Source organism: Triplophysa dalaica, chromosome 11, assembly GCF_015846415.1.
Source record: "Triplophysa dalaica isolate WHDGS20190420 chromosome 11, ASM1584641v1, whole genome shotgun sequence".
NCBI lineage: Eukaryota > Metazoa > Chordata > Actinopteri > Cypriniformes > Nemacheilidae > Triplophysa > Triplophysa dalaica.
Window position 1 is genome coordinate 8,361,991 of NC_079552.1, and position 240,340 is coordinate 8,602,330.

Sequence of the window (240,340 nt, forward strand, 5' to 3'; positions counted from 1 at the left end):
GATTTGTTTTGCTTGTAATCCTAATGCACCCAGTATGGCCATGAAATCAAGTTATGTTCTCTTTTTTAAACCACGTCTGGAAAATGGAAATTGTGAAAATATTGTCGTTTCAGCTTATTGTAAGCAAATGTTGACAGCGGTGATCAGGGTTCACTGGCTCATCAGGGTCAGAGAAATGTCCTCCAGAGGATATCACTCACTGCTGATGACAAGACATTCATATTCAGTATCCTGTTTTTATCTTATGACTGATTAGGATCGTAAGGTTGTAGTCCTTTGCGACTTTCATTAAAAACAAGCATTTAAAAAGTGCACATGTTTGTGAATAAACAGACAGTTATATTTGATGAAATAGAAAAGAAAGTGTCATAAAAATCATATTCAGATCAATCTGCTATGAGAAAACCAAACCTTTGGATGACTATAATGAATAACATGCATATAATATATTAACATACAGACTTTCACCATTTACGGTTTATTTACCAGAACACACCTGTTTACAGTTAGAGTTTTTCTTTGTTGATAAATGTTGGATTTACGTTAAGGTTGTTTAGTAATAGTTGTTGTTATAGATGCAGTTAATAGATTATAAAGTGACATCTTCTGTTCACCTTTTGACTGAACCACAACATGTATGATAACACCTGTATCACTGTTAAAACTTTTATAGTATTTTGAGTATTTTGAGTAAATGCTAATTTAGAGAATAAAAGCTAAAACAATCCCACATTTGGTGCAAAACTATCCAGGGAAAACTCACTTTAGACATCACATTTTATTGAATGACCTTGCTGTAGAGAGTTACGGTCGGAGGAGATCAACAGTATGAAGGCAACAGAACTCTTCAGAGTAAAGGGAGTCTTGGGTTGCATCCAAACTTTAAATGTTTTGACAGTTTGGAACTCAAAGGCCTACTCTCTTTTCTTTGCTCTTCACCTTTGTACCATTTCGTTCTTAACTCTCTCTGCTCGAAAGGGATAGTTCATCCCAAATAAAAATTCTGTCATCTTTGTTCACGTCATGTTGTTCAAAACCTGTATATGATTCTTTCTTGAGCTCCAAGGATGGATTTTTCGTTGTTGTGTTCATTCTGTGGAAGTCAATGAGCCTGATTTGGTTTGGATGCCAATTGTGATGCTATGACATGGTATGAGGGTAAATTATTGAACATTTTCCATTTTAAGGTAAACTATCGCTTTAAGGATATGCAGTGGACTTAAAATGAAGTCCATACAACAATTTTCAATGAAAAAAGCTTTGTTTCCAAACACCTTTAACAAGCCTGATGTTTTTCATTATTTTGACATAAAAGTTTGCGTAATCAACACCGAGTTGATATCTGGATTGATCGGTCTTCATACTCATCTGCTCAACTCTCTCTGTAGTGTCACTGAGGCACTGACTTGAGTTTAGTGTAACGTTTAAGAAATGAAATGCTTTATACAGTGTTTGTACACTCACCCTGTGGACTTACGGTTGTTTTTTTTTTTAGTTTCATGAAGATGCCAGACAAAGCCTCATTCCACATGCAAGTTTCTGAATTCTTAAGAGTTTGATCCAGTGCAGTGGATTAACTGACAGCAGCTGGATTGAGTTGGACTGAGTGTTTGTGAAATTTCCTGGCAACTGTGGCATGATGCCAAAGTCTTACACAAGCCTAATAATCAGTTTTTTTATTCATTTATTTTAGTTTGTTTTGTTTGTTTATTTTATTAATTTGCATGTTTAGTGTTTCCAACATTGTTTATTGTTCTTGCCCAAAGCACCTTTTAGGAGCTTATTGCCGCCTGTGTAATAGCCATTAAAACATCTCTAAACACAGTTGCACTAAGGTTACAGGAAGCAAAGCTCTTCAAACATTAGTTTAGGTAAATCGGTGTAAATTGGACAGACTGCTTTCAAATCCAGATTAATTGCCACAAACAATTTGAATTCTAGCCCACCACTGAGCCGTGACTGAACGCCCTGAGCTCTATTCATCTCTAAAGATGGTCACACTGGCAGAGCGACTGTGCTGGAGGCTGCCAGTTCCTGCTTACTTTGGCCGGCTCCAGTGTGGCACATACATGATCCATAAAATTCACAACCTATAGAGCCAATCAAACAAGAGACGGAGTAGGTTCTTGCTTTCTGGCTTTATTGGCATAACACTACGAGGTCACATGGGGTTTTTCTTGAAATGAACAGAGTGATGAGCGTTTTGGGACATAAAACTGTAATACTGGTGCAACAGGCTGTTACATGATTGCAAATTATGCAGTTGCAATTTTCATGATGGGTATTTGGCAGCCCGAAAGGTGAAATTATGGATCAAGAAGTGTTATACACATGGGTCTTAATCAGGTTTGCGCTTATGTAGTATTGCAGTGCAAATAATGATGTGCGATTCTATTCCCAAGAGATGATATCCATTCTTAAAGTGTCCAAAAGGGGGCAGTGTAACTTTTTAAGAAACAACTCAGAATTATCTTCCCTACAAAATGATAATGACATAATGCTCTTATTAATGTTTGACATGTACAGGTTCAATTAAAACAACGTGTGTTTAATTTGTGGATAATAAATTCAGCATAAATCATTGTGTTTGTTTATGGGAACGGTTCCTTTGTCTGATAGATGTAGTTGACGCCAATTCAACTGTTAGGCCGTGTTACACACTTTCACAATAAAGGCTGTTCATTAACACTCATTAATCTCACAGACGAATCAGTCCAATGACAGAAGCCTGGCTCATTACGGGCTTTTCACTTTTCCGTGACTCTCTCTTAACCCAAGACTCCAGAAGTCCGCCCAGAGCTAATTGAGCCATTCATCACCACTATCTGTAATGTGACTGCTGCAAAACGAGGTGTAACAGAGAAAAAACATACAACACGTCTTTAAAATACACTCATTAAAGTGCTTCAGTCTGATGAGATTCAGTGCCCACACTCCAAACACTCGTAATGTTTCATAATAGCTCTGTACTACATTTTGCCAATATGGCTCTTGGATCACATAGAGACACAGGTTAGAACAACACTGTTAATAATGTGAGATATTGAAAGATAATAGTCCTTTGTATATTCATATTTAGTCAGAAATTCAGAGTACTTTATGCGAGGAATGATTTACTACAGTATGTTGGTTTCATGAAACACTAGCAATCATTGCTCAACCAATATAATAGACTTTTTAATAGTTCTTCTCTTTCAGGTTAATGTTTCTTCTTTTCTCAAACACCTACAAACAATTCTTAGGGTTTGCATCTGAATTATGAAATGCATTATTCTGTATGACATCCCCTCCATCGTGCAGCAATTCACTGCTTTATCTCAATTAAATTGTGAAACCATTGCCTCTCTCTAACAAATGTATTTTATGATATGGATAGTGTATTATTTACTCTTAATTTTGAAGGGTAATGTGTTTCACGTCAGTGAAATATAGCAGTGTGCAAAATGCTTTTCAAGAAAAACTGAAAAACGACCGCTGCGAGAGAGAAGATCTATGGGCCGTTCTACAACCTATTTGTTCAACTCACAGCTAGAATCTCCCCTCCACTTCCTTCGAAAGATTGATGCTGCTCCTTTAAAACGTGCACAATTTGAAATGTGAGGAAAAATATCAAATCTCTGAAAAACCTTTAAATAAGGTCATCATGGAGCGTTTTAGACAGTTTTCAGATTTGGGATGACGTCCCATACACATTAGCTTAGTATGCACAATATACTGATTTTATGTATAAAGGGTTCATTTGCACAAATTATGTTTTTTATTGTGCATTTCGATTAATAAAATTTGATTAAATAATAGTAACTTAAAATAAAATATTGTTAACAAACACAATGAAACGACATAAAAATAATAACACAATTAAATGTGAAATCTGTTTTTGCAAATAGTCTTCACATACTGTGTATTTTTAAAATGCAATATGGATTTACTTTTGTTAAGAACTCTATGTGTTCTTTGGCCATCAGTTCAATGACTATTTTTTGTGCTTGCTTTGATTTGAAGTCATTATGTATATTCCGTTTGTCAGAAGAGCAGATGTCTTTATTTTCGAGCAGAGCCCTGACTGACATGATGAGCTTGGCAACTTGCACAAGAGCCTTAATGATTTCCTTCTTCACATCAAAGCAAAGTACAGCAAAATCAAAAGGATATTATTACAGACATGAATCGCTTTACCTATTTAGCTTCAGATGTCAAATTATAGAAAAAAAATGCTGCTGGTGTCCCTAAATTCAACTTTACAGGAACATTGAAGATGAGACAACCCTTTATCTTCATTAAAGGAGAGTTTAGGGGTGAAATCTGTGAAGAGACGTTTATTCTTTCAAAATTGCACTGTTTTGTTTGGAATTGTGTTGAAAATACTTTGCCTTCCTTTAAAACTTCTTAGTGCTGATATGGCTCTCCTGTGGATTTATGTCTGGAACTTTCCTGCATGGGAAATGCTTTTTGAAATCCTGAAATTCTGAATGTGTACATATGACAGTTTGAGCCTTAACAGACATCCATTCAGTACGTTTGACATGTTCCGTTTGAACTCTTGTTTTATATGGTGATTTGAGAGATCCCAGCTGCAGGGTATTAGCCTGTTTGTTCTTTACAAGGACACACTCATCACCGCTGCGGTACTGCAGTCATGCACTTGTGGCTTTTTCTAATCTAGCAGAAGTGCAGCGAGGGCCCCATGGAAACACCACGGCTGTCAGGCCTTATCTTCACTTGTGGACTTCTAGCGCGCTTTGCTCGGTGGAACAAAGAGAAGAGCAATCAGAAATAATGAGAGAGGCTCGGGCCAGTAATTCACTAAAGCTGATGATCACTCAGAGAGCAAATGACAGAGATTTAAGCACATCCAAAACTTGTGTGCAGGAACCTGCAGTCTGACTGTCAGACAGGTTAGTTAAAGAAGTTAAGACACTACGTTTTTGTTCAATATACTATGTTATATTATTCAACTCCAGATATTCATGTTCTGACGTTTCATTTGTTTCACACAACATATGTTTTTTAAGTTTTGCGTGCATGTATTGTTATTTATTTCTTCTTTTTGTCTTTTTATTTTGTTCCAGATTTACATAATAGCGTATGAACTGTGACTTCAATTTCTTGTAATTAGATTACGCTGCTCTCAACTAATGCTTAACAGGAATGAATTCTCTTTCCCAGTATGAATGGACTCATCTGATAAGCTGTCCGTGAGCCATCTGAATCCTTCTGTACCCGCAGGCACTCATGGGTAATTTACTCAATGATCCTGTTGGTTGGAAATGGCAGAGGGGATCGATTCTTGAGTCCAGGATCAGTTCTGATCTCTTCCATCTCATTATAATGTAATTGTGTTTTGAAGAGGACCAGAGATTTTGCTTTTTGGGGAGTCATTGCAGCTGCCTCCAGCATGAAGCTACGCAGCGAACTTCGCTGATGCTTTACTCCAGAGAGTCTGTCATCGACCAATGCCGCCACCCCTTTGACCTAATTTATCATCCCCCATCTGAAGGCAAAGGTCAGTTAATCCTATTTCTGCATCCTCTCAGTGTGGCCTTTCTTAGGATGTTCAAATTTATGGTGAACCAATGGAATCTATTTTATCAAGTTTAAAGCTGTTATGACCTTTACAGGGTGGTCCTAAAGTCTGAAACCACATTGAACGACTAGCATTTAAACATTTGGCAAGATTGGCATGACCAAATACATCTAATTCTGAATTTTATTTCATGTTGATTTATTTTCTTGAAAATACTTTGCCCTTTAACGTATAGGCTGATCTAAAAACCTATTTATAATTATTTCATTATCTACTCATCCTCATGTCATTCTAAACCTGAATGACTTTCTTCCTTATGCAGACCACAAAATAAGATATTTTGAAGAACTTTGGTAACCAAACAACATTGGCCCCCATTGACTTTAATTGAATGGACACAAAACCACATTTCTCAAAATATGTTCTTTTGTGTTGCACAGAAGAGACCAGCAAAGGTTTTAAATGACAGAAATGCTATATTTGTCTATCCCTTTAAAGACATTTAGACCCCATTGTCTCCTTTTTAAAGTGCAATATCCCCCATTGCCACATAGAGGCAGCAATGGATTTAACGTTGTCAACACATGATGTGATTAATGTATTCTAAAAATACCTTACGAATCACTTTCCCAAAGCAATAAAGGAATAGTTCACCTTCAAAATGAAAATTCTGTTACAAACATTTTTCAAAATATCTTCTTTTGTGTTCTGCAGAAGAAATAAAGACATAAAGGCTGGAAATGACAAAAGAGTGTGTCAATAATGACAGCATTTTCATTTTGAAGGTGAATCAAAGATCAGGCATTTCTTCACTCTTTACACTTCCAAAATTACAGATTTGCAGCTCTTTACATTATATATATATGTGTGTAGTTGTAGAAATTCTTACTTTTGAGTATCTTATTCATAATGTCTATATTATCTGTGTAAGGTCAGTCTGCAACATTATTTTTCCTTGGCCAAATACAAAGCTTTTTAGTAAAAAGGCAACAGTATGTTGGTGATCAGTCATCTTGAGATTATTTATTTAAAGTAACATAACCTTCTCAGAAATGACTTGTGCTGAAGGTCTTGACACATGCAGAATATAGCGATGCCGACCAAGAATTCTCTCGTGAGATGTTTATGGAGCAAGATAAAATTGCCATTGTAATCAAGATTAAATGTACCCCAGCAGATCGTGATGAATAGCAGATCCACGCCAGAGATCTCATTATACGATGGGAAATGGAGAGACCAGAAATGTATATTAAACAACATGTTTTGTGCTTGAAACCAGAGTGTTGTCGACAGTGTGAATTACCACTTATTGATAGAACTTGCATTCAACAAATTAGGATAGAAACCGTGTCCAGGTTGTGATGACCTCTTATTATTTCAGCAGTGAATTGTGGGGGTCCTGCAGCGGTGTCTTACAAACAATTAACACAACTAGCTTTGTTATGAAATAATATGTTCCATACTATGACATCATATAACTCAATGCAATTGCGGTTGAGTTTTAAGTTTCCCTCAATTTTTCCTTCTTTGGAAAAGTCTGTCATCTGTGTGCCAGCAAAATAAATGGCTCTAGGTCACATGTGATGTTTGTTCTTCACTAAAGAAAAGATGTTTTCTTGTTGAGGCAAGGCAATACATCAGGCGTCTAAAAATGCCATCAAATTTCATATATCACTGCCTACAGGATCTTATTTACACTCACACGTGATTGGATAAGGCTGGGACAAATAAGACAAATCATTACAAGTCCCATAAAAGTGATGAAGGTGAATGTTTTAAGAGCATGAATTAGTCGTCCCTTTGACTTAGCAGTGTCTCAATGTAAACTCTCTGTATTTGGACTAAAAATATCCTATATCATGCAAGATCACTGTCTTTTGTCATTGCGTTCAGCCTTTACATTAGGCATCGCTGTTTGATGTCGTTCAGCTGTGACTAAAACAATTATTATGTGTTCTTGAAGATAGAACAGAACACGTTATAGATGCAAATGCAAGCCAGACATCCAGAAATCTGAATGTTTAGGATTTTGGTTTCTGGTTGAATGATCTCAGTACACTGTCAAAACAACTCACTGATTTTTATCTGTTGTCGCTTTTTTTGCATTGTTTGGTCAAGCAGAAACCAAATTGGTGACATCAAGAAACTAAATATATATGTTTTTTAATGGATTTATTATTTTTAAAGGGATAGTTCACCAAAAAATAAAACCGCTGTCATCGTTTGATCCAAATCTGTATATATTTCTTAGTTCTAATGAACACAGAGAAAGATATTTAGACGAAGCCTTTTGACTAAACAGTGCCACCATTGACTACCGTAGTAGTGAAAATTACTTTTTTTGTTGGTTTTTTTTGTTCATTTTTACTTGGATAGTCAATGGGGTCCAAGAATTGTTTTGTTACAATAGTTCATCCAAATCATCTCTCTCTGTGTTCATCAGAACAAAGACATTCGTACAGATTTAGAACAACTTGAAGGTAAGTAAATGATGACAACATTTTTATCTTCGGGTGAACTATCCCTTCAAAGTTAGAGTTCCTGTGCATTGACCCATTTCCTTTATTAATTCTATTAAAATGTACACTGTAAACCAGGATAAGTTGTACTAACTCAAAAAATTTGAGGCAACTGATTGCCTCTATTTTTTTAGGTTTGCAAACTTAAATATCATCCTTGAGCATGTAGCTAGTTATTTTCAGTAACTGTAAATATCAAAATATATATTTAGTGTTTGGTTCATCTTAGTTTAATGCAACTCAAAGTTTTGAGTACTGACAACTTTAATTAGTGTGCAACATTATTTTAAACAGCTGAAAAAGTGAAATTGAAGTGACGTGTGGCATTCCATACTTGGAATTAGTGCCCTGCATTTAACCCATCCATGTGCACACACACACACACAGCAAGTAACACACATAGCAGTGAACAGCCATTGCTGCGGCATCCGGGGAGATCCGTGCCTTTCTTAAGGGTCTCACCTCAGCCGTGGTATTGACTCGCTCCACCTACAATCCCTGGGCTCGAACCGGTGACGATTGGGTTACAAGTCTGAGTCTCTAACCATTAGGCCATGACTTGCATATTTTTGGAACCATCAAAATTCAAAGTAAAAATGCATGTTTATAGACTGACGCGAATCCAGCTGCCATGCCCTGCGAGTACGATCGTCCGGGACTCTGGGTATCTTAGGAAAAGCGTCTGAGTGGTGCACGTTCAGCGATGAGTATAGTTGAACCTTTTTTTAAAAGTCCCTTAAACTCTAATCTTTAGCGTAGTTGTAAAAACTCAAAAGAATTTTAACTGTAAGCGTAAATCTCTGATAGAGGTTGAATGAACTCAAAAATAATAGTTAGATCAACTTTTGACACATTTTGAATACAAGGTACTTTCCATTAGAAGTTAGTTATACTGTTTGGGTTTACAGTGACAACAACATTATATTCCACGATACTGTTTTTGTTCTGCAGGGCCTTATATTTATACATATACAGCATGTAAGAATATTTCTGTATCATTTGGCTACATATCCATTTGGATACGATAGGTATAAAAAAAAGCTAAAAAGATGCAGAATTTGCCTACAGTGTGCAGAGAAAAGACTTATCTACATATCCTTTTAAACAACATATAATTGAAAGAATACTACAAGAAAAGCAGTTTGTTGTAAGCGGACAATACACAATTAGAGTAAGTGAGTAACAAAGTTTAAAAAAAATTACTGTAAGCGCAGCACAGAAATGCACATACATACCTAAAATAATATGCTGTTAATCTGGAAAACAGTTGATTCAGGCTGAAAACAAAAGTGGTCTTGTTCAGGTGTTACAGGATTTACGGTTTTCCTTTTACTAGGAGTCGACTTGCATATCACAGTAGTAAATTATAACAAAACTCTCCAAAGGTTTGCCAAGGCAGCCTGTTTTACTCTGCACTGTAAGATGTATATTATGCTGTAGATATAAATTGTCTCCTCCAGGGTCTCAGTTCGCTGTGAAATGATGTCATGTCTTCTGGTCAAGGGCTCTCTTTTGTTTCCTGAATGTCCAGATCACATAAATATTTTTTTTCTAGTTTTTATAAGTAATTTATGAACCTTCAAAATATATTTTCCATAGAATTAGATATATATCCTTTAGGGATCTTTTAGAAGAAGTTTTATTGCCTCTTCGATAAATCATGAATTTTTCTACAAATGTTCCTACAAATGATGCGCATAAATAAATTCCTGTTTCGAAAACAATGCATCAAGAAATACCCCATCTGTGGATTGAACACCTTCATTTAATCATTCCTGGGGTCACGTGCAATCACATTGAATTTAACAGATCCTCACAGTGTCGTGCAGTCGGGCGTGCGCACCGTGGCTGTAATCATTTGCGATCTGTTATGACTAAGAAAAGTCTGACCTTTGACACGGGTAACTGAAGACTGGATGAGACGGTGTCTGTTCAGTGTGTCTCCTGCAAAATGATTAACATCTGTCTTGTGTCAGAATCAGGCTCTGTAAGTACTGCTACGTGCAACAGGCCTACTTTCTCCTCCATTAATCATCTGGTTGAGAACAGGTCTTATCGGCGAGACACTTTGCATGCTTTACATTTACTTCGTGAAAACACGTCTGACCTCGTGCCAAGGACACTTTGATTAATTGTGTGATTGGCTGAAGGTAATTTCACTTGACGGTGTCCCTTGGAAGCTATAAAATGATGCAGGGTAAAATACCTCTTCTTGAAGGACACACGAAGCATGTATACATACACTGTATATGTATATGTAATTGTGAGTGCTTTCCCTCATGGCTCTTTCTTGCTCTTTGCTGGTACCGGGTAATCTTTAACTATGAAGTTTTTCATTAGGCTTACTGTGTTTTATCCCTTCACCTTGAATGGAGGTGGAATGTAGCAGGAACAAGCAGAGGGTGGTCAACGTTTTATGTTAGGCTGATTACTACGGTAAAATCTTCATGCAGCCTACGGCTCCCCTCAGCTCAGCAAGAAGATTACTAACCATGGGGTCACTGTGGCACAGCCTATGTTGCCATTTTTACTCTCACTTTAAGTTCTGATTTCCTCTCCTTTTTAGGAAAAACGTAAATTTCAATAAAAGTTTTAAAGGGAAAGTTCTTTCACTTTGGTCATGAAGGGTTCGGCTTTGTGGGTTATTGTGGAATGTGCCTGCAGAGGTTTTGGCATCTCGACTGCTACAGGTAGGGTTGTGTTTATTGTCATCTTGTAGGTCATTGTTTCAGTTGCCTTACAATCTTGCAAGTAAGAATGTGTGATTCTAAAGAAGTTTTTACTTTGTTCTGTGAGGTTTTTTATTTTATAGGCTTTTTGTGCTTCTTAAATTGAACTGAACTTCTGATGTTACTCTCAGTATTGTTTGAAAATTGCTGGTGTGAATAAAGCGAAAACATGCTTAGACAATTTGATAGTAAATATGTTTTACATTGGATTTAAGGATTTTTTTAATGATAAGAATTAAGCTAATGTGAATATGCGATCCAATAGACAAACTATATATTCTTCTTCTTTTAATACTATTTTGTTTTTAGAGTTATTTTGATTAAAGAGAGCATTGCAACATTTTGTGAACACGTTTGTTGTTGAATCTCATTGGTTTTCTATAATAATAGGTTTTTCCAAATCTAATAAGATTTCTCCAGTTTGCCACAGACACTGAACACCTTATTATGATATAAATATGTATGCTGTTGTACCTTATGTTTCTTTTTCTATCAAACACAACAAACAAATGACCTTGGGTAATTTTTGTCTACATATACTGTGTGGCAAATCTGACATCTAGTGGCCATTAGATACACGTGCCATAATTAACCATCAAGAATTTATTTTTTACGCCATATTTTTTATATTTGTTTCTTTGATTGATTGTAATTTCTGCATGTCTATGTTTATGTGAGTGTTGTGTGTTTGTGTTGTTTTCTATAATGGGGTGTAGTGCTTTGTGCAGTGGGCATAGAGACACTGAGACAGGGAGAGTTCCAGAGCTTGGCCGTCTATCTCCTGTGAGTATTAAAAAAGGGCTAATTTAATTCAAAGATTTTCACTTACACAAATCACAGGTCACCCCCAATAAAAATATGGTCATTGAATTTCTAACTGTCATTGGCAATATACAGTAGCTTTTCCTGGGAATTACACACAGATGGAAGCAAGTTGGCCTTTTGTCCCAGATTGTGATCTGTCTGGGCTAACAGCCAAACCAGAGAAGTTCTGCATGACCTACAGGGAGATATTTTCATGAAAAATTAACATAAAGGGGTTGTTGATATGCATGAACATACGAATGCAATAAAGCGTCTTGAAGGTCAGGATTACGTATTTGCTTTGTGGTAACTAATAAGTAACTTATTGGAATAAATGAAAAAGTATGTCTCTGTCTTATTGAACTGTTTAGATTCGGATTCCTTTAACTAGAGGGATGTAACTATATCAAATTCACACTGTATCTGATCTTTATACCACCACGGTACAATAATTATTGCAATGTTTAAAATGACAAAAGATGATTTGGAAATGTGCCATAAGCATCCTCTTTTCTTTGTCCTCTAATAATAACTGTTGCTTAGAGGTATGAGTTACAGTATGAGATGGGTCAAATGCCCTAAAAATCCCCTTTATAAAAATAATTGCACCAGACGGACCTTGCTAAAGGTAACATCTATTATTTCTTCTAACATTCTCTATGTTAGGCCCAAAAGACCATTCGTTTCATACAGTCACGTGACCACGGTAATATTGTGACAAATTTGCTATTGTGATAACACGATATTGATAATATTGTTACATCCCTATTAACTACAGTTAAAATAAATTGTGAATATTTCTAAACTCATGTGATATATTAACTGCTGCTGTCTGTATTTCCAACAGGATTTCTTCAGTGTTAATAATGCTGTGTGAAGTTGCCTTTTTCATTGATGCTCTCCTGGCAATGTGCCTCTCGTATGTTTTATCACATTATTGGATTGGATGTTGACATATAGCCTGTCTATAAACTATAAAAAAATTGACTATATTCCAAACTGTATAACTAAAAAAATCTATTAAGTTAATATTTATGTGCATGTATGTGTACATGAAAGTCTAATTTCTTCATTTCATTTATTTTTTACTCTATTTTATTCTATAAGTGTTCTTGATCTGTGATAAACGATTGTAAGCAAAAATGTGTATTTTTCTTTGCATTTAGTTGTTCACCCACAAAGCGGTTCTTCGTCGTTTGGAAGAAGCTGGCCAAAGTTGGAGGGTTCCAGAAATTTCTATATTACACAATGATGTCCATAATGTGTTTCCTGCATCCGGTGCTTGCATGGCACGCTGTAATACCAGGTGCTTGGCATTCATGAATAAACATTATTGTACCACTGACCATAAGATTTATTCCTTTATAGGTTTATTAAAAAATATCATGATCAAACATTCAAATCAATTAACTGTCAATTTTTTTACAGGCATGATGCTGCTAGTGACTGGATTCTTGAATTTTATCCTAAGTAAAAATAAAAAATCTGAGCCACCTAAATTCCAGTCCAGTGCTTTCAATGACCCAACTCAATCTTCTGTCAGTTTCACAGACATGGGAGACACTGAACAGACATTCCCTTTCTTCCACATCATTTCAGGCAAAGGAGCATCTGTTTTTCTCAACAATAGCCGATCACATGGTATCACAGACAGCACTCGGTCTATGCTTGAGGAGGATCAGTCATTAAAGAAAGCCCACCACAAAAAAAAAAACACAAACATGAGAAATTCACACTTTATAGAGAGTATCAAGGAGGATGATTTTGACACGGAGGAACTGGAGGAAACCTCGTCAGAAAAAGCACCAATAATAAGACTATAAAGGAGTGATCTAAAACGTGAAAGATGTCCAGTAAATAAAAAAACACATCAAAATCATATTCATTGTTTTGCGTGAGCATTTCTGAAATAATTCTTTATTGTTTTTAATTATTATTATAGCAAGAGTAATAATATTTAGTAATAATATCAATAAAATGTAATATGCCACCCATACGTTTTTGAAGCTAAGTCTGTTTTATTGGCTATATGAAATGCATTATGTGTTTTTAGCATCTTTATGGTAAATGAATTGTGTAATGCGCAATGATGTACAGGATGTACAAACACGAAACCTTATACAGCTTTTAAACTATATATTTTAACCAAAAGGCACGTTTCTTTAGTCCTAATCTTTGGGTCTACCATAGGTCACCAGTGAACCTCTACCAGGTTTTTCTTTGAACAGGAACCGAGTAGAGACTCTCTAGTCTAGAGAGTCTTCAGAAAAAAATTACAGATAATTAGTATATAGAAGTATATAAATGCATGCAAATCTTTGTTTTTGTAAAAGAACAAGGAATTAAAAAGCACAATTTAAACTTTGATCTCCAAGTTAAACTTAATGAGAGTTGTTTGTGTGGTTATTCAGCCTGGATCAGTCTAGATCTCCCTCATCCAGACTTCATGCATCAATGCAATTTAGAAGCGTTCTTTCATAATTCTGACCCAAACAGGAGAGCGTTCAGCTAAAAGACAACCAAAAATGCCCCCAGGGGTTATTTCTGAATGGATGACTGCTACATCCTCCTGAATTTTAGAATAATATATCACATATTGCATGTGTTTCAAAAATATTGAAATGCACATTAAATACATTTTACACTGATAACCTTGTCAGCAGCTGTTTAAAAATTGTGTTAATCAAACAGACTTGACAGTGTTTCGCAGGCATTTGTTTATGGATAGTCACAGAGCACAAATGGCATTATTTGAAGCAACTAGAGCGAAAAGTCAATGTGCAGCAATAGGTCATAAAACGATGCTTTCTGCCTTTATAAAGTCTTACACACTCAAGCATACAAAAAACATCAATGTATTAATAGATTAGTTTTGCAGTAAATACAAGTATTGAATATCTAATAAATGTTATTATAGAAGACTATAAGCATTTTGCAAGTTTTGCTCTGTAATATTTTGTTTCTATTTCTATCCATGTTTCCTTATACGGAAGTCCTGTTGACATAATCATGTCTCTTTAAATAAAACTGTCTTCCCATTGGAGAAGTGTCTTGGCAGCTGAAAGCTTTCTCAAATATTTTATCAGGCCTGTCAGTGTCATATTTTCCTAGATGGTTTTCTCAAACAAAAAACAGGAAGCTACTTTTCCCTCAGCAGTCCAACCATAACAACAGGCTCAAACTAACAAGCTGAGCATGTTGTAAACATGAACTTTACACATCGTATTTTAAACGAGATAAAACTAACATTTTGAAGTGCTAAAACCCTAGTGAAGATAAAATAAGACAGGTATGCACATGTATTAACTCATGGTTATCATCAGCCTCAAAGTAATTATCACGAGAATCATCCTGGTGTAAACCGGCTCCCGGCGTTTCCCCGGGCAACAACAGAAGACTCCCGCCCACTGGGTCTCCCATTGGCTCATCTGATTGTCTGAGGAGATGATTGGTTTGCACAGCCGCCAGTCTTGAGAAGCCACAGAAGTATTTTGACCGTATCTCGCTTCTATTCCCTGAGGAAGCCGCCGTTGAAGTGGGAGAGTGAAGTGGGAGATAAGACGCCTTACAACTGGGCGAGTGCTTTTACAAAGGAACCAAATTTCATGAGATGGCAAAGAACTTCATATGCAGGTAAATAGACGAGATGTTCGGGTTGTAGTTTTATTTACGGTGTAACATTGGCCTCTGTATGATCTTTGCAGGTGAGCTCTTGGCTACTGGCTCAGGTATTTTTCAAAGGCGTTCGAACCTGCTCCCAGGTATGTGATATCTCAGTGACGTTAAACTGTGACAAATACTAGACTAGACTTGTGTAAACCTGATAAAACATGCTGTTGATTATTTAGTTTCTAGATCTACTGGTTTGAAAGATATTTCTGTGAAATGCGCATGTTTTCCATAATGGGAAATCAACTATAAGCCTTTACGAAAATTTAGCTTTAAGTGCCGGTTTCCAGACCTGTGCCACTTCTGCACAATTTGTCTACTTTATATAGACTAACGTAGCAGTGGTTTGGGAGTTATACAGTTGTGTCATTTACCATGAATGGTGGTCTGCTCTCATATATGCAGCAAATAGTCACAGCTGCTTTGCTTTAATGGATGGAGGGGGGTTACAGGGAGGTCAGAGATGTCATTTGTTAAATCAGGTGAAGAGCATCTCTAAACCTGACCATTCGTTTATTTTTGCTCTTTATGATGCAAAGGATTGTATCTGTTTTTCTTTAAAGGCTTTTCTTGTGACAGATAGACTCAATAATTCATGAGAATGGTCATAGAGGTGGGGTCAGTTTATAGAATATTTAAATATATTTTCCTCTTCTGAATAGAAGGATCTTTGGCTTTTAGGTAATTGCTTTATTTCATTATGTGTGAGGCTGGTTTGTCCTGTCACAAAAGATAGATGACCCAAAGGACAGAAAGGGAGAGCAAGCAATTGAATCAGCTCCATTTTTTGGTCAATGTATTTCTAGAATGCATATAAGGATGCGTAGAGAACAGCCATTCAAAAATCTTGGGTTTATAGTGTTTTAATAAAAAAACTGTACAAAAAACAAAACATTTCATTTCAAACCAGTGCCTTCACTTATTTACACATATTGGTATGTTTTAACAATGAACGAAGTAAATGTTAATGGGCCGGTTAATATTTATTCACTGGAAGGCAAGTACTGATGAGTTTTTGCTTTTGGCACTTTTTTCCTGCTGCTCTTCAGACAGACCTTTTTCTTCTGAGTGTTGAATTTAATCCTGGACAATCAAAAAGTGAAGGGTTTTAATAAGGCTATTGGAGAGAAAGCTAAGCAAGGAAAAAGGCTTGTCAATAAGGTCCTGCAGTTTTACAATGCAAAATAAGCACACATCATTAATGACAACAACATAAGATTCACTGGGGAGAAGATTCATCCTGTCTAAGCATCTTTGAAAGCAAGTGGTACTGTGGTATGTAGAATCAGGCTAAAGCTGTTAATGTAACAATCAATTTATTTTATGCTTTTTAATAAATTACTCAAAAACATGTTTTCATTTTTCATATAATTGAAAGTCTAAATTTTATTGAAATATTTGTGCATTTAGGCTTTAGGAGATTATTGGTAGCAGAATGTAATTGTGCAAAATGTACAATTTAACTCATGGGTCTTCTTTAGTTCAGAAGTGTGAATATGCATTGCTACACCTAGCAGAAAATGTAATTGAAATCTAAATTGCAATGACATGTAGCAGAATTTACTAAGTTAAAGTTAAATAAATTCAACAGATTTTTTTATTAAAAGTTTGTTCACTGTTGTCTATAAAAAAGAGAATTTTATCATATGCAATTTAATACAAATATATAAATACAAATTAGGTGATTATGCAAACAGAAATAGAATGTCTGTCTGTAAACCCCCAAAATCTTTTCAGGACAATATTTGTTTTGACAAGCTTTAATTTTGTAGTTAATTTTACTGTAGGTTTCAATGTTGAAAAATAATATTTGTTATGGCACTGCGAGCCATTAGGCGGCAGTATTTTCGGTTCATCATCCACTTACCTCTTCCAGCACCTTTGTAATTTTTGTCCTGCCTTGGAGTCTGGCTTTAGACAAGATCTTGTATCTGGCAGGTCGAGTCTGCAGGAGACATTAAAATGTTTTCAGATGAAGCCAATCATTATTAGTTATATAACTCATACAGTTACTTCTCACATCTTCACATTTCATGTGAATCATAAACACAAAGTGTATTCTCCATATTAAGCATAAGCACTAGCATGAATAAGCAGGGTTCTTGAGAAAGAGTTGAAATTCAGTGGTATGTTGTGGCACATCATGCTCACTCATGCCCAGACAAACATTAGTTCAATCTAAATGACTATCTTGCAATTGATCTTTCCAACATGAAATTGATAATACCTACTATGATCATGATGTGTCTCAACAAGAGATATTGTGCAATGTTTAAGGCTTTGTAAACCATGGAACAAATAGCAAAATATACAGAAAATCATTGCACATTAAATATAACACTGTTGCATAACATTGCAAAGTATCCTGACTAATATATTAAAATAACTATTCTGCCATTAAAAAAGTAAAAAAATCAACAGCATAAAGTCAGCAAACTTTTGAATCAGCTTTCACTTCTTATTGTTGTGATGTTTTACTCACATGATTTGAATCTTGTTGCAAAGAGGATCTTTGGGTATTATTGTGAAGTCGGTGACTTTTTTCCATCGCACAGCTTCTGTCTCCTCAATGCACTCACATTTCTCTCGGATGGATGTAGCAGTAGTCCTGTTATCTAGAGACAAACCCAGAAATACCATTTTCCCACATGTCCTCCATAACTGATATCAGATTGAAATCTATAAACGAACTGGTAAATGCAACTGATGTACCTGCAATAATGTTTAAAAACACCACGAACAGCAGCAGACTGACGCTCGCTTGCAGAGCCATTTTATAAGTTTCGCAAAGAAGACTTTCTGTCAAGAGTGTGTTTGCACTGGAATTTGCTTGCTTGATCCCTTTCTCTACTTCACTTTCCCTCCTTTCTCCATTTCCTGGTTGGCCATATTAAGCAGGATCACAGTCACATGATTTCCAGTAAAGGGTTTAGACAGAAGTGATTTCTCAATACCTGTTTATTCACCTTGTGTATAGGATGGTGTCTACGGTTGGGAAACTATTGTTCTCTCAGTAATTAAGGTTCAGAAATATTGGTGTTTAGTTCTCACACTTTTTTTACCAATGCATTTGCTTTACTTTTCAGCTTTTTGAAGCTGTTTTAATTTTAAGCTTACTTGATAAAAACACCATAGTCCACTATAGTTATTTTTCCAGGCATACAAATCAAAATGTTTTCCAGTCCACGCTGTGACACTTACACAATTGATATTGATACACAATTGATGTTATCTGGAGAGGATGTAGATACAGTAGGATCTTATCAGTCTCGCGTTCTAAGTTGAAAGGGACTTGTGTGCAACTCAAGTTTTAAACTCGAGTTTTAAAGCAGCATTTACCATTATTTATGAAAACATCAGAAAAAAGGACAGGATCACTTGAACATATTTATTTTGTTGGTTATTTTATATTACATTATGTTTACATTATGTACAAACTGTATGCAAATAATTATTATAAACACACATGTTAATAGCAAATACAGTAGACACTATTTTCTTCATTTTATAACTGAAGAAATGTATTTTAAATACACACAAATATATGTTTTTAAAACTGGCCCGATGTGTTAGCTTTGCTGCGATGATACAAAATCTTAGCTCATTGCCATCCATGTTATAACATGTCTTCATTAGTTACTGTCCCTTTGCCCTCCAATCGCTTGTACACTTCTCTGAATAGAGCCTTTCTTTATTAAGGGCTTGTTCTGTGCATGTGAAAGTACAGAAATCCCATAACATATTGCACCGGCTTTGAAGATTATTATCTTCCGGGATCTTCTCATAAACTCCATGTGGTTACTATTTCATTTAAGAGATGCCTTTCTTAGACTTGGCTTGCCTTCTCTTATTTTGTCTCTGCTTTTGTCGGCGTAAACATCTTGTGCTGTTTTTGCCATTCCTTTTTCATGCAGAAAAACAAAACAATAATTAAAACACAATATTAGTTGATGATATGAGGGATGTTTGGATATTTACTTACTTTTGCCAACATGTCATCAGTCTCTTGCCCTGTTTTCCATCTGGACTGAGGCACACAAGACGTTTGTCCTTCTGTAGTGTGACTCTGAAAAAAAAAATGTTTTAATATTCAAATATTTATATAAATATTTTAAGGACAGGTGCACCCACATGTTTGTGCATGCAATCCATTCATGCTATTCACCCATTCATGATCAGATGAACAGAAATACATGTGAACTACTTACATGATCTCATCTTTGAAGCAGGTAGGTCCTTTTGGGTTCACGGTGAAATCAGAAAATGGGATTTGAACTCTTGTTAGTACCTTTGGGCACTGGCAGGTCTTCGGAACATGCTGACTTTTTACTACATTTAGAAAGCAAAGTAAGATTAGAACACAGTTGTTATACACTAGTCACTTGCAAATTAAACGTTAATTTAATCAAACAAGACACTTTCGTAAACACGCAGGCTTGTCTAGTTTTGCACCAAATAATAAGACTAATTCAAGAACATATGTTGCTTGGTATACACAATTACTGTTTTATAGTTTGAGACACTCACCTGTTAGAAAGATGCTGAGACTGAACGTCAGCAAAGCAAAGGCTGTCAGGTTCATGTTGAAACTTCGATTGCGTTAGTGAAGAATGGCCCGGCAGTTTTTATTCTCAGTTGGGAGTGACTTCCCTCCTCCCCTCGAAATTCCTGTCTTTTGTCACAACTCCCACAGGTTCAGCTCTTTACACAGAGAGTGGGGTTTTCTTTGTCGGTAGACATTTCAGCATTCATATCAATAGCCTGAAAGACTAAGTAAGAAAGTGATTTCCCTTTTCTTTTCTGTTTTGAAAGGATGAGGTTGCTTTTGTTAACATTAGTTAATGCATTAGCTAACAATGAAACACTTTTAAAATATCAGGTAATCTTAGTTCATGTTAATTGCACCATTTAGTATTATATCTTTAATAATGAAAAGTTGAATCTGTTAACGTTTGTTAATGCAGAGTCAACTAACATGAATAATTGTTTTGGCATGAAATGGATTGTTCACCCCAAAATTAAAATTCTGTCATCATTTACTCACCCTCAGATAGTTACAAATCAAATTTCTTTGCTGTGTTAAACACAAATGTAGATATTGGAAGAATGTAAGGAACCAGACAGATCTCATCCCCCATTGACTCCCATAGTATTTTTGTTTTCCCTACTATGGCAGTAAATGGGGGAGGATATCTGTTTGGCTTCTGACATTCTTACAAATGTCCTCCTTTGTGTTCAGCAGAACAACAAAATTTACACAGGAACAATCTGAGGGTTAGTAAATGATGACAGAATTTTGGGCAAACCATCCTTTTAACTAACATCATTAATGCTGAAAAACAACAGTATTTTGATAATGGTTACCTTACATTAACAAATACAACCTTCCTCTAAACTGTAACCGTTGTAACTTGAAAAGATTAAGGGGAAAACATTTTCGGTTTCAGAATATATTTTTTTTACAGATTATCTGACCAAATATTTGGATAGTGGTGCAGAATATTTTGGTAGAACCCTTATGGAAAAAATAAGTAGGAAAAATTCCAGAACAAACGTGAGGTAACTGTTGCCTTCAGTTGCCTACAGACATAAAAAATAAATGTTTAATGTGCCTTTCAATAGGATGTGTCTGGACAAGAAACTTACTCATTTGGTTAACTGTATAACAGGTCCGTGTGATTTCTCTCTATTCACGTGACTAAATTGATTCTCCCACAGAAGAATCAATGTAATATTATCATGTTGATGAGTCATTTTTTGGCACAATGCACTCTTTTGTGTTTCTCCATCTTGATACTTATCAGATTTTCTCATTGTCCTTTTTCTGTTGTATTTCACCTTCACATCTCTTTAGCTAAGACTCTTTGTGTATAGAGGACCCCACCATGGATCCGGCCAAGACCTGCTATGTGAGGTTAAACGAGAAGCAAGTTATCACAAAGTAAGTGTTTCACTTCCGATAAATGCTTACTCATTTGGCAGAAATCACAGTTTTATCCACAGTTCAGTGCATTCAAGAATCACATTTCAGTTTACATTTCACACCTACGATCTTAAATGCACTACAGACCACAGACACACACTGAACATTAGAGACACACAAATCACCTCAAAGCCTTCTTTGTTATTCCCTCTGTCCTTTTTAGGTCCGATATTTTGTCCCTTTTAAAAACCTACAACTGTTACCATGAGGGGAAAAGTTTCCAGCTTCGCCTTCGAGAGGTACATATATCCACAGAAAGAGAAACTATGATGTAAATCAAGCTTTTTTGCTGCTTATCAGTAAATGATTCATTCAGATATTAGGATATGATTTTGGAACATTTTACCTTTGTATTTTCCTGATCTTAACCCTTAGAAAAGGAACATACTGTTGCTTGTAATTTTGTCCTAATACTGTATATAATATAATGTGACAACCTGAGTGTAAAAACCTGTTTATCCAAGCTGTTAAAAAACAGTGACTATAGAATTCTAGTTTAGAGGACAAAACATGTAAAAACATCTTGGTTACGTATGTAACCTCAGTTCCCTGATGGAGGGAACGAGACGTTGTGTCGAGAACGACAGATGGGGTTCGCCCTTGAGAACCAATCAACTCTGACTACTATAGAAAAGGCCAATGAAATTTGGCGAATGCAATTTGCATGCCGGGCTCCGCCCCCGGAAATCCGGTATAAAAGGAAGCCGGCGTTCAGCATTCACTTACCTTTTGTTCTGAAGAGCCTGAGACCTCTCAAACTGCAGCAGAATACGATACGTGTTCGTGGCATAAGGGACACAACGTCTCGTTCCCTCCATCAGGGAACTGAGGTTACATACGTAACCAAGACGTTCCCTTTCTGTCGGTCTCTCGACGTTGTGTCGAGAACGACAGATGGGGTTGCCTATGGAAAACGCCACAACGCTGTATCGCGTCACAATGTCAGCGAAGCGACGGTAACAAGCCTGGGCGTGTCATCTCGAAGCTTTCGTGAGACTGTAACCTTCCAGTGTGGTGGTCGGGGGGTTCCAGAGCTTTCTTGGAGAAAGATGGGTACAGCCCTGACCGGTAACTTTCACGGACGGGGCCTTAGCTCTCTATAGGCGAGAGGCCGTCCGGATCAGTTTACACCGGGTAAGCGCGACTCTTAATCAGAGAAGCGCTACAGAGGCCACCTCCTACCCGTGGGGAGGAATATGGTGGATATAGGTATGGTCTCGTCCTTGGAGGAGAACGCATGGAACGTGCGGACTGAGTAGTTAACCGCGAGGTGGAGGCCCACCTGGGGAAGCTCATGGGTTACCAGGAGTGGGAACCATTCTCATGAGGAAACATCAGACGGAACAGCCCAAGGAGGGGGTGTTACAGACGTCCGGTAGCACTAGGTCCGGTTAGAGCTATCTGTGATAGCTCACATGGTATCCCGGCCTAAGGGGGAAGGCTGCTCTGCCCAGCCAGCCCCCAGGGGGTGCTTGTTTAGTGATGGATGGAATGCCTATTCTTAACCAGTGTCTGGGTAAGAAGGGAGGCTGGTGAGGTACCAGTTTCTTAGCGATGTGTTCGGGTAAGAAGAAAAGGTAAATAGCACACTGACCCAACCTGTTAGAGGGTGGAAAGGTGCTTTCGCAGGCATACGCCCCCCCGGATGCCAGTCCTACATGTCGCCACGCAGGACGTGGGCTGACACCGGGTTTACGCGAAGGTTGTTAACCCTTGCGAAGGTGTTTGGGCATAGCCCAACCCGCAGCTCTACAGTTGTCTGCTAGAGAGGCGCTTCTGCCAGTGTCCAGGAGGTGGCTAAACTCCGTGTGGAGTGAGCCCTCACTGCCAATGGGCATGGGAGATTCTGAGATCGGAATGCCGTCGTAACGGCGTCCACGACCCAGTGCGCCAGCCTCTGTTTGGAGACAGCCTTCCCCTTCTGCTGTCCTCCAACAGACACGGAGCTGGTGAGAGCTTCAGAGCTCTGCGTGCGGTACAATACGTACTGGACACAACACTAATCGGGTTGGGTCTTCCTCCCCTATGGGGAGCGCCTGCAAGTTCACCACTTGGCCCCGGAGGGAGTAGTGGGAACTTCTTGGGCACGCATCCGGGCCTGGGTCTCAAGATAACGTGAGAGTTTCCAGGGCCGAGTTTAAGGCAATCCGGGGACACGGAGGATGCTCGGTGGTCCCCTACCCTCTTGAAGGAAGTGAGCGCCGTCAGGAGGGCCGTCTTACTCTATGAGGAAGATCGGAACCTCCGAGGGGCTCTTTGGGGGGCCCTGAGGCTCCCCAGGACCACTTAGGGTCCCAAGAGGGTATGGAGCAGAGATGAGGCGGATTCCGCCCTCTCGCTGCTTAGGAACCTGGTGACCAGGTCGTGTTGCCCTAGAAACTTTCCACCGACTGAGTCGTGATGAGTGGCAATAGCGACTACATACACTTTCAGTGTGGAAGGGAGATGTTAGTCTCCAGTCTCGTGAGAAGGGGAACACAATCCTGATCAAGCACCTCAGTGGGTCTTTCTCGTTGAGAAAGACACCAGGACGAGAAGAGGCACCGTCTAGAGGCGTGTAACCGCCTAGTAGATGGGGCCCTAGCCTGGGTGATGGTCTCAGCCGTATAGGGGGAGTAGCCATCTTAGGATCTTCTCGTCCCGTCTAGAGACCAGACATGGGTGTTCCAGAGGTCTGATCTGGGATGCCAGAACGTGTCCTTCCCCTGAGAGAGCAGGTCCTCTCTCAGGGGAATGGTTCAGGGGGAGTCGCTGTCCAGAGCATCGGCTCTGAAGCCAAGTGCGGTTAGACCGGTGTGGTGTAACCAATAACACTTGGTGCTCCTGCTCCCTGACCTTGCACAGAGTCTGTACAAGAAGACTCCTGGGGGGGAAAGGTGTGCTTCCGCCCATCCCGCGGCCAGCTGTGCGCAAGGATATCCGTGCCGAGGGCAGGGACTATCAAGCGGGCAAATGGTGGTGTTACGGGAGGTGAACAGGTTTTACCTGGGCCTACCCGAATCAGCCTCCAAATGAGCTGGACTGCACGGGGGTGGAGTCGCCACTCTCCACGAGGCATAAACTGGCGAGAAAGCACGTCGGCTGTCTAGTTCAGTTTGCCCGGGGTGTGTGGCCTGCGGGGAACGAGTCACCTGTTGACTCCACCGGAGGAGGCGTCGAGCAAGTTGTGTTTAGCTGCTGTGAGCGAACGCCACCCTGACGATCTGTATTCGCTACAGCTATAGTGCTGTCCTCGGAACAGCACGTGCATGTCTCGCACGAGAGGCCGTAGCCTGCTCAGTGCAAGTAGCATAGCCCACAACTCTTGGCAATTGATATGCCAGCGCAGGCGGGGGTTCGTCCAACACCCCACCTGCGTGCCCGTTGCACATTACACCGCACCCCTGCAGGGAGACTTCAGTCGTCACCACGACCTGCCTCATAACCTGCTCAGAGGGACTTGAGTCCGTCGAAAAAGTCATAAAGACTAGGGGTTATGGTGCGTCGGCAGCAGGGCATGCCGCCCTGCTGCCGGTGTGCCACGCTCTCCTCGGACCTCGACTCTGAAACCAGTGTTGGAGCGGTCTCATGTGCATCAACTCGAGGGGTATTAACCCGCGAGGACGCCATGTGTCCCAGGAGCCTCTGAATTGTTTCAGGGGGACCGCTGTCTGCCTAAAATGTTCATTTCAGACAGTTCAACACTGGTTGGGCACAACTGCGGACAGGTGCGCCGACATGGTGACAGAGTTGAGTTCCATACCGAGAAAGAGGATGCTCTGCACTGGGGAGAGCTTGCCCCTCTCATGGTTGACCTGGAGTCCCAATCGACCTAGGTGCCGGAGCACCAGGTCCCTTTGTGTACATAACAGATCTCGCGAGTGTGCCAAGATAGGCCAGTCGCTGAGATAGTTTAGTACCCGCTCGCCTTCCTCCCCTCAGGGAGAAAGGGCGGTCAGGGACAGACCGAAAGGGAGGACTCTGTACTGATATGCCCGCCTCTCGCACGCGAACCGTGGGAACGGCCGGTGTCGAGGAGGATCGAGACATGAAAGTAAGCGTCCTTCAGGTCGATTGCCACGAACCAATCCTGACACCTGATAGATGTCAGGACGCGCCTCTGTGTGAGCACCCTGAATGGCAGCTTGTGAAGGTGCTCTGTTCAGGGTACGCCTTTGGGGGCAACCCGCCGTCTTTCTTGGGAACGATGAAGTGCGGGTCGTGACCCACTGAACATCTTGGTTTTGAGGGACGAACTCGATGCCTGTTTTGCCAGAAGGGTGGTGACCTCTACCCGAAGTACGGAGGCGTCCCTGCCTCTGACAGAGTTCCCCATATCACTAACGCTGCTAACGTGGGTGGTCATCAGGGCCGTAGCCACAGATGTCACAGCCCGGGTAGCAGACGAAATGGTGGCCGCAACTTCTGAATGACAATCCGCCCGCAGTGCGGGCAGATGTGTCAACGAACGCTGCTTCAGCGTGCTGGACGCCCAGACGCCTAACGCAGCGATCGTGTCCATCCCCCTCCTCGATGAGAGTGCCGCACCCAAGAGAACAGCGGGACATGCCGCGCTGGAGAATGCTCAGTTAGTCCTGAAAAGGACTTTTTAGAAAAAATCTCTAACACCTCCGGAACCGCCGAGAGCCCAGGGGAAGGTCGCTGCAGGTAGGGACGATCCGCTGGTACACGTCGTAGATCCAGCGATGTAGAAGAAGAAGAATTCATAGAATTCGTTCTGTTCGTAGTCATGAGCGAAGGCTCTGAAGAACAAAAGGTAAGTGAATGCTGCACGCCGGCTTCCTTTTATACCGGATTTCCGGGGGCGGAGCCCGGCATGCAAATTGCATTCGCCAAATTTCATTGGCCTTTTCTATAGTAGTCAGAGTTGATTGGTTCTCAAGGGCGAACCCCATCTGTCGTTCTCGACACAACGTCGAGAGACCGACAGAAAGGGAACTAATTTTAAAATCAAGATAAACCACTCCTAGAAACACAAACATTGTTAAAATACAAGCAAGCAAACAATGTCTATTGGAGCCATTTAAAAAATGATCACTTACCTTCTCTGGATCGATTCCCCATTTATGGAATGATCTGCCCGCTGCTACAAGATCCGCAGATTCTGTTCAGATTCTGTTCCATCTTTAAGAATCGTCTGAAAATATATCTATTCCGTAAACACCCGAACCGATCAGTTCTGGTCTCTTTTCTACTAAAAAACGTAGCTCTGTATACTGTGGTAGGCTATATAAGACCAGTTTTTATGCTTTTTGTTGTCCTTATGTTGTTCCAATTGCTTCCATTTTTTCCCTCATCTATAAGTCGCTTTGCTTAACGACTAAATGTTAATGTAAAATGGAATTTTGACTTAAATTTTGATAGGTACTGAGATAAAAGTCTTATTCATATTGACAAAAATAGCCCTGTTTTTTTAAATGTTATGCATAAAAGAGCTTGTGTATGAAGGATTAATCTCAACCGAAATGGAACTGTTGTCATAAGGCTGCTTGCGAGGTCATGGGAAAATGTGATCTTTTATTTGCTATCTACAAATGATTTACTGGTGCTTTCCATAAACCTGCCATCACTTGTTATTTTTATTCTATCTTCATCTTGATGTTTTAAATTGGAGTACAGGTTATGTCGACAAACAGGATGCATTCTTACACATTGTTATAAACTACAAGGGGTACAGTCAAATGACTGGAAATTCCCGCTGGGGTGTATGTGTTTTAAAACATGTTTGGCCATCATTTAACCTCAGTCAATATAATATTGAAAGTAAAAAAGATTTTCCACTTGTACAGAGAGACGTTTCTAAAATAAAGGTTTATAGTCCATTAACCTAAGTTGCAATGCTGAAAAGACACTTTACATAAGTAATATATAACACTGTTTGTAACTTGGCATATCATGATTGGAAAGGATGTACTTGATCCATAAATAAGTAAAAATGAAACGTACAGTATGTTGACTGGAAGACATGACCTTTGAACAGTTAAGAACAAACAGTTGTGTGAGTGTGTGAATGAACATGTTCTTGCATGCCATTGGATGTCTCATGTGACTGTGAAACATCAATTGACGCACTATTTACCCAGGGTTTCACAAAGCCGAGTTTGACCACAAAGATGCTACAGATTTAGATATAATAATACTCAGGTCTTTGAAATGTATTAATCAAATTTGAAAGAAAGTATATTTAGTAAAATATATCGGTTTTTTTTTATAGTTCCTCATAAAATTTCTACACATAATTTTTTATGTTATAACAGAAATAGAACTCCAAAAATTATTCATAATTTCATTTTAGAAGGGGTATTTAAAAAAATACTTATTTTAAAGGGGTCATATGGCGCGAACACGTGTCTTTGGTGTGTTAAAAGTTGCCCATGCATGTACTAGACATGTAAAATTGCAAAAAAATGATTGGTGGAACAAAAGATGCATTCTATCTAGAAGCAAAGCTCACTTAGACCTGCCTGAATAAGTTAACGGGAGTCTACAGTTTGTTTATTTATCATGGAAACTCTCATAACATTTGAGTCAACAATCACGGTGATATTTTGTCCGGTTCGGGATCACTGGTCTCAAATGCTGACAGGTAATATAAGTATATGCTATACAAACTACGCAAAGCCTTGTCATCACATCCGGGAAATAAGTCAGTAAATTTGAAGTAAAATAATGCCGTGCATTTGCGTCACATGAAATACTGACTGTATACTCATTTATAAATCACAGGAAGTCTTCAGATACTACTGATGCCCTGCGAAAACTGTGAATGGTGCTAATGTGTAACCTAACATTACGTCTCGAACCAAATTCCCAGAAGCCTCCAACTTCGCAAACTGCTAATCAAATCAAAGCGATGGGTGTTTACTTCCAAGTGTCTCCAATGCGGCTCGCCCATTCAAATCGAGCGTTTGCAGAGCTGGCCTCAAAACCTAGGTAGAAAATAGCCTATTACTTATTGATTTGGATGTTTTTGGATGAAAAAAAACACACAACCGTCATAAGTAGACCTTATATAACAGTATAAAACAATAAACAACACCACTTCATCGCACCTTTAAATCGTGTGTACACATGGCATTACATCTAATACAATCAATAATATTTGTTTTTTATACGACACCTTTAATGTAACACGTTAGACTTTATTTTCTTGATGTAAGGCAGAATATTGGTAGCTAACCTCCTCATTTCCGATTTATATTCGTTGTTTTTAAAAATAGTATGTCAGGGTTTGGTGAGGTGCAAGGACAGAGGTCCCAAACGCAGACAGCGGGTCAGGGGTTAACACTGACTCACAGGACATAAGAAAAGGAACAAGGACAAGCTACACTACGTAGACACAAGAAGACTGAAAATAACATTTAACATATTTTACGAAAGGCTAGACTACACTGACAAGACAAGAACTCACTCACTCACATGAATCATGTGACAATGAACCAGCACAGGACAGAAAACACAAGGTCATTATAAGGGATCAAGAGAGGACAGGTGTGGGGCATGAAATCATAATGAGCACTAATGAGGAAACAAGTGGGCAGGAACAATGACGAGACCGGAGAGAGACTATGGCGAGCCATAAGTGCCAAAATTGTCTCTCCACATAAAACATGGGGTTCTGCATGATCCCGCCACTAGACCAAGAGGAACATGTCATGATGCGTCAGAATCATGACATAGTAGGGCAGTTAAAGGATTCATCGAATCCAGAATAAAAGTTTTTGTTTACATTATATATGTCTGTGTACTGTGAGAAAAAAATTAAGAAAAAATATAAAATTAATAAATGTTTATCTCATATCTCATTTTAATTATAGGTAAAAATAAATAATTCCACTCCCTGTTTAATCCCTATACTCCATGTGGTTAGCAGGGTGAAGATCTCTGCATGTGAAAGGTTCACCAGCCATTTTCTTGTGTTGGTAAAGTGGAATTAAAGCAGTTTTGTCTAATGGTAAACCTGTGGTACAGATGCACTAACCTCTTTAGAACTGAAATTATTTAACTGAATATTAGCTCCTTGAGGGTAAGCGGTCAGCGGCAGAGAGAAAGAGAAACTTACAAGCTAATAATAGAAACATTGCATAAGATCAAATGTACATTATGCCATGGGAAAGACCCAGTCTACACTTAATATTAACACCTGTCTTATGCAATTGCAAGTGATCAAAAAGTGATTAAATACAGATCATTTATCAAAGAGTTTTGTTATCGGACTTGCTAAACTACATCTTAAGATGGGTCAAAGGCATGTGACCACATCAAATCCAAGTGGGTCATACTTTATAGGTAAATAAAGAGAAAATTAACAGAAGTTAGTTTAATTGTAATAGCAGTTATCTTCAAGGTAGAGTAAATAACTGTCAGATTGGGCATTCGGATATTGTATGACATAACTTGTTCTTGTTTCTTTCAATGTTTCCTGTGTGAATATCTTGTTTAACCTGCATGAAAGGACATAAACACAACAGTCTCCCTAAATCTTCATGGAAACTTCTCCACCTAGCGGTTCTATTGGAATTATTCACATTGCTACTGTCTAGATTCATTTTACTCTCTTAAATGGCGAAGATTAAATCAACTTTAGGGCTGATAAGACAATCACAGAAATGTTGTCTTCTTAATTAATTACCAATTTTTTACTTAAAATGTAAAAACATGAAAGACAACTTTTATTCTAGACTAACATTCTCTGTATTTGAAAAGGCATGTCAGAATCTCTCTCTCATTTATTTGTCGCCCTCTGCTGGCTGATGTCAGATAGTGTGTTTAAATTCTGTTCACCCAACAGAGGTCGCTATTGTTTGGTCACTAGATGTGAATTTATCTGGTAAGAAGCATAGCACTCCCCTCTTTGTTGGGGATCTGAAACTGCAGTATACAGTAACATTGAAGTTTAGAGGAACTTAAATAATATTTTTTCACCCAGTTTAGAATAATATTAAACGTGTTTAATGAAATAAATTAAATGTAACAACAGAAATTATGTTGTATTCTAAACAAATCCTAAACTTGAGTTTTGGATATATAATTGTTTTCAAATAGTCACCCTTTTCTTTCCACCTTATCAACTGGCTTCTTGAGGTCTTATTTTATGCTTTTTAAACAATATTGGAGAGGTTCCAACTTCCAAGCACCTATTTTGCATCTATTCTGGACAATTATTTGTTCTTATTTTTTTCATCATTTGAATGTCATTTTGACATACGTTACATCATATTTTGAGCAGTTTAATTGTCAGAATCTGATGTGAAGTACAGTGCACTAAAAGCATCATGAAAGCAATAGATGGCCTTTGTATTATATTAAAACAAATATGCAGATGTTTTTCACAGAGATCTCAAAGAGGCTAGATAATTTATTTAATTATTTTCTTGTCTTATTTTCTTTTAAATTATTTAATTCATTTTAATTTATTGATCTTCTCTGACTAAATTCTGTCATTTCAGTCATGAGTGTATTAGCATTGTGCTTGCTTAGAAAATGATGTGCAACAGTTTAACATATATTTACATTTTCATTTATGCATTTGGCAGACGCTTTTATCCAAAGCAACTTACATTGCTTTATCCTATACATTTTACATAGGTATTTGCAATCCCCTTGGATCGAACCCACAACCTTGAGTTGTTAACGCAATGCTCTTACCACTGAGCTACAGGAAAAAAGAGACCATTTAAAACATTACATACACATTATAAATTATAGAACATAAATATTTGTATAAACAGGACATTAGGAGAAAATCTGTAAAAATACATTCTGGACTTTATTTACAAAACAATTACAACAGAGAAAAACTGGAACCAGTGTAAGCATTCACACATTGGTACGAAATCCTGTTCAGGCAATAAATTAAAGAAGTTGAGTTCATGAGATCATTCATATTTTCACACGGAGCTTTAGTGTTTTCTGACATTGGCTCCTCAGAATAACAACAAAGCAGCAGGTGTGTTTTCAGTCCTGTGCAGATCCTCACCATGTGACTGTAACTAGGTCTGCGCAAACAACCAGTCCAGTGGATCTTTAGCACCAGAAACCTTCTGGCTGCTGAACTTCAGCGTGATCTCATCCAGGCCGAGAGAACAGCAACGGGGCTGTAGGGCCCGGGAGGTGCTGCGTGGCGTGGAAGCAGAGCCGCTGTGCTTGCCCATGGGCTTACGAAAGAGACGAGGTCTCTGAGTCCTGGGTATCCTCAGTGGTCCGCAGCCAGGCTGAGCGAGCTCTTTTATGGAGTTGAGATATTCGTCCAGGGAGTGAGAGATGTCCTCATGTGTTTCTGTTATTGTTGGTAGAGGAGCGACAGAAGGCAGTAGTCTTCTGGGTTTCATCCTGGATGATAAAGAGAGTTTGGCGGTTAGTTACTCAACAGAAATGACTTATCATTATATTTAATGAATCATTTGTATAAATATTATGAACAAATTTACCTGTTAAAGCTTGTAGGATGATACCGGTGCATTACAATTCAGAAGAAGTCTTCTGTTGAGGTTCTTTCTCTTTTGTTAGAGCGTGTTTGGTTTGGTCTGGCCACATGCAGCTCACCGCCTTTTATATAGACACGGCTGAGGGGGATTGTAAGCCAAGCACTAATTTTAGCTGGGATCTGACCTTGCATGCTCAACAGGAAGTGTGTGTGTGCTGAGCAGAGTGTAGGGAGGAAGCTGACCAATGAGACCTCACCGCAGCTGCCCTGAATGTTTACATTGCAATAACAATGAGAGCCCGTCTCTCCACCTAGATGACACTTGAATGCATTCACACAGCTGCCAAAACCATTTCAGTTTTTATTTCGGTCACAGGTTTTTGTTGAAGAGCATGTCCTCAGAGATCCATTTGGGAAAAGTCTGGTGGACTGCCACTTTGACCTCATGTCTTGCTTTGTGACTGTGGTAAAGATTATTTCTTCATAGTTAAAGATTCAGGGCTCGGTAGGAATTCTGCAATCTCATCAGTTTTTTGATGGGGTTAAACTAAATTCAAATAAGTTCACAGATCAAATTGTAACAAGAAAAAGAAAAAACAATTACAAAAACCAATTGTCTGAGGGTACATTTTTTATGAATAAAAATTCACTACATACCATAAATATAAAGATGCTTAAGAGGTTCTTCAGGGCGTTGACCTTTTTGGTTCCACCAAAAACACTATAGGCTTCTTTAAGGAACCATCTCACTTTTTTATATATTTTTATAAAAGTTTTATAAAAATCATTTTGTGAAAAGGAAAGGTTCTTTGGATGTTAAAGGTTCCTAATGGAACCATTTAGACCAAAATGGTTATTCTTAGGCATTGTGAATTACCTTTATTTTTAAGAGTGTATTTTGCTTATATGTAGCAGCTGATGCATCAGAAATGTTCATTACACAATTAGGATTCAATCATTTTTAAGTTTTTTTGTAAACCAGCAGTTTTTTATTAGCTGAACCCATAACAAAATCACATATCAGATCTCTTTAATATTGTAAATATTTCATCAAGTCACAAAAATAGAGAGAAACTGGAAACATTTGTCTCCTGATATTCAATTTTATATTTATATAGCACTTTTCACAATGTGCATTGTTCCAAAGAAGCTTTACAGGAGAAAATAAGAAAAAACACAGAAAAGCATGGTGTTTATAGAACAAAAAAATCATTCTAGTAAATAATGTCTAATACAAGCAGTCTCCCGGTAAGCAAACCAATACTGCCCTGGCGAGGAACACAAACTCCAATGATAACTAGAAAAAAAGCCTTGGGAGAAACCAGTCTTAGCTGGGAGGGCCATAGCTGCACTCAGTAACTTTGATTAAAAGTTACTGAGGAAATATTTATGAAGAATAGGGAGAGCTTATTAGTTGTGATTTAGGAAATTTCATTTGTTGAAACTGTTTAGGGGTAATTTTGTCTTATTTTGTGATTGGTTTCAGACAACAGAGGAATTTTATAAGCAGGGCAAATAGTTATGGCGTAATGTAATGTATGTGCAGTGATAACTTCAAACTGCTGTCATATGATGTAAGTTTAGCATTAAATACTAAGTATTGTAAATTTAGCATTAATGTGACAAATAGTCCATCTTTCAGATATATCTCCCAAGAAAAAGACTCAGAAATGTCTCATAAAAGTTCTTAAAAAGGCACAGATTTAGCTCAGAAATTGGAATTTAAAACTCAATATTTTTGAAGGTTTTAGTACTAAATGAACTTTAATTTATTTTTTTACAAATCTACACAATCTACATGAACTTAACAGCTCCATACCCTAAATGTATTTTTGCAACTGTCGCATTTCATATTCCTCCTAAGCATGTGCTTGTGACAGTGTTACAACAAGAGCAGAAAAGGTCTACAAGCAGGTATTTTTAAGCGGTTATCCTGATCTCACAGTTTAATCTCACTGTTTTATATTTGGGTCTGTGAAATGCTGTGGTCAGTTTATATTGTTCTTTGCATGAGAACGGAAAAGACTTATCTACTTTGTTGACTTAGTTCCTGATAGGATTAAGACTGTGCTTACGTGCACGTGTCAGTAGCTCTATTTATCTATGCCTCTATCAATCCATCAGGGCATAAATCCTCAAACCTCAAAATAAAGAAATAAAAGGTCTGTCTATATGTGAAGAGCTCTTTTCCAAAACGCTATAAATCCATTTAAATAGTTTTCATGTTTTCATGAAAATGACATTTTTTTTACCTAGACCCAAACATTTTGTTAATATTCAGTTTATCCTGTTAAAATGGTCTGTTGGCTCAGTCTGAACATGTTAAACAATGATGGTTAAATTAAACAATACTGTTGATTATAAATTCAAAGTTTCTTTTTATTTTTTTTCAAAACACTACAAATCCATCTTTTTTTCAAAAAAATGTTGGTTTGTTTATTTTTAAAAACAAACAAACAAGAGAACATGAAACATATGACATCAGGGACTCATACTATAAATTAATATAAATCAAATAAATGCAAATGCATGAAATAAATAACAGCCAAATAAAATAATTAGTAACAGACTAAATAGTCAAATAAAATAAATATTTTCAATTTCATGTTTCAATATTTTCCACCACATTCAACAAATAATTAAAAAAATTACGCATACAAATACCACTTACAAGCAAATTCTGATTGGTCTAGACTAGAGGACATATCGCATTTAGGCTAAGAACAGGTTCGGCACTTATAGCATTTTGGAAAGAATTTTAAACAAGGATTGGCATGAAACATTGATGGAGCAGTGAAAAGGTTTAGTACACAGCAAAATGGCATGAAAGACTCATTTTTTTATTGGCCAAATGCGTTTTGGAAAAGAGCTCTTCATATATATATATATATATATATATATAAACATAGCTTTTTATTTAACTGTTTTATATATTTTAATTTTAACTATTTTACTCAAAATGCAAATTGCATTTTTGTATGCCTGTTACATGGGTGTGGCTCTGCTTTGTAAAGAATTTATGGAGGCTTGGGGGAACCCTGTGCAAAAAGTTACATAGCCATAGCACAGAAGAATAACTAAACAAAATATTTCCACAAGAGAAACTGAACAATATTAATAACAAATATACTTGTATGACAACGGTTCGATGTCACGATACGTCACGATGCATCACAATGGGTTGCGAACAATTAGACATGAACAATTAGTGACGAGCCGGCAATGGACAGAGAACACGAGGGCATTAAGTAGGGGAAACTAACGTAGGGGAGGTGTCGGGCAGGTGACAGGAATCAAGCACGAAGGGCGAGATTATGGAAAACATGGGGGCGGGGCTAAGAGACACGAAAGGAGGACAGGTGGCGCAAAGTCACAACAAAGGCCACGTGTCTCACACACGACAAGCACAAAAAACATGGTACTGTCACGAGTCTGTCCACAGAACTAGAAAACTCATGACAAGTGGGACAGAATCATGACAAAGATAAGACAATAATTAGAATACTTTTTTCACCATAAAACCGTAACCATTGGACACGTATGATGTTTAATTGCATGTTTTAATAATCGATTTTTACGCATCAATGCAGAATTGTTCACATCTGAATCACAATGCATCATAAAAACAATTTTATTCAAGAGCCTTTATGTTTATTTTTTATATAATAGATTAGAATAAAACCCACATTACCTGATACACGGGTATCCCTTCTTCCCACATCATTTTATTAAATGTATACCTTACATGTTTGTCTGTTTTGTACCATACACCTCATATTTTGGTGGTTTAATCTAACCTGAGAGGGCATTTAAAGCAAATATTCTACAAATATGCCCTAATATAAGTAAGTAAGTAAGTCATCAGAGTAATCAAAGTAAGTCTATTACAATGAAATCTTTAGTAGACTACAGTGTGGATAATATTATAATATTTGGTCAAGAAGACTAGAGAGCATTTGTAAATAAGCATACTATTTTTTTCAATGAAAATACATTGTTCAAAATCGTATCCCGAATGACAACTTTTATGCATATGCTATAATTGTACTCCTTCCAAAATTACTTTCCATCACTTCACCTTCATTTAAATATCTGGGGTTTGCAACTGCTTGTTTAGCACGTACACTTGAAACATAGCTCAGACGTGAGCCAGCAGGATTTCCTCCATCTGACAAAAGACTTCATGATTATTATTATAATTTCTTGTATTGCTGCAGGAAGAGGGCGAGCTGATCGTGGAAGGTTTACTCAACATCTCCTGGGGCCTGAGGAGGCCAATCAGACTCCAAATGCAAGATGACAAAGAGTGCTTTCACTATTCCAGCACAGGAGCGTGTAGGTCGGAGAGCTCAGAGTCCAGCAGGTGGGTGGAACGGCTTGGATGTTGTTACACCACACCCAATGTGTGTCTTTCTTCTTCTTTAGGGAAAAGCTCTATCTGTTTTACTCATTTTTTCAGTGTCGGACATCTCAAGGCACAGGTTGGTTTTTGTTATGGGTGTGAAGATGTATTTTGTAGATCAAAGTTATTTTAGGTCATCAAAATTGAAACTTTAAAAATGTTTCTGTTTTTTTGATGACATCAAATTAAATATTGGCCTAAAATTGTTGAAAAAAACTAACTAAACTAAATTAATAATTAAAATGTTGCCTTAAAAAAAGAATTGTGGACTTAAATTATAATAATTACATAAACAAAAGATAGACACACAACAAATAAAATGACAAAAGAATATAACGAAATTGCAAAAAATAAATAATAATAATAATAATAAATAAATAAAACAGAATTTAAAGATGAAAAAAACAAAATTTTAATACGACACGATGCTTAAAAACATGTCGGAGTGCAATGATATAAAAACTGGATGAAAAGGTCATAGTCTATCTAGAATATAATACAATTATTGACCAAATAGCATCCAGAATCAGTTTTTTAATTGAAAACTAATATTAACTGAAACCCCAAGGTTGGTCTGGACTAACACATCTGCATTTTCAGATGTAGTCCCACCTTACTTGCGTATACATTTGGGCGGTCTAAGTCAAATCATACCACGAGGTGACGTAGATTTGTGGGGGTTTGGTTACACAAGGTGTTTCAGGCAGGTCTGGGTGAGCATTTGCTTTTAGATAGAATGCATCTTTTGTTCCCACAATTTATTTTTTGCAATTTCACGTGTCTAATACATGCATGGGCAACTTATTACACACCAAAAACGGACAAAAACACGTATTCGCGCCATATGACCACTTTAAAGCTGATATTTCTATTAAGAAAGATAGTGACTCATAGTCATTGTTTGAGTGTTTTCTGTTGAGGAAATTTCCTGACCCTTGTTAACTGGGTGAAAGCTGAAGTGTGTTGTGTGCTGTTACTCTTTTACCGACCGAGAAACCCTAACCAGGCTTCTCTGTGCTTTCACGTGCAGCACACTCTCCTATCATGGAAATTTTAATCAGATCTAAGTGTTATGTGCCTAAGCCCCTGGTGATCTTTAGGGCTAATATATTTAATACTATATATACTAAGAGATTGAAAGGCTTTAGCACGTGAACATAATCAGATTCTGATCACAAATAACACAAGTTGTATTTAATTTATTTGAATTCCAAATTAGTCGGCAATGTTTGATATAAATTATAAGCATGTTGTTTTTGTGTTTGTTTGCTTGACAGGAATGAAGATAATGAACAGAGTCATTTACACCAGTTTTCTCCAGAGCCTAATAACAACCAAATCAGTACCACGTCAATAATAGCTGGTGAGAATGATGATTCATGTTTACCTCTTTATATTCGTCACATAATGCCAATTACAAAGTTTATTTGAAAATAAATCTGGTTTGTGTATTTGGTGGACTACATGCACTTTTGTTTGATGCATGTGTTTTCAATCTTTTGTCAAACAGTAGGGTTTTCACTGAACTAACTGTAAAATTAAATTTCATTTCTTTGTGTGTTTTCCCCCAAATAATCCCAAAATCTTCCGCTGCAGGTGTTGATGGGTATGATGCTGAGGAGGACATCCCTCAACTTCTGAGGACAAGAAGTGATGCTAGTTTTGTAAACATCCAAAGAAGATCCAAAATGCACAACTCAGCAGATTCACAGAGGTTTAAAAGACATCGCTTTTCCATCAACGGACATTTCTACAACCACAAGGTAATGTTACTGGTCCAGACATGTTGGTTCTGGAAATTCCTGGCAAATCCGGAAACTCAATTTTGGCGTTAAAAAGTTGATTTGACATTACATTTACATCTATTCATTTGGCAGATGCTTTTATCCAAAGCGACTTAAAAGCAGGAGAGCATATAAACATTTTATCAGCACGCTAAACAGTAGCGTTAGTTTGTCAATGCTACTAGGAGGATTAAGATGGAGTACGCAAGGGAGAGAATTAACAACAAGATTTTTTATTTAGTTTTAGACACAAAACATAGACAGGTATTGGTTAGTTGTTAGTTGAAAGTTGCGATGGATGCTGCAGTTCGGCTGAAGGCTGGCAGTTCATTCCACCACAGGGGAAACCACAAATGAATGAGGCATTTATATACATTTGAACTTCAAACACACAAGGCGTGCTATCTTTCATTCACCTCTGTTGTGCTATTGTCCTGAACCTTTCACTTAGAGAAATGCACAGCAGCTTCTCAGGCAGAAGCCAGACAAGAGGTGGAACTCCTCCAAGCTCTAGGCTCAGGACAATAGCACAACGGTGCTGAATGAAAGATAACACGCCTTGTGTGCCTGGCAAGGGGCCTGATTCTCTCATAAAGTGCCACAGCAGCATATGTACCGGAAGGGTCTGTTTTCTAAGTGTTTATGTTTAACCTCAGTGTTGTGGAATGGATGCAGGTGTTGAGAGCCAGTGTTTTGGCCTCTCCCTCCATTGCACCATCTGTTTTATAATTTGTTGACACCTGCCTCTCACCCATGTCTTTAAAGCTCATATAGATGAACTGGGTTGTAAAGATCTCTTGGCAGATATGTTCCTATCATTTATTGTAGTCTGTATGTTTTTTAGATCTCATCTGTCACATTTTGTACTACACAGTTCATGACAGATTCATCTTTTTTTCTATTTTCTATTTAGACATCTGTTTTTACTCCATCGTATGGATCGATGACTAACGTCCGAGTGAACAGCACTAGAACAACGCAGCAAGTTCTGAACCTTCTTCTTAATAAGTTTCGGGTAAGTTTTGCTTAATTTGATTATAGTATAATCATCAGTACTTATTCTTACTACCCTGCTGTGTACATGTACAGATAGAGAACAAGGCTGATGGTTTTGCCCTCTACCTGATCCATGAATCAGGAGGTAAGATTTTTTAGATTTTAAGATTACTTCTTTTAACATGAGTTAAATTTGGATTTTTTAAATTCCCTCAGAGAGAACAAAACTAAAAGACACAGAATACCCTCTGGTGTCTCGTCTGTTGCATGGTCCATGTGAGAAAATCGCCAGAATATTTATTATGGAAAAGGACCTTGGAGAAGAGATTACATATGATGTGAGTATTCACCTAAATTTTCCAAGCTTAGAGTAGATTTTTTTTTAAATGTGCTTTCCCTGGCATATAGTTAATGACTTTTCCAGATGCTATCAAGTTTAATTTTAGGAGCTTTTTTCTTATACAGACATGTGTTAAATATGCAATTGCTAATATTAAAAAATATGGTATAAGGTATTTTAAACATGAAGTCATGTTTTCTGTCTTATAGGTTGCACAATATATAAAGTTTGAAATGCCTCTTTTGGACAGTTTCATCAAGAAATTGAAAGAAGAGGAAGACAGAGAGATTTTAAAGCTGAGCAGAAAGTAAATACATTGCCAAAGAGCCACAATTGAAACTCTAAATTGAATACAGAATACTTGAATACTTTGTTTTATTTTGTCCTTTCATAGATACAGTGTCCTGAGGTCCATGATAATTCAAAAATTAGATGGCATCTCTCAGATGAATCGTGTGTGAGAAGATTTGCTGACTGTTTAGGTCAGAAGAATCTCCTTTCTCCTTGGCCATCAGCACTGCTAAGAAGTTTTAGATTTTTGTAACGACTTGAATAGAAGTTTAAGCTACTTGTGTACACGATTTTTACTCACAATTCTCAGGCATTATTAATGTTCTAGAATGTTATTTGATGATGCACGTATGCTTCATGATTTTAAAAGTTAAGCTTTTTTATTTTTTGTAAATTTTTGTAAAACTTAAAACATATTGAATATATTCCTCCTAGTTTTTGTCTCCAGTGACAATGTTTTTATTTTAAGTTTTATAAGCTTGTATATGAGAAATGTTTACATGATCTTATATTGTCGGGTTATTTCTATATACTGTAATATTGTGCTGTTATTTTTCTACATGCATGTATAATATAATAATATATATCAGTATGTCATTACAATTTAAATCGATTCTCAGTTGCTTTACTCTGCGGGAGCTCATTTCCAATTCACCTTTTAACTCTTTATTTAGATTTTCTTATCATTGTTCCATGTTTTTAGTGCTTTAGAAAAATGATGTGTGCGGTTTCCCTTATGTTCACAAATAATCGTTTCTTATTGTTCTTCAAGTGCCCCTCACACTGAGCCAGTTCCCACAAGCTATAAAAGGCAATATATTGTTGAGACCAAGATATGAAGTCATTGCTTGATTGTGTGCCCATGTTACACATTGGGAGGCACCCTGTGAAACAAGGAACATTACAGTACTTAAGGTGCTCCTCTTTTCCTGGACAACCGTGTGCTTGTGTACACGTGTAGATTTTCCTATATCCAACATAACACACTTTTAAATAATTGTGTAAGCAAGGTTTGTAGTCGAGACCACCAAAACTGAGACCAGAGGGTGTTGAGACCAAGACCAGGACTCCCAAGATGCATTCAAAAGATCCACAAAATACTAAAAGTCATAATAAAATAATAATTGAAGTAATTTGGGTGATGTATTGTGCAGAATGTATGTGTAGGATGTTTTATGTGTTTATGTTTTATCACCTGCACCTACTGTAACATATAACAGAAATTGCAGGTACAAATTCCAACAACATAAAAAAAGGGAAATACCCAAGATAAATTTAAGTCTGTGACCTTAAACAAATCATTCAGTGACCTATTTACTTAGTTTCATTGTTTTTTTTATCTAATCAATAGCAAAATAGCTGTGTGTTGCTCAGAAATGCACAAAAGTTCAGATTTGTTCTAGATTTGTTTTGGGACTTGCCAAAATAGAACAAAAGCTTGTGTTTGATTGCGTCTAAAACTGAAGTCACTTATTAACTCAAGGCTTATTGGATAATTGTACAAAATAAATATCACATCAGATGTTAAAAAAACAATATCTCATACAAGAACCTTTTTGCAATCACATCTCGGATATTGTGGGCCTTTGGGTATATTATTTTGTTGACATATTTCTTTAAAACAATCCCCCGTTCTTCTCTTACCAGCAGTAAGAGTAACAGAAGAATCAAATAAGGAACATGTGGTGAATGCTTTTAAAGCCAGATGTTTTACATTCAATCACGCGATTGATGTTGGCACAAAATGTACAAGCAATTTAGTGTAATTCCAACACTTGTGGTCTTGACCTGTCTTGAAATAAAATCCTAAAACCAATAAGTCTGAGACCAAGACAGAGACAGAGACCAAAAACAGTCGAGACCTGGACAAGACCAAGACCATCAAAAAAAGTTCTTGAGACCGGTCTCGAGTACAACAACACTAGTTTAAGCATTAAGATTAATATTTCAACTGCAACTTAAGTTTGATTTTAATTTAATTTGGTTTAATTATTTATATCATTTATAATTAATGACATGAATATGTCTGGCTGGCAATATTAGATGTGACATTTAGTTTATTAAAATTTTAAAGTTTATTAACTTTAAAGTTTATTTATTTTAAATACACGTTCTGTTTTGTGTGTATCAGTATCAGGCTGTGTTGCCCTGTGGACACTTAATCATTTTATCTACGGTATTCTCATTTTAACAACTTGACTTTGTACTTTGCCAAGCACAAAGTACTTTCAGTGTTCACTGTCACTAAAAAATTCTGAAGAAAAAAACTGAGCTCACAAGAAATTTTTGTATTTGATAAACCATTGTGTTTACTGAATAATCTGTTTACTGCTCACACTTTATTGAATGGCTTTTAACTTTACAAACAAAAATGCTTACAATTCACTGTTTACACTTTATCAGGATTGGCTGTTGGGAACAAGTTTTGAGCTCAAATGAAGATACTGCCCCCATCTGGTGACATTAGTTAAAAATGTGTTACAATAACAAGAAGTCCTTACATTTATATACAGTATAGCGTTTTTCTGCAGCTCTCAATAAATCCTTGGTGTTTCGAGTCAGATCGGGCGTGGCTTGTTGGTTTTGACTAAATCTTGGGTGTTTCAAGTCTTACGAAACATTTACCCTTATCCACACCTTAACCATAACCTTACTCTAACCATCTAAATTACCTATGAATGTTCAAATTTATAAAAAAACAAGTTTGGGAGATGACGTCAGACTTGAAACACCAAGGATTCAGTGAGAGCCTTTTTCTGGGCACTCAATGCGCTTTTACAAGGAGGGGGGAATTAACCACCTAGATGATAAAACGGCAGCCATATTGCAGCAGAATGGTCACCAGACACCAGCTTATTGGTGGAGACGAGACAGATTGATGAAGCAAAGCCACTTGGTACATATGGCGATGATTAGGAGGCCACACTGATGGATAGAGGCAAACGGGCAGATTTGGCCAGAAGGCCGGAGTTACACCCTTACAGTTATTCAAATGCTTTCCTGGGATTTTTAGTGTCAGGAACGCGGTTTGACATATCATCCGAAGGACAGAGTTGGATTTTATTGTTTATGTTACGTAGGAAGGAAAAAGTTCTACAAGAGATCTCATATAGATAGGGTTTACTTTGATAATAGATAACATAAAGAAAGACACACATTTTGTAAGACGTCATTTAGTCATTCTCATTTTTGAAAAAACAAGTTTGTTTTTTCTCATTTATGTTTAATGACGTAAGACATGAGGAACATTTTGAGAGGTTTCTTTCATTACTGTACTGTGATGAGCAGGCATATATTTTTTGGAGTTGTGGAAAGGTCCATGCATAAATATCTGTAACATTTATGTCACAATGTTTCCATTGTGTTGTGTAACTGGTCACAGAGCAGACAGAGTGAAGGGGTGGGATCAGGGTGAGAGATTAATGAGCACAGCATATAAGATCATAGCATTTACATACAGAAACACGTACAATGTCACTGCAGCGTGATTCTCGAATTTGTATAATCGGATGCGGCATCTCGGCAATTGGTGCCGCTCAGAAATTATTAAAACATGGTTTTAGTAATGTGCACATCATTGAAGCGACTGGAAAAAGTGGTGGAAGAATACGAACCGGCAGGCTGGGTAAGACTGTAAATAATGATGATAATTTAAATTATTTTGAAATTCTGATTGCCCTCTCTACTCTTTTATCCACCGGTACCTGTCTTTTCATCACTTCCTGTAAACAGGCCTACATGGGTTAGCATATCGTGTGACATTTTGTCACTTTGTATCCTATATAATTCGTGATTACTGTAAGATTTTATCTGGAATGTTATGGTTTGGAGATGTAATGCAAATGAGGAGACCACCATATAGGTATATATTTGTGAAGTGTGATGTGGCTACTATTTCCTCTCATATATGTTCAGGATTTTTTGCTTTTTTTCTGAAATAACTGACAAACATGGTTGAAGTTATTAATTTCAAGTTACTTAATATTTTCAATCATATAAAATTTAAAAAAATATTAAGATGTAATTATATCATAATAAATTGTTTGATAGAAACCCTTTCATTTTGGGAATCAAATCCAAGTTTACAAGAACAGAAAAACATGAAACTAAACAAGCCTAAGCAACAGCGGCCCAGTAATGAGAAGAGAAAGCAAGTGGTTAAAACATGTAACCAGATAGAAAGGTGCATATACTGTCCGATTGTACAAAAAGACATGACACATTTCACATGACTCAGTTGACCCTATTTACATTATTCACAAAATTTCCTTTTAAATGGATAGTTCACACCCCCAAAAAACAAATTCTCGAAGTCAGTAAATGATGAGAGAATTTTTATTTTAGGGTGAACTATCCCTTTAAGAAACTAGCATACTGGTATTATCATCACACTATCACACTGTAAATGTGAATAGCTGACACCTTGCCCATTTTGCTAAATTCGACATTCATTAAAAAGAACCGATTCTTAAGAGAGAATCATTCACCAGTGTGGCTTTCTTCAATTCTGAAGAGCCTACAGAAAATATGGAACCGACAGGAAAAACATACACACCAAGTACTGCTTATTAAAAGAAAAAATATTGTTGTAGTATAATCGTGTGTGGGATTGGACGTGACTAGTAACATCTTCTCAGATTATGTGTGGGTTTAGGGCAAGTATTTGTTACGTTCTTCATGATAGATCAGATGCACATGCTACACTAATTCTGCAGATTTTGCGGACTATGGCTGAAATAAAAGATCCAACTATGCCAAAAATGTTAGATTCTACAGATCCATGGTTCAAATTCAGTTCACGAGTTTTTGCGCTAGGTCTTATATGTCTGTGTCAGGGAAATGTCTGAGTTGTGTTGTCAGTTAACACTTATACTCAACCTTAGGCAGATATAGTGATGAATGGCAAGAACAGAAGGCAGGAGATGAAGTAATAATATAATAAAATAAGCAAAGTATGACTAGAAACGTATTCAACTTTCGTAATAACATTGCCCTGTGAAAACCTTGAGATTGAGACATTTTCTTATCTGCCCTTGTGAAGACAATATAGAACTCGACATAAGATTAGACAGCAATAAAACGTAAGGAATGTAGAATGGAAAAAGTAAGAAGAATGAAATGTCTATGGGTCAATGACATATAACGACCACTTGTCATGAAATGTAACCAATAATATCAATAATTATATTAAATAAAAAATAAGATATCTAATTGTGACTGAAATATGAATCTCTTATACAGTATTCTTCAGTGAATGGTATTTTTTAAACAACAGTTGTATGCGATGGTCATGAAAAATAAGTGTTAATTTAGGAAGACAAAATAATAGAACAAAAATATGACCAAAATTATTTACCAAAACTCAAAGAATTGCAAACACTCTTACTATAAAGATTGAAGTATTTCAATTAAAATTAATACATTTTTAAATAAATAACATTCACACCACATGACACCAAACACCACATTCTGAATGTTTAAATAACGGCAATAGATATTATTATTTATATGTATCTTGAAAATGTTGTGTCTATAATCCTTATATATAATAAGTAGAATATAATAATATATGAACTGAATATGTACAAATGAGCAAAGAATAATTAATAAAATACCTAAGGAGAAGAAAAAAGTGAAATACAACACATGTATTAAAAACGCAAACATATTGCTTTTAATAAAGTCATCCTAACCTTCACTTATGACAGTTGTTTGTGCATGTGCATACAAATCAAATATTTAAATACAAATATATATTTAGAGAGAGATACAACTTTTCTCCTTTTGTTCAAGGTGACAACATTGTAGAGATCGGTGCCAACTGGATCCATGGCCCATCAAAGGAAAACCCGGTGTTTCGCTTGGCATGCGACTACCAACTTCTTGATAAAGAATCAATGTCTGAACAAAACCAGGCAGTTGACATAGGTGGTCATCCGCCACTTGTTCCCAACTGGTTTACCAGTTCTGGTCGGAAACTGGGACCTGAAGTGATGAGGCCAGCATTAGAGTTTTTCATGAAAATACTGGAAAGGAGCCAGCAGTTCTATGACAGTGGTGGAGAACCAATGCCCAGTGTTGGAAACTTTGTCAAGTCGGAAGCTAAACGTCTGGCCCCAGAGGAGTGGAAGGAAGACCAGGCTAACATAAATATAAGAATGGCCATGATAAACACACTGCTTAAGCTGGAGTGCTGTGTCAGTGGAACACACACGCTGGATGATGTCGGCCTGGGAGCATTTGGCATGTATAAGACACTTCCAGGACTGGACTGCACTTTCCCAGGGTGAGTGATCATTGTAACAGATCTTTTCTGTATATTTCAGTGTATTTCCTGCTGTTTAAATGCACAATAGTTCAGTTCCAAAAAGTCTACTCTTCTGTTGTTCATAGAGGATATGAAGGTTTAATTGATCACATGATGAAGGAACTTCCCAATGGTATAGTCTCATACAACAAGCAGGTGAAGTGCATTCACTGGAACAACACAACGGATAAACCAGACACTACTGCAACATCCGCCCCTGTTAAGATTGAATGTGTTGATGGAGAGACATTTGCATCAGACCATGTTATAATCACCGTCTCACTAGGTTAGTATAACAGATCCATCATAATGAATGTGGCTGAGCGAACCACAATATCTTTTAATTTCATCATATATTCACAATATTACTTGCTGAGATTTGCTCTCTGCAAGGCTCGTAATTCATTTAATGTGTTTTTCCATCACAGGATATCTAAAGAAGCACAAGGACACTTTCCTGAGCCCTTCTCTTCCCCTGAACAAACTCCATTCAATTCAGAGAATGGGCTTTGGGACCAACAACAAGATCTTCCTTGAGTTTGAGCAGCCTTTCTGGGATGAAGACTGCGAATTGATCTACTTCGTATATGAGGACGACACAGATCTTTGTGATGTTGTTTCTGATATAAAGACATCCTGGATTAGAAAGTTAACTAGGTTCACTGTGCTCAAGCCCACAGAGAGGTATGTACAGTACAGTATAAATAGAGTTGTGCAGTTTATACTGTTACAGTATAAGACATCTTATTACTTTCGGTGCACATTTGCAGATTTGGACATGTACTCTGTGGATGGATTGCAGGGCATGAATCCGAGTACATGGAGACACTGTCTGAATTTGAAGTGCTACACAGTGTCACTCAAGTCCTTCGCAAATTTACAGGTAACAATTCTATCTACAATTTCAAGTCATAAGAGGCTCATTATACTTTATCATATACTGTACTCCATTTATATTACATTATATGGGATGAGTATACAGTAGTTTCAAATTGAGCAGTCAAAATGTAACGGCATACAAATACTTCAATTTTTAGGAAATCCAACTATTGCACCAAGAAAGCTCTTGAGATCACAATGGTTCCATGATCCCTATTCTTGTGGATCTTACACCTATGTGGCCAAAGGTTGCTCCGGATATGACATAGATAACCTTGCTGAGCCCCTACCACCAAATAGCTCAAATTCTAAGGTATAACACCTTCCATTCCATTCCATTTTCTACCGCTTATCCGAACTACCTCGGGTCACGGGGAGCCTGCGCCTATCTCAGGAGTCATCGGGCATCAAGGCAGGATACACCCTGGATGGAGTGCCAACCCATCGCAGGGCACACACACTCACTCATTCACTCACGCACTCACACCCTACGGACACAACACCTTCCATTCCAGCCAATTATTATAAGAAGTATTTGATGTAGATTTAAAGTAAACATTCTTGAAATTATAAGTGATATCTCTGTATAGCATAAACAATAGTGTTCTTGTTTTCTGCAGCCTTTGCAGGTGTTGTTTGCAGGAGAGGCCACACACAGGTCGTTCTTCTCTACTGTACATGGAGCATTGATGGCAGGCTGGAGGGAAGCAGAGCGTCTTATATCTCACTACACTCCTACATCCACAATCTCATCAAAGCTGTGAAATCTCCTCATGTTTTATAGGGATTAAAATTTGGATGTAAGTGATTTTCATGAGATCTGAAAGATTTTGAGCTTTATAGGAAAATCTGAATGTAATCAGAAATTTGCATGTATGCCAATGCCGATATGTCGGCTCACAAATATTGTCTGGGTTGAGAAAATAAATTGAATGCCTGTTCTTTACTTTGCACAATTAATAAAAAAAAATTGATCTGCAATGTCCAGTGAGATTCCAGTGAGATTCCAGTGAGACACCGCTCTGAGTGAATGTAACTTCCCTTGGGTCCAGAGGACAAAGTGGCGCGCCAGTTCGGATAGTGGGCATGACCGCAAGCCCCCCTAGTGGTTTATGAATGAGACGACCAATGTGTTGTCTGTTTTGAAAAGCACATGATGGCCTCAAAGGTCTGTGAGAAAGTGTTTAAGAGCTAGAAACACTGGCAACATCTCTAGGCAATTTATGTGGCAATCGAGGTGAAATATTCACCCATTCCATAAACAGACTTCTGGCCCTTTTGGAGTTCCATAACTGTGGGGGTCACATATGTCGTTTGCATTAAACAACGACACTAAGCACCTCACTCTTGCCCCTGGGATAAAAAAGCTTCTTTCCACTGATCATGACCTTTAAGAAAGTACTTTCAGTGTTCACTGTCACGATAGGAAATTCTGAAGGAGAAAGACTGAGCTCACGTAAACTTTTTGTAAGACTTGTATTTGATAAACGATAGTAGGTGTTTTCACACTACACTTAACCCTGCATTGGGGTGCCAACCTGTATATAGTGAAACGAAGCGGGGGTTGAATGATACGACCAGACGACTCATAACAGACACCCAATCTAAAACTGGACAGTTCCCACCTGCTTTAAAGCCACAACCATCGTCCAAGTGCCTGAGAAGTCTGCTGTGTCCTTCCCCAATGATTACTGCCCCATTGCACTCACACCCATCATCATGAAGTGCTTCGAGCGACTCGTCCTGAGGCACTTCTGCTGTCCCTCTCACTGGACCCGCTGCAGTTTCCAAAACGCTCCACCAACCACGCCATGTCCACCACACTCCATCTGGCCCTCACTCAGGTTGAGAAAAACCCACCTATCCTGACCACATTCTACAGAGGGACTATTGAGAGCTTCCTGAGCAGCTGCATCAATGTCTGTTTTGGGATCTGTGCCGCAACAGACCACAAGACCCTAAAACGGACAGAGAAGATCATCGGGATCTCTCTATTATGAACATATACACCACACGCTGCATCCGAAAAGCAAGCGTCTTAGCTGACCCTCTCTCACGCACTTTTCACCCTTCTGCCTTCTGGAAAAGGTATCGGAGCATTCGTGCCATCAGCCCAAAACAGTGCAACGGCTTCTTTTCACAAGCCATTCGACTCCATAATGAAAGGATTAACACATATGTACTGTAACACCCTGTTTGCATATTTGCACCAATTACTGGCCTATTTGTATATTTTTTTGCATCAAAACTGTTGCTAGTTCCTCGTTGACCAGTGTACAGCAGTATGATTACATTGACAAAGTTTCTCTAATATTTGCACGTCGATGCTTTGCGCTGTGTACAGTGATTTATTGATGTCACGTTTGCACTTAATGTAGTATTTGCACAGATGTGCACTTTTTGTAATCTGTGTGATTTTGTTTTATGTAACGTTATAGCACCTTAGTCCTGAGAGAAGGTCGTCTCGTTTCACTATATGTACTGTTCTGAATATTGTTGAAATGACAATAAAAGCCACTTGAACAAGTTTCGAGCACGAATGGATACTGCCCCCGTCTGGTGACAACAGTTACAAACGTGTTACAATAACAGTTACATTTGATTGTTTGTCTCATGTAGGAAGGTGAAAGTTCTGCAAGAGATCTCATAAAGACACGGTTTGATTTTATAATAGATAACATACAAATGTGTCCCTTGTGTTGTGTAACTGGTCATAGAGTGAAGGGGCGGGATCAGGGTGAGAGAGTAATGAGCACAACGTATCAGATCATAGCGTCGCCCCGTCGACCTCGACAAGTAACGTAAAGAAACACGTACAATGTCACTGCAGCGTGATTCTCGAATATGTATAATCGGATGCGGCATCTCGGCAATCGGTGCCGCTCAGAAATTATTAAAACATGGTTTTAGTAATTTGCACATCATTGAAGCGACTGGAAAAAGCGGTGGAAGAATACGAACCGGCAGGCTGGGTAAGACTGTACATACAGATGATATAACAGCGGTTGACAATATGAACAGCAAATATAACAGAAATTAAAAGTATGTTGATGTTCCGATTGCCATCTATGCTCGTATATTCAGCGCGTTTATTCTGTCTCTTCGTCACTTCCTGTAAACAGGCCCACATGGGTTAGCATATTGTGTTACATTTGGTCACTTTGTATATAATTTGTGATTACTGTTATATTGTATCTGGAATGTTATTGTTTGCGGCTGAATGAGGAGACCAATGTTAGGTAGCTATTTGTGAAGTTTGATGTGAAACTGGACAACAAAACCAGTCTTATGGGTAAATTTTTCGAAATTGAGATTTTTACATAACATGAAAGCTGAATAAATAAGATTTATATTGATGTATGAGGTGTAAGATTATGATAATATCTGACTGAGATACAACCGTTTAAAACTCAGGAATCTGAGAGTGCAAAATAATCTAAATATTGAGAAAATTGCCTTTGAAGATGTTAATCGGAGGCACTGTGGCAGGCCATCCACTCACAGAAATAAAGTTTATATATATTTTAGGAAGGAAATTCACAAAATATCTTCAAGGAACATGATCTTTACTTGGTTTCCTAATGATTGTGGGCATAAAAGAAAAATCTATAATTTTGACCCATACAAATGTATTTTTGTCTTTGACTAAAAATGTTTCCGTTCTACTTAAGACTGGTTTTGTGATCCAGGGTCACTATATGTTCCTGGGATTTAGTTTTTACCTGACAAACATGATGAAGTTACTTAATATTTTCAATGACATACAATTTCTAAAACATTAAGATGTAATTGTAAATAATAAATTGTAACGAAAAATACAGATGAAAACCTTAACATAAAAAACGATACTAGATAAGCCACAGCGGCCCATTAATGACCAGAGAAGTGGGTAAAAAATTAAACCAGATACCAAGGTGCATATGCTGTAAAATCATGGAAAAGACATGACACAGCCGACATTTCACATCACTCAGTTGACACTTTTTACATTGTTTTTCAAAATTTCCTTTTAAATGGATAGTTCACCGCCCCCCACATATTCTCGAAGGTGAGTAAATGATGGCAGAATTTTTATTTTTATCCCTTTAAGAAACTAGCATACTGATATTGTCATCACATTGTAAATGTGAATAGATGACACTTTGCCCATTTTGCAAACCAGTAAAAACACTTTTTTTTTAAAAAGAACCGATTCTTAAGAGTGAATCATTCACCAGTGTGGGAGCCTACAGAAACTGACAGGAAAAATAAACATGCAAAGTACTGCTTATTAAATGAAAATTTGAGTAAAATCATGTTTAGGACATGACCAGTATCTTCTCAGATTCTCAGATTATGTGTGGATATAGGGCAAGTATTTGTCTTGTTCTTCATGATAGATCAGATGCACACGATATGCCGCGGGATGTTATTCTGCTGACTATGGCTGACATTACAGATCCAACCATGACTTCGCCAAGGTCCAAGGTTCAGATTCAGTTCGCTAATTTTTACGTAGGTCCTATATGTGTGTGTCAGGAAAGTTACTGAATTGTGTTGTCAGTTAACACTTCTACTCAACCATAGAGCAAAGATAGTGATGAATGGCAAGAACAGAAGGGAGGAGATGAAGTAATAATATAAAATAGGAAACCTTGAGATTGAGACATTTTCTTATCTGCCCTTGTGAAGACAATATAAAACTTGACATAAGATTAGACAGTAATAAAACGTAAGGAATGTAGAATGGTAAAAGTAAGAAGAAATAAATGTCTATGGGTCATTGATTTCATTTAATCATTTAATTTGACAATATAATAGAACCAAAATGTGAGATGACTATTAACCAAAACACAAAGAAATGCAAATACTTTGTTTCTAAACACTTTAAACACTAAAGAAAATTGTCAAGGAAATTACTTAATTTTAACTTGATTTAAAATGTTCATCTGTATTTTAATTTTATTTTTTAATAGACATTTATTTGTATTTTGAAATTAGTATGTCGATAATCCTTATATATCGTAAGTAGAATATAATAATATTTTAACTGAATATATAAAAATGAGTAAAGAATAATACATAAAATACCTATAAGGAGAAGAAAAAAGTGAAATACATCACATATGTATTATATACACAATGTATTATATACGCAAACATATTGCTTTTAATAATGTCATCCTCCTTCACTTATGACAGTTGTTTGTGTATGTGCATACAAATCAAATATTTAAATACAAATATACGTTGAGAGAGAGAGATACAACTTAAGTTCTTTTCTCCTTTTGTTCAAGGTGACAACATTGTAGAGATCGGTGCCAACTGGATCCATGGCCCATCAAAGGAAAACCCGGTGTTTCGCTTGGCATGCGACTACCAACTTCTTGATAAAGAATCAATGTCTGAACAAAACCAGGCAGTTGACATAGGTGGTCATCCGCCGTTTGTTCCCAACTGGTTTACCAGTTCTGGTCGGAAACTGGGGCCTGAAGTGATGAGGCCAGCATTAGAGTTTTTCATGAAAATACTGGAAAAGAGCCAGCAGTTCTATGACAGTGGTGGAGAACCAATGCCCAGTGTTGGAAACTTTGTCAAGTCGGAAGCTAAACGTCTGGCCCCAGAGGAGTGGAAGGAAGACCAGGCTAACATAAATATAAGAATGGCCATGATAAACACACTGCTTAAGTTGGAGTGCTGTGTCAGTGGAACACACACGCTGGATGATGTCGGCCTGGGAGCATTTGGCATGTATAAGACACTTCCAGGACTGGACTGCACTTTCCCAGGGTGAGTGATCATTGTAACAGATCTTTTCTGTATATTTCAGTGTATTTCCTGCTGTTTAAATGGACAATAGTCCAGTTCCAAAAACTGTACTCTTCTTTTTTACATAGAGGATATGAAGGTTTAATTGATCACATGATGAAGGAACTTCCCAATGGTATAGTCTCATACAACAAGCAGGTGAAGTGCATTCACTGGAACAACACAACGGATAAACCAGACACTACTGCAACATCCGCCCCTGTTAAGATTGAATGTGTTGATGGAGAGACATTTGCAGCAGACCATGTTATAGTCACCGTCTCACTAGGTTAGTATAACAGATCCATCATAATGAATGTGGCTGAGCGAACCATAATATCTTTTAATTTCATCATATATTCACAATATCGTAATTCATTTAATGTGTTTTTCCATCACAGGATATCTAAAGAAGCACAAGGACACTTTCCTGAGCCCTTCTCTTCCCCTGAACAAACTGCATTCAATTCAGAGAATGGGCTTTGGGACCAACAACAAGATCTTCCTTGAGTTTGAGCAGCCTTTCTGGGATGAAGACTGTGAATTAATCTACCTCGTATGGGAGGACGACACAGATCTTTGTGATGTTGTTTCCGATATAAAGACATCCTGGATTAGAAAGTTGACTGGGTTCACTGTGCTCAAGCCCACAGAGAGGTATGTACAGTACTGTATAAATAAAGTTGTGCAGTTTATACTGTTATAGTATAAGACATCTTATTACTTTCGGTGCACATTTACAGATTTGGACATGTACTCTGTGGATGGATTGCAGGGCATGAATCCGAGTACATGGAGACACTGTCTGAATTTGAAGTGCTACACAGTGTCACTCAAGTCCTTCGCAAATTTACAGGTAACAATTTTAATAACAATTTCAAGTCATAAGAGGCTCATTATACTTTATCATATACTGTACTCCATTTATATTACATTATATGGGATGAGTATACAGTATTTTTAAATAGAGCAGTCAAAATGTAACGGCATACAAATACTTCAATTTTTAGGAAATCCAACTATTGCACCAAGAAAGCTCTTGAGATCACAATGGTTCCATGATCCCTATTCTTGTGGATCTTACACCTATGTGGCCAAAGGTTGCTCCGGATATGACATAGATAACCTTGCTGAGCCCCTACCACCAAATAGCTCAAATTCTAAGGTACAACACCTTCCATTCCAGCCACTTCTAATAAGAAGTATTTGATGTAGATTTAAAGCAAACATTCTTGAAATTATAAGTGATATCTCTGTATAGCATAAACAATAGTGGTCTTGTTTTCTGCAGCCTTTGCAGGTGTTGTTTGCAGGAGAAGCCACACACAGGTCTTTCTTCTCTACTGTACATGGAGCATTGATGGCAGGCTGGAGGGAAGCAGAGCGTCTTATATCTCACTACACTCCTACATCCACAATCTCATCTAAGCTGTGAAATCTCCTCATGTTTTAGAGGGATTAAAATTTGGATATAAGGGATTTTTATGAGATCTGAAAGATTTTGTGTCTCCAGGAAAATCTGAATGTAATGGTAGAAATTTGCATAATTTAAATTGTAAATTGAATGCCTCTTCTGTACTTTGCACAATGTAAAAAAAATTGTGATCTGCTAAAAAATAGATTTTTATTAAACATATTTTCCTACAATTCCTTGTATAACTGTTTGATTGTTTGTATAAGTCTAAACTGAATCAGTATTTTCTGGTTAATAATAGTGTTTTAAATCTTCAGTGAATGTAGTTTATTGTAATCATGTTGCCATACATACAAAAGCCTTGAATGTGTTGAGAGAATAACTTTTAAACTGTGGTTTTTCGTAAATGGCTATATGCGATCTCGTCAGTAGAGGGCGATGTGATTATTTTTAGGCTGTTTTCATCCCGCCAGTAAGCTAACAGAACAAGCTGAAAGGTGAAGCTCTTCTGAGTTAAATCCGTAAAAGTGTTCATTAACGCAAATGGGTGAGTTACATATAAAAAGGAATATATGAAGAGTTAGAGATAACTCCGCTTTTTACTGCAGTTTGTTTGCTTTAATTTTGCATAATAACAAAAAATACAGCTTTAACTAACACAATAAAAACGTGTAAATATCATATAAAACAAGATTTTTTAAAATCTCTTATCTCTTTTTGGTTATCTCTTTTTGGAACCAAACTCTTAATATATTATTACAAAAAGAAATGTTTACGTTAAAACTGGAATGATTAGAAGAACATAAGTAACGTTAGAGATTAAGTCATGCTATTACACACTCCAGTCCAATAGGTGGCAGTGTCCAATTGTCGGTGGTTTAAAACCCGCCAGTAAACAAAACTTAGAGCTTTTTTCCTTGTGGCATTCGCTAATCGTTGCGAATTCAAAACTAATATTGCACTTTTTTAGTCAGTCGCTGCTGCGGGCATTTGGTGAGTGAACTAATATATTTAGACTATTGTTAAGTATTTTTCAAATGAAACTGACAAGTTTGTGTTCTCCCTGACACCGAAAAGCTTAAAACCTTTAATTAGCAGCTAAAGAATTCATTCAAAATTGAAATTAAATAACGCATCTGTAAACAAAATTACGAGGGACGTGTTGCTAGTTTAGCTGTGGTCACAGACATGCATTCTTTACAATAATCTCCATGTAACCTTTTGTTGTAGTCCTGGTCCTGCCATTTAAAGGATTCACCTTGAAGTTTCATAAATAATGTTTTTTGACGTTTAAACTCTGCAATAGACATAGCAGAGCCAAGTCTTCGTTAGGATGGAGGAATGCTTGCTTTCTGTGTCGACTCTAAGGCAAATAAAAACAGAAGATGAAGTGATGAACACGCTTCCTGTCAGTAACCAATATGAAACCTCTGAAGACTTCACCAATGGTTACCTGAAAACTGAAAACGATGACATTTTCAAGTTGAAAGCAGAGTTCATTCAGTCAGACATACACCCACCACACGTTAAAGTGAAATCTGATCAAGATGTCTTCTTGTGGTCTCGGGGTGATTATAAAGAGGAGTTTCTGGACCTTTGTCTACAAATTAAGAAGGAAGCATTTGGTAACACCCACTGGCCTTATACCTCCAATTGAAATGGACGAAGAGTTTGAAATGACAAGGAACACATGCTTCTTTAGATAAAAATCTGACCAGAAGTTCAAGAGGAAGCAAGGGGTACAGGACTAAAAAACCTTACCAAAAAATCGAATGCATCGAGCAATATAAACATTGTGGGGGCAGTCGTGGCCTAATGGTTAGGGAGTCGGACTCGTGACCAGAAGGTTGCCGGTTCGTTCCCTTGAGCAAGGCACCTAACCCCTACTTGCTCCCCGGGCGCTGCAGTAATAGCTGCCCACTTCTCCAGGTGTATGTGTGTTCACCACTTGATGTGCGTGTGTTCACTACTCTCTGGATGGGTTAAAAGCAGAGGTATATTCGGATATGGGTCACCATATCTGACAAATAGGTCACTTTCACTTTTCACTTTCACTTTTCACTTTCAAAGTTGGATGGTCAGCAGAGCAGCCTGGGAATCTTGATTTAAGCAGAGGAAAGGCCTGTTGCTTTACTCCAGACACAATGGAAAAAGACAACAAGTCCAACAAACTACACAAAGAAAATCTATTTAGTTGTGAAACATGTGGGGAAGAATTCCATCGGTCAGGCCTTCTTACTGATCATGTGAAAATTCACAGAAGACAGAATCCATACACGTGTAACCAGTGCCATATGAAGTTTGCCAAAACTTCTGATTTGACAAAACATTTACATCGACATGCTGGTGAGCGCCCGTTTTCATGTAGGGATGCACCGATCCTACTTTTTCCTTTCCGATCCGATTCCGATACCTGAATTCTGTGTATCGGCCGATACCGATTCTGATCCGATACTAGCACTGTTTTTCATGATCAAAGTAGACTTGCATATTTTAACTTTTATTGCCAGAGGTGGATAGTTAAGAATGTTTACTTTCAAGTACATTTTAAAATATATGTACTTTATCAGAGAACTTTGGACAAAAAAATACTTTCCTACAGTATGAAGCACAGCATATTTACTCCACTACAGTCCATACATTTTTTAATTTTTTTTTTACTTTAAATCCATGAGTACATTAAAATCTACCATTTTCCTTCACTTAAGTATTTTTACTTAAAAGTATGATTTTTTTTAAATGTTATTTAGTGCTTTATTTAACTTAAAAATACATACAAAACAAAATGTGGTCTCATTAAGCACAGATACTTACAAAATGTTTAACAAATAAATTTCTGTTTATTGCACAAAGCTACCACAATATAAAAGTCTCCAAACTCACTCATGCACATCCTGGACACAAAATGATGCGCTTAATACATTCGCTTCTACGTTATTTAAAGTCATGCGCATTGGACGCAGAATGATGCGCTTAATGCACCCGCTTCACTCACGCACATCCCGGATAGTGATGATCGTGTATTCGCGGGGATCTTTGCTTCCCAAGTTCAAAACAGTTATAACACAAAGAGAAGAGATATGTTATGTGTTTAAATCATAGTACATTGCATCCATCCTAAAGTAAAAAAAAAGAGTTAGTGTATGAATGACGCATAACATAGACCGGTTCCGGTGCTTGAATCTAATAACTTTACACTCAGCGAGTACAGTCTCCGGCAAAATGCATTTTAAACAAAACCACAGTCTACTATCTAGTGATTAGGAAGAATATTAAAAACTTTGGAAAGAGTAACGTCCTGACTGTTCCCGGACACACGCATGCTGGATTGAGATTGACAGATGACCGCACCAGCGGAGGTCAGAGTTTTTTATTTATGCTATATTGGTTTATTCCTCGCATAAAGCTATCAAAATACATGACAACGAATACAGTGCATGACACAGTTTATGGTAATTTCCTGATGGATAGTCCTTTATGAAGCTTTAGAGTAACTTCCACGGGTATCGCAACGGATCGGACTGAAGAGAACCCGTCAGTCCGATACCCGATCCAGCAAAAAACATCCGGATCGGCCCCAATTCCGATCCAGAGTATCGGATCGGTGCATCCCTATTTTCATGTGACTGCTGTGAAAAGACGTTTTTTTGAAATGTATGACCTGAAGGTTCACCAGAGAGATCACACAGGAGAGAGCTTGTGGAAAAGGTTTTAAGCGTATTTACACACTTATCACACATAAACAGACACACTCAAGTGAGAAACCTTTTCAGTGCTCTGTGTGTGGTAAAGCTTACAAATATGAGTACAGTTACAGGAGGCATATGAAAGATCATATAAATGATGTGCCTTGATATGTTTTGATTAACTGTTTAATGGGATTTTTATTTCAACAATATTTCCTTTTGTGAAGCCATGTATTTGACTGTGTATTGAATAGGATTTTTTTACTGAATTTTTTATCTTAACTTTTTATAAGTAGTCTGAATACAGTGCTGATAAATGGTTGATTATTCTTGAATGCGTGTTTGTAATGTGCCTCTTTAACTACTTCAGAAATACACTTTCTTAATGCATTTTACATGTGGGCTGTTGTTAAAATTCTATAGCACATTTGCGTTCAAATTACATATTTTAGTTTCAGTTATCTGGGTGAAAAGAGTAGTGTTGAAATATCTCTTAGATTTATTCCATAGCAAAAGAATGCAGTTGTAAGGCCAAAGGGGTCCGATTTGTACTAGCATGGTATACCTAATAAAATGCCAGGTAAGTGTATTCATTGTTTTATACCTTGAATAAAAATACTGAACAGTGTATTCATGAGTGTAATATATACCTCACGCTGCAACTCGACTTTAACATTCCGCCACTAGAGGGAGGCAAAATGCTTCAAATCACTGTCAACGGAAAGTGTTTGCTGAGCTAGCCATGAGAATGCGTGACAATGAAATCAATTGTAGATACAACTTAATATGAAACGTTAGATAGAACAGAATTGCGACATTTTGTTATTTCAAAGTTAAATATTAAAATTCTATTAGAAAAGCGAGATGTATTACCTTGATTTTATCCGGGCAGATTTTGTGCCAAGTATTCCACAGACTTACAGGAACGGATGGGGTATTACTGAATGAGACTTAAGAAGATGATCGGTTACATTTTATGCATGTTGATACGTTGATTGTGGTTTCTTTTAAACTCATGCCAATATAAACATTGTGGCTCTTTGTTTATTCAGGAGAGTTTTCCAGGGTGCACAGAATTAATGCAGGACGTACAGTTAAGGTTATAGGAAAGGAAGGAGAAAAATATGAATCTATTGCGGCTCTAAACTGTAAGGAAAGTAAAGAGTCCGGCCATAATGTAGCAGTGTCCGAGATGTGGCAGAGAAACAGCTGGTTGAATAGGTAGTGCAAATGAGGAATCTTCCTATTGGTGAAGTCAAATGAGCGTGAGTGCTTGATCTTTGGGGGGAAAATCTTTATATTTACCTTATAAAACTGCAATTAAGTATATGCGTTTAAGAACAGGTTAATGATGAGTAAATTCAGTATTTCAGAAGTGAAGAGGAATGTTTACAACCTCACAAGGTGGCCCAAATCAAGCCACCATACCTCAGAGGTCTGTCAAATGTAAAACACTGAAAAGTACTGCACAGTATTACAGAATCATTAAAACTACACTGCTTTCTGTTACCCAAGCATTGAATGTGTTCATTTTTACGTATGTATACTTTAAATCGTTCATTGTAGCAATACGTTTCTTTTTTGTAAATGCATCGATGGGGATAAACTGATGTTCCCTGGGATGTGTTTGTTAGATTTTGACTAAAGAATATGAGGGCACACGAGTTTCAAAATGAGAAGGACCCACATTAATAAACTATTTACAATAAACACGGCAAAATTTCATGGAAAAAAAATTCAATGGGACTTTAAACAAACAACCTATTTGCTTAACCAGCCTATTGGCTTCCCAAAGGTGTTGAGTTTCACATATGAAGTCTTTAAACGATTGAGTTCCGCCGTGTGACATCGTCTGGTTAAATTATGGAGGTGCTTATGTTTTTAATTTGATATTAACAAGCATCCCTGATAAGGGTTTTATACATTAGGATGTTATCCATTTTTAATGTAAAATTATTGTTTTGCCTTGTTAAATGCTGTTTCCTGTCTGCTATGTATGAAAAAAAATCCATATGAAACGATGTCCTTTAAACAAATCCACGATGAATATACATATTCTGTTTAAATTAGCTATCTAGCCAATACTACACAGGTTGTTCCGCATATGTTAAAGTTGCCAAACCGATTGGCTATTTGGGTAAGTGACGCGCGCAGACGCTAAATGAATATTCAATAAGTTCCTTGCTGTTACAGTGCAAATAAAGCGAGATAACGGGCAGAGGACAGCGGGCTTAAACTTTTTATTCTGACATGTTGAAGCAATGACTTTCGTGTAAGGATCAGCCTGGGACAGAGATCCCGGCGAATGAATAGGGTCTGTGCTGGAAGAAGAGAGAGAAGTGCTCATATCGGGGTGTGGAAAACCGGACGGCGCATTCACAGAAGATCCAGAACAAGTCTGCCTTTCCCAAAAGTAACAGTGGAAGAGTAAAAGTAACAAACTTACAACATGAGCTTGTTGTCTGCTATAGACACCAGTACCTCAGTGTACCAGCCTGCTCAGCTTCTCAACTGGGTTTACCTTTCTTTACAAGACACACAGACGAGTGCCTTCGATGCCTTCCGACCAGAGCCCAACTCTTCCCATCCGGACCTGAACTACAGCAAAACCCCTGCCAATGATCTGAGCTCCTCTCTCAACTCAAACTATCTCAACAATCTCTTTCAGCTGCAGAGGAATGAGGTAACTGATTTTCTCCTACAGAGTTCATTTAGTCTGGAAATGTTTACGGAGATAACGGTCCCTGTAGTGTGAAATAAGATTTATTATATAAAGCGCAGTTTGTTAACTAGACCATCACCGTCAGATTTTGTGTGTCAACACTTAGTTAGCGTTATGTGCGCGCTTTTATAGGAAACTTAAGTCATAATGCAATAACCCGACAATTCATAATCATTTTATTTGTTTTTTATTAATGTTACGTTTTTCACCCTAGACACTGAGATGATACATGTTAATTAATTAATTTATTTCATAATCCTTCCTATGCAAAGAAATAACTTTAAAGCATAAACTAGAGTGTTTCAAATGTCGCATTGATTAGCAACAAATAAAAGTAAACAATAAATAAACTATAAAATAAACTGATATCAGTCTGTACAGGTACCAGTTTTGCACACTCCGATTGCAGTATGTTATTGGATGCACGTGGGCAGCCAGATTAAGCAGTCATCTCATTTTGATCGTAAGAATGCATGTATTTTATTTTCAGACACCTTAGTCCTTTAAGTCAAAATTGATGGAGGCAGACCCCTATTGGCCTATTTTAGTGCTCAATGTAATGATGAGGTTTCTGGTTTCTAAATATATTTTGACGTTGCTGAACTTATCCTGTCTGAAGTATTGGTTTTGATAGTTTTACTAGTCTACAAATTGATACATATTTTTCAAACCTGCCTTACCTTTTCAAGGCTTTGTAGAGTAACACATCTGTAATTCAAAGGTTATTTGAATATTTAAATGAGGTTAATGTACTCTTAGGACTTTAAATGGATGTTTATCAAATCAAGTGCTTTATGGTGACTTGAAAATTAATGTTGTCATAACATGGAAATAGAAGGAAGAATATGGGTGTGGTTTCTCTTTTAAAAAATTGGGAATGTTTTTCTAATGAAATATAATCTGTTGATTGTTTTTGTGATCTTCAAATATTCTTTTAAATAAGATAATTACTTCCTGAAGCTTGGATATATGAGCGACACATTTTCATTTTTAAACATGTGATGACAGAATTGTGGCCAAGACAGAGGGAAAGTGGTTGTGTTTGGTGGAAAGTTTGAGGAAGGGCAAAGCTTGATAAAAACATTGTGTGAAGTCTCTTTCCCTGCCTCCTCCCTCCCTCTTGTCTCTTTTAATGCATTTTAGAATAGACAAATCTTCATCTCGTAGTTTAAAATTATCAACAGTTTGTTCAGTGTGTAGAATGTGTTTAAAAAACATTCGGGCATGTTTCAATATAAAATTTAGTTTTTGTATGTTTATTTTTATTGACAAAGAACACTTAATGCACCATTTAGATGATAATGGACAAATGTCTTAGTAACACCTTTCTTTCAAATGAAAGTGTTTGAGTGGCAGCAGTACAGGCTAGGATTGACCTCTCTCACTGGCCCTCCTGCTGTGTGGAGGGGTGAGGAGTGATGTCCTCCACTAGTGTAAATGTGTGTGAGGACCACGTCCCTCAGGAGAGACTCGGCCAAATTCCTTTCTGACAACTACAATTAATATTGCGGTTACATTATTGTCAAAGCATTGTAAATTCATTCAGATACAAACATTTCTCATCATTATTTAAGTTACCAAGTGAAATGGTCACAATCACTGGGCAGTTATGTTTCATAAATTTCATTGTCCCCTTTTATACTCCTTGTTAATCCTAGACACGATCTGTTTTCCATAACGCATACGAAATAACAGTGTAGTTTCACACAGTTTTTGACAGCACTACTTGTAGTAGACCTGTTTATTCTGAACACAACCACATCTAAAGATATCTTATTTTAAAACTCATCTTTTGTCTTAAGTGCTCACAAGGGTAATTCCGCATACAATACAAATGCATGTATCACACGCTAGAAATGAAAGTCAGCTGGGTTTAACTGGCTGAATGGAAAATGATCGCCAGTTAATCTAGCTGATAATTAATACTTGTCTAGAAGATACATGCTGAAACTGTTTATTGTCATGCTTGGCTAAGAATTAGATGATAGTCATGTAAAATTGCCAAGTATAACGTTTCAGTGCTATCCAACATTAGACATTAACAATAACATAACCTTTCAAATCAAGACCAGAGGAAGACATCGCTATTGCAACATCTTCCATTCCTAATCTTTTCTGTAATGTATGTTGTTGACGCTGTACTGCATTTCTGTGGTTATGTGGTAATATGATTTAAAAATCGCCGACTGATGTACTTATTATTGGCTTTAGTGGATTATGTTGCCCAAGAAGTGATTCTAAAGAAGGATGAACTCTGTAGCACATCTAATTTGGTCATTGCATAGTGTCCTTATTTTTTTTTAAAGATGCCAGATGTTGATTCTAACTGCTTAGTTATTTTTGTCTATAAATAGATGAATTCAATTATTTAAGCTTTTTCATTCCTTTATCGGTAGACATAATCAGTAGCATAACAGTTGAGTTTAAGAATATTTTGTTAAGTATGTTTTGAAAATAGTTTCTTTGTTTGTTTGTGTTATGCTTTTGCATTATGTATTTGTTAATGCTGTGAGTAACATTTCATGAATTGTCATCCATGTTCTGTTATGTTTTACAGGCTCTGAACAATGGTTTATATAAAAACGTGTCCCCGTACGGCTCTCTCAACAACATTGTGGACGGGCTGAACACTTTAACGGACCACTTCTCCGACCTCTCCCTCTCCTGTGAGCCGCGCAAGCCCAGCAAGAGACCTCCACCAAACTACCTGTGCCATCTCTGCTTCAATAAGGGACACTATATCAAAGACTGCCCTCAGGTAAGAGCCACCATTCTCTGTACACACTGGATGAAAAAGAGAGAGAGAGAGACTGAGAGGAAGATTTTGCTGATTTGACCTACTTGTCAAACAAACATCATTCTGTCTTTTTAGTCATGCAAATCAAGTTAAATCAGACAGCTGAGGCTTGAGGTAACAAAAAGGTCACAGAGTATTTTTTTACTATTGAAATCCATTTTCAAATATAATTTTTATAAAGATCTGTCCGAGGTTTTATGCAAATTCACAATTTTCCCTCACCTTTTCTGAAATATGAAAAATATGATGACATTGTGACATCAGTGCACCACAACAACATCATTAAAACCGAGGGTACACATTAACTGTGTTTACCAGGAAATAAGGCATAAAAATAGTGTCTTATTGGAGCCATGTGCATTTTGCAGGTGATGGTAAGTGCTGTTGTAACTTCAAATGTATCTTTAAGTCTGTCATTAGCTTCATTAAGTTATAGGTTTGTATAACGAATGACAACATGTTTACAGGGCAACACATTTCAATGAATGTTTCAGTTTATGTGTTGTAAAAGGACTCAGTGAGACAAGCAATACTGCCTAATCAGAGATTCAGGAATGAGAATATGTTGCCCTCGAGATAAACAGGTGACAAGTTTGTGGTTTAATTTTGTTTGGGTGCTTAAACTCGTTGTTTTATAATGATAAAATGAGCTAGGTCATGAGAAACCACTTGTGTTGTTTTTCCATATGGCTATTGCAACAGCTTTGTATAACCCTGAGGACACAAAATAAAAAGATATGTTTCACAAATAGGTTAGTTTGAAATATAAATGCCATGTTAGGCCACGTTTGAAGTCACTTCATAGTGCTACCTGAGGTTTCCCCTCATCATTCCTATGAGTTTATAAAATATGTGTTAAAGAAAGATAAAACATGTATTTGTGAAGGAGACTGAGTGATCTTTAATTTCAGCCTGTTAAGGTTGAATAGTCTTTGGATGCAGATAGTGGGTGAGGTTCTTGTACAGGCTCAAGTCTGAGCTTCATGGAATGGTAATGCAGACCAGATGTGGGATTAAAGTGGCGAACCTCCCTTTATGAAAGATGACTACGGTTCCCTGCAGGCTGCTAAAAATCCTATCATGATAAAATATCTCTCTTTGTGCAAGGCTCAGGTATTTTACAAACCCCTCTTTTACATTGTTTTTGGGAGGGTGTTTGCTGACCCTAATGGCCAATGGAAACTATTGCTCATTTTCTGTTGGGCATGTAAAAGATTAAACTATAGTTGTGTCAGTGACATTATGTCATCATAGATTTGTTTACGAAAACATTGCAGTCACAGATGATATTTTAGGGACCTTATGGGGATTGTTGGCATTTTTTCGATTTAATGTCTGTGCTATTGTCCAAAGGAATCTACGTTATTGATGTCAGTTTAAATGAATGTTTATAGAATCTAAAGCGGTAGTTTGCCCAAAAATGCTGTCATTTACGTACCTGTGTATTGCTTCGACACATTTTCCCTGTAAGGGAATGGGGATTGAGGCTGTCAGTCTAACATGCTGCCTACCATCTCCTTTAGTACTCCATTCTAGAGACACAGTGAAAATTGTGATTGATTTTTTTTATTAAACGATCAAATGAGTATCCCAGAAATAACTTTTTTTTGTAGGCCAACCCAGAAGTTTGTGCCGCACTGGTTCCCTCGACCGAAAACTTAAGGATTTTTCACATAAACTTTTGGAAGATCTCAAAAAAAGAACAAAGGTTTATGATGACGTTTAATGTCAAAGGATGTAGTCAATTTTAGCAACTTGTTAGCAACCGCCGTTTTTTAGACAAAAACCACGAGTGGGTTAAAATATTTACAGGTTTTGTTAACCATAAATCTTATTTTAGACATTTAACCAAAAACCCAATGACTTGGGGCAATGGAACCTGAAGTGGTAAAATGCTAACTTGCTTCTGGGTTCTGCATTCAAATAAACATCATCTCTGCGATACTCTATGATCATGTCATCAAGATAAAAAAGCTAAAGCTAACTTTGAGTTTAATGCTAGCTTGTGGCCAGTCAGTTTTTGTGGAGCAGCTGCAACACATGGCCTGAAGAGTAAATCCCTATCAAATATGTCCTGTTTTAAATCTTACTCGCTCTTGTGAAAGCCAGTGGAAAAGCAAGAAAGTCCAGTCCCCAGATAATGTCCACACCTACTCAATTCAACACTACAGAAACGTAACTCCCCCTAGAGTCCCACATTCTGTAATTTACTTTCCATTTGTTATATCATATGGCACATCCACGTATTCACCCCACTGAATGTCTCAGAGACAATATTTCCTTCTTTAATCGTACAGTTTGAGAAATGATGCGCAGGGCGAGTCTAGTTTTTCGCCTCTTGTCTAAAGGAAATGAATTCCAGCGCAAGCTGGTGGCCACTAAAAGTTTGTCCTATCCGAAGGACTACAAACAATTTGCCAACACAAACACTGAAGCTCTGACTTCAGAGGGCACAGCAGGACCTGTGATCTAAAGCCAGCGCTGAGAATCACATTCTCATGCACTCTCCCAGCACACTGTCTCGATCTCCGTTAGTTTCCCAGCAGATGAGGTGAAGTGGGCCAAGCTGCTCCGTCAGTGTAGAGGCAGAGTTTTAAAACACAGTCATTCCTGGGACAGGGGCTGGCCGTGGCGGGGGCGTCTGGAGACGAGCAGACCAGATAGGAATTAGGGAATGTCACGGCTCGGTTGGAGCAGAGCGTGGGGGCAGGAAGCATGTGTGTTGGTTTGGTGTTCTGGTGTGTGCGCGGTTAGGACTGCAAGGCAATAGACCTCTCTTTCTCACGTGTCACCTAAGGGAAGTGGTTCTGGCCCTTGCTGAGCTCCGCAGGGAACACTAGAGCACCGTAGAGCAGGCAGCTGTTTGCTCTGCCCATGGGCAGCCAGCGAGAGTTATGTCAACAAGCTCAGCTAAATGGGAACGGTTTTGCTCTGTCATTCATTACCCAGAATTCCCATTGCCAACTTTTATGCCAAGACCTCAAATACCCGTTTCTCGCTGTTTATGTTATGCTAGTTGAATATCTGATTGTTTCAGTCGATGACACTTACCTACCCGGCATGCAGAGGTGCGTTGGGGTTTCCTTATGGAAAATGTGTGCGGTGGAATGCGGTTCACAGGGGTGTGAGAGGCTCTGCATGTAAGCTCAGCTCGTGAGTCATGTCCTCTGCAATGCATCCCTATTGCCAATGCCCTTTTTTGTGTCACAGTCTCTAAGTGACACTGTCTGTCATTCACAGCATGTATTCTAACTCCCACTGTCACCCCATCAATGTGAGTCTTGTTCGGGAATTGTTGAAACATGGTACAGGGTGCGGAAAAGAATGCCTTTTGTTGTAAGAAGAATTGGCCATAGGGTCACAATCATGTTACTGTCTCCTACGTGCATTTTCCTCTCTTGATGCATTAAGCAGCCCAGCGCTGCATACTAATGTATGCATGTTCTCTGTAAATTCCTGGGGATTGAATCATGCTAGAAAATTCTCAAATTGTCAGGCGATTTGTATTTTTAAGAAATTCATAGATGAACCAGATACAGTGGAGAAGACACAGCTGGGGACTGTCCTGATCTTCTTTGATGGGAAAGATGAAGATTGTCTCGTGTTAACCAAAAGCACTTGGATACCATTGATTTCATACAGAAGGTTGATTATTCTTTTGAGATAATACATCTCTTGTTCAAGTCGTAATCATGGTGAAAGAATGTGTGTGTGTATATATAGCCGTGCTTCCAAGTTTCTTCTCTCTCCTGATTTATTTTATTCAAATGCACTAGTTTTTAGCGACTTTTATCCAATGGTCCATGTTTGCTATTAGAGATTCTGAAGGGTTGTTGGTTGTGCATCCACGGAAACAATTTTGAATTTTTGGAAAATCAACAAAACAAGTGGTTTCTTTGTTTTTAATATGTAACACAAATGCTTCCCTTATGTTGCAGTATTTGCTTCCTCCAAGTGTTGTGGGTCATTTAAGTCTATTGATTAAAGGTGGCAGATTCAACACTTATTTGTATGTTTTGAGCAAATGGTGTCCAGTCAACCCCCCCTTGCCAACACCAGTCAGCGATTGTATTTTTTACTTATATTAAAAGAAATAAAAATTCTGTCATAGTTTACTCCCCCTCAAGTTGTTCCAAATCTGTATAAATGTATTTGTTCCGATGACCACAGAGAAAGATATTTGGAAGAATGCTTGTAACCAAAGAGTTCTCGGCAATAATTGACGACAATAGTAGGAAAAAATGTTTGTTATGATGAACACAAAAGAAGATATTTGGAAGAATGTAGGAAAGCAAAGAGGTCTGGGGTGCTTTTGACTGCCATTGTTATTTTCCAATGTCTGAAAATGTGGCCATCCTGTTTGGTTACAAGCATTCTTCCAAATATCTTCATCTGTGCTCATCAGAGCAAGGAAATTAATATCGATTTGGAAGAAATGGAGGGTGAGTTAGAATTTTCATTGAATTTAGAGGTATTATTTTCGGGTAAACTTAAAGGTAAACCCTTCAACTTTATCTTCTATTTTTTATTCTGATTTTGGATAGTTGTGAAGCAGGAATGAGCATTTGGTTCTTGCAGATATTTGTAAGTAAAAAGTTTGACATTATTTATTCTGAATTAACTTGCGTATTCCACCCAGCAGTTTTTCCCATGTTGGTCAAAGTTATAGACTTTGATTTCTTTCATTTGAATTATGCAACATACTAAAATTGTAAACATTAGCCTGAGGTTGTGTAATTTAATTCGACAAGAGACCTTTGTTTGAAAGAAACTTCTATAAGGACTACAACAGCCTGTGACAGGAAAACACTCTGTTGTAGGAGGCAATCACGGAGTTGTTACGAGACAGTCACCTTTTCCCAGTCTCTTGCTGAGATAATTGCGTAAACATGGCTTTAATAAGGAGCCAAAATGACAATGTATTTCCTGTTTCTTGATAGAATCAAATAAATAGCTGTAAGCTGCATACATAAGCAGGTCCATTTTCAATCAGAACTACGACAAGGCCAAGTAACAAACGCGAATGTGTTGGGAAAATACTTAAACATATTATGTAGTGAGTGCTTGGCAAAGTTCTGTAATGATATACGTTTGTCTGTTTATGCTTAAGATCTTTCAACAACTGTTTGAAAGAGTTTCGAAAGCCCCATATATTCAGTAATACAGAATAAATAGGACTCATGGCCAGAAATCATCTCCTGCTGAATAAGTGTGTTTTGGAATGTCAGTATTTTGATTTAGTGACTCTCTCAACTTTTGACTCCAAGAAAGGTCTGATAATGACAATTTGCTTTTGGGTGATCACAATGGACCAAATCTGGATGTTTGTCTAGTCAAGACTATAAGAACATTCAGTATACATCCTGTAAAAACAAAGCTGTATACTGTATATTAATATTAGCATTAAAAGGGTTTTTACTTGTTACATTATCTACAGTATTTACAGCTAAACATTTTGTTTAATAGTTCTTACTTAAAAATAAGTTTTGCAAAACAACAGGGTTGTCAAAGTTCTTAAATGTATCAAACATTTGTTAGCCTTGGAGTGTGTTTGTATGCATAGCAAAACACTGAGTCTCAAAACCCTTGAAAATAAGCTCATTTTGTATGCAAGAAAACCTAAAATCACAGAGTTTTCCCATGTTTTGACATCATCAACAAACACCAGTTAGGATGTTTACTTTTGAGCACTTACAAGGACCCATATTTTAATTTGAGTAAATAGTAAAAAATGTAGGCGTGACAACATGCCTCTCAATTGTGGTTATTTTACACAAATGACACTATGTAAATGAATCTGAGTGTGATGTTGCTTCACAGATCTGTTTGCAGTCGTGTTTGTTCAGGCCAGCTGTTTAGTGTTTGTCACAGCCTGTCAGGCGGTTGTCCTGGGAAACAACCAGTGTGATGTTGCAAAACAGATTTACTATTCACATTCCCAAACATGTGTTCTGCTTGTTTTTATTAATGCATAATTGTGCATAGTTAGTCTTTCAGCCATAATAGCCATCATTTATTTTTTATACTAAGAACCACAACAACACATTGTGTAATTCATTGAATACATTTTCTTTCTCCCCTCAAATTATGTTAAATCTCAGTGTCGATAAATCTCCTTCCCTGTATAAGATATATCATTGGGGCAGGCTGTAATTAGTTTTTATAATATTAAAGGTCCAGTGTATGAGATTTAGCGGCATCTAGCGGTGTGGTTGTGAATTACAGTCAACGGCTCACTCTGACACAGGACAAAGATGTCATCACGTTTTCGTTTCAACATGTTGAATTCCATGCAAGGGAACCTGCGATGTATGTAAATAGAAGTAGCTCATTCTAAGGGAATAAAAACATAATGTCTCATTATGTAAGGTCTTATATAGATGTTGTTATGTGTATTATATAGATGTTGTTATGTGTATTATATTGCATTTCTGTCAATATATCTTCCAAAAAATTACACAGTGGACATTTAAACTAAGTTTATATTATGTTTTATTTCATAAAAAAAAATTAGAGTCCTTGTCAGGATTTGGAAACAACCAGCTGAAAAAGGTCAGAACTGTGGAGAGCATGTTTTGCACTTCCTCACAAAGGAAATCAAAGTTACAAAATATGAAAGAGGGTTTCCTGCCAGCTGCTTTGTGTTCCGCATAAAAATGTCACTCTTCCTTTGACTCTGCTGATACAACAGCTAATGGAGCCTTTTTTCTGAACTGTAGATGTCTCTTTGCATGAGACCTCTATGTCAACATGTGGAGGGTAGCGATAACATCTCTTCAACAGAGCGGTGTGATCTGTTTTCATATTTAGAAATAAGAAAAGAACGGGTATGGTGAGTGCAGTGCCCTCATGCTGCCCTCAAAGACATTTTTGAGGACAAATAAAAGGGTATACTGGCATTCTTAGTTTCAGAAAGACCCTTAAAGCAATCACAGTGGTTTGTTACGTAATGTAGATGGGGTTATATTGCTTGGATAATAAGACAAAGATCCTCAGCTCTTCTCTGTTGTTCACGACTCTTGAGTTCAATTATTCACGAAATCCATAGTAATTACATTTTCATTAACTGTTATTTGTACAGAAACTTTCAATCACTTTGCAGTGGGAAGGTTGTGGTCACGTCTGATCTTCTGAGCGCATCATTTAATGAAAGAAAACAAAAGTGGGTTTCATGTCAACACTAACATCATATGACTGACTGCTAAAAGGGCATGAGAAACTTTGATTTGTAGCCTTTTGATTATGATTATTTGGAGATGTTTCGTGCATGTTTCATCTAGAATGTGTTTTGTTCTCTATATTGTTTCACTGCATGATTTTATTGAATCTGAGCTCATTATTACTCAAATGACACCTCTCTATCGGAATTGTTAAATGTCAAGTATATAATTGTTTAAAGTTGTTCTTTGATTCACAGTTAAACTGCACAAGGTCAGTGGTATTGTTCAAGCTGTTTGTCGTTCCAATATTTAACAACCTACAAGTTCCTCTGACGTTGTAACCAACCTAATAACTTGAGAAAAATGACCATTTGTTTGGCGTTATCTAGCATGAAAACACATCCTGCCCGTTTAGGAGAATAGATAATGTACAACCATGCGCTCATCTCATATAGCAATCGGAGACCCTAAAACATCCATCCCTCTCATTGGAGTCACCAAATTCCAACTGAACACCATTGCTCACATTTGACCTTAAGATGTGTCAGGCCGCTCACTCTCTTTATTCTATTCAAAAGGAGAATAAGCAAGGCCGAACTGGGATGGCTCATTTGAAGGCCAGGACACACAAGCACAGTAGATGGTGTCAGAGAAATAAAACACAGCAAGCTTTGTGTTCGGGTCTGAATCGGGACCTTCAGGAAGGGCCTAGTGCTGGGAATGGCCAATGTTAATTAAGGGTCCCATTGTTTGTCTTTAGGTTCTCCAGACGAAGAGGTCAGGAAGTCAGCTCATATTGTTCACCCAGTGGGATGCTGACTACAGCACAAGCCGAGACCACAGATCTCTCTTTTTTAATCAATCTCCTGTTAAACAGGAGAGCTATAGTTAGCTATAGAGGCTGAGCCATCATGAGGACAATCAGCTGTGATTGGTGGAAGGATGTAACAATACGTCTGCTATTAAAGTACATGATTCCTTCTTATCTAATACTTACCATTCTGAAGTCTTAATTTAAAGGGACAGTTCACATAAAATAATTCATTCTGTCATTGTTAATTCACACTAACGTTGTTCAAAACCTGTATATGACTCTTTCTTCTGGGAACACAAAAGATGATATTTTGAGAAATGTCTCAGTGGGTTTGTTTCCCCCACAATGAAAGTCAATGATATCTTCCTTTTGAGTTCGGCAGAGGAAATAAAGTCTTACAGGTTTGGGATTATATGGATTTTACCAAACCAAGCACCCGAAAATGTTCAGGTTCAAAAATGTTCAGGTTTGATACAAGCTACCCTATGACATAATATTTAATATCACAGAGCTTTAAATCTTTAAATTTAAACTTTTGCTGTTGCTTTTATTATGTTTTTGGGGTGTTTAACAATGGATGTTCTTGTTTCTAATTTCAGAAAACGCTTTATATTTCACATATTGCAAATCTAATGTTCACCGCTGTCCCTCTTCTCACAAAACGACTGGATTTCTTCCGGTCTATATAAAATCCCTCCTTCCGAAATGGTCTGATAGCTGACCAGGTCTGTCGTGATTGGTGCTCGCTTAAAGCGCGTGTGTGAAGATGTCCCACTCACACCATATGAGCGAGCTTCCTCTTCTCAGGCTGTATTGATTGGTTGGTGCCCTTCTCTGTGCACGTTTATTCATAAGCTTTGGCTTTTAGCAATAAACAGTAACAATTGCGTGAACTTCTCTTCATCAGTTAAAAACATGCGGATCGATCGAAGTGTAACGGAGGTCTGCTAGTTCATGTGAAAACGTCAATCTTTGCTAGGGATCGCACATTTTTTCCTACAATGGTGAAGGAAACGACACCGGACTGACCGCACACACACACAATATCAGTATATTACACAGAACAGCTTTTACATCCGATGTTAAAGTCATGGAAGCTGTTATTTGACCGTTGGTTATCTTAGAATGTGTGTAGCTGAATTCTTATAACAGCTTTAGGACTGTTATGAAAGTGAAAGTAGTTTAGCATTGGCTCTTCCTCTTGTCTAAGGAAGGTCCTTTTTGGCGTATTCATTTAGGCGAATGTTATCAAAAGCTCTGGGAATGGTGACATCATGTACACGGGAAGTAGAGGGCTGTAGTCCAATTCCAGCCGTTCTCTGTAGTCCTTGAAAAGTGAATTCTGTTAAAGGCAATATCTCGCTTGGCACTTAACTTTGAGCTTTATCATTCTGCAGGTATCGTTTATACTCAAACAGCAACATAACACACTAACTAAAGGTTGAAACATGTGATCGACTGGAATGGGACCTTTAAAAGAAGCAAAAAAAAACGAATTCAGAATAGTTTTCCAGGTTACTTGATATACATTAGTATGTTTTTTCTAGTAAGCTGTCTCTCCAGGTTTATGTCACGCCCCTTTGTTGTTATCCTTATGGTATTTAATGTACAAAAGTTAACTGGGCCACAATATAGTCACAATATAGTAACTTTTACCAAGACAATTTTAGTGATTCTATCATGTTTACGAGTAATCTTAATCTAAACATATTGTAATTTTACTTTATATCACATCTTAATTTTGACATATCATTCCATTTTTTATCAACATGGAACGTTCCTTGAAGCTTCGCCATCTCCTGAATTGTAGCCATTGTTTTGGAAACATTTTTAATAGTTGTGCTAGTCAGAGAGATGATTAAAGTGTCTGAACCTTCTTTGACACATTGCAAAGATCCTCTTAAATGTTCACCTGGAACATTTATGTTTAGGTTTATGGTGAAAACAAATAAAGTCTGAAAGATTTGACATTATTTGCTTTTATAAGTATGCCATTAAGAAACCCAAACTGTTATGAACTCTATCTACAGTCTTTTGTAGTCTCTTGTGTATCATGTAGCTGGAAGGCCTGTGTTGAGTCACTGTGGCGGCTGTTAAGGGTTCAGGGAAGTAATGGGGGTGTGAGGGAAAGCGCGAATTTGGGGGGGGTTATTATGGCAATGTTTTTACAGTCTGACCTGTGATCTTCCTTCCCATCTGCACCAGTCCAGTCTTGACACACTAGGTTCCTGGTCCTACCCACAGAATGTGTTCCTCTCCAGGGTTACCATATGTAGTTTGTGTGCGTGTGCATGTGAAAGAAAAATTGGCGGGTTATCATCAGCGAGAAGCTACAATGTAAACAAAACTTATCTGTGAGACTGGAGACATAACAGACAGTCCTCTTCTCCTTTGAAAACATTAGAGACATGTGTTTACATGGGTATTTACTACTCAATAAATCCCTCGCTGTTATCGTAACTGTGTTAGATGAGCAGATAGTACGATAATACGGTGACAAACCACAATGTGAAATGCTTTACATGTGTACAGCAGCATCCTACACTAACTCCATTGCTAGAAATCAGAGGTCTGCTTCGTTGAAGAGATAGTGATGCAGTACGTGGTCTTCACAATCTCAACCATGTGCTCTTAAATAAGATGGAAACATTTAGATACATTACCTCGATCTTTTTACACACCGGCCAATCAACCTGCTCATGTCATTCATTGCTTCGGTAATTTAACCCCATTTGCAGCTGTACGAGTGGTTGGGGTTAGCCGGGTTGGCACGGGGAACCATGGGAATTGAGTTTTTTGAGAAAGAGGTTCTTTCCTGGAAGCAGGACTTGTGATAACAAAAATCCTGAACATGTGAATGATTTTAGAAGTATGGAGTTATTGAAGGACATTGTTAGGAAATTGTTTCAGGAATATAGAGGAGGGCGGTTAAGGGTCCCATGTCATCGACTTTGGCAGCAAAATGAGTTTGTTTAAATCAGTTACTATGAAACCATTCCATACAGTCCACAATTCCCATCACACGTGTCATGTGTTTTCAAGGACTGCAGGCTACATTAACATGATGAATGTATGGGCGGTGAGAGAGAGAGATGATTTCGAACACGTTTAGAACGGGCTTGTAGAAAAGTCAGCGTTATCTGTGGGAGATGTTGCGCCAGTGCCAGCTAGTGTTAATGTGAACCTCTGCATTTTTCCAGCGAAACTAAATACATTGAAAACATTTATCTACGCATCGGGCCAAGAGCAAACCACCTCCTGAGACACCAAAGAACACAATGTGCTCATTCATAAATAATATTCCCAGCACCTTTTTTCGAGTACAACACCGAGCTGAACCTGGAGACCCAGATTCGGTTATATTAATAATGCTTATAGAAATGTTATGAAAGATATTAAAGGGTAATCCAGGCGAGGAGTTTAAGATATGATTCATATTAGTCTGCTAAGATAAGCAAACACGCTATGGTTTGTTTTAGGGGATGGAGGGCTTACCTGTATTACAGACACTTCGATTCAGCAAGGCTTGAGAATTATGTATTCTTTTGGAATATTCTTTGGACAATTGAATGAACTGAGGGTGGGACCTCATCATCCTTATAGAGTAATTGATCTTGCATTGGTTGTTTGGCAGGCTAACCTAGAGCGCTTCCAGTAACCCTGCCTGTAATGGACCGACGCAAACTTCTTGACAAGACACCAGTGACAACCAATTTTTCTGTCCACACTAAGACATATGAAGCGTAACATCCAGAATTGAGTTTTTGCAATAAATCTCCATTATCCTTATTCGGGCATGTTTTTACGATTTACACTGTAAGATTTGTCAAATAATATCTGATATTTCCCAGTTTCCACAATCAATCTCTCCTCCATATGTGATGCTCTATGTACGGTTTTGATCTAATGAGTTTTCAATGATCTTGTGTGGCTTGTAGATACTTGGATTAAAAGCATTTGTTGGAGTGTTTGTTCAGTGTGGGTGCTAACATAGTATGAACTAGAACGTAAAAATATTCGTTCTCCCTCGAGACATTTTTTTATACCCTAGAACATTAGACAAAAGAGGCATTGAGTGCAAGAGGGGTTCCCATAACCCGTGGTTCATAAAAATGTCACTTATAATTGAATTACTCCCTTGATTGACAAGCTGTAGTGATAAGGAAGAGCTCATCATTTACTGTAGCAACATTGGATCAGCTGTGATGGCGTTAGGCCAGTAACATGTGTCTCTGTCCCATCCTGTTAAACAAGGAAGGGATGACGTACAACAATGAAGATTGCATAAAAAAGAATAAACAGCACTGCGTTCTCAGAACAGACTGTTTACCTCTCACTTGCATTTATGTTCTGAGCATTTACCAGTCGTGGGTCGGTTTGGATCAGTGTTGCGTCGGAAATCATGCTGTCGTAAGTGAAGCCAATATTAGTGTCTTAGATTGGGAGATAAAGAAATCGGGGCATAATTTACATTTTACGTCTGATCCTGGTTCCAGAAAACAGCAGAATTATAGTTTTGGCAGAGATTGTAACTGTGTTTATTAATTGGAATATTAATCTTCTGGGATAAAACGATGCAGATATTTCTTCAACAGATAAATAATAGATGCGGAAGAGATAAGTCAAAACTAAGGTAAACAATGGCATTTGGATTTTCTTTTAATCTAAATATTAGTGGCTCAGATTCATTACTCCTGACACAAATATAAAAATAGTTTTTATCAACATGTTTTCAATTTACACTCTAACTTGTTGACAATATGCATTGCTCTCTTACTTGTTAGTCGCTTTGGATAAAAGCGTCTGCCAAATAAAAAAATGCAATAAAAGAATTGTTTGTCGTTTCAAAAATTATATAAAAAAAAAAAATATATATATATATATATCAAAATGATATATACAGCCACAGAAAAAATGAAGAGGTCGTTCCACATTTTTAGTTAATCAGCATTTCTAGATGTAAAGTGGCCATTTAGTGTCTGTTAAATTACAACAAAGTCAAACCTCAGACCAAGTCGTCCAACAGCAATGTGAAAGACTGAAAAGTAAGCGAAAACTGTGATAAAAATCAAGGCTATCACAAAGAAATGACTTTTAAACCTTTCCTTAATACACATGTACAAAAATGATTGTCGTATTGATTCCAAGTGAATATACAGAGCATCTTTTCTGTTATTTTGAAATTTTTTCTTCAAAAATTGGAAATTTGGGAGAAATATGGTTAATAGTTCACAGAATTATACAAAAATGATAACTTTAGTTAAATACGTGCCTATAAATAGTGAATTCAGAAAATAATGGAATAAACCTTTTTTTTCATTAAATACTGTTAAAATGTTGTCAAAGTTCACAAGCACTTTTAATACATTTTATTAGTTAGATATTTTCAAAACCCAGTGACAAACATAAAGGGTGGCTACTGATAATGATAACCATATCAGATTTAACACAATGACCTAGTTTGACACCACCAGAGGTTATTGTCCTCACTGACACTGAGTTAACTATGTGTGATGAACTCCTAATTAGAAGGGGAATGCCAAACTTGCCTGCGTAATAGACTCAGCAGAGCCATCCAGCCTGGTGGTGTTGTGGTTTTGCACTGACAGGGGCCTTCACTAAATCCCACATTTGTTTGGACTAAATTTAAATGGAAAAAGTCGTTTTAAGATTCACTCTGGTTTTGGATATGGGGTTTGATCTGCAGCACCAGCCCACTTCCAGTGTTTACTGCGGGATGGATAGCTCTCGTGTTTGATAAGCCCTCTTGAAAAATATCAGTGGTTTGCCAGCTATTTGCCTGTCACCAGTTGTAACTGAGCGCTGGGATGATTGCCTCATAGTAAATCTCACACTGCTTTGTGGATTTGTCTTCCGTGTTGCCATCGTATTATTTGAGCTTAAAATAACATTTAGTTGAACATTCAGTAGTGTTAAATCGAGTTGGGTTATTAACTGGACACAAGATGGTATATTAATACTAATAGAGTACATTTAATACGGTGGTTATGTGAGTAATGTGGTGGGTAAAAGATTTCCTGCAGCATGTACACTATATGCTTGTTGATCCATTATTGTCGTAAAATGTAGCTATATGTTCCATATTAACTTAATGTAACATATGTGCGATTTTGGCAGGTCTCTTGGAAATCTCTCTGTGTTTGCTTTCTGAAACTGGGGCAGGGAGGTACATAGCAAACACTGCGGTATGTTAATAACTAGTTCATTTATTAGTGTGACAGAATGTAATTTTATTGCCTATAAATAAGAAGAGGGCTGGGTCCCAAAAAATGATTTATTGAGTGTTGTGTTTTTCACCTTCCAGATGAAGCTGCCATATTGAGGTCTTTGCTGTTTTTCTCTCTGAAAACTATTGTTGAGGTTTTGGAACATTTGGAGTGCAGTAGACGTTTATATTGTCATTACTTTTCGTTCATGTCTGGAAAGATTTTTGCAAGAGTCGCACGTAACAGTATGCCCTTGGGTGAGGATGCTGGGCGGGTGTCACATTTAGAGGTGCACTGATCCGTTTTAAACTCTGAATGAGTCGTTAAATTATATGGAGGATCTATTGACAGAAATGCAATATAATATACGTAACCTTAGAATGAGCTATCTACACACACCGCCGGTCCCCTTACATGGAATTCGCCATATTGTTTCTACAGTAGCCCCAAACGGACAAACTGCTCTACAGCACATGTAAATATGTCATCTCATATAGCGAAGAAGCGAAAACGTGACGACATCTTAGTTCTGTGTCAGCCACCATGGCGTAGTGCTTCGAATGGAGGGGTTGGAGTGAGCCGTTGGTTACAATTCGCAACCTCACCACTAGATGCCGCTAAAATCTCCACATTGCTCCTTTAGTTTAATGTTTAGATTTGTTTATAGACCAAAAAGAGGTTCACAAACAAAATGTAACGTTTGTTTTAACACCACAAGTACAAACGTATTCATGCAGTGATTGTGTATGGCTTTTTATATATAGCTGTCACCGTAGAGGATAAGAATGCTTATCTCTGCAGTCATAGCTCGCAAATAGCAGCTGCTCATGAACAAATTAAGAGCACAAGCAATGCTTTTCTTTGTGCAACTAAGCCTCATACTGTATATATCATATATATTTTTGTGTCGTCTTAGTTTTGACTGAATGCCAGTGGTACTTGACTTACCCAGATTTATAAATATATCTGCATAAATAAATACGTGCGTGTTCCAAGCTCGATTTAGCATAAAGACTCTCTCACACTTTGCCTACTTCTGCATCCTACATCTTTCACACTAGCCAGTGTATCTGGGTTTGGTTCACTATATTAGTCTGGAATCTATGAACTCTCACTCCCAGTAATGTGTTCGTGAACATGGCTAGTTTGTACTCCTAAAGGATGCGGTGCACCCATATACTTTATAACTCAAAGTGTTGGATTGTTGTAAACTAAAGCAAAATTTCTGTTGTTTAGTGTAATCTTTAACATGTGTTGTGGTGTTTATGTGTAAAGTGCATCATATGAATACGACTCCGTTTCAAGAGCAAAATCTTAATCAAAAGATTCACAGATAATTATCAGAATAAACAGAGTAATTCACAGAGCGAACCCTCAGGAATGGCCGAGTTTGATCTGTGTGTGTTTCCACATCTATCTGCGAATCAATCTCATCTGCGTCCCATCCAAACTAAACAGAGATTAGTAGAAAGTTGAGCTTTCCCCCTCATCTCCTTTGTGGGATAATCGAGCGCGTTCTATCTGGTGGAACTGGTGTTCTAGTGCTGTGTGGAGTTGGAGTCCCATGGGACCTGGGCAAGAGGCTCCAGCACCGGGGCCTCCATTGTTTATACTGATGGATTCCAGATGTTGGCAGTGGGAGCAGCCAAACTCCAGGGGCCTACGCCAAAAAACCAGGAAGCTGTCCAGCGCTATCTGGAATACTTGGAAAACATTTCTTAGCTTTTGTAATAACCTAAAAAAATCTGTGTTGCATTTTATATCTTAATATGAGTGACCGCTGTATATGTGTTGGTTTCACAATTCAAAATAGTTTGTTCAGAGAATTTTTACTGTATGCTTAAAGGGATACCCAAATAAAATAATTCTGTCATCATTTACACGGCCTCAGGTTGTACCAAACAGATCTCATCCCCTATTTAGTGCAATAGTAGGGAAAATAAAGGGGGATGAGATCTGTTTGGTTACTGACATTCTTCCAAATTTCTTCATTTGTGTATAGCAGTACAAAGAAATGTATGCAGGTTGGAACAATCTGAGTGTGAGTAAATGATGAAGGATTTTCTTTTTTGGGTGAACTTTCCCTTTAAGGAGGAGTAGCATTAAGTTGAACAAGTATCCAGTTGTTTTGCAAACGTGTGATGTGATCTAAAAGCGATTGAGTTATCAGTGTTAGGATCTCAAGGGTTGTAAGTGTAGGCTGAGGTGTTAGTGGTTCATTTCTAGTTTTTGGTCACTAGCAACTTCACGGCTTCCTTCCCTTTCACTTTACGAATGCGCATCCAATATCAGCTCTTCTGGACTCTTCGACACTAATCATCAAATAAAAAAATTTCAAGGCTGCCCTCAGGTCAGCAACTAAAGCTATAATGTGTCAATATCAACTTAACCTGCGATCACGTCGGGGGTTTCACAGAAGTCTCAAAGCAATTGGTTTGAGGAGGATTGTTTTTCCTAACACTGAGACATTGTGAACAGACAGATTTATCATATAACACCACACCTGTTCTCCCCTGTCAGTCTCTGAGATGCCGTCCTTGCCTTTCGGGCATTAAAAGAGACAGCTGCAGCCACAAGAAAGGGACACAGAAAGACCCAAGAAAACACTAGGTTCATTTAGACGCTCTAGTGGGGATTAATAAATAACACCAGCGCGCACCTGACTGGAATGCCTGCTCCAGTCCGGAAATCACACACAGACGCAGCTGATGAGCTCAACACTGTCATTCTTGTATGCGAGACTATGGGAAAGGCCATCTGCGGGCTCTGTCTTGGCCTTGCCTGAATCTCCTCATCCAGGCCAGACAGAGCTCCGCTTGATCCATTCACATATTGTGATGCTAATGACCCTGAGCTCTCTAACACGCGCTGGTACCTTCAGTCTGTTTACATGAAAGCGTAGCCATGACATCAATTCACAGGACTTTTAAGGGAAGGAATATACAGTCAAATAATATTAATGGTAAGTTAAATGTGTATATGGGTAGTTAACCAATACCTGTGTCCTATGGTGTGACAATAATTTAGCAAAATCTGACAACGAACAATAAATCTCTTAAAATTGATAAATAATAGAAAATAATATATTATTAACAGATTTCTAAATGTTTGCTGTCACACCATAAGACACATGGTATGGTTTATTTGTCATATACACTGAAAAAACAACTAGTAGGATTTTCCTATTTTTTGCACACAGTTTCTTTAAGTAAATTTACTTAAAACTGTGTGCAAAAATTAAGTAAATCCAACAAGTTGTACTTGAGTACTTATTTTTTGTGCTTAATTGTGTTTTTCAGTTACTTCTGTTAAAATGTCCTTTTGAGGATATTCAAGAATATCCTCTGCTAGATAAAAATAAATACATAAAAATATGATTTATTTATAAATCATTATTATTTCTTGTGAAGCGGTTTGTGTTCGTTTGTAATAATTAATAATTAAAGTATATAAAAACAGTAGAAGTCTGTGGTATAACAGTATTGGTAATGTTTGTGTGTATGTACTGGATATAGAAAAATATTGTAATTCTGTTTGGCATTAACAAATCTTAAGCAGTCACAAGTGTGTGGTGCTCTGCTTCTCAGAAATGTGTTTCTGTGCACATGTTTATTTCCTCGTGTTCATCTTTATTTTCATCGACAAATTTGGGTGACGTTCCCGGAAAATAAGGAATGAATTAGACTGATTGTTGTGGTAGGACAGTTATTCTAGAATGTGTGGAATTGCTAATGTTTGATTAACTATATGTGCACTTTTTGTGCTAGTGAAAATTCAAAAATGGGTTTTGATTTTTGGAATCTCTTGTTGATTCTCTGGCCCAAGAGTTCACATGCAAACCTCTTGAAACCAAACTTAAACTTCTTGGGCCAAAGAGGTTTTTGCAGTTACCACCAAGAATTCTCTTAAATGGCATAGCTATCCTTCAACGGATTGCCTTTTTTTACACACAGAAAAAGAACAAACCAGTTGAAAATTGGTGCATTTGTTGTACGAACTATAAATGATCAATAAATGTATGTTAATAGAATATAACTAATAAATACATAGCAATAGTGAGTAAAATAACATCAGTTTCTTTCATTCTTCTATCTAGACTTCTTATCATGAACTCACCCTAAACATCCCCTTTCTCACATGTCCCTCTCACTGGATGAGTCTTATCTCTCATGCGGATGCCTCCAAACGCTGACACTCCAAATCACTATCTTTCGCTTTCCTCCTCTGGCACCCTTTTGTTAATCTGTATAGTCTTAATTCAAAACAGTGCTGTGATTTGAAAGGGGGGGGACTCGTCAAGTTTTCTCATGTTATACCAGTGTGGAACCCATCTGCTTCTGATTTCCTTCCCCTTTAGTCCTGTAGGGCCTGATTGGAGGAACGTCTCCAGCTGTAAGCGATGACTGCCGTACTGTGGTATTTGTCCTGTTGAGGGGAGGTTGGCTTTGCTGCTAGGACAGTCAGAGTCCCCCCATCCCCCTTTTTGGCCTCCGCGGGGAACACAGCTGGAGGGATGGTGAGGAGACGCTCGATATGATCTCCCTCCCCCCTCCTTACCATTTACAGTCACTGAATACTTGTATCTAATGTCCTTAGCATTCCCCATGCTAAAAGAGTGACCCTGCTGTTTGGATGATGGCGGAGTGACGGGGTTTGGAACACTGGATTCACTTTACCGCTGTTGACAGGCAGTAAATGCTTCACATGTGTGTGTGTTTATGGTTTTGTTTCATGGTGGATGACGGTTTTGTTCACTTTCTGCTCCAAAACAATAATTATGACTCCAACAGCTGGATAGTGAGGGCGTCTTTCCAAAAAACGTTTATTGTAATGGAATAGTTCAGCCAGAAATTCAGCTTCGACCTCATATTATTTTCATTATTCTATATAACACAAAGGGAGCAGAATGTTCCAGCAGCTCTTATGGGATTATTTTAGGATACCTTTATGGTTCTTAATTGTTATTTCGGAATATAAATCATCATGCACTTTTATTGTATGGATAAAAACTTGACATGGTGATTAAAAACAACTCCAAAGTTTGTGCTCCAAAGCTTATGCGCAAAATTGGAATATTGCATAAAATATTTGTGAACTTGTCAACCGTCACTTCCCAAGAAACTGGCACTAAATATTAGTAAGAAACGTAAGAGAAGCCACTGAGTGAATATAATATTTTTCATATATATTGACAATTACTTGCTCAAGCAGGCAAAATACAATAAATGCGGTGCTTTCGTGGATGCCTGCTGTTTGGGAAACTGGGACGCAATTGAAAGAATACTTTGACGACTTTGCTCAGGCATTTAAGAATGACCATAACAATATTTCAGATGCTGTGCAACAAGATCAGTTTTCTGGTTAGTCGGGTTACGCCGTCTGCAGTTATATGACTTTTTGGAGGAATTTATTCGCCAAATGCATTTTCATCTCCCATTATTCGCATTAACCCTTTTCGCCGAAAATAAAATCATCTCAATTGAGCATAAAAACGTTTTTTCCGAATAAAAGGTTTTTATTTCGAAACTTGCCCTTTCCATCACTCATTTCCGATGCAAAACCTCAACATGGGCATAAAACCAGGGTGGTGGAAACCCAGCTTGAGATTTGAAGCACACTCACTGATAGGTTGTGAGAGATAAATCAAACACTTCCTTCAATGGTGCTGTTATCTATTCCCTTCCTGTCTTTTAGCTCTGTATTCATTGGATAAACAGCTAAATTGATTTGCACAAACCTGCTGTGTCCATTAACCTCAGAGTTGAGTTGAAATGCTCACATTACTTCTAGGGGACTGGGTAGAACTGTGTAAACACACATCTGAAACACACTGGCTTTGGTCTGGATTTGTTAAAATTGTGGCGGTACTGTCAATGCCATTGGCTTTTCATTTCCCTGGTGGTGGCTGTAAGAAGAGGGAGTAGACCTTTTCCTTATTGTTACATTTGGAAAATAAAGTTTGTTTTGTGCAATTACTTATTTTGGGGGATGAATATTCACAAAGCAAAACAGTACTTTAATACATTTTTTGGTCTGTTTGTGGATTTTAGGTCCGGTGGTTGTCTAATGTGTGTCAAATGACAAACCTTTACTTATTGCAACATTATTAATGAAAATCAACACTGTTCCATAACCAACACTGTAAATGCTTTTAATATTTTTAAATAATAGTAATACTGCAGTTTAAATAATGTACTGCGTAAACCTCCTCGCCCACCACAAGGTTTGTTGCTTAAGCAACACTAATCGCATCTTGAACTCTCCTAAAGTCTTCAATTCGATTTAGAAATTAGGATTATATTAAAACTGCCTGTATTCTATTACAAATAATTAGATGGTCATCATTTGCTTAAACACCATTACTCAAAACGGATAGTGGCCTAAGACCTTTGCAAAGTACTGTGTATACATATATAGATTATAAATATTTACTTATTTATTCTTATTTTATTTCCTTCCATTACTGGAGCAGAAACGTTTCATTTTACCTCTCTAGAAGCGTACAATTTTCATTTCAGCATGTTTCCTTCATATTGTCAGTGTCCCTCTATTAGTCTGAAATCTATAAAAAACACAACCAAAATAGGTCAGACTGCTGTAAACAGAATATCATGTGTGTCCTCTGGCTCTCACCCAGAGACCACTGCAGTGCTGAATATATACAGCCTTTTTCATAGAGTTGTGAATTCTGCTGATCAGATCTCTGTCATAGAGATGCCAAGGAGCCGTTAAAACTTTTAGGTAAGACAACAGTATATCAGCATCTTAACAAACTATCAAACATAAACACAAATGCTTATATGTCATCATTATAAGTTTTTACTGTTGTTAAAACAAATAGATTAATTGGACAGCACTAAAACAATTCTCTTTATTGATATCCTGAATGTTTAAAAGACACCAGTGATGTCAGGCCCACATTAGTGGTTCTGATGGCAGTTGTCCACACCCACGCCAGACCACCAGCATTACATTACTGGAGGGATTGGTACTGTCATATGAACAGGCTTGCGTCAGTCTTTCTAAGAGGTTTGAAAGCAGCCTAACAACAGCCACAATCGTCATGGCTTCCAGCTGTTGTCGACAGTTTTGTTATGAGCGATTGAGTCATGTTGTTTAAGGGCTGGGAGGTGGTCTTTTGCATGCATGTCAATTGGCCAGTTGGCTTAAGTTGGATGGAGCAGATGCTTATGAATGATATCACCTTCCTTTACTCAGATGGGACCTGGAGCTTCAGTTCCAAATCTCCTCATCAGTAAAGAAGCTTTAGATTGCGCTTCCCCTTTAAGAGTGTGCAATAAACACTCCACGAACCTGGAAGGGGACAATTTGTTATGCAACAGGTTTTGCAGGGATTTACATCATAAATCGTTTTTTGGGCCACAGCAATGTATCCAAAATCAAATCCAGATGAATAGGTTTGTAGCACAGTACTGCTTTTCTATTCTTTTGTATTTATTTGTTTTTGCAGGAGTTGAGTAAAATAGGAAATATATTGAACTGCAGTGACCCAGGAATCAACCACAGCAGAATTATCCGGGGTTAGAATTCACTCACATGATTAAAATCATTACAATTCCTCGAATTCAGAATTCTGGGATTTTTGCAGTGGTTTGCAGTCTGACCTCTCAGGGGAAGTCTGCCATACCGCACATAGCAACTGTCAGATGATGACTTTTGAGAAGTTAGAAGCCGCTCGCTATAAATACCAACATTATGTTTGTTGATACGCTTTGTTTGTTTTGACAGTTCAGCACACAAGCAGGCACGCATTGCAACTTTGCTTGTGGAGATTTATCAAAATGGCATTTGTGACGCTCAGGGGAAAACATTGTCTTTATAGTTAATGTTGTTTTTTGAAACTACTCCCACAATAAAGTGCAAGCATGTTACTCATAAAAAACAGGCTTTTCAATAGATTTGTATGTTTATGTGTAAAATATATAAATCAGAGTTGTCCAAGCAGTTGGCTGCGAGCTACCAATCTTCATACACTTGAGAATGAATCATAACACGGCATGAGGAAAAAATAGAGAGACTAAGGTCAGAATAGTTAGAATTCTAACTAGACTTACTTTTCTAACTTACTTCTAAGTTAGAATTCTAACTTACTTGTTAGAATAATCAAACTCTTTGACATGCCTTCACAGGCCAGACCCAAAGGCGAAGGATTGACTCCATATCAAGGCAAGAAGAGATGCTTTGGTGAATACAAGTGCCCCAAATGCAAGAGGAAGTGGATGAGTGGAAACTCCTGGGCCAACATGGGACAGGAATGCATCAAGTGCCATATCAATGTTTATCCTCATAAACAGGTAAAATTCTCATATTACAGGACTCGTATAACTTGTGACACTGTTTCTTTAAAACACTAGATACAGGTTTTTCTCATTTGTGAGTTTACTGTAGGTCGATATGTGTGTGTTGTGTACATATTGTGTAATTTTCTTAGAAGTACTTGTGGATGGGGCCCAGCGGGTACCCTTGAAACCCGAGACACAAACCCAAGACATCCATCTAACCCAAATATTCTCAGAACTCTTGAGAAGGGGTCCTTTTTCAGGAAGTATGGATAATGAAAACAGTGCAGATACTTATGCGGCTGTCTACACAAATGCATAGACAATCAGAATAAAGTTTAAATATAAAGCCTGAATTATTTCAGAATGAAATGAAAAAAAAAGAATTTCTTAGGATTTTTGTCTTGTTTTCTAGAGCAATGTTTTAAATAAATAAATCAAAATACATTTACTTGCGAAGCAGGGACCGAAGATATTAACTTATATTAACTTTCGGGGAAAGAAAAAATAAATAATGAGTAAGTAAATTAAAGGTATAGTACACCAAATATTAAAATGATTGTATTATTTGCTTATCTCTGCGTCATTACAAACCTGTATGACTTTGCAGAACACAAAAGAAGATATTTTGAAGAATGTCGTTTATCGAACGACACTGCTCCCCATTGGCTTTTATTGTATGGACACAAAACCACAAAGACATTTTCAAAAATCTTTTATGTTTCAGAAGAAAGAATTATATACAGATCCTAATAAAAGATAACAGAATTTGTATCTTTAGTTAAATTATTCCTTTACACTTGAATTGAGTTTCACATCTTGGTTCTGTTTCTCGCACCATTGTCAGATATTTTATTTTTAAGCATTGACTTAATTTTTATATTATTTTCAGAAAGATTCTTATTTTGTTATTTATACTGTAAATCTTATTATTTTAGGTCATTTTGCTTCTAAAGACAGTTTTGAATCTGACACAATGTGACCCTGGACAACTAAATCAGTCTTATGGGTAAATTTTTTGATATTGAGATTTTGGCATAGTTTGAAAGCTGAATGAATAAGCTGTGTATTGATGAGTTGTTAGAATAGGACAATTTTAAGAAAGATATTTTTTGGGAGGGGGGCAAAAATCAGTTAACAAATCCTTTTAAGGCAACACCAATCATAGTTCAAAGTTATGATATTTTCTAACTTATCTCCAAGACAAAGCACTCATTTCATTTTAATTTAAAGCAGTTGTGCATTTAAATGCCACTGCAGCCATTGTGCTTTATGTACATGCTGTTAAAAAGTCAAACTCATCCACAGGAGGGAGTATTACGGGTAATACCATTCTGACAAGAAAATTCTTTAGCTTTTCTCTCTCACCCACTTAACATGTTTCCTGTAGTAAGCGTGTGCGATGTGCAATATATATCAAAAAGCCTTTAAGGGTTTGCAGCTGGTCGTCTTTCTCTATACATGAGAATACAGTTTTTATTGTCCTCTCACAATGGAAATCTTTCATCCAAGATGTGGAGTATGGAAATCATTTAATTCTCCAAATCTCACAGTGTACAGCATTTTATATCATCAGCAGTTCCTGTTGGGCCATTAAGTGAAAGTTACTCCTTATTGCCAATTCCAGAGTCACATAAAAAGCAAGAATTTACTCTGAACGCATGAGACGCAGGCGTCTGGAGATCCCTGCTTTTATCATTCTCATATTTAATGACATGCACAGGGAAACAGGCTGACTTCTTTACAGTTTGAGAGCAGAGATAGAGCAGAGGTATTATGGAAAGCCTTCCCAAACTTCCTGCTTTGACATTTTCCATTTCTGGCCGGGATGGGCTCTGCTTATTAAGACGATGTTTCCAAATTATTTATCCGGCATTGAACATTTCCTCAAATGATCATTCACAAAACATTTTGGCTTTTCGAGCAAACGCTCCCTTGGGTTACAGCACTGTATCCTCCCAGTGGCCCGTTCTAACCTGGTTTTCCGTAATTCACGGAGCGCAGCTGAGACGTACAGGAAAGAATAACAAGATTGTAAAACGATCGTCCAAAAGCAACGGGCGGGAAAACAAATAATTGCAGGAGTATTATTTGTGATCAACAGCCAAAAAGATTTGGCTCACACGTGCTCTCAGTGTCTTTTGAATAATGTCCAAGACAAAGATTCACTCTTGAATCTAGCATGCGTGGTCGAGGTGGTTTATAGCTCGGCCGTAATAACAATTCGCCAAAGAAATGGAATCCTGTAGGCATCTAGAGTTGCTTTAAAATCCTCTTTTGCAGTTAACATATGTGGACAATAATTGGAAATAAATGAAATGGAGTATTAATAACAAAGCGTGTACTTCTGGCAAGGATTTACCATCGATAACGGTCCTAAATTCATTTTTGACACACCGCTGTGGTTTGTCCGTTGCGGTTTTAGACTTTTACTTGCACGTTCTTGATAGTGGTCTCCAAAACCATATCTCCAAAGAGTCTAGCCAACGTTAAAGCAAATCTCACATTTCAACCTGAATGATGTGCTCGAAAGATTCTCACTGTGATTCACGTTCTGTTTCCCTCAGCGTCCTTTAGAGAAACCCGATGGGCTGGACGTTTCCGACCAGAGCAAGGAGCACCCGCAACATCTGTGCGAGAAGTGCAAAGTCCTGGGCTACTACTGCCGTCGTGTGCAATAAGGAGGTTCCTGTCGTCTTATTTCTTCCTCTGCCCCCTCCACCCCCTTCGCCTACCAAGCGCTCCGAGAAAAGTGAAAAGTGCCAAAATGTAAATATTTCTAACGATAGTAACGGCTTTGTGTATCAGCATGCGTCGCATTTATTGGTCCTATGTGTATAGTGGACAATTGAATATGTTTGGAACAGATGTCACTGACAGTATTCGTATCCGTCCAGGGCGTGGTGGATTACCTCACCGCTGCGTCCTCCAATCGTGTGTTTACAGACTTTCCCTTCATTCTCCTTGCTTAGTGAACTACGTGTCGAGCGATGTTACGGTGTTAGTTCACTCAGCCAAGGGCCCATGTGCCTTTTACAGAGTTTTGGGTCAACAGCACATCATGTTAACTGTGAATTAACAGAGGGATAATGGACTTTCCATCCCTAGCTTTTGTGTCACATATTTATTTGTTATGTTTGTATATTGTATCTTAGTGCAATTGAATTGACTAAACTGGGATAACTTCATCTGTGTTTATATATCTAGAACCCCACCTCTTGCCATTAGAAACTACTGTAGAATAGAATTGTCTCATGCTTTGGTCTAGATGCGTTGTTTGTTTATTTCACGTACTTGTATGATTTGCCAAACGTTAGATCATTTCGTGAAGTCGGCTACATGTAGCTCTGAAGAAAACACCCAAATGTCAAGTTCAATCAAGTTGTTGGCAACTATGCAAAACCATAACAACTTAGGCAGATTCGTCTGTTTTCATCGCCGCTGTCATATTGTCTCTACGTTTTATGAAGTGTGTTGATGATCAAAACCAAGCCATGGCGAGACGTTTCGCAGAACTGAGCACAACATCACCGTCCTTTGAAATGTGATCACGCACGTTGTAAATTGTTGCCAGAGAACTGCTTTGATTGTCTTAGGAACCCAGGTAAAGCTCGTTCTTTTTTTTTTGTAGTCAAGGGTCAGACTTTGAGCTTTTTGGTCCATATGCAAGCAGTTCGAAAGCGTTCCTTAACATGACACCTGTTCCAGAGATTATTTGCCTCGGGATGAAGAGTGTGTTTGAATTACACACAATGAACCATTCTTATATATAACACTGCTGTGAGGCACAGCCTCGGTATCTTTTCATGGTGTGCAAACATTCATTTATAACATTCAGATTTAATAGTTCCCTTGCACTAAAACGTGTTGAATTAATGCATTTTTACACAATCGTTCTGAATGTGCATCTTTATAATTCAGAATTGAAATCCAGGTTTGAGGAAAAGTTCACCAAAAAATAAAGATTCTGTCTTCATTTACTACGTATCTGTAAACGTTACTTTGTTCTGATGAACAGAAGATATTTGGAAGAATGCGTGTAACCAAACAGTCATTGGCCACCATTGACTATCAGTAGGAAGAATTGCTTTGTGCATTTCTTGGTTCTGTTGAACACAAAAGAAGATATTTTGAAGAATGTAGGAGAGCAAACCGTTCTGAGGCACTTTTGACTCCTATTGTCATTTACCCTACTATGGTGGCAACGAACTGTTTAGTCACACGCATTCTTCCAAATATCTTTCTCAGTGGTCAACCAAACAAAGACGTTTATACAGATTTGGAACAACTTGAGGGTGAGCAAATGATGACAAAACATTTATTTTGTGTGAACTGTACAGTATGTGCATTATGTATGTTTTATAAGCATTGCAAAACCCAACATGAGTGTATATTTATACAAGCTTAGTTGCATAACAATTGATGACTTACAAAATTATGATTCACCCTGTTAAAACTGTGATTTTAGGGAAGGATTATGTGATTATAAAGGGAAAAGATGGTAAAGTACGTAATTTGGAAGAGTCTTTGGAGATGTGTAATGACAATTTGGGTCCATTCGATTGGACGTTTTAGCGAGACATAAGTCTCAGCGAGAGCATGAGGATGGGATTTCTACAGGATGAAACAGCTGTTGTTTACCTCTTTTTACAGCTTACATGAAGTACTAATTGGTCATATTTTACTTTATGTCCCACGATCATCTTATATTAAATGTACAGTAGCTTTACATGTTTGAATAGTGGAGAGATTTTGTGAGAATTTTCTAATTGATTCTTGATGTACATATGAAGTCAAACACATTTAATGCTAAATACAATGTGTATAATTGTTTACTTAACTTTGGAGTCCACATATTATGTTTTGTCTGAATATTAGTTTCATTCATAGGGATGAACTCAGCTTGATATTAATCTTGTGTGAAGGGAATGTCTCTAGTGCCTTAGTTCAGTCACTCGGCTCGGTTATGACAAGTCTGGATTTTCAGAAACAGATGTCATGTGTGATACTGTGGAAGAGAACTATTCAATGACTTTTCGCAACTTTTTTAGATTTTCTGATATAAAATTGAATCAAACAATCATCCAGGGAGTTGATTTTAGATCACTTTAGATTTTCAAAAACAAGAACTTGTTAGTTCCGTGAACGTCATTATCGTTTCTGAGAGCCTGTATTTCTTGGTAACTCTATTTTTCACATTGTTCTGAGCTAATGGCTCCACTGTGTGTACGTTCCTCCGCGCCAATGTTTACTTCAAGCCTCATTTCAGCTGGAATGAGTTACACTGCTTTTTGATAAACACCGTAATGAATGGCGTAATGAAAATAAGCAGCGAAATGAACGATTACTGCGGAATCATCGTAATCATTGCGGATATTCTACATTCAAAGGTTTCCTTGCATCATTGGGATCAATTTCATTCATCGTCAGTTCTGTAAATCTGAATAGATGATCTAAGCACCACTAGAGCAAGGCTTCATTGTAAAACTCGCTTTATTAGGTCACATTAAAATAGTTGCGTTGCACTTTGTACAAGACTCAGATTTTCCTCATTTGCTAAAATGAAACAGGTCTAAGTTTTGTAGATGTTGAATGCAGATTTACACAAATGGAATTGATTATTTGTTGTGAGCTTTCCGTGATGTTTTAGTGTTCTAACGTTCCTCTCTGCTTTACTGAAGAAGACAGGGCTTGTGGTATTGAGAAGAGCGTACATGCATTTAAAACTATACAAAGTGCTTTTTGCGCATGTGATTTTTGTCTTGAAATACATATACTTGACTTTTATAGCTCACTTTCAGTATAAACGTGTTATTTTCTATTCTATTAAAGGTATGTGTATTTTGGAAACAATATAGAGATTTTGGAGAATTTGACAAGATTTTCGTTCCCTTATAAAGAAACAAGTTTGTGTTTTGTGTATATATTCGATTGCCATCATTATCAAGTTAGCTATTTCAAAATGTTACGATGCAATATTTGTGTGTGAAAAAGGGCAACTTGCTGGGAGTTTTTGTTTCCTTTGATGTTTGCAGTAATCTTATATCCTACAGAAATATTTATGGAAGGATTTTGTTCTTTTTTCGTTTTACAATTCAATTATTTTGTATAAAATATGCAACGAAAGCTACTCTATGAAGAAAATATTGATGATTACATAGAATATTATTCAAAGGTTGGTACATATTATGCCCTTACAAGCCATTTTATTTGTGTTTGGTTATTCTAGATGTTATTGGTATATATATTAACCTTGTTTCAATATTCTTGTTTAGAATATTGGTGTGTTTGCAATACAGCATGGATGTTATGAGTTGCAGTGATGGGATAGTTACAACACTTTGTTTTAATGTTACAAACAGCTGTTTTAACATTACAGAGACCGACTGACACACTGTAGTGTAGGTCGTATATGCAAAAGGTGACAAAAGATGTGACTAACTCCAGAGATTGGACAAGACTTTTACATTAACCAGTGTTTCAATAAATTAGGCCCTTACTGTATGAAGCTGTGAGCTCCAGTTAGGCATGTATTCAGTTACTGCCACGCCCAGGAATGATGTTGAAATATTTCCTTCATGTGTCAAAATGAAACAAATATATATTTTTAAAGTATCCTGGACTGATGTTTGCATGTGCATGTTTTTTTAATGATTCAAGAACTAGAATTTGTGCAATGTATTCTTATTTTAAATAGATGTTTAGTTCCTGGCAAGATATAGTTTTTGTAGAATACACCTAGTTGTTAGTCATAAATAAATGCCTTTATTCACTGCTAGTATTACAGAATGTACTGATTTAACCCTCATGTTGATAAACTCATATTTGTAAAGTCTGTCAAATATTTGTCATAATATTGATCATATTGGATTGGACAGAGTGACAAGATTTGAAGGAAAGTATCACATTGTGAGGTGAGATCAAATCTGTTGCTTATCGTCCATGAAACGGCATTCCGATATGTGCCTTATTTGTTAGTTAGGAAAACTGAAGACTGTGCTTTTAGATGTTTGTTCAATTAAAAATGACTAAATGAACCATGTGTGTCTTTGTTTTATTTCTTTCTTCCTTGTGTTATAGCCCAATTTGACATGTCTGTCTGGGCCAAAATATATGTACGGCCTCTTTCGGATTCCAGCATATTCCTCGGCCCATCTCAGGGCGTTGTGAAATTCTGTCCATTTCAAATCAGTCACGCTGAAGGCGGTATGGACTGATTAATTATTTAGATACGGTCCTGGGGAATGATGCTTGTGTAACTGAAAACCCAATCTGAAGCCTTGGGGAATGCCTGCCATTCTGACATCAGTTTCATTTATTGTTGAACAGGCTGAAGAGCGGTTCTTTCAGTTCAGAGAGTTTTGCAAAGATGGCTTTGCAACGGCTCAAGTTTGAAAACATAGATGTGTATTTTTTTACTCTTGACCTAATTACATGTAATGATTGTAAACATATGAGCTCTGTATGTGGATGTTAGTGCTTGGCAATAGCGCTGGCCGTGTCTCTTGAAGCCAAGTTTAAGTAATTGGTCTACACATTCCAAATCCCTTAAACTTCACAAGAGGCTGGAGACCCAAATTATATCAAGTTTGTTACAACAATGCAGACTTAGAACTAGAATGTCTCTATAGCAACATTGCAATAGGAGAAGTCAAACAAACCAGTTGCAAGTTCAGACCCCATATGGTTTCGTTTAGGAGAGCACTGTTTTCTACAAAGGTTCATAATTTACTTTCATAAGACATTACTGTGATAAGCTACACCTACACGCCATTTAAAAACGACTGCTTGGTTTCATTGCAAGGTATTGTGAACGTCAGCTGGCTACAGTTAATATGCACTATGTCTCCATTTCTTTTACAGAACATCATAAAACAAGCACCGGTCTCCGCTTTCAATATTGTATTAACACGTTCACGTTGAACAGATTCTTGCTAGAGTTTTTACATTTGAGGTGGAGATGCTTCATAGCCAAACAGGATGTCATATCCTGTTTTAGTGGACAGGAAATCTTGTTGCTGGATAGTCTAAAAAAAGGTTTAGGACCATTCTCAGGAAGATTTAAAAAGCACGCCACGCAACCAGATATACTGCAGTTGTAGCCGGCGCTCATCTGGAAAACAGCCTCGAGTCATTAAAAAAAAAAAAAGGGCACAGGACGCAAATATCCTGGAAGAAATTCCATATGTCACAACCAGTTTCATGTGTAATTTATTTATTCCAAATACCTCCTGGGTATTTCTGGCACAGTTCTCAGAAGGTAAACAATCTCCATACAGCTTTTATCCTAATTTACAAACCCCAAAAATCTTTTGTAAATCAGTCAAAGGCCATGAGGAAATGTATACCATCTATTTCTCATACAGTATTAAAATATACCTTTTTACTGCACTGAGTATAGTTGAGTAATTTGCTTACTTAGTAAGCATAAAAAAGAAGAATCCACAGACGATGCATAAATTCAACAGAAACAGGTAAGTAACGTTTATAATAAAACCAATAAAAAGTTAACAATATAAACCAATAATTTATTACACATACAAAATGAACATGTTCGTTTAGAAGTCCACAATCATTTGAGTTCTCCACAGTCTGTGATGACAATCTTCTTTACAGTTCCTCCATCATGTAAACCGTAGGTCTCCATAAGAGAAACGCTTTCCATGCCCTCTGTGACCTGACCAAACACAACGTGCTTGCCATCGAGCCTAAGATAAAAGGAAGAGAAAATCAAGCCTATAAACAGTTTAGACAGTTTGGATGGGTAATAATTAAATAAGATTTCTATTAGCATACCAGTCTGTCTTTGCGGTGCAGATGAAAAACTGCGATCCATTTGTGTTCGGCCCAGAGTTTGCCATTGACAGCACACCTACCAGAAATACAATCATAGCATGCGTGGGTGAATTTGTAGATTTGAGTTCTTTAATGATGTGTAAGTAAAAAGTATAACAATAAAGCGATCCCCAATAGTAAAAAACACTCTGGATGTAATCGTAGAAGAGAACCATAACTTGCCAAACCCAGTCATGTATATCACAACCCGACACTATTTGAGCAAATTATAGCTATCAAAAGGGTTCGTTGGGGTAGGAACTCCCTGGCACCAAATCTGCACTAGAATACACTGGCATTGACTTTTTTTGAAAGTAGGTCATTTGTTTGGAGATTACAAAATCTGTTTCTAAAAATCTGCAATTTAAGGGAGGTTTAGCACCACTTTGTGGCCTTCATTGGAAGTGCATCCACATATTTGTCCCAATCACATGTGTAGTGTCATACAGGTTTTGTTGTCAGTTTTGTGTACAAAGCCCTCAATGGTTTTGGGTAAATATGAGTGGTGGCATTACCTGGTAAGGTGTGTTTCAGCTTAAAATTCTCATCCTTAAATTTCTTTCCATAAATAGATTTTCCACCCGTGCCATTATGATTAGTGAAATCTCCACCCTGTCAACAAGGCATCAGTCATGACATCACTGCAGGCACAACATTCATATACATACGTTTCGTCTTTCGCAAAGAATAAAACATGCAAGCAGTTACCTGACACATGAACTCAGGGATGATTCTGTGAAACACAGAACCCTTATATCCAAAACCATGTTCTCCTGTACAAAGCGCCCGGAAGTTCTCTGAAAGGCAAGAAGCCATGAACACTGAAAGGGATTGTGAAATGCTCTTGCACATTTTCACATGCATTTTACATATAGTTATTTTAAAGGAGTTGTTCGCCTTCGAAATGAAAATTCTGTCATAATTTGCTACCCCTCATGTCACTTCAAACCTTAATGACATTTTCTTCTGTAGAACACAAAAGAAGATATTTTGAAAAATGTTGGTTACAGAACAGCACGTTCACTTCTATTGTAACCGATGCAAGTGAATGGGGGCTGTTACCAACTTTCTTCAAAATATCTTCTTTTGCGTTCTGTGTAAGAAAGAAAGTCACACAGGTTTGAAATGACAAGAGGGTGAGCGAATGATGACTTTTGAAGGTGAACTATCACTTTAATTTATTATGTTTACCTGCTGTTTTAGGAACCACTTCTGCAAAGAGCTGCAAATGAAATATGCAATGTTAGAAACATGAATGCTGCTTTATTTACTGTGATTGAGTATTGTTGTTGTCTTTTATATATATTATTGTTTATCTTTTAGAATACACAAGTTGGCCTTCCTCTTCGCGTACTGGCAAACATGTTCATGTTTTTATATGCTATTAGAGCTTAACAAGAAGAACGATTGTGCATGTTATTAACCCAATGTAGACTACCACAAACTTGACAACTAACTGTGGCGTCAGCTTCAATAAATCATAACTTGCCTCAATAATAATTCTTCCAATGAATTCTCCGTCAGCTGCAATGTCCATAAACACAACAGGGTTCTTCTTCGGCGGTCCAGAAACAAGCCTGTTCGCAGCGATCGCTAGAGAGCAATATTTTAAACGATTCTTCATCTGCAACATTCTTGCTGGGGAGTTGAAAACCCCTCAACACAGACATGAAGGAACCAGTCAGTGTTCAAGGAGAACTGACCGGGTGAACACTACCGTACGTACACACGCAGTACGCATGTGACAGTTCGTTCATGGTCAAGTTAAATCCACAGCGACACCGCGTGGTTGGTCGTAGTATCGTGCACTGAGTAGTACATAACCAACATGGATAGGGTCAAAAACTGGAGTAAAAAGTAAATGCATTATGTTTGTATTAATTTATTTGTTTAGATATTCTGACAAATAAAGTGACATTATTTGTGCATGTTATTTGAAGGTCACTGGTGAATAGTTTTATGTTTAAAGCAAATTTTGTCACTTATGTATTACTTATTAGATTATTCAGATATTCTGACAAATACAATGATTCAGTTTTAGATTTTCCCAGATTAAACATTATTTGTGCATGTAATCTGAAGGTCACTGGTGAATAAAACTAGTTTTATTTAGTTTTAATAAAAGCAATTTTTGTTCAATTTACCAGCACATTGTATGCAGGTTTATCAGGGACGGAAACATGTTTAAAGCAAAATATCCCTAGTAAAACATGCTAGTGAAAATATCTCACAATAGCCCTGATTTTATTTGTGCATATTAGACTTATTTCTTTAACTCTAATTCAATCATGCCAAATAAAACATCAAATACATGGTTTCATCGGAATACATATTTATTAGATAAATATTAGGATGTCACAGCATCTAACTACATACAGTTTTGCAAGACTAAAAATCACAATTAGTTTTTCGTCATTTTTTTCTTCTGACCAGTTTAGAATATGAAATGATTGTACAACAGAATGTACAAGCAAAGACATCTGCAACATTTGGCGCCAATCACCTCAGATTGTACCTCATTTTTTACATTTTCCTGATCATGATATCAAAATTGTACAAACTCTGGATTTTGGTTACAATCTGTTGGAACCGCTCCTGGCCCCGGTTTTTCCAAATTATTCCCCAGGATTTACTTCATTATTTTCTGTAGCACCTTATTAAGTACACAAGAAATGGAGCAATAGACGTAAGCTAAATATTACACAAATGTATAACAAATGTGTCTCTTTTTATTCCCTTCCCAAATTCCTCAGTCATGTGGGATGAATATTTTACAAAAGTGAACAAATGCTGAGAGGTTCCACAGACGCTAACAAACACAGATTCATTTTACCCAATTTAGATTGTGATTCGAGGATGCAAGCTTTACAGAGTCTAAATACACAATGCATATTCCCCTGGGGAAAATGAATACATTTCTGTTAACGTGTCTCTATTTATCATTTACATATGTACATGCATCCCTAATGTGCCCCTTTCCCCGTTTTCTCTTCGATTTCTCCAAATCCCTGCCTGTGGCTGAATAGCAAACACAGTCTTGTTCAACTAACCCCGTTCTCTTTCAGCCTCCGCACCGGCCGTCCCCTTGACATCTGTACATCCATAGCATGTGACAGCTCAGACTTCTGCCGGCTTAAGGAGTCTTTAAGTTCAGTTTATGCCTATTTGTGTCTACAAAGTGGGAACGAATATGTGGCAGTGCATCTTTGAAAGGATATACAAGTATACTACAGACGAAACGTTATAGAACTTGAACCCAACGTTTCTTTTTGGAGTTCCATTTCAATTGTCAACAAACAAACATCATTTTGTACATAATTCTACATCAAGAAGAACAGAAAAACTAAAAACTAATATTGCAATTCATCAAAAATAACTTAAAATGGAAACATTTTTCAAACTGTGATGCTGTATCCAATAAACACATTTCAAACAGTATTCAACTGTACAGATGACAGGCGTCTTAGACAGTCTCCGAGTAACATCAACATCATGGAAATGTTATTCTTACAAATATCAATAATACTAACAATCATCTGAGGGTCATCTTACCGATTTGAAATAAAAGAAAACAATTCACCATGTACACTTGGACATAAAGGTCTTACTGAGATGCAACAGTTTACTGAAATGTACAGTTTCTGTCACTTTGTATGCACGGATGGGTACTGAGATAATATATAGCTTTAATATATAGTTGAATTAAAAAGTAAAATCTATAAATATAGAACATATTCTAAAAAGTCTTTCTTCATTGTTTTTTGTAAAATTACTATGATTTTACATGTAAACAGAACGATAAAAGTGAAGAGAATTACGCATTTTTAACAATTTGAAAATGGGTGTAACCTTCCCAAATCAGGGTGCTTAACTTTGGTAATTCATGGACATTTTTTGAAAAATGTACACATTTTGTAAAAACAGGAAATATATGACCATAATGTGAACAATATAATTGTGCATTATAAAATCAATATTTAACAGTTCATGAATAAAAAAATCATAACATGAAACCATTGCTAAAATAAGGGGCGACTTGCAACATCAGACGTCCAAACATTGTATGCAGTTTGTAGAAAGTGGGGTACGGTCATCAAGAGCCTAAGAAGACCAAACCTCATGCAAGGAGGATCATCTCAAAGGCAGATGACAGTGAAGGTAACACAAGACTGACTACTCTTTGGAAAGTGAATTGTTTTCTTCTAGTACGTAGAGGACATTACAGGGGGAAGTACAATCTGTCGGAAGATGCACAATGCCAAAGGTACAGTGCAGAAATGTTTGCCTTGAAGGAAAAAAATGCTTGTTGTGATGCCCTCTAGCATTTGTTTAACTTTGCCTGAAGGTGGCGGACGTATGAAACGCGTTACAAAACGAGGTGCTGCAATGTTTACTAGAAAAGATGCGTTTGATGACGTGCCAAATTGCGCAAATGAGAGTTAGGAACTGTTGGAGGACTTTCCCATCATAAGTCTTTGGGATGGGAGCGTTACATCATTCTGGTGATTGTGAGAACAGCTTTCTTCCCTTTGTTGTTTCCTTCACAGGAGCTTCCAGGTGCAGTTCAACGCAGTTCTCTTGTGCTTTTTCAAGGGAGATGGACAGATAACTAGTGCGAACATCCGGCTGAGGACTTTTGACAAGGATTCGGGAAGCCGTGGTGGTAGAGCTTGGAAGAACGAACGTTCAAGAGATTGCGGACACACAGAGGTCATTACAGGAAGAAATATATATATATTTATATATATTTTTCTATTCAGGTCTTTTTCACAAAAGGAAAAAAAATCTGAATTAAAAATGCTACAATACTTTCCTAGTGAGCGCACAGACGGTCCTGTGTGATGTCATCGTATGAACAGATTTTAGCTGCACATGTATTTCCGTTAGTATTGAAAGATATCACTTTAGTGCCAGCCAACATGGCTGCCATACACGTGTGGAAAAGGTTGCTTGTAAAACAGTGAGATATTTACATGAGGAGGAGGCAAAAGGATGGCTGTTTCCTGTTCGCAAAATACACAGTCTGTCCGCAGGGTGCCTCTCGATTCCTGACAGCCAAACAAATTAGGGCCACTCGGAAAGGCCAAGCTAGGGAAGTCAGTTGTTCTCAAAGAGGGAGAGCAGATCGTCGTTGCTGCTGCTCGGGAGGTCAGGGGGATCCAAGTATGACAGCAGCTCGTCTGGGTTCGCTAGTTCTGGCAGAAGCTGTGGAGGTTAACAGACAGACACCTTTACAATCCATAGGATACGATCTTGTATTTCAGTTATTTCTGAACGCTCAAAGAACTTTAAAAACACCTCTTAGGAAACACTCAATGGTTTCGACCATGTGAAATGCAGGATGCTAACATCACTCATTCCAAGTAATGTTAGAAGCACATAACTCGAAAATGAATGTAGAAAAATATGAATACTCACATCTAGCGAAGGCTCGGGCATGTCTGCAGGTCCCTGGCCACCTGCCTGCCCATCAGGGTTGAAGGTCATATCGGCATGCGGGTGACTGTTTTGGCCGGGCTGCTGTGGGGGCGGAGGCTGGCGTGGGGGCTGGGACGATGGGGGGCCGTGGTGCAATGGCTGAGCTGACTGGCTGTTGGGATGGGGGGATGCGTGCATGCCTGGCTGCATGGAAGCATGGGATTGATCAACGCTCACGGGATGGGACATCTGCAGAGGGAGGAGAGAGAAGCAATGAGTGTCCCAGTGTGAGGCGGAGCGTTCCAAATGAAAGCTCAAGTGCCAGCCAGAGAGCGAGAACGATGCCATGCAGTTGATTCCAGAGCACATAAACCTTCACGATTTTAAGAATTCTTTTTGACTGAGTGATGTTGTAAAAATCTTTAAAGGCATAGTTCTGTGAAAATGATCATTTACTTTCCAAAACCACATCATGATCTACAGAATTTTCTTTTTTAATTTACATTTATTTATTGCAAATAATTTGAATCATCAGTAAAATATTTAAATATTCATAGCTTTTAACACAATTTTATTCTTTTATATCCAAGACTTGTTTTTACAATGAATACCTTAAATCAAGTTTAATTGCAAAGTATAAGCCCATACAAAGTATGTCATATTTAAAGTGATTAAAGTCTTTTAATTATCTGAATGTTTCAATATCTTATGCAATTTTGCATACAAAAATATTGCAAGGATGTTTTTATTGAAAAACAAAACTAGCAGATTTTTCTGCAGCAGTTGCAGTATTTTTGTTAGATTTTTTTCTAGCAAAACGTTCAAAAGAAACTATACAGCCCATAAGCGTTTTCTCCCAAACAGATGGAAAGATTTTGCCCAAAGTTGTTTTCTATGTTTCCATACCAAACAAATTAACAAAGATTGTTTAGTAGGAGTTTGAGGTGATTTACCGAGTCGGGCATGCCGTGGGTGAGAGGCTTGTCAGAAGCCATGAGGCTGTTGGGCATGTCTGGTGGATGTGAGAGCTGGGGTCCGTGCATGAAGTCATTCATGGGAGCTCCGCCACCAGAGTTACTGTGGGTGAAGTCAAAGTTTCCATGGCCCTGGTAACTATTGCCTGATTCACAAAACAGAGAAAAGCAATGAAGAGCAATGACCTCAGAGGTGCACAAACAAAGAGCTTGAGAGAGCAAGTCCGCCTGCTTAAAGTTTGCGAGCGTAACTTCTTTTGACGTTACGATTTAAGGGAAAAAATTAAGCATACCTAAATAACGAAGCTTGCAAAACACTAAGGACTATTTTACGAGACAGGCAGAAAGAAAAGAGCGCACAGCCTGAGCGGGTGCTGACCTCTACCTTGACCTCCATAGTCGCCGTTATTTCCTCCGTGATGAGGGGGGAATGGGGTGTAGGGCGAAGGGCCGGGACCCAGCTGGGCGATCATATCCAACACATTAGGCATGATCATTTGACTGGGACTCATGGTTTTAAAACGCTTGGCGAGAGGGCCATCTGGGTCCTCCTTTATATGAATGTCAGACTTTATGGGTACTGGCCTCCAACTACACGAAGGGTCGATGGTAACCTCTTCAAACTCTGAACTGGAAGAGAAGAACATTGCGGTGAGCGTTTAAAAGGCGCTCATGATTATGTTGTAACTGTTAAAGGACTTATGGGCCTCAATGTGTTAATAATAAACTTACTTTTGAATAGCATTGAGAATTCCCCACATATACTGATCCACTTCAAGTCCTTCCAATAACGCTGTTTTACTGGGGACAGACAGAAACATATAAAACACAAAGCCAAAGGGAACAAGAGATCATATTCATTTGACTGTCCAAAACTATTTTCATTGCAATGTGCCACATACTTGCATACAGGACACCTCCACGTTCCTCTCTCACAGTTCAGCTGTAGATACGACTCCAAATCAAAGCACTGCAGCAGGAAATCAAGAACATAAGTACATTTCGATCAAAGCAAAATTACGTTATTTTATGTAAAGTAACACAAGAGGATTTTCAATGAGTGGACAAGAATCTATTCTTTGAACATGTTTATATTCTTTAAGAAACTACCTGACGAGAAGAAAAGTATAAATATATTAAAGGGATATTTCAGAGGCAAAACAAAATGTCCCCATGTTTTACTCACCCTCAAGGCATCCTAACTGAATATGACTTTCCTCTTGAAGAATAATGCAGTCGAAGTTATAATACCACATCATTTAACTTCAAAGTGTCTTCTGAAGCGAATCGAGGCATTTGAGAAATATCAAAATTGAAAGCGCTATTGACATTGATGTCTATCTTCCGTTATCTCTATGCTGCGTGTGAACCTGAGGCTTGTTTTTCCAGCTAATGACGCAGGCGTGTCCTAAGGTTCGGTGATGAACGCGGCATTTTTCGTTTTGTTCCAACAGGGTGCCGTGTCCTCTGCACTGGAGCTTTCAGGAGCGGAATAACGGAAGCTTGACATCAACGTTAATTGCACTGTCAATATGGATATTTCTCTTAAACAAACACATCGATTCGCTTCAGAAGAAGTTTGTTAAAAACATGGCGCCGTGTCGAGCAGTTCTTTGATCAATGGATGCACTTTTCTGAGCTTCAAAAATATCTACGCCCATTTACTCCCATTCTAGCGCTTGGAGGTAAAATGATACGTAGTATTATAACTTCGACCTTATTATTCTTCCAGAAGAAGTCATATTCTGTTAGGATGCCCTCAGGGGGAGAAAAACATGTGGAAATTTAGTTTTGCCTCTGAACTATATGCCTCTGTTTGAGACACAAAATTGGAGGTAATTTACCTACTTAATTTTTTTTAGGGTGAAGTCAAATTATGTTAAAGTGAAATTTAAAGTGAAATTGTGTGAGAGCTCAAATTATTAATTGTTATTATAGGATTAGTGTAGCGAATCTGCAGTTTTGAATGCTCATTTTTATATACGTCTGGTATTTATGTACCCACAACCAGATTTTAATTTATTTAATGCTTTAGTGTTATTTAATTACTTGATTGTTTTAATTTGCTTTTAATTTATTTATTTATATACGTACATATATTACTTTATGTATATACATTTATATTTTTAATTGTTGTTTTAATATTTTTTTTCTTTTCTTTTCAACCACAAGTTTTGGGTGGAGATCTGAAGTACTATCCTAAAATAGAAATTGTGTCAACTGGATGACTTATTTATACAAATACAAGTTTTTTAGGGAGTTGCTGTTTCAGTGATTTACTTTAATTACTTTTTTCACAATACAGTGTCACTTAGAGCAGGGGGAACATTTAGACCCTTACTGTACATATTTTGTGTTCAATAAATAAAATGGATAAAAAGTCATAAAGTACTCTAAAAGTGATTTCAATTTTAGGGTGAACTGTCTCTTTAAGGGTTTTAAGTCACAGCACAAGATGTGATGTAACCATGTGCAGACATAAAGGGATAAACCTTTAACTATGTGAAGATACACATTTCAGGCACAACTCACCTGCACATGTTTGCAGTCATGTCCCCTAGCAGGAAGTTGGATCCGACGGAATGTGATTGGACACTTTAGAGACACTTTGATGGCTGTCTGCTCCACTCCATCCTCCCCATTTAGTGTTGCGTTCCCGGAGGACGCGACTACACTACTAAAGTTTCTTTTAACTGCAGAAAAACAGGCATGGCTGTGATTAGAGGGTCACGGAGATGCTGATGCAGAGTGGCAGACGAAATGCTGCAATGGAAAAGCTTAAAGCATCTGCTCGGAGCCTCTACTCACTTTTGGTGATGCAGTGCTCAGCAGGAAGAAGCCTTTTCTTTAGAAGACCCTGCAGGACAGATCTCACCGACGGCCTGTGGACCAGCTGCAGCACGAACAAGTGAGACTGCAACAAGAGCCGAACAAATGCGTTACTACAACCCGCCAGCGTGCATCCGTATCTCAGAATATCCTTTACATGATACATATCGGTGTCGTGCACCTTTCAAACACGGAAGCATAAATCTGATATCAGCTGCAGACGTAATGAACGAGATAAGATGATGCTTCAAATTAGTGTTATCTGATTTCATATCACATCCCATGCATTACTGACATGGTCATTAAATGACAGACTATACATTATTAAAGGACACAGCGGAGGAATACTCACACAACAGCACGCTGTGACAGTGATCTGGATGGTGTTTCTTCCAGGCTGACACACGTGTTTCAGGTGAAGGGGTTTGTGGGATGTTTTATTCTCGCCTCTCTCGATAGTAAGAGGTGTGGCATTGACGCTGACTTGGACGGAAGCGGGCCAGTTGGTGTTCATTTGTCGGTCCTCGTGGTGGTAGCACTTAAACTGCAGCTCCAAATCAGATCTGCGTGACAAGTGGTAAATTTGAGAGTGTAACTGAGGATTTTTATTTTAAGGTGAACTGTTACGGAAAATAAAAAAACAACACAAACCTCCACATAAGAGTCTGGTGGACGGAGGGGCGCAGATGGAAGACGTGGTTACTGACAGCCAGGTTGTGCTCTAGTCTGAAGGGTTCCAGCACAACTCCATCCCTCACGGGGAACGTCAAGCGCAGCTCCTCGTTGGGATTAGCTAGAAGAACAAACATCAAGAATAGATGAATTTACACTCCATTTTAACTTTATCAGTGGGTGGGAAGGTTCCCTTTCAGTTCACCTAGTTTGATCTTTTCCTCACTGAAGTGCATATATTATGAATGAGCTCTGAGTGAACGTGAAAAATGCATGAATCTCAGATAAATGAGCAATGGGACTTTTTTTGCGCTCTGCTCCAGGTGCCGGATCAAAGGCTTCGTAGAGGTTTACTTCTGATAGAGTGTGACGGAGCTTGTAATGCAGACAGAAGGGAGATCAATGCGATGAAACGCTCGTGTGTGGTTTCGTTGCGCGACTCACTTGGAGGTGGAGGCAAAGACGTCATGTTCGGCTTCATGTCTGGAGGAAATGGAGGCTTGATGTCCTGACTGGGTGACATGTACTGATTGATATTACTTCCTGGAGTCATGGGTGGCGTAGGGTTCCCGGGTACCGGCGAGTGGGGGTAGTTCACAACCTGCCGAGGCGGCTTTAGCCAAAAAAACTCACAATTACTCCCTGAATATATAGCAGAACTGTACATATTAATACCTAAAGTTGAGGAACAGTTCACCCAAAATTGAAAATTCTGTCATCGTTTACTCACCTTCAAGTTGTTCCAAATCTGTATAAATTTCTTTGTTCTGATAAACACAGAGAAACATATTTGGAAGAATGCTTGTAACCAAACAGTTCTTGGCCACCACTGAACACCACAATACGAAACATTGCTTTATAAATTTATTTATTCTGTTGAACACAAAATAAGACATTTTAAAGAATGTAGGAAAGCAAACAGTTCTTGGGCACTTATGTCTACCATTTGAATTTTCCTAGGTGGTCAATGGTGACCAAGAACTGTTTGGTTACAAGCATTCTTCCAAATATGTTTCTTTGTATTTATCAGAACAAAGAAATGTATACAGATTTGGAACAACTCAAAGGTGAGTAAATTACAGAATTTGTATTTTTGGGTGAACTGTCACTTTAATATCCGTGCTTCTAGCATATAACCAGTGAAAGAAGCAAAGGATTTATGACTTACCCCATTTCCTTGATTGTATCCATAACCGCCGCCGGAGAAATTGTTATTCTGACCATTAAATGGTTCTTGCTGCAATAGGAAAAAGCAAGCAAGGTTATTTTCATATCACAATTTTCACCCTAATGGTAGGCATGGATAATATGAACAAAACTAAAGATTTTGACTAAACAAATGTACCTTATAGTATTGGCTCATTGTTACACCCGTGGGAGGGTACTGGCCAGAGCCCTGCTGTCCCGGCATCCTTTGTCCAGGGTAGTTGGGAGAAGGAAGAGCTCGAGAAGCATTTGGATTAGGGTACTGCCCCTGCTGGTTGGGAAACTGACCATTGGGACCAAACTGCTGACCTACATAATTGGGCTACAGTAACATAAAACAACTGCTTAAGCAAAACAAAATAGCCTGCTTAAAGTTTTAAAACCCAGCTTTATAAACTTGGTGGTCTTACCTCTCCTGGATACGGCCTCTTTGTTCCCTGCATTGGCATGGATTGAGGTCTGGGGCCAGGGTAACCCTGCTGGGGCATCCGTTGGCCATGGCCACCGAAGGGCACCATACTGGGCCCTCTGGGCTGGTTCATGCCCATAGGCGGTCCACTCATGTTGGAACTATTCATGCCAGCACCCATACCCGGGTTCATGCCTCCTGGCATAGACGGAGGGCCACGTGGCCCAGGCTGGTTCATGAACTGGCTGTTGTAGCCTTGCGTAGGGCCCATCTGGAAAGAGGAGCAGACCTGTGGAGAGAGTGGAGAGGCAAATGAACATACGCAGCCAAATGAAAACATAGAAGCCACAAACACCATAAGCCTATTTATCTTTTTTTAATAAAGTGACCAACCTGGTTGTACTGGTTTATATCTTTGTTAGTTTCTTGCATGGCTGCCACGGTAGCTGTGGCGGTGGCTGTTGCCGTGGCCGCAGCTGCAGCAACAGCAGCGGCGGCCGCGGCCGCAGCAGGTTGTGTGAAGTCAGAAGGGGGTCGCGTGTGAGGGGGCATGCCTATCCCACCTGGTGCATTCGGCCCACCCGGGTAACTAAAAAGCAGAAAAATCACGTAAAACTTCAAATGAGAGGGAATTGTATAGAATTCTAGAACTTCTTGGAAATGAATTACAGTATGCGCTTGGCACAACATGAAGGTGATATCATCCTTTTCGAGAAAAACATCCTTGAAGCGAGTGCTGGCTTGGCTTTAAAACCTTGTGTCAAATACCCCTTATGGGAGACTTTGCTGTAGCATATTGAATCTCCCAGAGCGTTACGAAGCAACACTCCCTTCTTTGTCAAACAATTTCCCATCATCCCGTCTGGATCCTTCCATCTAACGCTCCGTTGAAACATTACCTTCCACCAAAGCCTCCTCCTCCGGGGTGCACTGGACGACCATACATGCCTTGCTGCATGTACGCCTGGTTGGATCCCCCTTTGGCCGCAAACTGTTGCTGTTGGCCAGGGAACTGAGGTGAGTTGATCCCTTGGTTGTTGGCTGACATACCCGACCCCAGTGCATTACCCCCAGGGTTCATGGGGTTGTTGGTATTGGCCATGTGGTTACCCAATACCTAGATCAAAACCACATAGGTTTTAAAGATCAATGTTATCAATATCAATCTTATCGTTTCCTTTTCATGCACCGGGTGACTCACTTGACTCTGTGACGTGTTGGTAACTCCCCACACCGTCGTAACCACCGACAACGAACCTGGGGCCTGGTTAGAGTTCTGTTGCCAGGGAACGCTGTCATATGGAAAGGACCCATCACTAAAACAAAATCCAAACAGTAATACGATATTAGTGGCATCGAACGCAAATCTGCAAGAATGAGCGGGTTTACAGAAGAAAAAACACTCCCTTCCTGACTACAGCACTTTTGTTTTTCCATGAAAATTAAATCGAAACATTTGTTCAAGACATTTCTCTGTAAGCCAAGACAGCCCTGGAGCACAAAATGTTCTGTAAAACATCACTAAGCTAGTGGATTTCCTCACTTTTAACACTCCAGACAACCTGTGCAGCTCGGCTTTCTCTGGCCATCTATCAAAGAGTAACTCGGTCGGACCTTTAGCTGACATACCCAGCTTATCATGTTTTATCTTCCATTGTTTGGAAAGCTGCGAGGAATGAATTCTTCGACGCAACCTTACGGTGAAGTCATGTTAAAACCTTGGTCAATAGCTTCTTGGAAAAGGCCAGACTTCTAGATGATGTGGCACCTAAAAACAAACAATTCTCTCCTGGATCATTGCACTGGGCATGTAACTCCATTTCGAAAGGAGATTCAGTTCTTAGAAAGCAGCTGTAGGGGCTAGAGCGCTGTGGGCATTAACAGGTCCTGGAACAGCTCCAGAGGGTGTTGGTTAGTGATCTACAGAACAGGGTTTTGTCCGGGTACTGACCCATGAGAGAGCGAGGGCTTCATGGAGTTCATAGGCGGCTGCAGGGGCACTTTTCCCTGTGGATCGCTCTGACGATTCTTCTGATGCCGCAACAAGAGCAGCCGACCCAGCTCCTCGCACCAGGATGACAGGAGAGCTGCGGAAACGGAGAAAACAGAGAAACAGGATCTTGAGGACGGAGACAAAGCATCTTTGAGTTAAATAGAAATCTTGCTTAGTACATTTAGTTTCCTGTTAACAAGACAGTTCTGTTTATTTCCAAAGCAATGGAATGAAAAAGTGCAATACCATTCATATCTGTAGCACAGACAGCATCAGACTTACTTAATAATTTGAATAAATCTTTGCAAACATCACTAATGCAGTGTTTCTAAAATTTTGGTCAGTCCCAGTATTATCCACTAGAGGACACTACACTCCATTAGAGGCAGATGCAGTTGGAAACCTCACTGACGGCTTGTCCGCATGCATTTCTCAGGATCATATGCTTTCATCTGCGCTGCACTGTAAGCACTGATCCTACTACAAAAGACCGTCTTCCCCTCTCGTGAAGGGAGGATGATGGAGGAGACAGAGAAAGAAAGAGCGAGAAATGGAAGATGAAAATCAGGGTGAATCATGCTGGTGTCGTCGCCTGGCAGCACTTTGCTCCTGAGAGGGCAGACAAAATGAGCATCTCGCCATGGCGACGGAGTCGGTACGGGTTGGCAGCAGATGGCACGGATCCAGATCCAGGTCTTATCAATTCTACACGCTGCATATGACTGAAACACTGAGGCTGCATTTAAGTGCTCGCCGGATAAATGGCCCTTACACTTTTCAACTGACAGTGTTTATATACTCGCTGATCTGCATTTGTGTCCACAACATCTGAACTCAATCCTGTTATGTGTTTCACAGGCTTATAGAAATATGTACACTAAGCTTAAGGGGTGTGACGAGATCTCGTGGTCGATCCGATGGGTCTTGCGAGAACACAAAATCCTCACGTAATAGGGAGGCTCAGAGATGACGTATTTTTGTTTGCTAAACACGGAAGCAAGTTTTTGGTAAATTCCCCGAAATAAGCTCTGTGGTAACCAAAACCTCTAAATATTTTCACGTTTTTATTCTATGACATAAAACACACCAATAATAACCCACTTATTATTTTTTTAAAGCCTAATTGTGTCTTAAAAACGGCGGTTGCTTACAGGTTGCTAAAAGCGACTACTTCCTTTTGCGGGGACAATAGACATTAAAGCTCACAGATAATGCCACATGGACACAAATCTCTTTAAACCTAGATGCGGATTCATTTACGGAGTAATTACTTACAGGGGAACTCATTTTCATCAAGTTTGAAAGAGTTGTCGGAAGCTTGGTGGTGGTGACGTTGATATCGAGCGACCTTATGTGTAGTCTGTTTAAAGCATCATATTAGCTTTTTACTTCTGGCAATTGAATTTCGGCTTCTAAAGTAAAGTTCATTTGTAAAGACTATCTTGATAGACAAAACCTGTAAAAATCATAAACCTTTGATAATCACAGAGCTTATTTACAAAAAAAAGGATTGGCTTTTGGTCGAGGGAACAAGCGGCGCTTACTTCCGGGCTAGCCAACAAAAAATCGTCATCTCTGAGGTACTGGATTGGCATGATGGAGTGCTTGGCTCGGAATTGCGACCATTTTAGTTGCATATACTCCCTATATTTAACCTATCACAGGGCTCTAGACTAACTTTTTGCACTGGTTGCACTGGTGCGCCTAACTTTTTTTCTTGGGTGCACCAGCACAAAAGTTAGGTGCACCCAAATTTTAGACCGCATCGCATTTAACATTTACCTGCTTTGACCAGTTCACTTTTGTTTAATGTCCATATGGGCAAAATTTACTTGTAAATGTTTATCTTACAAACTGTTCAACATCCATCCATCCATTTTCTGCCGCTTATCCGAACTACCTCGGGTCACGGTGGAGCACTGTTCAACATTAAGTTCTTTATTTGAAGCACAAATTTACAAGAAAGGTAATTTACTGAAAAAGTGTTGGTGCTTAAAGTGCTTCAGTGAAGTGAAATTTAAACTTAAAAGATCTAAAGATAAATGGACCAATGCTTGAAGGCTCTGTGTCGGAGCATTGCTTATGATTTTTGGACGGATCAGGCCTTAAATTAACATAATTTACGAAAAAGTTGTGAATTGTTCTTTTCATCTTCTCTCATCATCCCCTTCTACATTCACTCTGTTTAACTAACAGCATTAGTCTCCTCACCTCTCTGTCTCACTGCAGCACACGCATTTTCAAACGTACACACCAGAGGTTGCGCTAGTGTTTTTTTTTGTCCGTCATTTTGACTGACATGCTCGTAAAAACTCCGTCATAACCTGTCATTACCCATCACTATGGTTCAAGGTGGTGTTAGGTGCTAATTTGTATGTTCGTGACGTCATCACGCTGTACTGGCGTTCCGGAACTTGTTGTATTGTGATACAACCGAATGCCCAATAAAGCCGTTACAGTTTTTGATACAATATTCAAGCCCTTTCCAAATCACTTTTTATTTTGCTCATATCTTGTGTATTTAACAAAAGTTATGGCTGATGTCGACTGAAGCGCTGTGATTTTTAGGAACGGAATTTGGAGTAAATCGTGTTTAAAGGTCAATGATGAAATTAAAAGCACAACAGTCCCGTATCACAAGAAAAAGTCACTTTCCAGTGGTGAGAGACTTACTCTATTAACAATTTATTAAAAAAAACCCTAGTTTTGAAGTCTATAAAAATACTGTACAAAACCGTTTGAATAAAACGAAAGTAATGAAAATGGTGCAGCGCACATTTAAAGAACGAGAGCTCTGCTATTATCACTACACAAGAAATTAGCAAACATTACGGACAACAAATAATAAGCAGTGAAGCAAGTTTTAAGTTGTTTATCGTGTGTTTATCTAGACTTTTGATCATCTCTTGTATGTTTGCGATCGCGGTCCGGCTCGCGTGAGGAGCGGAGCGGTGATAACTCCTGGTGCTGCAGACTGGGAGCTCTGTCAACTCACGAAAACATTGTATAAAAAACTTTTCGTGACATAGTTTACACAGGACTGGCGGGAAATGTGCATTAATACTCCTTCATTCTTGTTATGTTAGATGAAGTTATGTGGTTTATGTTATGTGGTTTACTTGGATAGGTGAACTGTCTTTCCCGCGTCCCAGCGCGACATCCGACGCGTATGTCAAGTCAGTAACAATAACAGGTGAAAACACGCAGGTTGCTTTTCGAGCATATATCACGCTGAAGGGAAATGGGGATTTACAAATTGCCCTCATTGTAATCCGACAAAAAGAACGGACGGCCATCAGATTTTTCCGTCACGGGTGAAAATCCGTAAATGACAGAGAATTTTCAGTTAACGAGACCTCTGGTACACTCACGTGCAGGAATATCTGGACCACAGCCAATCAGAGGGGGGTCCGCCCCTCACTATCAATGATTGGTTTAGACCACGATATGGGTCTAATGTGTGTCTGTTATTCAATCACAGGAAGACTTTCAGAGTTGCGGATACTTTTTTCCCCTCGAATGGCTGATCGCACCGGTGCGACCTCTGATAATTTTAAGTCGCACCATTGAAAAATAAGGTCGCATGTGCGACCAAATTAGTCGCACTCTAGAGCCCTGTATCAGACTTCAAAATACATTTGGGGGCATTTGTGTGAGTGCACATTTTGTTGTGGTGTGACCTGATTTCATTATCGTACAGAACACGCTAATAACTGCACAAAGTATGTGCATGCTGTGTGAGCTACAGTGAACGGCCTGGCCGTTCAAAAAGAAAAACGTGATTTACCATCCCGCAGCGATACTTTCCCACCGTTTCTCTATGTAAACATGCACTAATCAGACGGTTTTAACATCTGCATCGCCTCACACTAGTGTTAACGTTGCTTCGCGCTGCCAGTAGCGCTTTGAATGCAAGCAGCTGAATAGCAACGGACTGTACCACAAGTATAGCAATTGTATAGCAATTCAGTATAGCAATTGCAAGTTCACATTACGTTATTTTCAATACATTCACTCAAATCTTTTCCAAACTGATCATCTGTCTCTTACATATGTGTGCAAGGTAAGCATAAAACATGATGTGTTTATGTAGTTTTAACTGGTTCCCTGAAGGCTATGAGGGTTCAGTCAGTGGAGGAAGGAGGATTGACAGTGTGATATGATCACCACCTCTGATAACACAAGTACTATGCAAAAAGCTTATAAAGAAAACAACCACAGCCCTTTACTAAAAGCTGCAACTGTTAGAGCATGTGAGCGGAGCGTGCAAAATCTAGTTCGGAGAGCGGGTTTTTATCCAAAGGCCGGAACGCTCTTCTTTATAGGATACAAGCTGCGTGGCGGACACGTCGCGTGTTTTCTATTCCGCGCCTATGTTAACAGTTTAGAGCAGCCACACTGGACGGGATGTTCGTCAAAAATAACCTAGGCGCCTATCTTTAGCGAAGCGGCGTGGATAGCCACTTCTGCCATACTTCTGAAACGTGCCGCGGCACGTCTGGTGTAAACACAAGCATATACTAGAATGACCGCGATCAGTTCCAGTAGCCGCGTCGGAGCCGTAACACACCGCAGATGCATGCGGTTTCGGTTGAAAACGGCAGGTGGTTGGCATGTATTCCGGCGGATTCAGTCTTGTGTCTCGTCTTGTCTCGTGGGTTTAGTGTCTTGTCACACCCCACTAAGCTTATTCGATTAAAACATCTGATGATGGTATATTTTACAAATAAGGTTAAGGAATATGATTTTATTAAATATTTTAACTATTTATCTCTTCATTTCTAATCCCCACCACTTAATTTTTACACTTTATTTACCTCAAAATAAATAAAATTTTAAATTTTAAATGACATAATTAAATGAAAGTGACACCAACAGACCAAATTCAATAATTAGGGTTAGTAACCCTAATCTTACCCTAACCAGTGTTTTAATATATAAAGAGTTATTTTTCATGTTTGATTTATCAAACATTACTATTTAACCATTTCAGAAAATGCATAACTGATAAATAAAGTACATCAATAAAAGTGCTTAATTCTATGGCTTCATACTGTCGATTGATAATAAAAAGAGGCATAACTTTGATAATAGGGAAAGCAGATGTCATTTTGGTTTGAAATGTTCCAGCCTATTAAACTTCCTTCATTGCATTCCCACACTATCATAATGTTTTAAGATAAATTTGCATTCGATGACACAATTTATCGGTAGGGCTGTAAAATGATTAGTTGAGACTAATCGTATGCAAAACAAAAGTTTTTGTTTACATCATATATGTGTGTATAATAATTTTTATATGTAAATAAATACACACACACATATATAATTTTAGAAAAAATATATATTCATATAAATAAAATAAATTTAAAAATGTATACACATATAAATATTTATTTAATATACGTACATGTGTGTATTAATATATACAAAATTATTATACACAAATAATAATAATTATTTTAATAAATAAAAATTAAACTAATCGTTTTGGAGCCCTAGCACACCCCAGACATTCTTTGTCTGACAGATTGTTATCCGAAATGTGTTTAAAGTGTACTTCCAAAATAAAAAGGCACCCGTTTTATACAGTAGAATGACTCAGCTGCACACAGACAAGTATTTTTAAATAAAAAGCTGCATAACATAGTTGAACAGAAACAAAAGGCAGGAACAGTTTCAGTGGTGCAGCATCTCATGTCTACCTCTGCCATCAAACAGATTCTACAAGGGACCTTATAAATATTCCCTTTCCCTTAAAACGAGTTCATACATGGAACAATGCTTCTCTGTCTTCTCTAAATCTACTTCACAGACAGTAGATGAGTAAAAAAAAGCACAGGGGGTGGGGTCAAGGGTCCTGAACGTTTCTCTCTCTCTCACTCGGAGTCTGGTGTAGAGAGACAGACGTCTGTCTTGGCTCTTTCCTCTTGAGATCGATCAGCCAATAATGACTACCAAGACTGCTCAGCTGTCTTCTGTACATTTATTGCTGGGAGAACCAAAAGGAACACACGCTCAGCTGAAAAACACCCACCTACATGCACGCAACTCAGTCTTATTTACCGCAGACGTTTTTTTTGTGTGACATTAGGTCATTCATGTCTAACCATTCCAGAAGAAGCAATTCAGGGACCCTTAATGCATTGCTGTATTCAGACTGGAGTTCTTCCAAAAAACAGCTTTAAGATATTCAATATCCCAGCAGCACCTGACTCACTTTCCATTCCCAGTTCAAACGCGCAATTACAGTGAGAAAATCGCGTTTGTGTAAATATATCAAAGGGCTCTGTTTCAAAGAAAACGCTTCTCACCTCTCTGCGACAGGCGTGAAAGCCGTCCCAGCAGGATTCGAGAGGAAGGCTGGAATCACCCACCTACTTCAATGAGAATTATTCTACCCTGCCATTACAGAGAGCTTATCGGCCGGCTAAATCACTACCTCTGCATGCTGGCAACTGCTATTTTCTCACAAAAGACTAACTTAGAGCTCATATGACAGGTTACAGCCAGACGCTGACTGCCAATTTTCAACTGTTGTTCCCCGCCTAGCATGCCTCCCACACCTAACAAAGACTGGAGCTCTCCTGCCTCACAAACTCACAGAAAAACAACCAGCGCTTGGCCGAATCAACACAGCGCCGTCTGTCAACGTAAAATATCCTACTCGCCTAGGAAAACGCATGTGCTGCTGTTTGTTTTATATTAATGAGTAACGTGTACTAAATAGGATCTATCTGACCTATAGGGATGCATCTTAAACTAAACTATAATTAGAAATGCTCAAGGCGCTAAAAAAGTTGTTAACATTTAACTTTAAATCTAAAAATAAAAGCAAATTAAAAATGTATTATAAAATATTACATAATAAATCTACAACAAATCAAACCAATAACTCGGATAATACGGATAACAAATTCTGTGCATCCCTACTTGCCAGTAAGTTTTCATTAATCACGTACTTCCATTCCTCGTAAAACACCAAATTCTGCCTCTTTTCCTCTCATCTGTCTCGCTTTCATTTAGTCCCGTTATATTTGCCAGACACCTGCTCCAGAAAGCGTTTCGTTGAGTGTTATGTTGGCAGCTCTGTGCTGGGCATTTCGGTGGCATGGCTCTGTGTTGGGTCTATGACAGCGGGCATTATGGTGGCAGGGCTGGCTCACAGCGGTGTGCTCCAGGAAGTAATCCCAGTAGAGGAGCACAAACATAGAACAATGTCTACTGCAGCCAGATACTGAAGCTGAAGTGTACTTGCAAGAGCCAGATTCTAATACAATCTCATACTTGGCATACTTAGTATGCTGTATATTATAACAACAGAGCGGCTCCAATGACTGCTGTTAAACAGTGTGTAATAAAGTAATTTCATAGTAAGAACAAAGACATTAACAGTGTTTGCACATTAATGACTCACTGTATCATGTTGTAGCAAAACACTTGAAAACGTAAGATTTCTGTGTGATGCTTTATCCTGAAAACTCACTTGATGTTGGTTGCCAGGATTATGCACTGTGATTGCTATTGTGTCCTGGGAGGTTACTAGGGCATTGCTAGGAGGTTGTTCGAACGTTGCTGGCACTTTGGGTGGGCAGACAGACATTTGGTAGCACTGTAAGATTAATTCGATCCACACAAGCTCTGCGTGCGTCTCTGTTCACAGTGAGTCATATTAGCCATGTTCTGCTGTTCCTAAAGGTGCCAGACTGCCCCACTCTGCAGCAGAAACAGTCTTACTGAGAGGACAACAGCCTGTGGCTCTACAGACTTCTGGCATATCAAAGCGTTGAGACAGACACTACATAAACCAACTCTCCCGCCCTCCCCACGTCTGCTCTTTGTCTACCGAAGAGGCTCTTCAAGCAGGTTTAGTTGGCTTTGAATAACTGACCAGGGTAAATCCCCAAATGATCCGGGTGTGTAGGGAACCCAGGTCACCTCGGTTACCCAAATCGCCTCCAAGAATGCCTGCCCTCCGTTCCTTCAAGTTGGCCACTTTATCGCAGCCAGCACCCCATCTCGGCCAAACTCTCATTTCTCACTTGGTTTTACTGCCCTTAGCACCTCATAATAAGCACTTTGATTATGATGTTGCTAATAAAAAGTGTGTGGCTGCAAATAGAGGTAAGGATGATGGAGTGATGCCAAAATCAAGCAGAATGAAATGGAGAATAATGCAGTTCACTGCTATTCACTTGAATGCACTGGTTGTTTAGTTAACACACAGGGACAACTATATATTATCGAGGAATAACATTACAAGTCCTCAAAGATATATTAACACACACTCTTAGCCTGTGAATGTGTGACAGTTCAGAATGACACCACAGTTTATTGGCAGACATGGCAGACTAGCCCTTTTAAACCACTTGGAGTTCCGTGCAAAAACCCAACCCTGCTGTTCACATGGCTACACTGTGTCTACTCTTCATCTTCTCCTATTAAACCATCAAATCACAATGTGAATGAGTCAAATCCAACAGCTGATATTGTACATGAACAGAGTTCTGGTTGAAATTACAGAAAGATTTACAACAATGTGTTGACATTATTTATAAAATCTGTTTATTTACAAACCTACTGTTGTATACTGTTCATCCAAAAATTAAAATGCAGTCATGAATTACTCACTCTCTAGTTGTTCCAAACCAAAAATGTTTTGTTTGGTTGAACACAGAAAAATGATATTCTGATGAAGGTTAGCAACCAAAGGTTCTGAAAACCAAAATAAATATTTTGAGGGATTTAGGAAAGCAGTTCTGGGGCACCTTTGACTATCATTTAAATTTTTCCTACTATGGTAGTCAATAGTTCATCAGAACTGTCGACTGCAAACATTTATCTAAATATCGTTCTTTTGTTCTACCGAACAAAGATAATTTTACAGGTATTAAATAACATGAGGGTGAGTAAATGATGACAGAATTTTCATTTTTCTCTTTAACGGGTCATATGGCGCGAACGCGTTTTTCTGTGTCTTTGGTGTTTTATAAGTTGTCCACACATGTAAAAGACACGTAAAATTGAACGAACATAAGATGCGATCTAAAAGCGAATGCTCACCCAGACCTGCCTGAAACACCTCATGTAACCACACCGCCACAAATCTACATCAGTTCGTGGTATGATTTGTATACGCAAGTAAAGGGGACGTACCTGTTACCACAATTGCTTTGAAACCTGATGTTCCATTATGGTAAGAGGCGTTACATTTCCGTCACAAGCTTGCAGTATTCAACCAATCACTACACACTGGTAAACTGGCCAATCATAGCACACCTCGCTTTTCAGAGCGATGAGCTTTGTTAAAAATCTTCGCATTTTAATTAAGAGTAAATTAAGAGGCGGGGCAAAGAGGCGATACAAACTAGCACGGCATGTTGAATATACAGCATTTTTTAACCTTTAATGGTGTATACACATTGCACTACATCTAAAAAAAAATGATAATATTCGCTTTAGTTATGTCATACGAGCCCATTAATACATGTTTGATTATTATACAGTCAAGTTCAATTATAATTGTAAAAATGAACGTAAAAATTAATAGATGCTGTTAAAGTCATCAAAATTGTATGGCATTAACTGGTATTAACAAATTGAATACTATTTCTGACATCACAATAATAAACTTTTTATTAATTCTTGCTTTTGTTTCTTTGCATTAAAGATATGTGACTACAGGTTCTGCCTCAAATTGTAGATAATCTGTCTGTTTAATATATTGGGTCACTATGCCTAATTTTCACATATCTACTCTAAATTCCTACATCCAAAGTACTGCAATCTGTTAATGCAGGTCTTTCCCAGTGTGTAAGCAGCTTAGGGGAGAACTTCCCTCAGCCTTCAGAGAGAGATTTGTGTTAAACCGCTGTGACCATACACAAGAAAACTGCATGCTTGTTGTGGTATACACAAAGAAATGTTTGAAAACCGAATGAAGGTGCTAATGAATGCATACACACGGAAAATACTTCAATATTTTTTGAACAAATTATTGCTTGAACCGAATTTGGAAAACGTGAATAAATTGTAGCAGATACTTTCTCGGACTGCATGGTTTTTCCCTTGTATCCAGGGCCTGGCAGTACAGAAGCCCTGTGTTCAGACAGCTATTAACTAATGACGCAGGTCCGGTCCTCGCTTATGACAGAGACTCACATATTAATTAAGGCCAGTACAGGACCTGAGTGTATGCTTCACACATCCAAGTACTGACCACAAAGTGTGACGTAACCACTCCACAGCTCTCTTCAGTACTGCACAACACACACACGCACAGGTAAACAATGTCAGAATAACTGAGGTGAAAGAAAACATAAACAGGTGTAGAACACAACCACAGCACAAGTGCTTGAATAATTCTTTTTTATAAATTTTATTATTTGAATAAATAAAATACACTATTGGATGTTAGTGTCTGTTTCTGTCAGTGACAGATATAATACTGTTATGCGTGCTTCTTGCAGCGCAGTGACATCCGCACAATCTACACTAACTGACTCTGCTGTCTATTCGAGAGAATCAAAACAGCTTGATGCTCTTTCATACTCCGAAAGGAATCTGAAGCACACGGCACAGTGCATTGTGGGATTCCGCTATAATGGGAAAGAATGACTGGTGAAACAGGAAGAGCTCACAGAAAGACTTTTGAACCAGCACACGACACAGGGCAGCCCTGGAGGTGACAGACATACGAATGAAGGCTCAATAAAATGTCACAGAAATGGACGGCTAAAACATCATTCCTGTTCAATGAGCTGCACAGTCTGAGAAAAAGCTGAAACCTTGACTGTACATTGACTGGCTTCATAAAAGACGACAGGGGAAAAAACATCCCGAGCTAATCTGAGATGACATGAGTCTGTGAAACAGGTATGGATGCTCAGTCAGCAGCCAATGACCCCCCTGCACATCGACACCCCACAACAGAGGAAGCACATAAAAAGCATCTGCGTCACTGCAACTCTTCTCCTGTGACTGCGCGCAAATGAGTAAAAAAAAACTGAATGAATGCCCATGGTGACGATGAACAGAGAGAGAGGGAGAGAGAGCTCTCCACAAGCCAAACAATGCTAGAACACAGAAGAGTACCTGTGTCACTCTGACATCTCCTGCAGGTGGTGGTTTCTGTAGGGTTCAAATTCAACAATTTACTCAAGGGGGCAAAGCAACATCAAGACAACAAAGTATCAGAAAACAGAGTTGACGTCATCGATGGGTGAACGGATGTCCTGGTTGAATTGATATGAGCTCTGCTGAATAATACTGAGCCAGGGGCTGTTTTATAGAACATGGTCAATGGTTTCTAGTTTGACTCAGATGGTTATTACAGTAGCTGGTTGACATGGTGGACCGACAACAAACCAGCAATCAGCTGGTCAAACCACATGTGGTGATCAAACAAGGTTTTTGGTAGGAGCCATTGGAGAGAGTTGTGCCAACAGAAGTTCAAAATTTCAGCTTGTCACGTGATTCATGGAGCCTTCAGATAGTTCCAGGAAGTTATGTTTTCTATTTAAATGCTTTACTTCATTTTTTTATTCATTAAATGACTTAGGTCTTTAAATGGGTCAAAAGTTTCCCTGAATTGGCCTGTTACTAGTAACTTCCAGGAACTATTGAGAGCTTCCATGAACCGCCATTGCTGTGAAAAAAATGTTCCATTTGAGTCAACGGAGTTATCGAGACTCTTTCTCTCTCAATGGCTTTGGTTTTGGAACACAATGGTGGATTTACCAGCTTGCACCATCTAAAAACCTGCTAGAACCTGCTAGAAACCAAGTACTATGTTATAAAAATGAGCCACCAGCTGTTTTTTTGCCAGCAGGGACTAACAGGGCCCTGGTTCCGGTTTGAAGGAAGCTTCACTTTTGCTGAACGAAAACGCTGACTTCTCGTCTTAAAAAATTGTGTAAAATCGAAATTTGCTGAAATATTCCAAGTTGCTTGCACATTTGTCAGAAATTTCAATCAGGAGTTTTAAAACTTTTGTTTAACTTCAACATATTTACATTATTAGTAATTGTTGGTATAGAAATGACAAACAATAATGATATTGTCTAAAAATGTTATTACTAACCCCTAACATGACATTTCAAAATCTCACATCTATAAAATAACTAAACATGTCACAAATAAAGCACAAAATAATAAAAAAAAACACAGCAGTGTAATTATAGTTTGATTATATGCATGGATGATGACACTTCATATGACTAACACGCTGGTCACAGTGCGAGAAAAATTTCGAAATATCAAATTAGTCATCGCCAGTTACCAAAATCATAACTATCCTTTATTTCTCTCTTGGAAAAGTCAATATGACAAGACATTCTGTGACACACCACAGCTGTGAATAGCTAACTGCTAAACATGTATTTGCAGATTTTGAACAGTTCAAAAGTGCTAACAATTATTACTTATTCATTTTGAGTAAACAAAGCTAAGCTTAATGACTAATCAGACTGGCTATGTTGAATTAATTTATACCAGTTTAAAGCCGAGTCTGTGTGTTTGTGATTACAGTGATTTTATCACAAAAAACATAACCATTACCATAAACAGCAACAACAACAATCTAATGAAAGCCATTAATGTTTAATAAACAGTTATATTAATAATTAATTCTTCAACCAAGTAATATAGGAAATGTAGCTGTTTACAGTTGCCAAGCAACATAGCAATTTAGCACATTAATCTAAAATGTGGTCTCAGATTTGCATTTACACTTATCCGCATTCAAGCAGAATCTGCTCATCCAAGCAGAATTTGGAGTCAGAGCTATCCATTATACTGTATATATAATATATATGTAATTCTTGTCAATGCATAGTAATCCTTTATAGAAACTTCATGGATTGTTTAGTTCGCTAAAATAGTCTACTTCTTACAGCATTTACTTTACACTATTCACTTTGTATCCCGGGGCAACAGTAAATGTTTGCACTTGGCAAATGTGCACTTTATCGGGGTCTGTGGATAATTTATGAAATGCATTTGCTAATGTCCAGACCACTTTTTGACCTTGGTTGAAATAAAAAGATGCTGTTTGTAAGCTGTTGAACAAGGTCTGTTAGTTAATAGAAAGATATTGTAAAAAAATATAAAATATATTATATTTTTTGTTCTGAGGTCCTACCTCATTTGTCACTTCGGCAGTTTAGTGCAAGTACAGCAATAAAGTAGACACGTATTATATATTTGTTTTCCCTGTGATATCTTGACTAATTTATAATTTAATGCTCATGATAATTGACAATAAAAATAATTAATAACAGTCGTCTTAATTATACTTTCAAAGCAGCATCCTACCTGTAATATCCCAACAGAATCTCTCATAACAATTTACAGATTTTTTTTATAATAATGTCTTATTGTCGTGCAGAAGTAACTAGTGTACTTTTACATAGCTTAGAGAATTTGAACTCATTTGTATGCTAAAATGCTAGAATAACATTTGCATGTTTAAATGAAGCTTGCAAACAGAAACAGCACATGTGCAAAAAGCAGAGAGCTATTAAAAGCTCTTCATTGCCGAGGAAGAAGTATCACACATAAACAGCAGGATCCTGATTAAAGCAAACCACTGTTTATTCCCTCATCAGTACAAACTCTGAGACTAAGAGAATAAACCAAAACTTTAGTTGAACAACAACTCGTGTAGATTTACCTCCAGCGGCCTATTATCCTTAATAGGATGGCATTTAAAGCTTCGGTGCAGTCACAAAAACAACTACTTACTCTAAATATTATGTTTAGATCTGGGACATACTGTAGAAAGCGCTCAGTTGAAGAAAGATTTCTGCTAGCTAAATATACTGGGGCGTCGAAAACGTTGTAACAGGGTGGACACATTCCTGCACTAATAAAAATTCCCAAGTTCATTCATGTCATGCATTCTGGGAGATAACAGTCCCCTGCCTTTTTAAATCATTCCTATGTCTCAACCATAAATAGTCCCTGCAGAACCCTAAATGCAAACCAGTCCTGCTTCCGATGATTTACAACACTGTAAAGAAAGAACATGCATGTGCAACAAAATACTATCCATGCACAGAGCAAGAGAGGATTCTCCATTAAACTGGTTGAGCAGTCGGAGCCATGCTGTCGCCAGGCTCATGTCAAACTGCTAAAAGACTGACAAAAACACTGCGCCTCAAGTAGGTCATCTCTCCTCCTGGATATAATCAAGTCCACTCTGACCCTCTATGTGCGAGTGTTTTTCTGTGTGTGGGAGACAAGGAACTAGGTCAAACACAGTCAGCTGTTACAGCTATATCACGTGCAGGACTTGGAGATGCGCTTTATGAGCCCCGTTCAATTACGTAAAAAGTGCAGGGAAGAACCTCATCCACAGCACCTCACACGTTGTGCTCGATGAAAGGATGCAGTTGAAGAAACAGTTTACTCAAATAAAAACGAACATTTACTCTTCCTCGTGTTTGTTTTAATTGAATCAATTTAATTTTAGAAAGTTGCTCTTTTTCACACAATTAAAGTAGGGGACTGAAGCTTTCGAGCTACAAAAAGAGCAAAAAGCATCATAAAAAGAGTCCATATGGTAAATACACTATATTCGCTATATTAAATCTTGCATAACAGCCTTTCGCCTTCATCGCATGAAAATGCAGAGAAACTTGCATTGTTCCATCCATACAGTGAAGGTGGATAAGGACTGGAGCTTTCAAGCTACAACGAGAGCAAAAAAAGCATCATAAACGTAGTCCACATGGCCTAGTCTTGCTTAACAGTCGTTCACTTTCATTGCATGAAAAATGCCCGTCAATTAGAAGTACAAGTTTCGAAAAGACATGAGGGTGAGTAAATGTATTCCTTTAACACTACGCACTCTGTTAATACACCTGCCAGACATTTGCCCACACAAGAGCGCAACCTGCAACACAATCCAACACCGACTACTGTACATGTCACGTGCGTTCAGCCTCTCTCTGACTTACCAGCGGCCGAGCTCTGCCTCTGTGCCTCTCATCGCAGTCTTCTCATTGCACAGAGAAATGGGATTTAAACAGCAGTCAAAGAGGAACTCCAGAGAAATCTACAAGCTCTCTCACTATATCTGTCTCTGATTGTCTGTTTCTCAGGGGCACCCTGGCGCTCTCTGTTTTCTCTCTCTTCGCCTGTCCAGCGACTGCACAATGCGCATCAATTATTCAGCAGCGGTCTCTGGGTTTCCAGCGCAAAGCCAATCACAGATGGAGCTCTGTGCTAATGGGCTCCTGCTATACCTGGCTCCTCTGTTCGAAGACGAAGCCCACGGGGAATCAGGTTAAGCGCTTGAAAACTCCACACGCGCACACCCAGAGAGAGAAAGTGAGAGAGTTCTTAGAAAATATATTAGCGGTTTACATGCAAAGATAATGAAATTTTCAACTAACTCTAGTGCTAAACCTCACAGAATCCTTTTAACGTTATTAGATTTAAAGAAAACATGGCTGATTTGTAATTCTTAGTCAATGTTTGACTATATTAGTGCGGATCATTTTATACAAGTGCAATCAAACCAGTAAACAAACGCACAATGCCGGTAAATCAAATGCCTGTAAACTGTCAACAGTGCAAAACCACAAAATGAACAGGAAACCCTGATGCGTTTCAAAGGGTTAAAAAAGAGGGGGGTGGTGCAGGGGAAGAGAAAAAAAGAGAAAAAAGAGCAGCAAATCTCATCTCACCTCACATGTATGATGCTAGTGATGTCCACATGCTCTGTGGTCCTTTATCTAAAAGCCTTATTGCTTAGACATGGATGGACAGATACATGAATGAAACCACACACACATGCACACACACCGCACACACACACATACATCCATGCAGTGCGACGGCCACTATGCCAGAAAGGCGGAAGGAGGGGGGAAGGATGGGCGGCTCACATTTCAAACTTGCAAAGGGGAGGAGGAGACTATCATAGCAGAGGCAGACGGTCTGTATCTTGGCTCGTGACCAAAGCATCAGGAGAGGAGAAAGACAGAGAGCAAACAACAAGCTCGAATCAATTCAGTTAAAGCCGTGTTTGCAGCCCGCGATTACTGCTATCAAAGCATGAATCCTGCCTATTGAAAAGCTTAATCACACGACAGTGATATATAAATCCATCGGACCACGCGCGCTAATGAAGCCCGGGGCTGGTGGGCGTCCCTCCTGAGTGTCATGTGAGGGTGAAATTAATGGAAACTGTGCTTTTAACGCTAAGTGCCTAACTTGACACTTGCTAACACTGCTAATTACACGCATCCAAAAGTGTTGGATATCAGAAAGAGATCCCGCACATCCCCGGGCCGTCGATAGCACGCCTTTATTAATGAATTAATAAATAGCTATTCTTCAGTCCTTGAATAAGCGTGGCATAATCTGCTAATAAAAGCGCCGTATAAACAGCGGGCTTTTCGTGACGCAGCAAAAAGCCCACGCGACAATTTCCACATATACGTGTAATTCATTTAAAGCTTCCAAGCAGGACTTACAATGTACAACGATGCATCAAGGCCCCGGCGCGCGCGCTGTCTGCGTCTCTCCGGCCGGCATTGAAGCGGCGCGCGTGACGGATACCTTTAATATCACACTACAAGAGGGCGAAATAACTCAGAGAAAATGAGAAGACATGTGAAGGCTACAGGCTACGTGAAAAAAGGAGGTGAAGAGCCGAAGCTGGTTCAAACAGGAACTTGAGCTTCCTTTAACTAACAAAGCTGTGAGTCATAGCTCTCCACCGACACAGTAAATGACACTTCAGCTCTGCACTTTACTCTTTTTAACATTTAAGCAGACTTATAGTTATATTGCATACCTAGAGGCACGTGCGCACTTCTTTCAAAAAATATGTATATATCTTTCAACGCTTATTTGGTAATTATAGGTTCAAAAAGCATGTCAGAAATGCTTACATGATATGAAACTGCATTTGATTGTCTACATTTTATCAACGCGAGGCTGTAAAATGTAAAATAAACAATATAGGTCATGTCTGCATTAAAACTGTACCACCACACTTTTCCCTAGTACAAATCTTACACTATCTCACCAACATAAAGTGTGCAAGAACGGTCCCTGGTGCCTAAAATCAAAAGTGTGTAATGCCACTGATAATAATCTAGTAGGCCTATAATAAAAATACATCCGTAACGTATACTAAAGTAAAAGAAAAGGCACAATGCCAGTATTTTTATTTGAAAAAAGCATATCTGGAGCATCAGGAAATTACTGAACTGTTGCGAAGCGATTACATCAGAACACGAGAACAGAATCTGTTGGAAATCTGGTAAAATAGATACCACTTGATTTTAACAGAGGAGATTGTGACCCACTAAATACCTACTGTACGCTTTGATGTAGCTCAAAGACAGTAGATTTCTGAAGAGCTAACCGAGAACAGTAGGCAGACGGAGAGGTGGGCAGGGTTTGTGGTATCTCAAACCAACGGGGAGGTCCCCGGGCTTGAGTTTCTTGTGTATTTGCACTTGTCTCTGCTCTGTAAACCATGCATGTACATGACATGTGAATTACAGCTGGGCGCTGGAAAGCGATCCGTCACCCTCGACATGGCGGATTGGTTGCTCTCTTGACGTGCCTTCCAGCTGGGCTGATTTACAACCTGCTGACAGACTTTCTATGTAGAGCAGCAATGAGTTGAGAGGTCTGTTTCCCTTCCAACGCTCAGAGAACAGCCAATGCGTCAAACTTACTTTGATAAGCAGGTGTGCAACCAACCACATCTCTGAACACAGACAAATTTGGGCCGAAAACATGAATACGACTTTCACTGAAAGTAAAGCGATCGTTAAAACAGGGCGGCATCGCTCGAGAGTGGTGAGCGCGTAAACCTGCCATTACAGCTCTTGTTTTAGTCACAAAACTAAATCTGGAAGCAAATCACTGTCTGAAGGCGGGTGTTATACTGTACACTTTTTGACCTGCCAATTAAAATTGTATGCAAAATTGCACGCATACTTAACAACTGGCTTTCGCTGGGGAACTAAATAATTGATTTTGTGAAACTGATGCCAGCGATTTCTTTAAATGAATTCTTTAAATGCTGAATAAAGATAAGAAAACCAAAGCATTGTTCAAATCTGTGTACTTAATGTCTTCTGCACTTTATGCCAAATCTACTCTATAACAGACTTCAAAAACACTTGGGTTGAGACACACCTTGCAATTATCTTGTCGCAACATCTCACTCGGAACAATGGAGCACTATCTCCGTTCCTGTGTGCGGACACAAACCTGATTTGGCAAGTACACTTCCCCCCCCCCAAATGTTTAACTGACAGGTTTCTGAATGGAGAACACAAGTATGAAACATGCCTTAATAGACCAACACATCAGCTGTCAGTCTCTCAATTTATGTGCTCTCGATTTAATATCATCACGACATGTGCAGAAGAAAAGATTTGATGCTGATCTGAAACAGCGACTGACAGCATATTATGGAAATGCAATTGTGACGCTGCGTATAATTAACATACGCCCAACAGTGTCATCCCAGATAGGGTATTTAGCGTTTCTTTGTCTAAAATCTTTCTCTTTAGTGCCCATAGCTGTGTCTGTACAAAGTAATTATCTTATTGCACTGGCAGCAGGGTGCCAACCAAAGCCTGGGTTAAAAAGTCTGTCAGTGGCATGTAAGCAGAGCAGATCAGACTCAGTAAGAACACACACACACACAAACAGCGACAAATAATTCCCATAATCACAGATTAATACTGCCAGATAATCCCACTGAAAGAGAGGTCAGTATTCACAAACCGGCAAACCCTGACAGACTTCATCACACACACACGTCTAACACATTTCAGAAAATCAGATGGTGATAGTACGAAAGGAGAAACAGATATTTATGTAGCCTACGGTACTGATTATATCTTTCTTTTGTCACTGATGTATAAGTGTGATCATATAGTTGAGGAACTGTAAGACTAAACATCCGGGTCAAATTTTACCTTTAAATAAGAAAACATCTGACTTCACCTCTTACATAGAGAAAATAAAGCCTATGATTTATAATTGGCTGCTTTATGAGATTATTGTAATGACAATTAAGCACATTTACCCCCGAAGTCTCATTACTGTTTTATTTGTACATTTTTTTTGTAATTTAATTATTCTCAGTAGTGATTCTAGCTAAAGACAAGACAATAAAATACAATAAACTTTGGATTACAGTAATGAGGCTTCATTTTCTTTATGAAAAATAGTTCCTATTTTGTCCTTTTTCTTAATCTTGATAATAGTGTAAAAATATATTCTTCCGTTTTCATGAACTACCAAAAATGCTTCTTTCACATGCACTTGATTTATCCCCATTGCCAAAATTCTCTTAAAGGTCCAGTGTGTCATCTATTGACAGAAATGCAATATAATATACATAACTATGTCTTCAGAGGTGTATAATAGACCTTAATTAATGAAGCGTTATTTTTACTATTTTTTCTAGATGCCGCTTAATTTCATAAACTGGACCTTTAAGTACAAACAAAATCCAAGTGACATTTTAATATCACTATAACTGTTTTAAAGTAACATTAACAAGAGCTTAAACGATATACACCGTTTTAACTTACAAGTACCTCCTGGCATTTATCCATTAAAAAGGTGCTTAACGTTCTGCTTTATGAGAGACCCGTAAAAGCGTATTTCTGGATGCAAGTTGCTGACTTTTGGCAATCCTCACAGCCAGGTTTCAACTGCATTGTATATCACAGAGACAGCAAAACAAGACAGATCCATCCTGCAGGCAGCGACTGCCTCTCCGCGGCCCACTGATTGTGCATTGATCGTGTAATGTGGGTGTGTCGGTCTGTGGGTGAGCCAGACGCTCAACTCCGGCGTGTGGTGTCGGGTGGCCGCCCCTCTGTCGCCATCCTGCCTGTCACTGGGTTTTTCGCTGGGCCTGCACTTTCTCCCTGACCCACCCTACATATCTCCTCTGTCTGTCTTTTTCTTTTTGCTCATTCTGTGTGTGTGTTTGTGTGATTGAGACAGAGAAAGAGCGAAGAGTGCGTAGCATCGAGGAGGACAGAAAACGAGAGGGATGGAACAGAGCAGGTTGATGAGACTGAGCTCTGCCACTGTCGTCTCTGTGTCTGGGGCTGCAGACGCCCTTATGATTGAGGTAAGATGGATGCCCCTATGATGCACAGAGAGAGAGGAAGTCTGAGTCATATCTGCTTCCAGCCATTTCTTTATCATCTGCTGCTCTAGTTGAATCCGCTGCTATACAGACAACTGTTTTGTAGTCAGTAAATCTTTTTTTGGGGTTCCACCACATTAACCAAAGGTCAAAATCCTCCAATCTAAACCTTCACTGTAACTGTGTAAATATAGTAATACTGCCACGCAATAGCAGGAACACACACAAGAAAAACCTTTTTGGAGGAACCAAGGTGTCCCACAGTAACCGTGGTTCAAATGGCCAGTTTATCTTCATTCCGAACAGCGAGCGGTGTCAGGCCTTTTTCAAATGAAGTACACTCACACACCTCAAGCCCACAGATTGCCAACCATCTATCTCTGTTTGGCTGATGCCCGTCCGCAGTTCACTTTGACAAATGTACAAGAACAGGACACTCAGCTTTGGCTGAGAAGGTCAGGATTTCAAACAGAGCTGATTACAAAGCGATGCTGCTTTGCTGATGGATGACTGTTGGAAAGTGAACTCTGGTGCTTTATCAATGAATAACGTGGAGGCGATTTTGGCATGCTGGGAGCACGCGCGTCAAACGGACGGAGAAGACAACCTTGCAAAGTTATCGCCTTGTGATGTCTTAAGGAGATGGGTGAGTGTCGGACAAAGGAATGTGAACGGATGCTAATGCATGGCCGTTAGCTGCGATCGTATAATGCCGCAATTTATAGATTTCCTGTCATGTTGCTGAATGAGATATGCGGATTCATTACAGGCAGAGTGGCTCTCTGGTTTTAATAGCGATGATGAGTGAGGAGACACGGCGCTTGAAGAACTGGACATAGAGGCCTCACCTGCTGACTTCGGGGTGAACTTGTCGCGGTTGGCCGCGCACACGGCCAGGAGCCGATAGCCGAGGTCCAAGTCGAAACCCTGCTGTGCTGCAACCCGGCTTACAACCTGTTGGGATAGAGCAGGTGTGTGTTAAAATGAGTCTTTATGTACTTGTGTCTGCACGTGTTTGTGTCTACTATTGGAATCAGTCCGACGGGAAAAACACACAGTTCTGCCGCTAAGTAAAATCAAGCTTGAAATGCACTAAACTCACTCTTTAGCATTAAGGCTATTGAATATTTCAATAGTCTACATGAGCTTTATGCAATTAAGCTTCCTTGAAAATCTACCCTAGACTCCCACGAGAGACACGAGAACCAGCGGTATGCTCACATCACTCAGCTCTAGCCCCCCTCACTGCTTGTACACCAAATATCTCTCCAAAAACTACTCATAAAAGAGCAATTTCCCTTTTTTAGTGCAATCATATGAAATATTTATATAAGTGCATGAATAATGTATTAGAAGATAAAACAGCCACCTCCAGTGATACAGAACAGGGTTAAGGCTGTGTTGATATTTGCGGGGTGCGACTGATGAGTTTTCCCCAGAGATCTTCGCGACTGGGGCGCAGACATCTCTGTTTGTTCTCTGAATGCCCTGATCCACAGAGACCACAGCCCACACTTGGCCCATTGAACTCAAAACTCCGGCTTATGTCAAAGCATCTTGTAACTTTCGTGGATAACTCAGAAGAGTGTAAATAAAACTCTAGAGCCATATGAGACAAAGTGTTGACAATACTACTACACAGATTACAAAACCAACGCTGTACTGATGGAATCTGACATAGTCATAGTCTTTTTGTAAGCAAAAGCCATAACCTAAATTAAATGAATTATTATTAAGTTAAATTAAATTAGTATTAACTCATTAAAGTTTTGTGATTTTAGAAGACGTAAAAACACTCGTCTAAGAACTTCGGTTTTCAAACATTACACAAACATTTGAACAAAATACAACCAACAGAACATTGATAACTGAATCAAAATGTTAAAACGAATATCTTTAAGATTTCATTATATGTGTAAGATTAAAAATTATATTTAACAAATAAACACTGAAACGGAAAGTGCTTTTGGACCAGTGTTTACATCTTGCATGTAAAAAAACCCGGCTGCCTGTACATTATCCCTTACATAACATCCAGCTGCCTGTACATTATCCCTACATAACATCCAGCTGCCTGTACATTATCCCTTACATAACATCCAGCTGCCTGTACATTATCCCTTACAGAACAACCGGCTGCCTGTACAATATCCCTTACATAACAACCGGCTGCCCTGTACATTATCCCTTACATAACAACCGGCTGCCTGTACATTATCCCTTACATAACGACCATGCCTGTACATTATCCCTACATAACAACCGCTGCCTGACATTATCCCTTACATAACAACCGGCTGCCTGTACATTATACCTTAACATAACAACCGGCTGCCTGTACATTATACCTACATAACACTGCCTGTACATTATCCCTTACATAACAACCGGCTGCCTGTACATTATACCTTACATAACAACCGGCTGCCTGTACATTATACCTTACATAACAACCGGCTGCCTGAACATTATACCTTACATCACAACCGGCTGCCTGTACATTATCCCTTACATAACAACCGGCTGCCTGTACGTTATACCACATTATAATATTTTTGTTATCACAAATGATAAAACCTTAATTAAATATTTTAATTTGATCATCTAAGAATAAGTGGTCTCTCTTAATTTAATGCATTTTTCCACTAATTGAATATTTTTTTGGAATCACAAATAATAATAATAACAACAATAATAAAAATAACTAAAATAATTAAATGATTATAATTATTATAAATAATAGCAGGTATTTTTACACAGGTGTAAAAAAATAAATTGCTAAATAACATTCCGTTTCTATTCATCTATCATTTTCACTATTTATTATTCTATATTCCAAAAAAACATCATCAAATATGGCATGAGAGAGGCATTTAACCATTTGTAATATCTGTTGCTATAAAATCTCACTAGTGCCACATGTGATCTTTAATGATTTGTGTATCACGCTGCTGCAGCTGTGCCCTGCATTTATCCACAAGCTAACCTTTCTCAATTCTTAACACTCAGTGCCTGCCGCTCAATTTATGCTCCACACAGGGTGCAAACCTAACTCCTCTTAATCATTAACTGTCACACATGTGCTACCAAAGCAGCACAACAAAAACGACAAATTAAACCTGCGCCGGCAGACCTCATGGTTTAATGGACAAATAATGTTCTGATGGCTTAACAGGATTTTAGGACCACATGAACAGCATCTCTAAAAAAGAAAATGTATAGATATTTTTGTCCCCTACTTTTCGGATTTTGGACAGGCGGTATTGCTGTGCTTCTGCCAAACTTTAATTTCCCTTCTGCAGCTGCGCTTGCCAAATGCAGGAGCCAGGCAGACTGCCATGAGGGCTGGTATAGATTCCACCTTCGTTCAGAAACACATCCTTTCATAAGCCTATTCCGTCTAATCTCTTTTCTCAAAATGTGGGCTCGAAATATTAAGTGATTCAACAGAAAATTTCGGGTCACTGAACCACACAAATCGACTCTTTTACGTTTTTGCTGCAGGGCTGAGGACGCGGTAACAGTGGCACTGGCACGCAATCCACGAGAAACAAAAGAATGACCCGTTTATTTCTCTCCACAGCGTAAAAGAGAGCCGACCAATCACATAGCTCACAGCGCAGTGGATATGCAGGGGCTGAAGAGAAAAGACAGTGGGACGGCGGAGATAGTTGTCATCAGTAAAGCTACTGACAGTTTGGAGATGTCATTTATCATTTGGTTGAGTGCTGATACTGTGAGGCACGGAGACAATGGCGGAAAACTCTGTACGCGGTCTGCCGAGAACGGAGAGCTACCTGCTGCCTGAAGGGAAATATGTACGAGGTGCCCACATCTGTCAGCCGACATTCTTATCTGCACGCTTCTTTCATCCCTCCACCATTCTCACCTGGAGAGAAGCTCCTCACTGATCTCTGTGGGACCACACTATATCATACAAATTGATTACGATATCCAGAACACAGCACATCCTTCAGTCAGAATGCATGAGGTGTGGAAACGGTTGACAGGGACATAGACACACATGACATTGTAAATCTAGAGGCTTTCTGCACCAAGAGGTCGCTGCTGAACATTCTGGAGGACCAAATGAATATCTTTTGCAAGACAATCGTGTTTGGTGTCGTTTCTCTTCTACTGCATATAGACAGTACAGCTTTCACTTTTTTGCCGGAAATTCTCCATTTTGATAACAACTTGCATATGTACATTTAAATCAAAAGCAATAGGTCACTAAAATCTTGAGAGATTTAATCTCAAGGTTTATTTACAGCGTGTATTTACAGAACAACAATTGCTTTGTTGACATTTATTTCAGAGGCTCTAACTTTTGGATTCATCTAGGATATTAAATTCTAGAAGTGGGGCTAGAATGCTGGAATAATAGACATCCAGTGGATATCAATAAGCAAAGTTAAACATTATAAAAAAGTTTAGTTTTATATTCTAGTATATTTCTGCAGATGAACAGTGTGATTATGAAAAAGAAGAGACAGAGAGAGACGGGTGGGCATAGGGACACATGGAGCGTGACTGTTGCTTTAACCTTAGTCAATCGCCCCTGACATGAGGAGGTTTAAGCAGCTGCTCTTACCGTCAAACATCCCATCAGGCTTTGCTCAAAGGGCCGCTGGAAGGCTCGTGGGTCTCCGCACCAGTCCAATAGCTCTGTGGCCGCCGTCTGGAAATTGGCGGGATTCTGTAAGTGCTGTTTGAAGAGAATAAAAAAATGTTGCTTAGTTAACATTGGTATTAAACAGACAAAACTTTAGAATTTTATATTATATATACAGTAACGTAACATGCTTTTGAATTTGAAGCAAAATACAAATCCAAACACCAGTTTGGTCACTACTGTAAACATATAGTTTATTTATACCACCAGCATTTTAAGAGGGTGCATATCATTTTCAATTGTTGACTCTGTGCATCTGTACAGCCCTGCAAAAAAGCCACCGGGTAACCCAAGGCCTCCTGGTCTGAACGCAGCTGTGCATTCTGGGCCAGATCCACCCTCCTGACAAAGACCTCAGTGTGCTTCAAGGCCTCCTCACAACACAGCAGAACGTCCTAATCCAGACTCTTCATCATCTTTTGTCCTTTAAGATGTAACAGATCTGCACCTCTGAAAGCAATAGTCAAGCAGGCTGGCCAATAAGGCGCACACAAGAGGGGGTGCTTTGTGGCAGAATTGAATGAAGAGGCTTATTCTTTTTTTATTTATTGAGCAAGGTTGTTTATCCTCCCTTCAGGATCAACCCCCCCACCCCACACACGAAATCTCTACCAACTGGTGGCGCACAAGACAAGAAATGTTAACAAACGGGCAATCTGTGCATAAACACTTTATCCCTGTTTGGCTGCTACGGAAAAGAAGACTGCACACTTTGAAGACCATTATATTCCGACGGACGGACACCTCCTCTTCCGCGCTCGCAGCGAGGAAGCACCATTGTCTTCCGAGGGCGGCAGAGGTCGCCATTTGAATGGTTTGCTTTGGTGTGTGTGTTGACAAAGAGCTCATCTGACAAAGAGCCAATGTCTACTGCTACAGAACCCTGCTGAGTAAATCCTGCACAGCGTAAAGAATATGCGGGCACTGAACATTCCCCCTCTGCCGCAAAAGGCTGGTGGAAAAAAAATCTCCATTTTGAGGGAACCAATTCTTTGTTTAAGGGTATATTCTGGTGTGCATCCTGACCACAGGATTATCAGGAATGTGGGATGGAAATAGGGGTGTTGAGGAGGTATGAAAAGCATGCCGTTGAGATGGGTGGGCAGTCGGTGTCAGCAAAGCTATAACACTGGACTGAAACACGGGTTTTTGCTCTCGACCTTTCTAATGTAAGACACACCAGGTCTCGCACAGGCCCCCTCCATCGCAATGCTATACTGTGTTCTCTGGACCAGGACTGATCATCTACACGTATAATAAACAATATTTCTCACTCTTTTTTAAGTAGGCATCTCATTACAAACCCAAGTGCCTTGCTCTTAAAAATAAAAGAGTTCAATACGCTATTATAGACATACTTGAAAATTCAACAACAGAGAGTGAAGTACAGGAAACTCCCCCCTTAAAGGGGTAGTTCACCTAAAAATTTAAGTTTTGTCATCATTTATTCGCTCTCAAGCTGTTCCAAAACTATATATTTATTTTTGTTCTGTTGAACACAAAGAGAGATATTTTGAAGAATGTGAAAAACCAAACAGTTCTGGAGCACCATTGATTACCGAAGTAGTTTTTTCCATACCATGGAAGTAAATAGTGCCCCAGAACTATTTGGTTACAAACATTCTTCCATTACCTTGCTTTAGCAGAACGACAAATTTTAAACTTTAAAAGTTAATGAAACTAAAATTAAGGCATTTTAATCTTTAAGTAACTAGTAATCCTGTCAGCATTTACTCGCCTTTAGATTGTTCCAAACCTGTAGAAATTTCTTGGTTCTGATGAATACAGAGAAAGATATTTGGAATGTCAGTAACCAAACAGATCTCATTCCCCATTTACTGTCTAAGTAAGGAAAATAAATACTATGGGAGTCAACGGGGGATGAGATCTGCTAGGTTACTGACTTTCTTCCAAATATCTTCTCTTGTGTTCAGCAGAACAAAGAAATTTATACAAGTTTTAAAACAATCTGAGTAAATGATGACAGAATTTTATTTTGTGTGAACTATCCCTTTAACTATATTCAGTGCACTAAGATACAAGACAAAACAGGTAAGGTCTTGAAATATTCAGGGTAATTCCTCTCAGCAGCTAATCTATGAGAAGAAGTCCCTGAGCATGAGCTCATTTCATCAGTTCTACACGGGACATGAACCATGAACAAACGCCTCCTCCAGCATCAGAATACTCGTCAACTTCAGCGCACATTTGTATTCACGTTCCATGTGAATGATAATTTTTTCTTGCTTACGAAGAAAAGGAAAAGAAAGAGGCTCTAATTAAACAGGGCCGCTGTTCCGTGTTTCACATATTATTTCCAATCACTAAATTCCTCATCATCATCTTGACACGGAACGGGTCTAGAGAATTGTCTTGATCAGCCCTAAACGACTGCTTATCTTGCACAGGAAAGTAAATAGTCGGAAAAATAAAGCTTTCTTTTCAAAGGTGTATGACAGAAATACAGAAATGAAAGTGATCTAACCACTATTTACTGACAGAGAAAATAAAAATAAAAAATTTGTGAGCGAGTAATCTAAATTGAGACAAAAGAGGATCTGTCTCTTCGAAGTAACAATAGCAAAACATGTTTCTATTGTGTAGACACAAAACAAATAAACCGCATGATCACTAGCAGTCTGGGTGATACGGGACTCAAGAGCCGGTTCTTTTAAAGAATTAGTCAAGTCACAGTCAAATGCTAATAGTTTAAATTATTCAAATGAATCATTCACTGAATCAACCAGATCAGTTACCGAAATAACATCTGACTCCCTCACTGACAGACAAGTCATCACAAGTCTCACTCAAAATGAGCGCTTACCACATTACGTATACTTAGACATACAGTATAATCAGTAAAGTACTGTATAATTATGGCTGGCTGCTCATTTAATAACATTAGGCAAGACTTACACATCCACAGATTATTTTTAACACTATATGTCAGTTAAAATGTACTAGTATAATATTGTTCTGTATGTACTCTCGTTTAGCATTTTACCATAGTAAAACTTTATTCTTGGGTGGATGTATGCTATTCATTTGATGCCTCAGTTTGACTTGACTTGATTGTGATGTCAGTCTTTTCCTCTCAGATAGTCTAGCATCTCATTTTGTGTGATTGACAGCTATTGGCCGCTCAGCTTGCGAGCTTGAACCGCTGGTGAGGAAGCCCGCGCTGGGAAAACAGGGGAATTCTGTATGAGGAGCTCAGTAAATGAAAGTCAGATGGCGATGTGAGAGAGGGTGGAGACTAGCGCATACAAGAGAGAACATGGACCATTTGATCGACGTTACAATTACAACACGCCGATCGGATCGTGTGGGTGTTTGTTAGACGTGAGATTGGACATAATGTTTTACACAACTGTCATTTTAACCAATTGAGTAAAGCTGAGGGAAGAATAGGTCGCGTGACAGGCGGACGTATGAATGAGTGATGGAATGACAGGAGGAAATGGAACAGGATGGAAAGATCCAATCTGATCGAGAGATTATCAACTTTTCTCACAGTTTGGATTGGAAAACGTGCTGGGGGTGATAAGGTTCACTGAAGATTGTACCCGCTCTGGTTAACACGCCAACCTCTGTGTCCCACCCAAACCTCCCCACTACAATTGTTAATCTGTTATTTCTCTGTTTAACAAGATCTTTACATTGGACGGCCCTCACCACACTGAATGGTTCTATATCAATGCATTTAATGAGCAGCGATTTTTCTTTTTTTTGTCTTTAGGTTTAATCGGACTCCGGCATGCAAAACATATTTAACAAATTCCATTTGTAACCAATTAAACAGGTTTAGAATTTCAATGGATTCAAACGTGCTGTCAACATGATCTTATTAACACCACGACTCGCCTAATTGAGACAGAAACAACAAAGCCAGAAATCTGTGCACGTGATCGACGTGAAAAATCCAGAACTGCCAGTTCACAGATTGGCATGTACAATTATATGAAGCTGTTGAGAGACATTACATGTCACACCTACACAGGGCGTTATAATCATCACAAGACATCGCCTTGGGTCACATCTACGCGTGTCTGTTAGTACAGAGCTTACTGAGGAATGAGATTTTTACTGATGGGATGCTTGGAAAACAGCCGAGGGGGACACGGGATCAGGACCTAACCATGTTCTGCAACCGAATACAAACTAAGCTAAAAAAAACACTATATGAAGTGAGAGACCCTGCAGACTGGACGCTTAGACGATCACAAAAAAGGGTTTATGAAACATCCCATACATCAGTTTATTTATTTTGGGTTGTTATATCTCACCTGTTTGATGCACAGCAGCCTGTCATTGGTCTGCTGTATGTGCCTGTCCATCGAAGGAATCGAGTTCATCTTGACTGCTGCCTCCTCCTCTCTACCTTGAAGCCATTAAAGTTCTTTTCTCTGGAAAAACAGACAAGAACAGAAGAGAGTGTCAGAGGCTGAGAGAAAAACGAGAGAGCACTTCAGCAGACCTGTGATCTCCTCACATGCTCAATAAAGCTCTGAAAGACAACCGGCGTTCAGATGACATTTCTGCAGTGGGTGAGGAGGAGAGCTCCTATACATCTTTCCCGCTCATGCCATCGCTGTGAAACAGAAGGTCAGGTGTAACTTGAGATACATTCCTCCTTGAGTTTCTCACAAGTGCACACAAAACAAACTTAATAACAGTGGGTTGCACATTCACAGTAGGCATGGAGAAGAGTGTGTGTTTTGGGCAGCGACATTGTGATCAATTATACTCCAATCAGCTTTTCAGTCCTCTGTCAAGCTTGAATCCCATCAGCGTGTCTATTACACGCTGTTAAAGGTATCAGGGCCTAACATTCAAGGTTATCAATTTTGCCGCTGCAAGCTGATTTACAGTTGCGTCCGCCGGCAAATAAATACGGGGCGCTGTGGTCGGAGCCGTAATTCACGACATACGGTATAAGGCAAGATTCATCGTTGGGAAAAGGAGTGTCTTTACTGCCATTACTAGAAATTTCCAGTCCCAAATGGGACAAAAAGCCAGACATGCATGACAGCAGCAGTCACTGCAAACATCTTGACAAGGAGCGTGACAGCATCTTGCCACTCAGGAGGCTGGGGACAGTATTGCTGTATATGTTAAAGCAATCTGTGCATTTTAGGAAGTGACGTCGAGATGCTTTCTTAAGGCTGAATAAAAAGTATGAAAGATGAGGTGACACAGGGCCCGTACTTGATGTAAGCTTATTGTCAACAACACTGATTTGTAACTATCTGTATTTATAAATAAAATAATAAATGTATTAAATTATTATATACTATAATAATGTTATTATCTCAAATTATAATCATGATTATTTTGCCCAATGTTGAGATCACGATTATTTAACACAATTACACATTGACTTACAAACAACATCATTCCAAGTCAATGAATAGATAGATTATTAATAAACAAATTAATATTTGTTTACATGTATTTTTTATTTGTTATCAAGTTGAATATTATGTCAAAAATAAGTTATGAATATGAATGCATACATTCAAATAAATAATAAAAAAATAGAAAGAAATGAGATATACTTTGGCAAAATTGAACGTGGCAATAATAGTTTTAACTCGGTTATTTTGTTTTCATAATTGTTTGAAGCCAACGATAACGATTAATTTCACAGCTGTAAAATATACAATAATTTGAGTAAAAAAATATATATTTAAAGCATAACTACCTAAAATGCAATAAAATACAATAAACAATACAAAATATATTGCCTCAAGATTGCTTGGGTTAGCATTGCAACACCACCCACCAAGCTGAAATGTGTCCAATTTAGACCAAAAATGGTCCAATCACAAAGACAACATCGCCTCTGTAGCTGCAGTGACATTCAGAGGCCAGCAGGTGTCTCTCTCTCTTACACTGTCAGTGCAGCACACCCACCCTAACCATCAGATCAGCACCACCACAAATAACTGCTGAGTGTTCCTTTAAGCCTTTACAAGCGCTACAAATCCTCCGCTCCAACCCACTAACAGCGAACGCTCAAACCAGCAGCTCGCCTGTCTGACCTTGTGGCTATTGATTAACTATTTCCCTCCTTACCCCTCTGTCACTCTCACCTCCAGCTACCAGCAGTGAAAGAAGAGGGAGGTTGGGAGTCGGCTTTGTTTGGTGTGCAAACTCCAAGCTTCAAGAGGGCAATGATGACATGAAAACATCATTACTGCGGCTAGTGAACGTCCTGATCTATGACGTCAGGGAGGTGTAAAGCAGTGCCTACAGTCCTCACAGCTTGATCACACATCCTCTCTCTCTTTCCCTCGCCCCTCAGGCAAGAAAAACAGCAGTTATATAACACACCAACTACCTCAATGAAAACAAACTCTTGTTCTCATTATTCAAAGAGAAGCAGAAGCTGACTGTGGAGCCGATCCAAACGGAAAGTGTAGGGATGCACCGATCCGATACTCTGGATCGGAATTGAGGCCGATCCGGGTCTTTTTTGCTGGATCGGGTATCGGACTGACGGGTTCTCTTTAGTCCGATCCGTTGCGATACCCGTGGATGTTACTATAAAGCTTCATAAAGGACTAACTATCAGGAAATTACCATAAACGTTGTCATGCACTGTTTTCGATGTCATGTATTTCGATAGCTTTATGCGAGGAATAAACCAATATAGCATAATTATAAAGCTCCGCTGGTGCGGTAATCTGTCAATCTCAATCCAGCATGCGTGTGTCCGGGAACAGTCAGGATCTTTCTCGTTCCAATGTTTTCAATATTCTTAATAATCACTAGATAATAGACTGTGGTTTTGTTTAAAATGCATTTTGCCGGAGACAGCACTCGCTGAGTGTAAAGTTATTAGATTCAAGCACTGGAAGCGGTCAATGTTATGCGTCATTCATACATAACTTTAAACTTTAGGATGGATTCAATTTTCTATGATTTAAACACATAACATATATATTCTCTTTGTGTTATAACTGTTTTGAATTTGGGAAGCAAAGATCCCCGCGACAACAGGATCATCTCTATCCGGGATGCTCGTGAGTGAAGCGGGTGCTTTAAGCGCATCATTCTGCGTCCAATGCGCATGACTTTAAATAACGTAGAAGCGAATGTATTAAGCGCATCATTTTGTGTCCAGGATGTGCATGAGCGAGTTTGGACACTTTTATAATGTGATAGCTTTGTGTAATAAACAGAGATTTATTTGTTAAATATTTTGTAAGTATCTGTGCTTTATGAGACCACATTTTTGTTTTGTTTGTACTTTTAAGTTTAATACAGCACTTAATTACATTTAAAAAAATCCTACTTTTAAGTAAAAATACTTAAGTAAAGGAAAATGGTAGATTTTAATGTACTCATGGATTTAAAGTAAAACATTTTTTTTTTATTTATGGACTGTAGTGGAATAAGTATGATGTGATTCATACTGTAGGAAAGCATTTTTTGTCCAAAGTACTCTGATAAAGTACAGATAGTTTAAAATGTACTTGAAAGTAAACATGCTTAACTATTCATCTCTGGCAATAAAAGTTAAAATATGCAAGTCTACTTTGATCATGAAAAACAGTGCTAGTATCGGATCAGAATCGGAATCGGCCGATACGCAGAATTCAGATATCGAAATCGGATCGGAAAGGAAAAAGTAGTATCGGTGCATCCCTACTTGGCAACGGTAGTAACATTACAACATCCGGCTTTAGCATTATACATCCGAGTATTTTATTAAGTTGATTTTGTCATCCCCAAAATGAGATATGGTTGTGATTTTCAAATATTACCAATCAAATTAGCAGAGTACAGAACAAACATCAAATAGCACAAACAATAAATCATATCATATGAAAAGGACTAGACATAATTCATACTATATGAACAAAAACAAAAGCTGAGAAGTGGAGTATAAAAATACACTGGAAAGACATTATGTTTAATCTTCATAAAGGTGGGGTTATGGAGAGGGCTGAGAGAGACTGAGACTCAGGAAGAAATTTCATAATCAGACAGACGCATGAGTGAGTTTTGCATTTCCATTTACGCTTGACTTTCTTTCCAAAGGTAGTCCTCTGTAAATACCGTCAGTGTTTACTTGCAATTGAGTCAAATAACTTAATACAACTTATGGCAACTACAACCAATCCTAGAAGTGGTGATGTCAACAAGCTCATGCCACTTTAATCTACAATACGCTTCAGACAGACAGTAAATAAATTGTGGGCGGTCTGTGGGTGTGCCATCTGATGCAAAGACCAGTGGGACCTGCTCGCTTTCAGCTCGGCTGATCAGAGTGCAGTCAGACTGAGATCAGATCGCCCGCAGAGGGGAAAAAAGCGAGAGTATCTCAGCACCTGTTGATGTGACCGCCGGAGCTGAATGACAGGGAGTCTGTCACCTGCTCTGATCGATTCGCCACTGAAGATATACAACAACACTATCTCAAACCATTTAGGGCAGCATAAAGTTACTGTGGTAGTCACTATGTGTTTAAGTGGCTGCAACAAACAAAATTACTCTGGTTATGAAGTTTTTAGATAGTTAAAGCGACAGTTCTCAACTATTTATATTTTATTTAACATGTATGAATTTCGAAGAATGTTGGTAACAAAACTATATGGGACCCCATTTGCTTCCACTGTACAGATACAAAACCAAAGAGACATCTCTAAAAATATCTTCTTTTGTGTATCACAAAAGCAAAAGAGTCGAACAAAAGTTTTAAACGGCATGAGCGCAAACAACCTACAGAATGCTAATACTGGGGGAACTTTCACTATTTTCCAAGAACTTGATTTAATTTTATTGTAATTTATTACATTTATTTAGCTAGTTAGTACCACTATATAACCATGTCCCATAAAACAATGACCACCTTATTCTGATAAGTATCCAACTCATTTTAAACCAGACAAACTCTTTCAGAATCATGCTTGTGCTATCCTGGTAAAAATAATGCTTGGCTTGATATTTTCTTATCTAATGCAATAACCTAAAATGCTAACCAACAATCATACCCCCCTTAATTTTTTTGTCAGCTTATTAATTAATACACAAAAAAAACTCCAAAACATATCATTGACCAAATCGTACGACCATTTTCTGTTAATAAATCTGTTTGAGGAGATCAGAGCCCATTTCAGTAAGCGTGTGTTCAACAAGACGCGGTGAGCTGGACAGCGGCCCCCGCAGACAGCACAAGGCTGCATTTGTTATGCGAGTCTAGAAAGGCAGCGTAAAGGCTCTCCACTGCTCTCTATTGTCCTGACCTAAAATGTGCAGTAATCTCCCGAGCAGACTCCAGCACCCGGTGTGTGCGTGTGTGTGGACGCTGGCCTCCTCCTGCCCCCATCTCTCCTTTTCCTCTCTCGCTCCCCCATTCCCTCCTGCCACTCAATCCACCCCTCCTCCTTCCCTCTCTCTCTCTCTCTCTCTCTCTCCGGAACCAGGACACAGCACGCTCCTTTAACAGGCTGGGGAATGGATTCATTTCATCTAATGTGGTTTGGTCTGAAGCAGAGCCACTCACCCCGAGCAAGAGGCTCCCCACTGCAGTCATGTGTTTTCATACAAGCCAATCAACACGCCCGCGCCAGCCCACCATATCCCCCTACGTTTCACTCCCTCCCTCTCTCTCTTCCTCTCACACTCTCTATTTATTTATTTCACTCACTCTACCTTCCTCTAACTCTAAAATCGACTCCCCCTTTTCTTCTTTCTACCAGCCCCCCTCCTTTTTATTTATACTCTTTACATCTGCCTGAGGCTTTCTGTTTCATTCTGGTCACAAGACACTTAGCCACCGACTCGAGTCTGCTTTTCTGTCCCTTTACCGCATCCTTCAGTCTCTCACGGTCTCCTTTCTTCCAGCTCGCTTTAATTTGTTCTTTCTCTCTTTTTCTACCTATGTCTCTCTTATTATTTGTTCAGAGCTCTGATCTGTTGGGATCCCTGCTGGAACAGAAGGTTGGTGCAGCCCATCTGTGGGCTGATTGTAGAGGGGAGGGGCCATCCTCCAGCGGACCACCCCCCACCACAACCTCCTCTGAACTAACATACTATTTTAATTAGTGGTCGACTGTTTTTTGACGGGCAATGCACATTCCGATTACTTTGTGTAAAGTGGGGTGGCGAATATGATGCATGTATATATGATGCAGCAAAATGATATATAAATGTTGTATTCCTCATGTTACCATGCTTTTAGAACTAAACACCAAACAGGCATCTCGAAACCACTTATATATCTGTCTATAAATACTTAAAGATTTAAGCAAATGTTTTTGTGCCAACCGACAAGCCAAAACTATGTAGCACCACTGTTCATAACTACAGTAAACTTAGTTTGTTTCTGTCACATTATAAGCTCACGTTATATGATCATTGCTATTTTGGTCACCTCCATCATCGCCCTCTTGCAGTTGCTGTCAGCATATAGCTAATATTCAATTTCGGGCACAGTCTGTGTACACAGTAGTGTAGATGTTTTTACAGGGACAGACATGAGCTAGATCTGTATCAACTGTATTTATATCAACAGAAATACTTCACCGTTTAACTGCGCTATCTAATGCGCAGTATTTCACAATTTCTCTTACACCTCTGCAGAAGCGGAACGACCTCAGTCGGTTTGACCTTGCCCTCCAGTGCAGGTACACAGACCAAATGAAAAGCACATCACTAACTGAGGGCGAGTATGGCCACCCTGAAAATAATGTCAACCCAGCATTTCCTATGTGCAAAATGGATCCCGGCTTCGTACTGATCTGCTGAGTGCCGCCGCACAGATAATATCCACTTTAATTTCTCACCTGAGGGAAGTTCTCACGAGGGAGCTGCTGATGCCAGATTGGGGATGTGACGGCCATTTTTCACCCGCTCGCTGCATGTTGCCAATTTAAAATAACCTTTCTGGGGTTCAGTTTTGATTTTCCTTTGTAATATTCAAAATTGTGACCAGGACTTTGGTGGTGAAAAGGTTACTGCTAAATGGAAAACGTATGTCATGTCTCTTTAGAGTAAATTAATTATCCAATTTAGGGAGAGTTATATTTAATCTCTTTTATATTGGTAACTATTTTGAGGACAGCGCACTGTCCAAAACAGGCATGCTGTTTTGAAATCGTACGCAGCTGTTTAACTATTTGATATTCGAGAGCATTTGAGGTCTATAAATATTGAACAGCGGTACGGTGCCAGAGGACCCTACAATGGCAGGTATGTGTCACCAGATACCCCAGGACAATCCCATCATGCCACAAATATATGTCTGGAGAACAGAGACGGCATTTCTAGCACGATCTATGAACTCACTTACTGCCTTCTGCTCTCATTCCTCATGTCAGCCCTGATTCACTGCGCAGGGCAAGACCAGAGCAGTGAAAAACTCCAGCTATCTCAGATAAGAGCTCCGCGGTCCGCATGGCACGGGCCGTCCAACCTGAGATGACCACAAATCACTGTGTGCGTAAATCAAGGTTTAACCCTTCCCTCTTATCAACGCTTTCCCCGGGATTGCGGAGTGTTCCTGTTTGTGTGTGTCTGGCTGTGTGAACCTGAGCGAAAGCATTTCCAGCATTCCAAACAATTTTCTCTCACCCTTCTTTGGCTCATCCTGAGGTTCTCTCATTTATAAGAGATTGCCAACTGCCAGACCAGGACGGCACTGTGTAAATAAACTGGGACGTGTTTCTGCCTCACAGTGGGTTATAGTTGCGAGTTCAGTAACGCAGATCAGGTCTAGTGGGACTGTTTTGGTTTCAGCGGCTTTATGTCGATGAATATAATAAATCAATAAGGCATGAGAAGCGAGTAATATTACAACTAAATTTTTAGTAATAAAACAATTTTTACAAACAAAACCCATCTTACCCATGGTAAAATGACTGCAATACACAGCTTATTTATTTTAAAGAATAAAGAGACCCTGGACCACAAAACCAGTCTTTAGCAGGCAAACATTTGTAGCAATAGCCAAAAATACATTGAATGAGTCAAAATAATACATTTTTCTTTTATAGCAAAAATCATTAGGATATCACGTAAAGATCGTGTTCCATGAAGATATTTTGTCAATTTCCTACAGCGGGGAAAATAAGTATTTGACACATCAGCATTTTTATCAGTAAGGGGATTTGTTAGTAAGTGGGCTATTGACACAAAATTTCCACCAGATGTAACCATCAAGCCAAATATTGAATACATACAAAGAAATCAGAACATTTAAGTATAAAAGTTCAGTCATAATAAATAAAGTGAAATGACACGGGAATAAGTATTGAACACATGAAGGTAACAAGGTGCAAAGTGGCATAGAAAGCCCGGAGATCACCTGAAATCTGTCAGTATTGAGAGAGAAACCCTGCCCCCTATCAATAATAATTGATATCAGCTGCTTTAGTCCTAATTGATGGCCTATAAAGGCTTCTCATTACCTAGGAGGCACACAGAAGACTTCATGAAGGGTAAAAGCAAAGAACTCTCTGTAGATCTTCGTAATCTTATCGTTGAAAAGCATTTTGATGGGAATGGTTATAGGCGCATTTCCGGAATGCTGAATGTTCCTGTGAGCACTGTTGGGGCCATTATCCGGAAATGGAAAGAGCATCAGTTCACCATAAACTGGCCAAGATCAGGTGCTCCACGTAAGATCCCTGTCCGAGGAGTCCAAAGAATAATCAGGAGAGTTCTCCAAGAGCCAAGAACCACTCAGGCAGAACTTCAGGAAGACTTTGCATCAGCAGGTACTGTTGTTTCAAAGAAAACTATAAGCAATGCACTGAACCGCCATGGCATCCATGCACGCTCACCACGCAAGACTCCATTGCTGAACAAAAAGCATGTTGAGGCTCGGTTAAAGTTTGCGAAAGAGCATTTGGAGAAGCCTGTGGATTATTGGGAGACTATAGTATGATTAGATGAAAGCAAAATTGAACTTTTTGGCAGTCATTCTACACACCATGTTTGAAGAAGAAATGGCACTGCCCACCACCCCAAGAACACCATACCAACAGTTAAGTTTGGGGGTGGAAGCATCATGGTTTGGGGCTGCTTTTCAGCAAGGGGTACTGGCAGACTTCATATTATTGAAGGCAGGATGAATGGAGAACTGTACCGGGACATTCTGGATAAAAATCTGCTGCCATCTACCAGAAAGCTGAAAATGAAAAGAGTGTGGACATTTCAGCAAGACAATGATCCCAAACACAAGGCCAAGGACACAATGAAGTGGTTTCAAAGAAAGAAAATCAAGCTGCTTGAATGGCCCAGTCAATCACCTGACCTAAAAAAATAGTGGATGCAGCAAAATTGTCGGGAAACATGCCTACACACATCGCTCGCTGCTGCCCGCTCTTTTGGAGTTACCCACTCAAGTTTGTTATCTATGTAAAGCTTAGAATTTCTGCTGTCTCTTCATTACAGCGATAAGCAAATAGAGAGCGTTAAAACAAACCTTGTACTTCTTAGCAACAGCCTGCTACAGAGCCTCTGATCAACAACTTTTATATCACCCTCAGATTCCAGAGTTTTAAATAGTTGTATCTAGGCCAAATATTCTCCAATCCTAATAAACCATACATCAATGCAAAGCTAATTTATTCAGTTTTCAGAGGATTCAGAGGAAACAATTGACTTGCTTTCTTGGACTTGTTTTCTTGTCCACATATGAGTGCAAATCAACTAAAAGACAAAACAACTAATATAGAATGTGCTGTGCGTACAGGCTTCTAAAGTCGTATAAGATCTGATTTATACAGCCAAAATACAAGGACATTTGAACTCGGCCTTTGTACTTTTTATAATTCCAGGATGTGGTTATGAACGGAGTGATATGATATAAATGGTCAGTAACTCTTGAAATCAGGTTACAGTGAAACAAGACAGTGAATCATATGCACTGTTCTGATCTAAAAATAGACCCTAATGCACATCACGACAAGGCTACCGAGTATCTCTTAGGTTACAAAAGACGCTTTTAAATGGACTCAGAAGGCACGGTAAAAAAGTACAAAGCTTGCCATATTACGTAACAGTACAACATTTTCAGTGACCACATATCAATTTACATTGGCTGTAATATGGCTACGCTGCACATTTATTTGTGGTATTGGTTAAGAGGGCGACAAACCCCAGTCATGTATAAAAGAAAACGTGGTCTTACAAAGACGCATAGTTTCAGCAGAGAAGGGAAAATGCATGCCAGGCTTTTCAGGGAAAAAGTAATTTACACTCCTGCACAGTTCGTAAAAGTGAATGGCTGTACTTCACATGGAGGGAGAACTGAGGTCAGACTGAAAGAGGTGACTTCAGCAAAACACAGCATTGGGTTTGTGGACCATGAGTGAGAAGAGCTGACAGGCTGGTGTAAACCGAACCCTGCAGGCAGTAGACCAGCAGCTTGGCTGTTGGTGGACACTCCTCGGGGCTCCTTGTGCTGAATAGGTAAGCTGAGAAATTCCATGGCCTTCTGTTTCAGGTCTGCTTTAAAAGTGCTGAAACATCAGCAACCTTAGTATTAGCGGGCTCTGGGCTTTCTCACTCACACACTGAAAGACAGGATCTCTGCACCCCCTTACACAAGATCCAATAATAATACATTTTTGTAAAATAGTGCTAGGTATTGGGGCTTGACAGATATGAGGGGTTTTTTGATGGCTGATGCTGATATTTAAAGAGAAAAGAGGTGATGAATAAATATGAAAAATATAAATAAATGAGACAGCTGTTGACAAATGTGATCCAGTCGGTGTAAACCCAGCTTAAGTATTTTTTGTGATTTACTTTTTTTCTACAGAAATCTTTCTACACAATTTAAAGAAGATTTTGTGAAAATATAACATTGATATCTTTAATATTGCCTCAGTTAGGCTACATAAAACATAATAAAGAAATTATATTAATAGTTGATATCAAACTTTGATGCTTGTTATCTCAAAATTAGATTTGGGGGTTTTCACAGACTGGGTGACATGATAAAAATACATTAATTTATAATTATTTTTTGCTAATGTGAGAAAATCAGAAAAGCAGGATAGTGTCTATTTGCTCTCAATTATTTTCTAGCATAAAAATGTGGAATGGATGAATGATATTTCTGCCTTAAAGGAACAGTTCAAACTAAACTAAAACATATATCTTCATTTACTCACTCAAAATCTGAGCCATTGGCTTCTATAGTAGGAAAAATGACAATGGTATAGTCAAAAGTGCCCCAGAACTGTTTGCTTTCCTACATTCTTTAAAATATCTTCTTTGTGTTCTACTATGGTGGTCAATGCAGGCCAAGAACTTGAAATTTATAAAGATTTACAACAACTTGAGTGTGAGCAAATGATGACAGAATAAAAGTAATGTTTTGGTCCATCGCTACGACTTAAAGTCCACGCCTTGGTTACACACTCACACACATAAACACAGTATTGTGTTTTGACAGCCATGTTAATTTGATGAAGTGGAGGATAGGGACAGCTGAGGGCTGGGTTTGCAAGAGGAGGAGTGATTTTCGATTTTTGGAAACCATTCTGTATCATTTATGACATTAAATTTGCATTCAAACAAAAACTGATCACAGAAAAACACGTTATGAAAAAGACTTCGACGTTATTTACATAGAGGCATTTGAAAAGCCAAACACTCGCACATCATTCATAAGTGAGTCTCAAAAAGCTCAAACATCCGACCTCCTGCTCAGCAGCTCTTGCTGTGCTAGACTTTTCTTGTGTTTTATAAGACAAATCTAATTAGTGTAAAACTCCAATTAAATGAAAAGAAAACTATTAGAAGCAAAAGACAGTTTCCAGAAATAGAATCTGTCAATAGGGTGCAACTTTGTTACTCTGACGCTCTGTATTGGTTTAAAACATACGGTGCTTCTGATGAACCCAGCTGAGTGCAAATACAGTGTTTTAATTATCTCACTGACTAATTAAAAAGACTGATCAATGGCGCAGTGTTTCCAGCTCATAGCTCTTACACCTGTTTGTGAGCGCCTTCTTTTTATTGTGCTAGAGAACCTAGTACAGCCGGTTAGAGAAGAGCAATCTGAGATGTTTGCTATTTACAAAGCTTCTAGATTGCTCAGCTAATGGGATCAGTCTGAAACGGACAGACATCAACAATTAGCACATGATCTTCTGGTCGGGCCCAGTCTGCACTGGTGGCAGTATTTAAACTGCTATTGGTGGAGCTCACTAAAGCATCCCAATGAGGATGTAAGCAATATGGTTGGTCCAGTATTGTCATATTGATGCTAAGCAATTGCTTGACTATAAAATTTGGATTAACATACAGTTTAGAAATACTATAATACAATATAATATAACATAAAATTAAGTTTAATAAAAGTTTTTTTTTTTTTTATAGAATGTGGGACAATTTTCTGGCCCAATCAAAAAAAATAGTATAAACAATAAAAAACATAGAATTTACAAGTTAGTAAAAATGTACAGATACTTTTTACTATATGTGACGCTGGACCACAAAACCAGTCCTAAGTAGCACAGGAACATTTTTAGTAATATCCAAATTATACATTTTTCTTTTATGCAAAATTTCATGCAATTTTTTCTTTCGATTTTTTTGAACTCTCAGATTCCTCCGTTTTAAATAGTTGTATCTCGGCCAGATATTATAAGATCCTACAAACCTTACATCAATGTAAAGCTTATTTAGTCAGCTTTCAGATGATGTAAAATCTCAATTAAAAATAATTGACTCTTAAGACTGGTTTTGTTGTCGGGGGTCACATTTGTGGTTTTTGCATTGTTAAATATTATATTAAATATTAAGGTATTGTATATTTGATCTCCCCACATTGCTAAACAGACCTGTTAAAAATTCCATCCGTTTCCAGCAACAGTTCTGTTGTTCAAGTTAAAGAAATAATATTCCCACCCTCATCTGAAAGGGGCTGCTTCTGGCATGAACTGAAATCAGCAAATAGCAGCAGAGAGCTTTTGTCATCCATACACGCACGTGACAGCGCAGACAGGAATGAGCATGCGAAGGGTGGCGGCGAAGTGTCAGACAATCATAAAGAAAATCAACTTGTGCAGTGTCGCCCGGAGCACGCAGTCGCACACGCAGCGGGCTAGAATCAATCCGGCCGACTGCGACTCAGCCCCTGTGGATTAAGATTTAAATTGAGGCCCATCTACACTGTCACTTAAACAAGATATTGTATCCTTCATGCAGGATGTAGGGAATTACGGCATCTCTCTCTCCCCCCTTTACTGCTCTTGACAGATAAGTGCTGCAAGAGGAGCTGTGTCGCACAGCCGCTGATTTCCAAAACCCACGGATGCACAAGTCTATGAGGGAGGCGCTCTGCTCTCGCAAGGCTGTTCCTTTCAAAACCGTGCACGCTGTGAACTGGCTCAAATAAATCTCCCCAAAGACATCGTTCAAACAGCAGCGAGCCGAGAAATACCACCATCATGGCACTCAAAGCCAAAACGCTCCCTCAACCCCGCTCCCATTTTCCTCCCTTCCGCTCCACGGCCAGGCGGTCCGTGTAGCTGAAAGGTCACTGGTGGGTAATTTGTTTTTAGCTATGCAGACAAGCCTCACAACAGACACGGGCAGGTAAACCAATTACACCCTGACATGAATAGCCATGACAAACAGCCTCCGCACACAAGAGCTGCAGCCATTAGCGGTCACGTCACCGTCCTCCCTCTTACAGAAGACTCCTGTCCCTGACACCCGGCCTGCCTCTGTTGGCACTTCCTCATTAGCTGACCACAGAGATCATTAACCAAAATCTACTGTAACTAAGTTAGTAGTGTTGCCACGAAACCAGAAATGCAGAAGTCAATAACAATTCCAGTAAAAGTGCATGATACTCTATCAATGTAGTAAAGTGAAAGCGAATAAAGTGCTTCCGATTAGAGTTCATTATAAATTATTAAACACAATTTAATTTAAAAATTGCATGTTGCATAAAATGCAACTTGAATGCATAATTTGAGTATTTCTCAAATAATGAGCCTTACGTTTTCACGAATATAATGAAACAATTGAATTATTGAAATAAATTATGTTAACAGTTGTTTTCCTATTAAGTATGCAGAAACAAATTAAAAGTGGATTGGTTTGCTCAATTTCTAGTCAATATATGAATGATATTAATGACATAATAAACAGTGTTAGATTAAAAAGGCTGCATTCACACAGATGCAATATTTTAGACCAATAAGGTATCAAATTGTTTATATTTACAAGCAGACTGCATTAACATTAGCCACACTTGAAATCCACATGCACATTTAAAACATATTTAGTAGAGGAAATAGCAAAAATATATTATATAAACGGAGCTATTTAAAGAAACATGTCAAGTGTTGCAAGCATTATTATTGCAAGCATATCATTAGTTGATTGACAAAAATGTTTGTGTCATGCATAACAAATCATTAATATGTATTGCAGTATTACAGCAGGCAGCTTGGAAAAAAACGTCCATTTGCTATTCCAAATATGAGACAATATAAATAGGACGACAGGATGGATTTGGTCTGGATTTGGTAGCATTAGTGAGACAGTTTATGAAATGAACTGATGTTATTTTTCTTCTCATGTTTTTTAATAAAGCTCTTTCTTGGTCTGTGCGTGCCTGGTACCACCTCGCGAAAAACAACAGCTTTCTTGGCATTCGTTAAAAATCCTCCAGAGAAAAACTCAAGCTATGCCTGGCAGCCACGGCTTTATGGATGCAAGCAATTTCAGCCGCATGTTTGCAAAACAGCATGTCGTCATCGCTGCTGTTAATCAAACACACACCCTCATCTACCCCCACCTCACGCCAGCATACCGTCGCTCGCTCGTGTACTCCGGGGCTGCCATTTGACTCGAGGCACTAAACACTGCAAAGAGCTTCTAAGTATCTATGTTAAATCTGTTACCTTGCATTCTGGAGCCTCACCCCCCACACACACATACCAATCCTCCTTGAAATTAATTACATGAGTGAACAGCACTTTTGCATTCACTAACTGGCCATTTCTGTAGTCGGGCTCGGGAGGGCTCTCCTCTACTCCATTCACTGGCCCTGAAGCAGCCCTCGGCCTCCCCTGCCAGTTACTATGGCAACAATGTTCTTTCAGCACTTGCAAAATAATGAAGACAATGTGTTTTCCATTTAGATTAGTTTTTGGCGCGGTGGTGGTACAGAGTGTCCATCTTAGCACCTCTTTCACGGCTGATACGATGCAATAAAAATGGCTCTCCAGGGTCTCAAATGCAGGTTTACCTCTCCTATCAGTCGGATAGCTGGTGTGCGATACTGCCATTTTTAAGACGCTCCTTTCATCTGTTAACACAACACTTTAATTACTTGCTGAGGGAGTGAAAGATTAATTTAGCATAAAAGGAAAACAGGGAAAAGACCACCATATGGTTCCCTTTAGCTACTGTATGATTAAGATAAAGAATGAGGTGAGAAATATAAATATTTTCAGTCAAGAAAATGCAATGGGTTAACAGATTCCTAAAACACAACTGGGCCATCAAATTAAGCGCAAAGATTTTTTTTTTTGTCAAGGGTAAAAGGAAAAGTAGCAAACAATACACTACAAAAAGTTGCAAAGAAATGAGCCATAACATTTCTGAAATCTTCCAGAAAGCCAACGAAACGCTACATAAACATATCACTTTAGAGCCCCTCTGTGATAATATACTTTAAATAGAAGTATGCACCAAAAAGATTTCTGTGATTTTTAAAAAGCTCTCATGATCCACATATCAAAATTTGGTTCAACTGAGGAGTACAAATGGTAATCGAAAGGAATTTAATGATTGTGGTTCTGGTTCCAAACTACAGGTTTTAACAACTATATTAATGAATAATTTAGTACTTTCAGAATAATTGGTCCCTAACAAACCCTAACTATATAAAAACAGCACAAATGTTAGCATATTTTATGTTTTACTGTTATTATTATTGCTCTTAGCAAAGGTCAAAAATATATTCGGCTGCTGTGACCAAGATCTTGAATGCACATGATTTCTGCATTAGCGGAAAAATGACGACATTTAAGAAAAGTCAACAAAATGAATGTCAAAAAGTGACTAATACAGCACGATTCTTTTGTAAAACAAGTTCTGAATAAGAACGATAACCAATCCTACTGAGGACACGCCGTTTTCATAAACATCCACACCCTTGTAGGGACAGGAGTTAGCAATACTGCCATAAAATCAAAACAACGTTCTTCCCTGGAAAATCCTTCTCTGAAAAGCGCCTTGGGCAGATCCAGCAGAAAGCCACTGCTGTGGATGGAAACAGCTCGAAGTGTTTACAATGGAAATAGTGAGTCTGGGACATATTCTTCAAGTCCCCTTTTCCACTGTTTATAGAAAAAGGAGAGGAACAACACTTCCTGAGAGGAAAGCCAGCTTTCCAAACCCGAATCAAAGTCAAAATCATGCGATCTGTGTTTTCCGCTCACTGGCCCATGAATACACGACAATACGCTTGTAAGTACAAACACCAAACCCATCATCTATTGATTGTAAAGATATCGTTTTCAGTCTAAAGGTGAAAATCTGAAAAGATCATCCGCACTAATAGATCTGTGTCACGCACCAGCCACAGGATTTATGAGTTTGCAGCAACAGTTTATCCATAAAAAGTGCTGTAATGGATGGTTTTAGATCTCCTCTAGTACGCAGTAATTGAGTTGCGTATAGCCCGTCTCTGTTTGCTTCTCACGGAGTCTCTGGCACGATTTAAATAGAAATGCACGGAGGGCCAGTCTAGCCTTTAATTACATGGAGATAAGACGATTAAACCAGCAGAACTTCAGAAGTGCTCCTGTGAAAATGAAAGAAAGACATAATGTATAATATTGTATTTAAATATACACACACACAGGGACTTACACATGTTTAGTTATCTATTTATTATATAAACAGACATAAATAATAAGCCACCTCATTGTAAGGGACTGATTATGACGGAGTTGATTTGTTGTGCACATTTGCACATCCCTAATGCAAATACACTTAGCAAGAACACCACGCTGAACTTTGCCGGCAGATGTCATCATCACCAGCTAACACCATCTGACACTTTCTGTTTGACTGTACATAGTTAATGCAGGTCTGTTTGATCCCGCAAGAGTGAGGATGTAGCTGTAAACACCATTTATTCGCCTTTGATGACGCAGTTTAGCATCAAAGCATCAGTAGAGCTCCAATGATGTCTGAAATCCACGCCTGATCTCTCTCGCTAGGCATGCGCGGTCGACGCCGAAGCACGGGGGCTCTTTGTATCGTGTCAGCCTTCATCTACGAACCTGCTCTTACACATGCACGCACAGAGAAGTGCGATAATGAAGTCAGGCTGCCACCTGCAGAACCAGCCAGCTTGTGATGGAGATCCAACGTCTGTTTGAGATATTGAGGTTCAACATTCCTCCAGCTAAGAGGACCGGTGGAGACGTTATTTACTGATCACATCACAAAGGAGAAGGCCCCCGAAGAGGCGAAGGAGAGGTGTAGTCTGGAGATATTGCAAACAGCAAGCAATTATTAGCGATCGAAAGTGAAGCCGGCTAATTGGCTCGCTCAGCTCAATACACAGCATGTATATTTAATGAGCCACGAGTGCTCATCTGATCCCCCCAAAAATCACAAGGGAAACGACGGTCAATTTCATATGCAGTAAATAATCATTTAGGATGAGTTGTTGATGTTTAATTTCGTAACGATCGAGCGTAACACGCTGTTTTTTTTAAGGAATGGCACTTAGAAATATTTGAGTTTGGATTTATCTTTAAGTTTACACAGTTTTTCATGTTATTTTAGTCAACAAATGATCAAATCAGAGCACAAAAAATATACATTTTAAAGAATGTTGTTAACTGGTCCTAATTCACTTGCATTGGTTTTGTGTCCATACAACAGAAGTGAATGGGGGCAGTCCTGTTTGGTAAGCAACTTTCTCCAAAATATCCTCTTCTGTGTTATGCGGAAGAAAGAAAGTCAAATGTTTGAAATTAATGAGGGTGAGGTAAATGATGACAACATTTTTGGGTGAACTATCAATGTAAAGGAATAGTTGACCCACTCAAAAAAGAAATGTCATTTATTTACCCAAATGGTGTTCAAAACCTGTATATAACTCTTTATTCTGTGGAACACAAAGAAGATAAGAGAAATGTCTCTGTGGTTTTGTGTCCAAACAATGAAAGTCAATGGGTGCCAATGTTGTTTGGTTAACAACGTAATTCAAATGATCTCTATGTGTGTTCTGTATGGTTAAGAATGACACTATGGTGAATAAATTAAAGAATTGTGATTACTACTTTTTTACTACTTTTCATTCACACGAAGCACAGGGCCCCACTAAGTACCCAATTATGTGTTCAGTGACCTCAAAAGAAGGTGTCACTAACTCTGGTCTTAACAGCTTTGGCTCTCTACCACTAAAGAACAGGGCAAAGGGCCGACCAGTGTTAAGTGCTAAAGGAACCTACATCTATTTTAACTTTGATACATGCTCTCGGGCTCGACTGGGAAGAACTAGCATTAAACACCTCCTGCACGAGTGTAAAGAGAGTCCAAGGTTCGGCTGTAAAATGGACACTGTCAGAAAGACCATTGACGTTAAAAGGCTCATTGTTCTGCACGACGAGCCTGGCGGAGAATGTGTAAAGAGAGGAGCAGGGAGACAGTTGGGAAAAAGGCAGGTGGAGAGTTTGATTAATGTGGCCCTGGCTGCTGCCACATGCTGCCTGGGACAGGCTGGTGGGAGACCCCCACAGCGCAAACTGCCAGCCCACACAGAGACCACCAGGTGAGCCCCATTCATCATCGCCCATCCAGCATGGCCAGCCCATCGGCCCTTCCCCAACCCAACCTGCTCAGGCTGGGACCACCGCACCGCCAGGACCCAAAAGAGCTCCAGATAGGGCATCTGCTCACAAAGAGATCACGTATCAGAGCGGTTTGTGTGTCGGGAGGAAGAAAAAAGCCTGTGCTCCTGCAACAGTGGGGAAAGATTATCCCGCTGGGCGGATCACATGTGTCTGTGGTGGGGCTGGGAGTGGAGCAGGGCGGTTTCTGGAGGAGCACAGGCCGGCGTCCAAACCAAACCAGAGAGGTTGAGCCTGGCCAAGTCTGGCAGAGCGAACGCTCATTAAGATGCTGTAGCCTCAAGACGAACAGCACTGACTGATGTCATGGGGTCTGTGCTGCCATAAGGTCACACGGCGGCCCACGCCAGATCATTTACATGAGTGCAACAAAGACTCGAGGGGGCCGAATCTAGAGAGTGAGAAATGAAGCGTACATGACAGAAAGGTGAATAAAGATTAAACGGCGTCCATTAGAGAGGTATTCGGGAATAAATTCTTCAAGCTCAACATCATCGCCAGCTATGTTACGTCTGCTATATTCTAATGAGCTCTCTCGTGAATCTAATCGATGAATTAGCCAAATAGCTATTGACAGTCAGGCCTCAACAACAATATAATACACAGGTGCATTTAGCCGCATTAATTGGTTTACAGAAAAGATCAATACATTTTCTCTATAGCATCTGAATAACATGAGCGCCACTGACAACATGAGTAAAAAGGAAGGGCATTTATTGCGATTTTTTCGTAGCGTTTAACAATGCGCGCTGATCACTGGCAGGTGTGCGTCTGTTCGCTGCCAGCGATGATGCTGGTGAACACAGGAGCGGTGGCTCTGTCAAGGTCCTCAACGCTCTGTGCAAACACAAAGGCTCACCCTGAGCCGCTAAAAGCTGTTGACTGCCAGCCAAATACCAGACACACAAACTGAGGAAAAACCATCTGGATTACCTAAATGAATTCTATTTTATGTTGGTAGACAGACTGGGACAGTAACGCCAGACCTAATCTTTTTTATAATCTGTATCAAACGCCGAGTGCGGAAAAAAAGGGAACAAATGGGAACACTTGCATAACAGGAAAGAAACCTGATTTTATCTTTGGACTGGACAACGCTGGATAGCCCATTTAAAACAGACTGAGTTGCAATGCACGCATTGCCAATATATTGAAACATTTACAATCTTTGACCACAATAATTTACGCTATGAAAAAATATTAAATTATTTGAATATCTCTTTTCACCTATTCAAGGCAGAAAGGTTCAGATGTATTTGTTTACATTTACCAATAATTGAAATTACAAATAAACATTTACACATTTTTATATTCTACATTTTTCTTAAATATATGCATATGTGTATGTGTTTATGAATACAAAATTAATATGCACAGTACAGAGACATATATTATGTGAACACAAACTTTTATTATGGATGCGATTAATCGCGATCAATCGTTGGACAGCCCTAAATATAATATGTTTTTCATTCAATTCTTTAGTTTTTCTAGTACAAACATCCAGATACAAGATTATTCAATATGGAAATGCTGTAAATACTCTTTGTGAAAATGTCTTGACTGATGCTTATTTTACTTAACACGCTACATTTAGAGTTAGATTTATCATTAGACAAAATCTATAAATGGCTAATGCTGCATTAAAATAATATACAGCCTGGCAACAAGTCCAAATACTGTATCATTAAATTTAGCTTTAAGTATATTGTACTTTGTATTCGGGATGGTTTAATGTTTTTTTTTTACTAGAGAACAAAATTACTGGTCTTACATATATGTCATAACAATATCTATTTTTCACAGTGAACAAACAGCTAGAGGCGAAAATGAGCTTCAATAAAAGTTAGGAAGGTAGTTTAAGACAAAGAGAAAGAGTGAGCGAGGGAGAGAGAGAGAGAGAAATGGAACATTGATTTTGCACACTGCCCTCTCTCTATTACAAGAGGCTGATCAATATGCTTGACACTGTGCAGAGGCAAAATACTGCTAGGCCTGCATATCTGCAGCGAGCATGAGGCCTGTCTGGTAATCATTCTTTCCTTATTGCCTCTCTCCCCACCCTCAACTCTGTTTAAGTGCGACCACACACACACGCAGACATACTGCCGAAGCCACACAGACGGAAAAAACAACATGCAACATATATTTTCTTAACACGAACACACACATATAATCATGTGTAAATGGTATGATTTATGCCCCGATGCAATATGGATGAATAAAAATACATATTTCAGCACCAGACATGTCAGACGCCTGAGTTCGGAACACATTTGTGTCTGCAAAGAGAGCTGGCGTGCTCCCTGACTCAAGTGTGACAGCTCCAGCCTGAACTGTTTTTATTTGAGGGGTTGAATGTGTGTGGATGTGAATGGACAGGGCTCACATGGATCAATAGATCATGAGCTGAGAATCCAACATCTACTGGCTAGATCACGGAGGGTCAATCAGCCTGGAGCAGAGGTCTCCAACCCGGTGTCACAGCTCGCTTTAGCTACCTCTCTCTCATTCACTCTCTCTTTTATCTTGCTTTCAACTGGATCTATAAGATAGGTGTAGATTAAAAACCAGATTGATTAAAACAAATAAGACTGCTACAATGCTCAGATGGAAAGAAGGTTACTCCGTTAGACGATCTCCACGTTCAACTATTTATGAAAATATTTTTCAACCGCTTGCCACATCCTCATCCACACAAAAGCAAAATCTTATGATGGAAAAGGATCATCCTATTGTCAGTTTTCTTCCACAGCCTTAAGCCTTTTTATCAGACACCCATCACCTGGGTGTTCATTTGATGAATGAAACATCAACCTCAACTCCGTGATCAATAATACGGCTGAAACCAATCATTAAGACTAACCAGCAGATACAGATCTCATGCTAGTGAGAACAATACAAAAGACAAGCACTGGCTGTTCTAAACACATATATAACCAGCAATAAAGACACAAAAAAATAATTAATTCTGGTGTAAAAAACATATTCTTATTGGTTAAATGTATAAATACATTTAAGTTGCCGCTCAACTTGTGTATAGCTTCTGGGTAGAACACTGTTAGCCGCGTCCACACACTCGTGAATGCTAAACGACATATTGGTTTATATTGTTGGCATTGCACCCTCTACAGCTAATCAAGGCCCCTTGATGTGTAGCACGGGTGACACCTGAGGCTCTGTGTGTGTGTGTGTGTTAGCAGTAAAATAGTGAGGGGAGTTCAGGAAATAAGGGAGTTCCTGTTAGCTGAGGAACGTTGAGCAAGGGAGAGGCCTCACGCCACTCTGAGACTTGCATTACAGAGCAGCATATTTCTACATGGCCTGGAAAGTCTTAAAAATAAAGAATTAGTTCAAGTTTTTACACCTTAACTTAACCAGTTATAATTATTGACATCTCATGGTTTGTAAACTAACATCAGTCCCCAAATCTGCAGTGTGTAATTCATGTCCAATAACAATAAATGACTGCGTCCAAACTCAATTTCTCAAACACTGACTGCTATTATTCGGCCAAACAGGAAATATAAAACATATCAAACAAAGAGTCACAACCACAGAGGGTTGTTGCTAGGGATACAGCTTCGACCGGAAATGATGCAAAATCTCGCATAAAATGACAATAAATTACATATAAATAAATAGTAATTAACTGTCAGTGTGTATATATATATAATTCTAGTCAATATTAAAATAAACAAGCAAATAAACTAAAATATATAAATACTAGTGGTGGGCATAGATTAATTTTTTTAATCTAGATTAATCTAGATTAATTCCAAAATTAATCTAGATTAATCTAGATTAAAATGGCTCATTTGAATTCTGCCGAAGGCATTCAGAATATGTGTGCTACCCAAATAATGACTAAAAGTAAGTCTTTGAGAACGGGTTTCTTAAGCCAGGTGGCGCATTAGACCAGGGGCTCATCTCCTGTTTCCAAAATGCATCACAAACTGCTTGAGAAAGCTGTTCTACTATGATAATTGGTGATGAAAATTAAATTATGTTCAATAAGATGAACTTGTGTTTACTTCCGCATTAGCTAAGGGATGATTTGCGTTCAGGTGGTACTTGAGACTGGAAGAGCTCCTACAGTACATCTACATTTAGTCATTTAGCAGACGCTTTTATCCAAAGCGACTTACAAAGAGTTGGGGAGCAACAAGCGATATGTCATACAGGAGCCATAATACATTAGATCTCAATACAAAGTTACTGGTTTCAACTAAAGCTAGACCACTACCTGTTGAGAGAAGGGTTTTTTTTTTAAACCAATTCCGCATTGCACAAGGTGCAAACAACCTTAGTCTTGTCGATGTTTCTATTGGGAAGCTTCTTAAAAATTTATATTCCCTGAAGCAAACCCGGCGGCTTCATAGCTGCATCCATGTAAGCACGTCACGTTTGATGCGGTAATTTCACAGTAACGTTATGTTGTGTTCAGACCAAACGCGAATGGCGTGTCAAGCGCGAGTGATTTATATGTTAATGCAAAGAGCCAATAGACCTACTTGCTGCGCGAATCGCGCGAATGAAGCCCTGGTTATGAGATGATGAGGCGGCTTCTTCTTCCGCGAATGACGCGAGTTGAAAAATCTCGTTCTCGCCCCGTACAGTGAAGTTAAGCTGGTATACATCCGCGCTAAAATATCAAGGTGAAAGTCATCATAGCTTGCGTAGTATAGACCCAGCTCCCAACCCAACTTTGAGAATAGATTAACGGCGACATTTTTTTTATCGCGCGATAAGAGTCTCACTGGCCCACCACTAATAAATACAAAATAATTCATGATTATAAAATAATAATTGCATATTACAATGTTATATCAATTTAATTTAATAACTTTATATCACATTGAGTATATAAAGATATAACCGTATAAAATTCACTCCAACTTTTTTTATTAATTGCATTATATAATATATACACACAACAAATTCTTATTCAGATGAAAATAATAATCCTCTAAATGGTGTCAGTAAGGATCAAATTCAGCAATGCTAAGTATTCTTGAGACTGAAACATTCTTCAGAAGTTGACTGGCTGACTGTTGTCCTAGCCTGCCCAGAACATCAAAGGAATCATTACATAAAGTGTCTGAAAAGCAGCTTCTCTCTTATCTTAATGAGGCACAGACATGAGGAACACAACGTTTTCAAACATCACCTGACGCTGTCACTATGTGTTCTTTTAAATCTGAAATATAAAAAGAGCAGCAATCCGGGTTTACACAAGACCAGAGAAAGTGTATTGTCTGAGGCTCTCAAAGGGATTTAACAAGTACAACAGCGCGCACAAGAATGTGTGTTCTGTCTTGTTTAGGTGTTAATCGTTTTTCTTGCTACTGAGGTCTAAGCGTGCAGCTCAAGATCTGGTCATGTCACGTCTACGAATGGCTGTTGAAACTTGTCTGAATAGCTGAGACTATGTGCAGCTACCTGGCCCGGGTCACCGCCTGAAGCTTTCAATGAGGGTATTATGCCCCGGCCTTAGTCGAGCTTTACCTGGATGTGCTCCCAAAGCAGCTTTCCCCGTTCTATCAAAATTCATACCCTCTTCATTATGATTTAATGTTCCTCACAAGATTCTCTGAATGAAACCAACACAAATAACATGACCATTAGGTCATTTAATATCCTGAGTCTAAACGTGTGGGGCCCCTGGGATTCCACTCTTGTCTAGACATATGGAAGTACTCACACATGCACGCACAAGCTCGCGCGCATGCACACCAACCCATATACACAGAATGCATGGATCCCCAGCCGCGGCGTAGGGAAAAGAACCTGGAAAAAAGCAGCAGCAAAATAATAAGACATGCTCGGACACCGTGCATTTATCAAGCCAAACAGAGCATCCACACATACCCCCGTGTTCAACACCCCTGGCTAAATTTCCTTGGATACACAGTGGCAACGGTTAAGAGAAGAGGAAAAAAAGAGAGATTTGCTGACGGACATATTGTGGGAGACAGGGGCCCCCGGACTGGTCCCCCTTCCACACACATGCCTCACAAGTGTGACCTCTGAACCCTGGAAGGGGCCCAGCACGCAGAGCTATGGCACAGGTTGAAACTTAAGCTCCCGTGTTGCCGTTCGGTTAGGATGCAGAAGACAACTGGCCAGGGTCCTCCTCCCAGAAAAACAAAGACATATGCAAGCTCTTCTCCTGAAATTCAAGACATGGATTTGGCATTTACACCTGGTATTATTAACATGCGTTTCATGTCCGGATACTATCTGGAATCTTTAGCTTGATTGCATTTACACTTCACATTCCATTGTGATCTGAAGATCCGACAGATTTTTTTTCCGACCTTCATCGAAAAACATTGACATTTTGTCATAATTTTGAAACACAGATTAAAATAAGAGCACGCAATTAACAAACCAGTTCATCAAAGTGACACATAATGATTATTTGTAGTGCAACCCCATTACAGATTACATGCACAATTGTATGCGGATAATGAAAATCCATTAGCATTTCAATGTATCACGGGTACATTTACACCTTAATTTTTAATGGATTCAGATTCTATCCAAATCTGATCACCAAAGCACACGGTAACGTCAGTTGTGACGCATGCTAAAACATATTTACACTTTGAAATTCTGATGCTTTCAATAACAGTGGCTTTTTGACACTGTGTTTCAATGCAGGGACGTAATGATTTTCACTGCTTTTCACACCTCCATAATAAGCTGTCTGACGCTTTGTTAACAGATGAACAGATTTAAGATGACAGAGTCAGAGGAGGGACCAACAAGCAGAGATGTGACAGCCAGCATGTCCTCGGAATGGGGCTACGTCAGGAGACGCGCTGGTTGGCGGTTGGTCTCCGCCGCGTGTCAGCTCACCACCCGAGCAGGCGGGGGGTGGGAACAAAGGCTCAGTGAAGGAGGCTTGTAATGATCTGAGAGTCCTGTACAATGTCTGCAGAAATTCCCCTTGACGCAGACAGCAGCCTCCCAAAGCAGGCCCCTGAGATCCGGGTTAGAGCCAGTAATCTGTCTCACACTCTCGGAGAGAGACAGTCGGGCTGAGAAAGCGAAAGAGCATGAGACAGAAAGAGGAGAATCCAGACCGATTTCATTTCAAATGCAACCAGGATTCTTTACTTGGTCGAAAACATGAGATAACCCCTTTTTAAGAGCTGTTTAACAGACTGGAAGACATGAATAAATATACAAAATGAGAGCATGTAATAATTGGCCAGAAAAAGGAAAGAGGGGGAGCGTGTCTGATGTTCAGAAGCACAAGGCTCAATATTGACATGACCTCATTAGACGGCAGCAAGTGGACTAATGATAATTAAAAGGAAACTGCAGCATGATATTGGGTTGCCATTCATTACCTCACAGGGAGTATATTAAACTAACAAACATTTGCGCATGGTCTTTTCACATTTTAGGTTGCGAGGAGAGAAGGATGCGCGCGGAATATTATTAAATATCAGAATTTAAGAAAAACTGTAATGAAAAACTGTCAACGTTTACACAGTGACTTTTATCCTAAGATGTTTAGCAGACGGTTCTGGCCCCTCTCTTTTATACAATGACATTGAATGGTAAATGTAAAGCCTAAAAGATAAAAGATGTAAAGCCATAATAATGTCAAAATGGCACTCCGGTATTTACCACAATCCTATTTGTGTTGACAAACATTCAAATATGGTGACTTAAAGGGACCGTTCACCCAAAAATAAAAATTCTGTCATCATTTACTCACCCTCGAGTTGTTGCAAATCTGCAAAAACTCTTTGTCCTGATGAACACAGAGAAAGATATTTGGAAGAATGCTTGTAACTAGGGGTGGGCGATCTGACTATCTTAAACTGCGATCGATCTTGAAGGCATCCTCATTCCACTTTTCAACAGAATCGCAAAGATCATGATTATGTCTGTCGACTAAAACAGAAGGTGTATTCGACATCATTCAGCGCTGCACAGACCCATTGGCGTATGACATTGAAGCACCGCGAAAGCAGAGAGCTCTGTATGCTTTCGAATCACTAAGAAGCGCTGTGTGAATTTGAACAGCTTAATGATTTTCTGCTAGATAGCTGTTCTGATTGGCCAAAATTTATCACGTGTCTGCCTCGCATGTGGAAAATGTGAGTGAAATGTGTTTGTCCTTGTGCTTGTTTGTGTGACGCTAATCGATGGCACACCGCTAATTTACTTAGTTTTAGTCTATTTTGCGATTGAAACTCATTTCTTGGCTGCATTGAGTTCATATATATCTAGAGCCCAGTGATGCGGATGCGGAATCCTGCTATTTAAATCTGTCATCTGCCAGTTCTGCTTGTATGAGTGAATGTGTTGCACAGTTTAACCTCCTGCACGTCCGACGATCATACATTTGTATGTGTCTCATTGTATGAGGATATACAATTGAACATCATGTTCAGAGTTGCCCTGAGAGTTTATTTCAGGTGCATTTAACTGTTTGAGAAAAAGTACCATCACTGAACTACATCCACTGAAACTCAAGTGTCTGTTGAGGGAGAGTCTTCACGACGACCCATCAAAATAAAACACAGGTTAACCTAAACACTCGAATGAAAAAATATTGCAGTGTAATATAGTATTTGATGAGGCATCGTTGTTGTAAATTGATAAACTGTAGTAAAATATAATATTTGTCAATGATAGTCAAAAGTGCCCCAGAACCGTTTCCATTCCTACATTATTCCAAATATCTTCTTTTGTGTTCAACAAAGAAATTTACAAAGAAAGTTTTCCTACTATGGTAGCCAATGGTGGCAAAGAACTGTTTGGTTACAAGCATTCTTCCAAATATCTTTCTCTGTGTTCACCAGATAATAGTTTTCATTTTGAGTGCACTGTTTCTTTAAATAGCGGCGACACATTGTGGCAACACTTAAAGGTCTTAAGCAAATATGGGGAGACAAATAGCAGACCATTTCATTTAAGCAGTGCTGGATGAACTAAACTCCCTCAAAATAAGTTCATTAAAGCAGCAGGGATAGGCCTTACTGACCAGAGGGATCTGTCTGAATGGATGTTTTGTCCTTATTGTAGAATTAGTAATCCAAAATCCTTTATTTAAACCCCCTATCTTCCCTGAAGGCTAGCACTCTCACCTCTACCACCTATTCAAGACACACACGTTACCCAACCCCCAAATTAACCCACATCAGACAAATCTCCAGTTTTAAGTGCCTATTCCACTCCAGCCCAGGCATCTCCCAGCGTGATATTTTTGCCTAAACATGATTAAAAACAGCCGAAAACGATGGTATTTGTTGAAATTAGAGCGTGTACGCTGCGGTTTGTGGCTGCAGGAGTAATTAAACTCCCACATTGCATCTTGAGGGGCTGAGGAGGTGAGATCTCCTGAGACCGCCGCCCATTTTCTGCAGGCTGCTGGGAGCTGCGCGGTACGGTGCTGCGTGGGGCCTGAGGGACGCTAACAGATGAATCCCTGTCATTTAAAAAGGATCACCCGCCTCACGGGAATCAGCTCCACGCGCTAAAAACATATCTCTTAAGAAGAAAAGGACTATAGTGATCTCTAACCCAGACACAAACACACCTAAAGCCCCATGCTGTACTTTTGCCGTCTGATTTGTCATCCATTTAGTAGCTTTTGTTCCTTGTAAACACGTACCTCTCATTTGGAGGACATAGAGAAATGCGTTCACACTTCTCAAGCATTTGAAGTTTTTCTCAAATCAAAGTTATTGTACGTTGGTGTCGTCTTTCTCTATATGGAAATGAACATGTGGTGGGTCACATGCGTCTTGGCCTTTCCAGCTGTCTGTCTATACATAGATGAAACATTGTCCATCTGATTCGTATTCAGGCAGCAGCTGTGCGTCTAATAATTAAGACCGATCAATGCGATGTAGATTGCACTAACATTTACGCAATAACCTTTTGCTACCAAACGGGTCACAATTTCATTGCTGTGTTAACCGAACACCCTCAAATCCCACACAGCAGGGTTTCAAATCGGAGTTCACTGGTGAAAATGCGTTTGTTTTTCTTAGTGAAATCTTTTTTCGACATTTACAATATTAACAATTTAAATAAAACACTTCTAATATAAACAAGAAATTCAATTTCAGAATGCACTCACCCTAATATAGACACAACTCAAAACCTGATGATCTGTGTTAGGTATTCATGATCAGACAATGCTCCAAATATCATCATGTGAGCATCAGTGACTGCAAGAAAATCTCAACAATTTGCTTACACTTGCTTATCGACTTAGAAATACTGCAGAGAACAAACTCATAATATTACATTTTACAAAATCCCAAAGTCTTTATCAGATTTTGAATCCCAGCTTTTCATTGTGAACTCAGACCTTAAACCCCTCATACACGAACGCAACAGATTGGTGTCGCAGCACAAAATGCGACACATATTTAGAACATACTGACGGGCGGAGATAAAAGAATGTGCTGTTCTCCCTGGCTTTTCAGCAAGCAGGATAAAGCTCTCTTTAAAGGGGATTTGGCCTATCAGGAACGTCTATATCTGGAAGCTGATACAGCCACAGAGATTGTAGATCATTTTTCATGTACAAATCTGCTTTGGCTTAGACAGGCAGGCAGGCAGCAGAACAGCAGAGGGCAGGACAAACACAACTGCGTCCAGGGGGAGGGGAGGGTAACGGGGGCACTGTCCACCACCATCACCCCTCCCCTCAACCATGACTCCGCCTTGGGCCTTCCTTCCCAGTTGCTTGGCCAGCTGAGCAATCAGGTCACTCAGCTCTTCCTGCGTCGCCCCTGGTCAATTGTTCCCTCTTCGCGCCTCGTGTGCGGCCCGCAGCTGTGGTGAAATGATGTCATGTGTGATCCTGAGGCAGGCAGAGTGTGTCTCAGCATAAACACGGAGCGTAGGTGGAAAGGCTCTGGCCAGAGACAATGAGCTGGGTGAACTTATGCCAATAATTCTGATGATCTCTGCACTTCTAACAGGAAAAGGAAAAAAACAACAAATTTTCCATCCTCTGTTTCAATGTTTGTTTGCGCTTGTCGTTTCCGAATTCAGCATCAGGTGGACACTGCACAAGACAGCTTTGGAATAGGATTTGATTATAAATGATAATAGAAATAATGGAAAACTAAGTTCATTATGTGCACAGAAAACCTCAATTCTGGTGTCCTAATAGCAACCAAACAATTACATACTAAGCTTCAAATACTTTATAAAAGCATTTTTCAATGTTCAGCATTTAATCTTTTATAGAAATGGGATACATATTTAAAAAACGTTAAGAGGTATAATTATTATTATTACTACGAAAATGTATAATATATAATAATAATAATAATAATAATAATGAAAAAGGTATCATAATTTTATATTATTGGTAATTTAATAATATAATAAATTAATATAAAATTATTATAATTTTTCATTATAAAAATCATAACAATTGTACTATGATAATTAATAAATAAATGATTAAAAAGGGTAGGTGACAAATAAACTTGACATGTTTCCTATGGTGTGAAAGACATAGTTTAGAAAACAAACTGTTAATATTATGGTTTTATACGATTATTATTTATATTTATCATACAAAATAGCGTAAGAGAGATTTGTGTTCATTGTTCAAATATTTTGCTGTCACACCATAAGAAAAAAATGCATTTTAGTCTGTCAACTACCCATAAACAGATTAATCTGATCAAAATACTTGTTACTCAGTCCTATTTGAGAAAAAAAGATGATCCTTTTTTTAATCTCTTTTCTGGGGAAATGGGGCAATATTATTGGCACAATCAATACACTCCCTCTGAGGAGTGAGGACTGGTTATTGGGTTTGTGCGTATCTCTGCTGCGGTGGAGCCAATGTGAAGCCATTATATTCCCTAAATCATTTCTCTAGGAGATAATCCAGGCATTAGCAATGCTTGGGAGCATTTAAACAAGCGGCAACCCGGCCATTTGTAGTCTGCCTCTGCGAACAACTAAGTGTGTACAGAGACAATATTGTTGTAATGTAATATCCACAAACGGGCATTCAGGAAAGCCACACTCCAATAACGCAAGTATAACAGAGCGGAAAATGGGAGCCGGCTTCCTCCACTTCTCGAGCGATTATGATGCCACCAGCTCTAAACAAATCAATCACCGCTTCAGAACGCAAGAGGGTTCCTAAAGCATGCGGAAAACGGTTCAAACATGTCACACTGCGTGTGGATTTAGAGACATCCACATTTAGGAGGAGAGCGCGGAGCTTTATGTTTTTCAGAGGACCTTAGAGGAAAGCGTGTGGCATGGATGAAGCGTGGCTGCTTTTCTAACGCAGGAGTACGGAGCATATGAACAAGCAGGTGATTTGATTAGGTGCGTAATCGAGTGAGTACAAGAGGCCACACTGGTGCTACTTACACCAACACTTAACCAACACACTGACAAGCTTCCTCTTAATGAGAGGCTTTAAAGAGCTCTGTGTACTTCAATAGAATCATAAAGGTGTGTGTGTGTGTGTGTGTACCTGCTTATTCTTCTCAGGTTTATTATTTTATTGATACTATTTATAGACGGTTATTTTATCCACCAATATCCACATTATGGTATATTTACCAGGTTTCTGAACACAAAAGACAACACACCTAAAGCACATAAACGTGACCTGAAATACTGTTACACTCTCCCAGAAAATCCACAGGAAATTCCAGTGTGTGGAAAGTGTGTCAAAAACCATCACGTTTAAAACTTCTGCGACTGAAAGTTAATTCGCAGAAAAACACATTAACCATTTTTCTTTTCAACGTCTATCTGGCTCTTGACCCCAAATTGTGAAAAGCACCAAATGTATCACACCACGTCACAGCAAACACGTTCCTAGCAACAAGTCCACAATAAAGACATTATACTCCTTCTGCACCTGTTCGAAGCGCTACACACCCCTTTCATAAACAAGAGCTTCTCTCTAACACTTTACCTCGGAGCGCTATTGTGCAAAGCGGGTTTAAACAGACCTTTCAATGATATCTGCCATCTTTCCATCAGTGCTGAAATCCAATCACCCAGAAATCACTGAAGAGGCAAATAAAGGTGCAGTGATATGATAACTGTGATAAACGTGAGAAAAGGCCAGCCAAATTGGCAGCTTTTCTATAATTCAGAATTTGTCCAACAGGATCTCCAAACAAATATCTTCCATTGCAAACAGAGGGAGGGAAATAAGCTTTGTCTTTTTGGCTCGACAGGGCACACAAATAGGGCGAGCGGTAACCGCTGCGTTTCACCTCATTTCTCTCGGGCCCAAGGAAACACGGCTAATGATGTAATGAAGTAAACAGCGATTTACATCTGAAGAGCCTGTGCCTACATGAGATGCCCCGGCTGGAGTAAATGAGATCATGTCTCGGCCTGCTTCAAGGACATGAATATTTACAGTTCTGACTGGGACGCACGCGGCCTGTAAATCACGTATGAAAGCCAGAGGTAAACTACCGACCTTGCTGTCTGATGGTCAGTTAACAAAGTTATTATTCAAGACGTTTGTAAGTCACAGTGAGCATTGATTTTTTCATTAGCTATTAAACATTGTCAGTTATCATACTCTTATTTAGAAAGTGTTCAGTAATTACACTAATAGTAAGTGTTTAAACTGAAATCCAGCCAGCACAATTAAAATAATATTTTTTTAAATCACTTTCTTCACTTGTATATTATACGGATTATTCACAAGGTTTCTGCTTTGTTTAAGCACCCAAATTACAAAATTGCTAAGGGAATCACACACATGTAAAGTCTGAGCTGAACGCATTACGTAAATCTTGATCTCACAAAGTGGTGAAGAAAACGGCTGGCTGCCTTTGGCGATCTTTACTGTGACTGCACAGCCTACACTATTCTATGATGGTTTTATGCCGTGTGGTCTCTAAAAGAAAAAATAATCTTCTTAAATTTTATTTCAATAATCTGATTTATATGGGTTGTTACTTCACTGATGCCACTCATTGGGCAGACGGGGCCGAGCTTCTGCTCTCTCTGAGCTGTGGTCTAGTGCGTAAAGCAGTACAACTAATCGCTGAAACCATGAACCCATGTCAAACATGTGACTTAGTATGAAATCATTATGAACGTAGTAAAAACAATCTCATACGCACAGTCCAACTAAATGACCTTTTGAGTTATTACAAAACAAACATCCTGACAGACAACCTGTGCTCAACATGCTCTCCAGATCTGACTGCTACATATGTATACGTATTTGTGGAAATTTATGACTGAAAGTCTGCAGGTTTCAATAATATATCAAAATCAAATCATGACAAACTTATAACGAGTGGATGTTTTTCTGGCTGCAGCAAAAGCTTAAGAAGTCCAAAAAGATTTCTTTGACAATCTTGGTTGTACGGCCAGCGTTCAGTCCACAGTCTCAGCCTTGCCTCTGACAGTTAAGGGTTGGTGCTATTTTAAGAAGACCCCAGAGCCTCTGGCAGGTCCACCACACGCCACTGTACAACAGCGGCCTCCATAGACCTGAAGAATGGCTCCATTATTTCCCCACGAACACATATACTTTCACAGAGGTCCACCCACTTCTGACCTGCTCTCACTAAAACCAACCACTTGTGGAAATCCCCGCGTTTTGTAAAGGTGAGAACCAACAAGAAACAGGTCTTGCAGAAAAAAATGCTAAAATAACAATATTATCTTCAATCCTTGAAGAGTTTACGGTGTGTAATACATGAAAAATTATGGAATTATTCAACATTTTACATGGATTTTTCTCTTTTGTAAAGATTGTATGCAATTTCAAGACTAAATGATTTATAATCTTTATGTTCAACCAAATAATTACCTGCCACACAGCAGATGGAAACATTTATTAGTCTTTCTGTAAATAAAACATTTAAAGTGGCTTTTCAGAGTGGCTGTTAATTATAGACCAATATGAATTCAACATGCAAACAGCAATACTGAGAAATTATAGCGCTCTATATAATTTGTTTGTAATACAGAAGATTAATATCTACATAACTCTTAACCGTGTCATATTTTAATAACATGAATTTTAAGCACGGAATTGAACCCGTCCTAAATCTCTATAATACTCCACATATTAAATTCAACATGAAATCTCAGTCGCAACCCACATTAATGTGTGTGATATTCAGATGCAAATTTTTCTCATGAGGAAAACATATGTTGTATTTACACAGACTTGATCACAATGTAAAGAATGGGTGTTACATATCACAATGAAGCCATTTGATTGGAAGGGTCAAATTCTTAAAGGGATACTTCACCCAATATAAATTTGGAAGAGAGATTTTAACCTGACAGATTTTGCCCCCCCATTGACTCCCACAGTAGGAAAAATTACATTATATTTTTTTGTTCTGTTGAACACAAAAGACATTTTGAAGAATGTAGTACACCAATCAGTTCTAGGGCACTAAACTACAATTGAATTTTTTCCTACTATGGTTGTCAATGGGGGGCAAAATCTGTCTGGTTATAAGCATTCTACCAAATATCTTTCTCTGTGCGCATCAGAACAAATACATTTATACAGATTTGGAACAAGTCAAAGGTGAGTAAATGATGACAGAATTTTCATTTTTGGGTGAAGTATCCCTTTAAGAGGTTGATTTATGATTTTGTTATGACCTATGATTCAAACCAGGAACGTGTATTAAGAAAGTAACCTGGGTCAATTTGGATTCCATGTTCACTACAATGCAACTTCGTCATCTCTGTTTCACCATCCTGCAACAATCTCCGTCTCCAAGTCAAACATGATGCCATCTACAAATATCTAACCTACCCTGTGTGTTTACTTGAGCGCGTGTTTGTACGCATGTGTCTGCCTAAGCATAAGGAAATACCAAGCCAAACATTCCAACAAGTCAGCACCTCTGGCCCTCATGTGACTACAGATACACAGCCCAGATTGTGTGTGGAAGTTTGCTCAAGGAGCACGAAGAGAACATTTTGTAAAGTCAAGGCATAGGGAGGGGGGTATGGGAAGAATAATCTGATATGCATGACTTGAGGTTTCTCCCAGTGCCTCTCTTTTCTTTTCCCTGGCAGAAATGGCAGTTTGCATCCATAATTTACAAGCGTCTCCTCTCCATCTTCTCCTGGCAATCTGGCATTTAGGGCTCCGCCCCCATCCTGACCTCATTAGCATAACATAGATGCCACCAAAAATATCCTTTTCGGCTTCAAGCTGTTCCATGCCTCATCGGTACACCAGGCAGAACGTGAAGAGACGAAACATTTTATATGCCGCATGTGTTGTTCAAACGGATGCCTTGCCGACTTTTTTCAATGAATCTAACATCTCAGTAATTGTGCCTGCCTTTAATAATCACGTCAAAAAAAACCTGACACTGGCGTTGAGAGGGAAACAACAAAGCAGCGAGTGATTTGCGAGGCCCTGCCGCTAATTAAAGCGCATGTTATACAGAGCGCTCTGTTTCGGCTCAAAAACACGAAATAAATTCGCCGTTCGACTGTGCTCGAGAAATATGAGCGCCTGACACGAAAGCGTGCATGCTTTCTCGGTTTCAGCGCCAATTACGCCGATGGAGTTAATTTAGGAAAGTTGTTTTGAAGACAACGCCATCCAAGCAGCACGTATGTGTGCAAATCTGCGATTAGGTGAACAATCATTAGCGCAAATGAGCAGTGAAGGATCATCAGTCACAAGCCTTACCAGAGGATGCAGTAGATTTCTTCGTTCAGGGTTTGGCAAATTCACTCACATGTCCTCATCAATCATCGAAGTGATCTGCAATGAGACAAAAAACATGACATAAATACCCTGCCAGACCTAATATTGTGCGTGGTTAGAAGCAAGTATAATTATTTCACAGTGTGTATAATCCCTGTTCTATATATTCCCTGTGTGATAATGGCACATGGCTAAATAAGGAAGCATATAGGAAGACTTGTGATCTAATGTACCATCATGCCCTATGGCATGTGGCAGATATAGTAGACAGTCTAAGCGCTATACTAGGTTGAACTAGCAACCGTTAATACTCAAAGCTATACTGCAAGGAAGAAAAAAGCATTTTAATGGTCGGTTTATAGTAGTCTCAAACTTTCAGTATTTAACCCCATCAATGGACCAACTGGAACTATGAATTGTTAATGATGGTATTCTGCAGTCAAATACTTCTGTATAATGACCATTTATTGACCGCTGCCCCAGGCAACCATTTTGCTACATAGCTGTGGTAGTTTCATGCATCTCGTATCAATACGCAGTCTTCACATAGTAAAATAAATCAATATTTTGTGGGTGTAATGTATGTGCAAGCGAGTAGTATTTGTATTAGCGACACAAACATGAGTTTATATCACACCTAGAGCACAACAGAATTTGTAGGGATAGTTCAGCCGAAAATGAAAATGATGCCATTATTTATTTATTCTCATGTTGTTGTGTTTGACTTTCATCTGTAGAACACAAAGGAGATTTTGAGAAATATTTCAGTGGTTTTGTGTCCGTACAATAGAAGTCAATGGGGGCCAATGCTGTCTGGTTATCAACGTCCTTCAAAATATTTTTATTTGTGTTCGGCAGAAGAAACAAGTCATACAGGTTTGAAATAACATGAAGGTTGATCTTAATTATTATTATTATTAAAAATGTCAATATTTTGGCAAAACAAAAATAGATCAAAAAACATAAATGGGTCAGAGCCGATGGTCAAGTGGTTCGTGCTCCGACATATGGCGCAGGTGCGACCTGGGCGACCCGAGTTCGAATCCCGGATCGTGGTCCTTTCCCCGACCCCACCCCCTCTCTCTCATCCACTTCGCTTCCTGTCCTCTCCAAAAATCACTGTCTGTCAAATAAATGCAAAAATGCCAAAAATAAATCTTAAAAATTTAATATCTGTCAACATTTACTCACCCTCTTGTTATTTTAAAGCTGTATGACTTTCTTTCTTCTTGAGAGCACAGAAGATATTTTGAAGAATTTTGATAACCAAAAACTTGCATTGGTTCTGTATACAATAGTAGTCATTGAGGAACAACGGTTTTTGGTTAGCGACATTCTTCCAAATATCTTCTTTTGTGCTTTTGTGCCAGAATTTTAGTTTTGGAGTAAACTTTCTTTTTGAATTATAAAAATATCTAACAAAACAGGAAGCTGTTTTATTACTAAATGAGCAAAAACAAACTGAACTAAATTGTGGTCAACATTTACAATTCCAGCCTTATTATGAACAATAACAATTAGCTTCTGCTGTGATATTTTAACTCACAGGCAGCAGGTCCCCAAATTAGAGGGGTCAAAGAAAGTCCAGAACGTCCCATTGACGCTTACAGCAGTAAGCGGTAAGCTCCTCTCGTAAATACATTAATTCCATCATGACTTGAAGGCAGCAATAATTTGCTTATATAAAACTTTCTGCCTTGGTTTATCTTTCCCATCAGCTTCTTCCGTTACTCCATCGGTATCCTGTCACGTAACTGTCACTTCGCCTGAATGAATGGCCTTATAATCCAAAAGAAGAACAAGTGACAATCCATCTGATTCCCTCCGCATGTGACTGGAGTGCAGCGTCTATTAAGTGTGTTTATTGCTTGAATCCCCGCTATCAACCCCTACAGGCCCCTATGGCTATAATTTCATATGAATATTTCAAGTCAGCTTTTAGAAATGTGAAACTACTGATATCCTAATGGGATCATGCTTTGACTATTAATGGACTCGTTTATTGCCACTGTATTTTTTCACGAATTTATAGCACCCAGTGTGAATACTTTTGATATTCTGCTGGGTCATGGTGGCTTCGGTTACCAAAATAATATGGATATTAATAATAAAAACGTGTAGAAAGAGCGATTCCACGCAGCGCGTCATTAAATTACACTTAAATCACGTTGGTTTCCGTGACCCTCTCATTTATTGTCTCGTGTTTGAGTCAAATTAAATTGGACACATCCTTTTAATTAACGAAATGCTCGACAGTACTTGCATTACACATTCGAGAGCTGAAAAAACACATTAGCACCCTACCCGGAGAACACCCACTAGCGTTTTTCCGGACAATGAGACCCAGGGACTTACTGAAATAAGGTTTAGACGTTAAGATGTTATACCGTAGGTTATTCCTTAAGGACTGCTGCAGCTCTAGATTTCAACAGTTTAAATTGTTACAGTTAGGCTATTTAAGCCCACATATGATGAAACATCCAGCAAAGCTTCCCCGTGTCTTTACGCAAGCGGCAAAAACATAATTTGCTTATGAAGAAAATATGACCTTCAGGATGGATGACTGATCTGGAGTCACTCTGCGTGAAAGAAGCCCAAAAGATGGGCCGATACGAACAATAAAGAAAAGAAACAGTGGGGATACAGGAGGCCGAGACAGCAAAGGCTTGATTCTCCACACTTTCACGGTCACAGAGCACAAACTGAGAGCCGTCTATAGTCGACCTCCTCCGGTTCTTGGACTGCAGTGGCGCTCAGATGGGCTGCTGGATTGGGGTGTATTGTCTGCGCTCCACACTCATTAGCTGAGTCAAGGAGGGACTTACTGGGGTTTTTAGCTCGCCCAGTTTGTGTGGCAGCTCAACAAGCTCTCCCAGCTGGAGGACAGCTCTCACATCACAGCTGCACTTTCACAATTACTGCAGGTGCAGCTGGGGAGAGAGCAGACAGAGAGAAAACACACTAACAGAGGTGTCGTGCACAGTCGCTGTGTAATCTATACGTTCAGTGTCTGAATGGACGGTAATGACAGTTTGCCAGAAATAAGGTGGGAGTTGTTTACTCGCATGTTGTTCCAAATCTGTGTGACAACACATTTCTTATGTGAAACATAGTAAGGGGGCATTAAAGAATGCTGAAGCTGGTCTACAGTCTATACAATGAAAATTAATGTGGCTGTCCCTGTACACTACCTTTTGTGATCTATAAAACAGCATAGAGATGAGCGCAAATTTATTCTTGGATGAACTATCCCTTTAATTCTTCATTCTAATACACTTCTGCTGTTCCTCTTTGTGCAAATCTAACATTCCATCATGAAGCCAAATTGATCCGAATGAGATAATGCCCTAACAGCATTTTCCCAATATTTGAAGAGAAAAATGGAAGCCAGGCTTGTGTTACCCCCCCTCAATCTCATATTGATCCGAAGAGCCTTGCTTGCAAAACATTATCACAAAACTGAGCTCGCCAACAAATTACATGACAAAAGGGCCCATTGATTTGCGAATGGTTTATTAAGGAGACGCTAAAGCTGAAATGAATTCCACCATTTTAGGCTTCGTTTCTGGGCCACACAGTGAGGTAATGCAAGCGGGCAACTTTAAGGGCCTCTAATGCGGAGAACATCTTACATCTGGAGTCATCTCAGATACGTGCCGTAAAAGATGCCATTAAGGAGAATGGACTGGCAAAACACAGCCCGTCTAAATAATTCATCTAGGACTCAGCCTGCTGGAGGGACATATTTTTCCCCCATTTCCACTTTAAAATCAGAGTTCAGGATTTCTCTGTGGAGACGGAGTAAAATTTGCAAGCAGGTGTCTTTCCATGTGCTGCAGACCTTTATTTTTCTTTGTGTGGTTTGATGGAGACTGCAGACGGCATTTATTAGGGGTTTTTCCAGGGGTAACGTCTAATGTGAATTCACACAAACAACAACAAAAAAACAAAACTCACAGCCAATCATATGTGTTGCTTTCTTCAGCTCGGCGGATGTTAGGACCGTAATATACGCAATAAGAGCCACTATTGAGGAACAAATAGCCAATAACATATATCAATATTTTGTTAAATCATTATATTGTTTATTATTATAATACCGTATCAATACAAATCTAATATAAAATCTAATAGAATATGATTTGTAAACAAATATATATATTATTTTTATTTTATTTCACATGATCATATTTTTGAGTTCTTATATCGACAAATATTGTAATATTTTGATTTATTTATAATTATAAGTGTAAATTAAATATGAGTAAAAAAATAAAAAATAAATTAAATAATTATATCATTTAGTTATTATAAATACATACAAATGAACATATGAAATGTAAACTATCATTTTATATTGAATTTGATTTGAAACTAAATAAATCAAATGGCACATAAGTGCAGAATGAAACCAAAGAGTACCAGTGAGAACCCCGATAATAAGGCAATCAATGTGTTGCCAGCAAATCAGACACCGTAATTCTACACGTTTCAGCAATACAGCTAAAGATTTTTAATTACTTAGGTCGACAGCTGGAAAATGCCACAGTAGCCCAAAAGTTCACAAGGCCCCTTTCATTGAAACTCCAGTTATACAGGCAGGCGGCCAAGCCTGCCAACCACCAAGCATTCAGCTGAGCTCCACGACTGGGCCAAGTCGAGCAGACAACCACAGCCATGCGCACAAGAGCGAGGGGCTTGCTGACATATCTACAACCCTGACGCAGGGTTGAAAAAAATTTACAGGCCCACTCCAGCCTTTTCGTTGCGGCTGACTTGTACGTACCCAACAATTACCAAGCTATTTTCTCTGGAAGGGCAATTCCCTGTTTATTGGTATCCGCCTGTCAAAGGCCCTCCCTGTCAATCCTCAGCAGGAGCCTTTCTAACGGTCAATGGGAGAAGATTGAGCGTAACTCAAAGAAAATGAGCGGCATTCCAGTTCAGCCAGCAGCGCACCTCCGGTCCACCCACTACTATTAGACAGGAGGGAAGCTGTTTCCAAAAAGGATTAAAAACAACTGATATGCCAAGAGTAAAAGCTCCCACAGATGGAGACCCGAGCAGTGGCTAGTAATTTTCCAATACCACCAGTTAAAACAGATTACAGTAAAGCAATGGGGTGTTACGTGGAGAAAGGGAGGGAAGAGATGTGCTGATGTGGCATTTAGACATGCTCAAATACTCTTTAAAAACACTATACGAGAGAGAATATGGCACTCGCATTTTTTATTCCAGTTAGTCAAATAACTTTAAAACTGCTTAAGCATTTGTTGCCCAGGAAAGATGCAACATACAGCTTTCTCACACTATCTGGGGTGTGTTGTCACAATGCAACAGTTGAACATTTAAAGGGATATTTCAGCCAAAAACTCCAATTTGCAGTTTATTTACATCCGAGATGTAGGAGACATTTTTTCTTGAGTAGAACCATAAAGAAGATTGTTTGGTAAATCTGCAGCCCCCTCTGCTTCATTTAATGGGAGTATATGGGGTCCGCCGTTCTAAGAGTTCCTGAAGCACAAAATTCCAAAAAGGCACCCATGGCGGCATGTTGACGTTTTGTGAAGTGACTTGCTCGATATTTTCATAAATTTGAACGTCGTTTCTAAAGGATGTTTTTAATGAACGGCAAATTGGAGTTTTTGGCTGAACTATCCCTTTAAACAACAAAAACTATTCATTACAGCCCAAATGTAAAAGGTCTCAAACATAATATTGATATGAAGAATACTGATACTGTAATGAATAATTCAGACCAATATATAACAATTAATACACCTCACCTACACCATAACATTCATGAAAAATGTATTCAAGGAAAAACATAATTTTCAAAACAACAATTTCCCCCACTTAGCACATTATTTGTGAGATCCAAAGCAATCTTTCATGAAAAATACTTTCCCTTGCCCTTTGCGAACATCTATCTATCTTAAAATATTGTATGCAAGTTTCCAAATACAAATCCCACAGAATAAGTCCCAGCCTCCGTGGGAGTGAGCATCTACTGCTCATATAAAAAACTATTTGGTGCTTTTGGAAAACAGCTTCCACCCTAAGTTTCATCACCCCACTCTCTCTTTGTTAGAGCTCGGAAATGCCTGAAGTTAGGAATGAAAATACTGGCATGTCCCTGCAGCTCAGAGTGAGAGAGAATACTTCTGCAGCTGTGGAATGAAGTCAGCTCATCAGAACAGAGCCAGCAGGCCAGGTTTCCTCCACAGATAACCATGTTAACCTAAAGAACATAAACACCCACCTCACGTTTCAGTCTGAAAGCATGTGTGCCGTGAGGGTTACCGAGCAATCTCTAGGAAGCGCCCAATGAAATGCTCCCCAATTTCAATTTCCCACAATACAATAGGCATGTCACATATAGGATACCACGTGTAATTTGAGATTTGATTTTGGTTTGTGTGGACACACTCACATTTACATGAAAACAGGAAACCTGCGAGACTAAACGTCAATGGAAAACAGAGAGAAATGCATTCTGGGAGCTGCAGTAATGCAAGTCAACAGCAGGTTCAAGTCATCAATCTAACCCCAGGCATGCGAGAGGCACTGGCAGTCCCGACACAAAAAATCTCTCAGCATTTATCTTTGAATTGAATTCGGCTCTCACAGTTCAGATGTCACTGAAACCTTGGCACGTAACGTGTGTGGGTAGGACCGTAAACCTGAAGAGAAAACGTCTCCACTGTATGAGGCAACATTTCTTTGTCTAGATGAAGATTGACAGCTGTGGACAAATAATAGTATCTAACAATACAAACAGTAATGAACGATACTTCTAAAATACATATTTCAGCATTGTCTACCATTAAATGGCCAGGACTGTTTATTTCCCAAAATTCTTAAAATGCTTTTCTTTTGTGTTCAACAGAACAAAAAAATGATATTCTTTTCCACTACAGTAGTGAATAGTGCCCCAAAAATCTTAGTTGCTAACTTCTTCCAAATATCTTTCTTTAAGAGAAAGGTTTTGACAGTTTTTTTTAACAGAATTTGAAGAATTTTCTTTTTTGGGTGAACTATCCCTTTAACAAATGCTGTTAATTTTTAGTTCATGTTAGCTAATGCATTATTTAATGTTAACATATACAACCTCATTAAAAAGCGATTTTACTTATTGCTTATCTCTACTTTGCAAATACATTATTAGCTTCGTTTGCATCTGTACCGTTTTTTCCTGAACATATTAACATTAGTTATCTATTAATCCCCCCAACCCCAAACATCTATGCAACTGAGTCACTGGTGCAAACACAAAACGTCACTTCACATCATGAAGTAAAACACCCGGTAGCATCGAACACCGCATCTCTTGAATTCGATGGTTGCTATTTGATGTTGTGCTATGCTGACCTATCTGTCAATCCTCCCTGTTTCCCTATTAAGTGCATTGCTCTTAGTAATTTTCGATGAGTCAAGTTGCCTATCTAAAGCGCTCTAATTAGGCCTGAGCGCGCCAAGCCCTTGACTCCAGCACACGCTGTACTTCAGGCAGGCCTTTTTAGCCAATGACAGCAGGGTGGCGGTGATGACATCGAGATGGCCCGCTCGGAAGCCTGAGGGCCACACCAAGGAGACAGAAATATCTTCCTTTGACAGACACGGATATGTGACGGCGCACGTGCAGCTGTCTAAATGTTGCCTAGTTTGTCGCTCTCGGCCTCTCGCTCTCGTTATCTTTCTCTCTTGATGCCCGCTCGCTCCCTTTCATTCAATCAACTTAAGCATGCAGACTTTTTTGTCTGCGGTTGGGGCGAGGGGTCAGCATTTGGAGGCCAACCTTTAGACGTGAGCTTTTGAGATGGATGAGGTTGGGGCATCGGCTGGAGCTTGAACACAACCCAGAGATGACCTCAGACGTTCTCAATTAATCAGGTCACGGTGCAGGGAATAACTCACTCTCTGGTATTTGGGTCTGGACAGTACCATGATCCACTGCAGCCCACGCTGGCGAGCAGCTATTTGCCTGTCAAAACAGTGGAAAGTGCGCTTGGGTGTATGTGAGAGTGTGTGAAACATACAAGGGCGCAATCAGATAGCGCAGGGTGGCATTTACCCTTCATAGTTGGATGTGTCATAATGCAAAGTATTAAAACTTGATATTGAATATGTAAAACGCTAATCGGTCATAGAAGATAAACAGCTATGACTCTATTACGTTGACATTCAAGAGATGGGTCACCGAAAAACGTTGGTCCCTATTCACTTCTATTCTATGGACACAAAACCAATGCAAGTCAATGGGGACCACTGGTTTTCTGTTATCAATTTTCTTCAAAATATCTTCTTTTGTGTCTTGGCAATGATAAAAAGCCATACAGGTTTGAAATGACAAGATGTGAGTAAATGATGCATTGATTCTTTTTATTTCTTCTTCAGATCACAAAAGATATTTTGAAGAACGTTGGTAACCAAACTACACTGATCGAATTGACTTCAATTGTATGTACACAAAACTATTTCTCAAAATGTGATCTTTTCTCACAGAAGAAACCACCATTTTTAATAACATCAGGGTAAATAAATGACACATTTTTATTTTTTGGCCTACAATACCTTTAAACCTGGGAGTCTTTTAAACTCTACACAAAATCATTTTCACTCAGATCTTGAATGCCCTGCTTCTTTTAAATGCTTGCTGTGCTTCTCAATACCAGAGGTTGCAAAAGGACCCAAACAGAGGTTTCTAGGAGGAAGCACAGAACCCAGAAAATCTATCTTTCCTTATGGGGCACATATATATAGCCCATAGTTGAAGGGAGATTATGTAAATATATGACTGAAGAAGTCATGCCTACTGTGAGTGTAACTTTCGGGATGTCAGATACAACTAAAATGAAGGTTTGTCAAATGAGAGCATGCGATCTGGTGTGCAATGCCTTCTACAGATCACATATAAAAACTGGAAGAGCAATAAATATACATTTTAATGTCGGTCTAGCCAGAATCATAATGGACTCAGATTTTATTTTATATCCAACAGACTGTATCCGTAAATCAACTCCAGACTGTTTAGCCAGTGAGCAACACCAATATGCCTTAAATCACCAGCAAATAAATAAGAACATTTCAAATAATCATTGCTGCTGGATGAGACCGTGTCTTCTGATAACTCCAGACTTTGTTCGAGCTCACACCCCAACGCTTCTCAAGTCTTTGATGGTCTCAAATTAAAGTGACAGTTCTATTATACACCCAGACTCCTTCTACGTATCGAGAACGTATATCTCATACATCTCAATCTGTGCGTCATTGTGTGCTAGCGATGATATCTGGAGACATATTCAGATAAGTAATACACATATCCTGTGCAGATGAATAGTATGCAGGTTTGTAATTGTGTAAGCAATGCAGTGATTTGTTTCTGCTCTGTCAGAACCCCGCGGGCTGCCGCACAGCCCGGGACTACCAAGAACCACACAATTTGCGATATTATTCAAATGAGCACATTGTTTTCCTGTTTACTGACACGAATGGGGGGGAGAGAAACTCGATAAGATTAAATCATTCAGAAACAATCAGCCTCTGTACGCAAGTAGCTTTTGAAATGCATCGCTCAAATTATTAAGAGCCATTAATGAACACGTCCACTTCTGATGCTCTTTATATTATGCTCATTTATCACAACTGTGTGTCCTGGCAGAGGAAGAGAAAACATCTTTTGTAATCATATAGCTTCACGTCATGGAAAAAAAAAACTAATCCATTGTTGAAAGTTTGGACAAAACACAATCAAGTCTTCTTTTAACATCTTTATATCACTTAATATCAATATTTTACCGTTCATTATTCAGTCCCGTAAAACCCATGCTTGGAATTAGACATAATGAGTCTTCTTAAAGAATTGATAATAATTTGATTAATCTCTGTGAATCAGTTCAACCCTTCGATTCAATTAGTTGAATCAAAACTCAGACTTAACGATCTGTTTAAATGTTCCCAATGTGGATTATGTATGACTTAAATATGATTTCCCTAGCAAAAGCAAAAAAATAAAAACTGAAAATCTAAAATATCAAACTAACCTTTTTCAAGAAATTATCTATGTCAATGGCGTACAAACAGTACAGATCCCGCGTCCTCGTCCTCTTCACATTCACATGTGAGAACAACAACATGCACAACTGAGATTTGATTTCTCTTCCACAAAAGACATATTTCTAGATGAATCGCTACATCTGTCCCGTATTGCACACAGTGCTTCTCACGAATGCACTTCTGGCATGAGTAGAAAGATATTTCGGCTTGTTTCAACACCTTCCATTCAGAAGGGGGTGTTAAACTTAATCTGAGCTGAAAAGTGCTAAAAGCAACTGTATGGCAAATCTCCATGAATCACAACAAATTGTCCAAATAGGCCATTTTACCAATGTGGTTCATGTTTTGCATGAACTGTATTTTTTGTCTTGAGTTTAGTGAAGCTAGCGGTCACAAAAGAAGGCCTCCAACGGTTTGACTGAATCTGAGGGAATCATTTGCAAGGTGTCTATTACTGGCCAAAGCCTGCTTTTATTAATAGAGTACACAATCACATAGAAAACTGAGCTTTGGTCACAAAAAGAAACCATCTCTGATGTGTTTTTTTCTTGTAAATGTGTAGACTAGGTATCAAAGGGAAGTGAAACGCTGGGTGCTACAGGAGCTTGGATGTTGACGTTAATTCCTGTGGCGTGAGCTAATCCTGCCAGTGCTGACATCCTTTTCTTTATCAAATGCAGCATGTGGCTTGTACACATGCCCAGAGAAAACCTCACCGTCAAAGTAATTTCGAACTTTTGAGCTTTTTCATGCGGTATGGCAGACAATGTAGACGTAAACATGACCAAAGCAGAAGCTTCAAAAGAGCATATCATTCACACATTGAGCAATTTTACACTTACAATCAAGCAGCATCACGAAAACAAGATCACTGTTGGACGGCCAGAACTACCAGTGTCATTTGGTGCCTACGGTACAACTGTTAGGTTGCCCAAAAGGTAAAACCTTATATTGATCCATGTTTGAGAAGACCCCACAATACAGGAGGAATTTTTTTGGGGAAAAAATAGGTTTCAGAAGCAGGTCACTTTGCCATTAGTGAGGATAACACAACCGGACAGGGCATTAAGATTAAAAGGAAATTATAGAAAAATAGAAAGACTTGTGTCCAAAACTGGACCAATAATGTCTGACTTGTGACAAAAGAATACATGACGTTATCATGTAAACAGTACTGGTCAAAGGTTTGGAAACGAGGAGAGGAGAGAGGAGGGAGCGTAGAGGGGAGAAGAGGAGACCTGTTGAAAGCTTTCAGAGAAGAGAAGACCTGTTGAAAGCTTTCAGGAAGTATCGCTTCTACTTTGTTTTAATGAGGTTAACTGTAAACGCATGTGCAGGATAGTCTCTATTTAAAGAGAGCAGTGCACAGGTTTTCCGATCTCACAACGCGCCCCGTCTCAGTACAAAGGAATTGAAAGATTACAAAAAGACCTCAATGAGTGGCATATTTCACTACGTACAGGCTAATTAAAAAGTTGCATTTGGGATAAAAACTCTGGCTGTGATAAGCATCTGCTTTGGTACCACAACAGATTGTTCAGTCCTCAGAACTGGATGTTGCGTTGTTATAAGAGGCAAATAAGATTAGAAAGCACTAGAAAGGGGCTGGTGTCGGTTGTGGTGCCGCAGTTGGAACGGGGCCCCTCTCTGCTGTGTCAGTGTTCCAGGTGGAGTGTGGGAGGGAAGGCTGGTGTTCTGGCTTTTGTAACAGGCACCCGTCTCCGCAGACTGACGTGAGCACGCTAATCGCTTTAGCTGATCCCGCTCGGCTGTGTGTGAGGCAGATGTTTGTCAGGCCACAGCACTGCTCAGCGTTCACACTGCGCTAAGCGAGATTAAGCACCTTTATTTATTTATTTACTTCCATCCCTTCGTACTGCTGCCTGCCCCAGTTCTTAATCGCTAAGGAAAAATGCAGAATGTGGCTATCCTCAAGAAATAGTTTGACCAAAAATGCAAATCCTATCACTATTTGCTTGGGTCCTTTTTTTAAATCAAAAGAATATCCTGCCCACACTATCCATTCAATTGAAATGAATAAGGACTGGGATGTCAAGAGAGAGTTTCTAAGAGCGGTCCATCTGATGTGTGGGTAGTAAACGGCAAAATAGTTTTTTAAATAAATCTCTAATGTTTTTATATTATAAATATAAACAATTTATAATACATGAATAGTTTGCTTTTGAAATTTGCATTTAACATCATAGGATAAAACCAGGACGATAAATTTGTCAACTACCAGAGTCCAAAACCAGACCAAAATTTATGTCATTATTCAAAAAATTATTCGTTACCCTATGTATACTGTACAGTCCCAGCCAAACGTGTGGTAACTCTTTAAATAAATGTGTCTAATATCTTAAAAATCTTTGAATCTCAAACCGAATGCTTCAACGTTTGAAATTACTTTTGAAGACAAAAATATAGTTGTGCCAATATACATTTTACTATCTTTAGAAAACAAACTTTTTTTTTTAATGGATGACTTTGACAATAATAAAAAAGCAGACAATAAAAGCCCTGAAATACCTTAAATAGAAAAAAATATATACCATATTAGACCTTAAATACGTTAAAAACCTTCCCCCCTTAAGAAGCTGAATGATAAAATGCATAGAGAACGATATTGCTAATTCTAGTCAAAGGATGGCAACTTTGAAGATTTATTTCAGATGCCTTTATTTGCTATATAATTCCCACAATTACAACTCTGCTACTTTTATTCTAAATATAAATAAGAAACCATAACCGTTTTCAAACTTTTGACTGTAGTGTGTACGGAGTTCTTCATCTCTTGAGTGAGTGGGCCATTCACAAAAACCAAATACTTATTTGATCTTGGTTTGTTCTCTCTATGATCCAACCACAGCGGTTTACAAGCCCCTGGACAACAGTAAATAACAAAAAGTTTTTTTCACAAAAAAAGTTATTGTATGACTTTGGCACTGAGCACACGGTCATACAGAGTCATAAGTAGTCAGGTTAACATACCCCGTCCACATTCACAGTGAAACACCCACAGAAAATTAACAGAAATGAGTTTTCCACCAAGAATTTCTAACAGTCCCGGTGGGGCAAAAAGCCAAATGCGCGATAAGACAAATGTTTATGAAACAATGACAAGGCTGCTCGATCACATCAATGCACAACCTTCTAAGGTCGTGAAAATACTTTCCCGGTGCGAGTCAAAAAAAGAAACATTTGAAATGAGAAACCCAAGACCCTGTCATTTGATCTCCCCCTACTTTCTTTCTTCTCTGTTGTTCCAATATGCAGGTGCTGGAGCCCTGAGGGTATGAGGCATCCGCGGGACTGGGTTGTGCAGATGCAGCTACTCGCCACATAAACACTACCAGACTTTCCTCAGTCTATCCAGCCCAGATCTGCTTTGCTGTATATTACTCACAGCCTTCCAATTTGGCCAAATCAACCCAGCATGTTTCCTTATGCTTATCGTGCTCACATGAAACGGAAAGAATAATACTGAATACGTAAACATCTAGTCCTTAAGACGAGAACAGGAACAACCTACTGCCTATACGGAGGGCAGCGTGAAAAGGTCAACCGGTATCCAGATGTTATGCACTTTGTTCTAAACTGCTTCAAACAGTGTCACCATGTCATACTATAAAGAAACGTTTTGAGAGAATATGAGTCTCATTTACATCCTCTCATAGGGAAACATTTATATGAATATGCTAAATATGCTATGTATTTTATATAATCATATATCCCCCTAAACACAGAGGCTGCCTACCCCAAGAACCCAATGAAACCTCCTTCCCTCTATTCATATTCTTGACTGCTGCCCCTGTCATGTATAAAGCGTGGGAAATGTCAAATTGGGAAATTAAACTGTGCTGAAATAGTGGGATTATAACACCTAGTCTATTAAGCAAATCTACTATCACATATAGATTTAATAAAAGAAGTCAACCTGCATGGGTTTTTTAATGGTCGATGCAGGTATCTAGAAATCTGGGCTAATACACGGCTGATATAATGTTGATAAATAAATAACACATATTCTGCAGACGCAACTTCAGAAGCTTACAAATCCTGAATAAGTTTATTGGTTCTATATGAAGCATATAATTATAATGTTAGATTATTTAGCCTAGAGATGACTTTAAAGGTTTGGTTGAGCTATAAACCAGAAATTACAATGTTGCCATAAAAAAATTAAATAAAGTGCAACTCCTCTCATTTTGTTTTACTTACTGCATTACAACACACAGAGTTAAAAGAAACATTTCTGGTCTGGTCTTAATAATGGGTTGAGCCTTACGCAAGGCAAAAGATTAGCAAACACAGTTTTGAAGGGTAAAAACAGCAATAAATTACTGGACACTTACAGGCAAAGGTACAACGTGTAACACAATAATAAAAGAAAGAGATACATCACTTACACTAATTCTACTACATCTACTATATTTAAAGCCACAACTTCAACAACGAACAAGAAATCAAACAATGACTTTGACGGGACAGTTCACACCAAAATGAAAATTCTTTCATCGTTTTTTCACCCTCATGTCAACCTATATGATTTTCTTGTTTCTGCAGAATTTTTTACCTACGATATTCCGAAGAAAATTGGTAACCAAACAAAACTGGCACCATTGACTTCCACTGTACAGACGCAAAACAACTACGACGTTCTCAATAATAATGATATACAGGTTTTGACATGAGGGTAAATAATGATGATAGATCTGTTAACTTTGGGTGAACAACCACGTCAAGAAACGACGGTAAATATTCAAGGATGTATGATTAAAAGGCATGCCAACCTTATGCTCGGCAAACGGGGAGTCACGTCAGCAGCCCCCCCTCCCCCTTCCCCTCCCTTCATATAGTCCGTGGGGAAGGTCCCTTGGCGAGCTCCCGTCTACACTAGGGTCCACCGCACCTGCGAAGAAATAAAAGACACGTTACACCTTCAGCTTGAAATTAGAGTACTCACACAGGGGACGTTCTCCAAACCGAATAATTCACTTCACACGCACACCCCAGACGATCTGACATTTCCCGTTCAACTGATGTATCCGGCACAGGTCTGGTACGGCATGTTTTGTTTGTGTTGCACTGGGATTGTTCAGCTACAGCGACATCAAACAAAACACCCTGGGGTGTTTGACAGCAGAATCCTCCTACATCTCAAAACTATGTACTTCTAAAGGGTTATCATATAGCGGCTTTGTCGCTTCTAATCCAAAATTCATTACATATAGCAGTTACTGCACTTTAATACGATACGTTTTTTCGAATGGCTGGGTGAGCCCCTTCACACTTCGCTGCAAAGTAAGGACAGAGGGTAAAAAAGAGAGAGCGGTACTTTACGTATTCTTGAAAGAGCCATAAACATCCAGAGTGGTACGTGTCAGCACCAAATCTAATTTACCGAGCACACAACTCATCGCACTTTGGCAGGTAAGCCAATTAAGTGGTCATTAACCTCGTGAAAGTGATAGGGTTGGAGAATCTTTGGTTTCTTGGCATGAACAGTCGCCTCATGGAAAGGTACCGTCGTGGGTTTCTGACTGACAGCGATGGGAAGGTCATATGGAAATGTGCGGCATGAATCTACAAGTGATAATGACGGGGCCCTCTCATCGTACCCGGATCAGATGGCCGCTAACTGGATTGGATGGCCGACGGGCACGGCTCTGCTGCTGGGAATGCTAGCGATGGAGCGAACATGGGAACGCTGTGTGTCTGTTGGACTGGTCAAGTTGCAAAAAGTCTGTCAGATGGAAGAAAGCCAAATTGTTGAGGTATCTAAGCAGCTGTTAGACAAACCATGCGTTTTCAAGTATTTTCTAGTTTTGGGACCTCAGCATAACTATCTTATGTTTAATATCACAACTGAAGTTACTTTGATGACTAAAAAGGAATCTATTAATATTACAATTGCTCAAAATCTTAAACCCATAACCCTAAGAATCACATTTCAGAATGACACTACGGACGGGAATAATATACCAAATCATGCGGCCGGTTTACTTTTCTTAGGACTTTCACCTGATGGGTGAAAAGCGGTCAAGGAGGGACCAAGCTATATCTAAGGACCAAAATATCCTACCAAACACCCTACACCACTTCTATTTAACTTTCTAGATTCTTAGCAAATACATTTAGCACATTTCTTGAGCGATCACAGTCAGGAACCTGTCATCAAGTCAACGCAAAGCATCTACTTTAGTCTTTGTGCAAGTGGAACAATTGACCGTCTTACACGAACGCAATTAGAGGCAGTGAAATGAGAAAACACGCTTCACTCCTGGAGAGTAAGATTGCCATTTCTGCATATTTGAATCCACTTGAAGGCAATCACTGAAATATGCAAACATTCATGAGAAAATAAATGCAGTGGAAAATTTGGTGCATGTCTGCAATCAAGTTTCACGTTCAGATCTAGGAAGGAAGAATGGAGCTATGACAAAGCAATCTGATATTGAATATCAACTACTTTACACAGGGTCTAAAAAAACATTAGAATACACCTGAGAAACAGCACAAAATTACTATATATATATATACACAGACAAAAGTCTCAATTGTGTCCCTGGTACAGAAGAACTTATACTTCTGTTAAACATTATTTCACTTTACATAAAGAGTACATAACATGAGATCATGAAAATGACATTTCATGCAGTGTGTAATGTTGCCGTGTGTTAATGAAAGGAGTCTGCCAAGTTTTATATCCGAAGGTAAATGAATAACAAAGTTATTGACTTGGAAAAAAGGGAGTTGACTCTGAATCACGCAAACGAGTTGCCCATAGTCCGATTCGCGAACCGCCACGGATGTATGTCACTACATATAGTCCCCGTCAACGTTCTGCTAGGACTGCCCGCGAAAACTTCACTCTTCTCCCCCAAACACTGTAGCTCGTGGTAGACCAATCACAGCAGACTAGACCATCTGACCAATCACATTGGATTGTGGATTAGACAGATGAATTGCGGAACGAATCATTTGAGAGTCAGTCAAGAAGTAAGGTAGGAATAACTGCCTGTTATAACAAAATAATCGTGTTTTTACACCTATGTACATAAACTTGTTTTTCAACACTACATAAACCAAAGTAGGACCTTTAAAATCCCTGGTTATGCACTTTTTAACATAAACATCCACCCAATAATATTGTATGCCTTTACTTTGCAACCCAGAACTCCACTGACCTGCTTTAATTCGCTAAAATCACGAAATGCCTTTTCAGCCAAGTCAGCAAACTCTTGAATATGACACGCTCTCTTATTTTTTTTAATGCACTGCATCCTAAAATTCAGCGTGTAGCAAATGTCAAGTCATGACACAAAAAAATCAATGTAGCTAGTAATGCAAACAGTTGATATTTGCAGATGGAACTGTGTGTGTGGGGGTGCTGCAAACATCATTTGTTAAGGTGAAACAGTGCATCAGTACAGTAGTTCTACATGTGAGACAATAGTCTGGTGGCAGATCCCTGCCAAAAGCAATAATTGATCATTTACATAAAAATAGAAGAGGCAAAAAAGTTCAAAAAAAAACTTGATGTAGCAAGAGCATTCAGCAAAATCAATTCACACTATGAAGAAAGCATTTTCCTCTGCTTCAGATAATGTCCCTACCTATGTGTTGTCAGATAGTTATCAGAGGGAAATAATCAGAGGAATACCGTTTCCCTCTAAACAAACAGGTCAAGTGTTTCACATCGCTCTTTAATAAGTGATTTCATCATTTGAAGCCCAAAAAACAAATGTCAAGAATGCAAAGGATTGGTCACTTCTGAAATTGTATGCAGCATATTAATTTTCAAAGTGAGATCATGTCTGTTTTGTAGCAACTTCTATGATGTAATACTATGATGTAACAGTAAGAAAATAAGAAAAAAACTAACAATGAAGATAAATCTCTCTTATGCTATTTTATATTATAAATATATATATGTATAATGTATAATATATATATTGTTAATACAAAAAAAAACATAATTCAGAGTTTTTAATATTTTTGATGTCACACCATGGAAAAGAGCCCTTTGGTTCATATATCTACACACAAGCAAACCCCAAATGTAACAGTAGCACTTTGCATTGACCTGGTTTTCAACAGAGTCAGGCATTGCACAGGACAGATGTTCATGCCAGTCAGAAAAAGGCCCCTCCAGAACCAGGTGGCTCTCTTAGGAACGGTTTAAAGACTCTCAGCTCAATGACACAATCTTACTTGCTATTAAGAGAATTGCTTCTTGTTTTGAAATTTGCATGGAAGAAATATTGCATTTCTTTTCAGTAAATGCATTAATTTGCTGCCAAGTCTGGTTGAAAAGCTCCCTGAAGCTATTGTTTTTTCACGGCCAGAACTCTTGTAAAATCATAAGGAGGATTTAACTGCATTCTTTAGACATGCTGACTCTAAAGTTATCGTCAATTAAACCTTTAACAATTTTTGTCACTGCAGTGGCACTTAAACCTAACAAAATCTAAACAAGCTGTAACGTGTACAAGTATGCTGAATAACCCCAGATATGTTCTGGTTTTTGTTGTGATCATGGCTTCAAGGAGATGAGCATTTTCTGAATACAAATACTTCATAAATTACTGTAGGATGTAATCACGTTATTTCAGTATGCCTGTTTGCGGCCTGGTTTGCAATACAGGTCATAAGTTTTGCCATGACAGTAACTCGCATTCATGTTTGTTAAATGACCTACATCTGTCATCTGTGTGAAGAGACTGTCACTCTGAGGGGCAGCATGAGCTCATGTGTTTACCACACATTCCCCACACTTGCACCAAAATGTACCACAAATAAAAATACCACAGCTATTGCAGTCAGTTACTATTAAAATCAAATATTTATATGGAATATCTAAAAAAAGTAGCTGAAGAAAATTCAACATTTAGCTGACATTCCAATTTTAATAGATTTTTGTGAAAATCATACTTCACCCAATTTTTTTTAATTCCGCCATCAATTACTCACCCTCTTGTTATTTCAAAATTTTATTATTTTCTTCCGCAGCACACAAAAGAAGATATTTTGAAGAAAGTTGGTAACTGAACAGCACTGTCCCCCATTTACTTCTATTGTATGGACTCAAAACCAATGCAAGTGAATGAGGGCCAGTTAACAACATTCTTCAAAATATCTTCTTTTGTGTTCTGCAGAGGAGAGAATCCACCTTTTTGGGGTGAATTATCACTAATGCCTGTATTTATTATCAATAATTATCAAAGTGCAGAATAGTCCAATAGAAAAAAGCTGAACAAATGCACATAAAGCTAATTTTCTGTTCCCATTATCAACCCTCAAAAACATTACTCCAGCTACCCATTTTTGCCACAATGTGGTATGCAATAAATGCACTATTTACACTATATTAAATTGGATATAACACGCAAATTCCTACATTCTGAGTGCTGGCTTCTCAAGCTTATCATGGTCAACGTATGACGTTGTAGTTCTGTGCTCGATTCACTTCGCCAGGGTTCGTACAGGTTTCGGAAAGTTTTTTTTAATATGAATTAAAAAAAACAAGGGTTCTTCGTTCCTTATGTACAATTTTCCCAGAAAAGCACTTCCACCCGTTAGCAAGTGAAAGAGCAGGCCCATGCGTCAGCCAGCCAACATGAGAAAGAGCACACCCATCAATGCTGCTTTACTTGGCTGACGGAATTTAGTTTGCTCGCTGCATTTCGGTGATGAATGTTGGATTTGAAGATCGTTGGATCTGGCACCTTTCTATCATTGTTTTTCAAGCCCCCTCAGGTATTTTTATTTATTATTCATGAGGATGATGTTTGACGGGTGTTGCATGTTTTAAGCGAATCAAACGCGCTGTGCGTTCAGGATGAGCAGCATTTCCCACAGATCACAGAGCAGTTCTACATAAAAACAAGCTGCGCGTACAACATAATCGCAGCCTTTGCGATTTCACAATCGTGATAGCCACATCGATTTAATCGCAATTTGAATGGGAATTGCGATTAATCGTATAGCCCTAACATGCATAATGTAAACAACACAAACAGTTATTCAGGGATAATGAAATGATGTATTGTGTGCTCGTGCTGTAGTTCTGCCCCCCGCACACCTCCAGGAGCTCGACTTCTTCCGGAAATAATCGTACAGCTTTTATAAATTTGATCAAACTAAATACTCTTCAAAAATACAAGTATGTAATACTACTGTATAGGTACTCAAGATTAATATGAGATGGACAGAAACTGTGTGTGTTACCTCATCTTTAAATATAACAACAATATATAGAAAAATCAAATTATTCATTCCCCATGCTCTTCCGTGGGCTTTTTACATTTCTGATTACAGTTTTATAGATTTTTTGCAAGACTTTTGCAGACTCCGCATTTCCACATTAGCAGGAAGGAATAAAATCAGGTAATGTAAAAATACCATTTAATTTCACAAAAAGAGCGCAGTCAAAAGCCAGGTGCAATCGACACAAGCGAAACATTTTATTCAGCTTGACCTCAGAATCTGTAAGCGTCTAGAAGCTTGCTTGTGTAAAGACAAGGTTAAAGAGAGGTCAGCATGGTATTCATAGCAAAAACAGAACTGTTACTAGTGCTTCTAAATAGATAAAAGAAGAAGAAAATACTACGCTGTTTCATACTGCCCAATATTTATTTTATTAGAAACATTTAGATTTTAAAACGTATAAATGTTGCTAGTGTGGGGTTTGTGTTTTTCTTGATGCTGTGTTCATAAGGTCCTTCAAATGGACAGTGAATGCACTGCTGCTGAGGGTGTAAACCGCTCTGATTTATAATCACAAACACTTCGATATTAATAAAAACTGCATGATGAATGTTACACACAGTCCCCATGTTTGCTCAAAGCTGTGAATAAATTTAAAGGAACATTAGTTACACCATGTGGGCTCTTAGTATGGCGAAGATTTTAACTCCGAAAGCAACTCTGTAGACCACTATCCTCAAGACAGCAACGAATAAGAAACCAATCAAATCACACATCTGCATAGAGGGTCTCATGTCAGAGATTCAAGCAGCAAATTCAAAACAAACATGATAGGAATGTAAAAATCAGATCCCATGTCAGCGTCTCTATTCTCTCAGCTCCATTTAGCCCGATCACGTTCACATTCTGTTTATTTCTACTGTAATTAACAGAGGCCTGTCTCTCACCCAGACTCCGCATAGCGGTAAAGGTACATTATGCGGCGTTTTGCTATGCTAATCCAGGTAATTTGCTTCATGCTGAGCACACTTCCCTGGCGTCTTGATTAACGTTTCATTTTACTGCATTAGTAACCCGATCAAGATACGACACACGCCATCTCAAATATATTAGTTCTTAGAAAGAATGCTTTTCTTGAAATCATTTGGTCGAAGATTGTTCAATTCCATGCAAATCTGCACATTTGGCAAGCCGTTCAGCAAAAAACACGTAAGCCTCTTTACAGCGGATTGGAACGGGTGACCGCACATGTCCACTGTACTATCTGAGCCTGTTTTGGGGGATAACAGTCCCTGCGTCAGATACACATGGCCTAGATATAAACCAAAACACGACCAGAGAAAGAAAAACAGCGGCGGCTGTGTGCTCGTTCACGCGAGCCTCTTTATGAATAACACTGGGGGGGAATGTCGGAGGTCTTATCAAGGGCAGAATGACTGATGATGATAGCAGCAGACCCTTATTACGTACGACTGACACCGTAAAGACATAAAACGCATTGAGCTGTTATATTGATACTATAGTGATGGTCTTGATCTTTCGGCCCTGGCAGAGGAAAAACAGTCATTTTGGAAAAGCAAATTTCCCTGAGAGATCCGAGAGGCAGAATCTCCCCGTATTCTCCATCAACCACGATAATCTCTCGCTCACCGTGTGTGAATCCTGATCTGTCTGAGTGGAATCATGCTGTTTGATTCATTCATTTGTGCGCCTGTCAGAGGGAAGCCTGGAAATATCTCATTTTCCTCTGAGCCAATACCTCATCCATGGAAACAAAAGGTCAGACACATTACAGTGGTCTGAGCGAGTGTGTTCAAACCCAACCGCTGCTCGCCTGAGATGAACAATAACATCACCTCAAACAGTAAACATAATTCATTTGAGGGTCTAAATGGTCGCCACAGGGGAAGAAATGGCTGGCTAGAAAAATTAAATGTTCTACAAAACAGTCAAAACATTTCTTTGCTTCAAACATATAGCAAACAAAATCTCCCTCGGCTCAAAGCCATCAAAATTACTAGAAAACAGCACTATTTATCATGCTAGCCTATAGGTGGTTTCAGCAGAAACAATATGAACACACATTATGTGGCCCGAACTACTGCAGAGTACTTTTAATTTAATCTAATTAATTTTTTTAATATACTATTAAATATGAATATAAATTACACATGGAACAAATTATTATATTACTAGCACCTACCCAGACTGATAAACAAACACAGACCGGAAGTTAACTTCGGGCCAGGCATGTATGTCCAATCAAATCATCTAAAGGAAAGAAAAATGAAATATTTGTATTGGACCGCAGAGAGATAACCCTTCTTCTGGTTTAATTTTCCTGCTTCTTTCTTTTTCTCCCTAGTAATCTCACATGTCTCAAACTGAAATAAATGATAAAAGGTCATAAATTTAGCAGCATAGTGGTGAGGCTGCAATGTCGTCACATTTTCGTTACTTTGCCGGAAGAGATAACGTTTTTATGAAAAGCGCTATGTAAAGCAGTTTGTCCGATCAGGGAAACTGTGGAAACTACATGGTGAATTCAATAAAAGGGGACCCACGGTGTACGTAGATAGAAATAGCTCATTCTAATCTAATGAAAACATAACGCTTCATTATTTATGGCCTTTATACACCTCGGAAAACATAGTTATGAATATTGTATTGCGTTTAAGTCAAAAGATCCTAAAAAAAAAATGACACTGGACTCTTAAACACTTCTTTTCAAGTTCTTGGAGCATAACCACCCACTAACCTTTGAGTTTATACAGCTTAGCACCCTAAAGCCGCAGTCAGACTTGACTTTCCCTCCATTGACTTACATTCATACGCATGCGAATGTGACAGACCAGAAACGGAAGCCCATCCGTAGATATTACGCATTTTACTGCCTAGCAAAGTTCAAGTTTGGTTCAAATGACGGTCACGTTATAAACAGGGAAACAAGCACTACAATGGCTTCATCTTTGTTGCGGGGTTGTTTTTCTAATAAAGAACATGTCAATATACATTGTGTTTTGTTTGTTTTGTTTTGTATGTTCTGTTTTTTGTATTATACCGTTCCATGCAGGTGTCAGGACTCTGTCCTTCCTGTTTCGAGTTTGTAGCTCCTCGGACTGGGTCATGACAGCACCATGTCCACCATGTGTTTTTTGTGGAGACACGTGGCTTTTGTTGTCACTTTGCGCCACGTGTCCTCCTGTCACCTTCTTAGCCCCTCCCTCCTGTTTCCTGTAATCATGCCATCATTGTTTCTCCTCCTCACCTGGTCTCACCTCCCTTTTGTAATTATCCTTCGTTAGGTTTTCCCTATTTAATGTCCCTTTATTCTCTGTCCTGCATCTGTTTTGTCTTCTCGTGTCTCGTGTACGTTTCATAGTGTTTACATGATCCTGTGATTTATAGTGTTCCTCTAGTTAGTTGTTAGTCATAGTCATAGTCATTTGTTTTACCCACTTTTGTTCCCCCTCGTGGGAAGTGTTTTGTTCTTGTTTTACATTCATTTATTCAAATTTTATACCCATCGTGGGTTTTTCTTTTTATTTATTCATTTAATAAGTATTTGTTACTCACTGTTACTGCCGTGCATCTGAGTTCTTTACATGTACCATAACAGCAGGTTTAAATGCAGTTTTAATGTTTTTTATGCTTTTTTCCCAACGTTGATAATTCTTTTCAACATTGAACATCCATTGGATATAATACAAATGCATTATGAATATTTAAAGATAATTATAAGCTTGATGTTAAATTGTGACAAAATAAAACTTAAAAAATTATGTCTTTGCTTGAGACACAGAATGACCTCTCGGTACAGGAAGTCTAAAAGATGGAGGAATCACTCCTGCCCCTTTTCGCAGCACCGTACAAATGAATTTTGCATGCTCAAAGTCGAATTTGACCGCGGCATTACACTGGGTTCACACCAACCTTGAATTAAGCGATTTACGCAAGTTACATACGAAATCAATGCAAGTGTATAGACACGATGCGAAGGACAACAATCTCGTCTTCCGCGAAGGTTGAAAGTATTTGTCAGATCGCGTCACTCACCCCAAAATAAAACTTCTCCTGCGATTAATAAAGAGCTTGGAATGCGATTGTTCACGTTTGGTGTGAACCCAGCATTATTCTGCAGACACAATGTTTCATTTGTATCACTTTTTTATTATTTTAAACAATTGTATGAAAAGCATGTTTAACCATATTGATCCTCTATAAAAACATAATCATGGACTCCATTAAGTCTCCTGAAATATGAAAGAGCAATAAAACTTTCCTTTCTCTGACCCTTTCACATTTCACACCCTATGACACTTCTGAGTACTGAACGACATCCAAGGTCACTCTTGAACTAAACTGAACATGTAGGCAATGAAACTGTCCGGTTGCTTGAGCAAAAACCATCGTCGCTCTTGACAGCACAGCAGATCCCGGTGATGATGCAAGTCCAGACCTCAGGCCCAGCCACAGTGAGTCACAGAGCGGAGCAGGCTGTTCGGATCACAAAAACTCGTCTATTATTACACCACACATGTCACAACTCTCTGTGGCCCCCAAGAGCTTGACACACACACCAAACAGCTGCAGACACTAATACATAAACACAACGTCCTCCGAGACAACGCAGAGATAATAAATGTGGATACAAACACAACTGATTACAAACACTTCTGTATGACACTTTCATCGTGCAGACGCTTACTATAACAACTGCTAACAGAGGAAGAGTTTCACTGTTTTAAACCCAAAGTGATAATTTGCAACACCGATAATACATTCTTAACAAATATAGTGCAAATGCAATTTCATAACTCCGTATGATTAAGGCCCGGTTTCACAGACAAGGCTTAAGGCTAGTCCCAGACTAAATCGAATGTGTGACCTGAATTAACTGAATATAACTTGCCCAGAAATATCTTAAAATATATAAGTGCCATTGTTTTGTCTCAAGATGCAGACCAGTAATGTATTCTTCTAAGGCACTTTTATAAAAGCGACATTAATATTGTAATATAACTTAGGCATAGCCCTGGCCTAAACTAAGCCATGTCTGTGAAACCGGGCCTAAATGTATTAACGAAACAAGCTTTTTTCACAAAACCACTTTCAGTTCAATTCAAAGAGAATGGACTTTCAACAGATATTTTGTGTTTAGTATATTTCGAGGTCTATTAGTTGAGTTAATATTATTATGCCAAGCAATTCAGTTCTATGTGCTAGTGGTAAATTCTTCACATATAATGCAAACACTACTGTGTTTCACGTCGTTAGAGACGCAGCGGTCAAAGGCGCAGACCACACACAGGTGCTCGACAGCGGCCGCAGAAGTGAAGGTGACTGGACGAGACAGAGCGGGCTGGGCGGCAGTGACCGAGCTGAAAAATGAATGCAGTAAGCGGGCGGCGCTTCAGGGCCACTTTCCAGCACTAAAGACCAACAAGATCAATTACAGAGTGGAGATGTTTCTCAGCGCCACAGCGAGCGGCACCTTAATGAGAGAGGTTTCCATTACCTCCATAAATGGCCTAAGAGAGACGCACTGATGAAGCAAGAGCCGTAATAGCCTTTCTCTCTTTCCTCCCTAATGACACTGCAAGTGGATTACACTGCCAATCCAGCCATCCGCTGTGTTTATCATTTATGTAAATAACGTCAGCGACAGTGAGTGCGGGGAGGTGGCTGAAACGGAGGCGCTGGCAGGAGCGTAGAGGAGGGCGTGGTCTCTACGGCTTTTTGTGAGGGATGATGCGGAGGAAAATTGTATGCGGTCGTGTCGATAGCTGCCATGTTACGCAAAACTGTTGTAAAGTGCACAGCAGGATTAAGACAGTGTATTTATAATAACAATAAGTCATGGTAACATGAAACATATTGAAACCTCATTTGTCCAAATTCACTGTTTTTCAGGAAATTAAATAAACACTGTACTTTTAAATGGTTAAATGTTGTGTTGTCAAAGTTGCCAAGCACATTATAATACATTTTATTGGTTAGACAATTCCAAATCCTAGTGACAATCATAAGGGGTGAATAATAATAGTGATTAACAATGATGAAATATCACAAAATATGGAGATAAGATTTTTAAGAAGGACAGCAGCAATATATTTTCATGAAATGAAGTTAATTGATTTCACAAAAACAACATTTTAAATTGTAGTTGAAGTGACATATACTTAAAAATGTAAGCCTATCCATTTTTACAGTGCATGTAAAAAAATGAATAGCAGTAGCTACACTAGTACAGGCTACTTATAAAAATACACTAAAGCTGTTGGACCGATGGCATATATATTTATAAAATATATTTATAATATTTTGTATTATTAAACAAAGACTGTCTTTATTATGCCAACAAAAAATATATATTTATGCCAAATACAACCAATTAAAACTAGAAAATACACACATATTAATGAATGGAATTGACTAACAGTTATGTGACTCTATAATCAATATACTATTAAACATAAACACTACAATAAACAAAAATACACAACCTCTATATATAATAAAAAGTACCTTGCTTTATAAAAAGTAAATTTATTTTAAAACAGTAACTATACTGAAAAATGTACTAGTTTACATAGTAGTATTGCTACTTTAAGTTACTCCCCATTACTGCTGAGGAAGACGGTATTCAGGTGAGTGCAAACACCTTCCACTTCTGCATCAGACGAGTTTTAAACAAGCTCCATCTGACTAAAATAAGATAAAAGCCCATCAGCAAAAAACACACAAGTGGAAATAATCCTCTGGCCCCAACACTTGTGCTGTGCAATAAGCAAACTGAGTTTATCAGGAGCAACCACCACTCCTTTATGTGTGTGTTTGTGGGTCCTGCTACTTTCTCTATTTCATGCAGTGTACAGGTGAAGGCTGCTTACATGCAAGCGCTCTGATGCCTTTACTATCGTTGGTTTTTACCAGCTCCACTGAATTACTTCTGCAGTGGTTCGATTTGTGAGGCTGTTTATCAGGCCGAACACAATGTGCTGTGAGTGTGAATGCGCTGGGAGACTTGGAGTGTCAATGATGCGGGCCTGCGTTATAGACTCAAAGAAAGTAAAAAGAAAGCTAATAAAGTTTGTCGCTGTCAGATGCAACTCCCTGACAAACCGAGGGGCGTGCGGACCACAGGCTGTCTGATTCAGCTGACCTTCTGCAATGATGACCCATAGTAACCATCACGGATTAATTAATCATAGTGGATTTACTGCATGTTTTACAAAAAAACGCAGAGTTTACATAACAAACTATGTTAAAGACTCTACAGTTACACTGTTGTCGCCACATTATACACAAATAGTGTTTGCACACAAATTAAAATATAATTATTTTGAGCTTTGTATACCCACACATCCGCTCTGAGAATTTCTAGTGTTAAAAAATGAATCGCCATTTCATTTGTGCAGGGCGATTCAGATGTGCAGTTTAACAAAAGCTTTGTGAGAGCAAAAGGGATTATGTAAATATTAGATGTTGACACAAGAGCACGGCTATATTTTAGCTAACTGACAGGCTGAGCTGATGAGGAACAGGCGATAACAAAATCAGCCATGGACGCTAATGTCAACTGATGTAAATTGTCCCTCTCCTCCCACTATTGCCAAAAGCTACAGTTCAACCCATCTACGACAAGCCTGTCATAGTAAACAAGATGACTGATCAAATAACGTATAAACAACACATATAACTTCAACAATAAAAAATGTTTTAGCTCATTTCGAAAAGCCACAGACTTAAAGATTTCCATTAATAAAGGTTAAATATGTCACTTCTGCACCGGTTAACAAAAAAAAGCATTTTAAACGCAGCCTTCCTCTGCTATTGCTAAAACAAATATATAGTCCCACCCTAAACACACAATTGGTTAAGCCAGTTTTTATGGTCAACCCTGGTGCAGCTTTATTTTTAGCTGCACTGTGCCTTTAACAGCAGGATGAAACCATTTAGGTGGGACAATCAATCATGCAGAGTGATGTTTAATCGGGACTAGAACGTTAAACAGACAGAATGCTTTTACTATGTGCCTCCTCAGGAAGCCAATGTTGGAAGTCCCCAAGGCATTCCTAAATCGAAAACTGCACACGTGCAACCGTGTCTCTGCCAATCTCCGGATCTCCCTGACAGACCGGGCACCCTTCATGCAGACAGCTTTGACGTGAAATTCAAGCTTGTTACTATACATCAGATGGCCACCGCGCTCACCGGCGCGGCTCGATATCCAGTGCGTGAGTCTCGCTGCCATTTCACGCAAAAGGCCAAGCGGAGGCTCTTCAACGGAATGTTCTAGATTCTGCCCCAAGGCCACTCAGGACATTATCATGAGAACTCACAGGAAAGGCCATTGTGTTTACAAGAGGCAATTTCCTCCTTCGAATCCTTTTGTGTTTCCCTGTTAATGCAAATGGACCGGAGGAAAGCCGACTCCAACTTTTAAGGCAAGGGATCGGCGTAGTGCAGAAAGCACTAATGCGATAACACGCGTGATTTATCTTTGGAGATATAAGAGCCCTCTTGGTCTTGCTGGAGATCCGGGTAGCTTCTCGTGGCAAACGAGAGCAAACAAACAGAAGCATCAGCATGCAGAGCAAGTGCAACCTATTCCGCACAAACTCTCAAGAGGTAAAGGTTAAATCGTCACTGTATGGCCTGAGGTATAGGAAAGCATGTGGAGCACATGCAGATAACATCCTACAGTAAATCATGTGAAAGGTGCTTAGTCATGTCATGAGCTCATTTGAAATATTTATGATGCTGCTGTCTAGAACACGTCTGATTGGTCGATTGCAGCGTGGTTTGAGTGTTTTGTGTCACTCACGGTTGTTTTAATGTATAATTGACTATCGCTCCGACAGCCAAATTGCACTTTAATTGTGATAGTTTTAGGTCTCTTGTAAGACATAAAACCATTTCTACTTATCAATATATGAAATTTGTTTATTTTGTAAGAAACCCTGTAAACTTTGACGATGGAAACTTTACCAACTAATTGATAAAAAGACACTCCTTTCTAAGAGCTGCCAAATTATTCATCAACACTTTACGCTTGTAAAGTGAAGCACTAGCGACGACACAACTAAGACAAGTGAGATAACTCCCAGCATGGGCAAAATTAACTCATTTAAACGAAGAGAATGAATTACTACAAACCACTAGTGTATTTGACGGATATAAATCAAATTGAGAATTCAAACTGGTGACTGATATTTAATGTGCCACCAAAATACAGAAAGTGCTTTGAATTATTGATAAGCAGGGAGCAGGACGATTTTAAACAGCTCTGCTCCCCCATCAATCATTCATGCGCTTCCCAGTGAAAACACTTCACTCCCTCAAGTGTCGGATCTCACTTAAAGGTGGAGGGCCTATGTTCAGATATCTCACTTCATTTGAAGGATTAAAATAAACCAGACAATTAAGGTTTGTTATCGCTCCTAAACAAAGCCTGAGTCGCAGCTGATAGAATAGATCTTTAGGTCAAAGTGTTTTGAAAATGTTTATGAATATAAACAACTGTATTCTGTGTGGACAGTAATTTCCCACCATTATTCCATCCTACAGACTCGCATATAATGGGTATAGAAAGATTTCATCTGACACACATGCCTGGCCCCAAGTTAAAGGAATAGTTCACCTTCAAAATTTTTATAATGTCATAATTTACGCACCCTGTTGTCATTGTTAACCTGTTTGTGTTTCTTCTGCAGAACACAAAAGAAGATATTTGAAAAATGTTGGTAACCGAAAAAACGTTGGTCCCCTTTGACTTCTATTGTATGGACTTCAAAACCAATGTCAGTCAATGAGGACCAACAGTTTTCGGTTACTAACATTTCTCAAACTATCTTCTTTTGTTGTCTCAAAGAAAGTCATCACAAGAGGGTGTGTACATGATGACAGAATGTTCATTTTGAAGGTGAGCTATCCCTTTAACTTCCAGTCTGTGTTTGGTTATAATCATTTATTTTATATTTAATTCATATGAATATTAATTTATATTAACATTTTATTGTTTATGAATTGTATGAAATTAAATTACAAATACCCATCAGTTGATTCTTTGCGTAGGTCTAACGGAAGTTTAGTTTGGGCCACATAACGTTTGTTTATGTTGTTGCCCCTGAAAACTCTATAACTGATCAGTTACAGTGTACGAAATGCTACCACCGCTGAAAACAATCAAATGACAAAAAAAATTGTCATCATTCAACTGTTAAGTAATTTCTTGACTGGTCCGCCAAATATACTAGTCCACCTAACATAAACCTTATCATTAAAAATGTATTATTTAAATTATAAAACATTTAACAACTGGAAACACATGCTTGTATATATCATTACACACCAACTATATTAAGATTAGGAAGGAGTTTCCCATTAGGTCATGCCTTCAGCACATGGCAGTCATAATCAAACTGCACCTTCCCTCTCTCCATCTCTCGCACCCACTCGGACTAATGGAACACAGAGTGACTCTTCAAGTCTTTTGGTGCCAATCTCCCAATTAGGGTCTGCGTGCAAGTGCTTTCTGGCTTGGCATCAAGATATCAAAGGCTGGCAGCCCTTTAGTGATGGAGTCTACCTTCCAACATGAGAGTTAGTCATTGTCTGCAGTCATCACTGAAACCTCCTGCAAACATCTGGGGTTTCCTCAGCAAAAACATGAAAGACAAGAGAACCCATTTGAAGAAGAGATGATAATGATAATGTCATCACATCTAAGATGTACCATAATAATGCCAACACACTCCATCTCTGATGCCATTTGGTCTGTTTTGGTGGAAAGGGTTACCATTTCAAGGTGGAAACATCAATGTTGTGAGGAATCCCTTTTGAGGTCAGTGCTTTCCTAAAACATCATCTACAATCCTGACTTCCAACCAAGGCTGTGACTAAGCTCCTGTAGTCTCCCTGCCAGTACAAGCCTTTCTCTCTCCACCTCCATTGATTTTGTATACAGAACTGACATTTTCAGCTAGATTTGGTTATTTCTTCTGATTCCACAACAAGCAAATGCCATTTGATTGATTATAATAGCTAAAAGCAGTCTTTTTGTCCCGCCTCGTGTTCTCTTACCGGAGATCATTTCATACTACACTGTACACAGATTACAGTAAAGAGCTGAAGCGCTTCTGAAAGGCAGTTTGGCTTACTGGAGAAGGAAATCAAGAAACATGCTGAAATTATTGACAAATACACAACATCGTGCCTAAATAACTTTCAACTCCCGCATCGGACTGATTGACTACAGCTATGACGTGTTGAGTTCCTTCCTGTTTCAGAGGAGCCAAAGAGAAGGAACGCATATCAACCACTTCCACACCACAGACAGTCTTTATAAAGGTAGGCTGAATATACTGTGGGTGTTCTGCTATGATTTAAACTGACTGTGGTCATACACAATAAGATTCCTTATTAGAAAATAAGAGGTTAGTATTGGTTAAATTACAGGAAACTAAGTGTATAATCTTAATCTTAAGAAGTAAATTTGTGATAATTTACTGCACGCCCTCCAGACTTAACAGGTCAGGGCATCGCGTACATAAACATGGCTTTAAGAAGTGAAATCGGCAGTGATACGGCGCAGCTAATTATCCTTTGAAATGTTTTTGACAGCAACTCCTGTGCCTGTAATCTGTATTGGCTCACAGCCAGTCATTCTTATTTATTTGATTTTAGTCAAAGCCGAACCTACATTTAAACGAAAGCGGAAGTTACTTGGTAAAAATGGAAATAAGAAATAGAAACCATTTACACAATTTCACGTGCTGGTGAAACAAAGCGTCTAATAAAGATTTGATTTTAATATATAACACTTAAAAAGTTTCTAAGACAATTTAAAACATTTTTTTTAACAAAACATGACCATTTTTTTAGATAATAGATCAATACTATATGGTATGGGTGACCCTCGAACATTCGAAGATCGTTGCTTCGATAGGAGGAGCCTGATTCGACTACCAATCTCAATGTCGAATCTTTGCACAGGTATTATGCAATGGGGATCATGCCATTTTGGTTATATGCCCAGTGGCGTTGAAGGGCATTTAGACTTTGTCTGTAAATGCATGTGGTTCTTTACTTAGACTGAAATAATGATACAAGAAAAAATAATAAAGCAAAATCACCGCATATAGCAAGCACGACTTTCGGAAGTTGTCATTCTCTGCACTGAAAGCGAGCATGTGGGGATGGAGAAAGAGTGCAGGGGAAAAGATGAAAGGGACTTTTTAACTGTTTAAATGGTAAGATGCTTTATTCCATTCTTCCTTTACATGAAGTAAATAAAGTAACTTTATTGGTAGTAATTCATTACCATCGAGTAGTTTTTAAGGTACTTTTGGGGTGAGATCTGGTCTAGTAAGTGGCACAGCGTTGTAACATGATGTTAAAGGAAAATGTCCATTCATTTTTACATTTGTGGCTTGTATTTTGAAAAAGAAATTGCATCGCAGACATTTTGCCTAAACACATTTATTTTGCAAATTGTGACTTGGATCTGGCTTATTTTGATTTATTCTAAAAGTATATTCTGTTCTAAACAAATTCTGTAAATTAAATAAATACATTAAATATAAAATACAAAGCCAACAATAAATAATGAATAATGAATGACAAATAATACTTTTATGCTTATAATGAAAATAATACAACCATTTAAAAAGAATGCTTAGCGGAAAACTGAAATATAAACAAACGCGCTTCAATGAACATACAATGTTGTGAATTCAGAGCACAAAGGAAACACAGTTTACAATGTCTACGTTTATGATTATCCATACGTTTACATGTAAAATGATTGTCGATTAAGCCAAAGTTTAATCTTTTGTTGAAATGTATATACTTAACATGCATTATTGCCTCAGCAAATTAGCAACAAGAGCATAGGAGGTCTTCCAAGTGTTAACCACTACATAATACAACAGACATGGTTTTCTCCATTTGAAGTTCTTAGTAATGAGCTTATGCAAACATGCAATATTGATCTTTCTGCTCTTCTGTTCTGAATGCCTTCTATAATAATTTCATAATCCATTGGGACGTGGGCATCTTGCCAAACATGTGTCACGACTTAATTAGCTATCAAAGACGGAAAAGCCTGCACCTGTGACTGACAGGCCGAAATGCAATCTGTCTACACCGTCTTTCTCTGAACAATACTTTGTGGGAAAACTGCATAAACAAACCGTCAGATTCGCTTTTCAGATAATTCACGAAAGCCTAAACGAATCATCAAATGGGAGATAATTCTCCACTATCCTTGGAGAGCTGATTCTATCCGGGATGGCAGTTTAAGGGAGCCTATTACTGTAATGGGACATAATTATTAATCTTCTCCTAAATTATCATCATAATTTGCATCACTGGTAAACTGTTGAAACAGCCAAATTCATACTGATATTTAACCACAGGTTTTGAAATGTACCTAGTTAATATATATTATTTCATATCTGTTTCCTAACTAAAACTCCAACTAATTCCAAAAGTGTTTTGCCAAAGGCCAATTTATCACAGTGCTGACACAGTCTTCCACACTTGTGACAGCTTACTAACTTCCTCCAACATCAATATTTTTCAGAACGGAGTTTTCAGCTTGAGTTGTTACTCTGTCAGACAAGCAACTGTTAGAAAATCCAGCAGTCTCTCCTCCCTCGCAGTACAAAAGCAGAGTTGCCCATCAGAGCGCAGGCTTCCAGGAACCTCAAGCCCTCCCTGAGTACAACCATATTAAAGTACAAACAATGCAATTTCTCTATGGTGATTAAAGATGGCGTTAAATCAAGATGTACTCGTTTTTCTTTCTCCTTCAGAGAAAATGCATAAATAATGAAGTACATAATTGACATACAGGTAGGGTTGGGAAACGAAAATCAATTTCAATTTGGAATCGGAATCGAAAGGCAAGGAATGGGATCAGAAACAAAAGGAATAGGAATCAAATACTTGAGATCAAAATTGTATTGTATTGAGATTGTATTGTGTTAAATTCCTCTTATCAATTCCTGTGTGCATATTTTCAGAATAGTACTAGCGTTGCATGATCTGTTGATATCTCAATAAACCTTATAATATTAACAATATTTTTCCTATAGTACGCATAGTATAGAACTTAAGTATAAAACTATAGTATTTGCATTAAAAAGCACAGGAACCACAAATTAAAAATTGATTAATTATTATATTATAAAACCGCATAAAACAAATGCTTCATACTTTTCTAATTCAAATATTTGCTCTATTTTGGTATAAAACGTGCATTCCTCAAAGCCTCCATAATATCAAGCCCTGGCTACATGTTGTCCTTTTTGAATATCAATCAGAAACATCCAAAATTACAAAAGTAAACAAAGTTGTGAACAGCATTTCTTGTTGACTATAGGATGTTTTTGAAGAATAATCCATTTCTAACATTTTGCCCTGTTTATGACATCTCTCACAGCACATCAAATGTAATTTTACTTGACAAATCCATCTGTGAGGGAACAATAAAAGTCATCTTTGTCAAAAACTTGCCTGCCTCGCTGCCGCTATGAACAAGTCAAGGAATAAAGAAACTCTCTAGTTCTCTTATCCCGTCTAGTGTGTGTACTGACAGTACATCAGCTTAGAGTGACAAACGCCTGCTGCCACGCTTGATGCCAGCCACGAGTGGCAGTGTGGAGAGCAAAGCAGCACAGAGATGTTTATCAGACAACAAGCCAAGCTGATCTTCAGGACATGATGCACTTTGTCATGTTTCTGTCAGCCAAAACCAGTTGTGACACGCTGAGTAAGACAATCCTCATCTAGTGATTTTCACACTAGTTAACCCCACGTTTGAAAGCTTTTGTATGTGATCAAAATCTTAAAAAGAATCAGCAATTTTAAAGCAGTTAGACCAAGTACAATAATCCAGTCGAATTCTAAATTAAATATGGCAAACGTAAAACAAGCGGGCTGGCGCTGCCAACTTTCCCTTTCAGCAAACAAATTTGACAGAAGCACACACAAAAGGAGTGAACGTTATCTTTACCAAAGACGAGCGAGAGACAAACAAACAAAAAAGAAGAATCTTACATTTGCTCAGGAGATCAACATAATTCAATAAAAAGGCTTTTAGCCATCATAATGATTTACAAAGTGACGAGTCAAACAGATTTACAGCGACAGCCTGAAAGAAACCCAACACAAATACAATTACTATTCACGTGACTGCCACCACCAACCCCCTCCGCTCGCGGGAGGCGGAGGACGGGAAACGCGCTGCAGACGCGGACCCCGAGCGCTCTCAATTCACCCTTTTCAAAGGAGCCAACACCAAATGGGGTGGAGAAAAAGGCTGCCATTGTGGAAGTCACTTAAAGTGACAGACATTGGGACGGTGGTTTGCAACAATCCAGCCACAATCATTATTCAATATCAGATGAGCTGACGAACCATAGCCAGAGGGCAGTGACGTGTGCTAATTCTTTAGACACCAGCTGCAGCTAACAACACAGGCCACACCGCCTCATTATTAGGGTCAATTCTAGACAAAACACTCTTGTTCTTCTGTCTAAATAAGCCATTTTTATTTTAATTTAGAAACAAAGAGCACAATTGACCTTGATGGTATAACATGAAACTCACAGTTCTACATAAAACACACCGATGAGGAAATTTCAGAGCGTGTTTTTCCCCGATTTAATGTACCTTAAAGGAACAGTTCACCCCAAAATATAATTGAATGACTACCATAGGACAAATTATTGCTCTATAAATTTCTTTGTTCTGTTGAAAACAAAATAAGATATTTCGAAGAATGCAAACAGAGGTACTTTTGACTACCATTGTCATTTTTCCTGCTATGGTAGTCAATGATGGCCGAGAACTGTTTTGGTTACAAGCATTTTTCCAAATATCTTTCAATATCTATACAACTCAAGGATGAGTAAATGGTGACAGAAATTATGGTTAAACTTAAAATATGCAAACTTTTTTCCAAAAAATCAACACTATTTTCAATAACTAAAACTACACCAAACCATATCACAAACCAAGACTACACTGGCAATCTGTTTATAATTCATAAAATATTAAATGAAATATTATTTTATTTTATTGTTTTATAAAATAAAATACTTGTTTGCAGAAAATAACTAAAAAACATGGACAATACACAACACAATACAATTTTAGATTAAAATGTATATACAAACAAAACTGTATATTATATTTCCCCACTAAAAGCTTTTTAGAAGAATCATTTTATAAACAAAGTACATGTAGATTCTCTTATATTTACTTTTTAATCTTAAATGTTGACGTTGAAAGTGCATATTTAAGTACAACTTTTCCCTGCTCATACACGTTCTTACCGAAGCTTTCAATAAGGCATGTCGCACTGCAGGAGACCCCGTCATGCTTCAACTACCCAAACATAATAATAAACACCTAGTAATAAATCTTACAATTCTATCAATCTTAGACAAAGCATTTCCTTTCATTTTTCTTCCAAGAACAACACAGCAGTAATAAAATGGGCTCAGACATTAAATAAATAAGCATGTACACAGCATCTCTTTGGTTACAATCTTACAACTTACAATCTAATTAATGATGGTTCTGCACACAAGCAGCGGCCCCTGTGCACATGTTCAGCTGCCTTTACACTTCCCACCTGCCCAGTAACAAACAAGCTGCTACGGTTGTCGATGGCTGCGGCGTGATGTGGCTTTGAGGTTTGCGTCCTCTGTCTTGAAAACAGACGTTTGTGGGTGTTGGCAGCTATCTGGGTGGGAATTCTCTCGCAGAAGAAGCCCTCAGGGCACTCCAGATTGAGTTTCCACATTCCCAGTCGCAGAGTCAAAAGAATTCCAAAGAAAATTGAAGAGACTGTGTAAAAGAAGGCATCAGATGAGGCTGGGAACAGTAAGCCAACCTCAATAACGCCCTGTTGTATTGATTAGATGCTCAGGATGTACTGAACCGGGTGCTTTTCCATATCGGTGATGGCACATGGGAAAAAACATCTGCCTGTTATTCCCGGTCTGCTGTTCCTCATCTAAGGGCCGGCGCAAACAAATTGAGCTGGCATGTGCCATCCGTCCCCCGTGACTATTTACTGCAGGCTTCAAGAGTGGTTCAGGAGCTTTCTGAACCACTCTTGGAGGACACGCGCCCAACACGCACCACCACAATCCCCCTAATACAAGAACCGAGTGTGATGCTTCCATGATCGTGACATCACCGAGGGCAATGAGGGAATATAACAGAGGCCGTGCTGTCTTTAAAGCACGCCAGATTAATAAACCAGCAGTGGGTTAATGTGCAATTAAAACATTTCATGTGAACACTGTTTGCTTATGCATCGGCAACATGCTCACTGCCGAAAGACCGCATTGACAATCTCAGCGGCCATTAATGACACATGCAGGAAATAAAACATACTGTAAGAAAACAGTCCGAGATGCTTTCATCTAATATAGCGTAAATATGATTCTTTCTTTCCAGGTTCTGTTATTCAAGACATACTGAAATAAAATTGCTTTTAAATCATATAGCCCAAAAGGCTTGCGCTGTTTGTCAACAGTTAATTAAAAAGCACTGAGAGACAAAGACAAATACTGTTTGAAGATGATCCCTGGCAAGCCCCACCACAGTGTATCATTGCTGTCTCTGGAATACACGATTAGTTTAATCTCATTACAACAATGATAAATGATCGGAGCAACAATGGCTTCTGTTTCCTCCGAAGATGCATGCGAGAATGATGTATGAAAATTTCAAGGTTTCGTTTTGACGATATCACTTGTGACTTATTGTGACTTAGCTGACACCTTTGTTGAGCTGGAATTCACGAGGTGGAAAACGTAAAAGTTTCAATTTGTTACAGCACAAACGAACTTCTGACTGCTCGGGGAAAAATCTCATTGCTTTGGATTTCATAAAACCTATTCACCGTTAAATCTACTTTTTCTACGCAGTGGAAACTACTACACCAAAACTGCTAGTGGACAACAAAGCCAATTTTAAGGGTCAATTTTACAAAATTTAGATTTTTACATAATCTGAAAGCAGAATAAATAAACTTTCTATTGATGTATGAGTTGTAAGAATATGACAATATCTGGCTGAGATAAAACTCATAAGAATATTGAGAAAATCATCTTTTGACATTTTTAGTATGGGGCACTGTAGCAGGCCATCCACTCACAAAAATAAAGTTTTTATATATTTAAGGTAGGAAATTTACAAAATATCTACATGGAACATGATCTTTACTTAATATCTTAATGATTTTTGGCATAAAAGAAAAATGTATAATTCTGACCCATACAATGTATTTTTGTCTTTTACTAAAAATGTTCCCGTGCTACTTAAGACTGGTTTTGTGATCCAGGGTCAAATATTTGCACTGTGGGGTTTCTAATACGGTTCTTTATCTAAAGAGCCCAGGTAGAGAAATGAAACGTAATGAGCTCAGTCTGGATTGAATGAAACGGCGACCACCAAGAGTCTGGCTTCAGAAAAAGACCACGGCACAAGTGTACAACACTTTCATGGAAAGCGGTGCTTGCTGTTGTATGCCAGTTTGAGCTTAGAAATACACGCGCAGACAAACACGTTTACGTGGTTTTGGATTTATCATGCTCTATCTGGCGGGAGGCTTGCACTGGTGCAGCGCGAACATCTCTCTGTTGCCTACAGCTGTCATCTCATGCACCGATGCTGTGATGCATGAAGTGTATTTGTGGACCGGGAGGTGTGTTCTCAAATCGCATACATTTTCGTGGCGAAAACCTCCTGGAATAGTTAATGACTGTCAAAGAAAGCTTCCGCCTTACGTCTTAGTTTTTCATTATTCTGCGGAGTAGAGATTAATAGGTTTAAACTTAACCATGCTAACATCACTGTGATATATATGATATGTCAAAAGATTATATAGAAATGCTTATTATGCAAAGAAAATTAGCCTGGTAGGCCATATTGCTGTGATATTACATCATGCTTATATATGAACCTATGATATCTGCTGTGACAGAAAGAGAATGTTAGCTGTAGACAAGCAGAATGCAACATGTAATCTAGCTTTGTAAAACTCTCGGTTTGGTTATTGATTTAAAACTAACTTGACAAACTGCTCCAGTTGACAGACTTGGACGTTACAGAAGACCTTATTTACACTCTTTGACAGTATGGGCATATTTACACACGTAATCACTTCAAGCATTTTTACAGAAATTTCAAATGCCCTTCAAGACACATTATAAGTTAGCCACATTACGGAGATGAACTTCTGCATATAGCTTGTGCTGCATAACAGTAGATCAGATTTATGTGTGTTTTACGAAGACACATTTATGTGCCCATGAAATGTATATAACTAATCGGAGTGTAATCCAATCCATTAAAGTGCATTAAGTGTAAATAGTCCCTATAACAGCATAACCAAACAAGCAGAAAATAAATACAGAATCAAAAATGTTAATGGCAAAAAATATGAGTAAACTCCTGCTCCTTTTCTGCTTAATACAAATTCACCTTTTGTGTGATCCTATGGGATTCTGTGGATCTGGAACGAATTGAATTTGTCCATTTGTCAAGTTCCCCCGACATCTCAGTTGTCTTTCATACAGCTTTCATATAGCCTCACCTTGTGCAAATGTCTAAGTCAAGGTTACGTGTGCGTGTCACTTTGCTTGCCGTACCACAAATCTTCCTCTCCCCATACTAGCCAAAGATGGACAAGAAATAATATTTATCCTCCCTCAGAAAACCTAATTAATTTACTTTGTCAGAAAACATTATGAATCCCCTGGGCAATGTTAAATGTAATTGCACGTCCCTCTCAGAAACACAGCGACCGCTTGCAGGAACGGAGGAAATCTCCCACTTACAGACACCGACAGCTCAGGCACACTGACAACGTCCAAGGGTTCCACATGATGGAACACATGGCAGTATTTTGATACGTAAAACGTAACAGAGACACATAGTTGCAGTTGGTGCTCTTGCCCATAGCCTGAAAAAACAGAATTGCAACAAATTGCCTATTAAATGGTGTTTCCAGAACCGTTCCCAGTAATGTTTCAAATGACTTGCCAAAAGGGTAAATCTTCAAATCTTTCTATAAACAGAGTACATAGCGCTGTCTGCATTTAATTCTCAAGACAGAGCCTGATCTTCTTAAGCAGCCCTGAAGAGACTAGCAGTGCTAACAGTTTAATATGGAGAACATGGCTCACTGAATAAAGACTCATTTGCCTCAGTCAAAAGAAAACAGGTTGAGGACAATATGTTTGTTTTGCTTAAGCTGGATTTGCAAGGCACACAGTAGTTAGACTTCAAAGCAAAGCAAGCTTTTATTGGCAGAAAAAATGAAGGTAATTGCTTGTGATCAGGCAAAACTGTCCGTGTGGTGGGGACATTTCGTCCTATAGTGCCAAATATCAAGATCTCACATCAGAAAGAGTTGCTGGGTGTCCTTTTTGATTCAAAGTACTTGCTCTTGCCGACAGAAAGGGGATACAGCCATTGTGACATCGTGTGCGTTCCATTTTTTAAAGAATGTCAAATCAAACATGCGTGAGCCTGCGACAGTGTGGAACTGGACGTCCCTATCAGAGGGCAAAGCACTTAGAAATGCATCAGCTAGCAAATGTTCTGCATGCCGCATCCCTATGCATCTATGGTCGCACTGTCGGCTTGAGAGTTGGAACCTTCAACAAGCTCTCAACTCGCGCAGCCTGAAAACAGATTTGGTCCCACAACACTCTCCTAATAGACCCATGTAATTCAAATCAAAAGTTCCTCTCTTCCTACTTTACCAAGGTCATGAACTGCTGGATGAAAAAAATAATCATGACTATAAGTGAGAAAATCAAATACGCTGTGCACTCCTATTGTCTGAATCTGTGGTTTGGATGCTACACTTCACGTTAGCCAGGCTGAAATAATTTCCCGCTTGTTATTAGCCGGTCGCAACCCCTATCACCACAAAAATGAAAGTGCACACAGGTCTAGAATGCGATTATGTAGAGGTAAACACTTAATGTTAACCGTTAAAAGGACATTAATGGATTGTAAGTGTAACAAATGAACATGGCTATGCTGATCCACAGTGCAGCATGTAGACTCGGAAACAAACCCCGACTGAGGTTCAAGAGTGGGCGTGTGCAGGTGGCAACTAGACAACTGCTCGGCTTTATGATGAATGAATGCGGGCCAACTATTTCACAATCGCACCACAATAGTGTACTAACACAATAGTGAGCTAAATGTCAAGCTGTCACAACACAGATTAGAGTTCAGATGGTTTAAAATGCTATCGTATCTTATTCCGGCAATAAGCAATATAGAAATACAGCAATTTGGGATTAAACACTTCAAATATGAAGAGCATTTATTGATTGCGCTTTTGTCATAAAGTAAGTGATGACAAACACACACAGAAATGAACACTTTAAACGTCTAGGTATAAACCAATTTTTGTCCAATACATTGTAGATTGAAGATACCAAAACTGTATTGAATAATCTCCGACCCAGGATCTAACACAGTGAACACAATCCATTTCAACGCCAATTTTGACGTAATTTACTGTGACTCCAAATATTTACAATACGTATGGTATCGTGACCCAAGTATGGTAATATTGTACAGCGAGATCGCCTACAATTCCCACCCTTAAATCGCCCAGTGAATTAAGTAAGCTTTTGTCACACATGCCAAGAATTTGAATGTGAAAAGGGATCATAGAGACTGCGCGCCTAAACTGGACAACCTTGAATGCATTTGTTAGGCTAGACACACAAAAGTGCACAAACAGCCTGTGATGTGGGCATTAATGACTGATAAACCTGTTAGTGAATAATTCAAGTGTAAAATCTGACGGATGATTTTGATCATGTTAATTTGCAGCAACATATCTAGTAATTCGTTCTCAGTGCGTTTCAATTGTAAGTTACATTAAGACATTAAGCTCAGTTAAATCCTGTGCTGTACCTCTTTAGTCCTGTCTACAGAATGACTTGAGCTCTCTCTGTGTCTTTACATGACTGTGGCTACAGCCTCTGCCCTTGGTAATGATGATCCTCGACCTGGGGCCCCTGTCTAAAGGAGGGAGCAAAATAAACTCCTCTCCTAGACACATTCTCCATTCGTGACTCACAAGTTATGCCACTGTTAGAGCGCATATCATACTAGTGGGTAAATCTGAGGTCTTTTAAATAACACACCAGCGGACTCATCACATGAGGCAAGAACGTCTGAGTCAGGCCAATTTAAAGCATTTTCAAACCTACTTTTGTTATTGTCATGGTGCCTATCAACAGTGTTTACACGAGCCAACACCACAGTTCAAAATGAGTGAGCTGAGAACAAGGTACTTTGTACTTTTACAACATCACCTTTGTTCCGAAAGCAATCCATCCTGAAGTAAGAGGGAGGTTTTTACATTATCAGTATACACACAACCATGTAAACATTGACTGTGATTGTACAGTCCTGAAGAAGTGACCGAACTATTGTCATCGAAAGTCAACTAAAGAAGCATGCTCGAAAACGTCAAAGAGTGAACGCCTTTTTTCAACTGTGCACACCACACACTTAGTACAAAAGGAAAATGTCGTGCATAGAAAAAAATCAGTTCCATAAATAGAAAGAACTTCGGCTTAATCTCTATTCGCATTGGCAGAAACGATCTCGTTTCGTATTAAATATGTATCATTTCTGTCATAATCTGAAGCATTAACATGACTCTTGGTAAGGCGTGGGTCAGGCTTGCTAAAATCATCGCTGGTTCAAGTACTTAACCACCACATTCGATCAAGCTCATTTGCTTCAAGTCGTATAATTTCCAACCTGACCGTAAGAATCCCTCTTGTTATCTGATCGTTTACAAGCACGAAAAACAGCCCACGGATTAACGACAGGATACGTGCTGTTTTCTTGGCATGTGTGTGCGGTATTGTATCTTGCAACACTGTGACAGAATTTGACGGAGGAAACGTTCAAGAATTTAAAAGTCGGAAACACGTTACAATGTATCAACGATGATCGTCTTTTAACGCGGCTACCCAGTTTCAACGAAGCTGTGTTACTAGAGCACAGCATGGTACACCGGGCTGAAGGCAACACTACATTACAGCACATGGTAAAAGCCTTGATTCTTTCTACTTATGAAATATTTAAAATACAATTGCACCCAATCATGACAGCCCCGTATATTTGTATCACATTCATGACCCGCGGTGATTTCTACCCATGTAGATATATGCCCATCTATGCGTGCCAACTAAGCGTCCACCGCATGACAGTGCCCTCTTCATCTGAACAATGCAACGCACCGGAACGATATGCTAAATGTAAACGGTGGGCTTCTCCGGTTAACGTGTAAGTGCACGTATCAAAAACCCAAATTCCGCGTTCCGCTAACACCTCTGTCCAGGAAAAATTGCTCAATAGTGCGCGGCGGTTGTTTTGCTTCGAAAACACAATGCCGTGTCGCGAACATTTCAGTTCAGGGCAAATCAAACGAGCCTGTTTCCTGCGCAGAAATACGCGTCTACAAATCTTAACGACACTTTGGTGATTCTTTAAGTGACTCTATTGTTAGCTGAGGTTAGAGCTAGCTCGGAGGCTACGGATTCATTTCAATGCAATGCATAAAAAAGCGTTTCCCAGTCCCAGAGCGCGAGGTGCGAAAATGATAGGAAAACACACGCAAAACTTACTTTCACGTCCAGTCGCAAAACCGCGCTGAAAATGCTCCTGGGTTTAAAGTTGTGTCCCGTTTTCTCCTCTCGCACTTTACAACCAGTGAGGGAAAAAGCGCACGGCGTTTCGTTAGTGTGACTGTCTGAATCAACTAACGTAGTGCACGGCAAGTTGAAGTGTCAAATTACATGGGCTATTCTATTACCACAGAGCCATGCTTGCTGGTTGCTGACAAAATGTGTCCCAGAGTCACGTAAAGCGGTCGCGCTGTTGGAAGACACGGGCTAGAGACACCAGGCGGTGTGTGCAGATGAACGGACTGGATTTACGCTCAAGTGCCAGTTGTGGGTTTTAGTTAAGCGTTTTGTTACCCGTTTGAGTCTTCTGTTAAATGCTTCCGAGGTTTCAATGTAATCGCATCAAAGGGGCTATCCTGCGTCTCCGGGATATTAAAGCGCGCTGGTTTATAAACGTAAATGCATTAAACATATCACAAGTATAATTGCAGTAGTAATTTACTTTTTATGGACGCGAGGGGGCTTTCATATTTATATTAGGTTGGCGGGTAATTAATTTGAAGACTTAAGGTATATCCAAATATTGTTAATAATAGATTAATAGTAATCATATTAACAATAAAAAATCACATTTAGAATTTATTCTGGTAGAAGTGTCATCTCCCACAAAACAAACACACGCGCGTCCGTGTGACTCCTCTTCCTTCCAGTGAATGAACGGGGACGGCTCGTCCGTGTTTTGCGACTCGCCGGTCTCCGATGGAAAGCTCTGAATAACAAAGACATGTTTGAGAGCAGCAGCGCCAGGCTTGGCTGAGTGGTGACGTCAAGGAACAATGACTCTTCCAACAGTGCCGAGACACCGCGCACATCTACTGCCTCCTCAGCCAATGCTGCACGACTGCACTGTCCGGGGGGCCGTACGAGTCCGAGCGTCTAGTAGCGCATCAGATAGAATCACTCACTTCACGTGCTGCGCTTTGGGTGCGCGGGATGGCTCACACCACCCGAACAAAATTCCAGCATGCTTGAATGACTTTCATCTCAAAATATGGAGATGCGGAAAACACTGCATGGGATTTCACAGCTTGATTTTTTTCTTTTCTTTTGACAGGAGCAGATATAAGCACTTTATATGACACCATTGTCAATTCACAGAAAATTACAGGTGTATTGGTTTAATTATAAGATGACATGACATATTTCTCAATGGACCGTAGGATATTTTTTCTGCCACCTGTCAATTATTTCTCAAACATCTCTGACCGGTGCTTTCAACGGAGGTGTCTGGCAGTGTATTTTGACATCCTTAGCTTCCCCACAGCAGGGCTGTTGACATTAATGCATGGGGCTCATTCTCTGAGCACTTTGTCTCAAGGACACTTGCTCCTGTACAGTTATCTAAGTTGGCAGGGATAAATCTAGCAGATGACATCATCGGTCACAGGCAGTCATTCATATTTATTTCTGTCGTGTTCTTAGAAGGAGATGGTCATCCGCCGAATGACAATTTAAAGTCAAAGCACTTCAGTATCAGACATTATCAGTACTATTGTGCTCTGTTTTTAACTAGACTTCATTTTTTATTTCAGATATGGGAAAGTTTCTGATTGGCTGGTTTGGACGTGATTTTGTTGACATAAACTAACGCTTTTAGGTCTCGGGGCACTTTATCAAGGCCTGACTTCCAAAATGATTTAACAGACGCTGTTGAATTTGTCGATAGGATGACTGGTGCCTCCGATGGCTTTTGCAAAGATGGATATCCCCATGTAACATCAGTATCAAAGCACGGCGTCAGTAATTCTGAGCACCTCGGTGTCTTTTGTGATTACCTTTTAAGCTGCTTGTAATATCCTGCGTTCTGGGCCATTAATCATGTTTTTGTGAAGTCCTTCAAAGATGCCACGGTTCATGTGAACAAAATCACGGGCAATCAATGAACAGCACACTTCAGTTCAAAGCTGCTTGCCGTAAGAGCTCCTAGTGTTCACGGATAAGCCCTCAACTCTCGCGTTCTGAGACAATATGACCAGATGGCTGCCAAGAAGATGGATGGACTTTAGGTGGAGTGACTAAGGCTTGACTGAACCCCTGTACAATGGTATACGTACACAGATGCAAGAAATTAAAAATGGAGGAAAAAAGGTTTTAAAAAAGCATTTGAAAATATGTTGCGCGGGCGGACCAGGTTATGAGTTGGAGATGCATCCAGGTTCCGCTGTGCTTCCGTGCTTTTCGACCTGAGCTGACATGAGCCGCCTGAACACGGAGCACCACAGCTCAGCTAATTCCCTGACAATCACAGGGGAAATGATTGATGCTGCTGGGACTTCATCGCTACATGATGGAAGGAGAGTTTCAGTTCTGCTGACATAAGCTTTCACACACAGACTGAGCGTTCACAGATTATTTACAGCTCCTTTACAAAGCGCTCTATCGCCCTCACAGACCTCCTTAGAGGAAACACAAGCGACTGTGCCAAAGCACCATTAACTGGGTAGGTGTAAAGGATATTACAGAAGTGTAAAACAGACAAAAAGAGGAAATGCAGATCAAGGGCATATAAATGAGCGCCGGGAAGACGTTACAGCCGCGCGTGAAGATCAGCCCACACGGAGAAAGGCAGAGGTGCACAACGTATTTGACAACAAGACACGAGAGAAATCCGTTTAAGTACACTATTGATTCCCTTTAGAGTACAGCCACGGAGAGTGGAGGGGAGGGGGAGGGAGGGAGCAAAACAGATGCATCTGGCTCTCTGTTTGCAGGAGTGGAGGAGGAACTCACTTCGAGACTCTCTCTCTCTCCCCCTCTTTTATTTCTGAGAAAAATGTGAGCCATGGCGGATAAAGCAGACAGGCTGTACCCCATGCTGACTGGCCCGACTGGCTTTGGAGAGGGTAGAGGCAATCAATGTGAGCTCACAATAGAGCAGGAGCATTCAGAGCGCTAACTGCTCCCTCAGGCCATGTAGGAAGGAGGAGAAAGGGGGAGAAAGAGAGGTCGAGAAGGAGAGGTATGGGATGGAGATCAACACTAAGTTAGGCTTAATTTGGAACTTAATGAAGAGCCAGTGATGTAGCTGTTTATTCCCCCCCCATTCTGCACATATAATGTATACATTTAGGCAGTAAAAAATCATATTTTTCAAGTATTGTTTGGTTAATGATGGATGAATATACTTTTATCATTTTATCATAATTTCATTGATTCTGTGAGCGATAAGTGTTTCATAAGAGAACAGTGTTAGATGGGTCATGTGACCTCATCATGGCAGGCTCCTGTAAAGCAGACCTGCTCAATGTTTGTAAAACAAACAAGCTGCTGATGTAATTGGATACGCAATATAATTTGTTGCACATCTTTTTTAAGTGCACCATTACTTCTTAAAAACTTTAAAAGGATGGGAAATGACCCAAAGTGCAACTTTAATTTGTAATGTAGTAATTTATAAAAGTCAATAATACATCTGCTGTGTTTGAATTGACAATACACAAAAAAGGAATTTGGGCCACTCCCCATCAGGTTTATTTGAGTATTTGAACTTAGAGCTGAAGACAGACAAAATTTCACGGTTGTACTGCATCTGACTGTTTATTAGCCCTGTTTGATTACATGAAACATGTTGTGTGAAAAGCCTTCTGGACTGACAAAAAGTGTCAAAACAGCACCGCACATTTGATCTCCACCTCCGAACAACAAATAAGCTTTGAAAACCAACTATAATTGTGCATCTTTAAAACTAGTTTTCAAGGAGACAATAATTAAAGGAGCAAAGTGGCAATTTTTGCGGCATCTAGTGGTGAGGTTGCTAATTGCGATTGAACGGCTCACTCTCCCCTACCTTTCAAAGCACCATTTCACATTTTTGCTTCTTTGCCGAAGGAGTTGGTGTATTTACGAAACGCGCTCTGCAGAGCAGTTTGTCCATTTAGAGCTACTGTAGAAACAACATGGCGATTTCCGTGCACAGGGTCCCGCCATGTATGTAGATAGAAATAGCTCATTCTAAGACAATAAAAACATAATGCTTCATTATGTAAGATCTTAATACACATCTGAATACATAGTTATGCATATCATATTGCATTTTTGTCAATAGATCCTCCAAAAAATAACTCACGGCACCTTTAATGAAACATAACTGATTGCATTTTAAAATAATAATATTAAAATGTGTTCATTCTTAATAATTGAAAACCGGATTATAATCAGAAAGTAATTTAGCCCTACAAAAGTAAATGAAGAATTCCAATCATTTCAATACTAGGTATTTTTCATGTTCTGAAGATAAGGACAACTATGAAAGGAGCGGGTTTTCATTTGGTGCATGAATACACAGTCCAGACTGCATTGCAGGGAAATTAGCCTCCTTTTCAGGAAATAAATGAAGCCCTTGTCTGAGAATGACCAGCATTTTCTCAGGGCCTTTAGATGTGTATCGTATTACTGGTGAACTGGCATGAGCAGACAGGTTGAGTCTGAGAACCATCTTCCTGTATATGACATCACAGAGAGGAGATCTTCAGAGGGCACACGCATGCAGAGTCTGTTATTTGTGATTCATATGGGAAATCAAAGGAAGTCCCCTGGTTATGTATACATGCTACTTTCCATCCCTCTACTGTTGTTACTGAGGCAGGGTGACACTTTTCTCTGTTTGGCTGGACGAAAATTTTGTGTGCAACAGATCTCTCTCTCTCTCACAGTCTTTCTCCTTATGTTTCATTTGAATAAAATGGCCAAATATTTGAATGAATGGAACATGATCTAATAAACGGGGCTGAAACTAAATGTGACGTGACTTAATGACTCAGCAAGTAGTTTCGAACAAAATAATCTAAAAGTTTATAATAATTTCATTCTAATTCTAATATGATAAAACAAAAGCGATAACTTCAGACATGAGCCTTGGACTCAGTCTTGTGAGTCCAGGCATGTTTCACAAGCACAACAAGTGGGCGCTTCAATTGAGCAATTAGAGAACGAGTGGCGTGAAAACATGCTAATGAAGTTAATCCTTCAAAGGAGTGATGGCTCTCAGACTCTGATGACAGGGACGCTAATGCCTCCCACTGACTGGTTGGGGGAGAGGAGCTGCACAAAAGACTGTTCTGCGGTCTTCTAAATTGTGTCATTGTGTGGGTTGAAATTAACTTGCACTCAATTCCCAATGAGGGTGGTCTTCCCTCCACACACGGCTCAACATGAAAAAGGAAACTGCCTAACAGATCCCACGCAAGCCGTAATAGATAAGTTGTGTAAAGCGCAGAGATATGACACGGTTTAAATAGAGAGGTACTATTGTTCGGTTTTGATTTTCTCCAGTCCCTGACGAATCCGTCCGAGTGCTAATTCATTCATCAAAACTGACTTATGTCTAGCTGATATATCCTTGTGTACCAATTGTTGTTAAACTCCTAATAACTATAAATAAATCTTCAATTTTTGGTTATTATTATTATAACTATGTAAATTATGTGGCCTCTAGAGTCAATGGCCAATTTAGCAGCCTTTACGCAACCAATGGCTCCGTTTTGGGTCTGAACTACCTGTTTGATGACCAATGGAAGACGGGAACATTTTTGCAATGACATTTTGCAGTCCTGTTTGGTAACACAAAATGTTACACTTCACCCTTAAATTTGCCTCCAGGGCAATGTCATTCACAATGTGCCAGTGATACTACAGAAAAGACTGACATCTGCTGGCTAAGCATCAGTATCATAATCTGGTGAGACACTGTAGTGTTTCTAGATGATCTTTAGGGTCACATATGTTCGGTTGTAGTTAAGATTAGTGTTTTTGTAAGGGATTATACAAAATCAGCTTTGAAGCACTTAAGAGTAATGAAACATTACGCTTAGCACAGACAGGTGACCCAATATGTGTGTCGCCCTATTTTAGCCAACCGTGCATATTTATGCATAACCTTTTCAACTCATGTTAATAGGTCTTTTGTAAAAAAGTGTCAGACGCATTTAGAAAAACATGGCCATTGTCAATTCTTGCTGCTTCTCAAGTCAACATCTTGAATAAGAAAAGTTGACAAACACTTCTTAAAACTTATTGGCTAGCTATTTGAAGAGTCCTGTGACAAATATAAAGGGTGACTAATAATAACGATTTATGGCAATAAATAAAAAACACGAAATATGGAGATACAAGGTTTTCCAAGGTCAGCAGCCATATATAAAATGCAATGTTGTTTTTTCAGTCCTTGGTGGGAATGTAGAAGTAGCTTTAATCAATACTGAAAAGACTTCACACTTTAAATTCAGGAGGTGATTGTTCTGTGGAATTATGGGAATCTTGATATAGCCTGTTTAGCTTCTAAATATGTCTGAATAGATTGTATACAATATAAGAAGGTTAATTAATGTACTTATATATTCATAGGAGCTGAAAGACTTAAAAAGGGGAGATTGATCAATATTGGCTTGATCTCTGGGGACAGTGTCATTCACTGACTGCTGTCAACACTGTTTGAAGCGTGTCACTGGGCATCAGCCGCAGCAAACACCACACCTGGCAGTGCTAAAGTTTCAACAGAAAACCACAGCACCCAGGAAAGCTTCGCCAGCGCACACTCCTGTCCCTTTAAAAAGAGATGTAAGCAAACATCTTATCCTACTGTGGCAAAATACATTCAGTTTTATGGCTAATTCATTTACAGAACCACTGCACAAAAATCAAACAGCTATTTAAGAATGAAACAAAATAAACGCTGAGTCCGGCTGGTTCCCTTTTCTTTATTTCCTCATTTGATGGGCTGTTTGCGCAATTAACACAGTGATTTACGTCATTGTCGATGAAGAGTGTGACGTTTGGTCCATTACCGCTCTTCCTCACCCCTCTTCTCTCACAAGCCTATCAATTTATTGTTATTGTTGGCAGTTCAGCTGAAGCTTCTGTATTGATTTCCCACCCCAAGAGAAGATAAGGTGGAGAATCGAGATGGATTCCATATCTATTATCTAATGGAATTCCTCCTCTTAGAGAGGCTATGGATTTTCTGCCATTGAACCTCTGCAAAAAGAGAAAGGGGGATAGAGTGGCCCCCACAGCCGCGACTGGATGGATTAAAGCGTTCGGACAATGCGGCTGGGAAAAGCTGGGAGGCTGGGCCATACTGCGACTGTAAAATAAGGTTTTCTGAAAGAGGAATGCTCTTATCATAAATGTTTATTGACCCGGAGAAGGTCTAATGGCCCAGCTAGCGCACGTACAAACAATTGTCCCTATAGAACACACCATACAGCAAATGGATCTTCAGGCAGACTCATATACATAGCTCTGAGACCACGACTAATAAAACCAAGAGCTTTCCTCGAAGTAAGCACTTCTGGATGTCATCCATGCAGAAAATTCAACATTTACAGTGCTAAAAATATGAGTCATTTTCAGCTCAGCTATCCCTGCTATCCAAAGTAATATATGCATGCACAATGCAAAGCAATGAAACCACTTTCATAATCTATTGGTTTTCCTAAATCCATTTTGTCAGCGGTCTGTTCTGTGTTTGAAATATGAAAATAATATTGCATCCAAACACTCACAAAAGAAGTGAGAAGCAAAATGGGTTCTTCATATCCTGCCCTCAGCCAGAAAGAGTGCAAGACAGGAAAGGGAGAGAGAGAGAGAGAGAGAGAGAGAGAGAGAGAGAAAGGACCCCGTATTTTCCAAATGGAAGTTTGTAAGAAAGATAGATCCATCAAAGCTAAAACCTGCGAGCTTAAAAGCGGTCTCCGATGCTGTTGGGTTCAGAGAGTTCTCACACATTTAGATGGAAGATTATTAAAGCATGGCCAAAGCTCACTGCTACTGTCCGCATGGCCACGGTTGAAATCAGACTTATGACATGATGCCTTATCATGGCAACAGGAAAGCCTCTAAGCTCCTTGTTTTTAATCAAAAACAGATCAGTATAGGCTGACCCTGTGCAGCAAATGACTCTGTATTTCATTTTTAATATCCTCAAGGCAGGGGGTAGTATTTCGTCCTCTAGTAAGAGACACTTCAAGAAGCAACTGGCGCCATCGTTTTATGTCCAGTCTTTTTTCCAATTGAATTAAATGGACAATCTCATGTAAGATTTTTAAGGCCTTGATCAAACATTTAATATGTCTATGCAGGTAATGGTTCAGACTTTACAATGAATAAAACTCTTAGGAGTTTTTTCTTAGCCATCTTAGGCAGAAGATTCAACAAAATTTCATTGTATTCATTATTAGGGTCTGGAAACTTTGATCTAATGTGACTTGATCTTGCTTATTTATCTAATTTCAATTATTTACTTTAGCTGTTCATGTGACAGCTAATTGTGAATGCCAGTCCTCTTTAAGTTCACAGACAGTTTGGTCTTAAACCGATAAGACACCATTACATTTACAAATCACAGTTTAACAGAGCGGGTTAATAAAGTTTGTTGTCGTGTTTATTATTGTCTTTAAAAAAAACTAAACTTTGTATACAGTGGTAGTCTATGTGAGACATGTTTTTATTGCACTTATGGTTTTTGTTGTCCTTAACTGAACACATCTCTGTGATATTTCTGAGACAATACATTTTGTGCTACTTTTAACAGAACTTACAGTGTTGTCTCTTTCAGTTATTTTCATTAAATAACACATAATGTGTTAAATGGCAAAACACAAGGTGTGTTATAAAATGAACACTTCCTTTTAAGAGTTTGATTTTGGCATGGAGAACCATATAAAGCACTAAGAGGCGAGTCACTGTCACAGTGAGTGGAAAATTTACAGAAGCGTTTCTATGGCAGGTCCCCATGCCCCATGACGTATGTTTGCAGAGAGTAACCTGTGTCCTTTGCAGTGTATCGATATAAGCGATAAACAGAACAATGAATCCACATATACAGTGCACACCATAATGGGGAACAAGACACCCTTAGCTGGTGAAAAAACGTCAAGAGCAATTAAAGATTTGACGTAATAATGACACACAGACTGGAAAGTGAGGCAGGTCACGGGTAGAACATGCATCACTTGAATGGGATCTGCTGATGACCGACAGTCCATGCAAGGACGTCCTCAGGACAGAGGAACAATAAACTCCCCAGAGAAACATGTGTAATGAACATTCTAACACAAGCGATTCACTGATGCTGCAGCTATAGTATCAATATAAAGCAAAGTGCATTGGCCACTTTGATTTTAAAACAGGTTGAATAGACCGAGCACTATGCTATGACATTTGGGTTCTAGATTGGTTTAGCTGAATCTCTCTAGACGCAGCCAGAGGCCTTAATGGTATGAAATGCTCCTGCCCTTTTGATAAATGTCAGCTGCTCTATCCACTTCTAAAGTGGTCTTCTGGATATGACCTGGTCTCCAGACAGATTATAATATCCATAGTCACAGGCACATTTAAACTACAGAAAGTTTAAAACTGTTGCGATTCAAAGAGTTCATTGTCACTTTTGCAAATAAAATAATTTCCTTGCACAATTAACTTCTAATAATATATTGGCTTTTTATAACAGAACAAATTATTTTTACATAAATTCTCACAATAGTAAGGTTCAATGTGAATCCTTGTTTCAATTTTATATAAGTTATTTGTGCATCAACAAAGTGAGTCCTTGTTGGTTTACAACGTGATTGTCATGGGGTTTTACAGAATTTACTTTTTTCTTTTTTTATAAGGACCTCTAAAGCACACAGCTAATATTTTTACAAATATTAATCACGCTTGCATGGAATAAACAGTCATGTACACAGAAATTTTAGCCCTTCTAGTTCAAATGGATAATGTATAACATAACGGTATTCGTGTCAACTGGGCAGTTTCAGAGTTATGGGCGTGACATTTTCAGTCAAAACTTGAAATTTATATTCTCAGAGAATGTATTCATTACTAATATATTGAATCATCTGTTTATATAGCTTTCTCATTCCCTGTTAGATCCAGACATCTGAAAAATATCAGCTTATGCATGAGTTTTGTGTTTTAAAAGAAGGGATTGCGTTGTGGATGTGACAAAAATTCAATCTACTACATGGAAATCAAATTCAGCAAGGACTCAAATTACTCCTAAAGAGAGCAAACACACTTCTGTGTACATTTGCACTTGATCATTTGTAACTCCTTTATTTTGCATCCTGGAAAGAAAAGCAGGCAAAGACTAATTGCAGACAGTCTAACCGGGACAGTGACGGATACGAAAGCTCTGTGGTAAGGAAACAAAGCCATGTTAGCACAGCAACCTTCCATACACAAACACACCAAATCAATCAGACCGATCCTGTGTGCCAGAAGTGAGTTTTCCTTCCCTATGCAAAGGAAAGTTTTTACATTGCGTACATCAGAGGGTGTGTGTACTGTAAGTACAGAACTAAAGCCTGAAATCAGCTGTGTCTCTCCCCTGTTTACTGTTTAGAGGGGAAGAGCGTGTGTTGGCACGTATTGAACGGTTTGATTCAGACAGAGGTCTCCTGGGTCCAGGTCTGATCCATTACCAACTCTTCCAGCGCACAGCAGAGGACAGGAGGCTCAGAGTGAACTGATGCCTTGTAACACACTCCTGCCTGGTTTCCTTAACAACAAATTACCCTCAGGGCTGTGTGAAGCTTTCTTTTGCTTTACCATATCTTCAAAGTTTTCAAATAGAGACGTAGGTTAATGTATTTCAAGACACAAGGAGATACATTAAAGGCGTAAAAACACATGCTGGCAGACTGTAGTCTGTCTTTATAAGGTGTCTGTGATACATCTAGATATATTTACACAGTTTGTGTGCTGCATTGGAATCGAACACATTGGCAAGAATGAATATGTGGCCATTGATATTTAATAAAAAAAATATGTATATATATATATATATATATATATATATATATATATATATGTAGATAGATATGGTTCCACAAAATAACAGTGCATATTAAATATTAGGCTGTGAATTGTGAAATAATTTATAAGATGGTGTTTTCTATTCCGTACTTTGCATATTTTGACTGGTTATACACAATTACATGAGCGACAGTTTTCTGTAATGGAACATATTCTTTTATTCATGCTTTGCCAACGGCTATGTGATACTGCGGTATGTTTTCATCCTCATTGTTCATCCTTAAAACTACATCAATTCTGAGTGACATTGAGATTAGTTAGATGGAATGATCACACTGTGAACTTTTACAGATTGCATAGGCTTTTATCTGAATTAGTTGCTAAATTTGCATTAGGCATTGCCAGCATCTTTTGGTAAATGGTGTGTTGATAATTCATATAAATGACATGAATTATATGAAAAATTACATTAAAAGTTTATATTCGGAAGATTAAAAAAATAATATAACACAACATAATTATTAGAGAGCATGTAAGTCTGGTAAGTATTCAAAAAGCACACACATCTTCAACTGTGGGTCATGAGGTTGTATGTGAATAGAGCTCTTCTTTGCAGCCTCTCCGGGTTCAGAGTTTGGAGCCCATGTGAAGAGCATCAACGCCTGTGGGGAATCTTTGAGAAGAGATTTGAGGAGAGTTTTCACAAATCAACCTGTTACATCACATGTCTTTGGCAGGGTCTCAGGTGAACATCTGCTTTAACCAGTAGGCTCAGTAAGGATTTGGTTGTTAGAGGACATACTCGCTCACTTTCTCATTCACTATCAGTTCTCCCTGGCGCACCAGGAAAATGATGATATTCATCCCACATTTTCCACTGTCTTCTGTAACTGCATGTTGATTGATGTGTGGTCATAAATTTAAGTATTTCTTGTGGGTTTTGTTAGTTCAGAGAGAGATGAAATCTCAATTCAATATGTCTTTTCGTCATCAGTTAACCAATGTGTTGAAATAGAACGGGAAGTGATACAATATTCTTCCGGCCTGCAAATCCTGTAGTAGCCTACTAAAGTGGTATTTGGGGGGATTTAGGTGAGATTTACTCAAACCAGATCAATGTGGTTTAAGATTTAAAAAGCATGTATGCAACTCATATGAATTAGATTTAAAGGGTAGTTCGCTCAAAATCCATCATTTACTTTAAAGACATTCATTTAAATGCCTTTTAATTGAATCCTTTTATTTTTCCTTTTCAAACAATTGTCTGACTTCAAAGCAAATTTGTGTCTATATGGTTTGTGTGTCATTGTAAATTCTTAGTGTGTGTGTGTTTTGGGCTTAACATATAGTTCTGCTCAAAAGTTTACACACCCTTGCAGAATCTGGAAAAAGCCGAAGCTTTTGGAAAAATAAGAGAATTTTGAAAATGAAGGTTTATTTTTAATTTAGTTCTGCCCTGAGCAAGTTATTTCACTAAAGAAATGTTAATATAAAGTTTACACTAAAGAATAATAACAGAATTTCTAAAAATAGCCCAGGGCAAAAGTGTACACGGCCCTGATTCTTAATACTGTAGGATGTTACCCAAACAATCAATGACAGTTTTTATGTTTAATGGACTAAATTAAAAAATAAACCTTCATTTTCAAATATCTTTTGTTTCTTTATGCTTAGACTTGTGACATTGAAGAGAAACACTTTGCATGACTTTCACACAGACACAGAGGGAATCATGATAGTAAGACATCACAGAAAAGCACAATTTCAGCCTCTGCAGTACTGATGGCGAAAGTCTTTGCCGACCTCATGCCTGGGTGCACATGATACATATCTTTTCAGATTTTCCTCACTTCCTGCTTCATAACACAAATTAGTCTAAGGTCAGCTCTTTTTTGCTGACTGATATACAGCAATAGTTGAAGTCCCGGGGAGCTATCGGTGCTGGCGGAAATAAGAATCTCCCCCAGTTCATTCTCAGCAGTTTGCCATACTCTTGCGATTCTATATAAGGACATACTGTAGCTGTTCTGCTTTTACCAAATTGTTTTCTACGCCCAAGTTATTATTGTGAAAGAGGAGAAAGCAGTTTCATGGATGCAATGTCTCTGTCCACATCTGGATTTGATAACTATATGATCAATAGGATTTGGTTGTGTTGAATGGACATCCTGCTTATATGAAACTGAATCACGGTTGCATTTGTGAAAGTGTAAAATCATGGAACAATTGTTAAAGATGAACCGTTATGACCTTGGTGTAAAAGATACAACACAACAACAATAAAATTGACAGCATAATGAGAAACAAAAGAGAAATTATTCGAGGAGGGACTGGTATTCGATGTCACACAGAGATAATGTCATGAGGAGAATACAAATTTTAAATTCAAAGTCCAATCATAAACGTATGTATGTTTTGCATGCATGTACCGTCTTAATTCAGAATATTTTCATAAATATTCAGATGAAATTCCAATATCATAATAGAATTGTCAACGCAAGAATGACTTTTTTGTAAATGCCAGACCATGGCAAGTTATCCAAAATTTGATTGCGGAAATGTGCTAGATATGCTCAAAATGGTGATATTTATACAATTAATTAAAAAAATTTCGACAAAAATATAAATAAATAAAACAATGTGTGTTGCTGTATTCTGTAGTGTGATAAAATCCTCAGCTCAAACTAAAGAGGGTTCAATGAACTGTATTTTTTTCCTTGTTTGTTTGTTTGTTTGTTGCCAGGACCTTAGGTACCTATACACATTGACTTTCTAAATAAACCTGGCCTGAAAAATATTGACTGAAGTGAAATGTTTTATTAGGCCCAGTCCCTCAACATAAAATGTGTGTGTGACTCTACAGTAATGGATTTAACCTTTCCCCACTTTTCCTTATAAAAAAGGAAGAACAGAAAGCCGTTTAATTCAACTGCTCAGTGTCTGATTTTCTTGCCTTTAGACTCCTTCACTCCCTTAAAACTGCAGTAATCCATCAGGCCGATAGGTTTCCATTTTTACCTGCTGCTGACAAAGAGCTGAAGTGTACATGCAAAGCTTTGGAGGGTGTGTGTTACCGCTTCAATCTACGGGGCTAACGGTGTGAATGCAAATGGCTCCTGCGTTGTCCCAGTCCGGTGATCAATCCTGGCAGGTAGAGCTCCAACAGGAGCCTAATGTATTCAAACTAATTAAAACGAGCCAGCGGGAAACTCCAGAACCCTGCTATTAAAACAGATACTTTTAAATGCAGCGCAATTAAATTTCTCATTGGCACACATGGCCTCGAGACCATCTGCACCGGTACCAGAGCACGCACCCTCACAAGAGTCGTTTCAGATCAGGCTCTTCAAAAACATGGCGAGTATCGCAACGGAGTGCAGTCGCAGTGCTTGTCGCGAGGGACCTCAGCGTGCTACTCTAATTATTTGATGATACTTTGCCTCTAAAGAAAGGTCTGCGTCTGGTTTCTCGAGTTCTCTTCCCTGAATGCATTAATCTAATAAGGCAAGGCAAAAGAATGCACACAAGTTAATGTCTGAGATTTCTGTTGTTTTTTAAAAGGTACCCTCTCCGAATTACTTACCATGTCAAATGTTAACATTTTCAAACACAAGGGAATAAAAAGCAACAGACTCGTTTCTGCTTCTGTTTTGCCCAGTTTTGTTTTGCTGTTGATCCACGTAAGCCGTGCTGCAAAAAGCAGATAAGAAAGGCTTGAAGCTTATGACAGCTCTCTGATCAACACAACAGTGTTCTCTTTTAATTCAGACCCAGTTGCAAACACAACACTCACAGGCGAAAAACGCGTGCATGCTTGGGTATTGTGTGGCTTCTTTGAAGTTAGCCACATAAACAGTGTTGCATCACTGGTGTGTGTTGTATCGACAGGGCAGTACATCATAAAGAATCATGTATTCTGCATTGGTGGCAATGTTGTCATGTTGAAATATTAAAGGGATAGTCCGCTCAAAAATGAAAATTCTGTCATCATTTACTCACCCTCATGTTGTTTCAAATCTGTAAAAATGTCTTTGTTCTGTTAAACACATAGAAAGATATTTGGAAGAATGCTGGCAATTGTCAGGTCTGGGACATCATTCACTACCAAAGTAATAAAAAAAAATCTTTTAATTGAATACATTTTTTTGTCTTAAGAATTATGAAAGCAAACAGTTCTGGGGAACCTTTGACGACCATTGTAATTTTTCTTATTATGTTAGTAAATGATGTCCTAGAACTGAAAATTCCTAACATTCTTCCAAATACTGTTTCTTTCTCATTTATACTGATTTGGAACAGCTATTCATGAATTTTCATTTTTGGGTGGACTATCCCTTGAAATATTTTTGTTATGATGCTGCGCAGCACGCATTAGAGGTCATCTGATAACGTTAGTTACACAGATTTGTAAAGGCTTTTTAACTAATTATCAACAAACTTTTTTACTTAATATTGTATTTAAGATTAAGAATTATAAATCAGGATAAAATATGCAAAATGTTAATTCGGCACCTCAAACATGCTGGGTATATCTTGATCTATTGGAAACTCTGAAGTCTTGTTCAACTGTTTATGCTGTACATCTGCCCGGCAGAGGTCTTACAACAAATCGCTTCTGACCCATCAGCCCCTGCCAGTCAATTTACATAAATCACACTCCAGATCTGACCGTTACTAGGCAGCACGGGCAAACAGAGACTTATTTAGTAATTAAAATCTAGGGACTGTTATATTTTTCTACTTATAGCTGGGGGAACACTATCTGAAGGCTGTGAAGGTTGCAGTCAGATACCGTTCCCCCTGTGTTCTATTACAGCGCAATTCATGCTTGTCTCACATTAACAGTGCTGACTTTTTACAACACAACAAGTAATTTCTCAGAGTTTCAGCTTTATATCATTACATTTTCTGTCAAAGCAGGAGAACTTGTCCTGACAACGAAGAATGTTGCTTTTTTTCGAACGTATAAAACTGTTTTGCAACAATTTTTCTTAGTCCGTGGCACACCCACGCGGCAGTATGGGGAGCAGTAGAAGTAGCATTCGCAGACGATGAAAGCAGCTACATGTTTAATGTTTGATAACTGTTTTATCATAGAAATGTTAGGGCCATTTATATGTTGCATGTAAAAACAAGTGCAAAACGCTGGCTTCATTTATTTTTCCCTCTTTCTTTTTTTGTTTAAGTTATATTTTAGGGGATTTTTGCCTTTATATTATAGGACAGTGGAGAAAAGACAGGAAAGCTTTGGTTAATGACAGGGTAGTGGGACCGGCAAAAGATGCTTGATTTGGAAATCGAACTTGGATTGGACAGCAAGTGAACTGGCACTATATGCCAGCGCACTTACCACACGGCTATTGACACCAAGCTATCACTCTCATTTTGGCGCATGGGAGTTTGCGCTTCACTGGGTCTGCCACTACAATTCTGCGCTACTAGGTGCACCGTTTAAAGTTTTTGCATATTGGCATGGACCTGATTTCCTACACCACTGTTTTCAAACACATATGTGGAGGTCTCTGGGCTAAGCCCCAGATATCCAATCACCTTATAACCGCCCCTAGGTGTGTCCCAATTCAGGGGCCGCAATCTCCTAAGGACTTAAAAACGAGGACTTGTTCTTCACAGCACCACAGCTGAGGATTTTCTAATTGCTTCACCTGCTGCTCATGTTGCGTGGTGACAGCAGCAGGACACAGCAGAGACGTTTCTGACTTTTAAAACAAATACGGTGCCAGAAAAAAATATATTTTATTTTAGATAATATGATACGTTTATGTAGATTAAAACAGCCCAACAGTTTATTAATTTATACAACCTTATACATTTAAAACACAATAATGCACCAATTATGTTAATTAACAACATCATATATAATATTAAAACAGTATTATTTATATAGTATAATATTATTTTACAAAAGTATTGAATGATTATTGAAAAATTTCATGCCGTTACAGGCACGCAATGAATCTCGGGATAGCCAAAGATGTGAAGCATACCGTTGTTCCATCCTTGAAAACCCGCGGTCGCATTTTAGGGCTGCATTTGAAGCAACTTTGAATCGCACCAGCCTTCAGTCGCGCTGCTGTGACGCAATCGGTCTTTAAATGCAGCCAGTCGCTACCCGATCCGTCCCGGAAACACCATTTGTTCCGCGCATTCACGAAAGAGCGTCTACTTCCGGCCGAATTAATTCACGGCAGTTTAAAAAAAGTAGTTTGACACAACTCACTCTGTACCGGAAATATTTTTTTTAATGAACTCTTTATTGAAAATTGCACGTAACATCAAAAGACATTAAACAAATTACAAGTTGTAATGGTTTGGAAAAATGTACTGAAGGAGGGATAGGCTACACTACCCTTTTAGGGGCGGAAAATAGTCTTTTTTTAAATAAATTTTGTTACTTTTTTAATATAAATGAAAATACAATATAAGAAAATGATATGCTTCAGAATTGAAAAATATTTTTTATTTATAAAAAATGTTTTTTATATGTAAAACTAATATAAAATATGTTTTATTAACCCTCCCCCCCGCACGCACGGTATGATTTCAGAAGTAATCGTACAGCTGTACCTATCTTTTATAAATGTGATCAAAGTAAATACTCTTCGAAGAAACGACGTATGCAATACTACTCTATAGGTACCAAGATTAATATGAGATTGACAGAAAGCCGTGTGTTTGGGCCGCTTTAATACAAAAAAGAAAAGAACAGGGGTTTTCTTCTACTACCTTGAATCGATGCTCCCAGGACACGGTTGCCACCTGGTGGTTAAGGTAATTTCTGCAAGAAATTGAATGCGCTATCTGACGACAGTGAATGTTGCAGAAAACTTGCATTTAATCATGTGCTTGGCACACTAATTTAAAAATTTGACATTTTGTAGCTGAAAGCAGAATATTGGGGGTATCAAATGAACTCACCTCTCAATTACCATACATACTTACGACGAAGAGCCTAAACAGAGACGTGATGTGACATAATAGTCCTTTAAGATACAGAATGTTAATCGGGCGAGCGGCCATGTTGATATAAAAGCTCTGAACTGTGGTTGAAAGGTACAGCTAAGAATCTCAATGAACCCTGTCTCTTCAGTGTTGTGACCCAAGGAAGTGGAGGTCATAGTATTCCTCATATTATTTAATTGCTATTTTAAGGATACCTCAGTCCTACACCAGCCTCTCTGTCAGAGTCTTCGAAGTGGAACATTGCAATTACACAGGAGAAGATTTCACCCGGCAAAAAGTGATCTGATGCTTTTTCTTGCTACCTGCGTGCTACAGCTCTAATATGGTGACTAAAGGGTGGAGGGTTTTTGTTTACACTCCTGCGGGAACACTACAGAAGATTGATTAGAGTAAAACACAAAGCACAAAACTGCCATTTTAGGAGCACGTTCTTAAAGCAAACTGATGGATTAATAATTTAACGGAGAAGTGATGTGATTTATTCAGCCAACTAAAAACAAATGTAGCTTTTCCACATAATGTCATTTGCTGTGTGAGTAAATATATCCATTTAATCAGATTTCCTCTGTTAGACAAAGGAAACAGGTCATGAAATATTTAATGGATATTCTCTACATTCTGTAGTCCGGGTGTGATACATGATTAAAATATACAGCATAGCACGCCAGAGGCCATTTGGCCCTAACTACACATAAGGCAAAGCTTAAAAAACAGTATCTCTTCGGAAGTACACTGTTTCCTTTTACAAAACCAGCTTCCAATATTGTGTCATCATGACTTTAGACACAATCACAGTCTGGTAAAGCCTGTTATTTTGGCCTTGACAACATGCGATAGAAAAATAGTGCAGTTTCATGTTTCTGCTGTGCTGTTTGGAAATGCATTTGAGAAATTGCAATATATTTGAACTGCTGGTACCAATGATCAATAAATCTGTTCACTTATGTCAACGGTCTTAATTTTATTATTAAAATTATTTTTGAGTGTGTGATTTGGAACTCAAAGGGTTGCAGTTGAGGTGTTGCACACTTTTTGTGTTGAACAACTGGTCTTCCAGTGCTCCCCATCCAAATATACTGGCACCCAAGTTAAGAGAGAAAGTCATTTTTCCCTCCAGTCTGACCACTTAAAGACCAAAATAAACAGGAACATTCAGATCTAATCTGAAATGAACTTGGATTGACATTGTGGCACATGTGACACTGTGAGTGTGAGTATGAGTAAGATGGTCTGTTTGTCGATATTTACACAGAGTCGAGCACACACCCCAGGCACTGTATACCACATCTGTTTACACACCTCCAGCTCATGTAACCCATCCTACTATCTTACATAACTGTGGATGTAATAAAACAAGTTATTGTTTGTATTATTGTATGGCAGGGTTTTTGGCAGCATCTTGTAAATAAATTAAATGAATACATCTTATTTTTTTAATGAATGGATGTTCATTCTAGTGTTAGTATTGGTGAGTTCATCATTACATATAGGTTACTTGGAGGGGAAACCATTTAGATGTGGTCTAACAACCTTGTTGCTCAAAATACTTGTGATGCATTTAAGGCCCTCATGTTTTCTGGGAAACATAGGAACTGAGTCAATATTAGACCCAATTTCCTTGCAGATAGAGTGCAGTTGTGTATTCGGTCTCAGTACTTCGTCTTACCTATAATACAATCCTTGCAATTCATCTCTTTCTGTCTGTCATGAAATTCAGATGTAAAAAATTTTTTTTGGTTAAGTATTTGCATTTGGTGCACATTCTTAAAATGATGTATTTATTATTTTAGACCCTTTATTCAGTCGAAAACAAATGTTATCAATTGTATGCAGCACAACAAATAGAAAAGCAATTTCCATGCAGGACACTTTGAACCGTGGCCCTCGGGGAACGGTAATGTGGAGGGAGAAAAGGACGGCCCCAGTTAATTCTGGGAGATTTCACAGTCAGCAGCCACTATGCCTCTGCTGCCTGCAAGGCCACACTGCTCTGATAAATATGTCATTTCCTGGCTGATAGGGCCACAGATGGAATAAGGTTTGTATTGGGAACACATGCGCTGCATTTTGTCACCCACTGCACTTGCTGATAGAGGAGGCCTCAGGGGAGGCAACCTGCCAATTCATTTTCTCTCTGCAGATTTTTTATCTCAAAGAGAACGGCTATTTTCTTGGGAAAGACAGGGCAATATAGCTTAAAATGAAAAGGGCTTTAATAACTTCTTCCTGTGGAATGTATGAATTGCCATATCAGCATAAGGGCACTTCTATCACCTCTGTGTACAACAAGAGGGACTAGCATCAATACTAAGTGGAACACATGTTCTTTTTGCACATGTAAAAATGGTCCGAAATAAATCAGATTTTATATTTTATTGTGAACTTTAAAAATATATATATCACTATTGTTTCAACCTCACTGGTTATCACTTTTAAGCACAGAATTTTCACATACATACATAAACATATACAAATAATAAAAATCATGCTTTTTTATTTTGCATTCCAAATAACATCAATCAAACTGTAGTGGGTTTATTTTGATTTAAGGCATAATAACTCAATACATACAGCTAACTCACACAATAAAAAAATAACATGATGGCAATATAAAAAAAAGATTTTTGAATTTTTTCATATATAGTCATATAAAAAATATGTGATTATGATATATGATATTTAAGTTATCTCAATTTGGAGCAAAACTCTTGGGTTCTCTCAACTTGGAGCCAAACTCTTCATATTATATATATATAATCATGATGTAGAAAAAGTTTATTTTGAATCTTGAAAAAAAACATATTTAAAACAGCTACAATAAAACTAGATATGATGATATGTGTCTGTTTCAGTCACCCTGTGTTCGTTTTACACTGGAGTTTGTCTAGAAACAGCATGGCTTTACACAGCCTGTCTGACACAGCATGGCATGTGTGAACTTCTGCTGTGACTCTCTGTGTGGCAAAGAAACAACAGAGGCGGTTAAAAGTCGGAATGGAGGCCCTCCACTCTCCTGTCACATGTATTTGGATTCGCAGACCCACTCATGAGGACGACAGGGGGAAAAGAGCCCACTTGCAGCTGTGCAAAAAGGCCAGGGGGAGGTTAAGCACAGCTGTCTGGGTGACATTATATGTTGGGACAATGTGGTTTATGTGGGGGGCCAGGCTAAAGAAGTTCCAAGGAACTGCCGACTAAACTCTCCAAGATTTGCAGACAAAATCTCATGCCGATATGTAACTATTTTATGGACATTTAGTATAAATTCGTAGGATGATTCGTATTTTTTTGTATGATCCGCTTTTATCCTAGAGATGTTAGGGTTAGGGATGTGGCTTTATATGCTTCAATCCAACTAAAAGTTTATTTGCACAAATTTATATAAAATTTAAACTGTTTCCATTGAGAACATGTTGCATTTCCACTACTGAGCAACTCCAGAAAAATACAAACCCTGTCAGCTAACGGGTAATATTCAGTGCTAACTCCTCTCTTCATTGAGTTACATTGGCTCCCTATAGTCACTCGTATCAAATTCAAGACTCTGCTCTTGGCCTACAAGACCACCACTGGTACAGCACCACCTTATCTTCAATCGATAATGCAGACGTATGTACCCGCCCGATCCCTATGCCCTGCAAACAAACAACGTCATGTGGTGCCGTCCCATAAAGGTACAAAATCTCTCTCACATTCCTTCTCTGGATCAGTTCCACTTATGTGGAATGATCTGCCCGCTACTACAAGATCTGCAGATTCTGTAGCCATCTTTAAGAATCGTCTGAAAATGCATCTCTTCTGTCGACATGGTGAGTCGCTTTAGATAAAAGCGTCTGCTAAATGAATAAATGTAAATGTAAGTCTAGTTGTTGGTTGTATTAGGCTTTGCACTAGTAAGACCCTTAGATACCTGTAGATGTTACCCGTCGAATTATACTTACCCGTCAATGTTACCTGTTATCTGTACTTACCTGTGGATGTTACCTGTGGTTTATTTTCTCACCTGTGTTTTTGACCTTTTACCTGGATTGTTTCACCTGTCTTCTGTGCACCTGTTCTGCCTGCAATAAACCAGTAAACTTCAGCTCTCCATGAGGCATAGTCCCCTGCCTGTATTGTAACCGGAATACTGAAGTCAAAAAAAATTTAAAGTGATAAAAATGTGATTTGAATTTGACCAATAAGAATCCATTATTCTAGAAAGCCATGATTTCCAATAATAAATTGAATATGTCAGTTGTGTTATTTCTACCGATGTTTAATAAGCTAGCTCATTCTTTATTGCAAAAGAATAAAGGATCCACTGCAAAAAGCATAACAAACGATTACATTATTACAAGCACATACAAATGTTACACTGCATGTCCATCTCAAGCTCACCCTGCTCCGCCCCCCCCTCCTATCTGCCTGTGCAGAGCATCTGCCGCCCAGAGAAGAGGGGGAACATGGGAGCACATTAGTCACCAGATGTCACCTTTTGCTGCCAGCCCTATCGAACAGGCACCAGACAATGCAGCACGCATAGTGAACATCTGACTTGGGCTCTCTTCAGCAAGACAGAGCTCACTGGCTCGGAATGACAGCTTCTACTGAACAGCCTCTGCCCCCCATTCCATGTCAGGAGTGACACCTACAGTTCTCTCTGGATACCCACTGCAAGCCGTGACTTTGCATTAAACCGACCGTCACGGTGCCGGGAGGATAATACACACACACACACACACACTAATTGTCATATTCATAATGTTTTCTTTGGTTGATCTGATTTCTGTAAAAGCCCAAGTTTTTTCCGGAACGACCTCACGCAGGATGAACAGGCACTCCGCAGGGAGTCCGAGCGTCAGTTGTGCCTGAAATAGTAATGCCTGCAAGCAATGAATCATGCACACATTTCAGATCCATTAAGAATGTACAAGGTGCGCTTTTGTCACAGCTCAGTTTTGTTGCACTTGAGTTGTTACTCAGACAAGTGAAGAAGTTTTGCCTTTAGATGTTTTTTACAGTAACAATTAAATCCTCAATTTGTGGTTCACCTAAAAATGAAAATTCTGTCATCATCTACTCAGCCTCATGTCATGTCAAACCTGTATGACTTTCTTTCTTCTGCAGAACACAACGTTGATCATTTGAAGAATGTTGGTAACCAAACAATATTGGCCCCCATTGATTCTCATTGTATGGAGATAAAACCACTGAGACATTTCTCTCTGGTCCAATCCCGAGTGGACCGCATGGATGCTGTCAAATCCAAGAGCAGGTAAATATAAGCAGTGATGTATTTTCACATTCGTCATGAATAATTAAATGGTAAGTAGTCAAGAGTTTGACCTCTTATCTATCTAACTTCACATCACATACATATTTAAACGGTGCTTTTTACCAATTAATTCAACTAGAACTGCGCTTTCATGTCAACCTCGCTGCAACATCAGTGTCTCAATGCACAGAGGGATTTTTATTATGGATTAATGGTGTAACAAGCATATTTATTGAGGGTGGGTTATATTAATAAATAAACTATTTGAATTATCATAATAAATTTGATCCTAATTCGTATTGGTATTGAATTGGATTGAACGTGTGAGGCTGGAAGATTTACGCATGAGGTGTCGGTTGTATTAAACACAAGGGCAGTACAGAATAGCTTATGTTGTTGAGTGGTCAGTCACACACAGCAGAAAAGCAGCCGTAAGGTCAATGGCTATTGATTTGCTTCCCCCCCACCCAGCGTGCAAGCAGCACTTGTGTCTGAAACTCAGCATCTTTGACCTACTAACACTGAACCAATAGCATCACTCTGTTGTCTTGACAATCACACATATTACATTTGAAAATATCACTGAAATGATTAAAAATGTGTATTAATGTAGCGCAATTTATGCTGGTTTATTGATGGTCTAACTGGTGAAACAGCATATCCAAAAACGCATGCCGAGGCTATATGTTTGTTTGTATTTATAGTGTTGTGTATATTTACCTTCTGTACATATCTTCTAGCCAGCAGATGTGATTTTGCAGCACTAAAATCTACACTTAAGTGCAGGAATCTGCCTGTCCTCTTGGCAATCGATAGTTAAATTTCTCATTCTGTGCTCGGCAAAGTAAATGGAATTGAAAGTGGGGCAGAGGGTATTAATGCAGAGGGAGGAATATCCATTTTATCATGTCCTCCCTGCAGGCCGTGTTGATAAAAATGACAGCAGGAGCGCATTACTAATTCCACCACTGTCACAGCCCCTAGTCACTTACCTTGCAAATGAAGTGCAGTAATGACACCTGCCTGACGG

General features: G+C 38.8%; 10 protein-coding genes across 19 annotated transcripts; 5 read left to right on the plus strand and 5 right to left on the minus strand.

Moving 5' to 3' along the window:
- The first annotated feature begins 9,928 nt into the window (after positions 1-9,928).
- Positions 9,929-13,572, plus strand: tmem72 (transmembrane protein 72). Its single transcript, XM_056760833.1, has 5 exons — positions 9,929-10,733; positions 11,489-11,555; positions 12,424-12,495; positions 12,743-12,882; positions 13,005-13,572. Exons 1-5 carry the CDS (start codon positions 10,664-10,666, stop codon positions 13,397-13,399), a joined length of 744 nt encoding a protein of 247 aa, XP_056616811.1. The 5' UTR covers positions 9,929-10,663; the 3' UTR covers positions 13,400-13,572.
- Positions 13,573-14,451: 879 nt separating this feature from the next.
- On the plus strand, positions 14,452-40,076 carry rassf4a (Ras association domain family member 4a). The gene is made up of 12 exons (XM_056760828.1): positions 14,452-15,209; positions 15,281-15,337; positions 21,100-21,186; positions 21,392-21,467; positions 35,872-36,017; positions 37,334-37,419; positions 37,653-37,819; positions 38,754-38,855; positions 38,930-38,981; positions 39,053-39,174; positions 39,386-39,483; positions 39,571-40,076. The coding sequence occupies exons 3-12, from the start codon at positions 21,131-21,133 to the stop codon at positions 39,635-39,637; spliced, it is 972 nt and encodes a 323-aa protein (XP_056616806.1). The 5' UTR covers positions 14,452-15,209; positions 15,281-15,337; positions 21,100-21,130; the 3' UTR covers positions 39,638-40,076.
- cxcl18a.1 (chemokine (C-X-C motif) ligand 18a, duplicate 1) lies at positions 16,093-18,121 on the minus strand. The gene is made up of 4 exons (XM_056760839.1): positions 17,958-18,121; positions 17,728-17,860; positions 17,113-17,190; positions 16,093-16,328 (listed from the first exon to the last, which is right to left on the minus strand). Exons 1-4 carry the CDS (start codon positions 18,016-18,018, stop codon positions 16,229-16,231), a joined length of 372 nt encoding a protein of 123 aa, XP_056616817.1. The 5' UTR covers positions 18,019-18,121; the 3' UTR covers positions 16,093-16,228.
- On the minus strand, positions 18,620-21,757 carry LOC130431683 (uncharacterized). Of its 4 annotated transcripts, none has more exons than XM_056760844.1 (5): positions 21,354-21,757; positions 19,773-21,147; positions 19,454-19,574; positions 19,228-19,311; positions 18,620-19,146 (listed from the first exon to the last, which is right to left on the minus strand). In XM_056760844.1, exons 2-5 carry the CDS (start codon positions 19,825-19,827, stop codon positions 19,056-19,058), a joined length of 351 nt encoding a protein of 116 aa, XP_056616822.1. In that variant the 5' UTR covers positions 19,828-21,147; positions 21,354-21,757; the 3' UTR covers positions 18,620-19,055. The 4 variants fall into 4 exon arrangements, with proteins under 4 accessions (XP_056616822.1, XP_056616820.1, XP_056616821.1 ...); XM_056760842.1 differs by having other exon boundaries at positions 19,773-21,150; XM_056760843.1 differs by having other exon boundaries at positions 19,773-20,014; positions 20,892-21,757.
- si:ch73-6k14.2 (protein DEPP1) lies at positions 30,977-31,776 on the minus strand. The gene is made up of 2 exons (XM_056760840.1): positions 31,659-31,776; positions 30,977-31,560 (listed from the first exon to the last, which is right to left on the minus strand). The coding sequence occupies exons 1-2, from the start codon at positions 31,688-31,690 to the stop codon at positions 31,221-31,223; spliced, it is 372 nt and encodes a 123-aa protein (XP_056616818.1). The 5' UTR covers positions 31,691-31,776; the 3' UTR covers positions 30,977-31,220.
- A 2,862-nt stretch (positions 40,077-42,938) lies between the features above and the next one.
- Positions 42,939-47,443, plus strand: LOC130431659 (peroxisomal N(1)-acetyl-spermine/spermidine oxidase-like). The gene is made up of 7 exons (XM_056760810.1): positions 42,939-43,092; positions 45,261-45,753; positions 45,861-46,060; positions 46,203-46,458; positions 46,545-46,657; positions 46,812-46,966; positions 47,274-47,443. The coding sequence occupies exons 1-7, from the start codon at positions 42,939-42,941 to the stop codon at positions 47,415-47,417; spliced, it is 1,515 nt and encodes a 504-aa protein (XP_056616788.1). The 3' UTR covers positions 47,418-47,443.
- Positions 47,444-49,411: 1,968 nt separating this feature from the next.
- On the plus strand, positions 49,412-54,102 carry LOC130431658 (peroxisomal N(1)-acetyl-spermine/spermidine oxidase-like). The gene is made up of 7 exons (XM_056760809.1): positions 49,412-49,625; positions 51,930-52,422; positions 52,530-52,729; positions 52,842-53,097; positions 53,184-53,296; positions 53,451-53,605; positions 53,732-54,102. Exons 1-7 carry the CDS (start codon positions 49,472-49,474, stop codon positions 53,873-53,875), a joined length of 1,515 nt encoding a protein of 504 aa, XP_056616787.1. The 5' UTR covers positions 49,412-49,471; the 3' UTR covers positions 53,876-54,102.
- Positions 54,103-59,745: 5,643 nt separating this feature from the next.
- On the plus strand, positions 59,746-92,597 carry zcchc24 (zinc finger, CCHC domain containing 24). The gene is made up of 4 exons (XM_056760834.1): positions 59,746-60,223; positions 62,820-63,020; positions 85,411-85,575; positions 88,128-92,597. Exons 1-4 carry the CDS (start codon positions 59,990-59,992, stop codon positions 88,239-88,241), a joined length of 714 nt encoding a protein of 237 aa, XP_056616812.1. The 5' UTR covers positions 59,746-59,989; the 3' UTR covers positions 88,242-92,597.
- Positions 92,598-94,067: 1,470 nt separating this feature from the next.
- On the minus strand, positions 94,068-96,135 carry ppifa (peptidylprolyl isomerase Fa). The gene is made up of 6 exons (XM_056760836.1): positions 95,885-96,135; positions 95,587-95,617; positions 95,104-95,192; positions 94,911-95,007; positions 94,357-94,432; positions 94,068-94,268 (listed from the first exon to the last, which is right to left on the minus strand). The coding sequence occupies exons 1-6, from the start codon at positions 96,026-96,028 to the stop codon at positions 94,133-94,135; spliced, it is 573 nt and encodes a 190-aa protein (XP_056616814.1). The 5' UTR covers positions 96,029-96,135; the 3' UTR covers positions 94,068-94,132.
- A 575-nt stretch (positions 96,136-96,710) lies between these two features.
- Positions 96,711-216,458, minus strand: zmiz1a (zinc finger, MIZ-type containing 1a). Of its 7 annotated transcripts, none has more exons than XM_056760795.1 (25): positions 216,255-216,458; positions 187,128-187,246; positions 172,261-172,335; positions 137,007-137,126; positions 132,640-132,753; positions 128,894-128,999; positions 118,991-119,026; positions 107,855-107,990; positions 107,105-107,219; positions 106,803-107,020; positions 106,297-106,492; positions 105,905-106,192; positions 105,634-105,816; positions 105,457-105,525; positions 104,733-104,901; positions 104,268-104,409; positions 103,969-104,179; positions 103,596-103,701; positions 103,320-103,480; positions 101,690-101,757; positions 101,520-101,588; positions 101,173-101,417; positions 100,767-100,933; positions 99,814-100,062; positions 96,711-99,600 (listed from the first exon to the last, which is right to left on the minus strand). In XM_056760795.1, exons 4-25 carry the CDS (start codon positions 137,073-137,075, stop codon positions 99,493-99,495), a joined length of 3,225 nt encoding a protein of 1,074 aa, XP_056616773.1. In that variant the 5' UTR covers positions 137,076-137,126; positions 172,261-172,335; positions 187,128-187,246; positions 216,255-216,458; the 3' UTR covers positions 96,711-99,492. The 7 variants fall into 7 exon arrangements, with proteins under 7 accessions (XP_056616773.1, XP_056616771.1, XP_056616775.1 ...); XM_056760793.1 differs by having other exon boundaries at positions 101,167-101,417; XM_056760797.1 differs by lacking the exon at positions 118,991-119,026.
- Between the last annotated feature and the right edge of the window lie 23,882 nt (positions 216,459-240,340).

Bases quoted from the DNA above. Each gene is read 5' to 3' on its own strand.
- tmem72 (XM_056760833.1), top strand. From the start codon at position 10,664: ATGAAGGGTTCGGCTTTGTGGGTTATTGTGGAATGTGCCTGCAGAGGT. The intron at 11,556-12,423 runs GTGAGTATTAAA...TATTTCCAACAG, and splicing joins AGCTTGGCCGTCTATCTCCT to GATTTCTTCAGTGTTAATAA. The intron at 12,883-13,004 runs GTGCTTGGCATT...ATTTTTTTACAG, and splicing joins ATGGCACGCTGTAATACCAG to GCATGATGCTGCTAGTGACT.
- cxcl18a.1 (XM_056760839.1), bottom strand. From the start codon at position 18,018: ATGGCTCTGCAAGCGAGCGTCAGTCTGCTGCTGTTCGTGGTGTTTTTA. The intron at 17,191-17,727 runs GTGAGTAAAACA...TGTCTCCTGCAG, and splicing joins TGCAACAAGATTCAAATCAT to ACTCGACCTGCCAGATACAA. The intron at 16,329-17,112 runs GTAAGTGGATGA...TTGATTGTCCAG, and splicing joins TTACAAAGGTGCTGGAAGAG to GATTAAATTCAACACTCAGA.
- LOC130431683 (XM_056760844.1), bottom strand. From the start codon at position 19,827: ATGAACCTGACAGCCTTTGCTTTGCTGACGTTCAGTCTCAGCATCTTT. The intron at 19,312-19,453 runs GTAAGTAGTTCA...TTTTTTTTTCAG, and splicing joins TGCTTCAAAGATGAGATCAT to AGTCACACTACAGAAGGACA. The intron at 19,147-19,227 runs GTAAGTAAATAT...TGCATGAAAAAG, and splicing joins CTGATGACATGTTGGCAAAA to GAATGGCAAAAACAGCACAA.
- rassf4a (XM_056760828.1), top strand. From the start codon at position 21,131: ATGGATCCGGCCAAGACCTGCTATGTGAGGTTAAACGAGAAGCAAGTT. The intron at 21,468-35,871 runs GTACATATATCC...GTATTGCTGCAG, and splicing joins TCCAGCTTCGCCTTCGAGAG to GAAGAGGGCGAGCTGATCGT. The intron at 39,175-39,385 runs GTGAGTATTCAC...TCTGTCTTATAG, and splicing joins GAGAAGAGATTACATATGAT to GTTGCACAATATATAAAGTT.
- si:ch73-6k14.2 (XM_056760840.1), bottom strand. From the start codon at position 31,690: ATGCACCGGTATCATCCTACAAGCTTTAACAG. The intron at 31,561-31,658 runs GTAAATTTGTTC...TTTATCATCCAG, and splicing joins CATCCTACAAGCTTTAACAG to GATGAAACCCAGAAGACTAC.
- LOC130431659 (XM_056760810.1), top strand. From the start codon at position 42,939: ATGTCACTGCAGCGTGATTCTCGAATTTGTATAATCGGATGCGGCATC. The intron at 43,093-45,260 runs GTAAGACTGTAA...CTTTTGTTCAAG, and splicing joins AATACGAACCGGCAGGCTGG to GTGACAACATTGTAGAGATC. The intron at 45,754-45,860 runs GTGAGTGATCAT...TGTTGTTCATAG, and splicing joins CTGGACTGCACTTTCCCAGG to AGGATATGAAGGTTTAATTG.
- LOC130431658 (XM_056760809.1), top strand. From the start codon at position 49,472: ATGTCACTGCAGCGTGATTCTCGAATATGTATAATCGGATGCGGCATC. The intron at 52,730-52,841 runs GTTAGTATAACA...TTTCCATCACAG, and splicing joins TATAGTCACCGTCTCACTAG to GATATCTAAAGAAGCACAAG. The intron at 53,297-53,450 runs GTAACAATTTTA...TTCAATTTTTAG, and splicing joins AGTCCTTCGCAAATTTACAG to GAAATCCAACTATTGCACCA.
- zcchc24 (XM_056760834.1), top strand. From the start codon at position 59,990: ATGAGCTTGTTGTCTGCTATAGACACCAGTACCTCAGTGTACCAGCCT. The intron at 60,224-62,819 runs GTAACTGATTTT...TATGTTTTACAG, and splicing joins TTCAGCTGCAGAGGAATGAG to GCTCTGAACAATGGTTTATA. The intron at 85,576-88,127 runs GTAAAATTCTCA...TGTTTCCCTCAG, and splicing joins ATGTTTATCCTCATAAACAG to CGTCCTTTAGAGAAACCCGA.
- ppifa (XM_056760836.1), bottom strand. From the start codon at position 96,028: ATGTTGCAGATGAAGAATCGTTTAAAATATTGCTCTCTAGCGATCGCT. The intron at 95,193-95,586 runs GTAAACATAATA...CTTGCCTTTCAG, and splicing joins AGTGGTTCCTAAAACAGCAG to AGAACTTCCGGGCGCTTTGT. The intron at 94,433-94,910 runs GTAATGCCACCA...TATTTCTGGTAG, and splicing joins GCTGAAACACACCTTACCAG to GTGTGCTGTCAATGGCAAAC.
- zmiz1a (XM_056760793.1), bottom strand. From the start codon at position 137,075: ATGAACTCGATTCCTTCGATGGACAGGCACATACAGCAGACCAATGAC. The intron at 132,754-137,006 runs GTGAGATATAAC...CTCTTCAAACAG, and splicing joins GGCTGCTGTGCATCAAACAG to CACTTACAGAATCCCGCCAA. The intron at 105,817-105,904 runs GTAAGACCACCA...ATGTTACTGTAG, and splicing joins AGAGGCCGTATCCAGGAGAG to CCCAATTATGTAGGTCAGCA.